The sequence below is a fragment of the Sinohyriopsis cumingii genome, chromosome 17 (assembly GCF_028554795.1).
Source record: "Sinohyriopsis cumingii isolate HCF-2022 chromosome 17, ASM2855479v2, whole genome shotgun sequence".
NCBI lineage: Eukaryota > Metazoa > Mollusca > Bivalvia > Unionida > Unionidae > Sinohyriopsis > Sinohyriopsis cumingii.
Window position 1 is genome coordinate 106,907,100 of NC_142977.1, and position 288,358 is coordinate 107,195,457.

A 288,358-nucleotide genomic window follows, 5' to 3' on the forward strand; every position below is an offset into this window, starting at 1 on the left:
TACATGTTGTGTATGATTCTAGTTTGTAATTGACTTTAGAACAAAATCAAGTTCATAGTGCACCTGACTAGGGACACTGAATTTGTAAACAACGTAATGTATGCCTAAATTGTCTCTGCGAGTATAGATTAAGCATTTGGATCATTATCAATAGAGGTAAACATGTTACTCTGAGTCTAAGGTGTTGGCATTCCCCCATGCATAAAACCTGGTGTGACTGACGTTTGTCATTTACTTTCTTATAATTTTACTAATAGATCTTATCTTGTTGACAACTTAGAATGTTCTAGAAATGAACCTTTGACCTTCATCCTGGCTTTATTACTTTTTCTTAGTTGTATATATAATGTTGCTTCCTTAAACATTTACTTAGTCTTGCCTGAAAATATTAAACAGAATCATTCTTATTGATGTGTTCACTTTATATGGATTTATTTACTGAAATTATTATTCACTATAATTACAAAGTGCTCAAAAATTTTCTTGGACAGAAACATTAGTTTGGATTTATAGTGAATTCTAACATCATTGATTATATTATTGTGATACATAAAAAAAGACTGTCGACACATCTCCACGTTCCAGACCAGAGTCACGTTAGCACATTCGAGACTACAGGCACAGTAAAACATTCTAGACTATAGGCACAGCAAAACATTCAATATTGGAGTTTGTTTGGAATAGCACTGAAATTTAGTGGGAATTTTATTTATTTTGTGACAAACATTTTAGGACTATGTGAGATTTAATTCACAATACTGTAATTTCTTTCAAAATGTTCACTTTGTGTATCATCGAAATACTGTCATGTTGAATTTTACAAAACATATTAGTTTTCGCTCTTTAATGTTAATAAGTTTAAGACCATAGAGTCGTAACCAAACACACACACACACACACACACACACACACACATATATATGTATATATGTATATATATATAGAGAGAGAAATAGATAGATAGATAGATAGATAGATAAAACAAAACATTACAAAATGTCGAGGTAATTGCTTTAGAATCTTCACCTTTAGCCCTGTTTTTTTTTTCTTCTGCTGAATGATATATTATGCAAAGTATGAAAAAAATAAGTACTGACAAATTTGGTTCTTTGTACAGAATATTATCCTAAGCTTGAATATGGCAGACACGGATGGGTAGAGATCAAAATACTTAACACCTCGGATTATGTTTGCTCACACACTTTCACTGACTCAGACGCTACGGTGGTGTGCAGAGAGATAGGCTACAAAGGTGGTTTTGCCTACGAACTACCAGACCCGTACCGTCGTGATTTTAATACTCGAATCTTAAGTCTCGGATGCAACGGAACAGAAGAGATAATACGTGATTGCAGTAATTTTACTTATGCTTCATACTATTGTCGTCCTGCCGCTGCATACTGTTATAATAACTCAGGTATGGAAAATATTTTAGGCAATATTTTTGTATGATATTTTCGACCTCTCAGATCTATTTGCATATCCTTTAAATGTAATCTAAAACCAATAATAATTAAAGACTTTATATAAGAAGAATAAAAGACTTTATGAGTTTGTGTGTCATTTCCAATAACTTATTTGATATCCAGTTTCATAGCTGCTTATAGATCAAGAAGAAATATACTGAAAAATCATAAGTTTATGAAGACATTATGAACTATTTGGTAAAGTGGGGGCATCAATTATCTGCAGGGAAGCACAAAAATGAAGCACATGAAATCAAATCACCCATTCATCCAGTCCACTTATACATTTTGATACCCTCCAAAAATCGATAATATACTGAAATTATGGTCGTTTAATTAAATGTAGTTCATATCAATCTAGCTTCAATCAAACGAGTTTGTTTCTTTTCGTTATTCGTGGAAGAAGTCCTTTGGGTGTTGGTTTTTGTGTTGCTTTCTTTTCTTTTGTCCGGTAAAGTCTGATTGTAAACGGGATTCGTATCTATTGTTTATGATTTATGAAGAGTCCTCGATAAAAGACAAATAGGGTACTAGAGTCTCACGCCAATTTAACATCCTTATGTTGGTCGTGGCAGCCTGAATATGAATTTGTTGGTCATCGTCGTCATCATTACTCATCGTCACAGCTGAATCATAGGGACTTCACTGCAGCTCTCCATCTGTCGCAGTACTGGGCTATCACTTTTGCCTCACTCCAAGACATGCAGACGGTCGTAAGTTAAGTTTTCAGGGTTATTCTCCAAACCATGTCCGGTCATCCTTTTCTGCGTTCGCTTTCACTGTTCCAATCCATGGAATGGCGAACCATTTTTGACTGGTCTGTCAGCTTGGTATGTCTAATCCATCTACATTTGTGTTCCTTAATTGTTTTGTATATAGTTTTCTGATCCGATCTCAATCGTAACTCATGGGGATTCAGTAGAGCCATCTGATGTGCAGACTATACTGGAGAAAACTACTAACGAAGACCCATAGCTTATTTGTCAAGTTCTGTGTGTGTCACCAAGTCTCTGCCCCATATATAGCACTGATTATACGTTAGAGTTGAAAAGTCTAAGCTATGTTTCCAGGTGGATGTTATCATTCATTCGGACAGGACTGAGAGTGGTAAAGGCATGTCATACCTTGGATATGGTGATCATGTCCACCTCATCTGTTCCACCTGATTTGTTCTCAATGCAGTCAAGGTATGTGAGCTTGTCGACACTCTCAAAGAGAATATGAACATCCATGTTTGTATTGAATCCCAGGGATTTTGTTTAATCAGCATTGATTCCCAGGCCGGTAGCTCGGGCTATGGTATCTAGTAGGCTTTCTGTCTTTAATTGCATGTGTCAGTGTGTGTTTTGTGACTCTGTGTGTGTGTGCGTGCGTGCGTATGTGTGTGTGTGACAGAATTCGAGTATCATCTGCAAAGTTCAGATTCTCCAGTTTTTGTACCAAGGTTCACTATACTCCCTGTGGTTGATTTACCTCCATCTTCGTTATCAAGTATTTCACTAGTGAGAGGGTCATTAGTGAAAGTAAGCACCCTTGCATGACGCCGTGATCACCAGAAAAAGAAGGAGACAAGGCTGTGTTGTGTATGACATGACAGGTCGTGTCTTTGTTAAGGCACTGGATAATCCTGAAAATATTCTGTGGGATGCAGTAGCATCTCAGGATTTTCCTGATGGTACTTTTATCGACCATGTTAAACGCTTTCCTGAAGTCAACAAAATATGCGCACAGAGATGATCTCCAATCTGGTGACTGTTCTTTGATAATGAAGATTGTTGCTATTTGGTCTTTACAGTATTTCTCTCAGTCCACAATCCTCATTGTTTTTATCTCGGTCTGGAATTGAAGCCTGGTCCTCTCTAGTATCTTCTTTGTAAGAATCTTGCTTTGTAAGAATAGGAGCTGAATACCTCTTCAGTTCGAGCAGTACATGGGGTCATCTTTCTTAGGAAGCTTGACAAATTCCACTTCTTCTTAATCCCATATTTCCTGAAGAAGGTCAGTCATTCTGTCTTCTGTAAATGTGGCATCTACTTTTAAGTCTTCTGATTGTCTATTATTACGGCCAGTGATTGAAACAATCATGATATTCATGATCGCTTGTTTGACATATTCGTGAATAAAGGATCTTGTGCTAATGTTCAGATCTTTTCATTCTTCAATGATGGGTGGGTTTTCTACACGTGTGCCCGAGAGCATGTCGCTGAAATGCTCGTTCCAGCTGTTGAATTTTTCTTCCGGTTTGCAAAAGATATTCTCATCCTTTCCACGTGCATGCTTTTTTGAGTTTGTTTTCATCCTCAAACTTGTCTTGTGATATTGTATAGCGTCTTCACATCATTTTGTTTTACAGCTATCTTTGCATCTGTGGGAAGTTTTCGCTTATCTTTCCTTGCGCTCCTCTTGAGTCCCTAATTCGGTGATTTGTATTTCTCCTGAAGATGATTTCTGTGCAAAGGTCTTTACTTTGATGAGTGTCGGCTGATTTCTTGTTTGTCTTCAGTCTTCTTGATTGTATCTTATCACAGCTACATCGCGAACGTCCATCTATTGAATTCCAGGATCTCCTCACAGGTCGACGTGAACGTGCTTCGACTCGCAAACATTTGTTTTCCAAGGATCCATTGTCAAGGTCAGCAAGTTCCTGGAATATGTTGGAGAAGGAAATGGTGAACTCAAACATGAGCGTGGAGGTGTCGTAATTGGGTGTTTCTGCAGTCCAGTTTTCATTAAGCTACTGATAATAGTCTTCAGTGTTACCCATGATGAGTACGCGTCCGATCTTATCTATGCCCATTTCTGCATTCATGCCGCCCATCACAAGTGCGACATCCTCCTTTGGTACTCTGTCAAACACACTCTGCAGGGCTCATATAATTCTCTTTGTCTTACTCGTCTGCAGGGTTCGTTGTTGCATAACACAGCGCGATTCTTATCTATTGGAAGTTTGACTGGAAGTGGGTTGTCAAAATCCTCTTGATTTTCTCATATAACACGAGGTGGTTATTGGTGCGGATAATGAGCTCTTTAGTTACATTGAACACATTGGAGCCAACGTAAGGCAGATTTCAACTCATTTTATCTACCTTATTTTATATTTTATTTGTACTTGGAAACCCCTTTCCACATTTGCACTTACTTATTATCACCGGAAAGTATGATGTCCTATTTGAATACTGGATTATATAACAGGGAAAGACCCATGGATAAATGCCTTTTGATTTTATATATTCTTTATTCCATGAGATAGATAGATAGATAGATAGATAGATAGATAGATATATCGACTTAGTGACATAAGGTTCTTAATTTGCGTTACAGGTTTCGATTTTCGTTTGGCCAATATCTCAACTTCCGGTTATGGTCATATCGAGATGGCTTTAGATCGTGAATGGCGACCAGTTTGTGGCTGGGACTCGATTGATAATGATTAGAGAGTACTTGATCTCCTTTGCCAATATATGGGATTTTCAAATGGAACGTCAGCACCTAGAGTCAAGAAAAATCCTGTCAAAAATTACTGGCTTCCATACATTTCTGGCTGTCGAAAGGGCGGTGCGCTGCTTAGTAGTTGCTCGGTTATCTTAAATGATGATGAAGTGCCATACGATCGAGTTGAATTTAGAAACAACAGATATAGCAGGAAATATTCTCAATGTCAGAGCTTACTTCCTTTAATCAAATGTTTTTAAGTTTGATAAATTTAAGTTTTATTTCGAGAGGCTGCGTAATACGTTTTCGGAATTTTGTTACTTGTACGCTACAAACTGTATCTAATAGATCGCTTACATTTCTATTGTCATTAATGTCTGTTTTGCACTTTTAGAGATCAGTGGCTCAAACAACACGTGAGACTGTACAAGTCAGTTCAAAACTATCATCATATCATCCGTTTTAATCGTCTGTATTGATTTTCGGCAATTTTGATTATTTACTCTCTTATAAATACATTAACGTCTTGCAAAAGAGGGATTATCAGAGAAATATAGCACCGCACACTCATTAGCAAGAAAAATCAGAGTTATTATTTCTGCTAAATCATCCATTGAAAGTAGAATAAATTCTTCGTTTAAACTCAAAGTTCATCAAAATTCTGAAGTTATAACTATTTTAATTAGCATGAGTTATATAGTGGCTATCGCAACATGTCGGAACTGCTCTGAGAAGTTGTGTGTGTGTGTGTTTGTGTGTGTTTGATTTGGATATTAAAAGTAGCTTTTTTCATATTTTCAGTCCTATCGCTACGATGTTTGCATTGTGACAGTATAAAGTGATGTCTAGCATTGGGGCATCATACCGCAGACATGTAGCACCATGTCCCACCCAGTCACATTATCCTGACACCAGGCCGATCAGTCCTGACACTAACCTCTTAATGCTGAGCGCCAAGCTGCTAGTACCATTTTTATAATTCTTTGTTATGACTCGGCCGGGGTTTGAACCCGCGACATTCTCCATCCGACGCTCTAACCACTATGCCACCTGAACGGTCTCTGACAAGGTAGGGGAATTAAACAAAATAATCCTTAAAGTTCTGTCACAAGTCTAGAAGAATAGTGTTCGGAATGAATTCCAGCTCTTGAATTTGCTGATGTACCAATAGACTTAAATGTCTTGAAGTGCCAACAGTGTTGATGTCCAAAAGTCTTTGAATGAATTCACAATAATCCTACAATATTGCTTAATCCAAATATTCATATGACTAATTTGTAATTTCAATAATTAATTTGAACAAATGATTCCTCTCAAATTAAACCTAACCATAATATAATATATACTTCTGCAGACTAAAAATAAGACAAGAATATTTATAGGAAATATGAATAGGAAATAATTGTTCACTTCCATCCTTACATAAATCTCCTCGACTCTGTTACACTCTATATCGCAATACATCCCACGTGACATATCTCACATTACATCCCCATCTGACATATGTCGCAACACTTCAGATATCCAATCGTAAACTTACTTCAAACTGTACATATTTCTAGAATTCCAACTCGAGTAAACAGCCTATTCAAAGCTCAATATCTTGAAACAGAACATGCACTCATCGACAAAAGTTAGCTACGTAATATGTTGATTCTAACTGATTATTAGAATCTACATTCATGGATAAAGTTTAATCACAATATATATATATATATATATATATATATATATATATATATATATATATATATATATATATATATATATAACATTATTTTGTGTAATCAAAATATAAAACGTTGAAAGTCTAAGGAACAAACATTTGTAGCTGAGTTTGAGATAAGACAGACAGATGGATGAAAAATAGCAAATGTGCAAATAATCAAACGCTGAATGAATTAAAACATATATGACGTGAAAAGAAAGTAGAAATCAATGCCGTGTAGTAAATAATCAAAGCACTATTAATTGTAAATAAACTTATACTTGAAAGTACATAATCACAATAGGCCTAAATTAATTTCTGATTGAAAATCTGATGCGCTCTAACGTGAACAAACTGAGGACATTAATTCTATTTAAATCAAGGAATGGTCTCCGAAGTACAACATGGTTGAAAGTTTGAGGATTTCAAATTAATATAAATGAGGAATTATAGTTATTTAAAATAAAAATTATTTGACATATATGTAAATAAATACAGTTGAAAATTGAATTAGTTCTAATGTTAATAAATCAATTTTGTTGAGAGGGATCCGTGTCTTGGAGGGACGTTTTCTATTTAGCAGAGTTAAGGAGCAAAGACAAAAAAGATGAGTAGCTTCGAAGAGAAGAAGATAAATTGGAGAAATAAGGAAGGATAAATAAGGAAACTCAAACGAAATCTTGAATGGTTAGATAGAAGCTGTTAACGCAGCGGGTTGAGAAGTAATGAAGGAAAGCTAGGTTGAATGGAATTAGCCAACAATAACAACAAATCAAAGCTAAAAAGACACAATCTTTTTTGTAAACACATACAACTTTAAAGGAGGTGACAATTGGTATTTCTATATTTTTATTCAGGTTCAGCCACACGCAAAAAGGTTGATGATATAAAATATTTAAACGTGGCTCATGCATAGAATTACCAAAATACTAAAAGCTGGCAACAACGTATCAAACAATGAATACAAGTGATTTTCCTATTGTGCAGCTCTACAGTTTCGTATTTTGCATATAATTTTAAAGAAAAAGAATTTCCCCGGGATTCCTTGCTGGTTATACTGGTTATTTAAAAAGGACTTTGTATATCTTAGATATTGTTACAAGCCAGGGGTCTTGATTTGACCGAGCGGTGTCAAACCCTGGCGCGATTCCCACTAGAAGTCATACGTTTACCCCAAATTTTCAAAGACTTCCATACAACTTCAGATGTAAATTAGAAAGCCCGACATGTCCGTTACATAGATACATTTGACTATAATCAATGCAAGGCCACAGCAGCAGGGGGGGCGAACAGACCAAAACAATTTTACCAGTAACCCCTTCCAGGAAATTATTCCTCGATAGAGGGCTTATTTCGACGAAATAAACCATTCTATTCAGACCACAGAACAAAAAAAAATATCTAAAAAAATTCGAGAAACGCTAGCGTGCGAGAAATGCTTCGACGCCAAGGAAAAACATTTTTATGTTAGCGGAATTAAATCATTGACAAATAAATAATGGCAAATATCGGAGAAGCACTTACTACTAGATTAGCTCGAGAACGTCTCGAAGCAATTCAGAAATTTCTTCCTATCCGTGATAGTGTCAGACAAAAATTACAACTAAGACAGCAAGCACGGGAAGTCTTTGCAGAATCCGCGGAGGAATTATTTAAACCCGTGACCAAAGCTACTGAGAAAGTTACAACTGTCATCAAAGAAGATCTTCTTCCGGTATCAAAACAAACTGCGACGCAGGCTGAAAAAATAGCAAGAAGAACTAAACAGACAAAGAAGATTTTACGAGATCTTCCAACTGATATCGCTGCGGCTCAACCTCTACCTGAAGGTACTGACGTCGCCGCCGGGGAAGAAAAACCAAAATCAGTAAAAGAAACCGCAGAATTGATTAAAAGATTTAAGGAAGATTTTATCGAAGAAATTAAAAATACTAAAAGGGAAGAATTACCTAAAAAAGTATTACACGGTTTATATAATAAAACTAAAATTTTAACCCCCACCCATGAAAAAGCATCTGATGCTAATATTATCAAATGGATATATCGAATATATACAAACAAAAAGCAAGCTAGAGATGATGATCCAGATTTTATAAATTTTCATGAAGATTTAACAAACCTTCATAAGATACTAGTAAAACAAGCAAAAGAAGAACAAGCAAAACAAAAACAAATAGAACAAAAACAACCCGCCGGGTATCAACTTCCTCCACCTCTGCAACAACAGCAACCTTCTTCTCGGCAGCAGAAACAAACTCGGCAGCAGAAAAAACAACCTTCATCATCTCAGCCACAACTTCGGCCGCAATCTCCAGAGGAAGAATTTCACGACGCACCAGCCGCTACTGGTAGTGGTCTGGGAAATAATTTTATTTGTCCTGATAATATCATCAATGACGTATCACGGTTGGAAGTTCTCATCGGAGGAAGACGTGCCGGAAACAACTCTCCGGAAATTATAAATGAAGCCGCAGATATCTGTCAGAGACTATTTCAGCGTGGCATTATGGATATCGGCATCTACCGGGGGCTCATTGATGAACTCGCGGATGGTTACTACAGCGACTAGCAAATTTAGTTAGAGAAACAATAATTAAATAAAATGATCGTGCACAATTCTCAACCTAGACACGCTAGCGTGTTACCAGTCCGCGTAGTGAACTCGCGATTACCAGTCTACAGAGCAACCTACGGAGATGGTCTCGGTGATACAATTACTGGTTTGTTTTCAAGAATAGCCCCTAAAGCGATTCCAATTGCAAAACAATTGTCGATGAAAGCTATTGATGTTGTCAAGGATAAAGCCCTTGGATCTGTTGGTGATCTCGCCGGGAAGGCATTCGCGTCAATCAAGGATAGACTGTTACGGTTAACTCGTAGATCAAAAAAACCGCCACCGGTGAAACTGGCCAGTACTGAACTTATGCCCGCGGACGTCAGTAAAGTAATAAATCAGGCTGCCAATCAAAAACTTGCAGAGCTTGTAACCCAAACACCCGAACAAATAAATACAAGCCTGATATCAGGAAGCGGATTTCGTTTTAGAAGACGATAATTTTATATAAAATGTTTAAACCTATATCTGATCCAGCGTTCGACATGGATGCACCAACACTAAAAGATGAGTCCGTGCGCGATTATCAGTATTATTCTTATGAGGCAACAGTACCTAATCAACGCGGACGAATTGAATTACGAGTCCAGGATACAAGTAGATATTTCCTGCCCGCTGAAGCATTTCTTGAAGTCACGGGTGAACTTGTAACAGATGTTGCCGCTAATACAGCATACGGAGCTAATGTTCGAGTTGGTTTTGTTAACAACGGTATCATGGCGCTGTTCAAAAGTGCTTCATACAGCATTGACGGAAGAGAAATTGAAATAATTCAGGATAATGTTGACGTTGCTACAACAATCCTGGGATTAGCGAGATACTCAGATGATTACACTAGATCAGCTGGTCCGACTATGATGTTCGCTAAGGATAATTCTGATCATCCTGAACACAGATCTACTATTCAAGTACAAACAGCACAAGGCACTGCTGTAGACCCGCAACCGGCTGGATTTGCGGCCAGACCAGGTGCTGCATTTTCAATATTAAGGCCTAGTCCAGATTACAATTTAGGTTTTGCTACACGTAAATTAATGTTATCAGGTGAACGTAGGAGATTTTCATGCGCAATTCCACTGTCTCACATCTTTGGATTTTGCAGACATGTCAGAAGGGTTATTTTTGGAGCCAATCATACAGTTGTACTTAACCGAAAAAGTGATGACGTTGACGCCATCTGGCGAGAAAACGGTGTTGCTGGCGGTAAAGTAATATTATTCAAGCTTGCTTTGTGGATGCCAGTGATGTCCCCATCGATCACTGAAGAGCAACGGTTACTCACTTTCATGGACACAGGCGGTAAATCACTGATATCGTGGTTAACAACAACAACAGATTCCATTCAAGGTGCCGGTCTCGGGCAGTTTACGTGGCATATATCATCACAACAGGGAATATCAGCGCCGCGACATATTTTTGTTGCACTCCAGCAAAATGCGAGGTTGACTTCCCAACTACAGAGTCATATGATATTTGACAAACTTGCTGTCTCTGAAGTTTCGCTGCGAATAAACGGACATCAAGAACCATCCGAAGATATAGTGATAGATTTTGAAAACAATCAGGTCGCGCGTGCGTATCATCGTTTGATGACATTTATGGGACGTGATCAAAATATTGATACCGGGTTGCAGATATCACAACTGGATTTTACAACGCTGTATCCGATTTATTACTTTTCGCTGGAACATTTGGATCTAACCAGACAATCTGTCGTTGATATACACTTCAAAGCTCATGTAGGTGAGTTTCCCGCCGGCCCGCCTGCTGGTTTTAGAGCTGTCGCGGTTATACTCTCCGATAAAGCAATGCTGCTTGAAGGTGTTGGCGGACGAATGAGAGTTATTGACGCTCCAGTAGAAAACATATAACAATTAGATTAGTTTCTGAAATATAATGTCATACAGTCACGTTAACGTCACCTTGACTTCCGGTCAGACAAAGAAATTGCAATCGAAGAACGCAAGCACATGCGGGACATCAATAACACTAAAACGAGATCAACTTGTTGGTGGTCCAAACAAATTGTCGTTGACTAATACTCAGCTTAACCATTTTAATAAGGCACTAACAGCAAAAACCGGTGTCCGACTTGATTTCTCTGCTGCAGCTATCAAGGACATGACCAAAACCGGTGGAATATTTCCTTTTCTCGCCGCAATACCGGCGTTGATTGCCGCGGCAGCACCCGCCGTTGCAAAAGCTGCAGCGTTAGGTGCAGTTGGAACCGCAGCTGGAATGGCACTAAAGAAAGCAACCGGGGGACGATATAGCAAACGGGGCGCGACAACGGGTGGTATGTTACCATTTGAGGTCCTTCCGGCACTTTTAGCTTCATCGTCAGCTTCCCCCGCAAAGCAAGCACTCATGTCAGGTCTTGTTGCACCAGCTCTTGCGCTGGCAGCCCGGAAATCCCTTGGATCCGGGTACAAAAAAAAGGGGAGATCCACTCGCGGATCAGGTCTAAGACTACCGGGAACTCCCGCATCATGGTATCCAAAAAATTTCTAACGCTGACCCACAAAGCGTTGAAGCTTCCAGCGTCCAATTTTGATTTACTCGATGCTGTTAAAAAATTGCGTGTAAAACATTTCAGAGGAGTATTTATGCGAGATCAATTACCGACGCGGCCGAATAATCCAGAAACTGGCATTATCAATCTCGACAACAAAGACGGTCCTGGAACTCACTGGGTTGCTTACGCGATCGATCCACGTGGAATTATCTATTTCGATTCGTACGGGCTAGCACCGCCAACTGAGTTTCTCAGGTATGTCCGCGGAGTGCCTCGCACTCTCAACAGCAGATTTTTTAATGTTCCAGTGTGGCAGTCGACGCTACCAACACAAACATTAGTTGATCCGCCCATTTGCGGAAACGAGGTTTTAAATGTTCTTGATGCAATCTCAAGAAATCCAGCAACTCCTCCTCATAAAGTAGTGCATGAATATACCGCATCGAGAAATGCTTAGCATTTTCATGCTCGCATTTGAAAAACAGCAATAAGAATAATCGTGGATATTTACGGAAGACCTTTCACACGAAGAGGTAAACCAAGCACAGATGCTGATCTCTCAAAATATGCGACCCGAGATGAAGTCGAAAATCTTTTGAATCTAGCCGGAGTTGACCCAGATGAAGTTGCTATTTTCCAAGACAAGCAAGGAAAACTAAGAACGAGCAACATTAAGTGGAATGATATAATTCGCAGAGTTATGGGAGCTACCAAGGATAACTTCGTTACATTTAGTGATGGCGGCCGGATCAAGGACTCGAATATATCAATCGCAAGCATCAAAGACAGTATTGATAAAGGTGTTGATAAATGTGTGAAAAAAGCCGGCGACGTAATGACCGGCGAACTCAGCATGAACGGCAACAAAATAACCGTTCTAAAAAATCCGGAAGGTCTCGAAGATGCCGCAAATAAACAATACGTCGACGCGCAGTACCAACACGTTGCTGGCCTAATCATCGACAGAGTAACAAAATCCGGCGACGTAATGACCGGCGAACTCAGCATGAGCGGCAACAAAATAACCGCGTTAGCGAATCCCGAATCCGACCAGGATGCGTCAAACAAACAATATGTGGACATCATCAACGGTAAACTAAATACGCTGCGGTCAGAGTATGATGTTCACGTGAACGGGTTTAAAAGACTCCAAAGAAACTTCGCAAAAACTGATGAGTCCGTGGATAAGTTCTTTGGGTCTCCTCCAGTCGTCGGTGTAAACCTCGCTGATATCAAGACCGACATTAACACGATCAAACAAACACAGCAGGATATCGTATCGGGTATTCCTGATATCGTTAACAAAACCAGTTTGATTAAAGTTCCCACTGGAGTTACTCCCGGGCATATCACCAACATCGTATTCACGGTATCATCGGGATTCGCAACATGGTCACAACAAAATAACACTATCAAATATACAGCAACAGCCACCGGTGTTTACAGGTTGTCTGTGTTTTCAGCCGCTAAATTTGAAATCTTCACAACATATCCTTGGAGACCCTCCACCGATAGGTATTCCCCGGTTTGCACTGTAATACTAAACAGCGGAACCGAAGAAATATTTATGCTTGTAGCCGACGACAAGGAATTAACATCAACATCTTACTGGTGGTGTTTGGAATTCGTCGCTGAAACGCCTCAATTGGTTACGTAATTGAAAATTACCAGTAATTGAAATCGCCAGAGATTTTTAAATAAATGTCAACGTTGAAATTCGAAGGATTTCCAGATGCTCAACAATATCGGTATAATCAAGTCCGTGAGTGGCAATCTGAGTTAAAAACTGTCATCGAAGTAACCAGTCAAAAAGTAAAAAAATACCGCAGACGCATAACAGTGTTAGACATTATGGTTTATTCAGTATCTGCCGTTGTTGCATCCGCGGGAGTAATACTATCAGCGGTCACTCCGGTAATTGCAGTCGCGGCCACGATCTCTGTTTGTACGGCCACTACCGCGGGGGGAGTTTTCAACATCATAGCAAAAAAAATATCCTCGTGCGCTAACACAAAATTACACGATTACACGACAAAATTAAATATAGCCACGACCGCATATCAGAAATTATCATCGCTGATATCATCATCGTTAGACGTGCAAGGTAGCGACGCCGCGTCGATATCAGATTCTGAATTCAAACTAATGTCAGATGCGTACAATGACTATTTGAAAACTAAACAAATAAATGATGTCAATAGAACTGCTTCAACAAATAGTCACAAACACAACACCGGTAAGGACCACAATGATCTCAGTGTCCTCGACGACACCAGAATTTGGTATTAATTTTCGAACTCCAATTCGGGTGAACGAAATCGCGTTGGCAAAGCTCAGTGTGTATCACAGCTGGCCCAATATCAGGTCGGCATCATTTGGTGATCTGCAGCCGAATAATTCGTTAGTGTTCGGGAGACCCAGCGCGGACCCACAACGTGAACTTGAATGGGATACAATTACGCTACCCACTGGGAGTTATCAGATCGAAGAAATCAACAATGAGATACAACGCCAAATAAAACGAATCACCGGCAAGGAAGCCAAAATATCTTTGACCGCGCACGAACCAACGCTGTCTGCGGTCATTGAAATCTCAACACCGGGATACGCCGTGGATATTTATAGCAGCTCTCTTCGAACAGTATTAGGATGGCCACAAAAACGACCCGAACCTGAACCGGGCCCACCACCACCCCAAAAATCAGATTTCGAGACCGTTAAGCAAGACCCACACGACCTCGTCGGGGATTATTTATTATTTGCAGATAAATTAATATCCGGAGAAGCCTGGTTTTCAACATCACCTAGAATTCCCGTAGATATAATAGAGGCAGCTTTCACGGGCGGGGAATACCGTCAATACCAGCCAGAAGATATAGAAGCTCATTTTTTTAATCCGATCAAACAAGCACATAAACAACAGCTAGAACTCCTGCGAGTATATTTTCAAGATTATATTTCTGATTTAACAAGTTCACGCGATAAAATTATCACAGCCATAGAAAAACTAAACAAACTCGCATCCGCGATGGAAATTATAAATCAAAAAATAATTCAGAATCTACTGAATCTCAAGGGCAATTACGGAAACGAAAAAAGATCGAATTTTGCATCCCAATTTGGTATTCCCGTGGAGAAGATTTCAGAATTTACACTTCCTGGATATAACGCGCACACGCTGAGAAAATCGGTCTCTGATCTTGTCGCGAAATCTTTCGAAGATATTCTTGCCGCGTACACGCGAACAAAACCACAACCTGTTATTCTCAAGCACGACAACAGTACATCCGCCGATGGCAGACACATCTCACCCGGGATCGTTTCGATCACAGATGTTATCGCGGTCAATCTTGTATGTGACGTCATCGACGGTAGCTACAGCGCATCAGATAATACTACGGCCCAACAGGGGTTTATCCTGTACACGTTCACACCAAAAGACCCCCCTGGTTTTCTGATTGTGCAAGAACCAATCAATCCTGTCTATCTACGGTGTAATAATCCGTGGTTGTCAACGATAAATTTCAAACTTGCCGACCAACGGGGGAATTTGTTGGACCTGCGTGGCGAGACTGTCTCGGTACACTTACTAGTGAAGTCCTGAAACTCGAAGAGTTTTTGGCGATGCTAGCATCGCTCACGCATTTAAAAAAAAACAGTTGTGTATAATGTGCGAATACATTCACGCACGAGTTCATATTCATGATAAGCAAATTCTTCACCACGCAATAAAAACCGCATTTGGAAACTCTTCGAGTTTCTCGGGACAGACACACGAACAGTATTTCCCCGTTCGAATAATCGTTGACGTGTACGGCGACGAAGACTTCTTGTTGACTCGGTCACAATTGGCGCAGTTACAGCAAAATCATATGATCACAGCTTGGTGTCAACGAGAACAGATTATGAACTATTCTCATTGTTGTATTGATGCTGAAGCGCTCGAGCAAATCCTGAAAATCTGAAATTGGAAACGCTAGCGTTTCTCTGGCGATGCTAGCATCGCTCACGCAAAAAAAAAATAATACACTTTTTTTTACCCGGGAAATGTCAAGTACGCTGTCACTTTCACACTTCTTCGGGGTCACAAATACTAGCAGGCATTTCCGCGTCCTTTATATAACCTCGCAACAGTCTCACCCTGGTGTTAATTAATTTTCGAGTCTCATACTCGCGTGACAATTCAAGACGAATCTTCTCAACTGCGTGGCACAGTGGAATAAATTCAGATACCTGATTGGACGTTATCGTGGCAAGTGATTTGTAAATGCGATCTTGCAAACCCTTAATGAACCTATATCTGGCAGGGAGATTGTTCTTCTTCGTTGATAGCTCATTCAAGGATTCAAAATCTGACATAATTGTTTCAGTGTCTAGTAAAATATTAAAACCACGATGTTGTAATTTTTTAATTTCAACAAGTATGGTATTTATATTTTCGTGATTCATATTATTATATATTTTCATATTTTTAAATGCGTGAAAACGCTAGCGTTTCTCAGGAAATTCTTTGCATGAGAAGTTCCTTGGACTTCCAGAGAGAAACGTTAACGTTTCTGGCGATGTCAACATCGCTCATGCTTTTGTTTTTTTTTTGTAAACTCGAAGAGTTCTATCTGGGTTACAACATCGGCGGAGTTATATAACAGAATGAAATCTTCTGTTTGAGCTTCTTGGAAAATGCTGTTTTGTAGATCCCATCTGCGACATGTTGTGCAACAGGTGGACAAATACCGAAATACCTACCGGCGGCGTTTATTGACTGGAATACAATTTCTTCACCTGTAATTGTGTTCGTGGATTTGATAGCTCTTCTTGTAACTGTTTTACAACACCCTGTGTTACCCAGTAGGCAGTTCTTGCTCTGAGTGACCATGCGAAGATTGTTTATAGAGTTATCAAGTATATTACCGTTAATGTGATCAATGACAAACCCCTTAGGGATCACTCCAAAGAAACATTCATAGACGAAACGATGACATAAATACCTCTTTGAGCGCGTGGCAGTAAATCGTGAATAACCACCATTATCAACTCCACCAACTGGTCGTCTTCGCGTGCAGTGTCGCACCGTGCCATCTCGTGACGCTTCATAATTTGGAATAGTTGGATGTGGAACAAATTCTTGTTCGGGGACGAATTCTTGATTCATTATAATATAAGCAAAATTATTTGTCTAATTCATAATTTGCCTGAAAACTTATTTATGTAATCACGCTCCGAGAGAGTGTTATCACAGTTTGGATATTTTTTATCATAATACCGTTTTAGTTCTCGATAGCGTTTTCCACCACACGCTGAACATAATTACGTTTTTCCTCGTACTCCAATGCCGCATCTGATACACGGCATCGGTCCTAAACTACCACCGCGGACCTGTTGAGCATGTTGTCCACAGTATTCGTGTCTGCATGGTTTGCTACACGGCGCTGATGAATTTAGTTTGATCCACTTGCACTGGTTCATTATATATAATATTTTTGCCTATTTAAATACTTGTCTTAATTATAATATGGAGGAATTTGAAAGACTATCCAGAATAAAACCCGTATCAGGTTCTCGATTCGATCTTGACCGGTTAACCGCTGATCCACGACGAAGAAGGTTAAAGGAACTGCTTGGTGTTATCAAGAATGCCAAGGAAGAGTTTCGTCGTGATGGTGCCGCACACACGTGGTCTTCGTATAAAATTATCCCCGAAACTCAAGGAGTTTTTGGCGATGCTAGCATCGCTCGTGGCCGTATCATTGATGCTACCATGAACGATACAATCGCGCGTAACATAATTGGGTATCTCGACGATAGAAGATATTTCATAAAGATAAAATTTATTGTTAAAGACGACGAAACGTGGATTATCAGAGACAAACTAGACCCTGTTCTTGATGCCAGGCGGGGGAAAACCGTTCTGTTAAGTAAAGACTCAAACCCGGGAGTACTTGTTGGGATTGATATACCATATTATGCCAGAGCGTATCCTGTGACCGCAGTCATTTATGGAATTTATCCGATGAAGAAACCACGCGTTGATAAACTCAAACCGATGAAGGTGTCGCTGACAGAGTCAAGGATGAATTGTGTAGCTGAGCGAGTAATGGAACATTTTAAAAATGCAATGCGAGGAAACGGCCTAACACCGCTAAGACAAACTAAAATAACAGCGTGGGCGACACGAGTAGCGGATAAAGGAGCGTCAATAAATGATGTTGCTGAGCTAGAGCGATTACTAAAATTTCCTATAACGGTTTCATCGTTAACCGGTGAGGTATTGTATGCGTGTAAATATGATTCCCGTGGAGCACCAATAACTATTATCGATCATAACAGTCACGCCTGGACTGACTCGGTTAGGATATTCCCGCGAGACCGTGTTGTGAAGTATTATCCGGAATTGCAAAACGGAACCGCTAACGGTTCTATGTTTGATTTTATTTATCAGATAAGTAAAACCGATCCGGTGTCTGTGTGGTTATTCAGAAGTAGCGAAGATGGAGAATATGATCAGTTTGTGAGACCCGACGGGGAAATATACAGAACAATGGCGTTACAGCACGAAATGAAAAAACTCGCAGAAAAATATCATGCGACGGACATTGATACGTTACTGACACACTGTTTTACTGTCCCCGGTGTTGCCGCACATGTAGCCCGGGAACGAAATTCATGGAGACCAACTCCGAAAAGTTTTCTTGGGGATATCCAACAGAGCTGTGTCGAATACGGACACGGCGGTTTGTGGAATACTCGATATGATTACCGCGGTATGATATCCGTGGACATGACGGCGTGTTATCCAGGAAGTTTCCTTGGGCGTGGAGAATGCAGCGAATATTTTAAACGGTTTGGCCACGTTACAAACTCGATGACAAGAGTTGCTGTAAACGGACCATTACCTGATTTTGACCTGACAGGATTTGCTTGTGTGTCGTCGTTTAAATTCGCTAAGGATTTACATCCTGTGTGTTATGTTTGGTTTGGCAGACATTTCGTTGAGAAGCGATGGGCACCGATAGTGTTATTGCGATACATGCTTGACAGTCGAATACTGTTGTCCCTGACGGTCAGCGAAGCGATTATATGTTATTGTCGTCAAACCGAAGTTTGGTTGCCAACTCCAACGCGGGTTACGTTAGAAGAAGTCATCGAAGATTGGTCACGAGAACATCCAGAAACTTCTATCGACGCTATCATCAAGAAAGCTCCTGAAGTACTTAAAAGCAAACTTGGAAATGATGAAAGCACAGCAAAAGATCTAGGACGAAGAATAATAGGGAAATTCACTCAAGGTGGAGCGTATGATCATAAACAACATCACAGTCGATTAATCATGGACAAGACTGAATTGGATCTTGTTGTCGCTGATGCAGCCGCGAACAACATGTTCTGTAACCGCGAAGATGTGTTTCTGTCAAACGGGGAAAAACTAGGAACTGTTTTTAGTTATATCGACGGAGAATCATCTCAGTACACACATTTGAGATCTTCGATGCTAGCTTATGTATCCATAAATTTGTTGTCGATGATTAATAGATTCCCTGTTATCGCAGTGAGAGTTGCAACGGATTCATTTTATATCGATAAAAAACACTCAGCGCTGTTGGATAATGTTATATCGGATGATCCATCGTGGGGCTCGTGGAGAATAAAGAATGAAATGTTACAAGGATATTGTGAATCAGCTGACGTTGAAATCAAGGATGAGTATCGCAGCGCAGAAATGTCTTCGTCGGGGACAACTTCGTTGTTGCCGCCGGTGCACGATCCTGTTACAAGACACAAAACAGTTTATCTGAACGGGCCTGGTGGTTCTGGTAAGACAACTCGGGCGATTGAATTATTTAGAAACTCTGACATGATTGTGCTAACACCCACACACAGACTTGCCAGGGAGATGAGGCAACGGGATGTTAACGCGTGCACGTATCACAGTTTTTTCAAATACAGCGGCGGCACGTGGACACCTGAACGAATGGGTACGAAATATATTCCCGAGAAAATAATCTGGGATGAGATAGACACTGTGCCGTTAGATATATTAAAACAGTTTCTGGATTGGTTGCTAAAGAAAAATACCGCAGTGGTGATGTGCGGCGATCATGGTCAACCACCGCCATTTACAGGTGAATCTCCACACGAGTGGCTGAAAACTTTTGTAGATTATTATGAGGAAATAACTAACGATGTTAGAGCACTCGATGAAACGCTGAAAGAGTTTAAGGCACTGATCAGGCTACAAACCAATAAAGTCCAGTGTGAGATAATGCGTGAAATAATTCCAGAGACTTCGCTGAGCGACTTTTGGGAAACGTGGAAACCAGGTGATTTAATTGTGGCAAGTAGAAAGATAGTCAGGGACACACTTCAGCAGCGGTTATTTCAGTTACATCAGAAGAAATTTCCCATGTTGCCAGTGCCGTTGTGTTATAGACCAGCTGATACGCGATTGCAGAATATTGATGTTGATATTCCAGGGCGCCTGACTGCGTCGGGGGTGGAGAAACAGAATTTAGTATTAAATGATATTGTCACAGTTGATGTTGATGCTGTTGAACAGGCACTGAAAATGAGCAAATCCCCGTGGACGCTAGGATACGCTATGACCATCCACAGTTCGCAGGGACTAACTATTTCAGATACAACAGTTTGGATTGTTGATGATCGCATCGAGTGGTCAAATTTAGTTTATTTAGCCGTGTCAAGAGTAAGAAGGATAGGTCAGTTACGAAGAATTGTATTAGATGATGTTGTCAACGACAGCATCAACAGATCAATCGTTGATGATACAATAAGAAAGAAATTAGCCGGTTACAAACAGAGCGACAAAAAAAATGGTAGAGAGTTTGATCTCGACGAAACACTCATTATACAATTACAACAACAGCAGAATAATCACTGTGCGAGTTGTAATTGTTTATTGCTGTGGCAGTATTCGAAAAACGACCCAAGACAATTTACCGTAGATAGAATAGATAGCAGTCGTGGTCATACACGTGAAAATGTGATGTTGACCTGTCTTGAGTGTAACCGACGCAGAGGTGTTGCTGCAGTTATTTAAAATGATTGAATCACTTCCGCGAATCACTTTAGTGATCGAGGTGGTAATTGTGTATCCGTGGGAATCACCTGAAGTTGCTCGCGTGTGAATCCACGCTGAGGAGCAGTTGAATCTAATCTGTAGATTGCGTTTCTCCCAGTTGATCTTGTTATGCTGGATATCTTATGTGTAGTAACACTCCATGTGGGATCGGTTGCTCTTTTTTTTCCTCCTTCTAGTTCGCCTGGTTCGTATAAATACCTAACGGTGACATTACCCAGCAGTGGGAACGCTAGCGTCCCTGGCTGCGTTGAAATATGTCCACGTTCGACGCCGGGTATATATTTTTTTGTGATTGCATTTACAGGTCTCATGTTTGTTGTTCTGGTAATTTCATTATTCAGCGCGGCTATCACGTTTGGCAGTCTTGCAACCCATTCACGAGATCTTGTATCGTAAATGAATTCCCTCGCGTACTGGTATCCGAATAATCTCTCAGCGAGTGTTCTATTAAATCGCTCAACAATTGCCTGATCCCGATGAATTTCAGTATGCCCTCGTCGTATAACAACGTTATGCTGCTTTGTCAGTGATGATACCGCGCCCTGAAATTCTTTACCAGGATCAACTTGTAATAATCGGGGCCAGCTTAGAGGTCCTCGCTGATAAATTCGTTTAAACGCAGAGGCGACTTCGGACGCTGTTTTAGTCGCTAACGGTTCTGCTTCTTTGTATCTACTAGCAACATCAACTACTGTTAGCGCATATTTGTATATTTTTCTACGGACAGTATCATGAGGAAGAAATAGTATGTCAGCCTGATGAACTTCTTTGGGCACACTAACATCAAAATGTGCAAAATTGATTTGTCGAGGTGGTGGTAGGTAGATTTGCCATATTGCTTGTTTTGATAGCCAATTTTTGGCAACCTTGCGTGTTACTTTTGCTGCACTGGCGAGTTTATTAATTGCTGAGTTACCTCTCCAGTATCCGATTGGGGAATAATAAATCGCTTCCATTGTTATTAATTATCCAGCGCCTAATGCTAATTTAGATTTCATCGCTGATCTTATTAACCAATTAGCGAGTGACTCCTTAAATGATTTATTTTTTATGGCGCTTAGTGCATGAATTAATTTCACATCCGCGATATGCCTGTCTTGTAGATCTTTACTTCGATAAGCAACATCATGTATGTGACACGCTGCGTCGATAGCGTTTATCGGATACTCTCCCGGTTTTGGGTTAGATTGTTCATCAAGTCTGATATCTAGTCGGGTCCCTGGACCGCAGTAATTGTATCCTGGGAGATGTTTTTCTCCGGGATACTTTGCCCAGGGAGTTCCGGGGAGCTTTCCAAGTTTGGCTGCAATGTCACCTCCGCGGAATTCTCGCTTTTTTTTTGAAATCTAAATTTTTTTGTGCCACATCGAGTACATGTACCAGAAAGTGCTTGTCTGTTATTTTTTGTTGTAATGGTTGTTATGTCGTTTGTAGGGGTTCGTGCCCGACACTTCACACAATATAGATCCATAATTATTATTCCCTATATATAAATGGAAATTACAGATTTTTCTGCGACGCGAAGAAAGGAGCCAATCAAGCATAATTCAGTGCTACCAAACTCTATCAGAATGATCATCATAGGACCATCAGGATCGGGTAAAACGCAACTGCTGCTGAACATGATAATGAAGTGGATGAAGTGGGATAAGCTGTATTTGGTAGCACCATCTGTAGATGATCAGCGATGCTATAATGTTATAAAAGATCTTAATGAGAGTGCAAAAGCGCTGAGTGAAGACGGCGAGGAAGTAGTTGAATTTATCACTGATATCGAAGAAGCTCCCAGCGTTGAGGACCTCGACGGGGAAAAAAATAACCTAGTAGTGTATGATGATGTGATGCTGGACAAGCAAAAAAATCCTGCAAGAATATTTTCCCGGGGTCGTCATAAAAACACCGATGTCATTTATGTTACTCAACGTTACACACAAATACCAAAAGTAATCAGGGATAACTGTAATCTTCTTGCGATATTCAATGGAGTTGATGTTCATACGCTGAGAAATATTCATCAAACCTGGTGTAGCGGCGATATGGATATTAATAAGTTTAAGAATTTCTTTAGTCGCGCTCAAAGAAACCCTCACGGATTTGTGACAATAAATTTACACGACCCGCGGACACGATACCGCGTCGGACTCGACACATTGTACAGTTAACATAAAAATGTTTTTCCTTGGCGTCGAAGCATTTCTCGCACGCTAGCGTTTCTCGAATTTTTTTAGATATTTTTTTTTGTTCTGTGGTCTGAATAGAATGGTTTATTTCGTCGAAATAAGCCCTCTATCGAGGAATAATTTCCTGGAAGGGGTTACTGGTAAAATTGTTTTGGTCTGTTCGCCCCCCCTGCTGCTGCCACAGATCTCACAACCTGCCAAATATCTATCAACTGCACATCTACATGGTTTCTCTTCGCTGGGTTTTCGCCGTATAAACTATTCAACTGTCCCTTAACACAAGGAACTATTTTAACTACGCCACCTTAGACCAGTCAAACTTTGGTTTCCAGGCACTTTTCGCCAGTACAACTGCACCACCTTTGCCACCATGGCGACATAAACGGTATCTGGCGAGTCCCTTCTTATTGATTCCATTGTGTAATTTACCGGTTTCCTACCGTAAATACTGCCACTGCAGTCACACTACCAATGTATACCACTAGATTTTAGTAGGGAGTTTGTTATTTCAGGGACACTCATTCGGTTTGGACCAGATTTCACTACTAGTGAACCATGGCATCATGGAAACTCACTAACACTTTACTCCGTGACATTTACTTCTAGTAATTGGCCAATTATTTTGGGCAAAGGATATTTTTTTTCAACCGAATTCCCATAATCAGACAAGTAATCAAAAAAATGTAAGAATTCCTTAAAACGGGGCGCAATATCCAAATGCGCATACACCACATTTATTACAGTATTATTCAAAGAACCTTTAATTCCCTTTATTTTGGTATATGCTTGATGGGTGTAATATGGGTTATAGAGTATATAACTTAGCCTTAGTCCAGATGTACACCGTTCAAAACAAAAAAAAACAACCTGCTTGCTCAACTTGGTCATTTTCACTTCCTGGATTTCAGAGGTAAATTGTTAAAAAAAGAGCCGATAGCATTTTTTTAAAAATGCATTTTATATATTTGGCAATTCATTCATTGCACTTTCAGAAGGTGGTATCGTCTAGTTAGGCAAAATTCGTTTTCCCTACTAAAATAGGACTAATGATAGTGCACTTTAGACTAATTCAGGCTGATATTTTTAGCACAAGGGAGCAATCATTTTAATTGTCAATGTTCTTAGATCATGTACAATTTCCACAAGTACAATATCAAATGAAATGCCAGCCACATTACATCAAGTAGCATAGAGGTATGCCAACATTCTTTCCACTGTGCATGTTTCAAATGCAAACAACTTCACCTTACATATGTCACACTGTCAAAGTACATAATAATGATGAGCACCCCATATGCAAAAGAGTCAGTTTACACTCACCACAGATGCAGGAAATCAAAATAAGAATTGTCTGTTTCATCAATGTCCGGTGAAAGTCGAGGACCGAGGTAAAATCGAAATAGAATACAATATCTCTGTGAATATGAGTAAAAGAACGGACGAGAAATATAGTAAGCCTTTAAGACGTTTATAAAAGACGAGATAGAATCACAAGTTGATTATTAATTATTCTTAATGAAGCATTTCAATAGGGTACGTGTCGTTATCTAGGTACTCTATGTTACTATTAAGTAATATTAACAAAACGATATGGACAAAACTACATATGGAAAATATCTTTAATATGCTTACAAATGAAGCAAGAACAAGCTATTTAAACTACAGTGTATACAGTTTTAAATATATATATATAGACAACACTTGGAAATGTAATGTTAAATCTGTTATTTATCTAGGTAGCAGAACAATAGAACGTACATAGAGAAGTGCATTGATAATGGTATGGTGTGTGTTTGTGATCTGGATTTTTAACGTAGCTTTAGCAATTTTTCAGTCATTTCTCTACGATGTCTGCAGTGTGGCAGTTTATAGTGATGTCTAGCACTGGGGCATCATGCCGCAGACTTGTAGCATGATGTCGCACCCGGTCACCTTATCCTGATACCAGGTCGACCAGTCCTAACACTAACCTCTTAATGCTGAGCGCCAAGCGAGGCAGCTGTTAGTACCATTTATGTAAGTCTTTTGTATGACTCGGCCGGAAATCGAACCCACGACCTCCCGCGATATTTGTGTAGTGCGAATTCGTACACAGGTTACGAAATATTTAACAGGAGAAAAGTAGAAAACGAAAAGATGATGGATTTTTTAAACTGTTTTACCATGCACTAACAGGAATATGCAATATTCATTTCTGCTAGAAAATACAGATATTCGCATTAAAATAGTTTTAATGTAAGTGCGTATATGACAGTAGATGTAGTAATATGAAGAGTTATGAAATGGACCAGTGGTGCCTATCGTATGTAAAGTTTGTAAAATTACAATTTTTAGCTTAGACACCAGCTTCAGCAAGAACATTATGCACCAATGTGTGTTGTTCTTGAAGTCAGCTAATCGGACACTTTTGAGTCCGCCACATCAACCGCCACTTTTCACAAGACTGTCAATTACAACTACATGGGAGTATAAAAGCACGAAGTATCAGTTTTCGGCTGATGCTGCATCATCTATAATTATAAGAAATTTTTTTCTTACATACGTGTCTTTATTTGATACATGAAGGTACAGAGTCTCCTCCAGCAGTGTGTGAAGATGTAGTTCTAAGGGCAGGTGCAGCTTGGTGATGTGACTGTTTAGGGTAATACTCAACCAATTAATTTCTTTATGGCATCATTAATACCAAATTTGTCTGCACTAGAGGCGTATCGCAATAAACCTCAGTATAAGGCTTTTCTATAACAAAATTGTTGGCCCCAATTATGAGACACAGGCTTACCTCAGTATTAGGGTATATTTTCTATAACAAGATTGTTGTGTTCTCTTATGACACAGGCTAACCTCAGTATAAGGGTCTCTATTATATAACAAGATTTGTTTACACTATTATGACACATGCTTACCTCAGTATAAGGGTCTATTTCCTATAACAAGATTTGTGTGCACTATTATGACAGATTTACCTCATTATATGGGTCTCTTTTATCTTACAAGATTTGTGTGCACTATTATGACACAGGCTTACCTCAATATAAGGGTCTCTTTTCTATAACAAGATTTGTGTGCACTATTATGCCAGAGGCTTACCTCAGTACACGGGTCTCTTTTCAATGACAAGATTTTTGTACCCTATTATTACACATGCTTACCTCAATATAAGGATCTCACCTCAATATAAGGGTTTCTTTTCTGTAACAAGTTTTGTGTGCCCTATTAAGACACAGGATTACTTCACTATAAGGGTCTCTTTTCTATAACAAGATTTTTGTGCACTATTCTGACACAGTCTTACCTCAGTATAAGAGTCTCTAATATGTAACACGGGACTCTTTTTTTTAGCTACCATAGGTAGTGCTATAAAGAGGCAGCAATATCTTTATTACGGTAAATCTGATTGTATTTTTTAAAATATTTTATACTTGAGGTAAATGCTTTGTGTTATTAAAAGACATAAATTCCACAGAGAATTTACAAGTAGTCGACTTAAATTGATCATAATTAATACAGACAAGATATTGGCTCTAACGTTGTAAACAAATCTATTACCAGCCGTCATCGCACCTTTCACACAGACTTGAAAGAAAATATTTTGACATCTGAGTTTATGCATTACGATTTTGTATATCTCACGGTGTGGTTGCCCGTATCTCATCATTAATGTTGCCGTGTCCTTATATGCATATGGCAGGGCAGACGGTTGAAATGAAACCAAGCTTGTAAAAGATATTTGCCAGGTTTTGGAATATAAACGTATTTACAAACTAATCAGCTATTTTGATTCCTTTAGGATGCAGCGACAAACAACAATAACAAGAACAACAGCATCACTAACTAAAAAACAGAATATCGATGATTGGCAGTGAAAAGAAAAGAGTTTGCTTTTCCTCCACCTTTCCTTCTCATCCTCGGCCAATATCAGTTATTCTTCCTCTGCATCAACCTTCTCGTCCTCTTTCTCCTCCTCCTCCCATTATTTCATCTGTTTTTTTATGATACTGCTACTGCTGACGACAATATTGCTATCATTGCTGCTACTACTTCTGTTGTTATTGTTGTTGTTGCTGCTGTTGTTGTTACTACTATTACTACTACTACTACTACTACTACTATTACTACTACTACAACTACTACTACTATTGGTATTCCTGCTATAAAAGTTACTGGTTTGTACAGCTGTTAACTTAGTACGGATCAATTTCATTATTCTAAAAGTAATGTTTTATTCTAATGACGAATACTAAAACGACATGTTTCAATGCACATCCTAAAGCCAATACCTAATCCACAGACGTTAACATACTAACGATGCTTTTCCAGTAGAAGAGTTCTTGATCTTATTGGTTGGATTCTTGCAGGAGCTCCACAGAGGTGGATGATGCTCTTACTTACTTATACGTAGGATAGAAAGGCAATCGAAAATATAAAGGCAGGCCTCGACAGATATATCAGTTTAAATAGCGACCGAGATAGATAGCAAAAGTAAGAATAAATAAAATATGTTCATCCAAGTTTTAACGGGTTCGGAAACAAGCCAGTAGTATTGTCCTACGTCGTTTGGAATTTGTTGTTACGCTCAAGCCGTCTCCTGACGACACATGAGGGATGAACTAATACTAAAGTAGAGAAAATGCGTGTGTGTAATATGTAAGGATAATAAAATAAGCAATAATGAAATGTGTACTCATCTAGACTAAAAGGAGTTTAGTATAATGCAAAAACAGACTTCGGTGATCTAGACAGCCTTTTTTCTTATTTTTGTTTCTCGTGTTAAAATTGCACGCGAGAATATTACAAAGTGAAATTGACTATTCGAACATCACTTCTGGGCATTTTCAGAATCATTAAAAGTTAGACCACTCAGAATGAAGTGCAAGTAAATACAATGTCGTCTGCTACGAGAACATTTCATTCATGCTGTGTAAAAATGACAGGTGAGTTGCTTCGGGTAGCAGCAAATCATAGATATTCACTATATAAATAATTAACTGTAAATTGTGGTCTGAACCATTAGCAATGCTGTAAAACTCCTTAAATTCTAACGTTGTTGCAGACAAAAATACTTTTTCATCGCGAGCTAATGTTTCTTTAAAAATCTGCAAAATATACTGCAAAAGGTCATCAGCAGCTGAACGTCGAGGCAGAGTTTTGGTTGTATAGCGATAATTTTTAATTATCAAGATATTTCGTTTCAGAGCAAGCTAGATATAGGAAGTTGTCGAACTGGCTAAAAAGGCAATATTTAAGTTCATAGGGAATCTAGAAAGTTAATGTGATGATTACCAATGTATATCCCATTGGAAAATATTTTGCTGTTTGGTTGTATATGTCCTATTACATAGTAAAGATAAAACAGTGGTAAAAAAAAACTTGATTGTGTTACTACTCTATGTATTACGCTATGTAACAAGAAAGAGAAAAAGCAACAAGTTTTGTATAATTTAAAATATAAAATGAATTTACTTACATCATGGTGAATTAATCCATAATATCCTCAACGTTCAATCAATTCCTAATTTCTTTAACTCTGACATATAACTTAAAGATTCAGCGACATATGTAATAGCTTATGATTAATTGGAAAAACTCATTTATTCATCAGATCAAAAATGCTGAATTTTTGGCTAATATTATTTGGTGTTAAAAATACGATTTCACACATTTTATATATAGAACATATCTAAATTTTAAAATTAGATATCAGTGATATTTCATGACTGAGGCGGAAACAGTGTGAAAAACGTTATGAAATTCTCATATTCTACCTAAAAAGTTCACCATGGTATATTTCAAGCAGAAATCCCCTTTTTTTTAAAGAAATAGTTATACTAGTCAATGTGTGGGACAATGTTATAAAATCCGGTAGGTCACTTTTATAGACCGAAGGTCATAGGACGGAGATAACTATAGCCAGTTAACGCTTCCAGAAATGACTTTTGCCTCAAAAGAAACTTACAATTTCTTTTACAGAATGTAAAAATCATGGCTTACTCAATTATCAGTAAAGTATTTTTACTGTAGTCAATCATTTGATTCATAGACACCTAAATATTAGTACGATGCAAATAAATTATAAATCTTAGATTACACTGGATAAGCTTGAAGAACACTTCTTAAAGCTTATGTTCGTGAGGATAAAAGTCTTACAAACTTTAAGGTCTTGTATTTACTGTCACGTGTAAACATACAGTATAATATAAAAACCAACATTTCTTTTCAATAATAGTTCAAAATAGCACAGAATAAGGTTTCCAAATTTATATTTTATATATCATACAAACAAGTTGCAAATATATACTATATTGCCTAGTAATCTATTCATTTTTGAGTGGTTCATGTACATTTTGATGGATAGACAATCAGTCTGAAATATGTAAATGACAGCAGTGACACGTGTAACATTTACTACATTCATCTTAATAACTCTACACAGATTCATTAAAAATTTCTGCTGTAGAAACAAAGCCTTTGCTACATGTACTGCTTCTTTCCCAATAAGACGCACATTAAAAATACGACGAAGTCATTTTAGTCGCAAAAATGGATAATGCGGTGTCTGGTGTACCTGATTCTAACCAGTATCAACGATTTAGTTCTAGAAAAACAATGACACTTCCAAAACCTTGAAAATAAATAACAGTGTTTTTGACGTAAGGTCTTGCGGTAGAAATATATTTCTAAAGAGAGTCAAACGCTGTTTATGCAAATAGTGTTTAATCCCCGATGCAATGGTTGTGCAGCAAGAAGTAGATTAAGGGAATGGGTACATTTTATCTTTTATCTATATTACTGCTGATACATCATCAATCTGTTTACTGTGAATCTCCATTGACTACAACTACATCCGGCACAAGAACCACGGCTGATAAAACAGGTACAACAGACACTGGAATTATAAGTATTACAATTATTACTGCTGATACATCATCAATCTGTTTACTGTGAATCTCCATCGACTATAGCTACATCCGATACAAGAACCACGGCTGACAAAGCAGGTACAACGGATAGAGGAATTATAAGTATTACAATTATTGCTTCTAATAAAAGGACCACAGATGCTACAACAGACAGAAGCTCATACATCTATTAAGTGTTACCAATGGAGTGTGGGGAATGCATAACTAGCCGTCATAGATGACACTTCATCAATTACATTGAATCAGGAGCATAGCATGCAGTTCCTTGTCCATTTAATCTTTTAATTTCTGGTCTTACACCATTATTATTTCCTTATTTGTAATATTGGATTATATAATTATATTAATATAATATAGTCATGTGTTATGTATATTTAACTTGTATGGTTTGTTAATTATTTGTTCATTATATGCTTTGGATAATTGTTGTTTGGCCTTTACCTTGTCCAAAATCAAGTTATGTTTCTACCTGACCTGAATCATTGATCATGGTTTTGTAAACAACATATTCATCCCAATTCGAGTCCAGAACATTGGAAAATCCGCATGAAATGCCGGGTCTACCTATTACCACATTCAATATTATAATGTTAGTAACAAACATTTAAATTATAATTAAGATTTTGTCTTGTGAACATTTGGATCCGTCCAAAATGTAAATATCCATCAAGTAATAGTTTTTTTTTCATTATAGAAAATTATATTTGTGACCTGAGGTCAAGTAGAGGAATGTCTAATCTTGTTTATCTAGAAATTAGGCATCCGTGCTTTAAGATCTGAACATAATCAGTTGTATTATTGTTGTGTCCAGTATTTCGTTTGGTCTGGAATATATTTATTCAAATTATTTAATTCAAGTACTTCTTCTCTGGAAATACAACAGCAAAATAAAAATATTGGAAATTGAGACTTGGATTTATGGCAAAATCCGATTATGGAAATGTTCTTGGATTGTAGCATTGTGATTCATAAAAAATGGAAATGTTTTTGGATTGTAGTATTGTGATTCATAAAAAATGGAAATGTTCTTGGATTGTAGTATTGTGATTCATAAAAAGATTGTTGGCTCATCACCACTAAAGTTTATTCAGAATTTTAATCATTTGGACTGGTGTTAGAAATTCGAGGAATAGTTAGTTCATCGTACATTTTTCACTTTGTATTCCAGGGAAATAAATTATTTGTTCAATTTTGCGACGCTTATTGCTTCTAACTTTTTCCTATTACTTATTTTAAGATCATAGAATCGTATTACATGTATAATTTTCGGCAGAAAGATGCGTGTTTCAAACACTTTTATAGAACTAAGAGTTGTAAAGTTATCTTAATGAACATAAGATTAAATTTTCAGTAAGCCTTCGTCCTTGAGCCAGTCTATAAATAACTTTTATTTGGGCTTTTATTATTATTCAACCCGCTATTGGCTATATTGTCTGTGGTCGTGTGACGTCATACTTACGAACAAAGTATAACTCCGGTTTCCTGTTGGTTAAAAATAGCGCAGACAAAGGGCTGTCATAGTAGGTTACAGTTCATTTAGTGAAGTAATATTACAACAACCGTTCGCCCTCGGTTTCGCTACCATTACTTGTTTCACAGGAGAACATGATGGTGTATCTACCTGAGCTATTGTCAAACGAAACAGACACCCTCAATATAGGATCCAAAACAACATGCTTGGCTCGCTTAACCAAACGTCTTATGAGTGGATTTTTATTTATCGACTTTACGGCACGATAAACTATTAATATTAATGTGAAAAAGAATTATTTTAAAAACCGTATGCATTAGCACTCGAACACCGTGCTGATGCTGCTAAGCGCAATGTTGCACCTCTACTTTTAGTAAATTGGAAATACGAACTTTCGGCCATTATAAACTTGTAGCTCTTTTTGTTTTGCTAGATGCAAAATATTTATTTTCCTCTAACTGATGCAGCGCTAGCACCAAATAAATAAATAAAGGAGCATACGTGATCGCATTTAACTAATCGTGGAGGTGTTACAAGCTCAATGTTGCATGTCTTTCTTTCTTAATGTAAAGTCTCGTCAGTTATTATATTGACTATTAATGACTGAACATTCATTAAAAATATTCAGATTGCATGTATTATTGATACATATTGCAAACATCGTATACCTATTTTATTGGTCATATTTTGAAATAATAAGTTCGGCAAAAAGTATGATTCTGCTCAGATAAATGGTCTCACTGAATTAGAACATTACTTTTCATTGATAGTGACGTATAATATACATATAGTGTGTGTGTTGGGCAAATATTACAAATTACAATTAACCACTTCAAAAGTTTCACCTTCAACATTGTTTTGTTGTTGCTAATTTATCCAAAGGATGTTAAAAGTAAAATTTATCGAATTATGTTCATTTTACCGAATATTATCTCAGGCTAACACATGGCAAGTTTGGAAGGGTAGAGATTAAAATGCGGAAGACCTGGGCTTATATTTGTTCAGACAATTTTACGGACGCAGACGCTAGGGTGTTGTGCAGAGAGATATGCTACAATGGTGGCTTCGCCTTCATACTGTCAGACACCGACATACTGTCGGACACATACATACTGTCAGACACCTACATACTGTCAGACACCGACAGAAGAGAACATAATCCTCTTTACTCAAGTCTTGGATACACTAGACATGAAAGACACTACTAGAAAGCAGTGATCGTACTGATGTTTATAACTGTGATCCTGACAAGTCTGATGTAGCATACTGTTACAATAACTAAGGTATGGTAAATGTTTTTATACGAAATCTTCGATTTCTCACATCTATTTGCATATTTATTCTTTTGTTGTTAAAATTTCTGATAATACTTGTTTATTCACAAACAATGGTGATACAAATGCTTAAGAGGATTATGTACATATAAAATTGTATTTTAGGAAGATTTAAATTTTATTTCGGACCGTAAGATGCCTCAAATTTTAGGAAGTCGTTTAAATTTGATCAGAAACTGATACTAATTATAAACTTTATGTAAGAAGAATACAAGACTTAATGACTGAGTGCATCAGGTCCATTAAATTATTTGAAATACAATTTCAAAGCTGCGTACTGATCAGTAAGAAACTTAATGAAACAAATTATGAGATGGGTAAGTCTGAGAGCAGCCATTACCTACAGAGAAGCACAACAATGAATAGCGATCGTCTCAACATCCAAAATGGTTGCAGCAAAAAATAAACACCAAGTTCACATCACCAATCCATCCCGTCCACTTACACATATCCTCCAAAGACAATACTATGCTGAAATGATGATCGTTAAGTACACGTAGTTGATATAAATTTAGCTTCAATCAAAGAAGTTTTGTTTTGCTTTTTTTAGCTTTTGAGGGTTCACTTCTGTTTTGTTTTTGTTGTTACGTCTCCTTTTGTCAAGTAAGGTCTTGTTTGTAAATAGAATGTCTTTGCATTGTTTATGCTTTATGAGGAGTCTAGGTTATTAGAGACTCATATGAATTTAACATCATTGTGTTGGTCGTGGCTACTTGAATAAACAATTGTCGGTCATCATCATCATCATCATCATCATCATCATCATTGGTCTTCATTCCTTCTGGAACATAGCGCATACAGCTCTCCATTTGTCACAGTCTTGAGCTATATCCTTTGCCTTCCTCTAGAACATGGAGATGGTCTTAAGTTATGTGTTTAGGGTTATTCATTAAGTCATGACTGGTCGCCCTCTTCTGCGTTTAGTTTAGAGTTCCGATCCAAGGCAAGGCGAGCGATATTGAGCTGGTTTCCCTGCAAGGTATGTCTAATATATCTCCTCTTGCATTCCTTAATGGTGTCGGACACAGATTCCTGCTTCATTCTCAACTGTATCTCCTTGTTGGTGATTATATTTGTATATCGAATGCGGCGGATCTGTCAGAAAAAAGTATTGATGCAGACAAACAGTTTATATTCCAAGTTTTTGTGTGTTTACAGGTCTCTGCTCCACATAGCAGCACTGAACAGCGTAAGCTGTGAGACTGGTAAAGGTTCGGCATGCCTTGTCAATCTTGACCTTGTCATCCTCATCTGTTGCTCCGGACTTGTTCACAATGCTGTCAAGGCATGTGTACTTGTCAACATTCTCACTGGATCGTCCCTCTAAGATAATATGGGCATCCGTGTTTATAATGACTCGAAGGCTTTTGTTTTCCATGCTGGTAATTCATGCTACGGTATATAGGCTTTCTGTTCTTGATTGCATATTCTGGTGTGTGTGTGTGTGTGTGTGTGTGTGTGTGTGTAACGTCAATCCATTATCATCTCTAAATTCTAGATATTCCCGTTTTGGATTCACTGTATTCCAAGTGGCTGGTTCATTGCCATCTTCGTCACTTAGTATTGGTTGATTGCCGTCTTCATCACTCAGTCCATCACTAATAAGAAGATCATTGGTGAAAGCAAGCATCCTTGCCTGACACCAGTGTCAACAGACGAAAGAGACATGTATGTGTAGTGTATGACATAATAGGTCATGTCAAAATTATGCTGCAGACATGGTTCTCTCCAGAATCATCATTGTGAAAATCTTGCTCAGTAGGGATATGGGTTTAGTGCCTCTCCAGTTCTGGCAGTCGCTAAGGTATCCTTTCTTGTGAGGCTTGACAATGTAGTCCTTTCTGCGCTCTTACGGCACCAATTCTTAGTCATATATTTCCTGCAGAAGGTCAGTCAAGGTGGTCGCAATGACTGTGAGATCAACATTTAGGGCTTCTGGTGTAATCTTATCAAGACCAGGGGTTTTACCATTCTTGATTTTCATGATTGCGTGCATAACTTCTTCAGTGGTAATGGGTACTCTGTTGATGTCCAGATCATCTCACTCTTCTATGAGGGATGGTGTTTCTACAGGTGTGCACCTTCTCATGCCACTGAAATGTTCCTTCCATCTGTCGCGTTGTTCTGCCGGTTTGCTCAGGATTTTCTCTTGTTTGAGTTTGGTTTCGTCCCTGATAGTTGCTGTGTGATATTGTAGAGTGTCCTCATGTCATTAGTTGTGCAGCTCTCTCTGCATCTGTGGCAAGTTTGTCGGCAAGTTCTTGTTTGACTTTCCTCACGATCTTCTTGACTTCCTTATTTTTTTATATGTATTGCCCCTGAAGATGATGTTTCTGGTTTCTGGTCTTTGCTTGTGCAGATATCAGCTTAATGTCTTGTCTTGATGGTATGTCTCGAAAACCATCTCTTGAGCGTCTGTTCTTCTGAATTCCAGGATCTTCTAACAGGTTGACGTAAATGTGCTTCTTACACGTTTCCATAGTCAAGATCTGAAAGCGCCTGGAATCTGTTGGAGAAGAAATGGTGAACGAACTAGTGATGATTCTCAACAGTCGTGAAGCTGTAGGCGTCGTGGTTTCTTTCTGCAGTACTGTCTTCTTTATGCTGCTTATTATGGCAATTACTTTTACCCATGATTAATTCCCGTCTTATTCTGTCGCTGCCCATATTTGTATTCATGTCGCCATCACAAGTATGATAACCCTCTTTGATACTCTGTTTGCAGTTGTTCATAAAAGTCCCACTTAGCTTCCTAGTCTACAAGGTTCGTTGGAGAGTAGCACTGCATAATTCTTATTGTTTTAGAAGTTTGACTAGAAGCGGGCTATCAAAATCATCCTGCTGACAGAGTCCCACTGCATCATGCTTCTTTAAGCTTTCTGCTCAACATTATCCCCACTCTTTCCCTGTATTCGTCGTCCTCGTTGGGAGGGACCTGACGAGAGGAGGAGATGTCAAAGTGATTTGGCCTGATCTTTTTCATCGAACTTCATTCAGTTCCAGGATCTCCAACTTTTACCTGACCATCTTAGTATGCAACTTTTGATGTCCTTGTTTCGTACATTGTTTTCACATTCCATATCCCAATCCTTGTAACACTCTTGGACGAGAGATGATCTACAAATCAGAATTATTTTTTAGGCTAAATATCCATTGGAAGTAGAATGAATTGTCAGTACCTACTGAAAATTTCATCAAAATTGGAAGAGCCATTCTTAAGTTATTGCTAATTTAATTAGTATTCATTAGTAATTGTTAGATTGTCACAAAGCAGTGGACAAGCTCACGTTCTTGCTGCATTATGTAAAACTCACACCTAGCTAATACTAAGTTATTAGTAATAATGGGCTGGTTAGTTGCCATCGATCAAGGTTTGACTAGCTGGTGTTTGTAGTCTGCAATATATCAGTACTACGCGTACTCAGCGCGATGAGGAAACTTTCGTGTTGCCCGGCATAAATTGGCAAGCTAGTTTCGTTCGTTTAGCTAGTCAGCGACGTCATTCGCACAGAAGAAAAAACATCTAATTGCTGGCTTTTGGGGGATCCGAAACCGCTTTTCCCCTTATCCGAAGTCATTGGTTGGTAGTTTCACATTAAACAGTGCATCATGGGGAAAGAAGTACGAATATTGTGTGTGTCACTAAACATGGCGGACGATAGTTTTCTCTATCGCATGAGCATCGGAAGTGTGACACAGTTGTCTGCAAGAATGGGGGAATAATCTTTAGATCACTACTTACGTCGCAGTCGTAATTTATATCACTCCTTTATACATACATGTCTGTTTGTAAATAACCCAATATTCTCTATCAGTTTGCAAATAATCTGGAAATAAATACAATTTTAATAACCATGTTTTTGATTAAATGTTAATCAACAACTGTAACAAGCCTTTATCATCCTTCTGGTCTTTTTAAGTTCTTTTTCGTGTTTTAGTTTCTCATCAACTTTATCTGTATCCTCCGTATTATTTTATTCTGTTTTCATGCAACATGATTAATTCTTTGGAACGTTTATTCAATTTTCTAGCTTACAACTATTTTTTCTGAATTTTCTTTGTATTTTAAATTAATTTGACGTCATACATTTATTCTTCGTTATCTGTTTTGACTAAAGTTTCCTGAACCACACATTAGTTCCTAAATTGATTCCAAGGTCAAACGGTGAAAGAAAAGTCAAGCAAACTGCATGAATTAGGCGTAGTATTGTTGTTTCCCATTCATTTCCTAGGATATTAAGGCAACATACACTGTCACTGAAAACAGATACCGCACATAAATTTTACCCAGTCAAATTTAAGAATATACATTAAGCGAAACTCTTATTGCATAGCCGTATATTTTTTTAACTATAAATTGGTGTGACTTATCAGTACGCAATTCTTAGCCAGAGGTCGGTATAGACGGTTAGATACCACGAAAGAGGCCCCAAATACCTGATACACAAAACTATTCCTTTGTCCTATTAAAAACTTAATACTTTCCTTATACCACAAATATGTGAGGCATTTCCATATCAACAAGTTTATAACGAAAACATTAATTTACTGCCCCCTCCCTTACTATGACCTTAATGCATAGACAGCACTTTCTTCCCACAAAACAAAATATAATTGTTCTACATGTATAATAATTAGCATTTTACTATTTAACGTTCATAATTAGAACAACTTGATGGCATTGAGTGCTTTAAGGCATTAATACTGATTAAAGTTTGGCAATAAGGATTTGTCAACAATTGCTTTCAAAATGTCTTTTTAATCAGTTCAACAATTGTAACATTACCTCTGGTCGCCATGGCAACCAGTGTATATTCTAAAAGTAAACACAATTTCATGTATTATTAGTGTTAGTATAGGTTCCTTATCATTGAACTCTAAATAATAGGACAGAATTATATTTTGTATAAAGGCGATTTGTGTTTAATTGAACACTATGAAAATATTGCATCTTTTAGAAATTATAGCATACTAAAATGTAAGGACATAATGAGTTTTGTTTTACACCTTATTCCTAGAAAAAATGCAATGATTCTATAATTGATATGATGGCAGCAAATCTGTTATCTATATACACATTTTTAATAATTATAAATGATGGAAAAGTATATATTATATTTAAATGTTAAGTACTTTTCAACCGTCTTTACCTATTTGTTTGGTATGGTAATCATCAACACACATCATTCTCACTGACAATTTTAGAGTGGCAGCGTGCATGTATATATACAACACTTTGTACAGTTTCACCACCAATCTGAATATAAATACTAGTTTGTAAGCATTTAACTGGGTCTGGCGTATGAAGTCTTTTGGTCTGCAACATCTCACCATGCATATAAGGGGCAGTTATGATTGTCAGCTTAGGTAACAAGGTCATGCCAAAACAACACAAACTACCAAGTTTGCAATTCGGAAACTTCGGGCAACAATCGAAAGAGTAATGTCGTATATATATATATATATATATATATATATATATATATATATATATATATATATATATATGTGTGTGTGTGTGTGTGTGTGTGTGTGTGTGTGTCTGTGTGTGTGTGCATGATAAAGCAAGAAGAAAAATGAAGAACAGTAAAGAACATAGATAAAAAGGTCAATTAAAACAGCGCCTCATCGTGGTGTGGCCACGACGGTGCATAGGGATAAATAAAAATGCGAGTATTCCATTACTTTTCACCTCATTTGATATACATCCATATGACACAGAATGCTCTCGGTGAGTACAGGGAATCAGATGAACGTATTATAGCTTGTTCGTCACTGTGCGGGACTAGGTATAAAACATTTACTGTACTTTTAATTTTCATTTTTTGGGGCATTTATGTAGAAATTAAATGATTTCAGTTCCAGTGAGAACAACATTTCAACTCTAAAACATAATTTGTTGTCTTTATGCGTTTTCAAGACTCTTGGGCTCGTTAGTCGCACATCTCTTCAACATTTCCGATGTACATATGTTTGTGTGCAGTATAATATTAGTAACTAAAGTGTATACTGATTAAAAGTTCTAATCCAAAAGAAGCGAAACTGCCCTCAGATACTCATATTTGTCACTCATCCATTTTCTGACCCATACCTATGTTGCTTAAGGGGAGATTTGCACGTTGAAACTGACTTAAAATGCAGATTCAGGACATTATTGTTGTTATTATTATTATTATTATTATTATTATTATTCCTCTTTCTCTCCTATCATTTGGTTAAACTAAGCGACACCGGCCTATAAGCTAACTTTAACAATAGGATAATATCAGATTTGTAAAGGATATCTTCATGCAGCTTGGATAAGTTAATGTTATAGAAATACAGAAAGTGTAAGCAGGGAATATCTATCCAAACTTACGGTAACCAAAACAGAATTTTACAACCCAATTTATTTTGCCAATGGCCCATATTTGAAGTATTCGCTACGAGATGCCAAGTTTCCCACTGGCAGACTGAGGCCCTGCTGTAAAGGAAATCAATCAATCAATAAATTAATATATAAAGAAATTCTCACAATTCATACATTCCATATTTATCAATCAATTGGTGAATAAGAAATACCACAAATAAATATCCAAAATGAAAGACATCGATAGCATATTTTGCAACTCTTCGCCAGAGGCTACACCAGGAATATATGAGAAGAAACTTGAAGGAAGTATTTCGACGTCAAAGGAGGCAGCTTGTTGTGGTTTATAAAAGTAGAGGAAAGTATAGAAATTGAACCGAATTTGTTAATCAAAAATTACTGGTCACCTATGATCGCATAAGACAGTACTAAGGATCGAAACCAAGAGCAGAGAAGTGCGAAGCAACGTTTGCGATATTCAGGTCCTATACTTGATTTTTATAGGATCAGAATTATTGAAGAAAGTTAAGGAAAAAGAGATAATGAAAGTCGAGAAATTGCTCTATTTATTGTTTATATTGAAGAAAGTAAATTTAGTAACAATAAAGGAAAGAAAGAAAAATTTCAACTGTTTTTATTTATAAAATAAGAAGAAAAAAACATATAGAGTCTACAGAACCCGGTATTCCCAGGCGGTCACTCATCCAATTACTAACCGGGCCCGACGTTGCTTAACTTCGGTAATCAGACGAGAACCGGTGTTTTCAACGTGGTATGGCCGTAGACACTATAACGCACAAATCTGAGAGTAATATAGGTTGTCTCTTCGACGTTACATACACTATATACATACATATAATAGATAAACACATGGATATATATATATATATATATATATATATATATATATATATATATATATATATATATATATATATATATATATATATATATATATATATATATATATATATATAATAGAGGCAGGTATAGTTTAATTGTAAGCAATGATAAGAGCCCCCTGTGGCTAGTAAGTAGCTACCCTATGGCTTGCCGATACCGCATGGTGTCGGCGATTTCCAACGTTTTGATGAGCAAAACAAATATGTTCATAAATCCTAATACAAATGTCCATATATCAAAAATCGCTATTTTGGGACTATTATGAATTCATTCAAGGACATTCTGAATTACATATATATATATGTGTGTGTGTGTGTGTGTATATATATGTATATATATATATATATATATATATATATATATATATATATATATATATATATATATATATATATATATATGACAAAAATGGTATTTTCAATCTTTCAACTTTGTTCTGATTTTCTGGTTTAATACTAAAAGTAAGTTTAAATATATATAAGGAGTTTGCAAATTTTATAAAAGTCAGCTTGCCAAGCAAGTAGTAGGCCAATATGATACAATGTAGAATTTAAGAAAATGTCATTATATGTATTGATGTTGTTGTTGTTGTTGTAGGGTTTAACGCCATTTTTCAGCACATGATAGGCTATACATGGCGGCCAGTATTAATGGTGGAGGAAGAACCAGGGAAAACCAACGGAAAGAACCAACGACCCACGAGAAGCTACTGGCAAGCTTTCTCACATACCCACATTGGCTGAATCCGAGACTCGAACCCACGCAGACAGAGGTGAGATGGCAGTGATCCGTAACGGAGAGCGCTTTAGACCACTCAGCCACTCGGGGCCCCCTATATGTATTGAAACGTTTGTTTCCTTTGTATATGTTGATACCTAAAAACCATATCCCAATAATTAAAATTATCCAAGACAATATGTAAATAATACATGTATGTATGTATGTATGTATGTATGTATGTATGTATGTATGTATGTATGCATGCATGCATGCATTAATCCTTGGATGGATGGATGGATGTATGTATATCACAAAAGACACACACATATCTTAAAACACCCTCAGCCACCCAAGATATATATGATCCGTTTTTACGAGATAAACTTGGTAAAATTCAGAATGGTATAATTATCGAGTACGATCAGTAGAGCTTTTTTTCCTTGTTTGCAATTGTCATAGGATAACGCGCAAAAAATAAAATTACATAGGAGTACGATTATTGTTCATAGCTGATAAAGTTATGCGAGCTTCGTTGCATACTCTCTCTCTCTCTCTCTCTCGTCTGTGTGTGTGTGTGTGTGTGTGTGTGTATTTATATATGTATCTATACATGTACATATACATATATATAATTGTTTTGCTTGAGCGGCTCGAGAGCCTGCTTCATGTCACTGCATATAACCATGTATATTGGGTTGCACTCAGTCTTCCTGAAAAATAGTATGGATTTAATAAAGCACAGCCACTGATGAAGCTGACTGCATCCAAACAAAAGCAGCAGAGCTGACTGGATTACCAATTATGACCTCGAAGGAACATGTAGGACGAAAAGTGCATTTGAATGTTTTAACTTATGAGAAAATAACTGCAAATAACTTTATTAATACCTAGCTCAGCAGAAACACAGTACATTCAGTGGTATAGTCAATGCCCTGAGACAGTGATTAGCACGTGTGACAATCTTTCTGCTATGTGCTGGACCTTCATGGAGGATGTGAACCTAATTTTGTGACAAAAGGTGAAGAGTGTAACAAGATCGACAATAACTGATAACGTATTTTACCTGAAACCAAATGTCAATTCCCTATCACGCTGCATTTTTCCTTCTCGTGTATTAAATAACGTGTAATTCTCATTCTCAAACACAGATAGTGGTGATCATTAATTGAATATTAAATTAAATAGCGACCCATACGACAAAAACACCTGATATTTGAATGTAAAAAAACCGTTGGGAAAGGAACATTTTTACTGAGAATGAAATAGCAAAATATTCTGATTATATGTGTCATATTCCTTTCATTAAATTGAAAGGCTGATGCTACACCATAGATCACTTTATAATTCAACTGCATTCATTGATAAATGTGGCGATTTTTCCTTTGGTTAGTACATAATCTATATAGCGATCAGACCTAGGTGGGTTTATTTCTGTGTAAACTGTACGGAGAACTACTTTATACCAACTTCTATAAATAGCGTCACGTGCAAAGTAACTAATGTAAACAATGAGATGGCGTGCATACACATTGCATGCCTTTAGAATTAAATAAAAATGTTTGTGCGTCAAAATCGTATCGCTGCTTCCCTGTATCTTATTCAGCGTTTGCAGCTCTCACCGCCAAAATGCATCGATGTTTGGAAGCTTGATTTGTGCTTTAGTATTCCTACTCTTAACTTATCTCTTTGAAATACATCTTTAGTTTCTTCGCCATTTTTATTTGTATCACACGTTTAATAATCTTGTTTTGTAAAGTGTGCATGTACTCTTGAAACTTGATCAAAAGGATTCTAACTTATTATTTGAATCTATTGTCATGGATGAAGTTTAATAACAGTATAGATATACATAACATTATGTTGTGTAATCAAAATATTAAACGTTGAAAGTCTAATGAACAAACATTTGTAGTTGAGTTTGAGATAAGAAAGACAGATGGATGAAAAATAGCAACTGTGAAGTAAGACATATATGACTTCAAAGGAAGGTAGAAATTAATGCCATGGAGGGACGTTTTTTATTTAGTAGAGTTAAGGAGCAAAGACAAAGAAGACGAGTAGCTTCGAAGAGAAGAAGACAAATTGGAGAAATAAGGATGGAGAAATAAGGAAACTCAAATGAAATTTTGAATGGTTAGATAGAAGCTGTTAAAGCAGCGGGTTGAGAAGTAATTAAGGAAAGTGAGGTTGAAACGAATTAGCCAACAATAACAACAAATCAAAATTAAAAAGACAATCCTTTTTGTAAACTGATACAACTTTAAAGGAGGTGACGATCAGTATTTCTATATTTTTATTCAGATTCAGCCACACGCAAAAAAAAAATATCATCACACCGAAACTCGAAACAATTAGGTTCGGTATTCCTTCAACTTAATATCGAGATTAGATTTAGAAAGATGATGTTAAAAGACACAAACCTGGGAGAGAATAGGCTTAAAAGCTTTATTACACACGTTTCAGAGCTTTCATGAATAAACTTGAAATGTTGAATGATCTGTGCAATAACCGTTTTACCCAATTTAATCAAAAGATTATGAACATAAATGATATTTCATAGGAATTAGGCTCAATATACGAAGTTTGATGATATAAAATATTCAAACGTGACTCATGCATAGAATTACCAAACTGAGTAAAATACTAAAAGCTGGCAACAACGTATCAAACAATTTGCAAATAGATGATTCTCCTATTGTGGCGCTCTACAATTTCTTATTTTGCATAGAATTATAAAGAAAAAGAATTTCCCCGGGATTCCTCACTGGTTATACTGGCTATTTATAAAGGACTTTGAATATCTTAGGTTTTGTTTCAAGCCAGGGGTCTTTACTTGACCGAGCGGTGTCAAACCCTGGGCGATAAGTCATAACTTTACCCCAAATTTCCAAAGACTTCCATACAACTTCAGTTGTAAATTAGAAAGCCTGGCGTGTCTTTTATATACTTAAATTTTACTATAATCAATGCAAGACCACAAGTCTCACAACCTGCCAAATATCTATCAACCGCACATCTACATGGTTTCTCTTCGTTTGGTTTCCGTACCGCCAGCAGTTCTCGCCGTAGAAACTATGCAACTGTCCCTTAACACAGGGAACTATTTTAACTACGCCACCTTAGGACAGTAAAACTATGGTCTCCAGGTACTTTTCCGCAGTACAACTGCATCACCTTTGCCACCATGGCGACATAAACGGTATCTGTTGAGTCCCTTCTTATTGATTCCATTGTGTAATTTACCGGTTTCCTACCGTAAATACTGCCACTGCAGTCTCACTACCAATGTACACTACTAGATTTTAGTAGGGAGTTTGTTATTCCAGGGACCCTCATTCAGTTTGGACCTGATTTCACTACTAGGGAACCATGGCATCATGGAAACTCACTAACACTTTACTCCATGACGTTTGCTCCTACTGGCCAATTATTTCGGGCAAAGGAATATTTATATTGCACCGAATTCCATTAATCAGATAAGTAATCACAAAAATCTAATAATTCCTTAAGATCGGGCGCTATAACCAAATGAGCATACGCCAAATTTATTATAGTATTATTCAAAGAACCTTTAATTCCCTTTAATTTAGTATATGCTTGATGGGTGTAATATGGGTTATGGAGTAGTAGTGAAGGGGGGGGGGGAGATATAGAGACCATGGGAAATACATTACCGACCCCCCACCCCTTGGGACTGTATAGCGACAAGATTTAAAGCGACAATGGGAAAATACAATACAGGTAAGGTGAAGTCACAGTACTGAAGATTGGTAACAATGTAGCAAAGGGCTGACCTCAGTCGGGACCATAGAGCGGGATAAAAGCCCTACAACGTTTTGGCGGGACAGATACATAGATAACCCATACTACAGAGAACATACAAACACAAACAACTGTATAACCGACTAAAAGAACGTTTAGGCAAAAAGCAAATCTTTTCGAGGCATATGAGCGTCCCTGAAAAGGGCCTTTGGGTTCTTCTTCTTCTTCTTCTATTTTCTCCAGTTCTTTCACTATCTCCTCACTTTCTCAATGATTTATTTCTTCTTCTTCTTTTTCTCCTTCTCTGTCATCCAGTCAGGATGTCCCATCAATCTATTTTCCTGTATCTTCATCCAGTTTTCATTCAGTTTTTCAAACTCCTCTTTCTCCTTTCTGTTTTCTTTGTGCTTTCTTTCTTTAGCCCAGCTGTCTTTTATCTTCTTCACCTCTTCTCCCAGCTCTTTTCTCATTATTTCTTCTCCTTTCTTTAGTTGGTCCAGCACTCGCTTCACAAATGACCACTCTGTCCAATGAAATGCGTCTTCTAGAAAGCACCTGACTCCCATGACACCACCAAGTACCTCCTTCAAGTTTCCCACTCTCACATATTTTGATGTAATGAAACCTCTTAACTTTTCTACTTCCTCCTCTTTCATACCTTATACCAGATGCCTGGCTACTTTCAGGCTAGTGGCAAAGTCTAGGATAGCTGGATACTTCCATTCCTTCGCAAGCCTTTCCACCATATAGGCTGCATCCATGGTCCAGTACCAACAGCCTTCAGTTTGTTAACAACTCTATTGCCATTTTCGTTTATTCAATGTTAAATGGCGCGAACGACGAACGCTTTGACTTTATATGTATTAAGCACGGACGTGAAGGAAAACATCGCTTACACTCACTTCACATAGGTACTATCCACACACGAGAAGGAGAAAAAACAAACTCATGTTATACTATCAAAAACCCCAGTATCTACTATCCACACAGGGGAACGAGAACAAACAAAACCAAAATATGCTATACACACACGAGAAGTAGAAAAAACAAGCCCTCATTATACTATCAAAAACCACAATATCTACTATCCACACAAACGTACGCGAACGCTTACAAACCCCAAAATTCTACTATTCACACAAACGTATGCGCACTTATTCAAGCACACACTCTACTGTCCACACAAACCTACTTGAGCTCATACAAACACACACACAAAGAAACACACACACACACAATCACATCAGTAAACGAATGAATGTTTATGATCACACTACTCCACATTCACACAAATCGGCAACTTGAATAGTATCTCTTTTCTAGAGATTTGGGTAGCCCTGAGAAGGGCTGTTCTTAGAACTTCAGATGCACCTCTTGCTGCCGGTACCTCCCAGGTCTGGCACCACAGACTCATCTCCGGCTCCAATCCTGCTCCCAATTGATGCGTGTTGTTGGTAGCGCTGAGGGAGGTTGACTGTCTTCACTCTCCCAGTCTTCACTTTCAGGGAGAATGAAGACTTCCCTCTCTCTTCTCTGCCACACGCGTGGATGCTGTGGCCTCCTTATTTCCTCTTCCCAGTTATCAGCCTGGCGAACCACTGGTCTTTGTACTAGTGACAGAGGCTGTGGCTGTGAAGCTGGTACTGTCTGCGAAGGCGTCCTCACCTCAGGCTTGAACTCACACAGAGGTCTTAGCATGAGGTGAGGCAGGATTTCTCTCTTCTTTTCCTCCTCTTCTTTCTTTTTTCTCTCATCCTCCTCCTTCTATATCCCGGCCTCTTTGGCTACGGCCTCCATAGGCAGTTCATCCAGGATGTGCTTGGGATACTCCAGGTGCATTTGGAGTTCCAGCAATTTGCTTCTCCTGCTCATCTTCTTTAGTTGATGCGTCAACGATGGGTAGCCAGACTGACGAAAGTTTCCCTTTATATGTGTCAAGCACGGACGTGAAGGAAAACACCCCATTCACCAAAACATTACAAGGCCCATATCATTGCCACAAAACAATGGAATACGCGGACCTAAAAGGAACACTCACTCACCTTTAGTTACAAACAAAATCAGATACATATTATATTTTGACAAGCTAAGGAAACGAAGTGCTTATAATCACACTTCTAACAAAGTCAAACAAACGAAGTGCTTATAGACACACCTTTATTTTTTAACTTACTAACATACCATTGGCAACTGAATTAGTATCTCTTTTCTAGAGTATTGGGTAGCCCTGAAAAGGGCTGGTTTTGTGAACGAGGAGTTATGGCAATCTTTTATTGTCTAAGATTGCGTCCCCGTATGGTGACAGGCTTTCGCACTGGGTGGGGTCTGCTTCTTCGTAAAAAGAAGAAGAACTCTTTGGTGTCTACACGGCAGTCGATAAACCTCTGTCTGTTGATGAAGAAAATACATATAATATTGTCCACACACCATGGAATCTGTGCCTTGTAATTTCATATTATTGAATCGTGACGACGGGACCTTTTTTCTCATAAAGTCGATGTTCTCGTCTTCCAAAGGTGGCAATCCATACGAATAAAAATATTCCACACAACCTTCTTTAGGAAAGTAGACTGCGACCCAATGGGTTCCTGGGAGATGACTGTCGTCCGTGTTGATGGCATAAGCTTGATGGTCTTGAGGCTTACGATGCGGCAGTTCATCTTTACCACACACGACAGGATTCCAAGAAGCAGTTTACTAACTATGGTTCTGAAGGTAATACAGTTCCAGGTATCCATTTTTGTGTTGTTTTGTTTTTATTTTTTACTTATTGATTTTCTTCACAGGTAATGATAAGTTCTGAATTCAATCCGAACTTTTTGTTTGAAAATCTCTGACAGGTAACCGTTTTTTCGCTTCGTCTCCGCTCTCTGAGCCAAGAGAGCTTCGATGTGATGCATCTCTAGAGTCATCAGTGGAGGAAAGGAATGATCGCACAAGTCTTTATACCACTGATGCAACACGATTTCGTCCGAGATGAGACTCCAAGCTGCATCCAGATACTCGTCCAATTTTCCTTCTTGACTCTGCATCAGACATGTATCGTGTTGCATTTGACTGGGATGATCGTTTTGATATCCACAGCAATCTTTCTTGATCAATTCTGTAATTTGTTTCTGCCAGGTGTTTGACAAAACAGGAGACTAAATGTTGTTCTTGTTCTGGCCATCTAGACTTCATCATTATGTCTTTTTCGTCTTTGTCTTGGGGTCTACTTCCACGGTATCCTTCCATTCCATAGATTCTCCAACATTCAAAGAGGGATTACAGCCTTCCATAGTTTCTATTAGTCTAGAATGACTTCTCACAAGCTGTTGATTTCTATTGTTATGTCGAATTTGGCATACAGGATGACATTCACTGTGTTATCTGGGGGTAGAGGATTTGTAAACTGAAGTTCTACACGAATCTGGCCTGATTTTATAGGGTGAAAATGTCTCTCGTCGCTGCCTTGGTCAGGAGTGAAATCAAAAGCCCACAAAGAATAACCTCCTGCATAATCGTCGTACTTAATGCCGTGACTGGTGTTGGTCCCTAACTGTCTGGTGGCTTCGTACAGGGACAAGTACGATCTCAAGTAATTCGTGCAACCACACGTCCAAATTCAAACGATCCAACAGTTCTAAACTACGTCCATGCAGGATTTTCTTTCGACCATCAATAAACCCCGCATTGTAAGGATCGTCATCTGCTGTCTGGACTGTGTCGTTAAACTTGTTCTCACCCGTTGTGTCATGTTTCCATACCACGCATGTATCCAGATGAGTGTTCTTGGTCTCTTTTCCGTACGTCTAGAGATTTTTCAGGTACGCTAAGTAAGGGTAAGTATCCATGCTACTGCTGACCAGTTTGTTATTAAAGTCCAAATCCACTTCACTGAACAAAGAATGCATGAAATTGTTGACGGGAGCTACTCTAGCATCGGCTCCTGGAGTAGTGTTGTCCGTTTATTTTCACTTGGACTTTCAAGTACAAGTAACTCCTATTCAGATCGATGTAATCTTTGGGCTGTCCTTTGGTATCAAACTCAGTGGGAGCTGAATTCGTCAAAGAGGAGACGGGATGAAATTCCACAGATTGGGATTCTTGCATCGTCATCATAGTGCGTGGCATGGCAGACAGCTTCAGTTCCGACTTAGAAAAGGCATCAGACTCTCGGTACATCATTTTTTGTCTCTATGATTTAATAACCATACACGTCTAAGTCTCGGACGGTTCTTCTTTTCTTAGTATTTCTAGTTTTATGAGTATGAAGGTTTCTGAAGTGATGTTTTATTCGTCGTCTCTTTCTGCCTTGTCGTTGCTAGGGCGTCAGGGAAGCAGGAAAGCCTAACTCGACATTGTCCAGGGCATTTATAGGCGTTTCTCGATGGTCAAAAATGTCTTTGCCCGTTTGCAGCAAGACATTTTTGCCTGCTCTCAAGAAAGCTTCTTTGGGGTTTTGTTTGTCGATTGTGACATTTTGAAGACATTCTTTGCCATGCGTCCAAGCGGCGTCTTCCAAGGCATGCAGTCCTCGTGTCACCATCGGTTTCAACACCGGAGACACCAAACGAAAGGCCGATTTCAGAATATCTCTTAAAACATGTCCTCGCTGTCGAGCGACGCATCGGTACGCTGGATACATAACTTACGAGTCGTTAGAGAATCGTTTTCGAAATTGGAGTTTTACCGTGGCAGTTCCTTTGGTGAATGTAATATTTGTCCCAGATCTCCATTAATTGCAATGTTGGCGGTGACAAAATACGACTTGCTGACGGGTAAATAGTGAGGATGTACAAATTTGCGGTGAACGTGATAGGTGTTTCCACCTTCCTCGTCAGCGTTCGTGGCAGAATCCACTTTGAAAGGAATGACACTCAGTAACGGCAAGGAGATGTGTCCAACCACGTTGTACTCACCCCATCGGAGTACACAAAGATCAAATTCAGTCTTTGGTTCATTTCTACCGGGGCACGAAAAAACCTGGTAAAAGAATCGTTGTCGGAAATGACTGGTAATTCGTTTTTCTTTATCATTGCCATCCTCATCTCCATGTCCCCGCCTAAAATGTCAAAAAATTCAGGACAAAAAAAAAGACAACACTTTACACTCCGGAAATTTCATCAGTCGGCGACGAGCTATTTAATGGTACTCAATCGTGACACTTTTTCTGACACTCGCAAAGGCTTTAAGAAAAATGACATTAAACCTGGAAGCAATTGTGCTCACCAACAGTTGACCACTAAAATAATAGCCAGGGGGAATTATCAAGTTATAGGTCCACTTCTGAGTTTGTAAATTATGTGTTTTCATTTCATAATCTACATAAGTATTCAAGTACTTTTGCATTTGCACGTCATGAACTTCCACCAAAGCCACTTCCCAATGGGCTTCATGATCCAATTGGATGGCCTGTGGTAATTTGGCCGTGTAACAACACCAAGTGTTATTGGGAAACACCTCCATGGAACTGTCACTGGGTAAGGTTAAGTAAAATTGGTTGTTGTTGTTCATAATTCCAGAGTTCTGCTGTCCGAGGGGTCACTGGAAGTGTGAGGAGTGTCTCCGCCCAAAATGTTGTTGTTGGGGTGGTGACTGGAGTTGGGCACAAGACTCACGTTGTTCCAGTTCGAGGAGTATTTCAGGGAAGGGTGTGGAAAAAGGTAACCGATGCAACTGCTCAGTAAAATAGTCCACAATTGCTTGTCTCCATGTTGAAAACTCAAATTGGCAATGACCACACCGATGACACAATACACCACAAATATTTGGCAGAAAAAGACGATTTGCGTTTTAGGCACACGTTCTCCACATCACACCCACAAGTGTTGCTTTGGTCGATCGTGCATGGAAGAACTGAATGAAGGAGTGGTCACTGTGGTAGCTGAAGCTGCGTGGAAGGGCATGAAGGTCACTTATTTTTATAGTTGATGACTTGCAAAGCGTCGATCCAAGAATCAAAACTGGGAGGATATCCTTGACTTCTTTGACACGGCGTTTTCCCACTTTACGGGTTCTTCGTTCGAGAATGCTTTCGATGTCGTATACTTCGTCTTCTCTTTTGGTCACGCGTTGTAACTCGGGCAAGAAAAACGTTCCTTTTAACACTTCCCCGGTCATGTCCTTATAGACGGCAGGATGACGGCACGAACTCTTCCAGTGCCGCGAAACAATACGGTGGTCCAGTTGGGTAAGTAACCTTTGTCGAAAGTGCGTTTGGTTTTGGCAATGAGCACTCAATCTACTGCTGTCAACACTCCACCTTTCTTGGGGACAGTCACCGTCGGGGACATACCAAACAGACGCTGATAAACAGGACTTCATTGTCGGGAGTCACTTCTTGGGAGGCACGTCCGATTCTCCGATGGTAAGATTGGTTAGAAGAGGGATCGCTTCTGGGGTGTGACATCTTTGGGTATTCAGGAGCACAAAAACATTCCCATTCTTTGCCTCATGTCTTTTTTATACTGGATCGCGTCGCCACTGATTGTCTTTACGTCGTATCAACTTGAAGACAGGCATGACACGTCGTGAGATGTTTGCATCGGACTAAATCGGGACAGTTCTTGCTTAAATCCAGTAAACTCTGTGACATGCCCGATCTCTCTTGGACTTTGATTTTGGGGGTAGGTACTTTGTAGCAGCAAAAGAAGAGGATATTTTTTGGAGATTCGGATTTCCATTGTTTCATCAACTGAGGAAGAACAGGTGTCAAATTGGTTTTGGCAGCATCACCATCAACGGAGAAGTGGAAGAACCTGAAGCTACTGGAGACGCGGTCACCTTCGCTGCAGGTAGTGGTTTGCGAATGTAAGGAGGTTGCGTCCTGGCCGAAATGTCTCTCTTGCAGGTAGAAGTTGTTTTCTGAGGGCTTTTCTTTTTCTGGGGACTTTACTTTTTCTCTTTCTGTGGGCTTTTCTTTTTTGGGGGGTTGTGATGTGGTATTGACACCGTAGATTGTTTTATTATTTAGAGCTCGTTTGGCTGTTTGGGGAGTGGCTTATTCTTGGGGATGACTTTTGGGGCATTATGATCCCATTTTAAGAGGGAACAAATGATGACACCTCCTAGAGAATCGTTACCTCCAGGTTTCACAATGGTTTGCTTTTTGGTTTGAGTGTCGATGCGGAGATCAGCCAGTTGTGTCAAGGCTACTTTTTTCTCTCAAAAAAGCGTTTGGTTTGATGAGGAATGTAGATGATGCCTTGCATTAAAGTGACGTGCTCTCACCGTAAACCCTCGCAAGACTTCTTTGAGACTGGCTTCTAATACACGAGCACGTATTTGTGGATTTTTTTCGCTCCTGATGCCGTACAAGGCACGAATCTATTTGACGAGAAGTTGAGACTGAAGGGAGGTCATGCTGTCGTTGTGTGAGACAGACCCAAAGTGTCCGAGGTTTTTATCGAAGTTTTTGTTAAGTCGACGACAGGGACGTGTACACGACAGGCCCTCCGTATTGACACCAGTGGTGAAACAAATGGGTAGGAAATCGCAAATAATCGGGGGTGGTGGGTTTTAAATCCACGAGTAAATAGGCCTGTGGGGTTTGAGTGGTATCGTCGTACGCATGAGTCAGCATAGGCGTTCTTAACTGTTTGCCTAAAACTTGCACTTGTGATATATCTTTAGGGCTTTTAAACAAGACCACGTTATGAGCATTGAGACTGATGGTGCGATGGGCTTTACTTTGTTAAAACAAATTTTAGGTAATTTAACTGACACTGGCATTACGATGATGGCCTTTTCGCGTAAACCACAGTTTAATTTCTTCATCGTCTTCTCCTAACATATCGTCGAAAATAGCCAGATGGGTTTGACTGGGGTCAGACACGATTCCATCGTCTTCGCTAGGAATGCCTTCCACAAACACGATGGAATCGCCGTGACTTTCTCGCAAGAGACTGTACGCCGATTGCCACTCTTTGTAGCACCACACGACCCGTTGAGGTGGACGATCGATCAAATGATGTGTTTGTTCGATCAAACGTTTGACGAATTCGGTTTTGCCTGAGCCGTTAGGTCCTGCAATTCACATGTTAAAGGGATGGCGAAGATACAAGGCCTCCCAACTGGCACGATCTAAGTGTTCGTCTATGACTTTGAAAGTGGAGGAAGAGGGAGCAGAGCCAGTAGAGGTAGCCATAATGCAGGGAATGCCACTTTTGACACGAAGACAAACAATACAAGAGTTTGTATACTTTTTCAGGACTCGTTTATTGCAAGTTAATATGGAACAACACGAAAGACAAAAATACGCAAAGACAAATGGTTAAGTACAATGATAAAAAACACATCAAAACGATAAAAGTTGAATATAAACAAGTCACTGTACAACATGATTTTGGTAACCAATTTGTCCTAGGGACAGTGCGTAATGTTCTTACAGTCTCTACATTGGGTACAGTCACACAGGTGTCCTCCCGGAATGGTCTTTCTAGAATGTCCATGACAATCCTGTCCTGAAGGGAATGGTTGTCCTCTGTGACGGGTTCTTCTAGCACTGTCACTAACACAGGTTTAAATGTTACTTTTTTCCTTGGACGTTTGAATTCAGGACCACATCTCTTGAGAATAATTGGCCACTTCTTTGGTCCAAGCTTCAATTTTTTCAGTAACGTACATCTGTCCAATGAGGGTGTAAATCACAAGCTACAAACACATCGTCATACACATCTTCAGTACCTAAAAGTTGACGAATCTTTTTATCCCGTAGAGGTCGAGAAGTATCGAGATGAAAACGCAAAGCTTTTAACAAAATGAGTCTGTCGTGGACATTTAAAGGAACCACATTCATGTTTTATTTGGTGGCAAGTACTGTTCGTAAGGAGTCCGCAAGGAATCTGCTGGTAAACGAAATCCCAGAAAGGAAATCACTAAGACACACACCACACGTCAACCCCAATTCAATGGACACAGTTCTCGTGAATATTGTCATTGATTTCATTCCACGGAATTTGTTGTATCACGAGTGATAAAGGTTGTGGTATGGTAGCCCGTTTTTATACCCTCTTTTTGTCGGAGGAAATAAGTGTACTTTTTGCACAAAACTGATCGTACTCCAATAGCCAAACCAAATTGTTGAGTCCCTAGTTCACACACTACACATCACACAGTATTTTCCTCTAGAGACAAAATTTGGTAGCGTAAAAGATTTTGGTAATCCGCTAACTCTTCCTCTGGTACTCGTTGTAGTATGGCCAACATGTAACAAGTAGGATGAGTAGACACCAAAGTCTTCTGGTCCTCGTCCAGTTGAACAATGTCTAACCATTGAAACGTTTTCAAGTGAATCAGTTCTCTTATACCATTCAGGTACCAGTGGTTTTAACGTCGGTGGCGTGACGGATGCAATTGTTCTCTCAACTCCACCGGCAAACCACGAATATTCTCTTGTAAAGTATCCATGATCATGTCAGTCAGTATTATTTTATTTCAAATCTTCTCCTAGAGCAAGAGTAATGGACATAGTGAGTAATTTCTGACCACTGACGTTCAGGGTAACGGTCAAGAATGTCAATAAAATCTTCTGATGTAAACGGTTCAAGTGGAATAATCGGCTGAACGCAGACTTGACCCAGAGAAATCTGACGCGTTTGTTAACTCTTTTCCCTTTCCTATTGTGAATTTCTCGACACAAAGGTTCTACAGTCACCAATTGAGATTTTGCTCTGGCATGTCCCTGCCAAACCTCCTTGTAGATCTTCTCTTGAAGTTCGTTTGGTAAACCTTGAATATTATCTTTTAAATGGGGTTTAAATACTTGTCTCGGTGTTGTCCAACATCTGACTTCTAGCCAAGCTGGTTTCTTAAACGACATGGTATGCCACTTCAGTGACTAGGGTCCCACTAAAGGTAGGTAGTGACAATTCGGAGACCATCGGGCATGTTCCAGGTAAGCCGAATGTTTGTGCTCCCATTCGTGAAGTGACACACCGCAACTGAAGCACTTGACTTTATCCCCTTCGCCCAAATAAAAAACTCCAGCTCTGGCTAATTCTTCGGGGGTAGGTCCTCCCAGATATTTAGGCCATTTTCCTTGGAACGTTTGAAAGCGACTTTCAAAGTCGCAGTATTCAGGCAAAGGCACAGGGAACAAATATTCGTCTTTCACATGCTCGTTTCGATGAGGGCAAGCTGAAATTGACAGGAGTTTGCTCAGTTTTGGATGACATCCGTAGGGTGGTAGACGCATGGTCTCGTGTGAAGGCTGACAGTAAAGAGCCCACGATAACGAGTGGCATGGCTTTCGTATCCGTCAGGTTTGACACGCACAACATCACTTTCCATGGTATGTGTAGTGATAGTAGTAGTAGTTATACCAAAGTTCCCATAATGTGGTACAGCATCGCTCTGGTCACAACGTACGGCATCGCTCTCATCGCAAGGCACAGTATCGCACTCCACTTCAGATTTTCCAAACTTGAATGATGTCTGTTTAAAATGATTCATCTTTCTCGCTTGACGTTGGTAGTTACAATGAACTATCGGCCTTGGACATTGTCCCTTTTTATATGCTGACTAATATCGACGTGACCGTACGGTTAAGTGAAGTGGTTGGGTAGACACGCTCGCGTCTGGTAGACAATTTGATAGACTTTTTCCAAAGGCCGACTGACAATTTGGTGTCGGGTAAACGTACAATCTTGGGAGGTTCGTAGGTGGTCACTTTAAAGTTTCCATCCTGTCCAGACTGCAAGGCTTCTTTCAGTACGCCAAAGTTTACAACTCGGCTGGTGCGATAATTGAGTAAATCCTTTCACTTTACACTCGGTGTGCACTTCTCCTTGTGGGTCCCGGTATTCGTAGCCGTAAGTTTTAGGCCCACCACTAGCAAAACATAGAATCTTGTCGTCGGGGTGTTCATCTGTCCAGGCTCCCAAATGGTCTCCTTCGATGTCGGGGTGACGTTGACACGGGCGATCGATGTAAATGCAACTGTCCGTGTCAATGTACAGGACGCTATCACCCAAGAATTCTAAAGCTTCGTACAATTTTAAGCGAGCATGGGCTGTCAAGTAAGCCGCAATGATGACATTTCCAAATTCGTCAGCTTGTACAAAGTCCAGTTCTTCTTCATAACTGACTAAGATCAAGTCCTCACGAACGACGTCCACGTGTTTCATGTATTTGGTTTTGTCGTGAATCATCTGAAAGTGCCGTGAAGGTTCTGTCAAATACTCTGTCTTGGGGAAACACGGTCGTTGTGCCATTTGCCCCACAAGCAATTTAACATCACTTTGGCAAACGATCGCCTGCCTTCGTTTTTTTCGATGTGGTCTAAAGTGATTCCTTCCTGCTCCCCGTATTTCTCTTTGAATTTCATTTGGTCATCGGGAGTTTGACACCAGGAAGGATAGCAGCTGGCTTCTTGTTTCAGTTTCAAAAAGGCATCCACGTAGTCAGCGAAAATGCCTTTCTGAGTCTCGTCGCTCTTGTGGTATTGTTCTGTCTCGGGAAAGTGGTAAATTTCGTACACTGCTAACAGTTGGTATCCCAAGTCCAGAGCTTTGAACAATTCCACGCTGACCCACGTTCCCATCAAGGCGCGTTCTTCCTGGGTGTGCTGACAAGGTTGGTCTTGGTTGCACGTTTCGGCACAAGTACGGCACAAAGGAAACATCAGTTTTCCTTGCAATGGTGAGGTAAAACGGGATGGTACAAGTCGGTGGGAGGCTAGACTTTGCACTTCATCAATCCTTCGTATTGTCGAATGTTGTCCAGATCAATGTGTTCCGTCAGCAATTGCGGGTGGTCTGCATGAAAGCGACACCATTTGCACACGTAAGGATACAGCGAACACACGTCCAAGTATTTGATTTCTTCTTTCTTCTCGTCGGCTTGGTATAACAAACAGGTGGCATTCGTCCGTCTTCCGTACAAACTGTCTCTCGGGTTCAGTGGGTCAACCAACTTGAAACTTGCAACGATGTGTTTAAACTCGAGATCGGTTTTCAAACGGTGATTGTACTCATGTTCCCATATTTCCATCACTTGGTATCCTTGCTGTTCTAACTTCAAGATCCGCTGACAAGTGACCTCGTACAAGTCTTCCATGGTCAGTTGCGAAAACCTATTTTTAGTGTCACGTTCAGAGTAGCAGAGGGGACATCCGTGAAATAAGCAACCGTTTAACTCATACACGATCTTGGGGTTTTCTAAGTACCAACCATCCTCCGAATACGTGACAATGGTCTTTTCGCCTCCTCCATTGCGGGAATGTTGGATCCATTTGTCTTCCTTGTCGCACAAGTAATGTAGCCAGCGTAGGGCTTTGACCGAGTATTGACCTTTGACAATGTTTGTTGTTTGAGGGCTGATTACAGCCAGGGTTTTTCGGGCACGAATCGTTGGCAGTACACTAAGGGACACGCTTTGGCAATGGTGTAGCCTTCTTTCAAAGGATCAATCCCACCGTGTTCCATGAACAGTTTTCCACAACAACGCTGTAAAATGTCCACGTCGGAACGACAATACTTTAATATTTCTTACCGAAAGTCGAAGGTGTCCAAGGCGTGAGCCTGGTACCAAGCGTATAAAGCTTCTCGTTGTGCGGTACGCCTGTTGTCGGGATCGTAGTCGTGAGGCTCAGTCAAATGGGGTAGAACGGTGTCTTGATTGGCTTCAGTATTGAAAAAGTGCGGAAAATAACCTTTGGCCATTTCTGTCATTCTAAACGTTTTAGACATCCGAATCAAAGGCATTGCTAAGTAGCTCATCGAATCTTGAAACTGTACTTGTCCCACTTGCATGGAAATGATTTAGGTTTCGTTCAAAGACACTTTAGGACGTTCGATGCCATGTTCCGTATAGATCTCGAGAAATTGTGAGCTATTACCGTAGCATGGCGATGACAATCTCCGTAACGTTCGATGTCCTCTTGGCTCCACGTCTCGTCGATGGGGTCTAACATCCATTGGGCGAAATCGGCTAGCGAGTTCGGTCCCCGAAAGATTTTTTTACGACCTCCAGGAATCTTGCCGCATTGAGGGAATTGACTAAAGATAGGTTCTTGGATGCACTTCTCGCACGCTCGATGAGCCACGCAGAAGTTAGGAATGTGAATGCCGGTCTCTTGCATGCATTCGAAATAGAAGAATATGAAATTACCTTTCTTCTGGTCATCTTCCTTCTCCTCCTGTTTGGAATGGTATTTTTGAATGTAGCATTCGTGTTCCAAGTCGACGATTTGGTGACAAACGTGACATCGTTTCTTTCCTCGACATACGTGTGCCTTGGAATTATTGATATGCCTTGTCCACAAGTAGGGCACAATCTCAGCAGTTGATAAGCACTTTTCTACTGTGAACCTTGCGTCTTCAGATGTTGTTGGTAACAGGCAGGTCTGACTAAAGTGCGCTGACAAGCAGGGCAATGCACTCGTTCTGGTCCTTCGTCCAGACAGGGTTAAGAGGCCAAACATCCTGAGCTTTTCTATTCACAGTGCTTGTGTTCCCCTCGGTTGTTATAACCATGGTCACATTTCTCACAATAATAACTGTATCCCATGAATGCAGTGATACTGGCGATGGCATCGAAATGTTCATCGTTATGATAGACGTGAATGCATTTTCCGTCGTTGAAATCTTTGCCTCGAAACAACAAAGGTCCGCGCACTTCATGAGGGTGCACTTTCAAGGTGTAGCGTGGAGCCAAGACGTCTTGCAATTTTTGCATTTCAGGAATGTCACAGGATGTGTCTTTGGATAGCCCGGCTTGCTGTAACAGGAGTTCTGCTTCTCTTCGTTGTTTGACACAATTCAATTTTTGAATAGTTTGCCAAGCTCTTTTCCATTCTGTCGTGTTTTTCTTGTCGGCATACGTTCGTCCCACCACGATGTCACGGTCTAAACACATTTGGTCTTCATGGTTGTTAATTTGGACGATGCTACGAAGGTCGTCCACCAATAACACTTTTCTTAGTTGTCCGGTCCCTTTGGGGAGAGACAAGTGGGTCATGAACAGTGTCGATTTTCCATCGGTGATGTGAAACTTGTCGTTGGATTGTTGCACGTGATGAATCTTGTCGATGACTTTGGAAGGTGTCAATTCTGCCGGGATGCTAAACTCAATCCAAACGGGGGACTTCATACTGTCATGATGAATGGAAAGTCTCAAGCGATCGTCTTCTTTGGCTTCACATTGTCGTTTCAGTGTGGTTAACAGAGAATCCCACACCTCGGTGATGCAGTCCTCTGCTTTCTCGCGGTACGTTGGACTTGAAATCTTTAAACTTCACCGTGTACGTGTAAGCCGTCTTTCTAAATTTTCTAGAGGAGCTCTTTTCCGTCTCTTGAATGTGGAAGTATTTTTCAGTGTTTACTAATGGTGGTGACCTTTGGCTGGGTGTAGATCTCTGGGTCTGGATTCTGGCTCACTCATGTCATCTTCAAAATCACTGGCATGAATTTGTGCCAATACTTCAGCTACTGTACGAGGCGATAGATCACGTTTCTGCCTTTTACTTTCTTCTCCTTTCTCCACGATATGATGCGATTGTTTCATCTTGACTGCGAAAAGTCAAATGACTACATTTTAAACGCCATGGGTCCCTTTATATCCATGTCAGTTCAGCGTATATATAAAGGGTGTGTGTCTTCCCTTCCAATATTCATTTCACTCTCAACCAAGGAGAACGATGGAAGAGCCCACACGGATCCATCTTCTGATCAGAGCTTTGCGAGGTGTCATAAAAAAAGTTTTCTTCAGACAAGCCGACGGATTACTACCCCTCCTTTCGAGATAAAAGTCAAGATACTTGCTATATCTGTAAGGAAATAGGACATTAGACGACAGAGTGTCCAGACCGTCAAAAAAGCAAGACAGGTGTCAGAAGATACAAAAGTCAAGATACCTGTTATCATTGTCAAGGGAAAGGACAGTGGTCTTCAGAATGCTCTAAGAAACAATAGGAGCAAGAAGAAGAGAGGTGGTCCGAACAGGAAGAAGAAGAGGTATCCTCCCCAAAGAAAGAATCCAAACACGTGCAGAACGAGAAAAAAGAGAAGAAAAGAAGACGAGGTGAAAGTGAGGAAGAAGAGGAGGAAAAACCTGTAAAAGTGAAGAAATTCAAAAAACAGAGAGAGAGTGAACAAAAACAAGGAAGAAGTCTATGGACTTTTTAAAGTGTTGTGTTGTGATGTGAATTGGATTGTAAAATTTGTACCAGAATAGACAAACAGAAAAAGTAAGTGCCTATTGGTTTTGATTTGTTAGAATATGGACCTACACTCACGCACTCACTTACACACGTTCATTATGGGTAAAAATGGGCTTTTGAGTTGTAATTGATTTTGGCAATCGAAATACTATATCTTTTCGAGAGAAGTTGGTGGCCCTGAAAAGGACCGTTGGGTATTTGTTAAAAAAAATAATACTCAGGAACGTAACGTAATCCGCTTTAACTACCTTAAACCTTTGCCACTGCCAAGGCCTATTTCTGGACTGGCTCCTGTCAATAATTTGGTAGACATCACTAGGGGTGGTATCGCAAGCGTAGTAACAGGGCTGGGTTGTCTTGCTCGGGAAGGTCATTTTCTCTTGGGTCGTAATAAGGAAGTCTGATACATTTGTTTCAAACTCCTTAGCTCTGCTAAAATATCTAAGAGTACCGTTACCGTTTGACTTTCACTGTCATCCTTCTCTCTTATACCTTGTTTATTCTCTGCTGCTTCTTCCTGTCGTTTCCTTCTTGCTTCTTCTTCTTCCCGCTGTTGCTGTTGAAGGAGAAAAGCTTGTTCTGGTTCTTTCTGCTGCTGTAAAAATGTCTCCAATTCTTCTTTCTTTCTCTGTTTAAAATCATCGACGCGTGGTAAAGAAGGAGAAGGTGGCGAAGGTACTGGTACCGGAATAAATTCTTGCGAAGAAGAAAGCAAATCGACTAAATCCCAATTAAAATCAACCTCTTCTGGAAGTAGAACTGTGTTGACTTTGGTAGCCGCTGCTATTCCATCGCTTCCCATCTCCACGGCCGGTGTACACCAATTCAGCGTCTTCTTAGGTTCTGTCATGTTTGAAAACACTGTCGCATGGATACATTGCGCACAGACGCTAGCGCATCTATATACGGAACGTGACGTCTCAGGTCGCTCTTTTCTGATTGGAAGACAGACTCCGTGTTGTGACTGAATTTTGTAACTCGTGTCTGGATTGGTGAAAAAACTCAATCCGTTTCGACCCACTCTTTAATAAATAACCCCGTTCATTTCATTCCCTTCACCTGTTCTCATCACAAAATGTGGACTAATGTTGAATCGTCTACTCTCGTATCGTCGATGCTGTTCCATACAAATTTACCCATGTATGTGAAATCGTCACGGACATTTATCCGGATCACCGATACGAGTGTTTGGAAAAGAAGAATTTATGTGGAGAGAGAAGGCTGTTTGAAGAGAGTCCTCATCTACGGACCAGAAGTCAGAAGAAGTTTGAGGTAGAGAAGAAGACCTATGCGTTGCCCTCTATGTTAACGGAATGATGTTAACATAAAAACCAAAGGCCCTTTTCAGGGCCATTCATATGCCTCGAAAAGATTTGCTTTCTTGCCTAAATTTTTTTTAGTCGGTTGTATAATTGTTTGTGTTTGTATGTTGTATGTGTTATCTATGTCTCTGTCCCGCCAGTCCCGTTCCCGACAAGCGTTCCAGGTTTTTTCCCCGCTGTTTGGTAGATTGCGGTCAGCTCTTTGCTACATTGTTACCCTTCTTCAGTACCGTAACGTCACCTTACCTGTTCCATTGCAATTGTCCGTATATAACAGCAACCATTTTGTCCCTATACAGGCCCAAGACCTTTTTACTGGGATTTTCCTTGTCGGTATCAATCTTGTCCGTATACAGGCTCAGGGGGATTCTGTAATGTATTTTCCCATTGTCAGTATATTACCCCCTATACTACTAACAACGAACATGGTACTTGAAAACATTCTTGTATTACATCACGGCCTTTTTTTTTGTTAATGAGTCTGGTACCCAGAGTGATGTGCAATAGTATTTTGCAAAACAAGGATTTTGCAAAGCAGGGAACCAAACTAACTGTTGATACTCTACCAGTCTAGATGCCTTTTTATCAAAAACACGCAACATTTATTTCGTTATAAAATAGTCTACGTCAAAACTCAAATTTTGTATTGCTCATTTAGTAAAATATTGATGCCATGCTTTCATTGCAAGCAAAAGTGAAACTAATTATCATCCTTGAGTATATCTCATGTTCGATTTCAGGAATTCTCTGAAACTCGTTTTCCCCACAATGGTCTGTATCAAAGCTCTTTATTTTACGAAGTATTCATTTCGCTTGGTTGCCTTGCTATCTTAAATCACAGTTATGATTGAGTATGCTAATTTAGGTTATTCAATTAGATTACATACACAATAACATTTATTACAGTGTTTTGATCAACTGAAATGAGTTACCCGACATACGACGAGGGCCGCTGACTCTTAAGCATATAGGACTTGTAGGCCTTTTATTTTTTTTATTCCACCGCCTTTTTTTGATTCAATTAACGTGATAATAGAATGGGAGGACCGTTTTTTATTTAGTGCAACAATACAATCAATGCTACTGCTCGTCCGATATCAAAACATGGTGGGCATTTAATTAGGTTCTCAGAATTAGTAAAATATTAAAATAAACTAGAGACAAACAGTCATACATATAATTATATTGTTATAAAGGATATACAATATATCAATTTAAATTATACAATTTTATATAGTGCATTAGCATTAGGTCAATTAGGATACAGAGTATCTAATTTATGAATCCAATAAGTTTCTTTTATGAGACCAATAAGTTTCTTTTATGAGTTTCTTTTATGGCGTTTGTGGGTTTATTTTTATCACAATTAGGTTCTCAGAGAAACTCTCGCGGGATATCTGCTAGTAGATTGACACATTTTACATTTAATTACAAGAGAACACATTGCATTTATGATGATAACACTTAAAAGGAACTAATATAAAGAACTAGAACACAAATTTCAATTGATAAAAAAAATGTTGGCATTTATTTATCCCTCCACTAGGGGTAATTGACATTTTCACTGAACGAAATTTCCTTGAATATCGTTAATTGCGGTGTACTAAGAATGTCGTTAGGAAAGAAAATGTAATAGATAATATGACTTCCTATTAAAACTTGATATTTCATAATGTTGATTAAAGTTTCCAGGTCCTTTCTACCATTTTCGATGGATATATGAGCGATATATCAGAGGTTCCATTACCAGTTTTGATCATGATTTTCTTAAAGTTCAATAAGTAGGGATAAATCTTTTGGTATTTTATTGTTTAGAAAATGGGATCCACGCCTGACTCCGCGTTATAAGCGGGTTTGCGAGTTATCGGGGCGCGAGTTATCGAGGGAATGGTGTATATAGCAAATTATGACGGTTAAATAATATTTTCATTGTATTTTTCATTTCCAGTGCAGCCATATGTGCGATGGACCCCAAAGGGTACCTCCATTTTAATTCATAAATTGAAATCGCTCATGCAGGGAGATGGAACAGGAAACTGTGGTTTATTTGCAGGTAGGTTGTAAATAGTTTCGACAGAATGGATAATGAAAAAGTTTTCTCTTGCTATCCCAAAGTAATTTCATGTCCTTTAATGCTAATAAATGGAGAAATCTGAGAGTGAAATGCCATTGCATGTCTTAAAGAGAATCCTTTGTTTGCTATAACGTGTTAGAATACATATCCTTACAGGATTCAAGTTGTTGTATTTTGTTGGTTTCTTCTTACTGTTGAAGCAAAGACTTAGATTTGGATTTTTGCTTTGCAGATGTTGGGATTGTTCATGTTTAAAGACTTTATATTGAAAAAAACTGAATTTTAATACTTTACATGGACAATTCTGATGAAGAAATCAGTTCATAAATGCAGTTGGGCGTACTATTTAGATGTGCAGGTGGGCTGCTCTTGTAGACTCTACAATGCCTAAGAAACTACACTGTTGTAACATAATAGAGTTATCACCCTTGGAGACTGAATGGGATTTAAGAAATAACAAACACGTATGTGCGCGACAGTGAAAGAATGTATTAACCTCTCATACTAATGATTATAAAATAAAGAACCATGACACTGAAATAAATACAAGAGTATATAGTATGGACCAAATGGAAAACAATGAAGAGGAACAAATATATAATTATTTGGAATATTCAGTGACTCTGTGACATTATCTTAGATAGTCAAACACTATGGTGCCTCTTGTCTCTATTGTCAACCACTATACTGACATTTCACTTTATAGTCAAACACTATAATGACATTTCTCTTTATAGTCAAACACTATACTGATATTACTTTTTATAGTCAAGCACTATACTGACGTTTCCCTTTATAGTTTCCATGAACTTTAATCAGCGTTATTAGTAAATGAATCGGAACATGTAATGTTGTGCAATGTACATTACAACCAATTCTTGTCAACTTTGGCTCTTTCCTAGTGATGCCACTTTTGATGTGAAAATCATACATTCTTTGTGAAAAGAATTAACAGTAATATTTTATTACAGAAACCTCTTAATCAAAGATGTGGAAATCTATTATTTAACTGTATTGGGTAGTGGTGGTGTTACGGACTCACATGCATGCTCATTTACATGTTTATCATCATTTTTGTCTAAACATTTACAAGTAGTAAATCTAACTTGAGCCATTTACATGTGTAAACGTTGCAGCCTTATTCAGTTAGTCATTTCAGCTTTAAAGATTATTCTTATGTGATAAGTAGTTAAATATACATATGGCATGAAAACTCTTTTGCTTTGGTACATTCTGCAAAGATTTCAAGTTCTTTGCATATATACGCCAGCTTAGACAAAGCTTTCAAACCAGATAACTACAAGGATCTGTTATTTTTAACACAAATTCTTTTTTCTTGCAGTATGTGAATTTCCATGTTTTGAACGTGACGTCATAACAATACATGACGTGGAAAACTATTAAATTGTCTATGTCATAATTAGGAAATATGCGCCAAGTGCTTTCCCCAAGGACATGATGTCAGGCAACTGACTTGGGCTGGCCTACACAGGTATTTAACATGTGACCTTTGGAGTACATGTCAGATGATCTATTTACTGAATGGGCTATCATTTCTCCCTAAACTTGATCATGTAGGAATACAGCAGTGATTACGGGTTCATATTTCTTGTGATTTAGTGCTTTCTGCATGCAGGGTTCCAACGCTACCGGGAAATTGGGGAAAAAGATGGGGAAAATATATTTTTCCCGTCTGTGAAAAGTCCTTGAATTTTGAAAATATTGATAAAAGTCGAGAAAAAACGCTCAAAACAGTTAGGTAATTTATTCATAAATGAACTGATCTCAAGTTAAATTTATTGAGTTCTGACCGGAATATTCGGAGGTTGCAGTATGGATTGTTTGCCTTACACATATTTGATGAATCAATCCAAAAAATCAGTGCATTAGATTCGTAGAGTATATTTTTTCCACAGACTACTTGATATCCATATTTTTCCTTACTTGGAATGAAAACCAGTCTAGCATCAGAGGAGGCCGACATGGTGGCGGCAAAGCTTAGCCGCTCACCAGATGGCTTTGTTAAATCGAGTCATAGCTGCATGAAATCGACATGAAAATATTTATTTTCTCAGAAATTCTGAGTAATAAAATCCTTAAGTATTTAATCTGCTGAAAGACAAGACAAGACTGCGGCGTTTATAAAATTTGACCTGGTACTCGGATTTGCACTCCTAGCCTCATTAGTACACAAATCTCACATACCACATTTTCAAATGTTGTAGAAAAAATATAACATTAAATAACAGTTGTATAATGGTTGTAATAAGAAAACAAAAAATGAAGAAAACACAAAATTCTCTATATTTATTCCGTGAACAACTACTGGGGTTTTGTTGTATAACGTGACTACGACGTTAACGTGCTCTTTGTTTGATGAATCTGACTGGCCAGATTGCTGCGATAGTGATAGGTTTCTTGTCATTGTTCTTAAAATAAATATATGATCTTTTTGGTTTTGACAAAAATGTATCTGACTTTCATTTAATATAGTTGAATATTTTGTACAACAACATTAAAATGGAGTTTCTTGTTGATATCATGCGACTTTTGGACTTCCCATGTTGTTGTTTGAGATTTGTGAAGTCATTTGACTAGTAATGCAAATGGCGAGTACAGGGTCAAGTTTCGTCTATGCTGTAGTTTTGTCTGGTCTGTCACCTGATAAAAGACATAAAGAATATAATACTTGCCATTTCTGAGAATATAAATCATTGTCCTATCGATTTCATGCAGGCATAAGACATTACAACGTCGTTTAAATTTGCTAGGCACGCTGGTAAGCAACTACCATATGCGGAAATGCCGCTACCGCACGGTGGTGGCAAATTCTAAATTTTTGATATGTAATTGCTCTGACTCCAAACCCCAACCTAAATGTGCAAATGTGAAAAACGGGGTGGAATATTCGGAGGAAACCTGGATGAGAAAGCAGACTGCTATTCGGTTTTAGCCGAATTTATTGTCCAAAATGTAGAATCTCTGAGCTGAACTTTGGTGCAAAACTATTACATAGTGATACGTATCTTGAAACATTGGTTTCAGATCTTGAATAGAAATGGGAAATTGTCATCCCTTGTATTATATATTAAAAAAGGATAGGAGCCACTGTATCAGTACAGGTTTGTGGACTGGTTTATCGAATCACAAGAAGACAAAATGATTTTACAGAAAATTAAGTTCTTGTTTACACAACAATATATAATGTTGGTCTTTTATCAAAATTTAAATCAACCTTTTGTAATTTTTTTTTAAATGATGGATTTTTAATTAAATTGTCTTAAGGATTGTAGGTTGTTTGAAACGTCTTGTCTGGGATTTTATTGGCACGGATACATTTAGGGTTAAACTTTGTTCATTACAAGATAAGATTCTAATACTTTGCTTTTACTGGGGTTTTTATCATACTGTAATAGGAAATGTTTAGTTCATATAACATGCATATATATATATATATATATATATATATATATATATATATATATATATATATATATATATATATATATATATATATTGCAATAGAATTCTTTAGAATTGGAGGTTGAAAGGAAACAAAACTAATTTATGTTCATTATGTTACTTCCACATGTAAAATGTATTCTGTACATTGAAATGGATTTATGTGCCAAATTATATAACTATAGACAAACTTGTTTCGTGTGATACATTTTTGGTGTTGTACATGATCATCTTTTCTGACTTAGATGTTTTGGAGAGTCTTGAAAAAGAAACATCTTTAGATTTAGACAATGCATATTTTATAATCTCAAATGTATTTTAATTCCATTCAATAATGGTAATATGTGAACCTTTGAAAAAATTAATTTCATCCTGGACAAACCCTGGAAATGACCTCGAAATTTATCTTTAGAAAGGCGTGGGAACCATGTGCATGACATTCAAGTGAAATATTTATCTATTCCAACTCTCTTACTGCAAAATTAAAACACTTATCAATTCCAACTCTCTTACTGCAAAATTAACAGGTTTTCTGATTTGCATAATCTAATCATTTGAATTAGCATAGACTCATCATATTCATCATTGCTGATTCTGGATATAGTTAGTAGCATAATAAACAACAGGATGAAAATCTTATGTTTTTCCTTCTATATATTGTGATGACTATATATCCACACTGAGGGGAGAAGATACTGACAAATTCATATCAGTAAGATTGCCTACATTGTTCAGGCGGACTTGTCAATGGAAGCACAAATGACATTTAAAAATACGTTCAGCAACAAATTAGTGGTATTATTATCTTTAGTAAACATTTAGAATCTCGGATAAAAACATCAAGTGGGATTTTCCTTCTTTGTCACAGAATCCTCGAGAAAACACTTTTGATAAACTGGATTTTGAAACTAAAAGTGTGATTAATGTTTAATAGTTGTTTTCAAAAAGGCTCTTGACAGGATGGAAAGGTGTTGCTGAATTTATTGAGAGTGAAAAGTGACAAGATGTTGACAACCTACCAATGAAGGATAGATACAGATAATTCAGACTAAGATTTCAAAGAAAGGAAGAAGTTTCTAGAAATTATGGCTCAGAAATGAAATAATGACAATCGTAAAATCTTGATTACATTTTTTAAAAGTAAAATGTTGACATCGAGGACTTACTTAAAGAATAAAAGTTTTGCTAGGTCTACAGTTTTAAAACTGTGTAGTTAATTTTCATCCAGCTTACTGCCTCTGCTTCGTCAGTTAGATGTATGCAAAATTAAAACAAGACCATATAAATCTCAGTTGAAAGAGAAAATTTGATTACAAAATTAGTGACACTGTCTCTTGATAAATTTGCATATCTTCATGACACTTATGCATCGTTTATAATTGGTGAATCAAAATTTGTTCCTGTATCATAATTTAAAATCACAACAGGCTCAGATAATTTTGGGTGGAGCAATTGCTCGCCATTTTGAGACTTCTTACACCGTTTTACCGCTAGAGTTGTATACGTGGTCCAGAATAAAAGTGGACGTCTTAAAGTCTAGGAGGGTTAATATCACATGAATTAAAGTAGAGTTGTTAAGTGTCATTTACGAAATAATATCAATACAATAGTTGTATCTTTGCATTATGATCAGTGGCTTATGCATGATCTGCATCCCTGTTTTGATGTCATACTATTTAAGGATGAAAACGTCTGATTCTGTTTGGGCAAAGCCCATTTATAACTAGAAAATATTGTTACTGGTTGAAAATGTATTGAGCAACCATCTGTCATCTATGACCACAATAATCATTTTGCATTGATTGATTTTATTATATATATCCATTATTTGGAAAGACCACTGGCAGATCCTGACCAGCAACTATGATATTCGCATGCAATAAGCATTTAGACACTGCTATGAACAACCGCATTGCATAAACAGAGATAACACCACTGGCATTTATGTAATTTTTGTAATCACAATGGTTTATGTACATGCATATCTTTATTCCTATGAAAATTATTTTGAGATGAATGCAATATTTTAGCAAAAACTTTGAATAAAGAATTAGTTGTAACTCTATTCCTTCGTAAACCCAGATGAATTTCCACATTGAAAGCTGGTTGAACACCTATCTTGAAAGTCTGTGTTTCGTTAGCAAAAGGGAATGACTTTAAACTGAGGTTTTACTCTCCCACTAACTGTAGTTATATTTGCTGATGTTCTAATTTTATATAAAACATGTATGTAAATTTGTCTGATTTCGTAATTGTATGTAAATCTACCTTTTAATAAGTTCATTTAAATTATTTACATTGATTTACTAGTACAGAGTGTCTTGTTTTCATACAGGAAATTTCTCATTTTGAAAGTAATATCAGTATGTATCATATAATTTTTTAGAGCTTGCTTATGCTGTTGTGAAATTTGTTATCAGTTATATTTAGAGATTTTCATGAAAACAAGTTGCAATTTATGTTAATTTTGTTGTGATTAAATTCAGGGTAACATTTTTAGACATTACACTGATTGAGATGTTTACTTTTTCTCAGAAAATGTTAGCACTTGGACATAAAGTAAAGAGCATGTTTAAATAATGCCTGTCTTTGCATGATAATTATACTTTCAAAGATTACAGCAAATAAGATAAATGCAACTAGTTGTATTAATTATAAAGAGAGTGTATATCTAACTATTAAGAAACATTGTATTGTAAAGTTATACTGACTAGGTTTCTTTTCTTGCAAGGAATAAAATTTGGTTATGCAACCTTGGTTCACTTTTGTACAGTGGAATAGGAAAAATGAATCTTAAGAAATCTTATTCCAACCAACCAATCCCAATTTGTTTAGCATAAAACTGGTGACATTAGTATTTAATTCAGGCCTAATAGACCATGTGGCAACTGAGTGCTCCAAACTTTACTTTCCACTTCACAGTTTCACTGCATGCATGAATGTTTTTCACAACTTGACATTTGTCAGTTGCCAGGGTGAGCAATATTAGCCCCGTATGGGCCTCTTGTTTGACGAAATGTGATGTCAAACCCATTTACACTTTATCACTATGTTATGTATAGAATTATCTTGGTGTGATTTTACAGATTTATATAGAATGTGTATGAACCCTATTTTTATAAACCATTAGTGAGACAGCTGACTCTTGTGCAAACCAACCACCCTAGAAACAAAACTATTAGGCTGAATGGTCAGTTGGCCAGAATATCCAGTGGATAATCCGACCATAAAGAGGCTAAGGTGAATGAATTATGTTATCCACAGTCGCTAATGATTAAAATTTCTTAGGTTCAAGAGCGTACAGATTCCACTTTGATGTGAATTTAAGCAGAAGATACTATGAAGCAAAAATGGAAGTGTAATAAATTTTTGTCTTCTTCATATCTTGGCCACTTTCATCACAAACACTTTGTAATACATCCAAGATTTCTCATTTCCAGACACTAGATGTAACAAAGGATACTACTTTGAACTTTGGTACATCTAACATCTTGAGCATCTAATATAAAATCAACAGGAAAAGCTGATTAAACATGACAGCTCTCTTATGATACTCCTGTAATAATAATGGGCACAAAGCTAGGCACTTCATTGCTTGTTGCTTTTCAGGTATCTAGTATACCCGTATTGATTCTATCTGGCAACTAGCATCGTTTCTTCCTTAACGAATAACTTATGACACCATACTTGATCCAATATATGAATAAGGTATAAACTGACACTGAAAATCTTAGGAGTATGTAACAGTAGACATTAATTGAAGCTGGTTGTCTAGCATAAAATGCACATGTAAATCTAAAGTTTTTGAAAAACAGTTCAAATACACAAATCCATTTTCACATGAATTTCAGGGAATATATCATGTAAACTAAAATAGTTTACCAATTCATGTTTGTGCTATTTTCCATATTTACGAAATAAACATTCCATACTGATACGATTGTTTATAAATATATAAATGTGGCAAACATTAGCCTGTCAATCAACACAACCTTATGTGTATTGTATATGGGTAGCATACAGACCTTATGAAAATACTGCTTGATGCTGGCAGTGTTGGTAATTTTTCCAGTTACTGACAATGTCTCATAAGATTCTGAGATATAACATTTGGAGACCAAACTGGTTTGCAAAGTCTGGACAATTCTGTCAGAAAGTCTTGATTTGTTCGTTTTTATATTTGTTTTATTGTTGTTTTGTTGTTTTAGGGTTTAACGCCATTTTTCAGCACAAGATAGGCTATACATGGCGGCCAGTATAACTAGTGGAGGAAGAACCCTGGAAAATCCAGGGAAGAACCACCGACCCACGAGAAGCTACTGGCAGGCTTTCCCACGTATACACGCTAGCCGAGCCTTGGACTCGAACCCACGCAGACAGAGGTGAGATGGCAGTGATCCGTAACGGTGAGCGCTTTAGACCACTCGGCCACTCTGGGCCCCCTATATTTGTTTTATGAATGAGATCAACAACTGTAATTTTCCCAGAATGTAAGGCATGGTCTGAATTTAAGAGATAGGCATAAAATTGCTCTAAGTTTGGGACATAACACTTATTATGTGGAAATAAATTCAAAAACTAAAACTGTCAAGCAAAATATTAAGGACATTCACAAGTTTTAATGTGTTTGCAATGAGGCTGTCAACACTAATTATCATCAGAATGTATCCTCTTAGCATAGTAGTAATTTATGGTAAAGTTACTGAGAAAGCATAACACTAGCATAGATTCTCAGAACAAAATTGGTATTTTTCTCCTCTTGGTAAGGGACGTTAGTATAGCTTAAGGTTTTGTTTTTTGAAACACTAACATTTTCAACACCATCCTCACGACATCAGATTTTGTATAATATGTCAAACTGTTGATCTATTTGTATCTTTTACTTTCATGAATTATGCATATGTATGTCTTTATGGCAGCAGTTAAAATTAAACCACTAATAATCTTTTACACATTCTAGATTTAAATAAAATAATTGAGAATTTAGTTTATTACATAAATGGCAGAGGCATTGATCTAAAGACTGTTTATTTTTACATTTATTTCAACTTTTGTTTGTATGTACCTATTATAGCGGCATCTGTGGTTTGGGTGGTCTGTTTATGTGTGTGGTTTGGGGATGGAGGGAGTTTAGTGTTGGTGGGTGTAGGTAGATTGTTTTGGTTTAATTTTCTTCAGCATGTGTAAACAACAAATAATCTCTTATATGATTAAAATTTTATTTGAAACTCTTCGCCAGATACCTAGCCTTCTCCCAAATGCCACTCGTACTCATCGGTGCCGATGCAGTGAGGTCAACAATTCATTTAGGATATGTCGTGGTTAAATTGTTATGTTGAAGAGTCTTCAAGCTCATGTAGGTAGATATTCCCTGAATCTGTGCACTTCATAGTTTTAATATAATGTCATGTGATGCTTGTCATTCTCTTAGTATCGCTTCTGACCATAAACAGCTTTCAGTACTCAGCAGCACTGAAGAAACAGTCTTTATTTTGGATTCCTGGGAATTGTTTTTAGTCACTTTGGATTTTTTTGAGTGACCCTTGTTTTGTTGTAGAATGTTAAAAATTTGAGCTGTAGTTTTAGCATATACTTATGGTTTATTTTCAGACGTAAATTGAAACCTGTTGTTTAAATGGATCGATGTTGCATGGTTAAAATAAAACTGAATGTTCAAAACCAGACACTTGAGTATTAGTTTTTGGTCCCAGAGCATGTGCGTCATTTTATTTTGGTTTATATTCTGTTTGAATATAAAATGACATAGACCAAGAAGTGTTATCTAATGATGATGTCAAGGAATGCACTGAGGTTATTTTCCACTCACTCACTAAGTTGGGAGGAAATGTAACATTTTACCCGTTTGTGTGTTCATCTGTTTGTCCTTCAATCATACATTTGTTCATTTTCTCAATATTTTATTCCCTCTTTAATTATTCAGATAAATCATCCCCCAAACTTGTGTTGTTATGTAGTGTGCATTGTTCTGATCTTATCTATTCATAACTCTTTTCAAACATGATCATGCTTGAGTGTCGTTTTTATTGTCAGCTGTTTGTTTGTTACACACTTGATACTTTGTACCCAATTTCACATGCTTTTATGAAAACTAATGTGTAAACACATCAAATCAAAAGTAACTTGACGATGTCAAACAAGGTCCTGAAACCATTGCATATTGGAAAAATTTTGCATCTTGATTTGTTCATTCATTACATTCTCATTGTCCTGGGTTCACCAACAGTTGCAAAAACTGAGTTCTTGATACATCTGAACAAAAACAACTTGACCATGTCAAAACTATGCGTGTGAGACCTAATTTGCACACTTTTAATTCAGTGATGCCTAATGTCTATAGTCATTTATGAAACCAGCTGGGGTGACCAAGTGATATAAAGTGCTCACCTTTACTGATCACTGCCATCTCACTTCTGTCCGCATTGGTTCGAGTTTTGGGTTCGGCTAGTGTGGATGCGTGAGAATGCTTTTTGTCACTGGCTTCCCGTTGGTTGGTGGTTCATCCTGGGCTTTTCCCAGGTTCTTCCTCAATCCGTTATACTGGCTGCCATGCATATGTGCTCAAAAAGGGTGTTAAACCCTAAACCACAAAATAAAGCAAACCAGCTGAATCCATGATAATGTGAGACGACTGATCTGTTATATACATTTAGTTTACATGGTATAAAAATATTCTCATGTAATAGTAAGTAATATAGCCTTGAGATCGCAACAGCTCTTTCACATATTTGTGATTTGCTATTCATGACTTGGATAAATGTGACACAATTAAAGGTCAAGACAAGATACTTATGTAGTGTAGTATATAGTTGCATAATAGTATTTTAATTTCAAGAAAGAATTTATAATGAAAAGTCAAAGAAACTACTAGAAAGGCAATTATAGTTAATTGAGGACATATTTTATAAACATAAGGGAGACAAATATATATGTAATGCAGACTTAAGAGGAAGGATGTTGCTGTAATGATGATATATCATAAGTAAACAATATTTAGGAGACATTTGAGCTGTACGTTTTGCTCAAAGATATGTCTAATTCATTGGTAGCTTTAGTATTAATTCCATGGTATATAAAAATTTTAAAAGTTTTTAATGTTACTGATTATTCAGATATCGTCTCTCTAATGATCATATTTGTATAATGTCTCCTTAAGGTGCAAACAAGTGTTGTATATCCCTAATTTGTCCAATAAATCAGGCCAAAATCAGTAAAATCTGTTATTTCCATTGTAAAATAAATTGTTCTCATGTAATAGTCATATAATTTTGAGATAGCAACATATTTGTCCATGTATGTGGAATGACATCAGTAATTTAAGCTAAAGGTGATAAAATGAGCTGGACAGTACTTAAGTAAAGTAGTATATAGTCTCATACTGGTACACTAATTGCATGAAGGAATTCATAATGAATGAAGATATATTAAAAGCAACAATTAGACACATTATAATACTGAAGACAAAGTGCATATTTTATGTGCATCAAGTAGACAAATAACATGTACCATACAGTATTACGGAGACATATAAGGAAGTCACTCTGATGACTAATATCTCATTAGTAAACAAAAGGGAGACATCATTTAGGAGACATTATACTTTAATGTATGCTCTCATTAATTTAACACATTCAAATGATTTCTATCGTGGTGTGTTCATGTTATTACCTTTAGTTTACAGCGTGAAACAGTTCTCTGATGCATGGATGTTATTTAGGTATAACTTTCTGAGCCAATCATATTTCACCATTGACGTGCGTGCCCCATAATGTACATGTTTTGTATGCAATTTATGTGTAGTGAAGAAGACAATGGCTAATTCTTCCATAAAACAAGATTCCTAAAGCTGAATCGAGTTAATGATAAGTAAAAACTTACTTTTGCATCTACCACTGTTCTGTAATTAAAGAAAGGATGTATCGTAGAGTCGCAAACATGGTATATGTAGTTCTTTTCACCGGTTGTCTCCCAAGTGCAATGTTGTCCTGGCAAAATTTGTGAAATTTGCATGTTTCAGAGTCCGTAACTTCACTTTGGTGCAACGCAGGAAAGTCAGTATGGCTTGATGAATAGGAAAATATATCTTGAGTAAAACAAGCCATAAAGTATGGTCATGTGCCTTTAAAGACGGAGATAGCAGAAGGAAATCGATGGTCACGGGTGGAACCATGTATTTGGCAGTTACGTACCTTCTCTCTTATATAATATGATAGAGAGGGTCCTATGTCAGTAGGGGTCATGGGGGTAATCTGAGGTATTTTTGTCTCTGTATGGTCTTTTCCTTCAGATTATTTCTTTTTCTCGCCATCAAGCTCGCGCCAAGAACCTCTGTCCAAAGGTAGCAGAACCTGAGACATTTTTTCTTTTCTTTCTTTTTTCCCCTTTAAATATTGGTTTTCCTGTTTAATATGCGAAATCTTTCCTAATTCCGAGATACTCTTTAAATGATATACATGCGTTCCACTTACTAGGCCTATTATAGCAAACGCATCTTTCAATAACAGAAGTTCTAATAGATACATGCCGGTAAGGTCACAAGCAGGCGATATTCTATCCATTTTACTTAGACGAGATGATAAAATGTCTTACTTTTACAAAGCAGGGTGAGTAGTAATTCAAAATAGCGTTTTTATGTGACACCATGCAGGGATGCCACAAATGTCAATTGTGATGGAATCGTTCCTGTTTTTAAGCTCAAATTATGCCATTAAGATCAGACTCCAGTTCTAAAGAAGTGAACCATAATTTGGACACTGGTATAGGTAGATGACTGAAATGATTGCAATGTATGATTGTGATTCTTCATTGAAAACATACTAAGTGTTTAGGGCTAACAATTTGAAGTAATTCTATTTTTAGCTATACCATTCATCTGGCAAAAGATTCTACTGGATGGTCCAATGTTCATCCTTTCTATAATGTCATGTTGGTCTTGTGTTTAAATTGGGCTAATCTGACATCCAATATGGCCACCAAGGCTGCCATCTTGAAAATCTTGTTATCACTATTCAGACTGACATGGAATTTTCATCAGAATAATTATTATGATGAAAGTTGGTCCTCTCAGATGGATGACTCTGGGAACGTATGGTTCTCATCAAAAGACATCTTATGATTCCTAGTTGGTTCTAATTGAAATTTGGTACTGATCATGTATCCAATATGGCTGCCATGGTGAATGTCTTCAAAATCTTGTCACTATTACTCCTAAACGGATGGTCTTATTGACATTGTTTTCACCAAAGGACCTATATTAATCTCTAATTATTTGTCATGAATGAAACAGATGCCAATCTGACATCAGATATGCCCACCACTGAAAATAATTTTGAAAATCTTGTTATCACTGGAAAATATCAGAGATGGCTTTAATGCTCTGCAGTTAAAGGAATTTTTAAAATCTTTTCTTGAATTTCTGAATGTTCTTTTCAGTCATTTGAGTGTAAGTCCCTTCAGTGGGCTGTTATGTTCAGATTCTATTTTTTTTTTAAAGCTGACGTTCCTATTTGTTACATTGGTAATGGATTGGCATGGTATGGACTGCCATCTTTGTGTTACGATTTGAAAGGTATATGTCTTGTGAAAGTTAAAAAATAAATATCATGAAATAATTGGATATAGTATTAATTAAATATTCAATAAAACAATTTAACTGTGTCACTATTAAGTATTATATGCCAAAATTGAAAATTAGAAAGTAAAATCTATGTAAAATGTCGTCTTAATTCAATAAGGAATGTTAAAAGTTAAAGTTACTTTATATACATGTACTTATTGATTACATTCTTTCAGGAATCTTCTTAATGGCATTGGGGACATTTGTTGAGATCGTGTGGATCAGGGTCCCATCGTGTGGATCAGGGTCCCATCATGTGGATCAGGGTTCCATCGTTGCAAAAGAATGCCCAGCTGACTGCATTGAAAATGGCAAAAGCATTGGTGATGTAATGTCAGATGATGGATGTGTTGTCTGGTACGTAGTTTGCTAAAACAATCACTTAATCCAAATAAAGTGACTCTCTACCTGTAGGCATAGCATTTCTCACGCGATATAAATTTTGATTTTAAAAATAAATATGAAAAAGGACTTGTATATTTGATATGAAGTAAAAAACAAACTTTTAAAAAGAAGAATAAATGTCTTTGATGGCATCCATTGCTTGTTTATTAAAATGTACTTGTTAAGTACATAAATTAATGCTGCGGATACACTCCTGTAGTGATTCAGAATATATGTTCTTAGAAATAAAGCAAGACATCACTCCATAAGATGACATCAAAATTGACAACATTATTTTGTTGGAAAATATCAATATTCATTGGATCATTTTTTATTTTATTTCTTCATCCAGTCATTGTACTGGAGATGGAAAAGACTGGAAATAACACCAACGCAATTTGTGAGTATTATCAAAGCAAAAACATAACTGGTTAACCAAATTTTATTTTGTATAATATGTTTGAACCAAATAGTAGACAACAAGCATAAACTGTTGAACTGTGTTAAAATCAAAAAGTTGTATCTGTATCCATTGTAAACCTTTCTTTCCAAGGACGATTAGTTACATCCAAACAATAAAATATAACATTTGTTTATTTTACTTTCACTACAGTAATGAATTTGTGTGTCTACTGTATATATCTTTTTGTGCCATTTTATAACAATTTCTTTATTTCATTTAACTACCCTAATAAATGTATGTGTCTACTGAATATCTATATTTGTTCCATTTTATAATTTCTTTCTTTGACTTAACTACGCTAATGAATTTGTGTCTGCTGTATATCTCTGTAACATTTCATAACAATTTCTTGCCACCACCTAATACTGTACTGTCTATGGGAACCATGTGTAATTTTTTTTGTACTATTTGTTTATTAATTATTTTCATTAATTGCAGTTTCTAAATGTTTTCATTTTATTAGGGACCTAATACTTTGCCACGTTGTAAAATGATAAGTATCATGCTATTTTCAAAGTTGAGGGTACATAAAATTACAACAGTCATGCCATTTGCTATGTAGAGGTTACACAATATTACAACAGTCATGCATTTTCTATGTAGTCGGTATACAACCTTACAAACATTATGACATTTTCTGTGTAGAGGGTACACAAAATTACAACAGTCATGCAATTTTCTATGTAGAGGGTACACAGTCAGTGCCATTTGCTATGTAGAGGGTACACAAAATTACAACAGTCATGACATTACTGCATAGAGGGTACACAGTCAAAAAATTAAAAGCATCATATTATTTTTATATGTAGTGGTACAAAAAATTAAAAGCATCATGCCATTTTCTATGTAGAGGGTACACAAAATTACAAGCATTATGACATTTTCTATGTAGAGGGTACACAAAATTAAAAGCATCATGACATTTTCTGTATAGAGGGTACACAAAAGTAAAAACATCATACTATTTATATGTAGAGGGTGCACAAAATTAAGAGCATTATACCATTACGATGTAGAGGGTACATAAAATTACAAGCATCATACTATTTTCTACGTAGAGGGTACACAAAATTACAAGCAACATGTCATTTTCTATGTAGAGGGTACACCAAATTACAAGCATCAAGCTATTTTGTATGTAGATGGTACACGAACTTAAAAGCATCATGACATTTTCCATGTAGAGGGTACACAAAATTAAAAGCATCATGACATTTTCTATCTAGAGGGTACACAAAATTAAAAGCGTGATACTATTTCCTGTGTAGAGGGTACAAAAAATTAAGAGCATAATGACATTTGCAATGTAGAGGGTACACAAAATTACAAGTATCATATTATTTTCTATACAGAGGGTACACAGAATTAAAAGCATCATGACATTTGCTATGTAGAGGGTACACGAAGTTGAAAGCATCATACTATTTTCTATGTAAGGGTACACAAAATTACAAGCATCATACTATTTTATATGTAGAGGTATACAAATATACAAGCATCAGACTATTTTCTATGTAGAGGGTAAAGACAAATACATGCATCATATTATTTTCTGTCTAGAGGGTACACTAAATTACAAGCATCATCTTGTGTTCTGTGTAGAGGATATACAAAATTAAAAGCATCATGACATGTTCTATGCAGAGGGTACACATAATTATAAGCATCATGACAATTTCTATGTAGAGGGTACACACAATTAAAAGCACTATACTATTTGTTATGTAGAGGGTACACTAAATTACAAGCATCATACTATTTTCTATGTAGAGGGTACACAGAATTATATGCTTCATGACAATTTCTATGGAGAAGGTACACAAAATTAAAAGCATTATACCATTTTCTATGTATACGGTACACAAAATTACAAGCACCAAACTATTTTCCATTTAGAGGGTAGACAAAACTGCAAGTATCATGACATTTTCTGTGCATAGGGTGCACAAAATTACAAGCATCATGCTATTTTCTATGAAGAGGGCACACAAAATTAAAGGCATCATGACATTTTCTATGTAGAGAGTACAGACAATTTAAAGTATTATACTATTTTCTAGTACAAAATTACAAGCATCATGACATTTTCTATTTAGAGGGTACTGAAAATTACAAGCATCATACTTTCTTAACTTGAGTTTGACTTTTTTCATCAGGGCTATTTCTATATTGTTGCAGCTTGACATAATGAATTATTCTGATCTAACGAATGATAACGAGGAAATGAATGAATCAAGCAAACAATCAACTGATTAATAAATAACGTATATATTTTTGGTTAATATAATCTAAAGACAATTTTACAGTTAATGGCAAATGATCACCTTGGTATCCTTGGTCTGGGTGTAGTGCAACTTATGGAATGGGCAAATGACAGAGAACCAGATAATGTAAAGATCTATTACTACAATGTGGTCTCTGACCTTGCAAGGGGATAATAAACAGTTCCATGCTCATTATCAGCGACTTGTGAGTTATTTCCCTTGTCCTTCATACTTTATATTGTCAGCTTCGTTTGCAAATTGGTATACTTGATTCCAAGTTAATGAACAGGATTCAGGAACTGTAACCGTTTACCATCAGACCAATTAGCAAACGACGATAATGAAGAAAGATATTTTCCATTTTCACCATGTGAAGGAGGTGGAAGAATAACAGAATCCATCATATATATCTGTGTGGAATATGAAAATTTCATCAGTGTCCAAATTTTGATGATGAGGTTGGAAGTGTGCTATCCTACAATGAAGGCTTATGAACCTTTCATCCAAGCATTTGTGAAGGATGAGGGCCATTATTGGAGTAAAGCAGGAGGCTGAGCATGTATAATGTAGTAGTTCCAACTGGAAAATCTTACCTTGTCTTGAAGTTTTCAACAAATCCGAAAAAATGAATAGTATTTTATCTGCCATATAAGTCATGTTATGTAAATTCAATGATTTTAGAATTTGTGCTCTTGGGGCTGTAAATAAAGCCTTAAGAGCGACCAGCTACATTGTTAAATACCGGAAAGATATAGTTTCCAAAGGAAAAAAGGTTCACAGGTATTTTAAGACTAGGTTAACATCCCAAGTGTCAGCCTATCTTGGTTCTGGTGGACTTTTGTTAAACAGTCCTTTCAAGTATAGATTAATCAATAAAGGGTTGAGGTACCATGCATTATCAAACATCCTCAAAGTAGTAAGTAAAATTACCTTTGAGTATTGACGACACTATAAGACTTACTTTCAGTTACAAAAGAATCTAAGTATGAAATAAATGTTACCTCAGAGACACAAAAGGGGTTAATTTCCCTGATCGTTCACCAGAAATTCCATTTTTTCCATGCCAAATTATATTGTGTAGTTGTTCCTGGTCTCCATGAATTGTTAATGATGTCCATGGCTGTTATTGAAAGTCCTTGGTTTTGGAGCAATCTCTGATACAGTCACTGTTACTAAAGATAGGGTCTTCCCAAGAGGAGGAGTTTGACCATTGTGTGGAAGAGTCAGTATATGTTTGTGCCTTGGATGTCTACTTGGAAGAGCAATTAAACATGACAAAAGTAAAGGAAAGCATGATTGTGATGTCCAATGTGGAACAATTAAGAATGCTTTACTAACATAATCAGCAATAATTTAATTCAATGTGTTACCAACAAGATTAAAAGGGACTAAAATGTATGGGATTAAATCATGCCACGAGAAAGAAAAGGCATCAGTTTTAAAAGCATCTGGTTCTGGAAACCACGAGGTGAGCTTCTTTAACTGACAGTTTAATCTCGATGCAAAAAGATCTATGTCTGGGACAAACGTCTGTGCACACAATCTTTGAAAAATTTCTTTCTTAAGCATCCATTAAGTGGAGTAAGAAAACGTTCCATGACAGATAATCGGCCTGTATATTAAGTATTAGATCAATATGGGCTACATCTATGAATATCTGCATTTCCAGTCACCATTCCCAAATCTGTCTAGCTAGCTGATCCAATTGAATCGATGCCATTCCACACATATTATTAATATACGAGATAGCACATATGTTGTAAGACTGAATATCAATATGGACATTTCTGTAATTTGAATGAAAAACTTGTAATGCATAAGAAATTCCTAACAAAGGTAATTTATGGAAGAAATGGTCTCACTTTTTTCCCACCTACCAGAGATTGATCTGTTTGAATTAAGTTTATAAGCTCCCCACCCTGAGAGTGATGCATCAGTTTGAATAGTAAAACCAATCTTGTCTTGTCTGATAGATTTCCCATTCCTGCCTGCCACATTTAGATACCACCATTTAAGTTCCTGGACACTTTGTGGAGATAATTATACTGTACTATCAAAATTTCTATTTTTCCTAAGGCTTTTAATTCTATCTTGTTACAAATATCTGTAGTGCACTGGGGCTTCCAGTATTGCATAAAAGGCATTAATAAGCATACCAATAAAAGATGCCGACTCTCGTGCTATCAATGAGCTTCTTGGCAAAAACATGGATTTTTTCCACTTTCTCCTCAGTAAGAAAAATCTTACACTGTACAGAGTCTAAATCGAAACCAAAAACGGTAATTCGTTGAGATGGAATAAGCACAGATTTTTCGAGATTGATAGTGAAACTAAGAGATTTTAATGTCTCAATCATAGTCCATGTGTTTTGCAAGCAAATGTAACTATCACCATCCAAATTCAATGAGGCATCAATATAATAGGAACACCTAATGCACTGCTGCCTAAACCAAGCATAAATTGGTTTTAGGATTTTAGCGAAAACTCTTAGAACAGAGGAGACCCCAAAAGGTAAACATACAAATCGAAAACATTGACCGTTCCAAGTAAACTTTAGAAACTTCTGATAAACTATATGCATTGGAATACTAAAATAAGCATCCTTTAGATCAATAGAAGTAAAGAAATCATTTTTCTGGATGAGATCTAAAACAATTTGAAATGTTTCTTGCTTAAAATGTTCATAATGAACAAATGTATGCAACTATTTCAGGTCAATAACTTTCGAAAATTTTCCATTAGGTTTGGGAGCAATACAAATGTTCAAAAGAAATTGATTACTCTCACATGTGGATGGAACTATTGCTCCTTTGTGTAGAAGTTCAGTGATTTCATTGGATATAATGGTTCTCTGCTCATTTGAAAGGGGAATTTCTTTTGGAATCAAACTATATTTTGTACCCCGAAACTGTTTGCAAAATCCACGGTTCACATATAAAATTATTCCATATAGCAAAACAGTGTTTAAGTTTTCCCACATAACTTACCCCTATAGATTTTAATTTGTGGGCTGGCTTGGAGTACTAGTATAGGCAGGTCCCCTTCGTCTATTGGAATTTAGTATTGATTCATGTACTATTTTGAGCACTATAAGGTAGAGATCGAAATCTTGCCCTCTGATTGAAATCTGGACCTCGTATGGATCCACCACCACTAGCACGGTCTCTTTTGAAACCTCTGTGAATATGGGCAAACGTTTCTTTCGAAAGTGAAAACACAGCGTCACATCTTTTAACTTCCTTGGCCACATCATCCCCAAAAAGCATGTACAGTATTGGAGTATGCATGTCACAAAGATTAGACTATTTCCTTTTCAAATGTGGTCGAATCATATACCACCTTCTTAGGGAGACATGATATTGCACCTGACCCATAAGGGTAATAGCATCTGAAATTAGGGTCTTTGCTTTTTCACTAGTGGCAATCTGAGATTTTAGTAATTCTGCTAATTGGACAATTGGGCATAATACCTGACGCAACAAGATTTTGTCTATCCCTAAAGGCTTTGTAACAAGAATCAGCTCGTTTGTTAAGGTCATTTTAAATTTCTTGATTGACAAGTGGGGACCCCAACTTATCACAGTTTTCTGGGATCTTGTACTTCTGTACAATTTCATCTGTTGTACATAAAGATGTGCATGCAGTGTTACTCAGCTATGCTAAGGATTTATGTATAGACTCTCCTTTTTGGGGAGCTTTCAGTTTGGGTAATTGCCACATTTGATTAGCAATAGAAATAAAGTTGGAAGCAGGCTGCAAAGTATCAAGTAATGCCCCATTTAGTTTTCCACTCAAAGAAATTTGCTTGAGTGGTCTACTTGCTTCACCCTCTGCTGGGGTAACAGCGACATAGCTCTATGGCCTTTTATTTTCAACTTCTGCATTTAATCCAGATAAGCGTTCACCAAAAAGGGCATCAATTTCATTATCATCTGCCATAACAGACTGCATTTCATTTAGACCCAATTTTTTCTTCAAAAACTCAATATCTCTTTCCGACATGTTATTTATGTCTATGAAACTGGACGTCCTCGTCTGTCCAACAGTTTTTGCTTGTTTAGTCGCCATAACAGGCTTGCGTTTTGCCACTTTCTGAACATTAGTCACAACAGACTTCAATTTTTCTCTTTATAGTTTGGTTTTTGTGGCTTCATAACTCCTCTCCCTTTTGAGGAACTTGCTTCAAAACTTCGCAAAAGGCTGCAATATTCTCAGGCCCAAAGCCTGAAAATTCCCTGTCGGCTTTGAGTCCGTAATTGAGAGGAATTCGTCCTCTTTAGTAGCCATTAAAAATACACAACAATAAACTTTGACAAATAACACATATTGTTTGTAATACTGTGTTGACACCTTTTAGGCTCATCCAAACACATTTAGTTGATTAAGACTTAGAAGTGACACCCATGTCTTCTAATGATGTTTTGTGCTTTGTGTATCCCTGTCCACCCATTAGGTGTTATAAGTTTGTTTGTCTCCAGGAAGAATAAAGATAAAAATTTAGTCAGGGTTAGTCTAAGTTTTGTTCATCATATGATAGAGTTTAAATTATCCCATTAAAGTTTGGTCAGTTGTACTCCCTTCCATATGCCTTGGCTGGCATTTGGCCTCGTTTCTATCCTTCCTTACTTGGAACCTAGGGGAGTACTATCCACCCTGGGGACTATTTAAGTCTCAGGGTAGTTTCCCTTCCCTTTCCCCTGTTGTTTTAATGCCAGTCATTTTAGTCCTATGTGTTGTGTGCTTATATGTCTTTTGTTGTACTGTGTCCCCTTTGTCGTGTATGGACGGCTCTATCTAGGTCAGATCCTCTATGTATTGTTTCCTTATCTAATCCTGTCTGTGTATAATTTTGAAAGCGTATCCAAAAGTATATATGAGTTGAAAGTAATAAAGTGTCTATAAGCGTAGTATTTTTGTACCATGAGAGTATGAGTTGCCTTTCGTTATTTAGTTCTTCTATATGCCATGGTATATTGTTGTCCAATTATTTTCGTGTTGTTACACCTTAGTTCCGGAAGCAGTATGCAAGCAAGAAGATAACCGATGCACCTTCCCGCCTGGGGAGAAATAACAACCCTTCTTAGGGCTACAAATTGCCATTTATCTAAAGGGACCAATTTGGCTTGGTTACCTAATTCGATAAAACCACACAAAACTGACTTGATCTTTTCGGTTGCCTGCATCAAAATTTAAACCAATTGCCTAACAGTGACTAAACTTTTATTTATCGCTTAGACAATTAGAAAATCAAAATTGTTAGGGCATTTCATTAAGTACACTATGTACTAGTACTATTTCAATTGTTAGGAGTTAGGAAAATTATCAGACTTATTTGAATTTGACTCAATTGCACAGGTGGCTTACACAATATTGGTTGTTAGGGTCTACTTACAAACAACTGGATAAAATTTGATTAAGTACGGGCGGGTTGTACAGTTGCTCCATGCGGATAGCCTGCTGTCTGAAATTCCCTTCACTTTCCACTTCCGGACATTCGTACAAAGGGCGGAGATGTGGAACGATCTCCACCCGCCTAAAATTGGTGTCCCAGTGTGACGTCATTGTCGCAAACCAATCGCGACTGATGTTACAACTGCATTGGTCGACACCACAGTGATTGGGAAACGGAAAATTTAATTTAGTATCATGAGTGCGTGGGTCCATTCCCACTCATGAAACAGCCCTCCAGTCAGACCGCAATGGATCCAAAAAGGACCCATATCTGAAGGCTATAAGTACCAGTGTACCTTGTACACATAAACGCCTGGGGGATGAGGCTCTTTTTCCTTCCCTCAGGAACAATTATCAGGTCGCTTTGGTACATGCACAACGTGGGCACACCACTATAATCAAATTAATCAATCAATCAATCCTGAGAAAGGATTGATATCTTCCATCATGCGGACGTAATGGAAAACATTGTTTTGTGCTTTAAGTGCCTTAGCACTTGATAGAGGGATTAAAGTTTTCTGTGTTGGTCCTAAATCTCTCTCTAGTAATTTATCTTTAGAGTGCACATTTATGATGGCGTAATTATCAAGAGAGCGTTAAACTTTTGTTAGTTACAATTATGATTTAGTAAACTTGTATAATTGTCTGGTGTATATTTCAAGTCATTTCATTTCTACTTTTGAAATACCTTAGCATTCCAAAACGGATTGAAAATCTCTATCACACGGACGTGATAGAAAACATGTAGGCAGTATGTTTAAGTCTTTAGCTCTGTTGTGGAAGTACCTAAGCACTTCTGTAGGGATTGAAAATCAACATCACGCAAACGTGATTAAAACATCATAATTTATTCCAGTTTGTATCATTGTTTTTTATCATTGAATAATATCATATCCATACATGAGGTTATATAAAGCGGGTTATTAATTCTAGTAAGGAAGTTATTTTTAAATTATTTGGAAGCTGAGCTGCTTTCAATGCTGTTATGCTGTTTTCTGTGTTGGTCCTAAATCTCTCTCAAGTATTTTATCTTTAGAGTGGAAGGAAGTAGGCAATACTTGGATTAGAGTGGAAGGAAGTAGACAATACTTGGATTGTCAGTGACAAACGTGACCCTTTCCTTTATAATGAAGATATCACCGTATTACGTAAAAATTCCAAACCAGGAATGTTCACTGGTATTGACAAACCGTATTATGAAAGAGCATATCCTGTAACCGTGGATATTTATGCAATTTATCCGCTGAATAATACCCCCATCGTTAATGTTCTAAAACCGATGAAATTATCAAGGCTAAATTGTGTAGCCGAGCGAGTAACGGAATATTTTACAATTTCGACTCATGGACATGATTTAACTGATAAAAGAGGTAAAATAATAAATGATTGGGCAGAAATAGTTAAAGATACTGGAGCGTTCATCAAAGACATCGCTGAGCTAGGAAAGAAATTAAAATTTCCAATAACGGTAAAAACGATAACTGGTGAGATTTTGTACGAATCAAATTATAAATCAGAAGGATCTTTGATATTATTGATCATAATGCGTATGCTTGGACTAATGCTGTAACATGAATTCCATAAATATAAATACTAAATCATGCACATATCATACATTTTTGTTTGATCGAAGGGAGATAAATAGACTCATGAATGAATGGGCGAGAAACATATATTCCAAGGATTGTTGTTTGGGATGAAATATGCACCGTTTCATTAGAAACGTTAAAAATATTTCTTGATTGGTTATTGACTACAAATGCTGCTGAGATAATGTGTGGCGATCATGGTCAACCCCAGCCTTGTGTTATATATTGTCTCCACATAAACGGCTGAAAAAACCTGTGTATTATTTTAAAGAAATAACTGATGATCATCGAGTGCTTCATCCAGAATTAAAAGAGTTTAAGAAATTATTCAGACTACAAACAAATAAATTTCAGTGCGAAATAATGTGAGTAATAATTTCAGAAATTCCTATAAACAATTTTAGGAATTTATGGAGACCACATGATTTGATAGTTGCAAGTAGAAAGATAGTTCATGATACACTTCAACAACAATTTTTTATGTTACATAAAGAAAAATGTTCAAATCTATCCGTACCATCGTGTTATCGACCAGCAGATACGCGACGACAAAATATTCACGTTGATATATCAGGATCGTCAGAGAAACAAAATCTTGTATTAAATGATATTGTTTTAGTTCCTGTCAGTCTTGATGAGAGCGCGTTAACTATGGACAAAACTCCATGGATGCTAGGATTCGCAATGACAATTTATTCATCACAAGGATTAACTATCTCTTATTCAAATGTCTGGATTATCAATAATCGTATCGAATGGTCAAACTTAGTTTATCTCGCAGTGTCTCGAGTCAGAAGAATATATCAGTTGCGGAGGGTTATGATAGACTTCACAGAAATCAAATTCAGGAAATTAACTATGATGCATTAAGACAAAAATTAGATAGTTATAAACAGTGTGACAAAAAAATAAAGGCGACTTTGATGTCGATGCTGAATGTATCATGACATTGAAAAGACAGAATAATCAGTGTGCAAGCTGTAACACAGTAATGTTGTGGCAATATTCAAATAATAATCCAAGACAGTTTACCATAGATAGAATTAATAGTAGTCTTGGTCATACACACAAAAATGAGATGCTGACCTGTCTTGAATGCAATCGACATAGGTGTGCCAGTTTACAAATGTGAATTTGGTGGTAATTGTGTGCCTTCAGAAATTACTTGTAATTTGCTCTAGTACAAATCCACGTTGAGGAGCAGTTGTATCTAATCTGTAGATTGCGGGTCTACCTGTGGATCTTACCACGCTGCAAATTGTATGTGCCGTAATATTCCCAATAGGATCAGTTGCTCTTTCTACGTCATATTTGATAGTGTTTTCATTGAAACTTACTTAAACATTATAAAGGCTGTTCCGTTTAAATATATACATTAATCAGGGATTGTAATAGTTTTAGATATATGTCAAGGTATTCTGAATAATCAAAGAGATTTATGGAGAAAAAAATTAAAAGTTATTAATTACATTTTGGGTGACTACTGCACATTGAAGTGACCTACCCTGAGTCCCAAGTATGTTTATGGGCAACAGCCCTAAAAAATTGTTATTTCTGTTCTATATGCATATATGTATGCGACATTTTTTTGGTTACATGTGACTGTATATATCATGAAATGTGCATTCAAAAGTTCAAGCATTTTTTTTTATAAAGCTTTTTAATTTCATTTCAGTTTACACCCCATCATATAATTTATTAGTCCAGAATATCAAACCAAGATATTGTCAGCCTAATTCATTTTTTTTGTATATGAGCATAATATAAGAAACACAAAAATATTAAAGAGATATATTGATGAATTGTCGTTCTTTACTTGTGTGTTTGCAAAAACTACTTACTATTATATGAGAAAAAATTGTTTGCACATTTTTAATGAAAGTGTGCTTGTTGTTCTAGTACTCCTAAAGGTTCTCTTTATTTACATGCTTGCCATTCTTTTCTCTAGTATGGATAAATGAATGAATTTATATCCAGATTAACAAACTTAAATTTGAGGCAAGATGTACACCCAGGGATTGATTGATTACAGTCTGGATCTTGCAATTTTAACCACCTGTTGTTTATGATTTAAATATTAGTGTTTTCATGGTGATTGATTCTGTCCATGGTAGATGTTGGCCTAACCTTGGTCAACAGTCGGCTTAAACCAAATGCAGTTAGTTTGATTTATCCTTCAGAAGTTTTTATATCAGTATTGAAATCTTCAGGGTATTGAAATACCTTGCATAAAACAAACCTATTGAAGCAGATGTTTTTACTTGTAGCAAAAAGCCTAGAAATATATGCACCTTAGAAATTAAATAGTCAAAGCCCAGAAATACTATTCACATATTAGAAACTGAATAGTCAATGCCCAGAAATACTAAGCACATATTAGAAACTGAATAGTCAAAGCCCAGAAATACTATTCACATATTAGAAACTGAATAGTCAAAGCCCAGAAATACTATTCACATATTAGAAACTGAATAGTCAAAGCCCAGAAATACTATTCACATATTAGAAACTGAATAGTCAATGCCCAGAAATACTAAGCACATGTTGCATTTTGAATAGTCATTTTTATGACTGAGAGAAAGCTAATATTTTAGGACCGGGTTCGTCAAACATTTAGTTTAGACCGACCATTCACAGAGAGTAAGCCAAACATATCTCATAGACAGTTCTAGTCACGTGATTATGTGGTCTTTCAGGTGGAAAAACTAGAGAAAATTACTGAACTAGGACATTTGAGAAATACGAATCAATCATGGAAACACAGAGGTGAAAATCGATACATTTGCTCTTTGGTTTTCATGGTCCACGAATCTTAAAACTTTAACTTAAAATATTATTTCTATTTTTTTCAATCAAAATGCTGCTTTTGAATATTTCAAGCAAGATTTCTCAATTAAGAGCAATATTTATTATTCAAGAGTTTGAGTACAGTTTAGCAATGGATGGACCAGACCTTTTATTCTCTTTTTTAAATTAAATTCTGCCTCAGACATTCTCAAGGTTGAAGTCAGAAAACTCAACATTCTGTATCTTTGAATAAATTTAGAGTCAAATGACTTGGTATATTACCTTCACCTTTCTTTTCATTATATCCTGCAAAACTTAATGATAAAGCGTTTCTGAAAGAACTGTTCTTGAATTTTAGTGAATTATGTCAAATTGTTTGTCCTGTGCTCAAAATGTTTTAGTCTTGTGCTCAGAATATTTAAAGATTAAAGATCAGACTATTATTATGTCCAACACTGAACTGACTAATTAACAAGACATAATTGGTTATAGTTCAAAGGTGACATTTTAGAAAGCAAAAATTACAAACAAACATATTCTACCAGTGAATATGCCACAACAGCCATTATAATTCTCCTGCAGCAAGTTTTCCTTATGAAAGTCGTGTATATAATTGTTACCAGATTTCAGCGGTCATTGGTTGTATGTTTTCTAATTAAATAATTTTTACTTCCTTATATTTGTCGTCACTGCTCTATGGATGCAAATTAAATTTTTGATTAGGCATTGTTTAGATAAAGTAACATGATTTGAATTGGTGCGTAAACATTTCTTATCTCACTTCTCAACTTACTCCAGTCACTGTTTCGTTGTAATGCAATGGTGTCAATATATTACATTTTAAAGTGAAGCAGTTTCTCTAATTAGACAACAATCATAAAAAATGATATCCTAGATAGAAACAAAATCTCTGTCAGTTAATTAGCAGGTTTCATATTGATCGCATGTGTTACTTCATTATGGAGAGATGCAAGTTACAACCATTTCATTATGCTCAGGGGTAATTACACAAGTTGCCAGTACAGGCAAAAAAAGTATTATTTGATGTCTGCTAACAATATCCACATTGAGTTTCTTCTCATTCCCATTTAGTCACTGTGTTTCACTTAAGTTGACTGCTTTGATGACAGCAAACAGTCAATTCTCTGTTTCACAATCATTGGTATGTTGTCATGGTGAAATTAATGTCGTGTCATGGTGAAATTATTATCGTGTCATGGTGAAATTAATATCGTGTCATGGTGAAATTAATATCGTGTCATGGTGAACTTAATATCGTGTCATGGTGAAATTATTCTCGAGTCATGGTGAAATTAATATCGTGTCATGGTGAAATTAATATCGTGTAATATCGTGTCATGGTGAACAAAACAAAGAACAATAACTTTATTTGGTCAGCAATGATTTAATTAATAGGATGAAATAAAGAAAGCAAGATAGGGTAATCACGTGTGGAACATAACTTTGGGTGAGAACAACATTTATGTATTTTATGGTTTTGAATAGTGTGCTAAATTAAAACCCTTCGTAATAATAATAACAATAATAATAATAATAATATTTGGTGTATTGTATTTATTCAAAAACCAAACTTGAAAGATTAATCTGTGTACAGAGGTCACCTGTGTACAAAGACCAATTTGGCTCTTTTGCTATTTACAGGCTTGACTGTACAAAATAAATAATAACTTTACAACTTACACAATATCTTAATAATGGAGCAGTAAGAATATGGAGGGTTTATTGGCATATCAGCACAGCCCAGACTATTATGATCCATTGGAAGTTTTGGTATTTTTCTTATTAATGGACTCATCTCAATAATGCTTTTTCTTATTAAGGGACTAATCTCAATAATGCTTTTTCTTATTAAAGGACTAATCTCAATAATGCTTTTTCTTATTAAAGGACTAATTTCATTATTGCTTTTTCTTATTAAAGGACTAATCACATTTATCTTTTTCTTATTAAAGGACTAATCACATTAATGCTTTTTCTTATTAAAGGACTAATCTCAATAATGCTTTATCTTATTAATGGACTAATCACATTAATGCTTTTCTTATTAAAGGACTAATTTCATTAATGCTTTTTCTTATTAAAGGACTAATCTCAATAATGCTTTTTCTTATTAAAGGACTAATCACATTGATGCTTTTTCTTATTAAATGACTAATTTCATTAATGCTTTTTCTTATTAAAGTACTAATCTCAATAATGCTTTTTCTTCTCAAAGGACTAATCTCATTAATGATTGTTCTTATTAAAGTTGAGGTCTCCCTTTTAACAGAGAGCTGACATATGCCAATATGAGTTCATGTTGTTTTTTGACCTTTAGATTTACCAATCAAATTGCCATACAACTTTCACATGAGCATTAAAGAATCTATTGGAATATAACCTTTCTATTGATGACCCTCCATAAGATGAGACATGGGCTTTATCTGATTGGTTACTAGAAATAAATGGGCTGGGAATTCCAAACAATGCAATGCTTCATCTGATTGGTTACTTAAACTAAGTGGACTGGGAATTTCAAACAATGCAATGCTTTATCTAATTGATTGCTAAAAATAGGTGGGCTTGGCAGTCCAAACAGTGCAATGCTTTATCTGATTGGTTGCTAAAGTTAACTGTGCTGGTAATTCCAAACAATAAAAGAACACAAACCTTTATCAGTGCCTGTCAAAACTAGTCATAAGTAGAACTAGATTGTAGTAAAGAACTTAAGTATATGCAGAAATTTATCCCTCCAGTGGAAGAGATCTAATGTGTAACTTTCTTTCAGAATGACAATTTACCCTCAGAAATAGTAATTCACATTTGAAAGAAGTTGAAAAATTTCCTTATTATTGTTATTATCTGCCTCTGTTTTCGTTTTTGCTAATGGGATGGCTTGTTGGCTGTCGGTACAAGTTTGTTATGACTACTCTTCCTGAATTAGTTGGAGGATTGCCTTAAAATTTTAAACATGCATATTCATCCTATGGTCTAGTTGGTTCTAAATGAAAACGGTACCACTTAAGTGGTTCTAAATGAAAACGGTACAACTTAAGTGGTTCTAAATGAAAACGGTACCACTTAAGTGGTTCTAAATGAAAACGGTACAACTTAAGTGGTTCTAAATGAAAACGGTACCACTTAAGTGGTTCTAAATGAAAACGGTACAACTTAAGTGGTTCTAAATGAAAACGGTACCACTTAAGTGGTTCTAAATGAAAACGGTACAACTTAACCATCCTACATGGCCTCCGCAGTGTCCAACTTGAAAATCTGGTTCTCGCTGCTTCTTCTAAATGGCTGTTCATATAAAGATGGGGTTTTCATATAAAAACATCTTATGATGTCTGGTTAGTTCTTATTGCTTAGCGAAGATGATGTCAGGCTGATGTCCATTAAGGCTGTAATAGCAACCATTTTGAACATCTGGTGATTGTTTCTCCTACATAGAAAGTTATATTAATATTGATTTTTCTCTGAAAGACATCTTACGATGTATATTATTCTATTAAATACAAACAATACATCTCTAACAACGGGTCACAATCAGAATGAACGTTTAAAGATGTAAGAAAAAATATTATTTCATCCAGTGCAGCAGCAGTTGACACGAAATAGTCTTTCCGCAACATTTACTCCCATAAACTGCACCCAGTCGAGAATAGATTTGACTCAAATCTCCCTTTGGGAAATCTGATCTCTAATTTGATTTTGATCTGATATTTGATTTTGATCTGTAATTTGATTTTGATCTGATATTTGATTTTGATCTGTAATTTGATTTTAATCTGATATTTGATTTTGATCTGATATTTGATTTTGATTTGTAATTTGATTTTGATCTGATATTTAATTTTGATCTGATATTTAATTTTGATCTGATATTTAATTTTGATCTGATATTTAATTTTGAAAAATATAAGCTCATGTAAGATTCAGAGTTAACTTTCCAATCTTTTTTGTTCTGGAAGTTACTGCCAGACATTCTCACATACCCACATTAGCCAATGCCGGAACACGAATCCATGCAAATAGATGTGAGATGACAACGATCTGTAAAGGCGAGTGTCTTTGACCACTCGGCCACCCAGGGCAAGGCCGAAGTATGGGGGCACAGATCGAACAACACTTTTTAATTATAGCAAAACAAATTGTGTTTGAACAAGAACTCGGAGAGGTCCGGGTGTTTCTTACCCCAGTGCCCAGTGTCGCTTTTTACGGCTCTGACCAAGGGTCACAGTTTCCCAAATAAGTCCAGTTGACCAATGTGTCCACTATTCCCCACTTACTGCTTGCTGTACATAAGTATTTTGTGACAGGCTCAAGCTGGGTGGAGTATTAAATCTCGTAACACCAGGCCTAGTACACGCTAACACACGTGCTAGATTGCTCAGAATAACACGTAAAGTAACAACGTTTGGGGTAAGGCAAATTTATGCATTCAGGCAAGTTGTAGCTCTAAATTTAAATACTGTAGAAGGATTGCAGATTGCAGATAGTCGTCTTTCGTACAATATTCCGATCCAGTTTTAACTGACCCACATAATCATATATATATATATATATATATATATATATATATATATATATATATATATATATATATATATATATATATATATATACATACATACATACATACATACATTTGCTGCACTGGCTCCACTACACATTATAATTACTAAACTTATGGAGAAAACATTCAAAACATAAATATTCTTTTCAAGAATGAGACTATAAATGCAGGTGTGCCAGACTTTTAAAAAATATAAATCATTCACAAAATATTGAGATACCTTGAAAGTGGATATTATTTATGGCGTGCGGAAATTCTCTCTTTCTCTCTCTCTCTCTCTCTCTCTCTCTCTCTCTTAAAACTGAACTGAAGTTTAATTATAGATGTGTGTATACATTTCAACAAAAATATAATTTGTAAAGTAACATAAAATGGTAGTCAACTTTCAAAATTGTTCGTATGTTTTTGTTCCATCCTGTAGATGAATAACGAAAGTAAACACGTGAAACTGAGAAAAGATACAAACGAACGAACATGAGGAAAATCTGTACTACAACGAGAAGTAGCACATATTTTGCGAAATATATTTGTCACTGAAATGATGGACGTTGATAGTTAAGTGTATGTATTATGGCGTTTTGAAACGATTAATGAAGTAAGACATCAAATTACGAAAAGGAAAGATAAAACGAATCAGCTCAATGAAAAGAATATAAAACAATTTTTCTTCACGAATGAATGCAGAAATATAGTATAATCGTCTGTATGTGCATTTTAACATATCTTGGCAGTAGCTTGCATTTATAATTTCCTCAGACTTATTCTAAAACAATGTTCTAGAAAATAAAGCAATATCAGTTTTCCATATTAATTTAGACTTGACTGTTTGAAGATCTGGCACTTTCATGTCAATATCCTATGACATACGAAGCAGTAGCAGTTTTGATTTCAGGTGGCGCTCTGCAGTTTCGTATTTTGCACAGAATTTTAAAGAGAAAGAATTTCCTTGGGTTTCCCTCACTGGTTATACTGACTATTTAAAAAGACCTTGTATATCTTAGATATTGTTCAAAGAACCTTTAATTCCCTTTATTTTGGTGGTTGATTGATTGGTGTAATAAGGGTTTTAGAGTATACAGCTTTGTCCTTACTCCACATGTGCATCTTTCAGAAACTGCTAGCTCCACTTGGCCATTTCCGCTTCCTGGACTTCAAAGGTAAATTGCAAAAAAAGAGCCGATAACATGTTTTTTTTTTTACATTTGATATACGTAGTAATTCATCCATTGCATTTTGAGAAGCTGGTATTGTCTAGTTGGGCAATATTCATTTTCTATATTTTAATAGCTGCTAAAGATAGTGTACTTTAGACTAATTCAGGCTGCTTTTTTAGCGGAAGGGAACAGTCATTTTAGTTACCGGTGTGTTTACATCATGTACAATTTCCATAAGTACAGTATTCAAAGAAATGTCAGCCATATTACATCAAAGCAGCATAGAGGTATGCCAACATTCTCTCTACTGTGCATGTTTCAAATGCAAACAACTTCACCTTACATACATCACTCTGTCAAAAGTAAATAATAACTGGTGAGCGCCCCCTTTATGAGCACATAAGTATTATTATTGTATGATTTTTTTATTGTATGGCTTAAAAGTTTAAGTCACAAGCATAAAAACAGTCCTTTTGAATAATTCTCCTGTATTTCCCTCCACAGAACAATATTTATTAGTGTCAGAGTCTCACACAAGCCCAGTCCCCCCCCCCCATGAAGAAAAGTGAGCTATTTTGGAAATAAAACATATTACATTTTGTCAGCATAGCAACCAATGTTATGCTGAAAGACAGGAACATGGAACATAATTATTCATGAGATGTCACCATCACATTTTACAGTTTAAAAAAGGGATCGTACATGTGCGGTTCATGAAGGTCAAAGGTTAAAGGTTAAAATATCTGCTTATTGTTTAATATGGAAGAATGCGAATTTGCTTGGTCATCATTTATTTTTTAATTTCATTGCAAATAAATGAAAAGAAACATTTTCACTATATATTTCTTTCACTTAATGTAACAGTTTTAAATTTAAGTTGACTTAATACCAATATTCTAAGATTTCGAATTTCCCCATAATTAAGGTCACTACTCACACAATACTGCCTCAAGGCATATTATGCAATGAAGAGCAAAATAAGCATAATTAGCTTATTTTCACGGATAAAATCAATGTTAGTGTACCATTTAGTTCAGAATATCATACACAATGATATGAAAATAAGAAAAATAATTGCATACATTTTCAAATTTGTATTAAGGTGGCACTCTACAGTTTCGTATTTTGCATTGGGTTAGAATTTTAAAGAGAAAGAATTTAAGTGGGTTTCCTCACTGGCTATACTATTTAAAAAAGACTTTGTATATCTTAAGAATTGTTCAAGGAACCTTTAATTCACTTTATTTTGGTGTGTGATTGATGGGTGTAATATGGGTTATAGAGTATACAGCTTGACCTTACTCCAGATGTGCATCTTTCAAAAAACTGCTAGCTCCACTTGGTCATTTTCACTTCCTGGATTTCAGAGGTCAATTGTAAAAAAAAAAACAGCCAGTAACTTTTTTTACATTTTATACATGTAGTAATTCATTCATTGCACTTTCAGAAGCTGGTATTGTCTAGTTGGGCAAAATTCATTTTCCCTATTTTAATAGGTGCTAAAGATAGTGTACTTTTTACTTATTCAGACTGATTCTTTTAGCAAAAGGGAGCAGTCATTTTAGTTACCGGTATGCATAGATCATGTACAATTTCCATAAGTAGAATATCCAAAGAAATGTCAGCCACATTACATCAAAGCAGCATAGAAGCATGTCAACATTCTCTCCACTGTGCATGTTTCAAATACAAATAACTTCACCTTACATACATCACTCTCAAAAGTACATAATAACTGGTGAGCGTCCCCTTCAACAGTATGAAGTTATCAGGAAGCAGTAAATTGCCCAAACATCTGCCTTGAATACGGTGTGTAAATTTTACAACTGAAACTGTCCAGAACTCTTCCTTAAATACGGCACGAACTTGTATTTAAGAGGATCTTTAACATGAAATAATATCGCCACTTCCCTCATAGCCTTCAAGCAGGTTCAAAACGTGTGACAATATGAATCTGAATAATCTTGATCTTATAGCATAACAGCACTCCAGTGTATGTACAAATGAAGTTCTGATGTGAAATTTGAAAGGGACGTTAGTGTGATCATGTGTGCAGTCAAAAACGATGGACTCATCTAAACTTGATAGATGATGCAAACATAAAACAAATAAACGAAACCGGGCGGCTCGTAGGGGAAACATATGTGACGCAGGTGAACAACGACAGGTGATCATAAAAAAAAAATTATCAAGAAAGCAACGTTGATGCAATAAACCACTTGGACAATATTCTTTCTTTCCATATCAGTTATATCTCAGAAATGTGGCAGAAATAACTTAGGAGTTAAGGCGCCATAGATTTCTCTACCCCACCAATTCCCTTTTCATGTCCCACTCGCACATATCGTCTAATACATCTGACTGGTCCAGAAATAAATCTTGCGTTCTAATTTGAAACTGAATCTTGTAATGCAGATTTCACCGTGAGTAAGCCGTTGGAAACGTAAACAGAAGAGCGGGGGCTGGCTGGTGAAAACAGCATTGATTTTTCAAAATATTACAGCAAGTTATTTCAGGCTGATAACTGTTGATACATACAATGAACCACATCATAGTATTGCCATACGTATCAATATTATCTGCAACGACTGAGACTTTTTAACAGATGACACCATTGGACATGCCAGTATCTGCGTCAAACGACCTAAATCCGCATATCAAATATTTGACAAATCTCCATCTCTTGCCGAACAATATATATTCTGTTTGTCTATTACAACAGATAACATACTGAGGTAGGACAAATTTGATTGTGTTTTAAACGTGTTTTGTTATATAAAAAAATATGAAAGAAAACTTTGATGGATATCCTGATCCTTTGTATCTTATAGGCCGAGACTTGTGAAATGTTTTGTGTGATTGTGTACGGAATTTAGAGGAAAACAAATTTGCTGCAGAGGTTCGGGTACGGTGCGCATTCTTTGATTAAGTTGTACAGGCTCTATCTGATGTTATCAAATACCTGTAGGTTCTTTGCACCCTGCATATTCATTAACAAATATTAAGAGAAAAATCAGGCTACAGGCTAAACTCAGTGTATAATCAAAGCTTGTGCATATTGTTGGACCATACTGTGCACAAGACTACAAGCTTCCCACCTGTCCGAAGTCATATGCAGCTGTTGGTTAAAATGCAGGTAGGTTTGATCCATGTAAATATGTTCGAGTGAGACTGACATGCACTCTGTCCCGTGCCCATGATGCTGTACAATATTCAGTCAGGCATTTTCGGGCCATCAACTTTGATTATGAATTGAAATCACTACAGACTGATATCATAACGTGTTCAGGATTGTCACTGGAAGTCTGACTCATATGTTGTGTTCACCAGTTAAAATATCTCTTGTGTCAACTTTGTTCTTTTCCTTTTCTCAAACATCTCAAAATTAAATTTATTATTCTGACCATGAATGGCAAACAAGATAATATTCTGAGATTAAACATGTTTATTATGTTTACGGTAATACACTGAGTTTTATAGTTTTAAAAGGAAAATAGGAAACAGCCATTAATACATTATCACCCTTTTCATTCTCGTGCATTTACGAAGCATGACAATTTGCAACAATCTTTAAGAAAGTTTATAAGTACAAATACTGTAATAAACGTCGCAAAAGCATATTAGAAAAAATTGATGAAAGACATACAAATATTTTTAAATTTACAAATAAACATTTTTATTATACATCTTGCCTTTATTTGTCATCAGCATCACTTTACAAACTAAGCTGAATCAGTAGGAAAAGGTCATCAAGAAAAGATAGAAGACAGCGCACTAACAAGAGGGCTTTTAAGCATAATATAATCTCCTGTGATCTCTCACTCATTCGAACAAGTATACATTTATTTCAATTGTATGTAGTTCACAAGAAAATAATAATAATAGTAAACTAGTAAAGTATAAATTTAATAACATGTTATCAATGGAACCCACTCATCCATTTTATTCATCCAGGTAGCGTATGCCAGTTTTGTTATCTAATTAGTACGTTTTCTGATGGGTAAAGCTTTCTTAACAGAAGACAAGTCGAGAAATCCCTTCATTATACTCACGCCGTCTTGCGACATACACGAGCGAAGTGTGATTCTACAGATATACGAAAGTTTAGTTTTCACACTTTGATTTATCTAATACAAAATAGAACATCGAATTGTACAACCAGTATAGATTAAAAAATCACATTCAATATAAAAAAAGATATACATATAGTCAAAAGAAAGCTCTTATTACAACCCAAGAATTCCATGGTCTTGTCATCACAATACTTCATTGTTCATGTAACAGTTCTACACCCACCCCCACCCAAAGCTACATCTAGTAAATGAAATGAAATGAATGACTGGTACATGTATTCAGAATTGAAGTTCAACATATCCTTTTTAGTAGGTGCAAACAGTTTTGCATGTCGATGAAATTTATGTGTACTATATATGTTGTTTCAACCGTCATCCGCGACTCTCGATTTTTTAAAAACAATACCATTTGGAGGTCGTAGCTGTTACAGATAATTTAATAAAGTTTAAAATATTTGGCATTGCAGGCATGTTATTGTTAATAAAATTATCTCTCTAGCAGCAGCTTTTTTTTTTCAAAAGAAGACGTCTCAAGTTTTCAAGCCTTGTCATGACACCTTTCGATTTATGAAGTATACAAGCGCCACTAGACCATTGAGCCTGGTAAGAAATTGACAATAAGTCTTAGACACTGCACTTGTCTGGACATTCTGCAGATTTCGCATAGAGAAACGTTTTGAAATCATTGGTCGCTCTGTATGCTTTTCAATAGATCCACCTGCAGGAGAAATAAAATTAAACAGAAATACATTTTCAAACTTTGTGTGACTTACGGGATAATATTTGTAAACAACACTTTTATATTGTTTATTGGGATTATTATCTGCAATAGAAATTGAAGATTTCCATTAATTAAATTATATCATATCTGATCTAATTTAAAAAGCTATGCCTCATGTACTTTTAAGGTCCTAAGTTTCAAAAAATAAAATTGTGGAAATGTAGTTTATAATAGATTGGCTACATGTAGATCTGTTGCAGAGGGTAATCATGGCGCATAATTTAATGTGGCTTAGCCATCTCTACTTTCATTAGGAGGCTTACACGACTGATTTACGTTTGTATTTATTTTAAATTGGGATATTTTCAAATATACGAACAAAACTAGTATCGTCATTAAATCGATATCTTATAAGTGACATGTGAAATGTAATACAATATAAGTGAAAATCTTGGAGGAAAGAGATTAAATATTAACTTAAATAAAGAAGCATATGATAAAATTTTAAGATAGGAAAACCAGTATGGCTTTTGATACATGCAGCGAGGATATGTATGATTAGATTTTACCTGATAAAATGGTATGTAAAACACTTTTATAAATGCGAGAAACCTATTGATACATGGGAAAAAGTTAAACTCACCCGGCGAAATTGGTCCCCATGCATACAGTTGGTACCAATCGTTGCTTAAATCCACCATTCCTTCAACTTCATCCGGCCGGCGTACCTTGCAGTAGACATATCCTTCTCTGTATTCTGTCTGCAAAGGAAAGATGTGAAGAATAAACTATAACATTCATCTCGGGTCACTTTAATTATAGTTTGTGTCTAATTTATGTTTCATATTGTTCGATCTCTCAATGTCGTCCATACGTATTTTTCACATGGGAACTTAAATTTCTTAATTGTTACGGCTCTACTGTCTTACACTATGCAACGGAAAGAAGAAAAACCAACAAGTTTAATAAAACTAATAAATAATTTATTTCTTGAGAATACAGAGTTAAAATTAAAAATACACTTACATAATTGTAAATCAAATCCCATATAATCCTAAATATTCGATCACAAGTCCAAAAATATAGGATGTCCTGAATGAATTCCAATAGTTTTCAATGTCTTGATGTATCCGAATGATATAACCCAGAATGTAATTGAATGAGTCCTCAATAATCCCGAAGTACTGTTTTAGTCCAAAAAAGTCATCGATTACTTTGTAATTCTAATACTTCCTCCTAAAATGTTATCTGAACACAGTTATAAATGATTAAAAAAACTGATATAAAAAAATGAATGAATAAATTCGCAACAACTATAATTACAATTGTTTACATAGTCCTTTTTTATGCTTCACCAGTTGACCTAAGTCACAATGGTATCTCCTAAAAAACACAAATGAAAAGTTCCTCTAATTTCTAAGCAAGGTTACATTATAGTAAATATCTTGTTTACCTCTTACAATCAAGGCAAGTCTACGAAACATGACAATAGTTAGGTTGGTAAAAGCTTTACTCCCCATCACGAGCAGTTGTTGTTGTGGGGTTTAGCGCCATATTTCAGCGCACGATAGGTTATGCATGGCGGCCAGTATTAATGGTGGAGGAAGAACCCGGGAAAACCCCGAGAAGAACCACCGTCCCACGAGAAGCTACTGGCAAGTTTTCTCACATACACACGTTAGCTGAATCCGAGACTCGAACCCACGCAGACAGAGGTGAGATGGCAGTGATCCGTAACGGAGAGCGCTTTAGACCACTCGGCCACTCGGGGGCCCTCCATCACGAGTACAGGCTATGCATACAATATACATTAAATATGCATAACATAGGTATATACCATTTTTCAGGCACGAATGTGTATATTTTGTCATTTGAACAGTAAAGTTCCTATTTTAATCATAATAAATTGTTGGTTTCAGAACAACTCACTCACATAAAACATTTTAACTTCGATAAACGTTGTACGACATTTTCCATGTCTTTCAATGACGGGTCACATAAATCTATTTCCTATCAAAGAATGATATTTTGGTTATATACCAAGGATATTTAATACGTTCCGAATATTAATGCACTGTACAACAAAGTTCTTTGTTCTTGGACATCATTGCAAGTATGCTGCCTGTTTTATCGTCTGCGACAATCTCCTTCTACGGCCTCGGGCCACTTTTTCATACTTGGCTGGTAATTATATGGTGATTTCAACCTGAGTCTGATTTTGATCAGCTATCACCAAATGCGGGAACCATCGTGCACAAACGTTTCTGAGCTTCAAATGAATCTTCAGTATATTAAAAACTGCTGACGAATTATTGTGAGTGATAAAATATTCTACTGTGTATTTAGCATCTTCATCAAATGCTCATTCACAGCAGCCACGTCCCGCTAATCAATCACAGACAACCGTCTTCCAGAACGTGGGTCACCTTTCTTAGACATGCGGCCATCTTTAAAACGATGAAACTATGTCAAAATTAAAGAATATGACAGATAATCACATCCGTACATGTTAGCCATGTCGGATTGATATCAGTGGGAGAGTGACAAAGGTAGCTCTTGTTCAGCAACAAAATGTTTTTGTTCTTCTCGGACATTATTAAGTCACTCTCGATTTCCTATGGGATTTTTTTCACATTTCAAATATTTGCAGTTGTCTGTCGTGCAGCTCATGCATTTGCAAATCATTTTATACAACTTTATTTTGTATATCGTTCGGCGTTAAATTCATTTAGCGGTTGAAAGAAATCAAAAACTTGTTGTGAACGTTTTAAATACCCCTTGAATATATATATATATATATATATATATATATATATATATATATATATATATATATATATATATATATATATATATATATATATATGTATGTATGTATATCTGAGCGTAATTGATTTAAAATCAAAATCATTTTGGATGACGCATTCATCATATTATTATACAATTTGCTCTGTTAATTCGCGTTTACAATGGAATATTATGGGAACTATAAATCGTATTCAGTTTATGATTTTTTTTTACCTTGGTTATCTTCAAGAGCGTGTCTCCAGTTTGTTTCACTGGATGATTATGTGCATACGGATTTTTGTAGTACCCGACCTGCACTGAAGCGGGGAACGCAGTGTGACAAGCTATGACGTCATCTCCGCCCTGCAAATAATAGAACGAAAGAAAAAAATGAATAATGATTCAAAAAGCGAGCATACACATTTTATATACTTAAAAAGAAATAAGGAGGGGCTGAATAAACGTAAAGTGCAGGAGAAATGTTTTGACCGAGTGCAATAATTATAGCTCAAAGCTTTAAATCACGTGGCATATAAGATCTTGAGAACGAACCCACATATATTAAATTCAATTGGATATCTCAAAATCAACCGGATCAAAATAAATAAGTTGTGGTAAGACGTCTCTGCTTCACCAAAACCACTAGAAGGTTAACTAAATCGAAATGTATAATACAATTTATTTATTACCTTAAAATGTATCCGAACAATCAAACGCTTATTTGTTGAAACGATTAATAACTTTATACCAGACTATCTCAAACGCAGATTTCAATCTATGAAATGGCTCTTGTGAGAATTAGGATTCACTATTATACACAAAGTTACACTAGATCTAGTCAAATCTATTTAAAAACAACACGAAGAAAGACTTAAAATTAAGAAAGACAGTTTCATCCATGTCCAAAAATAGAAAATCTTACATGAGCGCTCATTTCATGAAATTGGCCGAATACTTTCTATCTTTGGCGAAATTCTACTTATGGCATGACTACAAACGGACAAAACTACATAGGTGGTTTTGTTCCGAGCGAGCAGAAACAGCGCTTTTGATACGGGGAAGGAATATCGAGGCTGTCAGGGCGAGATTGTGTTCCTATGCCGTATGAACGAATTATTTCATCCGACTCGAAACAAAACAATTATGTGGTTTTGCATTTATTACATATCTCCTTTTTATTTTACATTTTCTTGTTCTTTTTAATATATACTTTTACTGAAATGAATTAGGCATTGGACCTTTTATGAAACATATTGTACAACCCATCCCCATCTACGTATCTGGGACTGGGCTTATATTAAACAATATCCACTGTGGAGCTGCGTTTGCATTGCAAATATGGTGATTAGCTTTGAATTTGTACAAATGTATTGGACATATGAATGGATTTAATTTGTAGTCACGGGCTAGTCGATTTTTGTCCTTACTTCTCACACAGAACATATGTTTTGGACCAGTCGAATTTTTTTCTTACTTCTCACACAGAACATATGTTTTGAACCAATCGATTTTTCTTACTACTCACGCAGTACATAGGTTTTGGACCAGTCGATTATTGCCCTTACTTCTCACACATAACATATGTTTTGGACCAGTCGATTATTTTCCTTACTTCTTACACAGAACATAGGTTTTGGAGCAGTCAATTATTTTCCTTACTTCTCACACCGAACATATGTTTTGGACAAGTCTATTATTGTCCTTACTTCTCACACAGAACATATGTTTTGGACCAGTCGATTATTTTCCTTACTTCTCCCACAGAACATAGGTTTTTTGGACCAGTCGATTATTGTCCTTACTTCTCGCACAGAACATACGTTTTAGACCAGTAAGTGACCCTTTTCTTATACTCAACCTACTGAATAAACTCTACTTCCAAGCAAATTTCAGGGGAAAGTTTAACAACTAACAGTTAATAAATATATTTAAGCTTAGATAGAAAACTCATGTATTTACATTCAAACTATCTATTTTTATGTTCTGATTAAAGAAATCGTTGATGCATTGAACTTAAAATTGAACTTAAAGTGATTTGTTAAGCATATACTTTTAAGCATATCTGTTTAAGATATCGAATATTACATATCTTTCTAACGTGTGAACTAAATTTTTGATATTTATTTGGATATAATTAAGTAAATTCTACACAATATTGCAATATTGTTCTGCTTTCTTCACTTTTTATTTCAAACAGTCGCAATAATTTACAATGTATATATTCAGTTTGTTCTATGTGTGAACCAGTAATGATAAAGTCTCAACACACTGCAACAAGATGTAATGCTTCGAAATTTGCTTCACAATCAAAGCAGCTGCTGTTCTCTGTGATACGTCTGCTTTATGTTGCAAAATGATTGTCAGTTTTATCTGAAGATTTACCAAACAAATTTGATTCATTTTGTAATTTTAATAGACAAATTGTAAGTCCCACCACTTAAGCTTATTCCTTAAGAAAATATATTTCCGCAGACAATATTTCTGAAACTGAAGCTGACTTGGATTTTAGCTACGTTTTGTATTTTTAGATGATTTATGTGCAGAATGTCTCGGGGGAATTAAATCTGGGGTAAACTTTCTTCAAGTATGGGTCATTTCTAACCATGTCTTAAATCTTGACATGACTCCCTGAGTAAAATCACTTCGTCATTTGCAAGACCTTCACGTGTCTTTATTGGTGTGATATTGAAGCAAAATTGACGATGATTGGTGTCAATTCTGAGTTACGAGGTACTAGTATACCATGAAAGGTTTGAAGTCGTGAGATTACATTGGCTCTTTGTGCTCAAATGAATGTGAGAATGAATACAGTCCCATATTCCAGAGGTAAGATTACCATGTTGGCGTCTGAAGAAAAGCCTATAGCTACCCATCCCGGTGTTTTGGCGCTCATCTCAAGATCCACGTCTCCATCCACAAACCGGTAGGACATAAAATACTGGCACTGAAAATGCTGGCAGTCCGTCTCGCCATATCTGAAAACAAGTGTAAAAATGCGAAATGCAACCAGACGGACGCACACGAATATCATAGGTTCCTTACATATTTGTGGTGTGAGTATAAAGGAGGCATGTCAAGCAAAAAACGTTTTTAAGGAAACTTCATAAGCAGGGCATAGCCCAAAAAAATTGGCGCCCTAGGCGAACTATGACTCTCGCCACCCAACACCCCCTGAGAAAAAAAATTAACTTCTAATTTTGGCGCCCCTTAAAGCCTGGCGCTCTATGCGAACGCCACGTTGCCTAAATGGCTGGGTCTGTCCTGCTCACAAGGTGTGTGATATCTTCTATTCTTCATATAAGTGCTGGATAACAACAGAAAAAGTATACCAAGAGATACATGTGCCGTCAATACTCGCTTATAAGTAGAGTAAAACTGCATCAACAACACAAAACCTGATCTACCATAGTATAACGGCCTTGCAGACCATGGTATGCGTTGTTTGTTCTACTGATTACTCCAAGCAAACTGCGAAGACCCAGATTTGCCTTCGCAGTATGTGACAGCACATCTGTGTCTGCAGTTATCAGTTGGAATCCACTTATAAGCGATTATATTCGGTACATTATCAACAACATCGTTATAGCAAGAAAAAATCATAGCATATTTTGCGTAATAAAACAGAGGCATAAATGTATATTTTTTTTCCTTTATTCAATGCTTAGGGATTAAACGCAAGTAATATTATCCACTACGGACAAGTAATAAGGTATTGCTGACATAAATACAAGGCATCGTAAAAAGGTATACTTACTGTTGATATAGTTCTTCAAAATTAAATAGCAACATGGTCGAAAGTAAGTAAATAAAATAAGGAAATAATGACGAAAGTACGTACATTAAGTGGCTGTGAGAAACAGTGAAAATAAAGGACATTTGTCATATTAATTTATGAAGATATTTGTTCCATATGGATTATAGATTCGACCAACAAAGAATAACAATGTAATATAAATTAATTTAATATATTTTTTATTGCAGTGAGGAAACATATAATAGACACAATAATCTGACTCGAGTAAATAATCTCCTGAATTTACATACTTAATAAAGAGACACAAATAAATAATGAAATTATTTTAACAAAATATGACAAGCAACAGAAGAAAAACGAAATGTTGGTCCAGTACTTTGGTACCACAGCACAATATGTATATTATGATTAGATTAATTGATTAGATTAATTGATTAGATTAATTTATTTAATTTCTTTTTTTTTTCTCATTTGAAGACAGACTGTGTTCACTCCTACATACAGCTGTTTACCTGCAAAAAATGTGTATAAATAAACATTACAATTATAATAATTTGCTATCAGAGAAATAAATTGCTGTAAAACGGTACTTTGCAAACAGTCTAACGCCGTAAACGAAGTAAATTTGTTAAACATTGATTTCTTTTATTTTATTTTGCTATTATGATTTGACAAACGATCTTTTGAAACTGGTTTTAAAAGATCCATAATCTCGAGTACATTCAAATAATCATTCAAATTCATTTTGATGAAAAATAGAAAACGGAAGCATTTTAAATTACATCCAAACATTTATAAAATTACAACCAAATTGTGTCTATATATGCTTTGAAATGATATTAAGAAAATGTACGTTTGTTTCACATAACAAAACACAACTGATAATGTTCCCGCCATTTTAAGCTATGACATACCTAAAACATCCTCTTGTTTTCCCGCATTCCACGGGGTCTACAACAAAACAAAACAAGTGCTTTATAAGGGTTGGTTGTAAAGCTAACTTGTTTTTGTTTGGAGAAAATATAGATACATGTTTGTAAACAATGTTACAAAATAAAGACAGTCATAAATTAAGACCTTTTTGAAAGAATAAATAGTGACTTGCTTTCACAGCATATACTTGTCAAACTTTCCAACAGTTGTCATGTATTATTTGTAAAATCTACAACCATACTATTGATATGCAATTGACTCTCATGCTGGATCCAAGAAAGAACATTGTGCTTATCATACTGAAAGACTATGTTCATTATCCTATTGGAATGATGTGTCCATCATCATGCTGAAAGGATGTGTCCATCATCATGCTTAAAGGATGTGTCCATTATCGTGCTGAAAGGCTGCTTTTACTATCAAATTGGAAAGATGTGTACATTATCATGCTGAAAGGATGTGTTGTCACTGTCAAACTGGAAGGATATGTTCATTAACTTTATGTAAAACGTGTCGATTATCAGACTGGAAGGATATGTTCATTATCTTTATGTAAAACGTGTCGATTATCAGACTGGAAGGATATGTTCATTATCTTTATGTAAAACGTGTCGATTATCAAACTGGAAGGATATGTTCATTATCTTCATGTAAAACATGTCGATTATCAAACTGGAAGTCTCTGTTCATTATCTTTATGTAAAACGTGTCGATTATCAAACTGGAAGGATATGTTCAATACCATGCTTAAGTTATGTGTTAATCATCTTGCTGAAACGATTTGTTCATTACCATGCTGAAAACATGAGTTCATTATTGTATTAACAGGATGTGGTCATTGCTGTACTGAAAGAGTGTGATCATTATCATACTGAAAGGATGTGTTCATTATTATTCTAAATATGAGTTCGTCATCATGCTGAAAGGGTATATTCACTGGAATACTGAAGGGTGTGTTCATTTACATACTGGAAGGATGTGTTCATTATCGTGCTGAAAGGATATATTCACTGGCATACAGAAAGGATGTGTTCATTAACATACTAGTATGCACAAAGAAGTCAGGCTACATATAATATAGGAATGGTCACACGTGTCATTCAAGGATTTATATAGCATTTCGCAGTAGTTAGGATTTTTATTTGCAAGAAAGGGGCACAGGTAAAGAAATATTAGAAAATATTCCTATTTCAGGCTACGTTATTGAAAGTTTAGAATAATAAGTGAAATCTGTTTTGGAAACCAGTACAAATACAAAGTACATGCGTTTAGTATAACTGAGAAAAGTGTTGAATGGTTATAAATGTTGACCAGTGGTGTCCGTTCCTCCCCAAAAAGGCCAGTATAATTAATTATAATAATTGGTGATCAATTACAATAATGTATTATAGTGTGTTTTCCTTATTGCTGAGACAATGGGACTTGACCTTACTTCGCCTTCTGCAAAGTTGATATACGGGCTTTTTCTACTTTTAATATCAATATTTTGGCGGCCATTTTTTAATCGATTGCCCAAGGTGCATTGGAAAGAAAATCACCTTTGTTGGAATAAGGCCGATTTGCCCTAACAGTACTTGTTGCAAACAAAACTAAGGGTAACAGTCAATGGATAGAGGGCTGGAATGGGTTCTCACAGTGAATCCACCCTAAGACAAGCGTGGTTTAAATGTTGACTAGGCGGAATAAATACACTCACCTCGGTATAGAGAACTTAGACATATGCAGGTCTCCCAAATGAGAGGTAGTAATCCAAACATTGTATATTTACGCGGTACATTTGGTCCGACAAGTTAATGTTTCCTATTACGAGATGCAATTCCGACTTTGTGAATGTCCATGTCTGCTTATCCAAATTAAACAGTGCAAGAATCCGGTCACATGTACATTGCAATAAATCTTGATTTTCTGCACCAATTTGAATGCGTATTATCAAAATTGACACTTTCTGTAGAAACATAGCAAACATTCTCATTGAAATGTTACTGCTCGTCAAACCCTTCTATGTGACATCACACTGAAATTTCCATCAGCGATCAAATGATGAAAAAGTGATACCGTCTGCGTCAAATGTTTTTTTGATTTAGAAGAACAATTGCTCTTTGAATTTTCGTTTGTAAAACAAATCTGCTTTTAAAAGTACTGGTTATAGAATGCGCATTATTAATTCAACTCGCGTCTGGGACTACATACACTTTAAGAAAAGAGACAAAATTATTGCGCTAATATTCTCTCTCTCTCTCTCTCTCTCTCTCTCTCTCTCTCTCTCCATATATATATTGGTTTTTATAAAAGATATTTTATTACATAATAAGAAAACCAAAGGGGTTAGGCATACGTTATTACAGCTTAGAATAGCCTTTCCTAAGACATAACAAAATACATATTTCATGCATCGAGTGAAACTTGCATAGAAAATTGAAATGATATTTGAATGAATGTAAAACCTTTAATGATTTAAAACATTCGTTGTTTGAGGTGCGAGATTATAAATGAATATAGAAAGGCAGTACCCCATTTGATAACAGGTCACACACAAATTTATGCAAAAATATACAAATCTATTGATATCATGAGAAACAGTCGGAAGCTGCATGCATTATTATAAATTATCATCACTGGCCTTGTGTACCTGTAATGTCCATGGACTGACCGGCTGACCGTTTGCTTTTTCGCCAAGGCTCATGATGTCCTGTAGAAGACATCATAGATCTTTTTGAATTCAGTGGAAGCAATATAACTATGTAGAAGAGAACTTTCAGACCGAAGAAAAGTGCCTCATTTTTGTTTATTTATTTATTTATTTATTTGTTAAGTTATTTATTTATATATGCATTTAGAGGATCGGGGGCTTAAAACAAAATCCCGAAAACAAAACACTTAAGTTTATTTGTGCGTTGTGGATTAAAACCCGTGTATATTTCTTGTCTCTTATGCATCGAACTGTAAAGTCTATGTTAATTCACTTTAACAGTTTTACTGACTTTTTAAATATTATTTTATTTAAAAAGCAAAAACAGGCGAAAATCTACGCAAGAATTATATTGCTGATACATGAGGCTCGTGAAATTACATGATGGGCCTAATTTCCTCGAGTACTTTATTAAGTGATTATTTTTGCTCTGTATTTTATATTATCTTAATGGGATAAAATAAGAAGACACTTGTAGTGCAGTTCCAGTGTATATTGCACCATCTTTTAAATGTTTTGTTTTCATTCTCAAAATTCATGGCTGAAAATATATTTTCTAAATTCCCTCCAGATTAATTCCAATTGTATTCTTGCCTTAAATATCGTATTTGTCAGTTTGAATAGAAATCAGTTTCAGTACATACATTTAATTTGCATACTCATAATTAACCAAAGTTTCAAATAAGTAGGCCTACATTGATTGCAAGTATGCTTTGTGTACATTGTTCGGACAACCCTTTTGGATTCTTAAAATCTAATCGTTATAGAGATTTTTGAGGTTCATTCTATAATTATCTTTTCTGCTGTAAGGGCAAATACAAATTGGTTTTCGGCGCTTTGTTTTGGTTTCCTAGAATCATCAACACTATAAGCTCGTCACTAATGCAATTACTACTACTACTACTAATAACAATAATAATAATTATAATAATAATACAATTAATAATACTAGTAAAACTAAAGCTTTAATTTTCTAATTCTTTAATAGTTTAATATTATTTGATACTTTATTTTTCAGTTTTCCTGTTCTATTAATGATACATTGGTTTAATTTATAGCGTAGCCAGGAATCGGCAGTGATGAAATTTAACCCTATATTTTTCTATTAATTTCTTCCTGTTTACAAGGGGATACAGTCCCTTAAATACATCGTAGGGACAAATACCACTGCAAATATAGCAAAGAACGTATATTCTTGCATAATAAGATTGTTTTTGTGACGTCATTGGATATATGCATTTTTCTTGAGTACAGTTGTTTGTTGTGGGCGGGGAGGGGAGAGTATAAGTTAAGCATTTAGTAATTGTTCTTGCTTGAATAACAACCATACAAGGTCAGTTATGCACAAGGAGTTGCCAGAAGCCTCGGTAAGTATTTTGATTCTTTGGACTAAACCTCTTTTCTTCTGTTTCAGCGATCTTTGCACACAGTCCATAAAATATCCAAATAGTCCTTTAGCTGTAGATATGATTTGTATCTTAGAAAATTCGGAGATGGAAAAGCTATAAAGATAAGATTGATGTCCCCATCACAAATATGACTTATCTTCCCTATCACAAATTGGGGTAAAATTGCGGTACAACTGTATCTGTCAAACTTCTTTTGAACTATCCATAATGAGTAGGTAGATAACGTAATGTCTCGCGAGAATATTAAAATGTGAATCTGCAAAACGATTTCGGAGTGAAAGAATGTTTTGTCTAATTTTACCAGTGACATAGTTTTAAGCAGCATTATATTTAACTGAGGAAAATACTTGATCCCCGCGATGTTGATTTTCCTTCACCCAATTTAGTCGTCACAATGAAAATTAAGATGCAGGCTTATGCAGTAGAACTCGTTGAAAATATTAAATGTTAAATATTGAGAGAACACTTCATACCACGGGCATTTTTTTTTTTTTTTTTTTGGTTCTTTTTTTTTAATTTTAATAAACTTTTTACTGAAAATTGAATTACGGCGGTTTGCTAGTAGAGTCACCGAACCTTTACAGGTTTGATCAATGACGTTCTGTTGCCTTTGAGCTATGCTTGTTCATCTACTTCTAAATTAATAACGAGGATTGCATGTCTTGTGAATAACTGCACGAGTTAAATCCTTATGCTTATTAATTTAGCTGAAGTATTAAATTTTGTAACATTATACATTTATATTTGGATATTTGACAAGTTTATTACTCAAAATGGAGCCGAGCAATGTTGAAGGAACCATTGTATGTGTCCTACTAGAAAATAATCGAGTACTATTGTGTAATGTAGATACAAAATAGTCGAAATCGCCCCGTCGCTCGATATTAATTCGCTTTAAGTTCTATTCCTTTGCGAGACAAATGTACCAGCCAATAGAAACCACACTGATATGAAACCTTTTGATGAGCTATGTTGTGAAAAACGTTTAAAGCAAAAGTTGACCTTATATTTATTTTTCACTTCTCATCTTGCTATGGAGAACCTAATAGGACCCAACCAATGACAACGTGATTAGAAACTGATAAATTAACTTCTATAAAGAATATATTTTTGATTTTTTCTTTGTTTTCTACTCTTTATCACTCACAATTGAACCAAACTGAATAGTTACTTAAATGTATGGAAGAGAAATCAAAGACCTCTAACAATGAAACAACACATGAAAGAGATATCTTGAGGTATGTCAGACCCAAAATGTGTTTGTTCGAGTTTTCAATGATCTTTTACTGCTTGAAATAAATAGTTTGGATTCTAATATGGATTTGAAAGTAAAGATTCATAATGGTGGAGTAACACATATAATGATATTATCCGTTCTATACCCAATACACAAGCTTTAACTATCGTCAGTAAAAGTACGTACGTACATACACCGCTCCGGTGGCCTAGTGCTTAGAGCGTCCGCCCCGGATGCGGGAGGTCGTTGTTCGAGCTGAGTCATACCAAAGACTTACAAAAATGGTACTAACAGCTGCCTCGCTTGACGCTCAGCATTAAGAGGTTAGTGTTAGGACTGGTCGGCCTGGTGTCAGGATAATGTGACTGGGTGGGACATCATGCTGCATGTCTGCGGCATGATGCTCAGTGCTAGACATCATTATAAACTACCACATTGCAGACATCGTAGTGATATGACTGACAAATTGTTAAATCTACGTTAAAAATTCAAATCACACACACACACACACACGTACGTACCTAACTACCTACCTACCGACCTACCTACCTAACTACCTACCTACCGACCTACCTACCTACATATCTACCTACCTACCTACCTACCTACCTACATACATATATACATACATAGACAGTTGTCACTCGAGACAGATCTTTAATTCTTTTTCATACCTGAATATTTATGCTGTAGATTAGTTCATAGATTTTCCTACATAAAAGATATATAAAATTGAACTGATGTATTTACCTATCGCTGCATAATTTTTATACTGAAAAACTTTGTGATGGTGATGGCCCTTGAACTTCCTAAAATCGACGAATGTCCTGAAAGTGAAAAATGTAATACATATTTATTATTTGCACACGCATGTTCATAACAATCAATTCATTCAACTGCGTTTCTATATTATTTTGTGTTATAATATACCCACCAAGTGTCCGTTGTGTTACAAGACCATGAATATACTAGGACACGGACAGACAGACAAACAGAAAGAGAAAAAGAAAGGAAGAAATAAATAGTGGAGTGTCTGTATAACTTCTACAAGCTTACTCTGAGCGAAATATTGGGATGATATACAGTTTTCTTTCGTGAAAGATGTTGCACCAAAAAAAATTCACCTCAGTCGTAGTTAATCTATCTAGCATGTCTCAGTATGATACTTGCTTGATAATGAGTATGCAGAATATTTGCAAACCTAATATTTTCACTTGAAACTATTTATTTACTGTATCGACGACATTCGTCAGGCGAAATTGGTTTTCCTTGATTATTTTCAGGGATCCCCAGCTGTGGCAAAAACGGGACATCGGCGCTAGGAAATAACAATATTTCTTTCTGTGGCCATAAAGCAAGATCTTCCCTAATGAGGGTAATGCTATTACCTAACGGCTTTCAGGAAACCTCATTTCCTTCTTGATTTTTATATTTGATTGTTTTGATCTCTGTGTCAAAATGTACATATTTATTGTTCTACACGTGTCATTTGTGTGTGTTTGTCACGGGTATGTATATCATTGTCTCAAGAGGAAGGCCATGTTTTCGGTCGAAATGTAAAGAATTCTTGTTATTCTTCCGGTACCACGTTTCGACTTTTTTGGCATTATATTATATTGGTGCCGATGGTTTGAATTCCAATTATGTTTCTTCTGAAGTCCCCCAAAGAGCGACTCCTCAGTAAATAGAAAGCCTCTTAAAACTGAAATAGTTTTCGGTCGATCTGTTTTCTTTTTTCTTTAATGGCAATACAGTTAACATAGAAAACGAAAGTAATCTACTCTGAAAATCAAAATAATTATCAATATAGATTAATTGGCATAAATTTAAAACTGGCATTGTTTATCTAGATACATCTAAACTCCTTGTCTTATATTTTGGCAGAAAATGGATACACTGGAAAAGCTAAAATTTCTCCAAACCAACGTTTAGATCTGTTTGCTTCTGAATAATAATAATGATAATAATAATAATAAAAATAATAATAATACAAATATAAACCTCAAAATGTTCGTAAATTAAATTTCTTAAAAAAGAAAATCTGCCTTTTTAACTGATAAATACCATTTCTTACCCTTTAGTAACAAACATCTGATTTGTATGAAAATGTTGAAAGGGAATAATCGATATATTTGGCTGTTAACAATGTAGCAGTTGTCATTTATAAAATCGGAGTTGGAATGATGTCAAGAATAATTTATGAGACGTTTTGTATGCGTTTACTTTCATACCGAATCTTCTTGGTATATGCTTTTGTGTTCATCTAAAACGGCACTTAAACAATTTGCACCATTTACAATACAGAAAATATTTTCTCGTCTCTGTCCTAGCTGGAGTAATTAGATTTATGCAGTGAGATCGATTGTGCTTTATCTTATTACCGCTCGGATCCATCCTCATTTCCTGTAAAACTCCAAAATTTGGTGATATTCCCTTAAACATGTCTACAGACTGGGAAACATCAACGTCCACATTGGTTATTCAGTTGTAGTTCATTAAATTCAATTTGGTAGACATGTTACTATGCTTATAAAGAAATTGCTAAGAACGTTTCCCATGATAGGACCATCAGTCTTTGTTAAATTGCCAAACGTGTAACATAGATTTCGTAAACGAGGAAAGTGAACAGCTGTTAGGAATTTAGAGTCTTATGGTGTAATGCATGGTGTACATTAATGTGATAGTAAGAAGATGAAGATCAACAAACGCGTCAGAGAAATATGTTTTAAGAGCACTTCAATGAAACTTACTCAGCATAAAACGTCGAAGTGTAGATGATGATGATGATGATGATGATGATGATGATGATGATGGTGGTGGTAGTGGTGGTGGTGGTGGTAGTGGTGGTGGTGGTGGTGATGATGATGGTGATGGTGATGAATCGTAAGCATTACATATGCATTTGTCGACACAGAGGTATTTGTTCTTTCCTTTTGTACACATTATGGTAGTTTGTAAATGGACGTTTATATTGCATTTGTTTAGAAAATCAACAAAACAGTTTTTTCCCGTAAGTCTCTTCTAAATAGCTCCATATGTTTAGGAACAATAAGCTGGTTTGGAAACTGATGTACAGGAGTTACTTGCACCAATTACAAGACAACAGTTATTTCCTTGTCCAATTGCGCGTGTTCATACAATTCTACCTCTCCGTTTTGAGATCGATATTCCATTCTTCTTAATTTTCTAGATTTTTTTCATTATCTACCTACTACAAGCACTAGGATATTGCGCTAATTGCCTATACACATGAAAGATTGAAGAAACATTAATGTCTGGATCTGTTATTAAACTGCGTTTCATAAAGTTCTGTATCTTGACCTGTTGCATCATTATCAACGATACGCATTTGTATCTCGTAGATAGAAACAGTAGAGTCTGTTTAAGTGCCTACCACCTGACATTACGTTTCGTTAGATGAAGAAAGCAAACAGATCTTCTGCACTTGCTGTCATATGCTGAAATACATACCATTTATGCACGTGACTAACTACACGAGAAGATCAGCAAAATATTTTCAACTGTTCTGATTTAAAACTGAATTTTACACAACATAGATGAAAATCATAAATCTAATAAGAATGACTCCCATTTCTAGTAGAAGAAATGAAATAGTTGGAGGTAGACTTGACTGAGGAGTTTTAAAAAAAATATATTTAAACATTATACTAAGTTTTATACTAAGTTTTAAACCAATACTGACTGTACGTGTTTTCAGCTAAAAACTTCTGCGCCAGGAAACAAAAATACATTTACAAGATAGCATCCCTTTTTCTCGCCTCTTTGTGTGAGCCCGTATAATTAGGTTTCGGCGGAGTGATCGAATTTCCTTTCTTTATTTTATAGCTTGAATCCATATTCATTTGCTGTCACGTTCAAGCTCCATAGATGTATACTGTTGCCCATAGCAGGTATGCATTAATGCAAATATCAACGTCATCATTGGTTATCAAAACTGCAATTCATTTACTCTGAGACTTTTCAAATGTCTGGACAGACAATGGACCCATTTCTCTTATTGATCGTTGCAATTTTTTGTAAATAAGAAAGGTATTTTTGTATCTATGTATGTATATATAAAACCATTCTCTTGCAGAATCCACGATGTCACTTTCCGTTCTGTTTGGTTAATATTAATTTTCTATAATTAATTTTATATACCTTAATTTTTGTCTTAAGAATCCGGAATCACTGTGTACTTAGATGAGAATCAATTACTAGGTCGACATCATTCTTCGATATATATATATATATATATATATATATATATATATATATATATATATATATATGAGTGAATGTAACAATAAACCGAATCATGTATAGAAATAAGTTTCTAAGTTCAACAGGACGTCAATTACACAGAGCTAGTGATTGATAGACGCAAGATTCTCAGAGACTACGAAGAAACTAAAATCGGAATGCAAAATACCATCAGTGAAGCAAAAGGTAGAATTCGAAGAGAGAAATTACACAGTTTCCCTATGTCTTCATCAAAAGCATTGTCTTCCTCTGGGGAAAATAAAAAAGGCATACATAAATAGACAAGAACATCAAATATTTTCAATTAGTCAAAGAAAAGAAGTATCCAGAAAAATGAAAAGTCTAAACTAAAATACAAACTGATATACAAAGAATTGCATTTTGCAAGTAAACCATACCATTTACGCTTGAACATAAAGTAGTACAAAATAAGAGACCGGCGGTAAAATAATAAAGGCACAGAATTGAAGATAAAAGATCAAGAAAATGCACCTTTCGAAATAAAAGCAAAGAATTACTACAAGAATTAAAATTAAACGCAAAGATATATCATCAAAATATTGATAATAATAATAATAATTATAATAATAATAATAATAATAATAATGATAATAAAGAAAAAAATAATGAAAATAATAGCAATCACAAAAATGTTAATAAACAACTTATGTGAGAGTGAGAATGAGCAAATGAAAGGAAAAAATGTTATATGCAGTGGTTCAATCAAAATGCTTTAAAAGGAGTGATATTTGTTTGAACCAAAATAGTCATGTATTTGCATCTGCAGTATCCATTGTGTCTCTTGATGGCCATGTTTATTATTAATCCATATGTAATTTGATACCGTAGGCTGTCTATAAAAATTATGTAGCGTGTGGCTGGCTGTCCTGTAATGATTGGCCTTGTTTCTGGTTAGTGAGTTGTGATTGTTCAATCCTTTTATAAAAGTATCTGTTTCGCCATCATATTGAATGGCACAGATGATATATAAGGTTTTGGTAACCCATATCGGTACAGAAACGCATACCAAATTTGACCGATTGACGAAAACAAATGCTAAAATGCTTAACGTTTGAAAATCGAGTACTGAATCAGAACATTCTCTTGAATATAATATTCATTCTGGATTTATGGGATAGCACCTATGTGTTTTCGGGACCCACGATTTGTTGGTGTATTATGCGCATGTCATTGAAGAGATGTAATGTTCCTGCATCTAGTTTTATAAGTTTTGGAAGTAGCATACATCATTTTTGCTATTTACTTGCAGCAGAATCGAGGAACTAGGTCAGGTTTGTAGTTTCAGTCAGAAAAGTCACAAAATCGCAAGCGATGTTAAGTAGACTAAATCGACTTGAAAAAGAAAGAAAAAAATGAACAAATATTCAAAATTGTATAAATCTGGGTTTATTACAATGAAGACTTCATAAAAGGATGAAACATATTTCATTCATACCAATTAACTGCAAATGGAAGAAGTAAAACCAGCCGTCTGGGCAACATATGACATATGCGTACATTTATTTTTTAAGATGAACCCAACCATCACCGTTATCATACTTTATCTAGGTCAGTATATCAATTCTTCCAGACTTTATAAATCTTTGTAGTGTAAACAAATTGCACACAGACCTCAACCTTAATTTCATCATTATCATCTGTGGCACTGACATACAACGTCATCCATTCTTTTTAATTAATTCTTGGTCCTGGCTCTTGACTGTCAGTTACTTCCTGCAGATACACCTTTTGCTTTCCTGTACTTCCACCATGATTTTCTTTTTTGAATCTTATTTGATTATTTTCTTCTTCCAGGTTCCTAACTTTTCCTCTTAGACTACTCATGTGTTTTCGCTGTGTTCCCTTCATTTGTTGAATTTCTTCTATGAAACTCTGAGCTCGCTGAACTTCTGCATTAATTCCGTTTCCGTAATTGCAGTACGCTACCTGAAATAATATACTTCCTTTGTCTTTCATGACGCTCATTTAACAACGAGTTCGCTTTTGTAATCAATACTAGCGAGAAACAGATTTATACTTCTCACACTGTCTCGCTCATTTCTAGATTTATGTGTTGCTTCCTCTGTTGTCTTCAACAATTGTGAAATACTGAATTGGGATTAAATGACACTATCGCCGTCATGCAAAAGGCAAACGTTATATTGGGAACAGTGACAGCTGACAAGTGCGCATATGTATTAATTTTGGCAGATGAAGTGATCTGGAGCCCATCGTCTGGTTATGATAATTTGTGACATTCGAAGACAAAGCAGTCTTGAAGGAGATACAAATCCCAACATAAAATGGTTGGATCTAGTGACTGCTGTAGGAAAGAAAAGCAAACATACGAATATTATTCTGTTGAGTTTTTTCAATCATAATTTATGGAATTTAGGATGAATGACCAAAACATTAGAGACATGGTCTTGTCCTTTCATGTCATGTCAATTTGTTTTCAAAAACATCCATAAATGTTTTAGATGTTGACCAAACTATTAGTGTTACTGCAAACTTAGTTTGCGAGAAGCATCCAGCGGGAGTGAGTCTTTGACCTTTATATATAATAAATATTGGAATGGTTTCACCAAGAGTGCTGCCTGACAGAATCATTGATGTTGAGGCACTTCGACTAGTAATTACTGCAAAAGGATTGTCACCTCCAGTTGTGACCATTTTATGTTGGGTAGAATAAAGTGTTATCCCCGTCTCATCCTCGTTCCACATTTGCTGAGGTTTAGTTTTTGAACTTATGCTTGTTAAAGTATTTTCTAGTTCCTTAAAATGGTTACTGATGTTCGGTTCATTGGTGCTTCAAACTCTATAAATATCCCTCTTTTGGGGGTTTAGCACTGTCAGGTCGGGAAATCTTTATACAAATCCTTTGTACCAATCCTTATGTGGTTCAACTCTTGTGCCAGTGACATTACCTTGTTTGATGCCATGCACATACATACATTACCCATAACCAAATTTCGATATTTTCATGCAGTGCTCTGCCAAACCTATTTCCTCAGCTGTAGGAAAGATGAGAGGATGGCGTCCTTTCTGCTGCAACAATGCAGGTTTATGTGTCTTCTTCACACACCATACAACGTTGCAGATGTTGTTGAACCACCTGTTTTCAGTAAATGATGCAATGCGTTTCCAGTATCAGGATTACTCATATCTGAAAAATGTATCATGTAGACAGCAGCATGTGCTTAAGCTCACAATTAAAATTTTGTTTTGAAATCATTACGTTGAAGAGGAAGTTAAGAAAAAACGAAATGGATGAAATGCGATTGTTTAAAACGCATAGGCTATGGAAAATAATAATGAAGAACGATTTTGATTTACAGCATGGGTTCGGGAATTTCTCGAAAATTTATATTGAATGCCAAGTTCGTAAGCAAGCGATAAATAGGTGTGTGGCAACGTATACCAATATTAGAAAACATGGTTTATGACACTGCATGGTAAGTACTACTTTTTAAAAATATAATGTTATCTCTTTGTATGATTATAAAAGATAAATGCTTTGATGAGCGTACGTTATAAAATATTGGTCACATGATCAGGAAGATCACAGGATGGGTTTTTTATTTTAACATTTTGAAGACACATTTGCAGATGCATGCAGAATAGAAGTGTAGGATTAGTTTTTGCACTCCATGAATATTAGTTACCTAAAATGAAGACTGAACTTTCTTTCTTGTCACAGAATTGTTCTGCTTCCCAAGCATTTTTATGCCACTGTTACGTCACACCTATATATTTGTAGTTGTATTTCTAGTTATTCGAGGTGCAGCATGAGCTGCAATTGCAGATCATGTTAGATAATTTTATTTTGTTTAACGATCGGCATTAAAATTATTGAAAGATTGGTGTTCTGTCTTTTCTTATCCCTATGCTCTTGTTCTTGTAAATTAGGTTTCCAAAGATAGCTCGATTTTCCTGTCTGTATTAATGGCAGTGTTCATCTTTATTTTCTCTCAAAATTAACGACCTATTGGATTAAGCGAATAAAACCTCCGACGTCCACATAAATCATAAATTTTCCTGCATCTTCAATAGAAACAATATTATATTATATTATATTATATTGTATTATATTATATTATATTATATTATATTATATTATATTATATTATATTATATAGGAACAGTAGTATCTGCGAAACCGCTTAATGTTTTACACAATATGTCAGAAAGCGTGTTAAACGTACATATTTGCAGAGGTGTTTCCTGTACTTCATTACAAGTGTATTGCTAAAATAAATGATGAGACCAACCGCAGTTGCGAAGCATCAGTCTTCCGAAACTGTGTCAGCATTAATTTACTGTATAACTTCCACTTAAGCTATACTTCATCAACATACAATCTGATTAGTTTTAACGTTGTTGCTACCGGTCAGCATCCAGCTGTATTGACCGTAGTTAAGTAAATTCCTTCACCATTTCCTTATATGATAAACACTTACCCGCATTCGATGAACTACGTTTGACAATAGTTAAATAACAATGACTACGAAAGCATTTAATTCTGACCACGTTATAAATATGATGGCCACCGGATTCATAACCCTTTTTACCTAAGACCAGGGCTGATTAAATAGTAGCTGTAGTAGCTGTGGCTCTCGTCCACATAAAAATGTCTTTCAAACAAATCAAATAGGGAAACCGCTGAATTCATCAAACGTTTTGCAATGAGAAAAAAATAATATGATTGATAAAAGTATAAAAATGGGCGCTCGTGATCGCTAGTGGCTACTGAGAGACAGACATGTACACAGAGTTTCATATTGACCTTTGATGCAACGTAACCATCAGCAATTTGTCTTTCATGTAAAAAAGAAAAAAACTGTATCCACTCTGAATAGCTTTGTTAATGATTGTTTTATCCTTTATTCGAGTTTTAATAAAAATAAAGTGATTTCAAAATGACTATATATTAGGTATAAAACAAGACCGATGGACAGCAGTACCCTGGCAACACTCATGAAGTACACCGCAGTTTTCAATTTACCCGCAACATCGACATCACCATTGAAACAATCAAAACGATAGACTAAATATTTCTGGCCTCTCTTTTCATACAAGTATCCTAAATTGTTGTCGATGCTTTCCGTCATTTGTCCAAATACAATATTTAGTTGTGTTTCACAAGCTACGTGATATTCCATCCTAGTTACCACATTCAGTTTCAAGTTGAATGAGAAAAGTGGTAAAGTATTAGGTTTCATTTATGAAACGAACGACTAGTAAAATGTTCAATTAAACGTTGAACTATAGCTTTGTTTTTCACTAGTGTTATTTCAGTGACAACATAACGATTAGTATGTTTGTTTTAAGTATATAATAAAACATTTATTAACTGAGTAATAAAACAAATGGGCTCTTGTTCATGTAGCATGCTATGAACCACGAGACCACGGGTCCAATACCTTTTTAATTCTCAGTTAAAAACATATACATAATGCAGTAGCTGTTCCTTGCTAATTGTAACAGATATGACTAATATCATTTCTACCGCGAGACGAATCGACCATTCGTCCATTTTTATTTTGGATCCATCTTTATTTGCATTGCATAAAGGTTTCACAATTTACAGCAACCTACTCAATGTAAATAGAGGAGAAAAAATATTAATATTGACATCATATAGCAAAATAAATGTTTATAATTCTGTTTCCAAAAGGTGTTGCGAACTATAAAAGCGAAAGTTTTCCATGATATTAATAGTTTTTCCTTAACATAGAAAGTTGCATTGATGAATTGTTTTTCAACGTGAAACTTTGATGGTGTACAGTTTAATGAATTAAGTAAAAGCCTGAAAGCATGTACGGTTATGAAGAACTTCATGTGAATATTTTTGTATAATATCTAAAGCAACAGAACTTTCGAGATGTACCACATCAAAGCAATAGAACTTCGAGATGTACCACATCAAAGTAAAAGAACCTCGAGATGTACCACATCAAACCAATATAACTTCGAGATGTACCACATCAAAGCAATAGAAAATCGAGATGTACCACACCGAATCTTGACGAGTAGATTAGCAGTGAACGTTATTCCATTTTTACATATCTAGCACGTAGACGAATTCAGTGCATAGTGGAAAGCAACAACATGAAAATATCAACAATAGAAACATCCGTAACACCAACATCACCAATGTTAGCAAAAATAAATACAACTTCGAAGAACACAGAATAATAAATAGCTTCCATCACAAACTGCATGCATGGCCCAGAACCTAAGTAATCATCAGATAACATTACTGAAAATCGACGTTGTTTACTTTTCAATGAAAGCTTCGTTTTAATCACCAATACTAGACACACATTTCACATACTATTCCCGAAATCAAGAAACAACGTATTCAATTGGCAACACTATTCTAAGAGAACGTATCTCAATAGTCATGTTTAACGACCACTTATGTATGTCTTCGTCTGACAAAAATTATACAATCTTGAAAACTAAAGATGATATTCAAGCACGAAAAGCAAGATTGGAATTCTATTATATTCAAACCTACCTGAAAACTGTAGACGAAATGCTCGTGGAGTTTTGATCTCGTGACAGTTCCAGGGTCATGTGATATGCCCCTTCTCTGCGAATGTGTTTATGTCCGATATAGATGGTGTCTTTGAACCCAGCACAGGAAAGAAATTCATGACTGTGGGTATGCTGTGTTTCAAGGGTAATATCAGGAGTAAACCGGACAGCGAATCTCCAAACATCTTCCGTCCAGCAAAACAGAAATACTGAAATTATTGAACATCAAAAAATATTAATTATCCTTCAAAATGTTATATGCTCCTTGCTGCTTTATTGTAGCAGACATCAAGTGTACTTGAAAACAACAATTACCTATATTCCCAGTGGATAGGAATTGTCACCAAATCTGTTTGGTAATATAATTTTCTCCATTTAAAATATATTTAAAACTTTTTATTCGTTTTAGGATTTGCCATTTCTATGTATTTTTCAGTCAAATTGTAATAAATAATTTATTAATAAAATAATCTGAAAAATATTATAGGAATATTATGAATCTATTATTTCTGCTTCAAATGCTCTCAATTAAAGATTTCTCGGTTAGTGATATTTTACTCTTTTATTTATACATTTTCGAGACAAATTTACAGTAGTTGGACCTTTTGATCTTGTACAGTATTCAATGGTCGATGCCACTAGTGTTACATATTCAACTGGGTTATATTGTTGATCTATGTTATTTACAAAGTCAGCCACAGGTAATTTTCTGTACCGTCTGTATTTTATTATACTATATTACCTTACATTATATTGCATTGTACTGCATTGCATTACATTACATTACATTACATTACATTACATTACATTATATTATATTATATTATATTATATTATATTATATTATATTATATTATATTATACTATAAAGTTCAAAATTACACACACACACTATTTAAAGAAATTTAAATTGAACACTTTATCTTACTGATTCACAGATGAATTTTAGAAAGGTTTTTGGACGGAGAAAGGACATTTTCTAAACTAGGGTTAGTACATTTGGAGATAAACTTGGGGAATTATGTTCCACACTAGAAGAAGGAGTTATTTTATGTGTACCTAAAGGGATAGATCTAGACAGTGTACTGCTATTTCAAATCGGAGAACCATTTCACTTCTAAATATATACTTTACAATTGCTTGTGTGTGTATTGAAAGTCGGATTAAAAAACATCGGATAGAACATAAAATACTTATATGATTTAAGATTTTACACCAAAAAGCATACTTTTCTATGACTTTTCCATTTAGTTTTTAACTTTGATCCGGGGGCGTGGCCATTGATTATTGATGCTATGAATGTTGAAAAACAAATAGTAAGTTGCACAAATGATTTTAATGGAAACATCAAATCTTGTGTAATTATTTATGTGTGGTTTCGAATTGGCTTAGTATTGAAATAATGTGCGCATGAGGATGCCCTCTCCACATATATATGTATCCTCTGCACAGAGTTTGGCCCATATGATGAGAAAAGAATGACATGGTTAGGAAAATAAACATAAGTAATATAATTTATGTTATTATATGCTCATTTTTCCCCCGTTAACTTTACATTGTCAGAATCGTGCAGTATTACCCGATACTGAACCCGCGCGCCAATACACATATAGCATTCACGTGCATAAAAGGAACTACTTTCTATTGTAAACAAACACTGGACGCAGACGCCAGCACTTTTGATTTGTTTAAATTTGTTTCTGAATGAACTAAAACAGATGTTTCGTGGACTGCCACTAACCAGCTGCTTCGGCACATTCCGAGTTGATACAATGTTTCGGATTTAGGTTAGTTACAGTATACAACAGTCGCAAGAAAATACCCTTTCAAATAACATACACGTGACAAGTCATATACTGTCTTCTTTAGCTGGTGATAAGAATGGCCCAAAAAATATACTTACAGTTTTACATCCTGAATTTCCTCAAAATGTACTTTCTTAATTCTGCAAATCCGAATTACATGAGCCATGTGATAGGTTCTCAATCTTGATTACAGATTTCGAAATTGTACTGTAATTTCGATGACAAGTGCAATTACATCCTCCTTACTACACTCAAAATGAAATAAGCATCAAATTCCATAGCGTCGTTTTGATAATTGCAATTGCAATTGAAAGACTTCATATTTTTCCCACATTATGATTTCAAACATTCATTGACATTAAAAGAAACACATTTGCAGATGTCAACACGCTTCTCCCTAGCTTATTCAATCCCATGTATTTCATGTGGAGTTGTCACATACAAATCCAGTCCATAATCACGAAATTTCGTAGAATCGAAAAGAAATACCAAAAAATACCAAAATCTATTCATTCCAGATCAAATGGAAAAGTTGTTGCAATGCACATTCATCCACAATACGACTCCAAATTTCAATTTTAACTAGACACGCCATTTTCTTTCGAAAGTTATGTCGAGCGCGCGACTAAGTTCAAATTTATCTGGGCGGAGTTATGTGCGCATTAATAATGTTGGTGTTGTGTAATAATGAATATGCGCATGTGTATTTAGTTTGGAATACGGCATACATTCATTTACGTTGTTCCTTGTAGTGTATTTTGTTTATATAATTAAACCTTAGGTAGAATAAGAAAATGAGCATATAATAAAAAGGTTACTGCATTTGTTATTTGAAGATATGAACTCGTTTTGTCGGATGGATATACTGTACTCTCAAGGTTGTGCAGTATTCCATCCAAAAAACTCGTTCATATTTTCCCATACAAATGCAGTAACCTATAAATATTTCCTAGTTTGCAGATCGTGCATCACTTACTCTGGTGGTTCAAAGAAATATATGTTTGCAATACATCGTTAATAACCATATTCCAAATAAAGTTTTAGTTAAAAATACTTTAAAAAAGCAAACTTGGTAGTTTAGATTGTAAGTATAATTATACTAATGGTTTTGTTTGTTTGCTGTCTTATAAGTAAAGGTTTGAGCTAACTTAGACAAACTTGGCAGTTTGGATTGAAAGGATAATATTACTGACGCTTTCTTGGAGTTCGCTGTCTTGGTCTAAAGGTTTCAACTAACCAAGAACAAATACTACTCTTAATTATCAACTTAACTATATTTAATAAAAGAACAGTGATAAAACGTTTAGCTATCTCTAAAATTCATAATACATTTTGTTTTCATTCCTAACTCCATCTAAGAAGGCTCTGGATGTAAGGAAATCACACTTTTTATAAATTTGTATGGTATTGGTTAAAAAGCAAAATTAAAAGAAATATTGCTGTAGAGGCTATCATGAGAAAGTAAATATCATTAATATAATCAACTTTGCCAATGCTTTGAAACTGACATGACTTAAAAGCATGTTTTCTGATGAGTCTACATAAAAAAGACTGTTACAATTTCTAGTAGCAAGCATTGCAAATACATTATATTTGGAATAGTTTGTTGGAGGGCACTCAAGTCACTATAACGTCTCAATCATATTTGGGAACGCGGCTTTTAAAGCGTATTTCGAACTAACTAGATAATTCAAATTGGTCAGAGCTGAAAATATTGAGGAAACATGCTTTTATTCTTATATTACTATAGATGGAATCTGTGTTTTGCAAAAGATAGTTTTCGAAAGGTATTGAATATGATAATTATTTCTTTCATGAAGATGTCTCTTTTGTTATAGTTTTAAAAATGTATTTTTTTTTATCTTGGTTTGATAGATATTTGAGGTATGGCTGGACCTATAAAGTCATAAATGGTAATTCGGTATCAATATTTAACTCTTGTCGATAAAACATTACTAAAATATATTATAGCATATGTCAACAGTCTCTCTGTGATATTATAAAGATAAATCTGCATAATCAATTGTGCTATATTGTTATACATTGTTGATTTGAGATGAATTTCGTTGCACATTTGGTCTATATTAAGGAGATGCCTCTACAAGGCCATGAGTGAGAGTTATATGTGTATGTATGTATGCATGTGTCTGTCTCTGTGTGTGTGTGTGTGTGTGTGTGTGTCTACGATGTTGATGAAAATATAACTTTTCCATTGAAAACTTAAAAATGTGTACACCAAAGAACACGACTGTTTAGGTAAGTGTGCGCTAGTACGTGTTATGTAATTTAGTTGTGGTCTCCATTCTAGAGGAACACGCTGAATATTTCAGCTCTTTTCTTCTTAGTAAGTAATCACGTCCTGATATTTGCTAATGACGGTACATATTCCTCACTTCGTTTGTATGCCTTCCCCTGACAAAAAGGTTTGACCTTAAGTAATGAAAGTCTTAAGCGACGAAAATTGATATATACAAGCAGCATTATGCAATTGCAACGTGTCATGACATTTTCGTGGAACTATGCACGTTGGTTCTACAAGGTAAGAGACCCTAACATTGCAATATTGTTCTGTCTTCACTTTAAATATTACTTATTTATCTCAATTGTTATTTTATTTTATTGTTGTAATGTATTTATTGAAGTCAGAATCCTTCCCGGTCTACACTCATATTTTATCATGTGCTTTATTCTAAGGTCGTGTACTTTTCTATCCGATAAAGAGTTGAATTTTGAGCTGGGAGGATTACAGTTTATTTCAACAGTATTAAAGCTATGATCTGGTTGGTGAATAAAAAGGTCCAAAGAATATGACCTGCTGTCCGTGTTTGTCAGACCTATGCATTAATAAGTAGACATTGATTTTATTCAGGTTGCATATGTTAGTTTATTGCAAAGAAGGTAAACTTGTACAAGTAAAATTACAGTTGTTTTTTTTTTGTGTAACGTCATCTTTGAGTGTTAAGTTAATGAGATATCGTTTTCCTTTAAATGAAGAAATGTTTTATGGTCGTGTATTTGTATCATCAACATCAGACGATGATATTATTCTTTAACGTGACAATAATGTGAGGTAAAGGCATGTGTAAAAACAAATATCTGGACTTAAAATATGATTTCTTTAAAAACTTTAGATAAATAGCCTTTTTGAAGTCTAGTAACTTACTACATTTATAAAGTTTCATATGATTATTGCAATATGCTGCCTGTTTTTTTATTTTTATACGTAACTATTCCAGTATTAATTTGGATACAATTCAGTCGCTCTGATTAGGATCAATGCGCATTGACACATTTGCTCAGGAGCTATGTGAACATATGAATAAGTGCTATCAACACAAAATATATATTCAGTGCCTCTCATATATATATATATATATATATATATATATATATATATATATATATATATATATATATATATATATATATATATATGTTATATTCTTTCTAAAATGTGTCACAATCAAACCAGCTACAGCTCCCTGAGATACGTCTTCCTTTGTGCTAAAAATTTGTTTCACTTTTATCCTCATATTTAGTAAACAAATTCGATTCCTCTGTAAGTTTTGCAGACAAGTAAAAAATTCCTCCAATTAAACTAGCTCGTTAAAAAACATAATTTCTCAGACCATACTTTCAAAACTCTGAAGCTGAAATGAAGTTTAGCTATTTGGCATTTTACATGATTTGTATTGTGGAAAGTATCTTGGGAATTATAAATAGGTCAAAGTTTAAACATGGGGCAAATCTAACCATGCCTTGACTCTTGACATGATTTGATGAGTCTTTCTTAGTTTATATGGGTGTTTAAATATTTTAATGCACAATTTTACGGGCAACTTTATCCTCTCTCTCTCTCTCTCTCTCTTTATATATATATATATATATATATATATATATATATATATATATATATATATATATATATATATATATATATATATATTCTTGCCAAAGCAATTTGTTATTAATGAATACCTCAAAAAGTATGCATTTCTCTGTGCAACAACCATGATAAATCTTCAACTTGAGCATTTTTAGATTGGATTAACTGAAATCGGAAGCAGTAAAGTCATGTTTTCAGTCGACTGGAAATCCCAATGTATCCTAGGCACAGGACTGAGTAACAATTTGCAAACGAAAAATGACATTTCAGTTCGAAATAGGTTTTTATGGCAGCAATTAGGTGTTATTTTTCGTTGGCAATAAAAATCAAACCTGTCAGAAGCACTGAAGCTTTTGACAATTTGAAAGAATATAACACCGATAAATTGAAGTCCAGAGAGCATACGATTCACTAAAATATCTGGAACGTTACCAATGGATTAGCTTGATAAAGTTCTGACCAGAAGCTTTTACGGAAAACGTTACATCATGATGAGAATTACGTCTGTAGGACAATCAAACTACAACATTTTATATTAAATACATGCACAAGTAGACGTCTAATTTAAACTCAGATGATATTTGCTTGTGGTGCTCTCTTGACCTAGCATAGAAATTTCCCAGTGATATAGTAACGTAGGATAAAATATACCACATCATATAGCATTTAAGAAATATATGGAAACCAAATATTTTTATATGGAAACCAAATTAAATAACAAAAGATCTTAATCTTATTCTTCAAATATAACTTTATTTCCGTATCCTTAGAACTGTCTAATGTATTCCCAAGAACTTAATACACAAGCGCCATAAATACAATACATCATTTTTCTAAAATTAACGTTAAATGCGAATCACTTGAATATGGCAGTTGATTACTTTTCTATTGACTGATATAGTATTTACATAGCATATAAATCCACTGGTGTAATTATAAATAATCCACCAACGGAAATGTTTAATAGGCGATTTGTTTCTCTTCCCGAAATTCTGAAGTGTCAGATAACGTGTCCTGTCTATGAACTCCATTTGCAATATTTACAGTAACTGTGTAAATTGTTTCATATGCATTTCAAGGGGATGCGTTTGTACAATAATAGTTATGAATAACTGAGTAAGTGAGCAGAGACGAATCTATCGTTTTAAATAGTTCAGTCTGAACAAGAAACTTCAAAGGAAAAAAAGAGAAATTATTTATTTTACGCTGACATACATTTTCCAAGTTCCGTTTCTGGAAATTTCGCCTACATCGCAATTTAACTTTAGATGTGTATGGTTAGGTTGAGGTTGTGTCAAGAAATATTGAAATACGATGTTGATCCAAATTAGTTCGTTGGATCTGCGTCAACTGAGCTGCAAAACATAAACTTCATCATAATGCATATCCATTTCTGAAATAATTTGTACATTTTATAGACTGAATGAAATAGATACATTTTTGCGATAAAACAGTTAATCTGTTCTCAGATAATAATTTCATCTCTACTACATTAATTTTAACCCATCTTTCATTATTTTCTCCCAAATCTAGCAAGTTATACGGTTAGAAAGCAGGGTTCTTCGTCTTTCTCTTGTTTCAATAATGCCTTGCTATTCGTGTCGATGACATCTTTTGACCTTCCACATACTCGTTATTACCAAATGACGTCACATTTCAAGATAGCTTTGCCACTTGTACTGCAAGTTAACATAACACGATAGGTGTTGCAGAAACTATTATGAGGCTTCATTCGTTTTTTATATGGCCAGTTTTCCTGGGTTTACGCAGTACTGAACGATGATCAAGTGCGACATATTCTTTCGACGTCATATGTTTTCATGGATCAATTTTATAAGCCGCTTTTTTCACATAGTATTATATAGTTTTCTTATAGTATGCGGAGTTTCGTATTTTTGATATTACCACATGTTAAAATATCACTTTAAGTGATTCTGATTGATCCAAATAAGCCCATGAAATTATTGTGCAGTATCCTCTTTAACGATTGGCGGTGATGGTGGGAAAACGTTTTCAACACCGCCTTCTGGAATGTTTTGTTTTGAATGAACATTTTTGGAGGCTATTTTTGAACTCGATTAGCGAAAGAAAATAGAGGAAAAATTATCTCGGCTGTCTGAATATGGATATGTTACCCCTACTGGTATTTGTTATGTCATTATAATAATATCATAATGAGACAAATGGCGTAAAACTACAAGGCAAGAACAACAATAAGAAGTAAAACTAAGGGTATTGCTTTTTTGATGGCGGGGTGGGCTGAGGGAGCGGTAAATCCGTAACAAAGATATAGAACCCACCGTATATACAAGCGTGGTTTAAATGGTAACGTACAGAAGTAAATAAACTCACCTCTGTTCACAGAAGAATTTGGACATAAATGGGTCTCCTAACAGACAGAACTTTATCCAACCATAGCTGATCTTTGCGCAGTGTACATGGGATGCAAATTTGACTCAAAAAGAAATTTGTTTATGTCTTCTGTGCAGTCTATTGTTCCAGTTAAATAATACAAATATCCGGTCACAAATGCATTGCAGTAAATGTGGGAATTTCTGCATCCAATAGTCCTATTTCACATGAAAATCGCAACAATTTAATGTTTTGTTCTGAAAGGGACATTCTAGGGTAAACATGTACTCTAGGCCAACTGTGTACCGTATCTAACAATGTAGCATCACATCGCATTGATCATTTTGTTTTGAAAAATGATTTTGCCGTTATAAAATATTATGTTTATTCAGATGGAAGCTGTTTCTTTGATTTATTGTTTGTAAAAAAGTAAAATCTACTTTTACTTTGTTTGGGACTATATTTTATGCCCAACAAATGAAAGGTGCACCGTTTGTCAGAATGAACCAAATTATTCGTTCTTCTTTCTATCTAAATAATTTCCACTGAAATAAAAACTGTGTGATGAAAAGAATCTCAAATGGGTAATGATACAATGTTAAATTTATGAAACTCGTTAAAAAAGGTCCAGCAAGTTGGACATTATTCAACTCGTTTCATAAATTCAATATTATATCTTTACCCATTTGAGATCCTCTATTTAGCACGGTAGCCGGCAGACCAAATAAAGTTTTGAATCAAAATTTGAGCGTGTCACCCTGAAATATATGGTGACTGCACATCTGTACATCTATCGTTTTCGCATAGGCAATGCTACAATTTTATAAGGATTTTTCTCTTCAAAATCATATTTATAAATAAACCAATATAACAATGGATATGTTTTTTTTAAAGCTCTATTAAGATATTTGTCCGAAATGAATCTTTCGCAATTTAAAAACATACAAAAAACTCCGTTTAGTTTGAGCTAATATTGGTGGCTGTTCAAAATAATAAGATTTAGATACATGGTTATCAGTTATTCGTATAAAACCTAGTTCCACGAGATCATCGGAAGTAAATTAATAATTAATATTCTGCAAGAACAATTTTATTTGAGGTATTTATCAGTACGGAACTTTATCGCAAATAATGTTTCAAAATAACACGTCTTGATATGTATCTTTCGTAAAGCAATATTACCTTAATTGCCTCATACAATGACTCACCAGAAAAAACTCATAATAATAATGCAAGACTTTCAATCAAAATTTTTCAAAAGTAGATTTCATATGCTCTTAAAAGCAAGAGGATACGTTTCCTGTGATGATCAGTTAACAGAGAGAATTTTGTAATTTGTATACAAGAGAGCTTTAAAGCGAAAATGTGACTCCGTATTTAATTTATGGCTTGATCTTTGTTTAACCAGTCTGATTCGTCTTGATTTGTATTGTTGTTGCCTACTTAATGTGCTTGAATTGTCGATGAGTCTGCTGCAATACCAACTCTATTTTGTATGGTCATAAATTATCAATTGCAACGTGTGAATCGTCCATTGCAAGTATACACAGTAGTCATAGAAACAAGAGATTCATGTGGAGGTGTGCGATATCGACCATACTTTCCCATGTCGTCAAGTACATCCTTTGCGATCTTTTTATAACAAAATCGAACATTTGACGCTAAAGGTATGTAAACCTTTGACGCTGATGAATAGCAGGAATGTTTTTGGGGTTATTGTTTTTTCTTATTTTAAAAAAATGAGAGTATGAATTGCAAACAAAAGATCAGGTCCTTCAAGTATGTATCGCAAAGATCGGTAAGTTAAGATTGGTAAGTTAAGATCGGTAAGTTTGGCTATGTTATGAAATGAATGATTCGACGAAAATGCATGGAACATTATGATCTAAGCACTTAGCTTTGGAGAACAAAATGGTATCATACATGGTTTTGGTTTTGGCCAATTGCAGTATAAATAAATTGTATAATACAACACTATGATAGCTCACAACTACAACAGGATATATATATATATATATATATATATATATATATATATATATATATATATATATATATATATATATATATATATATATATATTTGTGTGTGTCTGAGTGTATGTGTGTGCGTGTGTGTGTGTGTGCGTGTGTGAGTGTGTGTGTGTGTGTGTGGTGTGTGTAAACTCACACTCACATATAAGAAATACATCCAATGTTTTCGAGGACTTACATGATCCAAATTAACTTTGCATTTATCTATATCAACTTTATCTTAACGGCTAATAGGTGTTCTAAATTTCTGAAATTCTTAGATACAGTTCCGAATCCATGCAAAGGACTTACAAATCAATGTGTTTGATGCAAGATATAATGCTCTTTTTCAGTGGATCCAGTTTGCTTATAATGATATAACATTCTTTATTTTACTGAGCGACCAGTATTTTAATGTCATGTTGGTAGCACCAATCATTGGAGAACCTAAAATTGTATGATAAGCGTTCATATGAAAAGAGCAATCTTTCTCCATTATATGAATCTGATTTAGTTCTAAATATATTATGAACACAAAAAGTTGTTGTATCTGTATTTAGCAAAAGTATAATCTAACTTTAGAGAAGAAAGAATTTTTTTAACTCCTGCAACAGAAAGGTTTCCTGTTTATCCGTACCAATAATTCACAATCTATGTGTTACTCCCAGAAGCATTCTGCAACATTTTGTTTGAATTTTTTTTTTCTACCTTTTGTCGGTTGAAACCTTCATAATTTGCTGACTGAAAAAGAACATTAGTTTGCATTATAGACCAATATCTTCCTACTAAACAGTATAATTGGACAAGAGCTAACGTTCCCTGGTCCCTGATGGGATTTTGTGTCTTAGTTCTATGACGTCTGCAGCTTATTACAACTCCCTAGGTCATGGCTTATCGATCGTCTAATCCCCTACTTTTTCTTTTTTTCTACGTGCAATTTAAGAGGTTCCTGGAGGCAATATATTTATAAAATTATTCAGCACGCTTTTAAGTGAACGTGTTTCTTTTCCAAAAAATCGCCGATACATCTGGAAGGAAATTAAAATCAACGTGTATACAAGAACAGTACGTAGTTACCTTGTACCTGATGTTCTCAAGGGTTATGACCTAATTCCTATATAAAAAGAACAGTATAGTATTCTTGGTCACTTGAAGAAGAAGGTAATGAAGCAAAAAGTTGATATTGGTGTTCATCGGGACATTTGCAAAATAATATTTGTAATAAGAGGAACTTTATTTGTAAAAACAAAATAATTGAAGAGTAACTTAGGCACACCTGTACCATGTCCATATACGTCTTTATTGGAAGAAAGTTATTATTGTGTACGTCTAAATTGCAAAGTTGTGTGCCAGATGCCTAATCAACATAACGAAATGTAATTTATTGTTTGCATTTTTAAACAGAAAATAGTTAATGTAATGATAAATATGAAACGTAAAATTTAAGGAATGGCCACATTTGCATCAAGATATTATTTTTCTTTTTACCCGATAGCGGAATCCTTGTGCCCTATTTTGATATGTTCATATCGTCTGTTATCGCCAAGTTCATATTTTCAGGATTGGACTACTTAAGTCTTCAACCAGACGAATGTACACACAAAGCTCACCCAAAGACTTATTTGCGCAATGTAACATCTTTGAGGGTTTTTGTTTTACTTTTATTAGGTACAAATGAATAGACAGTCACCGGGCACTAGTGAAAGTATTTAAACCACTACATCACCGTCACTCGAAAATCTGGTTTATCATTTGACGAATTCATTATTTTACGCTATGATCTGCAGCATTAAATCAGCTTATGCGGCTAAACGTAAACATTCATGCTATATTGTTAATGCATGCTGTAGCTACAGTGTTTTCAATCGTTGAAGGTTAAAGCACAAATTGATCTCATTTCATAATGATTCGATCGTCAAAAAAATTGATTTCTGTACGTGTAACGTGCACCTTATCTTCCGTATATTTTTATTTAACAATGTCAATAGGGCCATTTAGATTGATAGATAAATAGACAGATAGATAGATAGATATACATACTTTACGTGTTACTCATTTGTTAATGTCTTTTAATCACCTTTCAAGATCGTCTAAATTAAGCATCACATCGCAGTATAATTACATCTTATTCAACATTTTTATTGTCGCAACTCTTAGGAGACTCATATTACACCGAAAAACGTTAAACTGTCTTAGGTAGTCATGGTTTATGTAAACCATTGGGACAGCGCTAATTCTTTAATATAGCCAGCTTAGGTTTGGCGAATGCAAATCCTGAGAGAGCTTTGAATTTTTGTATTTCTTATAACGTATATATTTCATTTTTGGCATTGATTTTCAAGTGTTTCATGCGCAAAACCTTACCGGCCTGATCCTAAGCGAGTCCTGTCAGCAAAATAATATATCTCGTGATAAATGTTTACTTTTATTTATGAATTATTTATTCATTATTTTCTGAAACTGGTATATACTACTTTACAGGTGGTACAAACACTATTAGATGATTCTAGATAATCGAAGTGTGTAATGTTCTTAGGATTGTTATTTTTACACTTATGGTCCGATATTTGAAAACTTTCTTTATTGCCAGTTTCCCCTTTTCACGCCATATTTCACGTGAAACGGTATGTATGTGAACTGGTAAATTAACGAAATATGTGTATTCATCCTTTGCAACAAACCAGAGCACAAAAAAGCTTCCTGTAGTAAATTAGTTACTGGAGGTAGCTACTAAATATTGAATGAATGTGAGTATTTAGAACGGACTGACAGGAACTATCAAGTTCATAATGTCGTAATTACAAGTTTTTAAAATATTATTCAGATGTAGGAAGACGCTGTGAGTTAATGTGTTCCGATGAGTTTAATAACTGTGAAAGAAAACATTTCGGACAAGCAATCATGAAGAAACACGCGTGGCATAATTGATGCCTAAACTGGCCCAGTTTACATATTTGCTAACAGTGATAGAGTATCATAAAAATAACAATTAGCGTACATCGTGGGGTCATAGCACTTGATCATTAACTACACAAGCAGTTTCAAAATATGTAATACATTAAGTACAGATTTGTACTCATAGCATCTAAATTAGTAATTTAAAAGTAGTATCTGTTATTGCATGCTGAATAAATTAGAACACAAAGTTATTTTTCTTAAGGACTTACGAAGGCAATTCACCGGGGCTGACCTGGGTGTCTATCGAACCTGGGATGTTAGGACAATGAGTAGGATGCTCTTTCGTTTGAGTTAACACTGTTCCTTTCTGTAAGGCACCTTGAGCTGACATGCCTTAAGGTAATATCCCCCTTGCCCCTGAAAGGGATGTTTATTACAGACACTATATAGCTACAGTCAGAGGAAATATACTCTGGGCAGAACATATTAATGTGGAAAATACATTTCATATTCAATTCTCATTGTGTTATTTCACCTTGATTTATACACAGATATACAAATTGAGAATTGTAACACATGAGATTATCGTGTAAATCCGTTTTCAAATTCCATGTTTTATTTTATTCTTATTTCCTTTTTTCAAATGGTCACCAAATTAAGTGCAACAATAAACGCGCACCCTACGTATTTTAGTAAAAGATGTATCAGGTCAGAATTGGCTTCTCAAAGACGTAGATTTAACCCGCATAGAGAAAGGTTAAAAAATGTCATATTAAAATCGATCACATATTAGAAACTTTTGAATTAAATTAAGCAATTTTCCAAAGGTCTGAAATTTACTTGTGCCAACAACAAAAATATACGAATTTGGATGGTTAGTTTCAACATGTGAACTTTTAATTAGCTTGGCAAAAATTGAGTTTCTATTGGAATAAAATAGATTATACATACAGAAAGATACACAACGAGATAGATGGGTAAAATAATAGCTTATTGCAGTAAGAAACTAGAACAATGTATATTATTCTGCCGGTATTTACAATTTGGATGCAACTCAAACAGGTATAAAATAGTACAATGCTCAGTGCCAGCTGAAGCTTACATTTATTGCATTTTTCAGTTTGTTTCAGACCTGTTTACTACTCCTTGCACATTAATATATTTACTCAGTATGACACATATCCATTTATATTTTCAAATAAAAAGTGTCCAAAGCTTTTAGTAATTTGAATGTAGGAACCATAATTAATTTAGGAAATGTACTCCAGTCATAAATGATTGATTGTTTGACGCTGAGAATTGTACGCACATATGAAATTTCAAACAATACAAATATGGCAATTCAAGAATATATTCACTTCCGTTTTGAATAATGTAATGGCAATGCTAACCATTACTCCCAACTGGCAGACAAAATGATTATATGCATTATAATTTCAACAAAATAGTCAGTGTAACATTGTTCATTGTATTTCCATTATGGTAAGTTCATAGTGTAGTCATGCCAATGGGAATAGTTATATACACTGAATGCAATATGCGTTCATCAATAATCTGAAACTTCAAACATTAATTTCATCTGGAGCATCAATGATTAGAGAATCAAATACTATATTCAAACTCGATTTTTTGATTATTATTTTCAGATGTAGCCTGACATATTTATTATCCTTTGATGAAGTAAACGCTCAATTGTTTGAACCAACCAACGTAATTCGATGCAATTCAGAGGTTAATATACTGGTTTACCACTAAAAGACCTGCATAACACTTTCCCTAAATAACTTTTTTTGTAGACAACATGCAGTCAGTCAAACAGAGCAATATGAAACTGTTAGCCATTCTAAATTATTGCTCGACCCACCACCACCTTCATTTGGCTTTTAGTTCAAATTGGCTCTTTAAATATTTTAAATATAAAGAGACATAACATATACGAGCTTATCTTCAAAAAGATGTGTAAAAATTAACGACGATAATAATTTGTCGAAAGCTGGGTCTTATCAATATTTTAGATAAAAAAAGAGATTGAATTCACTATACATGTTTGGTGACTTGTGTAAACTCTTTACTTCTATTTTAAACAATTTTATTATGGCAATGAAAATATTTACCTCATTTTGCCAACATTCTATCCGATTTTTCTCTTGCTAGTGTCATGTAAATATCTATACATTTTGTATTACTTCTCATCTTTTCTTAATGAATATATTTTCATACATCTGTATTTTGTACTTGACCTTGTTCAATTCAAGTTCACTGTGTACCTGACCAGGGACATATATATGATAAACTACATAATACAGAGTTCATATTTCTCTATGAGTGTCGAATATATAAATATATATATATATATATATATATATATATATATATATATATATATATATATATATATATATATATATATATATATATATATATATATATATATATATATATATATATATATATATATATGATTATTAATGTAAACATGTTTACCTCAATTGGAGTTAAAAGATACTGTCTTGATTCTGACCCCAGAATCTTCTAGAATTGAAAATTCCTTTTAAGTGACGGAGTATTTTCAGAAAATAGTAATTGTGGTCTTTGTCAAGTAGAGGGCTATATAATCTTGTTTACCCATTCTTGCATTAAATGTTGCAGCAGAATCAGTCTTATTGTTGTGTTCAGGTTTTCGTTTGTGTGGATTTATTTATTCAGATTATTATTCACTGGAATTACAAAGTACTCAATAATATTCTCGGACAGAAACTTTAATTGGGATGATAGTGAATTCAGTCAAGAATGACTTTGGGTTATATTAAAGTGATATATCAAAAGATTGTTAGCATATCAGCACAATTCAGGCCATTGGCACATTAGCACGTTTGAGACTACAGGCACATCAACGCATTCGATACTGTAATATATTTGGAATATCGTTAGAATTCAATTTTAACTTCTTACATTGGACTTTTGATAGAACGTTTAGGAATATTTGGGATTTAATTCACAATCCAGTAAGTTCGCTTTAAATTTTCACTTTGCATTCTAGAGAAATATATTAGTCATTGAATTTTACAAATCTTGTCGGTTTCGATATTTTCTGATACTTAGTTTAAGACCATACAGTCGAAACAAAGAAAGTCTTTTAAATTTTGTGTTTTTACTTAATGCAACCTATTCTAAACAATGGCAGCTCTGACAAATAATTGAAGGGATGCGTTGGATTCTTCCTGCTTTAAGACGACATATTGGCGGAGAAAGAAATGCATTTGATAAGAGAACCGTTTTCCGCTTCTAATCACATGCAGCCAATTACATATGATTGTTAGTTCTTGTTCAGACATATGGCTTTGTGGGATGATTATTTTAGGTATGGATTTATGTTAAGTTTTCTTGAATCTCATATTTAAGCAATTTATTTCATTTGTTCAGTTGTTGGTTACATCTAGACATGCATTCTAATACGTGAATTTAATTTCATGTATCTAAAAGGCTTCCTAATTTATTGACAATTCCTCGATATCTTCTAGCCGCTGATGTTGCTTTTCTATCTTCACAAGAACGTTGTCGGAATGCACTATGTTCCTATGTTGCCATTGTTTGCACATATAAATATGGCCCAAATGTGTGCAAGATTTATATCAAATGTTTTATCCCCATCTTTTCTGGGCCGATTGAGCTTCAGATGTCTGTAGAAATTAATAAGTCCTTTTTGACATGATTCAAAAGAAATGGCTTAAGAGTCTAATGGTCAGTGTTGACAATGGCTTAAGAGTCTGATGGTCAGTGTTGATAATGGCTTAAGAGTCTAATGGTCAGTGTTGATAATAGCTTGACATGGAAATATCATCATCAAGAAGCACAACTATTTATTTTGCACTGCGACATGCAACACAAAACTAAATATTTATAAAATGTAATAGTTAACACCACAATGTCATAATTTCAATTAATAACAATTCTCAATGCAAGCATTTGTATGTATGGTAACTAAAATATTTGTGTCATCTTTTCTCGCTTCCTAAAACATGCATTAAAGCATTGAATCCCCTGCTATCTAAAAAGGACAATATTTAATTTAGTTTGGGATCTTCTTGCGAATTTTTGAAGTCCCAATTATGGAAAGCATTGTATTCGTGTATTCTATTATGCCTTTGACTAACGACAGAAATAACAGCGCCAAGGTTAAAGTTTTCACCATCTCAATTGCAACCTAAATACAACGATATCCAGATCGAAATTTACAATAAGACGTCTTTGCAGTACATAAAAATAAGTTCTACACATAACTCGATAGCGATTTGCATAATAATGTGAATAAGTTCGATTTGACTACCCGAATCGTTTCACTCCTGATACTCTCCTTCTCTAACAATTCGAGCGTGTGCTCAGCAGTGTGATATTGCTACGTTTATATGGTTTAGGTTGTGGTTTTTAAAACGTAAAAAATAATTTTAAACTGTAAATACACCTAGATATATAATCCTTTTTTTAGGATGTAATTCTGACAGCTTTGTATTTTTGGAATATGATTTGATCTATTTTTGTAATAAAAGTTTTGTAAAATAAAAATAAGTTATGATAGAAATACAAGGCTCTACAGCTATTCATATCACAATCGATGAACGGTTACGGTAAAGGAATATCAACTCCGAGGGTAGGTTCTCCTGGCATATTGTAAGTTATGAGGGTGCAGATCAGTTCTAACGAAATACATGTATAAGACTATACTTGTAAACTTTATCTGATATGTGCCAGTTAGACCATGCATTTAAAAACATAGTTAAAATATTTTTATAAAACAATGCTGCTTTGTCTTTCAAACCTATAACTACCATTGTGATATTTGCCCATCAAGACCATCAATGCATAAATTATCAGAATATATATGATCTATACAAAAATATCTAAATATTCCAAAAAATAATAAATATCAAATTTTCAGAAAGTATTTTTGTTGTATAAAAAAAACTCTTTTTGATAGAACAATGGCTTTCTGGGGCATTATTCAGCATACACCTTTCCTTGAGGTGGTGGTTTTGTTAACGAAAAAAAGTAAATATTGTACACATTATCGAAATATCTGCGCAGAACTAGAAACGTAATATGGTACCGTAATTTATGTGTCTGGGTATGACACACGTGTCATTGGAAATGGAAAAGGAAGCCCGGAAATCAATGCTTGTTGCAAAGTTTACAGCTCAATATGTAGACAAAGATGCCCTTCCAGACCTATCAAAATATAAAACATTGAGTTGCCCGGCATAAAGAATGATTAGTGTTTACCGAAGTTGTCAAGATTTTTGCATTGTACGCATATTGTAATTGAATTCGGAGAACCGAATGACATCTATATCGTAGTAGATCACCTATTTTTCCAATTGCAAGATCCATGTATTTATAGTTTTGTTCTTCCATTAATGGTAACTGGACGCCACAACTTACAAAGAGACTCATAGAATGCTTGAGGAACTTATATTTCTTTTCACGTTTATAGAGAAAACATGACACATTTACTGGATTAGATCCATGTATGTTTCAATAGAGAATGCCACTATATCTTATGGATATAAGTAACTCATGAGCAGATTATTTCAAGTCGATAAGAATATGTTCACCCTTATAGATTATTTATAACAAGACTACTTAAGACATAATATAAATATCTCACAGATTTTCTATGGCCCATAACACTTTTCGTAAGTTTAATAGCGCACATTTATTTGTAAATAATGATCTTAACATTATCTTTGTTGAACGCAAAACAAGATTCAATTTCTCGTTTTAAGGGAATGTCCATCAACTAATTCATTCATATTGGCCTAAATCCTTTTGTAGAAATTGTCAATGTTATCGCTGTATCTTTGAGACAAATTTAATTTAACTCGCAATCCCTTTGATCTAGGCCAAAGGATGAAGGGATTCGACAGAATAGGGAGTCTGTAAATTATTTAAGAAAAGAAGTTTATAACATGCCATAAACTCTAAGGCTTTTGACTTTTCGGTGCAAATGAATAATAAAAACTATCAAAACTTGTTTTGAACGCATAGAGAATGTAGAAAGACATAAAAAAAAATATGCAACGCGACCATGCTAATGAAATGATTTCTGTCTGATTGCTTCATCCATATTAAGCGACAATGTCATTACAGTATGGGGATTCATGGAGTTCTTTTCTGTTTGTGTGTGTGTGATTTAGCGAAATATGTATATTTTGCAGCGAACGGTTTAAAGGAACAACCAGACTGACTTTGTGGTTGTGTTTATTTTACTCTAGGGAGCAACACATCCATATGATACATTATAAAATGGCGAACCACATCATTTGTTTGAATGTGGTTATCAAAGTGCGTATTTGATTCATGCTAAGCAACCGATTCATGAGCCAATCAAAATCAAAGTTCGATTCTTACGGTGATTTAGACTGTTTCAATTCCATTTACTTTACCCAGCATGTGTAGTCCATATGGAAATCGCCTTCCTTGCCTCATCGCCTTCTGAAATGTTTCAAAAGCTTTATAAAGTGAACTCTTATTTCTATATAATAAGAGTCATCTGAGATGAAAAAAGAAAAGGAATTGAATTCTTGTTTCTGGGATTTTGCATAATTCCTCCTTTGGCATACTCAGTAAACACGATATGACTTGAGTTTTGCTGAGTAACCATAGAACATGCTAGTCACAAAATCATAAAATGTGTAACATCAACACTTCTAACTTTACATCGAAGCTGCACACGGAACTCCTTATCCCTCATCCTTGTATATAGGATAAAGTGAACAAAATGTTGTTCATTTTCTTGGCATTAATATCATAACATGGCATTATTATATTAAACTCGAAGTAGCCGTGTCGCATTTAAGGTTAGATGTTATGCAATTACTGTCGGTATATGCGTATTGAGGTTACAAGTAAAGTATATATAGATTAGATTAAATCGATCACGATTGCCCTACATCCATAATCATCGAATATGTCTACATAGCACAACCTTGAACCTTCTCAGTTCATTTGAAAGTCATAGATTTCAACCTTTTCTCGACAAACTTATTTTTATGTGTGGTTTTTAACCTGAAAATAAAACAGAAAAAGGTTTTCTTTAAAAAAAAGATTTTGAATTTAACTCTTATGTAAACCAAGAAAACATTGTACGTCCCAGAAGAATATTCTTCTCCAACAAGAAAGACAAGTAACTTATGGGGGTAGTCGATGAAATTCTGATAATGAAGGAAAATTTATATGTTTGAAAATACAAATAAGAATGTAACAATCAAAACATAAATATACGTGTGCGATCGCTTACATCTTTCCATCACATTTGCATTTGATACATTTTCATTGTGATGTAGAAGGCGGTTCATAAAACATAATTGATGAAACTATGGCCACACTATCAACAGCCTTAAAAAGATTTAGACAGCTTCGATTCAAAGAGAAAATGAACGTTTTCGTTGGATTTGACAAACGTGACCGGCAAAATGTATTTGGGAAATACTGACCAATTTGAAAAATGGGAAACAAACAAGTCAGTTTATAAGGTTATCAAACAATTTTTTTTACTTACACAAGATTGGCTAATTCAATCAGAAATCAAGAATTATTTTGAAATGTGTCCAACAACCAAGACCTGATAAAGATTGTTCTCTAATTATTCATGTTTTACGCTTAGAGAGATGGTTCTTGTTTCGAGGCCAATGAAAATATTACCAGTTAGTCTCATAACCTTTTCTATTTCGTTGCTGATGATATCAAAATAACGATTACTCCTTGTAATCAATTTAAAATTCAGATCATTGCACGAAAAAAATCCTTGATATTACTTTCTATAACATTCCACTCATAATAGCCAAACGTTTAACCACGTATCACACAATTTAGAAGTAACAAAATCCGCATGTGTTGATTTAATATCGCAATGATTATTACAGGCAGCAGCACGTTTACTTTCAGAAATTGAAATCACAAGCTCTCAGAATAACTTTCTCATCATTCCCTTTTGAATTTCTTGCACGAATACAATTATTTGTATAGTTGATTGTTCATTGGCAAATGTTCTTGTTAACATGATTGATAAATAGTTCAAAGCTTTACTTGATCGAGATCTACTGGGTGTTGTCTTGAATTTAGAAACTCTTATAACCCTAACAATTGAAGATTTTCTACATTCACTGACAATGCTACAACAGTGGTTTACATTCACTGACAACATTGGTTTCAGTTATATTTGAAAGGAACACAACAAAAAGTTGTCATAAACAATAAGGAAGAGCAATGTGTGAATTATTGATTACGTCAAAGATTTATCTTATCATTTATTATGTTTATGAATCATCTACCTATGTAAACAAAAAATATCGAGACTGATTTGTATGCCCATGTCATAACATTATATAATATGATGTCTTCTAAAACACCTTTGAAAAATTACACTTTATAATGTATAAGCTTATAAAAGGACAACTACAACAAAACCAGATATTTGGTTTACACTAGTACACTATATATCATTCAATATTACACACTATATAATTAAGTAATATACCATGTGGCATCTAATAGTACATTATATTTAATCCAATAGTATTCTATATATCATCTCATAGTACACTATATATAATCCAATAGTACACTATAAAATGAACATTGGTAATCATTTTTGGGTTGCTTGTTTCCTTATGTTTTTGTTTATTTGTTTGTTTTGGGATTGTTTCTTTGTTATTGTTGCTTTTAAATGCATTGTATATTATGTGCACCCACTATTTTTAATAATGATTGGCGCTGATTCCCACATTCGTCTGAATTAAAAATTTTATCATCTAAGGATTTCGGTTCTTTTTTTATCGACTCATGTGCTACAACGAATATTAGATGAGAACGTGCAGTATTTAACAAAGAAAATGGTACCATGTTGAATTAGAATCAATTCAGGAAACGTCATTTCACAGATTGATAATTTTAAAATATGGGTTCAGTTCTTAAAGCTGGAAAGTATGTCTTACTGGGAATAATTCATAGCCTCTAAAGTTATATACTGTTCCAAAGTCGCGAATATGAAAATAGTATCATTAGTAAATATATTATATACTGCAATAACCATTAACCATATGCCTGAAATTCCTCAGTTGCCTCACTTTGCTATTTTGTCCAAGCTGAGATCGTGCGTAATGGATCATTTTTGATACGATGTCGATCATTACGCTTAAAGAAGTTAACGATCGTGCAATAAATGGTTGCATAAGGTTTCAGAGAAGGCATAAGCAGCATTCAGCTTGTTATGATAGTCTTCCATAGGAACTATAAAGCCTTGCCTTTGAAACCAAGATGGACGAATGATTACGGTTTACTTACGTCAGAGCAAGACTGAAACTAGGAAATGCAGATTTGTTCTGTTAACTTTTCATGTGTATCCGTAGGGAATATGTCCACGTCATATTCTTGGCACAGCTTAAGTACCATAAATAATAATGCAGTGATTAGATTTTATGATCTGCCGATGGCTCTGATAGCCAGATGATTGACATAATAGTAATCATACTTCAATATAAGATCATTCTGTTATTTATACATGTTAAAATAAGAAGCTAAATGAGAACAAATAATATAGGTTTGACGTGATTTTGCCAGCATAATAAGTACACTTGCAGAATTCATATTTCTGTATAATCTAAGCAGTTTTGCTCTATTGCGATTTGACCTGAATACATTTAGGCCCTGGACTCTATAATCTGTGTTCTTATCTTTAGACGATCTAAGCAGACTGAATTATATTGTGGAAAGAAAGTGCAGATATCAACAAAGACGTCGGTTTGTACGTCAAAGTAGCATTTAGGCTTCCAGTATCGTAATCAATTTGTGACTCAGACGAAATCATCAAGTTATCGACAGATATCCTGTAGGTTGCTGTTATTGCTGATCTCATGATGTTTTGGCATTTACAACTTATAAAATAACAAACGCTGGAGCTCTCACATATAACAAACACGCTCCATTAAGACCACTCAAACTTCTCTATAAGAAATGGTTATTTTCAAGTATATGTGTACATATGGATAACAAATTGGCTGAAACGTAGTAGCCTAATTATCTCCCCTTTATTGGCCTTTTTATGTGATGTCCTTATGTGCATTCATTCTACTGTCTTTCTGATGAAAATAACCTAGATGTTACCAAATGCGGTTTCGCAACGGTTTCGCAACGCAGATGAGTATATATTACGTTCATTTGTCTGCTGGTATTGCTATTTTTGGGTATCAATATAATACATAAAATACCCAATACATACTTCCTTGGATACTGCAAGAAATAACTAACAGTAAGGCACATAGGCAAACAATTACAGATCACGCAGCATATGAGTCTTTTCAAAAACATTTGTTCACATAAATCAAGTGTTTGTCTGGACGAAGACAGATATGAATCAAACACTAAATAACAACAGTGCTAAACTGCTTTGAAACAGCCCAAGTGCTTTCGAAATCTACCAATTCTTCTTCCAACAGCACAAATCCATTAAACGATAACACAAACGAAACAAGAACAAACACAAATGCATAAGACTTCACAGATACTCCACAATCATTGCTACATATATTTTAATATACGATACAATGGACTACCATTAGCAAGCGCCTTTCGACAGGGTTGAAAGTTGCCATTGTTTTAGTAAGCATGCTGAATAAATGCTCGTAAAAAAAGATCGCTAGAACAAAAGACTCCAATTGATATGTTAACATGTTAGTACTGACTGATAGCGTAATCTACAATTATCCAATTTCATTGTATAGCTTTGATCTAATTTTTGTTCATTGTCGGTATCTTGAAACTTGTACAAGCATTGTTCCAAAATAGTATTATATAGCTGAATTGGTACCAATAAATGGCTAATAACATTAAAAAATTATAAATTTATACGCGTTTAAATGCGCTTTTTTCCATTTGACACTTATTATTACAGAATGGTAGTTAAGACCCTTGGTATGGAAACGCAAATGAATGTCAAAATGTGAATCTGATCAAACTGACCCTCTTTATTATCTATGCATGGAAAAATGCCCTATTCGATTCTTCTTTATATGAGCTTACGAATCGAATATATTTATTTGGATTTCTGAATTTATGTGCTTCAATTTGCTTGTCAGGATTATATCAGTAGGTAGGATAATTTTGCCACCAGTGGGTTCCCTTCGACTTAATTGGTTTGCTAGTCTAATCTGTCTAGATTCAATATAATATTTAATTTCTTCGTTTCTCCAACATATTGTGTGCTGCATCACATGCATGTGATCAGACAGATAACACTGCTTTGAATATTATTATTTTTAGGTCTGTTAAGGTGGAATGTGAGGATGGAGGATGCTTCTACGTTTCCTTTTTCCCTGCATTTTGTACGTCTAAATTGTTTGGTAGTCTCGCTCTGTGCATTGATTCAGCTATGATATCGTTAATTTGCCCCACATTCGTCAAATATTTGTTTAGCTTCATCAAAAGCTTCTGATTATAAGTGATTGATAGTAGGGGTGGTTTGGGTGTAATGCATTGGCTGGAAACTGAACGGAAGAAGGTACCTGTCATTTCTCAGTTTTTTTTAAAAATAAATGTCTGTATTGAGCATCTTAGCAACAATTTTAGCTTTTGCGTCCAAATGCATCATAAAATCGGTGTTCAACATTTCTTCAGTGAATTTGTTCGAATGATGCAAATTATTGATCTTCATCGCGATTTCGTCTAGCTTTTCTTTCCATCTTTCCATTTCATTTTCACGTTATTAATGAAACGAACATATTGGTATGGGTTATGGCCTAAACAAGCCAGACGTTGGCTTTCTAATTGGGCCATAAAATATTTGCATACTTTAGGGTCATATTAGTCTCGTTGGCGATTCTTGTCTGGAGGTAGTTCTTACCATTAAACTCGAGTTTAATAACTAGTTTCAAAAGATTTACATAAAACTAAGGGGGTGGCATCTCCGCAACACTTGTTCGCAAAGCTGTTTTACATGCAATTATTCTTTCATCGTGTGGAATATTAGTATGGAAGTATGTTGCTTCTAGTGGGACTAGAAATTTGTTGAGCGGTAATGGTTTACTGGCTTTACGTTTGACGAGATAATTCGTGTTGTCTGGAAAACAAGGGGTAATATATGGACAATGGGCTACATAAAGTAGTCATAGTATTCCGAAGCTGTTTATTTCGGGAAGATGATATCCCCTGGTCTTCTGGTCTTTCTTTCTCGTTTGGAACATTCACTGATGACATGCTCAACCATCTTAGAAAGCGTGGTCATGGTTTACTTGCTGGTCGAATCTGACATCAGTTAGCTGTTTGTTTTCTTCCTTTACAAAGCCTTCAATCAAACAACCGCAGACGCATATGAACTGGATTCAGTATCATGACACTTCTGGTCTTAAATGACTGTAATGTTCATTTTGCTCCTTTATTAAATTTGAGCATTATGTAACTTTAAATGGTTTCTTCGATATGTCATTTTCAATCTAAGACACGTGAAGACTCAACGTTAGCACAAAAACTCTTTTAATGGGCCCAATAACTTTTTTCCGAACTTTCTCTACTTCCATGTCGATTTATTCCTCTCTGTCTCTTTTGGCCTTTGCTGCAAGGTAGAATTTAACTAGCATTCTGCGACTAAACCCTTCTGTGTCCTTTTGAAAAGTCATCTTTGTCACAAATCTTGGAATTAAAGATGGAAAAATAGATCCTTGAAAGCAACTTAATTTCCATTTCCGTGGGTGGGATCTAAGTGAGATTTATAGCCGAGTCCAGGTCAGATGTAAATGGTTTGTTTGTTTGCTTTCCCATGTTTCAGTTTTCCTCATTTACTATATGATCTTTATATGAAACGTTATTTGTAGATGGATTGTGGATTAAGTACTAGTAAATTGTGCTTTTGAAATTATCGTTCTCTTTCTTTATTTAGTTTACATAACAGCCATGTTTTGTCGTTATTTATGTGTCCATCCAAGATGTTAATTCTTCTTAACTAGATAGGGACGATAGTTTATTAGAAACATTCACAGCGTTTGCAGATTTGTCAGATTACTGGTGATTTACATTTTCTAAAAGTAATTTAACTGTATTGACGCTTAATGAGATATAGTCTTCCACACCCAGTAAGTGGAGGTTTTAATTTAATTAGAAAACCTTTGGTCACAATATTGTTGGTCACACACCTGAAGCTAGCAAGATCAATACTTTTAAGCTTCATTTAAAGAAATATTTATATGCAAGGGGAACACCCGTATATGCAGATCTCTGTATGGGCTAATAAGAAAGTCAACTTCTGACGTCTTTAGGCCATAACCGATACCATATGTTTGCATCCCAAGGCACTGCAACCAAAACATCCCCTAAAATAACTGAAAATCAATAGAATATGATCTAATGACACAGCTTTCGATTATAGATGCAGTGGCCTAATCAAACTTCTGACAAAGATTTAATAAACTGTGTAAAATCGTAGATCAGAGATAAAAATGGAATTTAACAAGTATAGGTGGCATCTGTATTTGATTGCTGAGTAACATGGAAATGTCGTAAGTTGGAGTCCTTTGTTCTCAACATGTATGTCTTAACAACATTTTATCAGGATACTTCTTAAAACGGCAGCAACATTTAATCCCGTTCATCCTTGTTCATTTTATTTCTTATTTCATGATACAGTTCATGTAACTATATGCATGTTGATTCTGTACATTAATTACGTGTTTTAGTTTTCATCTTGCATCCTTTGTGTAATTGTTCAAAGTTTTTTTATGGTTGTTTTTGTTAGTTTTTTGCGGGGTTTCATTTTGCTGCTTTGTGTCCTGGCAAAATGAATCAGTTGATTCTCAAAGTGCTTGGACCTGTCTGGCACGATTGTTGACGGGTTTGGACATTGGGTTATTTGGACCATGGCTGCTTCCGAACAAATGATAGGCTAATTTGGACTTTATTATGGGCTAATTGGGATCATGTAAATTACGTTAAGAAGAATATTTTAACACAAAACATACTGATTTTTTTTATATAGTATTTATTATAGTTCTGGTAAATATAGCTAGAAAATCTAGACGGTCAATACGTCTTCATTGCATTAGATAATGATCTGAAAATCATAGGTGTATCACCGATATAACTTTCAATATGTACAGAAACGAAAGATAATGCTATTCTTTGAATTAATATTATTAAATAAAGGTTGGCAACCTTTCGTAAATTAGACCGGTATAGCCGCATTTTCTGATTATCAAACAGTAATATAGTTATCTATATTTAAATTATTCAGCGTGCTTCATCTTTGCCCGTGATTGAGGGTAGAGTTGTATCCTACCTGAAATAGTTATGCAATGGGTTCGAGGTTTGTTCACGAGACTAAGTATTTCACATGATGCTTAATAACATTTAAGTTCAAGGGATAAACCTGCTTTAAAGATTATTAATGTTTTCATTTTTTTTTTTTTGAAGATCTATTGCATTATAGGTCAGATGATATTTTGTATACAAAGAGGTTAGGTAAACACGTATTCGTTTCTGTTGTATATCATGTTTTGGGAATCTGTGATCAGAGCTTTCAGTTGCGATCAGCTATAATTTGAAAAGAATCATTTATTTAAATTATTCATTGGAATAGCAATGTGCACATTTACATTTTAGCGATACCAACGTTGGGACTATTGCAAATTAATTCAAGGAAGTCGTTGATTTTATCATTGTGATTAGGCCCATTTTTCTTTTTTAGTTTGTCAATTTTATATGATGCTTTTCGTAAATTATACACTGTACAGTACACGGAAAATTCTATTCAAATCAAACAAAATCAATACTAGACAAGCTAATATAAGCAACAAAATGTAACACAATCATTAGCATATTCATACCAATACATTTGATAGACGAAATAAGTACTACATGGGCACTGTTTTCACATTTTTGCAGTTTTATTAATTGTATTATTTCTCTATGAACTTAACATTTATTTGAATTTTGCAGAAACGTGAATGCCCTTTGAAAACATTTCACTATTAAATTGACATTGTAATAAATAGAACAAAGCCATTATCTCACGTACATATGGACTTTGTTTCCTCAAAATGCACTTTAAACAGCACAAAATACCTTGGAAATTATGTGAAATATCACACTTGAAACAGTTATAAATGTCACATTGAAATCTAAGGCGAAATCAAATAATATTTTACACGGTCCAAATCAGTCTCTAATATGGTCCGAACTAGTGGTGCAATGACATACCAGTAGGCAGGTATATTGCGGTTTGCTGTTCTCACAATGCATACCGCAATACGATCTTTCGTATAACGATTTTATTCACGGTCTTGCTTTCCTCATGTAAATCTGTATATTCTGCACAATTTTCCAATTTATTTCGAAAACCATATTTTTTTTTCTAAATGAAGATTGACACAAAAGCAATTGCGACAATATTTGCAGATGCATCTACATTTATGTATAAAGACAGGAGTGTTCGACTTAAGAATATAACCACTGCCATCGCTAGCTTCATTTTAAGAGATCTACAGGCTTTCAGTGTTTTTTGCAAACGATTGCTTAGACATGATTAAAAGGTTCCTGGAATTGCAGCCTGTAGTTCATTCTGATTGAGGTACCATGGAAGTGAGAAGCTACGCCAACAACAACATCGGTTATTTACCGGAGGAAGATGTTACTTTTGCAGAGGATATCATGAATTACCAATTTCCGCTTAAAGAAATTACGAATTCCAGAACGAATTCCTGTCTGTTACCTTAGCTGCCAGAGAAAATGACTGATATTTAAAGGCAAAGGTAAAAGGACATTTCTCACGATTTGTCGACTACGTGAATATGCAGAGAATAATTATAACTTTGACTTTTTAATCGATCTAAAGATTTTACCAAACGTAATGTTAGGGTCATAAACGGAATAAAAGTATCAAATCGTAATACATTTACAACTTTACATATATTAATTCAAATTAATTGCTGTGTATTTTGTCAAGGAACTTCATCGATAGCATTTATACGTTACATGATGTTAATTGTTTGTTTAAATATTTATACATTCAAGCATATTAAGTTGGCATGGACGGCTTAAACAGTTTACTTTGGCCCCTGTCTGCTAAAATTTCTTTTACATTGATATCGAGTTATATTTTGTTGCGTATAGGAAGAACAAGGAGTATCTGACAGAATGCACTCGATGGAATCCTCGATTGAAGTAAGTGTGCTTGGCTTGACAAGAAAATTTCCAGTAGTTTTGGAAGCATCTAGAGTTAACTACGCTAGCAGCATCAAACATGAGCATTGGACATCTTATCAGCCACAGCGTCTTGTAGATCCATCACTGCCAGAAATCGTTGATACATGTAAATTATTGTATTTTGTTACTTTGTTTCCATATCTGCTGAACCTTTTGAACTATGGAGCCAAGTCACTTCATCTAAAACTGCAGTTCCAATCAGAGCACTGCTAGGGCGTGGTAGGCGTTGCAAGTTCCATTACCTTTCCGGAACAGATTTATTAAAACTGAATTGTTCATTTTTGTTTCTTTTTTTACTTTATGTACTTCCAAAAGGATTCCCTTTTAGCGTAATACGATTCCCTTTTAGCGTAATACTTTTGCGCAAATCTCTCCTCCAGGAACACGTTTCATTGACGAACGAAGCCATTTTCAGTGAAACATTTTATTGATTAAGCTATTACTAGATTTCTAGTTTTATGCAAGAAAATATGGATGAAAGCCTTAAAAGGATTTGGCCTTAAGAAATTCATTTTATATTATGTTTTCAGCATATGACGTGAAATCAGATGAACTAGTTCTACCTAAGAATAAAAGCTCTCCTCTGACTGGTCTTGTGTCGATTTTGGGTGACGTTATATTTGTAAAGGAGTATAAGCCAACCAAATCCAGATTTGACAGAGGGAAGCGTGAGGTTGGCTTCTTCAGGCCTGAATCCCTAATAATTTTGGTTGAGGATCCTTTGAAATGGTGGAAAGCTTAGTAGCGCACGTTTGAACTCCTTGCACAAGTAGTCAGGTAAAGGATATGCATTTGTATAACTTTCACTACCTCAGAGAGAGTTTTTAGTACAGCAGGAGACATTATTACCGTTCAGAGCGGTGCTTTTAGTTCAGCTACTGCAGATATGTTAATTTTCCTCAAGACAAATATGCAGCGACTTATTTAGCGTCTTGCTGAAAGGTTGTAAAAGATAGTTCAAGTGTGTAGAAAATTTGAAATAAAAAGGTATTTTATTGCAATATTATTAGATTTGCAAGAGTAGGAATGAGATGAGTGACTGTGGGAGGGCATGAGAGAGTGGATCTGATCATCTTAAGGAATCTGTCCCTAATGGACGATATACCAGTTCCGTCCCCCACCGGTCCCTGTCTCCCATCTCATATTATATTAACACATTTCAAGGGGCAGCCATATTACATTTGAAACTCTGTGCCTTCTGATTTCTGTGATGAATAGTATATTAATTTGCATATATTGTTTAAATTTTAGGAATTTTAAATTTAAAGTTTTAAATTTGATCATTGTACGAAGGTTATGAGGGTGTAATGAAAGGGTGGGAAGCCGAACCCGGCCCTAAGCACTGGCTGGTGACACCCCTTAATGGGATGACAAACCACAGAGTCGATCCCCCCACCAGCCTTCTCCTCCCACCTTCAATACTTTTTCCCTAAAAGGGTTATTTACTCAAAACATTTCTCACTTTATTGAGTCTATAATATTAATGATAAAGTCCTTTAAATCTTTACACAAATCATCACAAATTTCATTTGTATAAAGAAAGTGGCTGTCTTGCACTCCTCCCTTTTTCTGTAGTGGTGCTTCTTTTATTTTGTCTCTTGCAGACACCATTTTAGGGCAGTGAAGGAATATGTTTTTTAGAATCCACGCGGAGGGATAAGATGAATGATATGTCTATTGAAAGCTTCCTCTCCCGTCATCCAGACATCATGCAAGTATAGAAACATCATTGTTTGTTTGGAGGTTGATTTAATTCCTTCCATTTCTTCCATATTTGTTTCCAATTTAGCATTGTATTTTTAACCTCTACAGGCATTTTAATATTTTTCAGTAAATTTCCATTTAGTTTTAAGCAGGTTTTATAATTTTGATCTGTTTCCCAAGAAATATGTCTTGTCTCTATATTGATATAAAATATCGCTCACACGTCTACATTTCCGTGGAGCTTTTAAACATTTTGAAAATTTATCTTCTTTAAAGATATAATCTTATGAATATCCGTAAAGGTACACATATATGGCCTCCCATGGATATTGAAATGTTTATTTTAGGCTTCTGAATCTATTAATTATGTTTGATATTTGCATATTATTTAAATGTGGTAATCCAAATCCATCTTCATTTTTGGTTGTATATCAATTTGTTTTGGAAGATAGTGTATTTTTGTATTCCATATAAATTGGATAATTCTATCTTCCAAAGTATTTAACATGGTTTCAGTAAAATCAGCTGTTTTGGTTATGTAGTTGATTGGACTGTATATAATGAGTCTTTGTGACTTGTATACCTTCCATTATATTTAATGGGACATACAGACATGTTTCTATGTGTTCATCCACTTTGTTTAAAACGTATTTAAAGTTCAGGTCTATTGAGTTTTTCACACAAAAGACTCCTAGTGCCTTAACATGTTCTTTGATTAGGTGGGTTATCCAGGGTGGTTACCCCTCCAATTCCCAATCAATAAAATCTCAGTTTTATTGTGGTTTAAGGCAGAGCCTGAGGCTCTACCAAAATTAAAATATTCCATTTGCAAATGGTGAAATGAATATTCATTTCGTATAAATTTGGAGCAATTTTTCGCATGGAGAATGGTTTTAAATTCCTTCTCCAGGTTGGGAATTTTGATTCCTTCAATGTTTTCATTCAATACAATATTTTTGTCTAACGGTTCAAGCGCTATCACATATAGGAGCATGGACAGGGGGCACCCCTGTCTCACCGATCTTTCTACAGGGATGTTTCTTATTAATGCCCCGTTATCTACAACTTTTGACGAGATGCCATTGTACATAGCTCGGATCCAGCTGATACAATTTCCGCCGAATCCGCATTTATTTAGGACCTTCATAATAAAACCATGCTCTATCCGATCAAAGGCTTTCTCCTGATTGAATAGCAGCATGGCCCGTCTCTCACCCCTGTGCTCCAGCAAATCAACGATGGAGCCAATGAGGAGAGAGTTGCTTAATTTATTTCGTCCTTGGCCTCCATAGCTTTGATTGGGGTCAGCTAATGATTTTATGCATGTACACAATCTATGTGTGAATATTGTACTAAGAATTTTATATTCAGTGTTTAATAAGGTGATAGGGCGCCAATTTTTGGTGCGCTTCCTTTCACCTTTTCCCATATAGATAAGGGTAATAATTCATTTTTTCATTGATTTCGTCATTTCTCATGTGAAGAGGATATTGTTAAATAGAAGTTCGAGTATTGGACTTAGTTGCTCTTGAAATTTTATGTAAAAGTCAGTTGTAAGGCCATCAGAGCCTGGTGCCTTACCTTTATATAGAGTTTGTATTGCCCTTCGGACTTCCTCAATAGTGATGAACCCGTCGCATAATATTCGGGCCTCATTTGATATTTTATTTAACTTTGTATTATTAATGTATTGATCCATGATGTCGGGATCAATATTTTGAGAAGTGTATACTTTCTTATAACAGTCTTGAATTTCCTTCAGTATTTCTTTTTTATTAGTTATCACCTTGTTGTTTATCTTTAGTTTATCTATCTTTTTATCCTTTCCTCTTTTGACTTATAATCTTCTATCAATTCCACTTCCTTTAGTATATAAATCATTATACTTCCCCGCTCTGATTTGGATGCCCTCTGTAATATTTCTCTGTATTTTATCGTATTCCTCCTCTATATTTGGATCATCATTGGTTTATGGCCCTTCTTTTTTTGCAGTTCTTTATATTTAGTATAGATCCATTCTTGGTATATATAAGTATTTATGCTATGGTATTTAGAGATCTTTTTAATTATTTCTTTTCACCTTTCCCATTCTACGAGAATGTCGGGTTGTTCATTTTGTATACAATCGTTCAGGTAGTGCTGAACAGTGCTCACATAATCCTTATTATTTAGATGAGCACTGTTCAGTTTCCATACACCCTGACCCCACTTATGATCACAGATATGCTCAGAGAAAACTATACATTTATCAATACTTGTCGCACACATATCTGAAATATACAATTTATCAATTCGGCTGCCCTTAGTTTTAGTATACATATGAGTATATTAAATTTTGTCTTTATTTAAAAGCCTATATATATCTATTAAATTGTTTGTATTTTTAAAAGTATTAACACACGAGTTTGGAGCAGAATCAGCATAGGACATAACTCCATATCTGTCCAAATCGGTGTCCACCCAATTGAAGTCTCCTCCTATGAGGCATTTTCCTAACAAAAATTTATGTAGGTGTGTTGGTAAAAATGATATAAAATATGTTTTTGTTATATTCATACTTGTGGGACATAAACATTGATTATATTCCAATTATTTATTTTTACACATAGGTATCGACCTTTTAGTTCAGAAAGTGTGAGCTCTACTTCAATGTTTAATCCCTTAGCATTTCGTCTAAATATCGAGCACACACCAGATCTAATCTCTGATTTGTGCTCGTTTGCCAAGACTAACGAGTTTATCTTTTCTTCTAGTTTTTGTATTGTTGATTTAGACGTGCTGTGAATTTCTTGTACAAGTATGATATCATAAGTTTGGGATAAACATATTAATTTATCTGGTTTTTTTTATTAATACCGTTGATATTAACGGTGGGAATTTTGAGGTTTAATCCCTCCAATTTTGATTTTATTAAAGTGGTAATATTATTTTTAACAGTTATAAATACTCTTGTAATAATATTATATTATTACATGTAAACATGATTTTAGTTGGCCTTCTTGGCCCTGTACTGTTCTAGGCTTATGATTGTTTCTGCTGTTATCCCCTTGTTAGGGAGACAGCCCTTCTTTTAGGCTCCGTTTTTTTCTGGTCCCCCTTTCAGAGACAGTTTTTGTATTGCACGTGCAATATGTTCATCTGGAGTTTTGTTTTCTTTAATAAAGTCTGTAAGTTCCATTCCTGTGGGAATTCTTGGTGTTGAATGTGTCCTTTGCCTCTTTAATTGATTGTTGGGGGTTGAGATCGGGGGTGCCCCCATTTCCTCTTCACCTTTGTTATATCCTTTCTCCCCAGGAGCCGTTCCTGAGATTGAAGTTTCAGTTTGGATGTGACTCTCACCCATCCCTATGGACACATTTCCCAAGTTACATTACAATAGAAAGTAATGGAATAAAACAAATTAAAACTAACAAGAAAACAATTAAACTAAATCAAATATAAATTAAATCAAATATACATAATAGCTTTAATAAAACGATACTGATGTAAAATATGAATTACCCTGTAGAACACGTTGCAATCTATTTTCATATATTATGTTTAACATATATCAGTTTATTTCCTTATTCTGTCTGATTTTTGTTTTTACGTTTCTCAATTTACTTTGGAACTTTCATCTCCAACTGTTTTCAAATTTACTTTCCTTAGTTATAAAAGTAATAGAAAGGATAATGTACAATTGAAATCGCAATTTTATATGTCAAGAACGCTGTATACTTTATTTTACAATTGAAGTGTTTATGTCCAATGCATACACAAATAACCAAACTGTATTTCTTTAAAAGAAAATTAAAACTTATTATAATAAATAAGTTCATTTGTTTTCAGAATCGTCGTATTGCAGTAATAACAAAATAATACTCTTTATAAATGTCAACGCTTAATCATTTCTATTATACAAGTCACTTTTTGGAAAATGAATACAGCTTTCATTAATACTCACCTGTTTCAAATGGAAACATTTTTAGTGTATGTGTGTGTGTGTGTGTCTGTGTGTGTGTGTGTGATTTGGATTTTTAACGTAGCTTTAACAATTTTTAAGTCATATCGCTCCGATGTCTACAGTGTGGCAGTCTGTAGTGATGTCTAGCACTGCGGCATCATGCTGCAGACAAGTAGCACGATGCCCCACCCAGTCACATTATTCTGACACCAGGCGGACCAGTACTAACACTAACCTCTTAATGCTTTGCGTCAAGCAAGGCAGATGTTAGTACCCTTTTGTAACTCATAGATGTGACTCGGCCGGGGTGCGAACCCAGGACCTTCCGCATCCGAGGATGACGCTGTAATCGCTAGGCCACCGGAGCGGTAAATGGAAACTTTGCAAAAATATACTTACCATTTATTTCAAAGATTTTTAATGAAAACTTTGAAAACAAATGGTAAGTATAATTTTGTATTTATAGGTTACTGCATTTGTATTGGAAAATATTAACTCGTTTTTCGAATGGAAATACTGCACGACCTTGGGAGTGCAGTATATCCATCCGACAAAACGAGTTCATATTTTCCCATACAAATGCAGTAACCTTTTTATTATATGCTCATTTTTTATTCTACCTAATGCTTAATTATAATAACAAACTACACTACGAGAAACAAAGTAACTGAAAGTATGCCGTATTCCAAACTAAATGCACCAGTGCAGATTCATCATTACACAACAACCGTATTATTGCTTCGCACGTAACTCCTCCCAGATAAATTTGAACTTAGTCACGCGCTCGACATAACTTTCGAAAGAAAAGTGCGTGTCTAGTTAAAGTTGAAATTTGGAGTCATATTGTGAATGAATGCGCATTGCAACAAATTTTCCGTTTGATCCGGAATGAATAGATTTGTATATACTTTTCGATTCTACGAAATTTCGTGATTATGAGCTGGATTTATATGTGACATTTCCACCTGAAATACATCAGATTGAAGAAGCGAGGGAGAAGAGTGTTGACATCTGCAAATGTGTTTCCGTTTCTGTCACTGACTGTTTGAAATCATACTGTGGGGAAAATATGATGTCTTTCAATTGCATGTATCAAAAAGACGCTATGGAATTCAGTGCTTATTTCATTTTGAGAACGGTAAGGAGGATGTAATTGCACTTATATTCGAAACTACAGTACGATTTCGAAATGTGTAATCAAGACTGAGAACCTATCACATGGCTCATGTAATTCAGATTTGCAGAACTAAAAAAGTACATTTTGAGGAAATTCAGAATGTGAAACTGTAAGTATTTTATATATTTTTTTTTTGGCATTCTTATCACCAGCTAAAGAAGACAGTATATGCCTTGTCACTTGTATGTTATTTGTAAGGACCCTTTCTTGCGTCTGTTGTGTAGCTAGCCTTAATCCGGAACACTGTACCAAAAAAGTTAACACGGACTGTGCCAAAACAGCTGGTATATGGCAGTCCACGAAACATCTGCTTTACTTCGTTCAGAAACCAATTTAAACAACCACAACGTAAAACGCCTACTACGCGAGTGTACATGATTTGTTTATACATCAAAAGTGCTGGCGTTTGCGTCCATTGTTTGTTTACAATAGAAAGTAGTTCCTTTATGCACGTGAATGCAATATGTGTATTTGCGCGCGAGTTCAGTATCTGGTAATACTGCACGATTTTGACAATGTAAAGTTAACGGAGAAAAAAATCAGCATATAATAAAATTCGTTTTTAACATAAGAACTAGGAATCTTATTCCATTTATGAATGTTTTAGCGTCTATTTCGTATGCAAGTTTTCTTATTTTAATCTTCTAATCTATATCTCATTTGTTTTTGATATTTCTAGTTTTTCTCAAGAAGTTTTGTCATTTAATACATTGGTCTACATTGTTTATTGTAATCAAGTTATGTGTATAGTTTATAATAAACTACCAGTGTCATTCAAGGTGCGCTCAAGAATATGAGATACCACACAGCTGTAATGTATTTAGCTTGACCGTCTTTTTCAAGGTGCGTCTTGAGTAGGGGTTAATATTTGGCTTTTCTTTTAAAAACAAATTTTAAAAACAAACAACAAAAGAAACATTTTCAATCCAATTACTCCAATCTTGCAATGGAGAGAAATTCCAAGGTGATAGAGAAGGTAGATCGGTACGAACAGTTTTTTTAAAACAAGAAAATGGAACGCATTCATTCAATATCATTGCTTGTATTTTATTTATTGCCAGTGGACTGGGCCAACAAGTTTTCTAATTCAACGCAGTTAAATAATTTAGAAAATCTATAAATATACATAACAAGATTTTTGTTACGTATGTACTTATCAAGTTCGGGCCCCGAGTGGCCGAGTGGTCTAAAGCGCTCACCGTTACGGATCACTGCCATCTCACCTCTATCTGCGTGGTTTCGAGTCTCGTGTTCGGCCAATGTGGGTATTGAGAAAGCTTGCCAGTAGCTTCTCGTGAGTCGGTGGTTCTTTCCGGGGTTTTCCCCTGTTCTTCCTCCACCATTAATACTGGCCGCCATGTATATCTTGTGCTGACAAATGGCGTTAAACCACACAACAACAACTTTATCAAGTTCAAGTAAAGAGCCGGGTTTCAATGTTAAAAAATAGTCTTCTTTTCTCCGGGCATTTTAAGCGTTGAGAATGGATGCCTAAATTGAACAATGTGACAAAGAACAAATCCATTATGCCTTCAACCGTTAGCTTGTGACACATATTTGAATTCATTGTTTAATCATTTTTAATGATTTAGTACCTTTTTGACATTAAGAGGTGATGGGTAGATACAATGTTGCTTGTCTCATATGCAACACTTTTACATTTTGTACGAACCGCTCTGGTGGCCTAGTGGTTAGAGCGTCCGCCCCGGATGCGGGAAGTCGTGGGTTCGAATCCCGGCCTAGTCATATCAAAGACTTCAAAAAATGGTACTAACAGCTGCCTCACATAAAGAGGTTAGTATTAGGACTGGTCGGCCTAGTGTCAGGATTATTTGACTGGGTGAGACATCATGCTACATATCTGCGGGATGATGCCCCAGTGCTAGACACCACTATAAACTGCCACACTGGAGACATCGTAGCGATATGACTGGAAAATTGTTAAAGCTACGTTAAAAATCTAAATCACACACACATTATGTACGATCTGAAAGCTGAGTTCACTATCAATGCCATTTTTTAAATAATACGACTTAGTATTTACTATTAGCTCATAACAACGATTACAACGATTTGATCCAATCTCAAAGATTGGCCTAGATCATCTGGTTCAGTTTGTTTTTATTTCGGAAATCCCTATTGATGTGGATTAAAAGTGTTTCTGAACACACATACGACATAGAGGTTTTAAAACTGCGATTAGCTTTCTTTGCACTGTAAACATCCATTATGTTTTACATTATCACACCAAGATTGGACCGAGTTTGAAAATTGCTGCGATGAAAATTAAATCAGCTCTTCCACAAATTATATAGTGGAGACCTAATTGAACTTATTAAGACCTAAATTTATCTTGAATGAACATATACGAACATGTACTGTAAATATTTCATCTTTATGTTTATTCCTAATGAGCTCGGCGCTTCGGCGCATGATTATTACAATTGTTTTAGACATAATTATTATTTTAGCCCCCTAGGATTTTATTGCATCAGACTTTATTGATATGCTCACGGTTTATAGTACAGACAGAGCTCTATAACACTTCAATATCCTCGCTTTCTGGTGATTAACACTGAATAGACGTTAATGCTTAAATGCATGAATTCAACAGAGACCACAACTCTCCACAAAAGATAAATAATAAAGAAAAATTGACTGAGTTATTAGTCTCCTAAGTGTTGATTCGAGCATTAGAAGTCTCCTACAAGGCAATTCTTATTATTTGAAAGACTGGGTACAAGGGAAGTATAAAACAGAGTAAGTCTAGTACACTCGTGAAAGCAAGTTATCGATGAATATGCTGTCAGTTTCTGGTTTGATGTATGTTGAACAGGAGCAGGTCAATGCATTCATTTCTTAATGTAAGAGCCTAGGTTTCTTGTCTTAGATGCGAGTATTGACTTCTGTTAAGCATGTTTACATTTGTTTTGAACTCGATCTATAGACCCAGTCATCTCAGCACTTGTTTTGAATAGGAATTACGGAAAAAAGATGCATCTATGTAAAAAAAATTAAAGAAAAACTAAACTGATGGCGTGCCGCATACTGTGCGATTTTGAAATAAGATCTAAGCTCTGTTTTCTGCTCGTAGTACTGAAGCTGGTGTTTTTCTTCAAATGACAGAGTGTCAGAGAAAATATGCTCAAAGTTTTATTTACTTCTGTTAAAGATTGAAACGTGTTGGCTAATCAAGTCTGTTTATGCTAGCTTTAAAGTGGTGATGGAGTAATAATTACAATAGTAATTATCAAAGACCGCTAACCTCCTCTCGTATCCTATCAAATGTTCACATAATAATATCCTTCATCTGGCTAACAAATCCAACACAATCAAATACAGGCGTAAATGTCTTGGTGACGATTAGAAGATAGAACAAGCGGTTATCAATTATAGTTTTGGCATACAGTTCGAACAATACATATCGGAGTTATGTAATTAATCGTCTATATTAATTCGTTCCTGCCCTGTAGAATTAATTCATAAGCAACAACCATCAATATATAAGACTGATGATCTACAGATGGTCGGGAAAGCCTAGTGCATGTTATATATCTGAATCATGCTACGAAACTGAGCTGACTTTATATATATATATATATATATATATATATATATATATATATATATATATATATATATATATATATATATATAGATAGATAGATAGATAGATAGATAGATTTAACGAACGATTGCCGCTGCCGATAGGCATCACGATAAGGATACTTAGAGCAAAATTAATACATTTTAGCGAGCGAGAATCTTTATGTCGTTCCTTCTTGTTATGCCCGACTAGCTCGCAAACGTATTAGGTATTGCTAGAAAGAAATGTGAGTGAAATATGTCTGTTATAAGAGTGCGTATGTATAATATATGTCTATTTGTGCGTGTCTTATGACATATTAACAAGTTAAAGATTATTTCGTGTTGAAACAATTAGAATAAACAGCCTTACGCATGAACACGTCGCGGACGCCGACACGGACTGATCCGATAGCAGATGATCCGATGAACGGAATTGACAAAACTACCCTTCTTGAACCAATAATTGTTTCGTGGATGTGTTTGTTTTTCTGATAACATTTTTTACACGATGATCCATACATTTTTAGGTATTTTAACTGTTTCATGAAAATCAGTGTTAAAGCAGGATTGCGTAATGTTCTACTATGATGCTGGTTTTTATAAACGTACAAACACGATAACGATTCTAGCAAACTGCAGAAATGCAATATTCAAACTGAATGTGATAAGATGGTTACTACTTAAAAGATACATTGAGAGAATGAGGATCAACAATAGACTAGGAACATTTATTAAATACACAGGAGTACGAACGTTCATTAAGTGGAAACCTTTCTTTGCCCCATCTTCCCACACATGCAAGGTCTTTATCGGAACAAGAATAGGTATAATTATTAAAAAGTCTTAGGATTTTCATCTTAGAGCTATTTGTGAGACTGAGATGAAACGTTACTCAACTAAAAAACAAATGCGAGTATCAGGTACCCATGTCAATTATCAAGGTCACATGGAGAGAAATGATCATTGACCTGGGTATTTATGCTTGGACACAAAGTTTTACAATTTAAAAGGTCATACATTTAAAGTGTCATTATAACATTTTAACGTAAATATAAGTAAGAAAAGTTCGATTTTCGAATACAGTGCTGTATAATGGGAAATATATTTACCAACTTCAAACTATTATTAGATTGCTGTTATTTTCTATTCGATTTTGAGCTATGACGAAACGGGATTAAAAAATATTCTTTAAGCTGGATGAAACATTTACCATTGAAATAAACTGTAAAAACAGAACCACTTTAAGCCTGTCTGATTTAAACGATGTACTAACTGAAATCAGGTTAATTAGCGTAGGCGTACGTTGTGTATGCTCATTATCGAAATACGTCCGAAATAGTGTTCGGCATTATCAGCATGTTAAGCTGAATGCTCAAGAATGGTCAAACAAGAACACTCTTATCGATCTTTGTTAGATAAAAAGCCGTTTCACAGCAATCTCCAATACAAGCATATATAGATGGTTCAAAAGGCCAATTTCAACATCATCCTTATCAAAAACATATGACAGTTAAAACGGGGGTTTGGTAACACCACTTTATAGAAGACATTCATGGAAAAGTAAAGCAAAATTGTTATGATTTTTGCATCCACTGACATCTGATGCAACACTCCGTCAGTACAGTCCACAGCTTCAAAACGAGGTCGGAATCAGTTACGCATATAATAAAACTATTCTTAAACACAAACATCGAAAACGGCTAAGAACGTTTCAGGATAAATCATGATGCTGACCTTGCAACTGTGTATAATTCTATAGCAATACTGCTCGGCCGGACATTATGCGACATTGGTGATACAAATCATGACAAAGATGCCGCTTATCATTTAACAACGTTCACATTCGACCTCATGAACCTTTACTTCCAGTTGTGACAAACAATTATAGCCCAACTTTAACATGTTAGGTTTAGATCTATCAACAACAATTTGCATCAGATCGTAAAACATTATCTTCAATGTCAACATTGATCTTCAAAACTCACAAGGTCACCCGGATCGACGCCAACAAGAACACGACTAGTAAACTCAGTCAAATCCACTTTGGTGTCAAACCTGCTCAATCCACATCGAAGCCGCGTCGTCGATCATAGTAACGTCTGGATATGTTAATATGCATTTGTATACTAATATTAAAGATACTGTGATGTGAAATTAATAACTGTTTGCGAAGCTGGTGAACGTAATCGATATAAAATCACCTGGTCCCGCAGCTGGTAAACACCCAAACAGTATATAACCCTGAACAACTACTCCTGTCGTTTCCACCCTGCTTTCATAATTACCATTGACAGCATGACAGGTTAAATTGATCTGCGTCGTTGAGGTAATTTTTACAATTCAGGCACGATATCATATCCCATACGAAAACATCGTGCATCATCTGAAACTCTGTCAGGCCAGCCTAAAACTAATCCTGTTGACGACCGTGTAATGTCATCAACTGCTAATGGTGCTTAATTCGGTCTGTCCAGTCCACTCCCTGTATACCCCAATCGGGCAAGTGTTTTTCAATATAAATATGATTCCTGATCCATGCATGTTTATTTTCCGACATATTTTCAGTTAGCTGTTTTTCATTAAGTTCTGGAGAGGCTAACCATTTATGATCATCAAAGGTTTCATGTCATGTTGGTTCTTTATATTTGTTTATAACTTGGTTCTTTTAACCTTGATTTGTATTAGGGTGGGTTTAGTTGTGGAATATGCATGAACGCCTCTCTAACGTCTTCTTTGGCTCCCTCAATACCCCTGTGAGAAGTATAAAATAGTCTCTGCAGTCGCTTCCGTTGCTTTTGCACAGTTTTTATACAGTCTTGGTGCGTCAAGCTATTTTGGGAACTAGACCCGTTTTGTTTTCTTGACATTTGCATTACTACTTCTTCCGATGTTGTCCGCGTTGCGTTTTTTATATTCTCGGCACGTTAAACAAGTTCCTGTGTTGATTTAATCAGCGGTGCAAATGTTTGTTCATAGCCCACTGTGAGGTCTTCTCGTGCAGTCCGACTTTACTGATACATATCTTTAACACTTTTGAGTCCTGCAATAGCATTACCAATCAATTCATTGAACTCACAAGCGGCTATAAGGCGTCACTTCTCATACTCTTCTATGACATCACTGACAGATATTTTACATAATGGTTATGATTCCAAACTTGATGCGTCGACGTGAGAGACATTTGCGTTAGACGACTGAGTGAGACACCGTTCGTGTCCAGACTCGCAAGATATTTACCGTTACAAGTTTCAGTCAAATCAGTGGTGAGAAGATTATACAGGTCCATAGTGATCTTCGAAATTCGCCACGAATTTCATCCCATGTGTGAACGCGTCACACCAGGTCCAATGAATAGTTCCGTGACCATCAGCGTCAATACCACGAAATATCATCAACATTACAGTTGTCATGAATTACTTTAGGAAAATGTGCGTAAGCTGAGTCAAATAGATGACATATAATAAAACTGCCCGTTGTCGAGATTCGTTACTCTTATCACCGGCCTTGGCAAGAATCACTGTGGTATTGATATGTGAGTGGATCCACGAAACCGTTGCTATGGTGAGATATGTACCTACCTATACTTGAGAACTTCTGTTGACCCTGGGAACGTCATATAAGACTATGGGCAAAGGATCCTGAATCATTTACTCTTTCCGATATTTCTGTTCGCAATATATTTTGAAGACATGAACGTTCGCAAAGAGGCAACTGGTCCCTCTAAAAGTATTTCTTTTTCCAGAAAGGTATATAAGTAAACCAATTTGACGATCTTATGAAGAAAGGAAATATTTTAAATTCCTGAAAAATCAGAAATGTTTGATGAACATGTATTCCAATCTAACAAATATCCCCGAAAAAAAAAGTGTATTGCTGAGCAAAACTTGCAAAATAGTGAACCCGCTAATTCGAAGAAACTGGAAATGGCATGATTTAAGTCTGATTTATTTTCCATCCGAAGTTTCAAAAATGTGTTAAGTGCAGCTCTAAAAGGAAAAGTCTGTTACTTTCATGTCATAACCTGACAGAGGACACGTGATCAATATAGTATCAATCACCCGGATGATGTATCTATATTACCTGTCTACTGGATTCCATCTTCATGCACGCTATTCCCTTTTAAACCGACTTCGCTTTAAGCTGACTTATACTAGACACACAGGTAGTTTCTTTGTACTTTCTTCGTCACTGTTTAATGTGACATCTTTTCGAAATAGCAATCCATTTTTTCCATTAAGGATCTTAGCAGTCACACCGTCCACTTGATTTGATGTCCAGGATAAACATACAGCTGTAATCCAACTTTTTTATAATAAGGTGAAACTTCTTTTGTTCGCTCGCGAGTCTTTGTAACTCTCTTTGCTGATCCAGTTTAATAAAGAAGTTCGTGTGTGTGTGTGTGTGTGTGTGTGTGTGTGTTGGATTTTAAACGTAGCTTTAAAAACAAATGCAGTCATATTGCTACGATGTATGCAGTGCGGCAGTTTATAGTGATATCTAGCGCTGGGCATCATGCCGCAGACACGTAGCTTCATTTCCCGACCAATCCTAACATTAACCTCTTATGCTGAGTGCGAGGCGATGATAATAAAATTCGTTGCATTATATGCATCATATGTGGTTGTTTCTGTTATCAATGTTCGAATGGCCAAGTTTATAACTTTTTCCACGGGCTTGGCGAACGTTGAGACAAGAAAAGAACGTATCATTGTTATTTTTTCATAAAAGCACAAAATATATTTAAATTTTAAGAAGACTCCTTTCCTGGCGCGGCTTTTGATCAGCTAAGTAAACAAGCAAACATCTCGCAAGAGAGCCAAAGTTTGAAATTTATTGTGCAATAACTACCTTGTAAATCATTCAGTATGATAACTTTCATTTTTTAGAACAATGCGTTACTAATATGCGGTTATAAACTAAGTAACAGTAATAATGAAAGCTATCAAGGTTAGTACAATTAACAAAAAAAAAGTATTTTTCTAAGTTGCAAAGTGAACATTTAAGAAGAAGTTAGAGTATTGTGAATTAAATCCCAAATAATCCAAAATGTTCTATCGCAAGTCCAAAAGTAAATGGTGTTCAGAATGAATTACAATAGTGAATGTACTGTGCAGAACTAGTCTTGAATAATGTACCAATAGTCATGATGTATCACAATGATATATTCCAGAAGGTCTTTGAAAGAATTGACAATAACCCCAAAATAGTGTTTAAGTCCAAAAACTCAATGAGCACTTTGTAATTTCAATGAATAATCTGAGTAAATGATAAATCTCGTAAACTATCCAAACAAAACAGCAAATGATTCCAAAGGTACAATTTTAACCAGGAATGGATAATTATTTTACCTCATCCTATTTAGACAGACTGTCACCTGACCTATGATGCAGTATTATGTTCTACAAAGCTTCACTAACTTGTGAACAAGGTGCTGATTCTAGAACAAGATCGTAAATAAGATTAAGCCTTGAACTCGAATCAAAGTAACTATCCTTTTAACAAAATGACAAAAATCGGGTTAAACCAAAAGTCTAAACCTTTGTCGATCAATTTTGAAAATAAGCATAGGCCCCAGCATGTAATTTCCAACAGCTACAACTATCATCCTCTTGTCATCGAAAGCAACTGTGACATAATATTCAAACGTCGTAGTGTAACGTCAATATACAAATGATACCACTTTAATAAAATTTCTTAAAAATAAATTTATTATGGGATTTTTAAGAATATCATTTCACCAAAATATGTTTGCAAATACTCAGCATTCTAAACATTAACATCCCTAGAAATTGTTATATTATGCTATGTCTATCTTTGTTTAATTTAATTTGTTGTTCACAATTGTGATTAGGCATACTCGAGAGAAATTTTAGGAGGACCGCCTTATTTCTAACAAAGTGTTTTATTCTGGACCCCTTTAACACTATATGCAAAAGCCGTACTAGAAAGTGATTCAGGCCAAAAGAAATGATTTGGCAAATTTTGTATAATTATTTTCACATCATCGTTGAAAGTTTCATTAAGGATAATCGCTCTTCTTCACAATTATTCGGTTAAAACTTAATTTCGTATTTACTCTTCTTTACTACCTCTGACACTTTCTGAATGTCGACATATACTTTCTTGAATATCTTTAATTCTAATTCAGTAAGGTGTGCACATTTTTTCACGCTGTTCTGCTTAATAAAACAAGCATTCGCCACGTTTTTGTCGCCACGGCCCATGCGTTTTAGTTCCAACAGCACCGCTGTTAGTTTGATATTCTCAGCTGAGTTAGATTTTTTGCGCTAAGACAACAGTAAAGGCTGGTTTACTGAAATTCTGGAAAATTTGACCCTAAAATAACAACTAGCAGAAGTTTCAGCTCAGCTCAAGTTCAAACATTTGAATATTACTCTCAGATGGCGTTTTATTCTTGTATTCCCATTGACACATGGGAGAAAGTTTCTTTAAGATCGCTTGGTAAGGAAAACAGTGTTACAAGGAGAAAGTTATATAAATGTAACTACAAGAAATCGTCAAGTTTAAACCCAAACTACAAACTAGTCTTCCTATTAATAATTCTGATTTTACAGTGTTTGCTGGTCTCTCGGAATTATTTTTTTAATTAAATTTTACATTTTGCGCGTTACATTTACACCAAGTTATGTTCTTACTGCTTTCGATATCTTTACGCGATGTGTTCATTCAGAGTGAAATACAAAGGTTGAGACATAAAGTTATGAAATGACAAGCTAGTAATCGAAAAGACAAAGATCGTCATTGTGGACTACTATTACATCCCTGCCATATCAAATTTACTTATACGAAACAGCAATGTCCTTTGTGTGTGGTATGTCCGTATCATTTATGATGCAAAGATTATTGCAGCATTTCGTAATAGCAATGTGTCAGTTGTAACTAACAAAAACACCTCCCCCGAAAGAATTACACTAGCTAGTGCTGTAGATTTTAGTCTCGGTACGTAATCTTGACAGCTCCAATGGAGCCAAATTATACGTTCTAATATCTCTGCAATTATCTCGGACATGATTGATTTTTGCCAACGTTGCTAACTATAGGAGTGAAGAATATTAACGCGACTGGTGCTGTTATAAATGCCATATCGCTATAACAATATTACTGTAGGAGTTAAATTTATAGAACTGCATGTTTCATGTTTTGGTGTCAATTTCCAGTGAAGTAAGCGTATTATGAAGTTACAATCAGCAAATGGATGTTATCTGTTAAGGTCAAGAAATATTCATTTGTGCAGCTTCGTTAATAAGAGTGAATGACATACAAATATAACTAAAACAACTGGACATTATATTCTGCTGACAGGAACTTCGGTAGTTCTAAACTTTGTAGAAAATCCCCGTTATTTATCACATCAAATAGTTATTTTTTTGAAACGATCTACTTTTTATTTGACGTAGCTTAAAATTGAAATATAATTTAGCATAAACAAATATACGACGAAATGTTTTATAGAATAATTTTATGCTCCAGATATTTGTTAAATCCCAGATATTTTGAGATAACTTATTAAAGATTTAGGAATCAACCAATGGTTTTACAGCTATAGCTATATTTGTATTTTTCCGCTTATTAACTATAATGTTACAAACCTGGTTCTTTGCTTGACCGAGCGGTGTCAAACACTGTCGCGATTCCATAGAAGACATAAGTTTACCCTAAATTTCCAAAGATTTCCATACCACTTCAGGTGTAAATTAGAAGGCCCGACGTGTCGGTTCTATGCATACATTTTCCTCTAATCAATGCAAGAGCACAGATCTCACAACCTGCCAAATATCTATCAACCTCATATCTGCATGGTTTCTCATCGTTAGGTTTCCATACCGCCAGCAGTTCACGCCGCAGAAACTATACAACTGTCCCCTAATACAGGACACTATTTTAGCTATGCAACGTTAGGTCTGTCAATCCATGGTTTCCAGGCTCATTTCGCCAGTACAACTGCATCACCTTTGCCAACAAGGCGACATAAACGGTATCTGCTAAGTCCCTTCTTGTTGATTCCAGTGTGTAATTTACAGATTTCCTTCCGTAAATACTGCCACTGCAGTCACACCACCAATGTACACCACTAGAGGTTAATAGAGACTATGCTATTCCAGGGTCACTCATTTTTTATTTTATTTTTTGGACCTGAATTCACTACTAGTGAACCATGGCATCATGGAAACTCACTAGCATTTCACTCCGTGACGTTTGCGCCTAGTAACTGACTAATATTTTCGGGCTAAGGAATATTTCCGTTGCACCAAATTCCAATAATCAGACAAGTAATCTGAAATAATTCCTTAAAACGGAGTGATATAACCAAATGCGCATACTCAAAATTTCTTACAATCAGATACAGACATAAGAAAGAAGTCTACAGTATCTGCCACCAAAATGACAAAAGACGTATTTAAGACTTAAGCACCCAATCTTCATATAAATGTACACAAATTACTGCAAAAAGCCAACAAATCTAGTGAAATAATTATTTATTTTCCAAACAATGGTTGTCTTCTTCATGAGGGCTGTTCAGACACTTGCTAATTTAATCTAGCGCCAACAGAAAGTAATCAATTTAAGTTGCAGGACAATCTTTTGAAGCAGTGGTGAAAAGATACCCTAGCTTTACATGAATGATACATGAAGCAGGCAAAATCGATGAATACAAACGTCTTATGTTCAACGTGGATCAGACAATTTCAAATAAGTTACACGTGTTAAGCTTTAAATTTGCCAAATTGTAAAGAACAAATAAATTACATTACCAATTGATTCTGTTTTCAGGCATCGATAAACATAAATCTGAAAAAGTAAAAGTTGAACAAATTCTCTTTCGATTGACCATTAGTTTTTATATCGTGATTCAAACCACGGTCATTACGTCATGATTTTGCATAAAAATAACAAGATCTTTTTTATCCATATTTTTTCATCATCCAGCAGAAAGCAAACTCTTTAAGTATATGCAGTTGGATAAATTTACTAACCCATTAGTTAATTCAGGTTTATAAGCTAGAGAAAATACTATAAACATACAAAGCCAAATCAGGACTTGTCCTTTGCTAGCCGCTAAACACTTTTATACTAGTTACAGCTTCAACATTCTGGCCATGTTAGACCACTGTCCCTTTGAAAATCAAATATAACCCTTGGAAACGGACGAAGGATCTTTTGATTTCGAAACCATTCAGAGCCTGGTTAATGCTTGTTACATGAATTGTATGACCTTAAGCAATGTTCACATTGTTTGTCCCTTCAATATAAATTGATCAAAAACTGTCTGAACTCTTCCATCGATATATTACTACGTGTCCTGTCCCATAATTGTTTTCCAGCACCATCAGGATCTGCTGTTAAACATCGGCAATATATCGCTGGCGGTGAAATACATGGAAATAAATTTGTTCCTAATTTAATAAAAGCTTAAACAATAATATCTTAACCACATGCGTAGTAGAATGCTGCTTAACAGATTATTGTCTTGTTATAACATTGTCAAGGAGTATGACTATCTCTCAGAGCATATCATTACCTATTACGCTATATATTGTGAAAGTGTTCAATACAGTTTGAAGGTTCAAAAGCTATGATTATGTAAAACAAAAGCTAAGTTCACAATGTGGATTTGACCCACTGGCATGCGCAATGTACGTTGGCCCCTCTGGCATGCATATTCAACCAATAAAATGCATGTACGACAATCCCGTACCATCGAAAACTAAACCTCGTTCCTGTGCACGATAGCAACCCACATATTAATTTGGTTTCTGAAGTCGTGTTTTGTATAATCAGATATTGTTACACGTTTCATGATTAGCGTCATTTTAACATCTAACTGATGAAACAAGAAGACTTATCCAAAGACTGTAAGTACGATGTCGATGTGTCTTCAAAAGATTACCTTTCAACTTCAACATATTTGATAGATGACGTTTAAAGAATCGATACCAATTTAAGTCCTTCTAGAGAAATTCATGGTATATTAACTAAGCATGATTGTATTCGCTTCTATCAATCGTGCGAAGATTGAATTTGCCAAGATGCTTAGGAATGGAACATTTTTTTTTGCTCTAAGGAAGGCACGGAAGCGAGCTGCAATAATATGACTCTAGCTAATTTTGGTGGGGACAACGTTTAAATTGCATGCCTTGTTTTCGCCTAAAAAACTTGTCTTCTAGGTTCAATTTTGGATCTGTTATTAAACAATAAAGAATCCGTGACAAAACAGATATTATACAAACTGACCTACAATCATGTTATAATCACAGCTTGACACTAACGACAAAGAGTTATGACCTATATGAACAATAGGTTTGCCTAGCGCATACAAAACTTGTATAGTGTTTTCACGTCATAATGGAATCCCTGAAATTTGCAAATATAATTATTCCAGGAGAAATTATATTTGTTAATGGTATCCTAGTTTAGTTAGTATATGTAAACCATTCAATAGAAACAAAATTTACTTAATATTCAAAGCAATAAAATATACCCATGTATTTACAGTCTTTTGATCTTTGACTTTTCTCTGTGTTCAGCAATAACAACGATTGAATGTCACAGAAGAGGAGAAAGAGACGAATCCGTGAACATTTTTCAGCATTGCAAGATCTAATGACCAATGCGAGGAAGCTGAGATCGTCAGGTTTGAAATTGGGACTTCTAATTAAAGAACCAAAGGACACAATGAGACCTTTCTGCTCTTTCTGAGGTCGTACCACTGATCCTGGCGGATGTGCCGATTTTTGCAAAGTTTCCTTTGCATGATATTTGGTTCCATGGCCTAAGTTTTCTATTGTCTCAAATGTCGGGTGTAACAACAGGTTTAAGTTATATTTTATCCCTAAGTCACTTCAAGGTTGTTCAGTTCAAGATGTTATATTATCTTGATGCATAGAAATGCAGTATAGTAGCAGTCTACGTACGGGAAAACCAATAGTTTGGATTATATTGTCACTGTCTCATATTGAATTGATGTTCATGAGAGCATACGATTAAACGATAAGCGTTTGAAGCATGTGTGTCTTTGTTGTAATTAAGCGTTAACTTTATATTTATTTTACTTTGGAATGTCACGGACCGACTATAAAAAGACGGACAGATTTCGAAGGATTTTGTTCTCATTTGAAAATGATAACATTTTTTATTTTTACATAGTTTAAATTTTCATTAGATGTAAAACGACAAATGAAACGATAACTAGTTCCTATTAGAACATAAATAAATGGAATTATTATAAGCTCATTGTTTTCTCTGGTAACGTAGCTCATTGTTTTCTCTGGTAACGTTGCATTGTTAGAATCGTTCAGTATTTTATGATATTGCACTTGCGCGCACAATTTATATTGTCCTCATAAAGGAACAACTTTCTATTGTAAACAAACAATAGACGCAGATGCCGGCACTTTTGATTTATGTTATTTGTCTGTGTATGAAGTAACCGAAGTGTGTGAGCCATTTGAAAGTAGAGATGCCAAATTTGAAAATGTGCATGAATTAATAGACTCACGAAGAAACTTTCAACGAAGCAGGCGACTGAATGTTATATCAGAAATGTGCAGCGATGGCTGTATGATAATTAATTTGTAAACAACTCATGTACACTCACGTGGTATGCGCTTTACGTTTTGGTTAAATACATTTCTGTCTGAAAGAAATAAAGCCGATTCTCGTGGACTGCCACATACCAGCTGTTTAGCTACATTCCGCGTTAACGATTTTAATACGAGTTTTGGATTTAAGCGGGCGACAGACACCAGATTTCATAAAAATGCTGGGTCCCTATAAATAACACGCAAGTGACAAGAAATAAACTGTCTTCTTTAGCTGGTACTAAGAATAGCAAAATATATACTTATAGTTTTACATCCTGACTTTTCTCAAAATGTACTTTCTTCGTTCTGCAAATCCGAATTACATGAGCCATATCATGAGTTTTCAAGCTTGATTCCAGATTTAGATATTGTATTGTAATTTTGACTATATTCCAAGTGCAATTACATCCTCCTTACTGCATTCAGAATGAAAAAATCATTATATTCCAGAGAGTGTTAATTGAAATTGAAAGACTTCATATTTTTCCCACATTATGATTTCAAACATTTAATGACAAAACAGAAACACACTTGCAGATGTCACCACCCTGTTCCGTCGTCGCTGAAATCCGATGAACTTCATGTAGAATTGGCACAGATAAATCCAGCCCATAATCACAAAAGTTCGTAGAAACGACACAAATACCAAAATCTATTCATTCAGATCAAATGAAGAAGTTGTTGCAATGCGCATTCGTTCACAGTATTACTTCAAATTTCAATTTTAAGGAAATCAAAACTCATTTTTTTTTCGAAAGTTATGTCTAAGTTCTAATTTTTCTGGTCGGAGTTATGTACGCATCAATAATGATGTTGTTGTGTGATGATGAATCTGCGCTTGTATAATTAGTTTCTAATACGGCTTACATTTAGTTCCTTTGTTTCGTGTAGTGTATTTTGTTTACATAATTAAGCCTTAGGTAGAATAAAAATATGAGCATGTAATAAAAAGGTTGCTGCATTTGTATTGGAAAATATGAACTCGTTTTGGCTGATGGATTACCGTACTCCCAAAATCATGCGGTATTTCCATCCAAAAAACTCGTTCATGTTTTCAAATGCAGTAACCTATAAATATTGCAAATCGTTTGAGTCTATTATTATTGTTCAATGGATACAAACACTTAACTATAATTGATTGATTGACTGATTATATATCGACGGCGCATCAGCACAATTAGGCTATTTAGCGCCAAAACAAAAGGTTATATGTAGGGTTATTTAAAAGTGGTAAAAGTTTTCGTTTCGACCAGCGATATAAAACCAAAGAGTTGAATGTAAAACGACAAAATGGAAAAGGTGATAAATAAAGCTTCCCGATCAACGCGGAACGAAAACGGTGTATCTTAATGATGACAGGTGAAAAGGTATTGAATGTAAAGGACCGTATATGCATTACATAAAACTTCTCAACGTGATAGCATAAAAGTTATAGTTTAGAATAAATATTTCTTCTTTTAAGAATTCTAGAATACAACTTATGTTTATTGTATCAAAATGTTCCTTCGTGTAATGCACATTTTAGTACTCATCGCGAGTATGTTGCAAGTCGAAACATTCCGTCATAATGTGCTTAACAGTGCAAGTAACACATTCTGGTGGGTCTTCACCTTTTAGTATGTGGGAGTGGGTTATGTAAGTATGGCCAAATCGAATTCTTGCAATGACTACCTCCTCTCTACGTATGATTCTATAGGAAGGAGTCCATTCTCCTTGGGTTGGATTAATTGCATGAAGTTTGTTATTCATTGCATTATTCGATGAAGCCTGCAACTTCTGACATAAGGATTTTTTATACTAGGTTTAAAATCAGAATACGGTATATTAAAATCAAATGGTTCAAGGGATAGGGCCATTTTAGCAGCGCGATCTGCTTCTTCATTACCTTTAATACCAATATGGCTGAGTAACCAACAGTATATTATATTGTCGGGGAAACTCAGCACGGTATTTGTGACGATTGTCTTTGTCAATAATGGGTTCTCCAGTTTCTATTGTGTAGTGACTGAAATACTGATAGTGAGTCGGAGAAGATTATGCTGTTTAAAATACGTTTGTTTTCGATACATTGTAGTGCAATGTCTATTGCTCTGATTTCGGCTGAAAAAATTGATGTGCCATTTGGTAAGCGACCATGTATTGTGTGATTTCCACTAACGAAGGCTGCATCAGCCTTTTCCTCATCCTTTGATCTGCCGCTATAAATTCTTGTGTAGTTTTTTAATTCGCTGAGGAGTTCATGATACGAGGTGTGAAAGATAGAAGGGTTTGTCTCGGGGGGGGGGGTTCCATTGTGTAGCGTAAAAAGCACTTTTGGTTGTTTATGTAGCCATGGTGGTGTTTCAGGGATGGACGTATTCTGAATTTTAGAAAGATCAATTTTTGTACTGTCAAAGCTGGATGATTGTCTAATGCCAAAGGAAGGTATGACTTTTGGTATATTCTCGTATAAGATTTTGTAATTGTGTTTCAAATTAGCCGAAAAAGCAGGCTTCAGATGGTTTGATTTTAATTTGAGAGCGTACTGTGCGGAAAGGTGGTTCGTTCACTTTAGCGAGGATGCTTTCACACGGGGCTGTCTTAAAATGCTCCCAGAGAGAGTCTTATTCCTTGATGAAGAATTGAGTCAAGCAACTTCAAATATGACTTCCTAGCTCAACCATAAACAACGCAACCATAGTCCAGTTTCGTACAAATAAACGTTATATATAAATTGAGGATGACTTTTCTATCAGAACCCTAGTCTGTCTACGCTATTACTTTGAATAGATCTAGAGCTTTCAAGCATTTAGCTATCAAGTTCTATAGTTGTGGAATAAAAGTCAATTTTCGGTCGAAGATAATACCTAAAAGTTTTGTTTCCTCAACAACTAGAATAGGTGTTCCGTCCAGCGTGAGTTTAGGTTCATCATAATGTCTTCATAACTGACAGAAATGCATGCATACAGTTTTGGATTTCGAAAATTTTAAACCGTTAGTACTGGCCCAATTTTGAATCTCGTTGATATTTTATAGCTGTCTTTCAATTGTGTGCATGTGCTTTGATTAATAACATATTAGAAAATCATCAACGTATAACGGGAAATCCACATCAGGAGCCAAACACCTGATGATGTTATTGATCTTGATGGTGAAAAGCGTCACAGACAGTATGCTGCCATGGGGAACACCATCTCTTGCTTGTGCAAATCAGAGAGGGTAGAGCCCACTCGTACCTTAAATTATCTGAGAGAAAGTTTGATATGTAGGAGGGCAGACTGCCTTTTAGACCCATATCGAGCGGGACATTTGGTATCCTGTACTTCCATGTCGTGTCAAAGGCCTTTTCTAAATCAATGTCAACCGCTACTAAATGTTCCTTCTTGATACATGCTTCGCGAATAAATGGTTCCAGTCTAACCAGATGGTCATTCGTGCTACTGCCATATAGAAAGCCACTTTGGAAAGGAGATATTAAATTGTTAGTTTCCAAGTACATACAAGCCGAGAATTTATCATTCGTTCCATTGTTTTGCACACACAGCTTGTCAGTGCAAAGGTTCGATAGTTCGTACGATCTGTGATATCTTTACCTGGTTTGGGAACTGGTATTACTGTTGCTTCTTTCCAAATCTTAGGCACCTTTCCAGTTATCCATAAATCATTGAAGATTTTCAAAAGAGATGCTGCATATGATCCTGGAAGGTGTTTCAAAAACTGGTAATGTATTTCGTCAGCGGATGTATCATGGGCCTTTCTAAAACCTCCATAAGCTCCAGTATTGAGAACAGTTCGTTATAACGTTCCGATTTGTTGGATGTGAATTTTAAACCTGACATTTATGTTTGATGTTCTAATCTTTGAACGGCTTCTGAATAATTAGATGATGAGGAATTTTAAAGAAACTATCAGCAAGAATATTTGCTATGTCACGTTTTGAACTAATATGGTTATTATTCAGCTTCAGATGTCCGAGAGAATTGCGTTTTTTATTTCCGTTTATTTTGCGGATATTGTCACAAACGTTTTTAATAGAGGAACGAGAGTTTAAAGAAGAAACATATGCATTCCATCATGTTTGTTTACTTTCTTTGATTGTGGCGAGCTTCGACCCGGAGGATACTGTATTTACTTACATTTTTGGGCGTCGGATGATTGTTAAATTTGTTTCAATGCTTCTAGACGTTATGTAATGGCTTCCTTACATTCCTTAGTGACCCAGGGTTTTGGGGTTCTTTTACAGTTCGGTGAGGACTTGGCAATGGATTATTCTGTAATCTCTTTTAAAAAAGAAGTAAAATGATGAATAGGGTTTATAATGTTCAAGATTGTATCCTCATTTAGCTTAGTTTTACAGAGTGTTTCAAACTTTGCAAAGTCGACCTTCTTTACATTCCATTGTGGAATTGCATCATCAATAGAGTTGATTTTTTCAAGGTAGATTAGAAAGTGATCACTGCAGTGAAGGTCATCAGCGAACTTCCATTCATAGTCCAAAAGCAGCGTAGGAGAACAAATTGTCAAATCAATGCACGTGTAAATACTCGTTCCTGGGTGTAAATATGTCGTGTTTTGGTGTTATATAGACACACATCTTGTCTAGAAATGAAGCCTTCTACTTTGTGACCTGTCACTGATATGATTTGATCCCCATAACATGTTATGGGCATTAAAATCCCCGAGAAAAACAAATGATGCGGCAAGTTTTTGAACATGATTGTCTATTTCGTTTGGTACTAGGTTAGTGTTTGGTGGTATGTAAATAGAATAAAAGGTAATCACTCGATGTAGAATGACACTTACAGCAACGGCTTGCAAATTTGTGTTTAAGGGCATGACGCTATGAGTGGCTTTGTTGTTGACAATAACAGAAACTCCTCCTGAGGCCCTGTCAACATTTTGTGAGTAGGTGTTAAACAGGGAATAGTTTTTAACTGTGAAGTTATCCCTATCTTTCAAGAAAGTTTCCTGAAGGCATAGTACTGCAGGATTATGTTTGTTTAAAAGCAGAAAAATATTATGTTAGTTGGCTTTAAGTCCTCAACAGTTCCATTGCATGATGGTGTTTTGCATTATATGTTTAAATTGAAGATTCTGGAGCTAGGTTAGACCTTTTGAAGAGGCAATCTGTGTGGTTATTTCTCTGCAGAAAGCATGGCGGTGAATTTTTGTTGGTAGGTCTGGAACTGCGTTGAGAGCCACCCTGAGTACATGGAGCTGTTTCTTCTGCATCCATATCCTCAAAGTCTCCATATTTAATATTCAAAAGTTTGTAATGCGGAATGTTTGAGCTGGAAGAGGATTCAGGTGGGTTTGTTTGGGTTTGGGCGCCTTTAGTTGCTTTTGGGTTCTTTTAACTACAGTTGAGAAGGCCGTGCCGGGGAGGGAAGTTCTAGCTTGTACAAGCTTCCTGGCCTCTAGATAAGGGATGGTGGAGGTGTACTTAACCCTCTGTATTTACTTCTCCTGTTTCCAGATGTCACAATACTTTGAATTAGCATGGTGCTCATTTCCACAGGTGACGAAATGCGGAGTCGCTCTGCAATTGGATTTCCTATGAGAAGGGTCTCCGCATCGGCCACATACTTGGCTTCTAGAGCATCGGTCTTCATGATGGCCGTATTTTTGACTTTGGTAGCATCGATGGGGATTTGGTATATAAATCTCAACCTTTACCTGTAACAATCCAGCCTTGACTACTTTAGGTACTGTATGTTTGTTGAAGGTGAGTATAATGGTGTTGGTGTCCTGCAGATTGTTGTTTCGTTTGATACGAATTCTACGGACTGCAGTGACACCTTCATTTTTCATCCCTTCCAAAGATTTCATTTTCGCTGACTCCAGCCAAGTCACGGAAACGAATGACGCCTTTTGAAGTATTAAGTGATGTGTGTGCAAAACAAGTTACTGGAATGTCATGAAAGGTCTTAATTTGTTTTGGGATGTTCTCAGTATGTGCCTTACGTTCGCACTCCACATGCAGACCACCTGATTTAAGTTTTCTAACGCTTTTGGGTTTGCCGACTAATCTAAGTATAGTCTGGTATAGTCTTTCAATTACAAATGGCGATATTGCGGGAAGTAGTTTAGCTTCATCTTTGGACTGGATGACGATGAAGCGAGGAAATGATTCCACGCCACATGGTTCATCGTCAGAGACTGAAACAGTTTTTGTTCTCTTGTGTTGACTTTGTTTGATTTTTCATTGTTTGTTATTTTGTTATTTCGTTACCCATGCTCGCCCACCCGCCACGTAGTCCAACAAGGGGACACTTTCCAAGGGCCAGGGATACATAGGTGGTCTACTCAGTAGGTAAGATTACCTCCCAATTTACCCGTTGAGCCACCGCCTTCTAGGAAGTCTTCTGCGAGTAGAAGAAAGGACAAATACAAGGGTAGAGAGTAGGGGCAACGGTGATACAAACAAGGGTGATATCAAGAGAGATACATGGAGAAAAATAGAGAAAGTGATCGAGTAAATTAAGACCTCTATGGCTTGGCGTGACCAGCCGATTTGTCGAGATCGGGCCCTCCCGACCACCCGTCTGGAGAAAGAGGTCAAAGTAGTGTGTTGGATCGGAAAGCCTCTGCTCAACTACCAGGATTCCCCCCCCCCCCCAACACGGGACGCAAACCACGGCAAACAGGTTGCCTCTACTTAGTCGCCTCTTAGGACACATAGTGAGGATACGTCGAGCCAATTCAACAACACCGTATCCGCAGGGGGACTTAACTATAAATGCTTTCTGATGATTCTCGTGGATTAATTGAGGAAACAGTCAATGCAAAATCATGATTCAATGTTATTCTATTATTTAAATAATGGGAGATCTTTTTCGTGCTTCCCTTTGTATCGTTATTAATCCCGTATCAACAATATTGGAAGATCAGTAATCATGAGGATGTAAAATCCAACAATGTCTGGAAATACAAAAAAATCCTTTGCGTTGATTGGTTTCTAAAAGAGATTTCCGTGCAATGATAGAAGAAACTCATAGCCGGTGTCTGCGCTTTTTCTATCCCTTGATTTAATCTCAATCAGTTCACAAATTACTAATACAAAACTGAAACATGTAGTGTCCAATGCATATTTCATTATCTTGTGAATAGAAACATATTCACTGATAATGCCTCCGAAACGGTCTTTTGACTTGTGTTTCATTATTTACAAGAGTTTCAGTGGAACTTCAAAGAAATTGTGTTTTGAATACTATCGCTTCTTATATTTAAAGATTAATCATATAAATATGTACCTGTGTAAATTAACAATTGATAAGTAATTTCAAAGCACGCCTTTACATATTTTTTTCTTACACAGGAAAAGCTGAATGCTAGTTAGCTGAACGTTCTAAAATTAACCAACATAAAATCTACATAAGGTATCCTCATAAGAATTATTCTAATGTAATCCTACAGATCATAATTAATTAGCGTTAAAGTTCATTTAAATTCTATCTTATGTTATTACATATGTAATCACCATCAACATTATAATACTTAACTTTGGTATAAACATCTATCTCCATTAGAAATAAGTGCTTTGAAGAGGTAGTCATCATCAGTCGGATCCTAGAACCAAGAATATGCTTGTTATTCATTTATTAAAATTATGTTTACATCATAAGTAGAAACGAAACGATGTTGAAATCTACCAAGTTACTACTATACAGTGCATTTGTTTCAGTGTCAACTTTAAGCTGATATCATACAATAATGCGTTGAATAGTCACATTACTAAGGTAATATAACCACGGATGTAAATAAACAAAGAAAGCGAGGGAAATTACTAAAACTTGATTTAGATAGCATCACACTGACGAATTAGAGTACTAAAAAGGTTAAGTTTAATCAAAGTGTACAAGCTCCTATTTTACTCTAGTAAAGAGATTCCACAGAGTTTAATCTGCATAACGATGTTTATTTTAAGCGCTGTTGAGGAAATCGAAAAGAGGGGGGAAAAAGATTAATTAAAGAGTGCAAACTCCAAGGAACATTTCACCGCTAACCTAATTTCAACATTTGTATAATTCATCCCGATACAACTCACTTCACCGATTGCATTAAAGTTTTATGGTGATTGATAGAGATTGATGTTCGTTTCACTGCAATATTATATCAGTCTATTGTTAACTTGCAGTTCAGTTGTTGAATTTATAGATGGAATTGATGTGTCTATATATTCTGCAAGAATTGGTGCGTTTTTCGGAATTGCTTTGAGGATGACAATTTGTGAAAATTTTTAATATTCGCCTGGAAATAATCGATATTAGTTTATAACAAAGGTCTAAGAGTTCCAAAATAACTTACATTCAGGTGCATTTTCTAGATATATGCATATGGAAAAGCATCCCAACACCAACTATTCACAACATAATACCTGAAGAAGAATTTAATAATTCGTTCAACTTGTACAAACTGAATTTACACATACGGAGAGTTTCAAGGTTTGATAAGGTCAAGCTCAACATGTGTATTTAAATTCGTACTAGAATTTTAAGCTCTCTTCAAGAGAGTTCTATTGAAAAACTAGCAGTGTAATATTAATGTTGTTTCTCTGTAGGTGTACTTCTTACTCAACGTTCATTCTACAGAGGAGTAGAATATGTTAATGTAAATACTTACTGTGTCGCTTTCTTCTGATCACATTGCTTTGTGTCTTTATTCATATAAAACAATTAAATAGCAGTGATATATATATATATATATATATATATATATATATATATATATATATATATATATATATATATATATATATATATATATATATATATATATATATATGATTCCGTGAGTAAAAACCTAACGTGTTACATTATGAAAAGATATGATGAAAAAGGAAACACGTAAAAAGTGGCGAATGCTGGCAACATAAATTCAAGTGATCTGTTTTATGCATAATTGATAAAACGTCAAACATATTCTCGAAATAGTCCGAGTTCTTTTACAAAATTTCCAGACATTTATCCAATCGAGGACTTCTGTCATGTTGCGATTCTGGTGTTTCTTTCTTTTCGCCAAACTTGCACAATACATTTACAGTCCAATGTCTGCTCTCTCGACACAATGATACAGCTTAATCTCTCAGAAGGTGTCAGTTTGTTTGCGTTTTTTATGACCAGCCCGTATTTAACATTCACCCAGCAGATAGAAAATAAACCCTACGTCCCACCATATACATCGCTAAGGTATCAATAGCTATTTAGGTTTTACCAAAGCGATATCTCATTACGTACTGCATTTTAATAGGCTTTTGTTTCAGTTTAAAGAGACAACTTTCGTCTGGAAGCAATCTAAAGATCTATAAAGATTAGTCAAGAGGCAATACGGAATTGTATGATTTATTTCATTTAACAATACCACCTTGTCCGTGTGATTATTTAGTTGAGTGAAAAATCTAAAGAGCCGGCTTGGCTTGATCGATAAAAAGTGAATAGAAGGAAAAAAGAAGATTCATTACATTTAAACTCAATCTGTGTCAGTCACCATTATTGATGTTTTCATTATTCATTCACACCATTTTTGTAATAATCCGTCTTCCCTGTTTCAGATTAATAAACGTAATGTATATAATATTATCTTAAACAAATGTATAATCCACCAGCCCAACATTGACAGTTTTTTTCTCAAACAAATTATATGGTGTAGCTTTTATCTCATATTATTATGTTAAAGCACATATAACGCTGTTTACATACTATAAATAATATGTCCATCACATTTTCATCTACCAGACGTACTGATATTAACTAATATACATTAAAGCGTCTGGTTTCTATGACCTGGTAATTTTGAAACGAAAAAGATAAGTACGTTCTTAAAATTGTTTATATATTCATGACAATCATACTTTCAAATTGTTTACAATATACATGATATTTTCTTATCACTACCACGTAGATTGTGCAAACAAACTAAATATATAATTTAGTGTTAGTAGCAGATCATGGCCATCTGCACAAAGTACAAATAAGGACTCGCTACTTAATATTTACTTTACAGATGTGCGTTCGATGATAGTGTGTTTCCCAACCATCATGTTAGCCTTTGATTAGATGGCAAGATATAATGCGTAATGCCCTCATCTAACTATAACCACTGTTTGACTTGTATGTAAGTGTAGACCTGCAAACTTCAAGACAAGTCTTATCTTTTGAACAGAATGTAATTAGTCCCATATCAACAAAGTTCTAATGTGGGTCCTGTCTGATAAGTACTATTTTGACTCTGCATGTTGATACATATAGGTAACAAAATGGTATTATTATTGGGGTTTTCAATGCTTGACAAGACGTTTTCTATTGAAATAATACATATTTTCTTGTACACAAAAGAAAAGACAAAGAAAAACAGGATTGTACTGCTGACCTCGTGACCTTATGACCATGATTGTAAATTCAGTTATATATTTGTTTGTATCAAATATTATTTTACTTACATATCAGATATAGGGCATACGAACTGTTGCACAAATATATTGATAAGAGAAATCATATGCAGGCTACATATTTCAATGTAGTACTTAAGGTAATTATTTCTGTTCGGACTATAATTTGGCACAAAGATCCAAGTTGGTGTTTGGTTAGATTTAATACCTGTGGAGATTTATTGTTCATACCAACTGCATGTACGTCAGATAGATTGCACCATCAATATTTCCATCTAACATGATAGTAAAAATCTTCAACCTCCACATGCGTATTTGACCACCATGGACTTGAACACAAATCGAGTTATGCTAAACTTTCCAACGTAATTTTATTTTATGTAATCCTTAAGATGATATGTTTTAATTAACATGGGAATTTTAAATACAAACTTAATCTTCAACTATTTAATTTCATTTTTAGAGAGAGCTCTAGATGGGCCGAATTGTTCTGCAAAATTGGTTTGTTTTCAAACGACTCATACTTTTAGACCTAAATGTATATTGTCACTGAAAACCTGTATACAAGAATTTTAATCCACAAACATCGAATGATCAATAACAATTATGATACTAAAAATCTTACATCTTGTTCCCAATTTGATGGTGGAGATCATCCGGTCCTGAACGAAAATGGCATGGGCTTAGTCAAAAGATGTTTGTAGTTTTAAGAGCGTGAAACCTTTATTGCAATGTTTAATTTTGGAACATTTGAAAGTTAAAAGAACTTTAATTTCAAGTTTTGACGTGAAGATCATTTTCTGAGTAGCTATTAAGAATGTTTGATATTTGTGGAAGGGTAGTGAGCACTTTCTCTTATTTTATCAATTGTTTAATACAAAAATTTCCCAATAGCTTCCTATACCATGTGCTGTTCAGATGGAATAGAGGAGCGCGAATTTGTCTAGAGATATAACATGTACATCTTTGACTTCCCCTTCCTTCTGTATCATGGTACTACGAGCTTCAACGTTGGCATTGGAGCTTCTAATAACTCTTTAGTGCTCCCTGATGAGTTCCTTGCAGGAATCATGACTGGTTCACGGGTGTTAGCATTTGCCCAGGTTTTTTATATTGTTTTTCCATAAACATCATGGAGTATCTTAGGAAATATGAGTTTTGGGTTTTCAACGTTTTCCAAACGATCAAGTTTCATAATCTGCTTTAATAAAGTTTCTTCCTTGACCTAACCTTTGAGGCTTAGGCGTATTGACACTCAAGAATATTGGAACGTGGTCAATACTAAAGAGGTCGTCGCCAACTTACAAACGAGAAAAGGTTAAAGAGGTGGCTCAGAGATGATCAGATCCATGGACGTGTATGGACTTGGTGCAGGGCGAACGTACATAGCGAACGTATTAGAAATGCAAAGATTGTGATTTTAAACAAAATCATACATTGTCTTTCTTTTCCGTTTCTATTCTTGCAGCTCCAGTGTGTATGGTGATTAATAGGGTCGTTCAGTAGGGCACAGTGTATTGGTAACTATTTAATAACGTGGTAAAGATTCAGAGGAGTGCTTTAGGAGATTGAGCAAAGTGTTAGTGCCTGTAATGTGGTACTTTGGTAATCGCAGTAATGTCTGTTTGTATGCATATTACTATAGATTGTGAAATGGTATAGGTTTATCGTTTATTTTCAAAAGGTCTTTTGCAGGCATACATCCATTGGATTATTATACCGTAGTAGAACATGTATTTCGTCGCTATTTAACTTTAACCGTAAGCACTCATATTGTAGTATGGTAATAGACATCACATGTATGGCATTGGCGAGAGTATGGACCTTTTGACAGATTCCTTTGCACCAGTTTGCCTATTTTCGTGTCCTCAAAAGATATTGAAGTAGTTTGATAGGATCGTTAGATCCATTTGGATATCGAGTAAATTCTTAAAATTCTCTCCTTCTTCGCTCCGAACATGTATCGCCGGATTTAGGATTCTTTGTTGACAAAAATGTTATATAGTGAAGAGTTCTGATATGTGAGATCATAACGTTGTCCAGGGTTTGTTTCAGATGATGATGACTGACGTTTTGGTTTAGCGCTAATGACCCATCTCTATTGAGGTGGGTTACAGGGCCAGATAATGCTAGGTGGAGAAGCTGTATAAGTTAGTGATTGTTTAAACAACAACCTTGCCATGTAGGCATCCCCTTTGTCAACACTTGGGGTACTTGTCTCAACAATTTTTCTTGCCGGACGGCACGAAGTTTTGTGGATTTCAAATGATGACGGAAATTGTTTAGTTTCAATCTAATGCATTCCTTTGAGTACGCACGAGTTCCACAATATTTAGCAGCGGTGTAAGTGGTATCACCATCTCTTTCCTCGCAAATGTCTCTTCTAAGCGTCCTTCTGGTGCCTGAAACGTTGCCATTTGGAGCATCTGTGTGGTCTTGGTAAATAAGAGTCTACTTCAAAATGAATGAAACAAAACGTTCTTGTTGGTAGGGTTGTAGAATTGAAGCTTTGTGAATGTATTTGTAATTGGTGACGATCAATCGATTCCTCCCGATAAAGATGTTCGTTACGGTTCCCTCAATCCACTTACTCCTTGGCCATTAAGTTTACTATAACATTCTCTTCAACCTGGCTAGAAATTTTTTAATTAAGATTCTCAAGCATATCTACTTCAATACTAGGTCACTGCAGTATATAATAATTTTGACAAGTTCAGTGTCTTCTGTTCGCGTATATTTATAATAATATCCACAAGAACCTAGCCGTTTGTGGATTTCCGAATAAGATCTTTCGTCACATTCAGAAAGCAGATTCTAGTTGGATTTATTTTAGACGGTGACATTATAGTTGTATATGCTTTTATCATTATTGCCTCCTTCCCTTGTGGTCCGCAATGAGAGTATATATATATATATATATATATATATATATATATATATAGAGAGAGAGAGAGAGAGAGAGAGAGAGAGAGAGAGAGAGAGAGAGATATTGTGCAATCTTACATGTAACTGAGAGGTATCCAGTATATGATCAGCAATTACTTTAAAATTAATATTATAATGATGTGAGGAAATAAACCTTTTAGAATATAAATTTATTGAATACTAACTATGTAGGTATTGAGTATTTTTATTTCACACGTCGTGATTATCTCCCATGGATGTTGAGAAAAGAGATTCAAAAGTGGGGGTGCAGAAGGGTAGTCAATGAACTTTGTCTTTTGAAAGAAATCTATGTCAATAATTACGACAAAAAGTGAATGTGCCAATAATGCGCTTTCTAGACTCATATACCTTTAATAATTGCTAAGAATACCTTTGTGCTAGTCTTCGACTTTGGTCATCTTGCTTTGAACGCTCCACGATAGGGTTAAGGTCCGTGACGTTTAAGTTTTCTATGATTTAAACGTATATTTCAGGAAAGAAAGCATCCATGAATAGGCTGTATAACCAATCCTTTTGCAGCAATCGAAAAATTCATATTTAGCTACAATTTCAAACTATTCACATTTTGTATTGTCACCGTCTCTGTTCTCCAAAAGGGCGCCCCCAATACATTGCACTCAGTCAAGCTACACCCGTAAACATCGGCTATGTTTTATGCATTCTTATTTTACATAATAACAAAAGCAACTAAAGCTTGTTTCAATTTTAAGAAATCAAGCAATGGTAACATATATTGTTCACGGAGATCAATGCTCTTATTAACATGTCATCTGTTACGTGCATTCAGAGACAAAGCCTTTTGCATGCGATCAACGTCCACATGAGCAGGTAAGCGAGAGATCTGATATTGTATTTTATATAACAGCTACATTACGACTAACACGGATCAACTGATTTGTCCTGAAAAAAAATATTGGTTTTGCACGTTCTGCTACTAACAGGAGAAACCCTATAGAAACACAAATCTTCCAGTATAGCAGTGTTATGCAAGGTAATCAGTTGTACAGATTTCTCTGAATCGTAGTTCGCCATTTTCACGATTTTAGTAAATGTCCGCAATGAGATCACATCCTACAGATTGAAACAATTTATAATTAAACATACTTAGATATGCAATGTCAATGAGAACATATAATTCCTCTATTGCTGTTAAATCCAGTGTAAATATACTCAAATGAGTTCAAAATCAAAACCATCAAACTGTCAGAACAATATTATTGATGGTAAATATTCATGTGCCAAAGGGAAAAAAATATCTGTAAACTCAATGAAATTTTAAAGAAGCAACATTTTGTGCATCTGATTCAAAGTTCATTAGCTTTTATGACGCATCAATTGAAATGAATACTCTCAAGCGGTCTTCATTAGAAATGTAATAACGAACCGCAACCTTATTTAAGCATAACGAATCTCCCATGTTGTGGATGAAAGATCGTGAATGCTAAATTTAGGCTTGTCTGACTTGCAAGTGGTTAATTATGATGTGTGGGTGATCAGAGTAAAAAAAGAGTATTTCGCTATGTTTTTAATTTTTTGTATCGCCCCCTCAAAGTTATGGTTTATTGTCGCTATACATTCAAGTTGTTGAGTCACTCTTCATTCAAGAGTAAAATGTGAGCAATCTTTATGTGAGTGTTTAATCTTTCTGGTAGCCCCATGAGATTGATACTCAGGATAGGTAATCTTTCTGGTAACCCCATGAGATTGATACTCAGGATAGGTAATCTTTCTGGTAGCCCCATGAGATTGATACTCATGATAGGTAATCTTTCTGGTACCCCCATGCAATTAGTACACACAAAAGGTACATGTTACACCATCGTGCTATGGTTTTAAAGGGGGAACATGTCATTTCATGATCTTTATCCAATGCTTCTTGAAGAATATTTTGAACACAAAAAAAATGTATGTTGACCTGAGCAACGGGGCCTAACCTAATGCATACATCCAAGGAAATAATGATGTCATGCTATAGCACATTATCAGTATATATCTGATTTTAAACGTTTTCATGTTACAGATCCAAAACCAGTATAGTAATGTCCACCTTAAGCCATCAAATGAGAACCAGGAAGCTGGTAATTTTGACACCCATGTTTAATGTCTTGTGCAGCGTTACCGATATTAATTCCTCTCCTACTATCACTTTCAGAGTTATACTTAAAGTAAATCTAACCATAATATGTGACCTTAACCTTTAAAATAGAAAAGGGACACTAGTTCTGATACAATGCACAAAACATCATCCAGGCAATAGTCTAGTAAACCTTCAAAGCAGAAGATTTTGTGCAAACTTACTCAAGTTTCATAAACATTTATTGTACATTATTGTCAAGAATTATGTGGGCAGAGTCACTTGTACATTTTTCACACTGCATGATTGCGTCGGTAACCACCAAATTTAATGTAAACCAGAGAAGCAGGATATTATGTAGAATTAGGTAAATGTGATATAATTGCACATGACCACAATTCTAATCAATATGGCTAGGATTATAACCCGATTAGAAGCAAATATTTTGATGTTGTAAATGTGTAGCACACTTTTCATGTCCAGTTAGTGAATGTATCGTGATATGTCCAGAAGCATGACTGTCTCCAGGTTATGAGCCATGCTCGAATCTTCTACTCCAGGATAATTGTTGCATGTACAATGTTTATATTCCCTAGTTCACATTAAGTATATATATATATGTGTGTGTGTGTGTGTGTGTGTGTGTGTGTGTGTGTGTGTAAAATTTGGGCTCAGGATCTTAACAGTTTCTAGGTAATGAGCCATGGTCAAGTTTATAATCACAGGTGCACAACCTAGGGTCTGTGCTGGACGCATGTCTCATTTTATCTTCTCGCGCCATTCAAATTTATAGATAGTTATCGGTTGGGGATACCAACAGTTTCCAAGTGATGACCCCTGAGCAAGTCTTTCTTCGCGGTTTGTTCTGTAAATTTGTTATAAGTATTCTCATGTCAATCAACCAATACACAGACAAAAGGTTGGCATCTCAACTACATATATGCTGTAACCAAGAGGCGAGTTCACAGCCTAATGGACATGACCCATTGTCTGTATTGGATATTCTAGTACGTCTTTTTCGTCTCATGTCCTTCAAACTATGTTTGCTTCTTGGTTGGGGACCTCAACAGTTTCCAAGTTGTGACCTAGGGAAAGCTTTCCCACAGGGATAATTCCTAGAACAAAACCGGAAAGTGCAATTCAAACGCCCGATGCTCATATTTTAGCACTGGCCCTAAAGATGACACTAACCAACTTTCACATCTCAACTTACAAGATTCCAAATCTTTAAAACTGCTGAAGACAAAATAACTCTCCCCAACAACTGGTACAATAACAAGAGCCATACCTAACATTTTTTTAAAACGCTATGTTCATATGAAGACTACCTCCAATCATATCCCAATGTGTGTGACTTGGATTTTTAACATAGCTTTAACAATTTTTCAGTCATATCATATCAATCATATCCCAAAGTTTCAGTTGTATTCATAATGATGTAGGAGATACATTTAATTAGTTTCATAACTAATCAAGAGACAAACCGTCAGATATGTAAACATAGTTCCCACCGTTTTAAACGATGTATGGGGGCATACAAGTATTGCTAATTTTTCTTATACTTGTTTAAGCATTATGACATGGACCATCCATTACAATTATGAAAACATTTTGACTGTTATCAATAATTAGAAAAACATCATTCTTTAAGAAAATGCACCTTCTATGAAAGCGTTAACATAAGAAATATAATCCAGCATTTGTAGTTAACTGTGTTTCGACCTCCCTGTCCCACATATCAATTTACTTGAGGTCATTTTTAGTTGGTTGCAAGAGTCTAGTTCCGTCGTATATGTTGTGCTGTCTGATATGTTTTCTTGCTCCGTTTCCAACAAGACAAATTTATCCTTCTGTAATATCGGTCTTCGTTACTCTCACTTTAACACTATCATCCGCTTCTACGTTAACAGTCGCGGTTGTTCGTATATGTTCACATTATTCCTGTGCGCTATTTATAGAAACAAAGACGTCGTCCACGATTATCAAATGAGAAAGTTTGACTTTGAATTTCTGTGTAAACACAAATGTTTTACAGAACTTTATGATCAGGTAATTGCATTTGAACAAGGACTACAATTTAGTAGTGTTTTCTCGATTATATATTTTTTCACATCATTCAGTAGTGCGTAATTAATAGGGAGATTACTCTCCAGTGTTTCAATTCTTAATAAGAACGGTATTCTCCAGTATTACAGCGCTGCGAACGACTAACAACAATCTATTTTGAAAATTCAGACATTATGTTCGTTGTGAAGCTTCGCATCATTAGCACGAGAAAGTGCCACTTCAACGAGAAAACTTCGTTATTCTTTTATATATATTATTTTGTTTTTCTTTTTGTCCTTAGAAAGGAGACATGAACAACAGAGTTATTTTGGTGTGATCCTTCTTCTGTAAAATCATTTACCGGTCAGTCAGTAACATTGCCGATAGGCGAAAGAATATAACATAGAATGATGCGTTAGTTATTGCACAGTAAAGTTCTTTTCTGTCTGACAATTACAATGTGATTATCTTTGTGAGTAGGCTTGAAAGCTAGAGAAAAAATATAGAGATTTCTGATCTAATTTTGCACAGATCCGTAAATTATCGCAAACACAATCTAATGAGGCACTGAACATAGAATAATGTGCTTTGGAGAACTGAAGAGCCAAAGAGGATACCGAAGTGCGTATTTAACTGGCACAAGCAAAGTTACATAATCCGTGTTAAGTAAATTGCTGCATAATGGAATAAAATAAATCAAGAAAAAACTAATTCTGTGCGAGAACAGGCTTCCTACAGTCCTCTTTCTTTTGAAAAATAGTAATGTGTTATACAGTGTATATACTTGCTGACAGATCGACGTTTAAGGTTTTGATTTCAGTATGTTTAGTTTGTATTCCAGGTAGCAGTACCACACGACTAGAGTGACGTCTGTACCTTACTAAAGTGAAAAATGTATTTCGTGTAAATATTTTACTAATGAATTATGTTAAGGGAAAGTACAGCAAGAATTACAGAATTAAAATCGCTAATCTGTTTAAGTTTCATTATGTCACACTATAACGAAATGCTTATATATAGAAGCCCTTTGTTATATACAAGAAACATATATTCATTCTGTATTGTACTGCCATATTATGTACTAGAAAAATATTCGACCAGAAGCAATAGTTCATGATGACTAAGACACTAAAATATCGAACTCAATAATTTGCATTTCAGAAAGAAAAACCATGTGATTTAAATAAAATCGTTGCACGTGTTCAAGAATAAAATATTGTGCAAAAGTATCTCAATAGTCCCACCAGCATCACCAAATAAAATCGGAACTGCTTGCGTCTTGGCCATGATCTGGTAAATGAGAACGTGAAACATTTTCCCAAACATGCCTTTATTAGATACATTTGTTACACGTGGGATCGTAGCCTTAAATGCTTGTCCTTTGGGAAGAACAAGTTCATGCAGATCGATAACGTTGGCATTGTTTATAAAAACTTAAACATTATATGGACTTTTATGAGATAGTTTCCTCGAGACATGTGAATTCTCTCTATCTAATAAATTTCTGCATGGATTTTATTTTGTAATTCTGCGACATTCAAACGCATTTGTCTCACTTTAACTTCATCATCTAATCATCACCGAAATTCCGATTTCTGCACGCAAGAAAACATTTAACGTTATAAAGGAGATTAATCATTTAATTTCAACATATAGACGTTTCCAGTCACCTCGCAAATCAGAACATATAATGTAAACGTCATATTTAACATTCCATGGTATCAGCGGCGCTAAATGCTGCAGTTTCAATATTGTTTTTGATATTTTGCAAAGCGAAATAAAATTGGAACTGAATTTTAAGCAGTATTCTTCAAAAACTGTAACACATGTTGTTGCCTAAATGTACACTTACAAGATTTACACGATTCTGATTTTGATCATGATCATTGTACAGTTCTTAGGTTGGACTCAGTCCTACCAAACATACAAGACATTCTTCCTCAGAATGAGAATTGATTAAAATATTTTTCTGACTACTTGGATGGTAATAATGATTTTGTTGCTTACAAAACACTCAGTACTCATTAGTGATTACAATGCAGACCTAATTTCTTGCGATTTCCATAGAGGATACTTTTTTTTCAAGAATAAAAATGTTTCTTTAACATTTGAAAGTAAAACGTAATTTCGCCCTCTTTCCACTATCTCTACTACTGAAAGAAGTGGTTATATTATCTTAGGTATAAGAAGTAAAATAATTAAAACTCTCAAATTGAGGAGACATATTGAAAAACCGGGACCTGGATTAAACGCCATTCTTATCTATCATTTGGCCAATGTGAGACAGGAAATTCTGAACGGCATTGAAAGCGATTAAAAAAAATTCAAAACAAGATCAATTGCTTTGTATTGAATAAACACAATTCTGCACCCACTCATGTGATTTTTACCTTTATCTTTTTAATCCAGTCTTATTTTATAGCATTGCCGAATAAGTATTCAAATGTGTAATCCAAGAGCCTCTGTGCGCATACTTTCATGATTATTCTACTGCAAAGTTAAATTAAGAGAGATTTGAGCCTTTAAATAGTTCATTTCTGCAACGTAAAATACTTATTGGCGAGAGAATGATACTAGTATACAGTTTTGAAGACCAAACGCCGGCTCTCTAGGCAGAGTATCTGACAAAATTGATTAGTAGAGTTACTTGGCTTGTACTTGATCAGCTGGAATATAATTATTAACTTGAAAATCTAACAGGTAATAAACATATAATGCAAGTTCTCTAATCTCTTGGAAGTTGGACTGGTAGGTGGAGACAAATAAAATTGCATATTATATCCGTATGAATGGGATTCAGTAGCATGCTTCGCACATTCTAGACAAGTTTATTAAGGCTATTCGATTTTCTACATGGTATTTTATAAACTCTATGGATATGCATTTATAATCGTGGGCCTACAGAAGCTAAGACTTCAAAAATATTTTCATGCACTTCGCGTTTAAAGTACCACACCCATTCTTGCTTCTTTGAAACATTTGATCTTGTGTATTTAGCTCGCGAACAATGTATATGATATTACCTCGACTTCTTGTTTATTATATTTACGACTAGACGAACATGGCTTGATTTTGATTACTTTCTCCCAAAAAATAGCCAATTTAGCAGTTTTGACATGACGTGTGCTGAGTACCTTATAAGTATGCGCTAACTGGATAAACTTATAACATTAAAACATTTACTTACATAGTAGCATAATTAGCAGTAATATAACTTGTTGTAAGCAGCGAATTTCCGAATTTAAAGAGCACAGTTCCAATATGCAGATTGTAAATATCATTTGTATTGTTTCTCCTTTAAACCCTGCAAGTACTCTTTATTGAAAAGATAAATGACTCGTGTGGTAGACAGCGAACAAAGCAGGAAATAGACACAAGTCTACAACCTTAACAATTATACTAGGAATTATATCATCATCTTTGCGAGAATTTAAAGACTTTTAAAGTCACTTTTTTCAAAAAGAGCAGAAGGTGCGATCTAATAGATCAGTGATAAATGGATGGATAGACAAAAATTGCATATTTTACACAGTGACATGTGTAAGGGGAAGTTGTTAGCCTTTGCAACATGTACAATGGAGATAATGTTGGCATACCTCCATACTAGTTTCATATACTGTGGCTGAAATTTCTTTACATGACCTAAGAACACATTTGATCAGCTTTAGCAGGTATTAAAATATGGATAGCGAATTCTCCAGTGTAGGAGGAAATACAAGTGTCTGAAACTGCAATGAATGAATTACCAAATAAACCAAACGTAAAAGGATTATTTGTTTGTTTTCTTTTACAATTTACGTTTGAGCTTCCAGCTTTTCTATAGATGCACATCTGAAGTATGGCCAACATGTATACTGCACAGACTCATCATACAGCCAAACAAGGAGATTTTGAAATTCTTTTAACAATACCTATGATATACACGCTATTTTCAAAAAGCCAGGAAAACCAGTGAGGAAACCATGAGAAATTATTTTTTCTTCAATATCAAACACAATACAAACTACAAAAAGTCACCATGCCAATATTTGTCTTTATTACACATGGCGTGCCAGCATACTCATTTACTTCTTTGCCTTTCTAAACTTTCTTTATGAGAATCGACAATTCATATGGAATTTCTAGAAACAGTTAATCACAGATTTAGTTATTTAAGTCGTCAGCTTTTCTTAAATTTGGAACCTTGTGATAACTGAATGTGTTTAACTACGTATTATATATATATATATATATATATATATATATATATATATATATATATATATATATATATATATATGTAAACAAAAAAATTTTTCGTTTTTTATCATGCGAAATTTATTAAAGAAAAAAAAATATTTGCGAACTCAATATATGCAGCAAATGCTGGCTGGCGTATGCATCCTAACTGTGGATTGTATCGTTTATGTCAGATAATAAAAATCGCAAATGAGACGGGAATATCACGCATGATACCAGCCATTCACGCATGATACGTTATAAGGTGCAACATTACCAAGATTGTATTATAGCAAGGTTAACTATACGACCGTATCTCGCAAATAATATGTATTTGAAAATACATTCATCGTGATTACAAATGGTAATCGTTTCGTTAGCATTGGTTACAAAAGTACTATTGAAGCAAGTTATTTCCGTGTATATTATTTACCCTATAAATATCAGTGAACGTTTGCATCAATTATAATTACATATGGCAAACAAATATAAGCCCGGTTTATGAATAAACACAACTGGCAGCGAGCAATAAACTCATTGCTTAAACGTACCGACAGGATATCAAACACAAATGTCATTTCAATACAAAGCAAGCCAACCCCGGAAACTGACTTTCGATTATTTTAAGAGTGCCGACTTGTTTTAATGAAGTCGGCTGACATAAGGAAGCCAACAATGGTTCCTTTAGATTCTTTCAATTGTGTCGATTTCTATTTTGTACGACGTCTGTCGACATACGGAAGCATTGATTCCTTTTTACCTTAATTCTTTTTGTGCGAGTATAACTACTTTTAACCATGTAATGCAAATATGATGTAAAAAGAAAAATGTTAGCGAATAGCCGGTGATTTTTTAGAACAAACTTCTAATAAGTTCTCGATAAAACAATTCTTTTCATTCAACAGAAACCCTAAATACAATGTTCTTGTGTGAGTAATAAAATGCATGCCATCGATTTAAACATATGTGAGTATTGTAGTCAGCTTGTTTAGCAGATGCTTCCGTTTTCTGTCCGGGCATCTTAAGGATTTTATCAAATGTCTGGGCTGACAGTCAACTAATTGCAACATTTGGTCAAGGTTGATAGCAATTCGGATGCAAGAATCATCTTTTCCCACCAAATAAATTACACCGACTATATCATACACGTGTAGTCTTTAATCAGTAAAGCGAGTCTGAAAATATAATTATGCATTCTCCAGCATTCGAAAATAAAAATGGAAGTTTGTTCGTTTCTGTACCTAGAGAAATTCAATAATTAAAATATTAAGACTCGGTTTTTATGCTTCATAATTCAGTGATAACTTCATCTGAACAGTCTCACAGCGATATAGATAATTATAGAAATAAAGAACTAAAGCAGCGATAACCGCAAATGAGGAAATATATGTTAACGCTTATATTTCAGATTTCAGCTGTTTGATCCGATCAAAGCATCATTTGATGATTATAAAGTTGTTGTGAACGAATCTTTTCCTATGATTTCTCAGCAAGGTTGTAGCTCATTAACTGGATAAAAAGTCACGTATTGAATCTTAAAGTTACAATCTCAAATACAAATTGAATAATTTTGTTTTCCTCGAGATTTTTTAATCACGAATCTTAATAGTGTGTAATGTCACTTTGAACTTCTGATTTCGGTTTACAATTTTAAGATTGGGTCAGACAAATACGTTTTCCGAATACGCGTGAATAGTTTGTTTTCGTGCACTCGACCTTCTCAGTATTGTGTCTAAGGCAGCAGCGTAAAAATTAGCAGAACCAGTGATGTGGTTTGAGATCATGAAATCTGAGTGTATTGAATTAGATAAATGCAGAAGCAAAACTCGTTGTTTTGTGCGACAGCTTGCTCAAAATTTTGATTCACAGAAACATATATAAGCATACCTGCTATGTGTTCATTTTTACGGCAATATAATCATTGGTACTGTTCTAAAGAAGCAACTGGTGAAGTCAATGGTATTCAACAAAACGTATTTGTATTTTCAAATACTGCACTGTCACTAATATTGTTACTTACACATGATTAAACAAGATAATAAGACTGAATGCTGAAAATACTCGTACAACACGTATTTAACATTTTATGTTTCCCTCGCACGTTTTTAACAGTTTGAACTTATTACTTAACAAAACTTAATATTGACTTCCAATAGCTATATTATACATTTGTTATTTGTCCGGTGGACTTGTCCCCTCACTCAAAACATTTGTATGTATCCGTCGCGATTCTTCATGCATATATCTTTGGACTCATCCAAAAGCTTCAAAAAGGTTATGTGTTTGACGCGTACCTTCGTTCATATAACTATGTTATCTACGTTGAGGTCTTCGAATTATCCTTCTGTTGGCAAAATTTGCACATGAGTAAGAAAATATGTTTACTAAGGCAGAGAACCCACCAGAAATGAAGGAAACTGATACGTATTTTAATGATATTTTGGCGGTGTATTTTGTGTATGAGTATACACGCATGCTCATATGTTTGTTTTGTTTTGTTGATGTGTAATCTGACATCCGCCGGAAACTATTTTTACGTGTTTAGGCTCGAATAAACAGCAACACAAGAAAGAGTGAAAACAAAAAAATTTGAAAAATATAACAAATAATTTATTTTCCTGGCAAAATACTGTAAAAATGAAAACAAACAAAAATTACGGTTTTAAGAATCAAATCCAAAAATAATCCAATAATCCACGAATAAAATTTTAGAAGTCCTAATAATAAAATGTTCTAATGATTTCAAGTTCGAGTCCCGACGAAGAATTCAAGTTGGAAAGCGATGACGTATGCTGTATCCTGTTCAAAGTTTTTTTCCTTGAGGCATTATCAAGATAACATGAAACAGACATAATTTGACGTCCGCCTTCAATTACAACGTAGCATAAACATATAGCAGACATATCATTGAAATATTATTCCAAAATAAGCTAAACAATCGATATTAGTATATCCGATGGAACAAACATAATCTGACATCCTTCTTCTAATACGCCCTAACTTAAAGTTTTAAACATAGCAGACACTGTTGTTCAGACATCCAATTATAATCAATCCAAACTTTGACAAATTACAGAAAAGGGCCACAAGAATAAGTATGAAATTTATTACTAGGACTCTTTCAAATTTTTTGTTTTCACGTCTACAATGGCAACAAATGTCCAAAACGTTTTCATTTTTTGAATGGAATAATGAAATATATCCTTCCCCTAGATTATGCCTCTAACCTAGCTGAACTAAAAAAAAATTCAAATACAGAGCGTAACAACTAAAAACGAACTACAGAGCCCGAGGTCGAGAACCAATAACAGTACCTAACCTTTATAATCCCTTACCCCCGTCTCTCCGAGGACACGTAATTCAAGTTAACTATCTTCTTTAAGTGAACGTGAACAAATATACTGTTCAATTGTTTTACCTAACTTTTATCTTTAATAAAGACAAAATAATAAAAACCCATTTACAAAATATTTAAATAGACTATTTAAACCTTTGCTAACATAAGTACATGCAAACTAGTAATCAATATCTGAAATTTTGCATATCTCCAATCGGAAGGCAGTGGTCATTCGCCTGACACAAAAATATTTACTATTGGTCATTAAATCGTTTTATGAGCAGCCTCCACTGGGCTAAATAGTCTAGTACCAAAGTCAAATATATGATGGATACAAACGTATATTGTTAAATTGCAACACAATTTGATTTCTTTTAAATTAGATTTTCCCTTATTTCAACATGTCGATATTTGGGAGTAGCCCCTACTTGTCCAAATCGGTGTGCATCATTAGCTATTTAATAAGCTGGTTTTATCATTAGCTTTTGCATTACAATCTATAGCATACTTGAAAGGACAAATATATATACTTAACAGTATATTTGTTTCACAGAGAGAAAGAAAGAGAAACAGAGAGAGTCGCCATTGTTTATGGACCTCAGGCATGCATGACGCGATCAAAATATGAATTAATAGCAACATTTTATAAAGCGTATGCAGTAGACTGATAATAATGATAATCAATAATCAACTAAGCAGTTATTGTTGATGTCGCTTTATAAAATATCTGTAAATGCTATATGATGCGGTTGGATTCAATTTAGATCTAAGAATATTTCATTGATATCATCCCATCGAAATGTGCATTTGTGTATATGTAACCAAATGAATGTGTGTGTTTGTGTGAGAGAGAGAGAGAGAGAGAGAGATGCCTTACTTCCCTGTTGTATCATAGCCTATATATAATCTGAATTTCTTCGAAACAAATGCTTACCGATTCAATAAATCTCATCACTAGCTTCTATATCAGCTGATTGCAACTATCCCTCACACACCAAAAGATCTTTTTGACGACCATTAAAACAGCTTTCACGGAATTAAAGAGTGAGAAGGCTAATTTCCTTAGTAATAATTAAAAACTAAAAAGACATTATTTTTTGTTTCAATTGAAATTGAAAATTCCAACAGATGAGAGTAATAAATATTAACTTTATTCAGGTTTTAGTTAAGACCACAATTTCTCTGCAAACACGACAATACGACTATGTGTCTAGATCCAAAGCCTGTCTAATCGTGAGGCGAAATCAACTATAGTACATGTAAGAATGTTTTTTTGGATCATTATGAATTTCAGGGCTAGCGACTCTCTCTCTCTCTCTCTCTCTCAGAAACTGCTCTTGCATATATGTATCTCGTGTACCAAAATTCCATCTTGTGACGCGACACATTATCAGAGCATTCATCACGGCAACTTATCGATCGAGTACGTACTTCTAGATCTAAATGCTTTAAGTGTTACTTTTTCTAGGCCGATGTACTTCGTAGTTTCTCCGTTCAAATTTAACTTATTAAGAACAATTGTGATAAATTCTGCCGAGTATTCCCATAACGGTATCATATTTCGTTTTGCCCTAATGTTTAATCGTTGTGACTAAGCTTCCGCCTTTTTCTGGAGATTTTTCCTTGTTTACTCTGTATGACTCCAAATATTTCCTCCATGAAATATGGTATGAAAAACCCAGAAGGTGTTCCGATTGTCCGTACGGTTTCATGTCAAGAATTCATGTGACTCATTTTGATCCAAGAAAATGCACGAAACAAGTCAGAATTTGTTACAAATATACTTTGAGATATATAAAATTCATGTCAAAGTTGTAACAATGGTAAATAGTATTCGTGTGGTCATGGTGTGTATTACGCCATTTTTAATGATATCACTGGACAACAAATTTTTACAAAAGTCATGTTACTGAAATAAAATTAGTCAATTCTTATCAATTTTTATGTGCTGAACACGAATATGACAGTCAAATTGCAAAATTGGCTCTAGTTTTTTTGTAATCTGCAAGAAATTAATGTTTACATAACGAAATGCATTCCAATAGTAAAAGGTCAACTGTAATAGCCTACCTATAAAAAATCAAGTCATTGACTACATCTTAGATTTCTTCGCCTGTCTCTTGTACAGCTGTTCGGGAGCATCTCTGAGGAGTGTCCAGCAGTAGTCAGCCAGCATTGTAGTGGACCATTTTCCCTGGTATCTTTGTTCCATTGTTGCGATATCTTGATGAAAACGTTCGCCGTGTTCATCACTAACAATACCTCAGTTGCTAGGAAAGAAATCCAAATGGGAATGAAGGAAGTGAATCTTTAGAGACATATTGCAGCCAAGTTTCTTATACTTCATCAACATGTCTTCTACTAGTTCCTTATAGTTTTCTGCCCTAACATTTCCGAGGAAGTTTGTAGAAACTAGGCGAAAAGCATTCCATGCTTGTTTCGCGTCACCTTCCAGCAAGTTGTTGAACCGGTCATCTTTGAAAAGCTCTCGAATCTGAGGACCCACAAAAACTCCCTCTTTAATCTTTGCTTCGCTGAGTCGAGGGAATTTTTCATGCAGGTATCGGAATGCTGGCAAAGTCCGGTCAATGGCTTTCACGAAGTTCTTCATCAAACCTAGTTTGATGTGAAGGGGTGGTAGCAAGATTTTCTGAGCCTCAACCAGAGCTGGGTGTTGGATATTCTTCTCTCCAATGGCTACATTCTGCCTGTGAGTCCATTCCTTCCTCATGTAGTGCATTTCCCTTGCTCGGCTATCCCACTCGCATAAGAAACATGTATTTTGTATATCCTTGCTGCAGTCCCATTAAAAGGGCAACTGCCTTCAAATCACCACAGAGGTGCCAGCTGTACTTGTTATACTCAATGGAATTCAGTAGCTGCCTTAAGTTATCGTATGTCTCTTTCATGTGGACAGCATACGCTACTGGAATAGATGGAAGAATGTTTCCATTGTGCAAAAGCACAGCCTTGAGACTCAGTTTCGAAGAGTCCACAAATAGTCTCCATTCTTGTGGGTCATGAGTGATTTTTAAAGCATTCATGAGGCCCTCAATATCGGAACAGAGTATCAGATTACTTTCCTTTCTGAAGAAAGGCTCCAATTGCTGGTGGCGCTTTCGATATGCAGTAATTGTGACATCTTCTTCTAGAAGATTCCATTGTTGGAGTCTTGATCCTAGCAATTCTGCCTTGTTCTTTGATAAGTCCAAATCACGAATCAGGTCATTTAGTTCTTCCTGTGTTATTCTGTGTGGGGTTGATGATGCACCACAGTGAAAATCTGGATCACTGCATGCTGATGGACCAGGAGAAGAACAGGTCGACTCACCTTTGTCTTCGTCAGATGAATCAAGAGAATATTCTGCTGGAGGTTCTGGAATAGGAAGTCCCTCACCATGTGGAACTGGTCTCAATGCAGACGGAATGTTTGGGTAGACTATTCTCGACTTCTTTCGCTTCGTTATTCCGCCGGAAAGAGGAGGAACCAAGCAGAAGTAACAGTCATTTAGGTGGTTGCTTGGCTCTCTCCACACCATTGGGACTGCAAACGGCATTGATGACCTTTTGCAATTCAACCACTGTGAAAGCTGTGTTGTACATGTAGCACAGCATATATGCGGAGCCCAAGGCTTGTCTTGGTCACCAACCTTGCATCCGAAGTAAAGATGATATGCCTTCTTCACTTGAGAATTGATACTTTTCTTCTGGTTGGCAAATGTCACTTCCCCACAAATATAGCAAAAATTGTCCGCGGTATTAACACACTTTCGAGGCATTACTGTTCTTTATTGTACGTAAATGGATAAAACAATAAGTTTTATGTAACAGTAGCTTGAACTGTCTCGCACAACGTCTAAAATATTTTAAATGCTGAACCTATCTGATTGGGCTTTATATAGTACACTGCTTACGTCAGCTTCAGCAGCCGCCTGGCATTAGTATAATAGGCCTACACATGTATAGTACACTGCTGACGTCAACTTACTTCAGCAGCCGCATGGCATTAGTATTGCATTGCATCAGAAAATGATGCAATCAACTGTGGATGATGTGAGCATGATGGTATTATGCAATGTTACATCATTATTCCGGATGTTGCTGCAGTCCTACTGGAGAAATTTACACAGTGAAACATAGAAAATGAGGTATATGAATATCTTCAAAACGAGAGCCAATACAAATTTTTCACGGTTATATTCGTGTTCGGCACACCAAAATACTACAGATTAGGGCCTTTTCAAGTCAGTAATGATTTCACTGTTGACCAGTGTATTTAATACATGTTCTCGGTCTTAGCCGCAATTAGACTTGTTATACTCTTTACTTAGACAGCCATGTAAGTACTTTTATGGCGCAGAGGGAATATTTCCAGTTAATGATTTTATATCAGTCCTAGTCTACGAATTACAACCCTGCAGATAAAATGTATTATTTTCACAGATTTGTATTATACTGACTACTTAGTACAGAAAACTTCTGAAAGATTGCATCGTGTTTTAAATTAATTTATCATCTTTAACACTTGTATTTCTGATAGCGTAACAAGAGTCTGTTTCATTTTCTGTGAATTTTACCGAACATGTGGTCCAGTGATAGAATGCAATTAGCAAGAGGAAGCGTTTTCATCGTTCTCAATCACTTACAACAAACTTCAGTTGACTGAGGGGGTCTTGCTATCAATGAACCGATAATTGCATGTAAGGTTTATGTGTTGGCATTAGTAATGGTATATGGTGATGTTTTGTAGAAGCTAATAATTTCCTGTCAAAAGTGCGTTAAGACGAAATAATTAATTTCATGCTTTTTGGTGGCGTGATTTATTGTCATTTGTTGATAGCTTGCTGACACTTATTCAATGTTATGTACGTATCCCGAAAACATTTGCATTTACATTGTCAACGTTTGGCAATAATCAATACAAGTAGCTAAATTACAAGATGAAGCACCATTTAGTCGTACTAGTATAACTCATCTATATCGACTAAGGTTCATTCCACGAAAACAATTTTAATCTTTAATAACCAGGTTGTATACCACTTGTTTATGGAAAGTTGTAATAAAGATGACGCTGTTTGCGACAGGCAGTGCCTATATTAATAGTAAATTTTGCAATATCAAGTAACAACACATCAAACCAATCAAAGGTTAACAAAAGGATTGATTTCTTAAATATTATGATTATGGGGTATTTCTGTTATTAGCTATTCTTGTCTAATGGAAATATGCGCTAAACATCTGGGTTTTTTTTAACTCTGTGAGTAAAATGCGCTGTAATTTACATTGGAATAAATCATGATAACATTTATTACCCATTTAAGAAACATATTGCAATTATTTCTTCTGTCGTATGACTTTTTGTGTTAGACTTTATCCTTTGTGCACTCCAATCTTTAAATTGAATTATGAGTAGTCGAGTCTAGTGTATCCGCAAATACGTATGTACCTTGTAATACTTGTATCCATAATTGTACTCATAACCAGTTATACATGTATATTTTAATGTCACTCAAAACCAGTTACACGTGTATATTTTAATGTCACTCAAAACCAGTTACACGTGTATATTTTAATGTCACTCAAAACCAGTTACACGTGTATATTTTAATGTCACTCAAAACCAGTTACACGTGTATATTTTAATGACATAAAGAGCATCTATAAGACAGTTTGCACGTTGTTTTGTGAAAACTTCTTTTTCAAGCACGCACACAAATATGAGAACAAACTTGTTCGCCTCAGTACTATTTGAAACCCCTAAACTGAGATAAATGGGTTTTACCTATACTCTCATGCACATGTTACCCTCAATATGCTATTTATTATTAAGTGGAAATGATAGTCAAACAATTTCATTGTTCTTCTGAGCCCATAAGATTACAAAGAAGATGTAACAATTTAGAAGGCAAAGTTCGGAATAAACTTATAAATACAGGTTTACCGACAAGATGATGCAATTTGTTTCCATATAAAAGTGTGATGAGAACTACGTAGACTTCATGTTAGTTCTTTTTGTCTCCCGTGAAACAAAATTAATCAACTTATGTGTTTCTGGTAACGGGGGTGAAAATACATAATGTTTTAAGCTTGATGCTCGAAATAACATTAATAGAATCGCCCAACACTTTCATGTCAAGCAATTCTACAGGAAATCGTTCGGTCTTAAAATAGGACTTTTTAAATTACTCGCATCGTTTGATACGTTAGGTCACCAAAATTGTCAATATAAGCACGTATCAAGCAGTGTTCTGGTTCATAGTCATAGTAAGATCCCCTACATGGTGACGCTGAAATATGACCAAACACATATTTCAACAACTTCAACGCATCCTTCACGGAGCGATATACAAAAATCAAACAATTATAGTTTTTGTATTTGCTTTAAGAAGAAAAGTGCTCTTGGTTTTGTTACGCAGGATTTAGCTTTTACGTTCAGTCTTTACTTTGCCACGTCTTTCCCACATTGATCAGCCTGTCCCACATTGATCCGCCTTTCCCACATTGATCCGCCTTTCCCACATTGATCCGCCTTTCCCGCATTGATACAAACGTTTGATTATATGTTGTACTACATGATACAAATCATCTTATTCAAGGAGTCGGTTAGGTTTGTAAAGATTCTACAGTTACTTACGTCAGCAAGAAATGAAATGAGTTATGAAAAGAAGATGAAAGTTAATGATACGTGAAAGCTTGTTGATTATTATAATGTATTAGAGTCAAGACATGCTTCGTCTAACTTATATTCATTTATCGATAATATAACAAATGTACCTAAAAGTGATATAGCAATAAAGTGACAAATTACCCTTATTTGTCATGATGGCATCATGCCATCTCGATACGGCGACTCAGCACGAGATATACATCTATTATCTTCTAAAAATATGGTGTATGCGGTAAAGTATACATAATAAATACAGGAAATATGAAATACTGACACCAGCTTCTGTTACATTTATAAATCAATTCGATGTCTCTCACATATTATCAAATCCGTAGTCCATTTGTCAGTGCATTTTGGCATCAATAAAATGATGTGCGTTGCTAAGTGACAGTACAGTAATGGATATTTGGTCCATTTTCCAATGGTCTTTCCAAACCGTGGAGGTTTTCTCTGGAACGAAGGTAATGGGTCGAAATTTATAAGAAATATACATACATCTATGTCACGAAGGACAAGAAATAGACTGAGAACCAGTCACTGAGAACAGGTTACAAAAATATCAGTATATTAGAAGAATAAAGAAATGTCCTTAAACAAATGGTTGCTCCAGAAATTACAGCTCATTAGGTATACAAGACATATTCAGACCTTTTAAGACACAATACATTAATTAATGGCATATTAAAATACTTCGCATTTTCCAAATGTATAAATAGCCTTTCTCACTGTTCAAGTCACAATATAATTCGGGAATCAATGAGGAATATACTAGTGGTGTAACATTTTCCCCATTTCTCAGAAGACAGTATCTGCTTAGGAAACAACATGAAACGACAGAAGAAGAACGCATAATGGCATTATCTTCTTGTATTGTATTTTTTTTATTTTTGTTGTCGTGTTCCTTTTAGCAAAATATTAATCCTTTCCAAAATCAGGACTGTTGACATTTGAAACAGACACTGCATCTATTACACGTAACGTACCAGCAGCATATTATAATAATATTGTAAATATATAATAGATAAAGCATAACGTAGTTATTGTTAGTTAAACATTGATAACAATTTAGTTCAAGTTGTTAAAGGAAAGTTCCATTATCTGAATTTATATTATATCTCAAAGTTAATTATACTTAATTTATGATATTGTTAATTATATTTTATTTAAAGAATTAACACAGCAAAGACTGTGCTGTGTTCAGAATTAATACATATTATTTTATGCCGGAAGTATGAGAATAATTCTCTAGTTAATTTCACAAAGAACAGGTTTCAAGAGGCTCATTGGAAGAATAACAAGAAACAAACAAAATGATGCTGAGAAAAATGTCCAACAAACTCGCGGATAATATAATTAGCATTTCAAGAAATAGCTATGCAAAAATAGAACGCGTTTCTTAAAAATAAAAATAACATTCGAACTCAAAGAACTTGTCATGAACGTATAATGTTTTTGACCCCTTCCTGTGAACATGAAAGACAAAAAATGACTTGACGTGTTTTCTCCGTATAGAAAATATTATTCAGCCACTCAGTTATGTCTATAAATAATTTTGTTCAAACATCTAAGTGACAATTCTATCTAATCAAGATACCTGACTACTTTGAGCGATTTTCTCTGCCTATGTTTGTTTTAATGTACATTATGACGTTCGTCGAATTTGCTTGGGCACCAGCCAGATCGACGTTGTAAAAATAAATGTCACTTTCTTACTTAAATGAAATTTATTTCGAGATCATATTTCCTGTAATTTTAAGAACATAGTCGTAACTTTCAATATTATTTGTGTTTGATTGTTGAAGGGAATACCCATAGTTAATATGAGAATCATAAATACAATCGGTGGAATGGTCCTACTACTTCTAGAAGGGATTATTCACATAAATTCACCAATCAAGTACAATTCCAGTAAAATTGGTTACCCATGACACATGACTCTGACTCTTATATTAGTGAATATCCCCGCTTACAGAAATTTCCAACTGTAACTTTAAAAAAAGAAGCAGTCTCATCGAGAAAAACGTAATTCTTTAGTCATATTTGAACTAAAACATAATGGCAGAATTAAATATGCAAGCTGATATTTTACTTGAGACAACTGGACAAATCGTCCTAATTTAAGAGAAATCATAAATATTAAATTTATCAATAGCTGAATAAAACAAGATGGCTTGAAGATGATGACACATTAGACATACTAATAGCAACGACAGAAACGAGAACGAGAACGAGAACGAGATATTAACTGTAGATTAAAGTAATAATGAGTCTTCTTAGATGAGGAAAAGATTGCCATATTGTAAACCTACAGGCACATGTTTGAATTTTCACACAGGAACGTGTCCTCGAAATATTCAAAGCTTGACTTTTTATAATTTAGTTGCTTACCAATCTCTTAAAAGACATTGTGATACACATAAATTTGCTTTCTTAAGAACAGCGATTTGGGGTAAATGGAAGAGTCGTTCATTGTAACCAAGCCCCTATCTCACGACCGACAACTCTACAGTAATATTAAATCAAGAAGAGAGATGTTTTCGTAAAATCATATCACTAGTAACGTTGACACTAATATATGTACTTGGAGTCTAAAAATCTTGCTCTTCTTAAACCGTTTCTTTAGTACTGAAAAGTGAAGTATTTTGTCAGTATTCGTTTGCATTTTGTCAGGTTCAATCTAGCAATTTGTCAGTATTCTTTTGCATTTTTTCAGGTTCAATCTATGCATTTTGTCAGAATTGTATGCCTGTTGTCAGAACTGTACGCATGTTTACAGAATTCCTATGCCTTTGGTCAGTATTTCTCTGTATATTTTCAATATTCCTATGCATTTTGTCAATACTCCTCGAATAAGATCAGTATAATTGACAGGGAAGCGCCACGCCCTATTGTACTTCAGAGGTATTCGAACTAACTGTCATTGTAGAACGATATAATTTGTTATTTTCGTACGATGAAAGTGGGAAAAAAATCAGTAAAGATACTAAAAGATATTTTTGTATGACCCAGGTCTCCCAACAAGATAAGGAATTCTGCATGCGACGATATCGTCAGTTAAGCTTGTCATGTTTAATTTGGGAGTTTGCATTTCTTGTCTAGGTGAACAGTTTGATTACTAAGTTGATTGCCCGTCCTAATATGGGAATAAGAAAGTTACAAAAAATAAAGAAATTGGAATGAGCTAGGTTTAAAGAAAGTTTGAACATAAAAATACAAAAATGTATTTGAAAAGTTGTATGCCGCATCGAGTTTCGAACTCGCGACCGCTTGTTTGGCAAGCGTTACACATAGAAAGACCAATGTTGGTGTTTATATATAAGATTCTATCGACTGTGAATTAGAACCCTAAAATATTATATAAATACTAGTAAGACTGTGTGCAGAAAAGTGTATTTTGGGGGAAATTGTATGTAACTAATTCAAATATAAAGTGATACAAACACCTGGATGACTTTCACGCCAATCTAAAAGATCTAGAAACTTGACCTAACTCCAGTATAAATTAATTAATTTATTGAGACCGACAAGGTTTTTTCGGAACGTGGTGTCTTGTCCTTTTCAATGTTGTTGAGACTTGCACAAAAGTTATAACATTGGCATGCACAAAAGCTTAAACATACATTTGACGTAGACGATGATATGGATGAAATTGTTCTCACAATTTCAGGCATTTTGTTCGCAAAAAAAACAAAACAAAAATGGGAAACAGACATACAGAATCAATAACAAATGAAAATTCTGACAGGTATGGAAAATGCGATTGATTCTATGTCAATGATCCCACACAAAGTTTAGCAAATGAAATACTATGTTTGATAAAAAAAAGAACGAAAACACTAACATCAAACATGTTTAATTTTAATATTTCTACATGATTTTAGGACTTTTACTATATCTGATTATTTAGAAAATCATCCAGCTTATAACCATTAAATCCATACTTAAAACAACCGGAGGTGCCGATACTCGGTAGCTTCGATCTTATTAAAACTTGCCTGTATTTGATATCTTTAGGAAGTTGTTGTTGCAAGTCGCAACAAATTCCTTGCAGAATTCGACGAGGGATGGCATTGGCACTCATTTATCTCGAAAGAAAAGGCGCTAAAATGGGAGACACCCCAACAAAGAACGCAGGAAGAATGAAACTCTAGTCCTGTTTTTGCTCAATAATGCAAAGAATTTTATAAGGTCTACTTTTAATGTTAAACCTATATATGTTAGCTTAGAACATAATATTTATTTCTCTACCATGCAATGCTTTTCAGAGTTGACATTGCTTTGAAACATATCAGAATCTGATCCATGCCATCGCAGTTAATCATCGATAAATTCTTCTATTTTATGGACACGGCATATGCCAGAAACGATGAAGATAATTCAAACATTAGCACCTGCAGAGCGCATGAGAGTTACAATCAACGATTAAAACCACCTCATGAACAGCGTTTATAAATTTCGGAGAGCTTTAATTCAAAACAAATTAAAATGCTCATGATTTTTTTACCACGTTAGTCTACTACAAAAGTATAGAATTTTGTAATATTTGCATCCTAAATGTATTCATAAGATTAGTAATTAATAATCTGACTGATATGTCTATTTAATTTATATTGTGTGTTTAGATTTTGTAGATGGTTGTAAGTTGTAAGCAAGAGTTCACGGTCAGTCTTGTTTACAGTTAGACTAGGTTTTTCCGTTGGAAATCTTCACATTCTATTACGATATAGGTCAAGTGAAAATGTAAATGAATAAGGATTTAATAAAGAAATAACTCATTTCAGTTTTAGGTCAGTCTATCGGAATCCATTTTTGGCCATAGTTTACAGTTGTGTTCCGATATAATCTGAGATGAAGTATTTATTGAAAATATTATTTAAAATTACTAAAGTGCTCATTTACCTTTTCAGTTTATACCCATCATTTTGGATTATTGTGAACTCATTTAAAGACATTCTGCTTTGAATCTTTTCCTTAGATCAGGAAATTCAGAACTGTTGGAATTCATTCGTAACATTCTTTATTTTTGGATTTGTGATAGGACATTCAGGATTATTTGGTATTTAATTGAAAATACTTGAATATCAACATTGTAGTGAAAGAAATTGCTTGTTGTACTTAAAGTGTTGGTTTCACTTCTTTCTGTTATATATCTTAAGACATATAGTCGTAACATGATCAGCTAACCTATTAGTCTATATCCCTTATAAAGTCTAGTCGTGCTGCAAAATGGACAGATCCTGATCTGCCATCACATCGTGCGCCGGCCGATCATGATCTTTGTTATTTGCAGTCTTCTATGCTAGCAAGAACGGATTTTGTCTGTCTCCTCTTAGATGCATAACAACGAACTATGCATTGCCAGACAAAATATTGTAATAAATTTGACATCGAGTTAGGATTTGCAGACTAAACAACCCCTGATGGGAAGCTGACAGGCTAGAGATCTTTTTATTATCGATCAAAATATTAATAAATAATTCAATTTCATGGGCATGATTGCTCTTCAATGTGTTTCATTTGGTTTTGTGGGTTTAACGTAATGTTTCAGCACATGATGGACCTTGAGTAGCGGCCAATATATATTTGGTGAAAGGAATAACTCGGGAAGAATCACAGACCCACTGAAATATATTGGCAAGCTTTCTCGCATATCCATCTTGTTTGAGATGAGACTCGAACCCACGTGGAAGAAGGTGAGATGTCTTTGATTTGCAAACGCGAGCGCATTAGACATCTCGTTCACCCGGGAAATTAGACCAGCTGAGGCCCCAATTAATATGTAAGGAATAACATCGGTACTTTAGTTTGTATGAATACAACTGAGGGAAATTGAGGTGTTCTTCCTCTTAGGTCTTTAAATTCACTATTTTATCAACCATGAAACTTGCAATTTTTGGTGCGCCACAAATAAAATCCAATTCAGAGTAAATTTGTTCTATAAGAGAATAAATTTCAAATCACTTTGTAAACACCAGATGAAACTCGGTACCATGTAATCTCTAGATTTTACTCTTTAATACCCGTGTTTTCAAACAATTGATTTAAAAAATACCTCTTGATTTTTTCTGTGTATTTGTTATATGTAGAGAAACCAAAAAAGTTCCAAACTTAAAGCATTGATACCTTTGTCATCTCAAAACATTTTGCATATGTGCACTCACGATTTCTAATAGCCGTTGTAGCAGATTTCTTAATTAGTCTGAATTAGTGTATATTTTAAAATCTATAGATTTTAAGTCACTTTGAGTTCAAATAATCAACGTATTATTTGCAAAAACATTACTTTACGAGAAAGCTTTATCTGAAATTTTACGATTTTTGGAAGGAACATTTAAAATAATGGTCCCATATATAGATGGAAGTGATGCAGGATTCATCATGTACATGGTGCCTTTTTGTTTTTGTATTGCTTCGAATCTTACAACTGAAAAATACTTGTGGAAACAAATATTTCATAGCATTTTAATCCAATAGCTTTTCTGATGCCAATCGGGTGATGAACGTATCGTCAGCTAAAGATGCGCAAGTGAAATATCCATTTAACCAAAGGTCAAAGATTCCCAATTAACCTAAGTTAACCACAGGTCTAAGATTCCCCATTGGTCTCGGGAGGATGCTTGAACTTTCCTTATCAATGCTGAGATCGTGCTTAATGGATCATTTTGACTCTAGTGGTGGGTCATTAAATTCAGAGAAGAGAACGATTGTGCAGTAAATGGTTTTGTTAGGTTGACGATAAGACCTGCTCAACCTCAAAATCACTCCAATATATTATCCAGAAATAATATATGAAAACTACAAACTATAACGTTGAACCTAGGACGGAATGATGTTTATGACTGACAAAAATTAAGACCAATCAGGTTTGAGATTCATAAAAATATGTATCCGATGAAGCATACCTCTCCATCGTAAGCCTTGACACTGCTGATGGATCAAGTACGTTCCTTCATAATTCGAATTTATTATCTGTGAGTGATTTCGATAACCCACTATTTTCCATATAAATTAATCACTTGTTCCTTTGAACGGTTGTTCAGAAACATGTACAGCGTAAGTAAGTATCCCTGTACCGTTTCAGATTCACAATATAATTTTAAAACAAAATTTATATAAAAAAACTGTGGGCGAAAATATTTGTATTTGTCTAGACAGAGTATATACCATGTGAGTATTCTTTAAAGCGACTAGACACTCGAGTATGTAACCTTTGTGATTTATTGTTCGGACAGCGTAGTGGTCTGGGGAGTACTAAAGCAAATTAAAGATACAGTTAATCGTTTTGTGGGTCTTTTCAACTATTTTTTCAATTATTATTTTAGCTGCTAGGAGGGCACTGCCGCTCCGGTGGACTACGTGGTTAGATCGTCCGCCTCGGATGCGAGAGGTCGAGGGTTTGAACTGATCCCTATCCGAGTCATACCAAAAACGTCTAAAAATGGTACTAACAGTTGCTTCGCTTGGCCCTGAGCGTTATGAGGTTAGTGTTAGGACTGGTAGGCCTGGTGTAAGGATAATGTGACTGGGTGGGATATCATGATACATGTCTGCGGCATTATCCCGCAGCTTTATGACTGAAAAAAAAAATTGATAAAGCTACGTAAACATTCCAAAATCACACGCACAAACACACTCACACACACATATACACACATGCACAGGAGCGCACTAACGCACTATACGTCGGATTTGTAAATATTGTAACCGTAGACAAGCAAATATCTTGATTGTGCCTTGTAACCAAGGTAATACGATCCGCATACTTTGCCTTGTAACCAAGATAAAACAATCTGCTTTTTTTGTCATGTGATTTTATGCCGAATCAAAGTTTTATATATTTTATTTATTAAGAGTAAGGCAATCTACAATTTAGGCAAACCTCAGTGTTCAAATAGGAAGGACAATCCATTCACAGAGAATAGATAGGAAGAAAGAAAGATAAGATTACATTCTAATATACTGAGAATGTATCGCACATATACCAGATGGTGATAAATTTTGCTATTATTTGGTCCCATATGTTTCCATAGCAATAAACCTTTTCAATTATGATAAAATAAAAAGATATATATATATATATATATATATATATATATATATATATATATATATATATATATATATATATATATATGAATCAAGGAATAGGCAATAAATACAAGAACTGATATTCAAAACTGGAATGAGTTGAACGAAGTTAATATGTATTAATATGTATTTGCTACATGTAAATATAATATAGAAAAATTTCCCAAAAATAAATCTGTTTATTAATAAATATTTTTGAATGGTTATCGGGAAGGATACTGACGATTAAGATTTCGTCTGTCCTCAAGAACCTCCGATTTTCTGAATACGGCCGTCACAGGTCCATAACTAGCCCATTGTGTTGGTCTTTGTATATTTACGTTTGCTGTGACAAAAGGACTTTTGTGGGATGCTTTGGCATCATATGGATGCATATCACATGTTTGCCTCCAGTCTAAATGTCCCTAGACTTTGCCAACATATTCAGTGTAACAAGACAGATGATAATTCTAAGGCCGTATTTAAAATTGTATGGATTTTTTTTTCTTGCAAAGGATGTGCACATTTCAATAAAGGCATCTGCTTTGTACTTTAGAGTAGCCCTAAGGTTCGCAGCATCGTACGTAATGGATCTCTAGATGAGACACATTCAGCATATTAGAGATAGATAACCTGGGGGCTGCTTTCACTACTGATTCCATGAGATTTTATCATTTTCAGTTCTTATCAAAGGAAATGATATTGGTTCTATAAAAAGTGTTCATTAAAATCACAACAGAATTTTTAAAATATTTTATTCTATGTAGATACAAGCAAAGAATAGCCCGACACATATGGACATGTGTTTCGATTATCTCCTCTTTTCTCAATTGTTTACTCTTTGAGCTTTTTTATGTGAGGATTTTGGGAGTGTATTCCCAAGTTTCTTAATAAGAACTTGGTCATATCTTAGCAACTGCTCTCTCCCCATACGCACATATGTACACACACAGAGTATAACCCTATTTATGCTTGCGTAAATATATCTATGAGGAATTTGGATTTTCGGAGACGGTTCGGTTGTAACAGAAAAGGCGGCTTCAAACTATTACGAGCGGCCACCTTTTTGGCTCGAAACTATAAAAAAAATAGTAAAATTATTACTGGTTGCGTATTGCCGAGATAAGCTGTATATTCAATAAGTGGTCAGCGATTACTAACGCAGGACGACCAGACATAATGAAACATCAAGTAAACGTTCAGTAGAATCACCAGAACACATAACTTTACAAAAGTACATGTAAAAACCCAGCAAATCAAAGCAATACTTTAGACATAAAGTTGCTAAATGTAAACCAACTATAATTTTTAGATCATAATTGGCATTATGTCCTTCTCTCTTCAGAAAGGAGAGAAAGTAGAAATACATTTTGGCCAGATTTCATCTTTATATTAGGAGGCACTATTTTTCTACATAAACCTCTATGTCATGCTTGCAAAATGTTGTGCAAATACTTCGAATAACGAACTCATTTCTTATGGATTAGGATTTCAATATTTTACCATTTTCCCCACGTTTAAAACGTTGTCCTGTTTTCCTGCTTTCACGAACATCTAAGACTACAATATAATTATTGACACATCGAATTAGTCCTTCGTCACAAGCTGTCTATTACCCCCAACGAGCAGGATAATCATCCTGACGATTATGACTAAATCTGCGTTCACCAAATGCAAATAATCGATTTAAATTTCAGAAGAGGATAAAAAAAGTCTATAAAAAATCGAGTTTCAAACCTATAAAGTGCTTCACAATAGATAGACCACTCCTAGCTTTACGAACTTGGTAAAAGGTTGAGACATCTACTTCATTAACAGCGTTAAAAAAAATTACATGACTGACAATACTTCCGGTTTGAAACCAAGTACTGAAAATGGTCTTAAGGCTGATCCCTGTTACTCTCCTAATGTCTTCCAGATGTAAATGTCAACTGGCCGTATGCCTGGATAAAAGAGTCATTACTCAAATGAAGACGAAACCGAACATATATATTATCTCTGAACAGGCTATCCAAGTGCTTTTATCTCAAGACATGAGTCTGAACATTCACATGACATTTAAACACGAGAGAAGAAATTCGTTTTTGATAATGATAAGGACAAAAACATGACATGTATTAAACCCATTGGAAAGAAAAGATGTTATATCTTTTTCTTCTGCTTTGTATCATGCCAAATATTTTTTCACACATGTAGCAGGTATTTAGAAGAAAAAATGGTCCAAGTCAAATCTGTCTGAAAGGTTTTGAGTTTGCGAATCTATGCGAATTACGGCGCATCATAACACGAAGGTTTGATTGCTTTGATGCAGGTAAAGCCAAATGGTTTGTTCAGAGACACACCGCAGTACCACATGCTGATCTTCAAGACAATAAGCGAGAAATGTGGCCATCTAACCCATTAAGATGCTTTGTAGTCTGTGGTATAGGTTTATTTCAACACTAATTTGTTCCGAAGGACAATAAAATGTCAAATCCAGTTTAGATAAATTTGTTTTACTGTGAATCATCTTGCCAGCAAAGGAAAATAATACGTTATTTACAAAAGCAGCCTATAAAGAACCGAAATTGACATAAATGCCAAGAAAAGTTAGCAAACTTGCAGAAATTAAATAGTCAACAAGACAATGATCATGTGTCTCCCTCAAAATTTTAAATAAATGCTTTAAAAGTTAGAAAACTTACAGAAATTAACTATTCAACAAGATAATGATCATGTGTCACCCATAAAATTGAAATAAATAGAATAAAGATAATCGAATGGGCTCAACATTTATAACTAAACCGGTGTAAGAAAGCGATAGTGCAAATTCCCGCACAGGCAAATGCATGATTCCAGTAGGAGTCCATCATTAGAAAAAAGAGAATAAAGGGAATTAATACTAGAGTATCTGATTATTTACATCTTACGGATGTTTCCCATGAGAGCCATCACAATATTCTACAAATGTTTATCGCAGATATGTTACTCTTTAAATACACATATAATAGATTTACCCGTGCAATCACTATTAATTAATGTCTTGAAGATCATCCAAGTGATGGCATCTTGCAGAATTCAAAATATATATTTGTCTCGATTCAATGGAATGTAATCAGTTGTTCTTCTGTTTCTGTGTCTAACTATCACGCTTGGCATTCGTTGTCAAGGTAATCGAACAATAATGTTTTGTACCAATACGCGTTCTATCAAGATTAAATACTTTTTTCTTACAACGGAAGTTTAAATATCAAACTAGACATTAGTTTAGTACTTCGGTGTTGCTCTAAGGCATCCAATATCGCAAATGATGGATTTCTGAATAAGACAAGATCATCAAAGTAATGGCAAACATCCTGAGGAAGCTTTTAAAGCTGATCTCATGATACTTTGGCATTTCCGTCTCATCCCAATGTGCACATTTAGAACCATTATTGTAAGTACAAATCAGACCCGCCAGTGACCTCAAGGAATAAATATTTAGTACTGTCCAATATAAAACGTCACATAAAGAAAACATACACATAAAAATCCTAGCATAAGTAGTGATACAAATAGAGAGACAAATAGAACAAACTATAAGTATTGTCTATCCGTTTGTCCATGAAACGAATCTTTTTCCGTTTCATAACATGGTAAACAATTTAGACATTCTTTTTTAATAAAAAAAAACTTTGGGCACTTTATTCCTCTCTGTCAAGATTTATATCAAGATGTGATCATGTGTCGTGTACGATAATCAAGTCCCTGGCAAAAATGAATATGCTATTTTATATACGAGCTGTAACTATGGAACATACTAATCGTGTTTTGCGGAAAGATTACTCTGAAATGCACCATAGCTAGATGCGTGTAGCATGCACTGGTGTTTATTAAAACGTTAAGGTCATATAAATGGATTTAACTTGTCCTTGGTTTATGTGTTACATATTTTTAAGCACGCCGATATTCTAATGTACCTTTGCCTTCATAGACGTCAAGTACATACGATGAGTAACGTATTAGGTCATGCCCGAATCTAGAAGACAAGCACAAGAAAAGCCCTACATCTTGCGCTTTATACGATATGCTTCTCGGACGTTTTACTCTCTAACCAAACCAGATGCATTTGTTTTACACGGAAAACTATTATTTTATGCCCGGCCAGGGCTTCTAATGGTCACAAATACGAAGCTCATTTGCATAATCAAGTCCGAAGACTATAATTCAAATCAATATTAATGTCCTTGACCTTCCAGGGGTATTTCATGAGATCGTCGTTTTCATACAATTTACTCTTAAATTCATCTCTTAAAAATTTCAGTCTAACAGTATTCAAGGTATGTAAATTGTCATGACAACAATGAGGATCAATATTATGACCGAATAATAAACTTATATTCTGAGAATCTAAACATATTCAGGCGTAGACCGTAATGCATTCTGTATCCCTGAATACACAACTTTATATCAATCACCATTATGGTCTATTCAGCAAGGAAAAAAATTGTGTACTTAAAGTCATGAAGTTAAATTAGATGAATAGATCTATGTTTTTTTAAATATACTATCGCTCGCGAACTAAGGAGTTATGTTACTTTCGCTGGAGACTTTACTTTGGTACTGCGGTAATTTGTCTTTTCTGTCTAACTTTCACTAAATCTCTATCGTTTACGATGTTTGTGAAGACCTCAAGTTTTACCGATAATGTAATTTAATGCAATATACTTTTTTTCTTTACGCATAGTTCCTCGTACAAGATCAGATCAACTAGTTGTAGTAGCTGTCAGAAAACATTGAGATTGTTAGCTAAATACTAAGATCTCAATATAATTAATGTTACACTCAGATTCCTTGTGCAAATATTATTTCTATAAAATTACCTGAACTGAACTTTCCTGAATAGTGGCTGTAAACGGCAGCATGGCAATACAGATTCCTATATAATATGCATATTACTAATCATAGTGCCCAATATAAAATATCTCAGCAATAAAATATATGTCTAACAACTGCCAGAAACATATTGAATCGGATGTGTCTCTTAGAAAGTTTGAACACAGCTAAACGAGGGGGCAGTGTTTTTAAAATTCAAAGACTATCTCAACATAAAAATGTTCACATTTGAATCTGCAATAAGATGTTCTCATAAACCGTTTGGTGAATAAGCATGTGTTATACTCAGAACAATACTTGATGGAAAGTAGAAACAATGATTAAAATCAATAATGCCACACTAGTTTCTATTACATACTTGTGTAAGAAACGTAGCCAAATATTATCATGCCAACATCTTCAACATAAAATCATAGTGCATTATTGCTATTTTCAGACTAAATGGACACTTTTGATTGATGTTTCCTTTTCCAAGAATTCAAGGCTGAGATGCTTTTAAGACAAAACACTTTAAATAATTTTAAAAATAGGTGCAAGCTTTCCTATTGTGTTATCCGTCATCTTCTCTCGATGTGACTGAAACGGGCTGTCTCAATTATCGTCATGTGTATTAATACACTTCGAGTTTTCAGTTTTGTTAAAACTGAAACACACACACACACACACACACGCACGCACAGACACCAGCTACATTTTCTTTAGACTTGTATTATTTTGTTGTAGTGTTTGGTTTCTTACGAAACTTCAATGTTATGGATTCCTCCTCATCAAAAACTGTGTTTCATCTCAGTGCAAGTCATATAAAGTACCAGATTCGTTTCCTTTTGGAGATTATATATCAGAAAGTGACTGTAAGTGTTGTCATTTCCACGGCCATACAAAACAATTCAGAAAACATCAACATATTTATAGACGTAAATATTGTGTGAGTATTTAAGCAAAAACTACAGAACGAATAACAAATGAATTTAGGGACAATTTGTTTGCATCCAGGAAGTGTCCAGTGGGACAAGCGAACGTTTTATTCCTATTACATTATTATATTTGCGATTCCAATTGGGAAAGTTTCAGAGTTTTAAGTCAATATATCAGGATAAACAGACCCATTCAATGCACAAAAATCTTACTGGTGCAATAAACCTTCCCTATACACTCGGCAAATGGTATGATAAACAGCAGAGGATAACACAGCCTTAAGGTCTATTCATTGTGACTATGTAAACAGTACAATTAGTTCTTGAATTGTTATTAACTCTTTGAGTTATTTTCCTTTTAGGAAAAGCATAGCATTAAATTACTCCACATCGTGCATGTCTGTGTGAAGTTTAAGTAATTGTGTTAGGAGCATACAGAAACTTTTAGAATGCTTTCACAATGTGCAAAAACTGTCCAAATAACCGTAGAAGATACTTAATGCCCTTTCTTAAAGCTGAAGATATCAGAACGCATTTATGATTATCTGGCGACTTAAAAAAAAAAAAAAAAAAAAAAAAAAACATAATTCTAAAGAGACGCCGATTCTCTTACTACAGTTCTGATCACAGGATAACAGGATACAGAATTGAAAATTTATACTTTATTTCAAACGTGCAACTTGCTAGCTCCATTGATTTCAGGCTAACCAACCATTTTGATTGGTAGCAAACAAATGTTAATATATCATCTCAGCATCTTAACATCCAAGGGTATCAAATTCCTAACAAGAAAATGAATATTAAAGAGTAATTACAATTATACATACCCCCTGTTCAATTCCATAAAGATAATGTTTTAAAATATAGATCTTAAACACAAGAAAGAACAAACGAGCAAGCTGAATAGCTTGCTATATCCCTAATCGAGAAGTGATGCCCGTATTAAATTATACGTGCTAACCGTTAATTTAAAATTCTCGCCATCTTCGTAATCAACTGGGGCGTCTTCCTTACAATTCAATCCAACTAAAGATATTCACATTGACTGTTTCGTAATAATTGGTTTAAAAATCGATTATGCCTTCATCCCATTTTTTCGTATTTCCATGATAATACAATATACATCTGTAATGAGGAAAGATCGTTTTCATCACGTTTTTCACATAATACGGCACACATACTAAACTCATTTCTTATTAGGCATTGATTTTTATATCAACAACCTATGCATTTACGTTGTCCAAATGGCATCTGTAAAACGGCAAAGAATTATTAAAGACTGGAGAGAAAAAATTGTGTGTCACGAGAAGCTCGTAATCGTTTTAGTCATAAATTACAAAGATCACGTGGCATAATGGATTTAGAGACATGTTTGTTCGCATCCTTGGAATACCTGCGGGGCAACCAGGCGATATAGATTCCTGGTGTATTATATTATGCACGTTTCTGGTCAGGAAATAGAAGATTTATTTTTCTTGTAACAGTCAGCATGATTAAATAACAAATCGACATGGAGAGTTTGGTTACTATCAGGAGAAACTGATACACAAGCACATATGTTCTCAGAGCGCTAAAACATAAACACATATGCCATCAGCACACTAATACACATATACAAACACATATGTCAGGGCACTAATACACAAACACATATGTCATCAGGGTACTGCATCATCATGCCTTAAAGTCCGCAAATTTAGCAATTATAATTAGTTTTATTTCAACCATGCAAGTTGTCGCTTGTGCCTTGTGCTAATATTTAAATCCCATTAATATATAAAAGTTCGTCCGTAAATACACTTATATATCACTTGTAAATCAGAAACACTAAACAAATCTGTCTAAATATCCTGTCACAGGAAAGGTTAACGGAACAATATTTAAATGAGTTACAACACACGAAAACAAAAATATTCTAAAGCCTAGTATTTACTGTACACGCTCAGAGAACAATATTTTTTGTGGTTCCAAATAGTGTTTTCTACAAGTGACAGTTGGTTGTGAAGCTGATTTTAACGCTCATTATCTTCTTTTATAACCAAAAGGAAAACTTAAGCAATTTAATATTACATGATAGTTTAATTTTAAACGCTGAGCATGTAATGTTCGTGTTTTGTTCCAATCGGACGGAAAGAATAAGGGGCCCCGGGTGGCCGAGTGGTCTAAAGCGCTCTCCGTTACGGATCACTGCCATCTCACCTCTGTCTGCGTGGGTTCGAGTCTCGGATTCAGCCAATGTGGGTATGTGAGAAAGCTTGCCAGTAGCTTCTCGTGGGTCAGTGGTTCTTTCTGTGGTTTTCCCGGGTTCTTCCTCCACCATTGATACTGACCGCCATGTATAGCCTATCGTGTGCTGAAAAATGGCGTTAAACCCTACAACAACAACAACAACAACGGGAAGAATGCGTCTCGATCTGACGGACTCTATGTATACCTACGCTTTATCAGATTCGTACTTTCCGCTGAAGAACAAAACACGCGTGCGTGTATAAATCAGCTACAAACTTAATACTCATATTTAAATACATATCTTGTTATTTGAAGAGCATGCATACGTTTTCTCGGTGTTAAGAATAATAACTGTTTTGCTCATAAAAGAGGAATACTTTAGTATAAAATCTTAAAAACAAGAAGCCACAGAGGAATTCGATACTCAGATTCTCTCACTAATCAAAGATGATTTCCCGTTAAATTAAAATATTAACTGTGAACCAGTTAAATTGTGAACTATATCTCTTCCAATAACAGAAGTTTCAGCGTCAAAAGACACACCATAATTTCCAGACGTACTTCGATAATAAATGTTCTGCTTTTATGCACAATATTTTCCTTGTTCGTGTGGCATATAAGAAATATAAAAAATGTGATATGTATGGAAATGTTTAAAGGTTGTGACAGTAATAGTATACCCATTAAATAAAACCCACCAAATTGATACGAGATGGTATCATACATTTCATGCTTATATCTAGTGGATATCGAGAGGGACGAAGAGATAATACATTCTTGACATAGTATTCTATTTACGAAAGCAATTCAACTACAACAGCCTAACTATATTCTAATGTGCTCAGTGGCGTAAGTTGAGCTGCACTAACTACTATTCTCACTCGCATACGCAAACATCTGAAACCAAATTGGTTTGCGAAGTTAGTTTCTCCAAATGTTTACTGAATACCCTACAGCACTAGTACAAGCTTGATTGAAGAAATGTTTGTATATTGCGAAGCAACTGAAGGACAGAAGTTTACATATGTAAAGATGAGATTCGGAATAGCTACTTAATATTCTGAAACAATCGCGAATCGTTTTATGTTTTACAATTAAAATTGGTATAATGTATAATAGAACAATAAGACAATGCCTCCGGTAATCTTGGCTCTTTTGCTGATATCATATTGAATCACAAACATATTATGTTGGTAAAAGCTATCTTAGAAACAATAATAAGATAGGACTTAAAGAAAGTTCCTATATCAAAGTTCCTCCTATATCAGAGCACCGTAAGGAACGTTCCTTTATCAAAGTCCCTGTATTAGAGCACCGAAAGGAACGTTCTTATATTAAAGTTCCTACTTTATTAGAGCACTTTTAGAAAACATCCTATATAAAAGCCCCTACTGTATCAGAGCACCGTAAGGAACGGTCCTATATCAAAGTCCCTACTGTATTAGAGCACCGTAAGGAACGTTCCTATATCAAAATCCCTACTGTATGAGAGCACCGTAAGGAACGTTGATATCTAAGTTCCTACTATATTAGAGCACTTTTTGGAAAGTTCCTATATCAAAATCCCTATTGTATTAGAGCACCTTAAGGAAGGTTACTACATCAAAGTCCCTAGTCTACTAGAGTACTTCAAGAAAAGTTGATGTATCAAAGTCCTTACTCTGTTAGAGCACTTTAGTGATATTTTGAGGACTATACATTCTTTGTATCTAATGGGAGAGGCTTTTTATGTTGCAAATCAAATATATCTATCGTAGTTTTGAAAGATTCCAAATAGTATCAACTACACTCACGTAAAAGACGAGTCGAACTGCAAAATGAACAGACCCAGATTTGCCGTCGCATAAGGAGCTGGTAGATCTAGGTATGTGCAGTTTGTTAGGATTAATCAGTAGAACAAACAATCTAGATCCTGATCTTCAATTGCATTATAGGGATCATTCATTATTCTGAAAACCCTGACGAACCTGTCCCAATAAATAACAGTTTTTTTTACGCTCTATGGTTGGCTTGTGTTGACTTGGTAGATAACCTCATGATTTATAATTTTCGCTTCCTGTGGAAATCAGTCTCTAAGAGGAAATATATTTTGCATTGACCAAAATATTAATATGTCATGAAGAATTATGGTATGCATTTTAAATATAATGTACATAACACTCATTTAAGTCTTCTATATAACAGTCTCAGCTGATATCTTACAAAGTATCTTAGTATTTGTCACTGATTATTTGTCTGAGAGCAGAAAAATCTGATGTTCAGAAATCTACTTAGGTGAGTGGAGATAAATACATATGAAGGAAACCCCTTTTGGATTTTTGAAGATGTGACGATACATCCTAATCGTCTGCTCTCTCAGATGTGACGATACATCCTAATCGTCTGCTCTCCCAGATGTGACGATACATCCTAATCGTCTGCTCTCTCAGATGTGACGATACATCCTAATCGTCTGCTCTCTCAGATGTGACGATACATCCTAATCGTCTGCTCTCTCAGATTTGACGATACATCCTAATCGTCTGCTCTCTCAGATGTGACGATGCATCCTAATCGTCTGCTCTCTCAGATGTGACGATACATCCTAATCGTCTGCTCTCCCAGATGTGACGATACATCCTAATCGTCTGCTCTCTTAGATGTGACGATACATCCTAATCGTCTGCTCTCTCAGATGTGACGATACATCCTAATCGTCTGCTCTCTCAGATGTGACGATACATCCTAATCGTCTGCTCTTCCAGATGTGACGATACATCCTAATCGTCTGCTCTCTCAGATATCGTTCTTGTGTAAAGACAACAATTGATCGGTCTGAAAAGCTTCGCAAATGCAAGATAGGGGACACAAACAAATGGAGAAATCACAGAACTTGTTTTTCCAACAAGCATGCGTTCATTGTAATATTGAAAAAAAAAATATGTATTTTAGTAGCACCTTCATATTCATTCATAACAAAAGACACAGCATATATGTCACGGTTTTTTGCATTAGTATATTTTGGTCACTGACTGATGGTTTGGGGTGAGTGAGGGAATTGGGTGTAGGGTCTGGTGATGGAATATGTGAAAAGTTTGAATATTTGATATAGTCAGCCATCGCAGTTGATGGAATATGTAAAAAGTGTGAATATTTGATATAGTCAGCCTTCGCAATTGCTACATTTATTATTATTATTATTATTATTATTATTAGCAGTAGTAGTAGTAGTAGTAGTAGTTGTTCTACTTGACATTACATTACCGGTAGAAACAGTACACAGTGATAGTGACCGCTCTATCTTATCAACTACAACACTTCCTTTAATGAATTAATCCGAGACAAAAATACCGCACGACTAAGTGAAAATTATAAAATTGAATCCAATGCGCTGTTTGAGGCTCTGAAAGTCCATTACGGTATATTGCTGTTTGAGGCTCTGAAAGTCCGTTACGGTATATTGTTATGACTTCGAGACTTAGTGTTGGGACTTCGAGACTTAGTGCTTATGCACATATAGTCCTCTTAGTGGCCGAGTCGATATTTTATATATAGGACACACTGGATCATCTCTGTCACGATACAGATAGCTGCTGTATTAGACATCTTTCTAAACCGAGTGTAATATTCGATCATTAATTTGCGCGAAGATCTTGAGAATTAGTCTTATTCGCAAGTTCGCATCTCAAAATGTATTTGAAGACTACTATGTTCAAATGTCTGTTCTAAACATTGGATGGACTAAGATTAGATTACCAAAACATGTTAGAAAAAACAAGTTACTAACATGTTCTGAATTGTCTATCAGAACATAATTTGCATTTGGATTCCCCCTTTTGATAACGATTCTCGTTACATTTACACCAGCCGACATTTTTAACTATAAGGTACTTTTACATACCTATCAGCTCTCCTCCTACCAATAATCAGCGAACATTTCTGCTATAACCATATGCTATAGAAAATACACGCTCACATACTTCCATTATTTAATCATGCAAAACAATTAATCACTACGACAAACCTGCTACAAATATTAGCATACCGTTATACAATAGTCATAGTGGAATAATGTTTTATAAACGTGTCGGCAACGTTGACACGTTTGAACCATAATATAAAAAATAAACATAAAAGCACAACACTTTTTCGAACTTTTATCAGTACCTTTACTTATATTTGAATTTGATCATTTTAATAATCATGATTATTGTTTTGTATTGCCTATCATGCTTCAATCATTGATTTATCTGGGTGGCCATCGAGTCGTCAATGAAAGAATTCATTTTACACAACAAGAAGCAATTAATGGTATCTAATACATGAATTATCCCATGTAAAACTTTTCTAGGTTTTCTGTGGGTTCGCAAATTATGTCAACGTTTTGATCAGTGATCGTCAATGCAACTAAAAATGATGACGTAAGAAGTGGGTATGTCATTCCTTTGCACAACACCATTTTACTGGAACTGGTTTTCTCAAAAACTATTGAAAACCTGTGTAGCATTTTGCTATTTCGGTGCAAATTTAACTATTTTACATTTTTCATTTACTATATATATATATATATATATATATATATATATATATATATATATATATATATATATATATATATATATATATATATATATATATATTGGTAGGCCTAAATATAATGGTGCAATAATTTGGTTCTAAAACCATTGCACACAGTCTTGTTGGTTTTTAAATACAGCCCTAGAGGCTTTATATGTCAATATTCACCAGAAATGCATCATTAATGTTCATAATTTTATATACTATTTAAAAAATAATTTCCAGGTACAAACTCAGACAATATATTATATAATGTCGTACGACAAGGGATCAGACGTTAGTACACCATTAGTAAACCAAGGGAAATATTATGTCTGCAAAGAGCAATGAAATTTAATCTCTTCTGCCTAGCTTGATGAGACAAGATTTGCTGGTGCTTCTGAAAAAATCAAACATTGTTGCAATTTTTATTTTATATCCTGATATATATGTAACACAATGTAATAACGAGAAATGTGCAATTACTTAGTTCTTGCATATATGTACCTCGCATATTTTCATAAATATTCCATGACCCAAATATCTTCAATTGAATATTGCTCATGAAGTTGTAAGCAAATTGTTTCTATACAATCGTATACATTTTCAATACTTTTGAAACAAAAAGTATGTTATGACCTACGATGATATCCATTCTCTAAACTGCACGGCCATGAAAAACGTAGGAATTGTTTATCTGCTTTAACATTCCACGTTTCACTAACTCAGAGTTTCGTCACCCATTTCTTCCCTTTCTCCTTTAACATTTACAAGGATATATTTAAACTGATATGAATCATGTTTATTTATTTTATTTTTTATTTATTTTGCAATTTGCTAGATATGCGTTCATACAGTTCTGTTCCTCGTAGAAACTTGTATTATTTATACGCAAAAAATGGTAACATCTAACATGAAATGGCTTACTGTAGGGATATATACATTAAAACTGGCAACCTTGAACAAGGAATGAAAATGTTACATCAATATTAGATGAAATTATTGTATAAAAGATCTACTCACCTTCTTTCTCATATCCGGTATTATTCTTTTCCTTAGAAATTTTGTACACAGCGAATGGCTGGGTTGAGAGAGGACATTCTTCAGAAGCTGATTCGAACACAACTTCATTGTAAATAGTGTCATTGGCGCTTAACTCTAGATGTCTGCAGACACTTTTCATTAAAAGGCAACAAGACTCGGGTAATAGAACTAAACTTAAGAGTAAACAAAGCAAAGGATAGGCAACAGGACGTGTTCCCTCCATCTGAAGAAAGAATTTTATCAGCATTTGTCAAACAAATGTTAGAGGCTCAATTATAGTGATGTTTGTGAAACTGCGTGTCCTTGATGTTAAGAATAAAGCGTTATCAGAATATATGTAAGACAAAAAAGGATCAAATACTTGCAGTCAATTTCGATTTGATATTCTGGAAACAGTTCACGGAACATTCACCCTTCGGTTCTATTTCACAGATACGTTACGAAACAATGCCGCTGAAAATCAAGTAATCCTCGAAACGAAATAACGAAAGATATAAATACCTTAGCTCTTCAGCATTTCGCCTTTACAAAGTACGTGTATTCTGTTGGTCTAGAGTCATACATGCTTTGAGACGTCCCCTGATATAACCTACAGTTATGCCGTTGATCTTACAAGAATGTTGTCCAAAAACGTAGATGTATAAGAATAACTGATAAGTAAAACTGTAGATAAACTATTCATCCAAGTAAATTTAAAGAATCGTCCAAGTAAATAATATTTATTTGACGAGTTGATCTTTTCAAACAGAAACCCAGTCAGCGTACTAGATTTCGGATATGTTGTCGTAGTGGCATTTGGTGTACATTGATGCGTGCGAGCAAATAATCGCTACTGTATATGTTTATCCCCTATTTCTCTCCACGCTGGAACTACATACGAATAAGTAGCTTGATTCAGCCCTGGATGGATGGAGTGTTGTTCGAAGTATAACGAGTGTTCATTAACAATCAAACTGTCTTCACAACTTCCGTTATTAATAAAAGAATATATAGGTAAATGTCACAAGACTGAACACGTGGTTACATGAAATTACCACTCAAAACAGACTGCGGTTAAACACATGCTGGAATTATCCTTTATTTTCGAGTATTATCAATCCCACGGATAACTTATACGCCTTTGCCAGAAGTCCGAAGCGTCAAAATTGTTCCCTGTCTTTTTTTAATTATTTTTAATTTCCATTTTCCAGATCTAAATCTTGTAACTTGAAAGGAGTATTGTTCAAAATATTGTCCACTTGCCTGGATTATTAATTCACCATATCTACACGCTGCCTCTCTTTGCTCGTGCTAAACTTGGCAAAACTTTACGTAAAGCTCTTTCTTGCCACGTTTGAAGATATACTGCGATCTAAATCAATAGAGCAGTTCATTCCAGCTTAGAAATGTAGCTGTGTCTTGACAAACCCAAACAAATTGTTCCACTGTGAGTGATATCTGCTATTGCCATCGATTGCAGCCGCCGCAAGTATTCTAGTCAGCTTGATTACACTCGAGGTTTCCGTCCTCTGTCACCTGCAACTATCTCAAGCCATTTGCCTTCTTTCGGGGCTGACAGCTTTCGTCAGTTCAACCAATAGCAAGGACTGGTAGAAATTTGCCTACAGGATTTGCACATAAGCGAGAACAATACGAGCAGCTCTATGTTTCAAACCTTTCTGAGGTAAGGATTTCTATTCGCACATAGAGCAAATGGGTCGTGGTAAGAAGAGGATGAATTTTAATAAAAACAATCCACGGAGTCAAATGTTGAATACTGAATACCTCATAGTCTCCTTTGGCAACAAAAAGAATACCAAAAATTCAAAAATGTCAAATTTAGTCACACTTCATATATATGTGTGCGTGTGCGCGCGTGTGTGTGTGTGTGTGTGCAAATGTTTAAGCCGTAGAACAAATTAAAACATATTAAACATAAGATGACGATCACTCGTGCTTGGTATTCAATAGTTATCATTTAAATCGCAACCAACAAACTCTTTTTTTTTCTCCATAATAATCAATTTATTAGCTCCAAAGTTAACTGTATTAGCGGAAAGGTATGACAAGCCTTCCGACTAAAATGCATGCATGGGATGAAAGAAAATATTTGTAAGTTTATCAAATTGTTTTATATGCTTCATTTTCTGCGACTTTTTAATGTTTTTACATTTGCAGGCATTTCAGACTCTGTGACCTGAATAACTGAATAAATCCGTATTATCATTTACTTAAGTGTGAAAAAAAATAATTAAACGTGAAATAATTTTCGTATTTTTTCATTCCTATATTATCACATTTTAATAATATATATACCTTACATTTTCACGTGTGAAAATACATGTCCCATCATGCAAAGCGACACTTGATCATTTTGCTTACAGAAAATATACTTGCAACAGAGGAAAATAGGATACCGGATAAAATCCATCTTGTATGACATTAAATCTATTTATTTTTATTTTTATTTTTTAAATATCCCTTTTTTACCACACAATGAAATATCTCCCATATTTATGCTGGTAACGAAAATATTAATAGTATTTCAGGCTTGTTCTTTATTCAAATTACGTGTAATGCAAATATGAAGCTCTGAACCTGATTAAGACATGATTAAGTCAAAAGGATTAAGTATTTAAAGCAAATATTGATAAAAAAGGTTTGCACGCATTCGCATCCTTGATATTTAATCGATCAGTGCCTTCGCTTGTTGAGCTAGTACAGTGCCCGAAATGTCGTCTATCATTATGAAAGCGAAGTGTATTAAATTAGGTTGTCATCCAAGTCAAATCTGTTCTCAGAGATCTTGTGCAGACGTTTGATATATGGACACGTAATATAATCTTATGCATGCTGTAATGCTGATCTCCTCTGACATCTTGGAAATCAAGTCAATAAACAAAGACAACCCATACTACTTAGCAAAACTTATTAGTATCCTCCAGTTCTTAGATTTGAATTAGCACATGATGGAACAAGTTGATCCAAGAGTTTGCTGCTATAAATAACCAATGTATTCATTTGTCAGAAACTTCTCTCCGCTGACCTATAACTAGCATCCCATCTTACAACTGTTTTTAAATGCTAGCGAAACACATGCTGCGTATATCCAACCAAATCAAGGACGTCACTTTAAGATTCATCCATGCAATTCTGCTGTATCCTGAGCTGATAAATACTTTTTGTTATTGTTTTGTTTTCGTTGTTATATATATATATATATATATATATATATATATATATATATATATATATATATATATATATATATATATATATATATATACATACATACATACATACATACATGCATGCATGCATATATATATATATATATATATATATATATATATATATATATATATATATATATATATATATATATATATATATATATATATATATATATGTTGTGAGACCTTTGTACCGCCGATATTTAAGTTAGCCTGATGACTCAATATCTGCATGGGCATGAATATTTCCTGCATATAGCAAGTTGTATTGTGTGGTGAGCAGGTCTGATGTACTATATCGATTTACATAATGATTCTCAGTTTCAAGAAACAGTCTGGACGAAATATGTGATACGAAGTCACAAATGTGTGCATTCCCTAGAGCGAATCGTCTCTACCAAATTATTATTTGATTTGGTAAGTGCATGTAAATGAATAATTGATATTCATAATTCACAAAAGCCTCGACAAGGAGGCTTGACAGAATATAATGACCATTTTTGTATTTGCCGTTAGAACAGACATATATAAGTTAATAGAAGCTAATATATGCAGTAAAACTCAACTGATACGGGTCTATTGTTTAGGTGCTTTCGAGTTTTCTAAGATTTCTCATAAAATAATGCTGGGGTGTGGGGGAGAAAAAAGGATGATTGTTTTATTACCTTATGCATGTTTATAAATGTGAGCTTAATCATTAACATTTAGAATAATACTGAGGCATATGTCTTATAATTGCTAAGATCCGAAAGCTAAAAATGCACAATTATGTAAATACGTAACTCATTAAAATGGATGCTGTATTTTAAGATGGTTAGATGGGGCATAAAGGTGATGGGAGTAAATCTCTCTCTCTCTCTCTGATTAGCGTGCAAGTGGGGGAGGGCGACGAGATAGGGCGGTAACAAGGGCGCCTTTTACCCTTATTCGCTCTCTCTCTCTCTCTCTCTCTCTCTCTCTCTCTGAATGTCATTCGAGTGATCGTGGTTAAGGTTGAAGCATCCCCTGTCTGCATGCTTTACTTCCCAAGAACTATTCTCCCAGTGAATAATTGTGTAATATCAATCAAGTCCTGATGTAACTGTTCAAATCTCACCGGAATATTATGTTTGACATTATCCATTATATCGCTATGAATGCAGTCCTGGAAAGAATCACCAACAACAGCTATTCGAGCCATCATAGCGAAATATTTTGAATGATAAGTGAAGTCCGAATGTCTTGCCCCATGAATCCAGATGACTACTTAAGGACATGCGGCAGGATATACCGAAAGTTTCAGCGGGTTATGGTGAAAAATTGCTGGTAAGTTATAGATTACAAAAGGTTAGGAAGATTGTCATGTCAGTACTTTCTAAATTTGATATACGTGATATTGCAACACTACTATTTCATATCTTTACATTTCATGTGCATATTTTCAATATTACAAATGTCAACCTTTTACATTGTATTTTTCTATTTCTAAGTCTACTAGTTGCCTTCTGGCAGTTTATTTGATTATATATTAACACCATAATGGTATCAAATACATAACATTGCACAAGGTACAATGAAGCACAGTGAAAGATCTTAGCAGTATGCAAGTTGAAATATTGTATTCAACGCCATCTGTTGTCATAAAGGGGCATTACTGCAATGACGGATGGATCTGTTAAATTCATTACGGAAAAGGCCGAACTCTCCTATGTCCAGTGTATTACAAATTCTAAGCATGAGAGGTATAGCCATGGAGCCATATTACACATTCATTTTGCGATCGCGAGAGAGAGAGAGAGAGAGAGAGAACTGTTATTTAGTGTTTATCGTTCTAGCAATCTCAGTACAACTCTATTAGCACAACGGCAGACAGTTTCTTTAAAACTTGTTTGTTTGTTTGTTTATTTATTTCTTACCATCAATCTTTGTTTAACTTGCCGTATCTCGATTACGAGAGAGAGAGAGAGAGAGAGAGAGAGAGAACTCGGAGGATTGTGGAGAGCGTTGAACTTTAAAAAAAAACGGAGATTTATGCTGGAACTACTGATGCACGATGAAGAAAGTTTTTCTTCTTCACATTGTATAAAATTAAATTCAAAAAGGAAATAAAAAGAAAATCACTCTGAAAGAAGTAAGCAATTATATTGTCTTATTATTCAACAAATAATTCCTTCCTGTGGAGACACTGCAGGTCAGATCTGTGATTTAGTCATTATTGACAAGAATGAGCATTATATCTGATCCACGTCACTATTTTCATTCGGTTACCACCGCGCCGTCTGTTGTCATAATGTAACACTAATTACTATTGCATCTTTTTTGCTGTTAACTGCCAACTTGCATTGCATTACGTTGTAATGTTTAGTGTGTGAACGTTTTACCTCTATAATACATAACAGTGTGTTATAACTTAAAATCTATGTGTCGATTGCAAAGAGAAAATTTTGAGCTGCAAAGGCACAATTAAGAATGGAAACGTGTGTATTATTACAAATTCACATAGATTCACTCACATGGAATCTGAAGAATTTGCACTATTGTAATATCGTACCTTACAAATTCAGTAACAAATATTGGCAAGTGTAAAGACGCCATCCAGAATGTACATCCCACACACATAGAAAATGCATAATTGAATAATAAAAATTAGAATCTTCCAGCATATAACTAATAAGAAAATAAAAATAGAATAATGCGGGACAGAATATACTGCATATAATAATAGAAACTACATACACAGAAATAAACTACATGCATATAATTATGGCGGTTATCTCCCTCCATAGACTGTAAGGTTTCTTTATATTACTTTAACAACATGCATATGCATTCAATACCGCTGCCTAATATTGCACTCGTTTCATTAATATACATACGCATTGATATACGTGACAAAAAATCCCCTCCAAAACACATTGTTTTACATATTAAATTCCGTACAGATCCATCCGTATAGTATTTCAGTACCTTATGTATTTTATACACGCGATTAACGAATTTATCTACCCTCTCAGATAAATAGGTACTACTTAAAACAATCATGTTTTAACAACGTGCTCATATTTACGAGGACACGATGTAACTCATCAAAATTATTTTTAAAAATAAGAAAATATCAGAAGGGATTGATAACAGTGGAAAATCGTAATGAAGATAGAAAACTTTAATTATTATCAACTTACACCAAATGGCTTACCCTTCAAAGTCTTTGGAGCTTTATTCTTATCTCCTCATCTTTGTATCTCAGGAACTTGGAGATTAGTGATCAAGTTTTGACCTTTATGCGGACCATTTGGTAAGCTTTTTCAGTCTCCAGGATGTGTTCAACATGCGTTCTGTCCACAAGCATCTGCCTATGGCTCTTCCCGAATGTTCCTGAATTATTTTACTCTCTTCTGAGACTCGTGGCTTTTCCATTATACCCCCTATGAGACTCGTGGCTATTCCATTTTATTCTCTCTGACACTCGTGGCGTTTCCATTATAGCCCTCTCGTTGTTGTTGGCATATGGTTTAACGCCATTTTTCCAGCACAATACAGGCTATGGATGGGAGACAGTATAAATGGTGGAGGAAGAACCCGGGAAAACCCCCAGAAAGAACCACCAACCCATGAGAAGCTACTGGCAAGTTTTCACACATACCCATTGGCCGAGCCCGAGACTTGAACCCACGCAAACAGAGGTTAAATGGCAGTGACCCGTAACGGTAAGCGCTTTAGACCACTCGGCCACTCGGGGCCCTCTATAGCCCTCTGAGACTTGTGGTTTTTCCTTCATACCCATCTGAGATTAGTGGTTTTTCCATTATACACCCTCTGACACTCGTGGCTTTCCCATTTTTCCTCCTCTGACACTCGTGGCTTTTACCTTTACCCTCCTCTGACACTCGTGGCTTTTCCATTATAGCCCTCTGACACTCGTGGCTTTTCCATTATAGCCCTCTGACACTCGTGACTTTTCCATTTTACCCCTCTGACAATCGTAGCTTTTCTATTATTCCCCCTCTGCAACTTGTGGCTTTTCCATTCTACCCCATCTGAGACTCGTGGCTTTTCCATTTCACCCACTCTGAGACTCGTGGCTGTTACATTATAAAACCCTAGGACCCAATGTTTGTGCATATATGATCTTGCCGTAGTAACCAACACATTTCGTTGTAGAAATGGAATATCATTTTCACAGAAAAACTCTTTTCTGTTAAAGATTCATTATTTTGATCAAAGTAGTGGTTCTTCTTTTGCTTCATGGGATTGTACGAAGAACTAATAAACTCACTAAGTTTTTCAAAATCACCCATGGTTGTTTTATTATTATTATTAATATTTTTATTGTCATGTCCACTGACAATAGTGACAACCAAATTCTTCTCAGACTCAGTATTGTACAACTAACTCAATCGGAAATCTATGGCGTTGAAACGGTCGTCAAGTTTATGGTCAGTGTTCGTCTATAATACGCTCAAAAGCCGTCTAGTTTGTGCTCAGTCTTCGTAGTATTATCAGTAATCATTCCAACATTTGACTGCGTTTTTGATCTAGAAGCAATGGTCAGGGCGGAAAAAGTATGTGTTGGTATTATTTGGTTTGTTTATGGTGAGCTGGCATTTACAACAAGATAGTGCACATGGGAAGGGATTGGTGGAAACAAAACATCAGAGCTATGTTGTTGCTCCCAAGATTAAACTATGGATAATAAATACCAAAGGAGAAGAATTGGTTAGTTTCTCCAAGCGGGTCATTGATGGCTCGTCACTAACTGCTGCTGCTGGTGAATTGTTTATGACCAAGACCACTTCGAACCTGTAAATGACTGAGTTTACTGTCTCATTAGAACTGAGTTGACTGTCTCATTAGAACTGAGTTGACTATCTCATTAGAACCGAGTTGACTGTCTCATTAGAACCGAGTTGACTGTCTCATTAGAACTGTTTATCAGCTTTCTGATGATGTTCTTACCATTTAACTGTATCCATACTGATATGAGGATTCATGAGGTCATTATGATTGAAATTATAATACACACTGCATGAATGGTGAATCGATTATCAAGCCTTATGACTTCATGAATCCTGAAAAATATCATGAATCCTAAAAAATGTCACGAATTCTGAAATATACCATGAATCCTTAAAAAATAACAAATTCTATTCTTGGAATCGCAAATCGCTACATATATAATAATATATATAATAGTTAAAGAACAACAAAACAACAGAACTTTATTTTAACCATTGCTTACAAAATATTGACAAAACACAGAAGAAGATGCAAGAATACTTTAATAAACCTAGGGTTTGTGCCATTCGTATTTACGCCTCCGTTTAGAGCTGTGTTAGATTTTAGCGATTAGTGGTTTTATTCTGTGCAGTCAGCGTTAGGGAGATATTTCTCTGCCGGAGTAATCTGCCAATTTCTAGGAATAGACGTTATGATCTACAGTATTCACGACACATTATGATAGCATGGATTAGTTTCGTAAAACGGTATTCGTGGTTAGTAGCTTGCGATTGGGTCAGAGTGGGACGACATGCTTCCGGTTGGCATGTAGTCAAATAGTTCCTATTTTAATTTAGAGGTATTTTTTGGTCGTGCCTTTCAGTGTGAAATATTCATGACAGGGACCGACTTTTTTAACCCTTGGAATAATTGTGAAAGGGTCGTTCTTTTTCTGGAGCTGTCTTTTGTTGTGGATGGAAACCATTGTGGATGAGGGGCACATAGGGTGAATGTGTAATGGTTCAAAACAGTGTTTCGATTGACTCGGAGATGGAATCGAAAGTATTCATGCTCGACTGCGATAGGTTTAGTGATGAATGATAAAATGCGAAGCCATGAAAATATGAAATATGGAGAAGCCATGAGAATGTAAAACAAGGGGAGGCCATGCAAATGTTAAGTAATAGTTGTGTTATTTGTGGTCATTGGTTTATTAGGGAAAAAAATTGTATTCTCTGTACGTTATGGAATCTTCTATTTGACAACGAATGTTCTCTTGACGTCTTTTGAAATTTGATAAAACAAGTGAGTTCCAGCCAAACTCATGCTGATGTTTGTCCTTTCTTGTATTATGAACTAATAACTTCTAATTTACTGCGCCACGTGATGTAATTTTAACCAGTTTGAATGATTGTTACCAAGGCTTGCTGAGAACGTGTAACTGTTTCCAAATAAAGGATACAGTTTCAAAAGTTTTATATTTTTCTTTATAATACACGACATCTTGGTGCAAATGGCTTGCTGCAGCTTCTGGGTATTGACATGTAGTCCTTACGAAATAGTTCTGACAAACATATTTTCATTAAATCTGATGTGTATAATTCAGAAACGGAAGTTTGGGATTGTTTACGACAAGATGCCTGGGAAGTTCATCATGTCACGATAAAGTTGCACATTGTGCTATGTTCTTAATCTCGAAGCCAAATCGTGTAGCAATATAAATCTACACTGTTACAACTCACAAGACAGTAACATAAACATGTAGTAACATGAATCCACACAAGTATACTGCAGCAAATTAATGGCACGATTCAGTAAGAACAGTTTTGCGATGAAATTCCGACATCAGCTGCATTGAAAGAAAATCTCAACCGTCATGCAGCTCTTGTTACTTTCTAGGTGACCTTCATTCATTGACCGTTGGTAAATGTGCATTATCTAACATAAACGTTTCTATCCATCAACTATATCATTTTCTGTATTAAATTGGTAAGTATATTTTCCACCAATGCGCATGTCTGGCGACAATAGGATCGGCGAGTAATCGAACCAATAACGTTTTATGGAAATTACTCTCGTAAATAGTGATGACAGAGACTTTTATGTACAATATATTCATATATTCATTTTCTGTAGACTGGTTTACTGCTTGCACAGCACTAAGTTTTAAAGGTTCTGACAGTAACAGTGAATCATCCATAGTAATGAATCGTTTCACGTAACTCCTGAACTCGACTTTGGCTCAACGGCAACATGCTTGAACTGATTTGGTTTTGGCACTCATAAATACTGAATGACAATAATACTCCAGAGCTTATATTTCTGAAATTTGCCTTTTAAAAACGACCTTCATTCATCATTTCAGAAAACGATTATTTCTTCCATTAAGAATTAATATGCTCATGTCAGTAAATTGAGGCTTACCATCCTTCAGTTCTCAGAAAGAATCTCTTTCAATAATTGAAGTTCAAATTCAATGAAATTTTATCAATCTTGTTTACATTGAATCAGTAAACATTCAAAATTGATGTTCTGGGCTGGTTAATGCCCTCTAAACCTTACTTAATGCGTGCGTCTGATGTTATGAGTATTCGTATTGATATTAATGCATGTATCCTCTATAGTCCCATCTTGTGCTCACATGTAATTATGATAATACATGCATCCTAGAGGTTAAATCTTATGCTTACATGTATTTCTATAAATGCACGCATCCTCTAGATATCCCATCTTGTGCTCACATGTAATTATGATAATACATGCATCCTAGAGGTTCCATCTTAGGCTTACATGTATTTATATAAATGCACGCATCCTCTAGATATCCCATTTTGTGCTTACATGTAATTATGATAATACATTCCTGCTCTAAAGGTCCCATCTTGTGCTTACATGCATCCTCTAGAGGAGTTTCTTGTAGTAACATGTCTTTATATTACCATGTGCGTATTGTAGAGAACAGATCTTGTGTTATATATATTTACATTAATACATGCATCCTATGGATGACCAATCGTATATTTGCCTGTATCTATATTAATATATATATATATATATATATATATATATATATATATATATATATATATATATATATATATATATATAAGCTGCTGATAGTAGTTGAGATATGCTTTCCCTGTTGAGACGAGGCCTTGATGTTTTCTCAGAACCGTAACTATGGCTGGTTTTTGTTTAACGTAAAACAGTACTTTCAAGGGAAATTCCATGTACCGCATTTTTTATATGATACCACTCTCTGTCGATGTTTACGTTACTGAAATCAGTACATAAGTACATTTCCTAGCCCAGCTCAAAACACAGAAACTTTGGAGGAATACTAAACCGTCATGACTTACGTTATATATTTATTCGTTCTCGATACTAATGTTACTTTCATTTATATTAATTGAATTATTGCCATTTATCTGAGACCTGATCTTTAAGATAGACCAGTAAATGTACTAATTGATAAAATCAATGAATGTTGTTTAGCTGATCACGCCTTAGGTCTATTACGTCCTTCAAAAGTCTGCGAGCTAATGTTCTAAGCAAAGACAGCATTGTTTATCTTTGAGTTTGAAGTGAGAACCACGAAAGGGGCAACTCTGACATACGTCCTTGTTGTAAAATACTACAAAAACATGTTTATTTTATCTAAAATATTTTATTTAAGTATTGCCTTGTGTACCTCTCAAATAAAACAGATTTTGTTTATTCGTGTTAAAGAAAGTGCATCAGTGCTACTGAAACATTGTTACTCATGTACTAAATACTTTGTGGCATTTGTAAATGATTGTAAATAATTGGAAAGCCTTTGAATGTATTATGTTTGGTACACCTGATATAGTCAATGAGATTGTTTATATAGCTGAGTTGTAAGACTTTTCACTCATTATAAGTTTTACAGTCCAATTTGCGCAAACTAACTGAATCTGATATTTTGCCCAGATATGAAATATTTCTTCATAGCCGAGTTCTAGACTGATGTCTTATAGTACATGACGGGTGTATTAAACACACTCTGATATTAATATATGAAACATGTTATTATTCATTTATGACTAATTGTTTCTATAATACCAGCGACATGGGTGATTATTAATTTTCCCTGATTCAACTACCTTTGGAGGATTCACAACAAGTCCACTAGTATCGATACCTGTTGAAATGCTTTTGCATGAATCCTCCGCCTATACGGTGGCCAAAAATCTTCCAGGTTTGAGTTCAAAAGTTTGATGCTTGTTTCACGTTAATTCACTTCATTCCTAAACAAGATAAAATAATACTTTTTTTTCATTAAGTACCTACGTCTATGGATTACCGCTTTGTAGATATGACGTCCGTCAAAATGACACTTATTATTCATAATGTCTTGACCTAGATCACATCTATTTGCGTCCAAAGTAACATAAACATCAGTAATTGTCCTATTGCTTGAATATTCAACTTATCAGATCAAAATAGTTTGTTCATTGACCAGGTTATTGATTTGATACACTTGTTCTTGCAGGCATATAATTGAATTCGTATTGATAGGTGTTGCATTTTCTATCACAGCAATCAGCTTACGGCTCGGTTCCTCTACCGACCCCTTCGGTGGCCTTAGAGGCTAGAACGTCCGAATCGGATTCAGGAGATCACGGGTTCGAACCCCGTCTGAATCATATCAAAGACTTACAAAAATCGTTCTAGCAGATGCCTTATTTGGCTCTCAGTATTAAGAGGCTAGTGTTAGGACTGGTCGGCCTGTTGTCAGGATATCGTGACTGGGTGGGCCATGATGCTACATGGCTGCGGCATTATGCCCCAGTGCTAGACATCACTATAAACTGCCACACTGCAGACATAGTAACCATATGACTGGAAAATTGTTAAACCTACATTAGAAATCCAAATCACATCACACACACACACACACACACACACACACACACACACACACATAATTCCTGTATCTTTAGAATCTCGGTCATGGATATTTTGATACTACCGATGGTATTTATTTACTAATTGTAATTCAGGAAGCATAGTTTCCTTTTATACGAGCTTATTATGAAGATAAAAAGATTTCCGAAGAAATAATTTGTTTTCCGTTTGTAATGATCTCACTTGAAACCCTGTGTGATCAAACCAGGAAATCATTTCAACAACCTTAAAACAGATCAACGACCAAAATACCGGACTGGTCATGGATAAATGTTGAAAGAACGTCCTTGGAACAAATCCCTGTGGTTTTAAAAGTTTACGGATATATCCACTGAAAACATACTGGCGGAGTGTAGCTGAAATCGTCATTGAAGATAAACATATCAACAGGCGATTTTAACTTTGTATTCGAACCATATATATATATATATATATATATATATATATATATATATATATATATATACATGATGGAAAACATATAAATAAGTGTTGCATATTACATTTTAATACTACTTTGGCCAGCCAGAATCTAAGCTTCGTTATGAGTAGTCATGATGCGGACAAATCCACTTGATCTGGAAACAATTACGATATATAATTATGATATTTTGCCGTTTTCAAACATGTTTTCTTTTTATTAAGTTTTTTAACTTCATCTCATTCAGTTCCAAGATTGCTGATCACAACCGATATTGGATAGTTGACAGGTTGGTAGACAAGAAAAGTCCGTATAAACGACATGAAAGAAACTATTTAATTTCTTACAAAAAAGGGTACTTTCAGACATAAAATGCTTAAATCCATAGTCAAAAGAGACACCCGGTTTGCCTGTCTTGTAACACCGAGCGTACCATGCATTTAACCTCCTGGCTTAATATTTTATTGGCATCTAAACGTCTATGGTACAGGGCTTCATTGCCATTAAGGGAAGAGGCATGGAACAAATTATATGGTTCCCCGCCATCACTTCGTCCAGAATATTGCAACGTCCAGTAAAAGAATATTTCGGGACTATTATTATAGATTTTTGTCAATGTTCATTACGTCCGTTTGCTAAGAACGAAGCGGAGGGAGGAATCCATCAAGGCCATTATTAGACATGTGTGCACAACTAATTTTCTAAAGACACGCTCTGTTGAATCGAAACATTCTACTCAAGAGAACACGGGAGTTGCGCTTTCCATACTTCATATTGCACAAATATGGATGGTTACATTATTAAAATATAGACTGCAACGTAAATATGATCTGTATGTAAAGTTGCATCCATTAGTTTTACAATTATTGGGGACAGTCTTGCCATAACGCATTAAGCATTAAAACGTCCCTTATTGACCCCTTTATAATTTGACTTCTATCTGGACACACATTAGAGTCCCAATTAAGTCGTTGTAATGCTGATTGAGTCTCCGTATAAGGACCATCTCGATTGATTGGACAAAATGTTTAGCCACTTCGGTTTCCGGTTTAATAAAACTTCGGTGTACTTATTTTTTCAGTTCATTTGTAACGACGCATTTCGCAACATCAGAATAATGTTAAAGTGTTTTACCATTTTGAAACATATTTTATATCTTCCTTCTTTTTTCTTACACAAGAAATTCTTTCATTGTTGACTAAATTTGTTTTGTGCATCAAAACGACCAGTGAATGAAAAACACTTCGCTGCAACACCAACTATGACAACATAAAGGACAACAAAAACTTCAAATTAACTCCTACTCGCATTTAAACTTGGTGTTCAGCAACAAATAATGTCTTTATCATGAAATTAAATGGTTTATTTTTTACTTCGGAAAGATAATTAACACAATTTATGTTTTGGCTTCAGACGCATCGACTTTTGTCTCCGCAGCTAGTTGTCTATTGTACACTTCATGTTGTCTATTGTACGCTTCATTGCTTCTCTGTAACAAATCAAAAGGCCCCATTCATAACTTTTATTAGAAGGGACCATTAAAATAGAGGCATTTAACTTATACAAGGACTAAGTGATATAAAGAAAATAATATAAGAAAAATATTACGCATAGCACATACCCCTTTTCCAGAGATACATTCGAGTACGTAACACGTGAGGTACGCGCTCTGTGTTGATATAATATACAGACGGTTCTAGTTTTCTTAACTGGGCGACAGATATGATAATTGCATGCTGCAATTTACCAGTCCTAAAATTAGCGCTTGATACGAGTGAATAGTTTGAAACTCTCCTTCCCATAATCTCATTATTTATAGACAAGTATACGTCGTCATACCTTTAAAACGATTATTTTCTAACACTTGTCGCAGCCAGATATGCCGTGCGTCCATCGCTGTTGGGTCATTATAGTTATTGACAATGCCTGTTATGTAAATAGCAGGTATGGTTAGTATGATTTTGTGGAAATTATGGCGATGTTTATGCAAACTCCGTAGCCAGCTGCCCATGGTTCTACCATATATATATATATATATATATATATATATATATATATATATATATATATATATATATATATATAGGGGCCCCCCGAGTGGCCGAGTGGTCTAAAGCGCTCTCCGTTACGGATCACTGCCATCTCACCTCTGTCTGCGTAGGTTCGAGTCTCGGATTCGGCCAGTGTGGGTATGTGAGAAAGCTTACCAGTAGCTTCTCGAGGGTCGGTGGTTCTTTCCGGGGATTTCTTGGGTTCTTCCTCCACCATTATATATATATATATATATATATATATATATATATATATATATATATATATATATATATATATATATATCCATGGTCCTCTGGAGTCGACCATAATATTATCATTTACATATAAACTTGACTGGCATGATACCAAGACCTAGATAAATGATAAATTCATCTGACCAACACATCAGCAATCATTTAACCGTATCTCTCAAGTCTAGCCGTTCACTTATCACCGTTCGATTTAACCGTTGTTGTGGTTAATTGTTTTGGAGCGAGTTCTTTCTCAACCTGTAAAATTATTAAACTTTGGTACAAGTGGTATGGTATTTACGAAGACTTCCTGAAACAGTGAATGGCATTATGCATATTATATGTATCGCCATTATTCATCAAGATCTGTATGATTTCTGAGACAAGGAAGTTTGTGCATAGATCAGTTTCATGATTTTTACAAAATGATGTTGGACAGTAGGGGAACGCAGCCTGCGGAAGCCACAGGAACTATCTTGTAGTATTGGTAATAGCGAATACAAAACCTCCACGATCAATCTTGCCGAGAATGTTCCTAAATATAGTAGCATCAATTCATCTCTGCTTGGAGGTGATCAAAGCAAATCTAACAAATTGAATAAAAAATCTTCTGGATTAGCGATCCATTTACAACAAAAGAAATAAGTAGAGTCTCTTCCTTTGTGTATCCGAATGACATAACAATCACGTGTCTTTTTGGAAGAAATACTTTATAAGAGAATGTTTATTTCTCGGTCAAATATACATTTAATTCAGAGTGGGACAGTTTTCTTGTCCTAAAAATCAGAGACGGGGCAATTCTAACTTTCACTGCAATTCGCTTAAAAAATTCAAAAACATAACATAAATGTAAAAAAAATAAAATAAAGACAAGCTTTACCGTCGTATTGGAAAGACCTGCGACAAACAATTAATGAATGTCAAAATTGATCTAACTGATGCAAATTCGAACCATGCTTTGTCAACACAGAAGAAAACAAATACATAGTGATTTCAATGTAGAACATCCGAAGCGTCAAATATAGTGACGTCACCTATTAGACCACATATCAAAACACATATACAGTGGGACCGTTCCTAAAGAATCACACGTAGGAAAACGAAAAAGTGGTCTTAAAAGGAAAGTGGTATTCCAGTACAAGATATACGGGCATCAAATAGAGTAACATTTTATGATCCCCTAATACAGGTGGACTCGTTTGAGACATGGCCTTTAGCATAGGTTTCGTTGTGGTCTTCTATGGTGCGCTATGGTGAGAATTTCATGATTAGAAATTTGTATCTACTAGTAATCGTAAATTTAAAGTATGACGTTTCAGACATTGACATCGTACTATTTCAGTAAATGTTTTATATATTGTTTGATCGGGGTTGGCTTCATATTTGAAACCAAAACATTGTCAGTCACAAAGTACTCCAAAATATCAATAGCTGCCTGTACCGAAACCCTGAAAGGACAGATTTTGCATCTTTTTGCTTGTAATCTAAGATCTCCCTTTACTAATCAGAAGACCGCTCATGTGGCCTAGCGGTTAGAGCGTCCGCCTCGGAAGCGGGAGGTCGTGGGTTCGAACCCCGGCCGAGTCATACCAAAGACTCACAAAAGTTGTTCTAGCAGCTGCCTCGCTTGGCGCTCAGCATTAAGAGGTTAGTGTTAGGACTGGTCGGCCTGGTGTCAGGATAATGTGACTGGGTGGGACATATTGCTACGTGTCTGCGGCATGATGCCCCAGTGCTAGACATCACTATAAACTGCCACACCGCAGACATCGTAGCGATATGACTGAAAAATTGTTAAAAGCTACGTTAAAAATCTTAATCACACACACACACACACACACACACTAATCAGAAAATCCAATTTACAAATTCAACTTAGGCCCTTGATCCGAGAGCTTGAGGTATAAATCCACGATCTCAAATAAACCGAGATCTAGGATTAGTAAATCAAGTTTTTGGATACTTAAACCGGGATCGTTGATTATGAAAAGACAACTGTGCCTTTTGAGAACTTCCTTAGATAACTTTGGATTCATCGTACATGACTTTGATAACTTTAAAATATAGTCGGAATACCTTTCTCCGCTCAGGAATCTGTCTCGATATATTTATATTGACTGAGTTGGATGTTGTGTATCACTAGAAACGAAACTGTTGTTTGTTTAACCATGATCTATTTGATCTCCCACTAGAACAATGACCAAACTCGCTTCTATCAACAGTTTTCCAGTAGCACATATATTTTAATATCATTAATGTATTGATTGAGTCTAACAAAGGTTATTTAACCATATTATATTCAGGTACTGATGTCAGTGATGACAAAACATCAACAGTTTCATATCCTTTTACAAACGATAAAATTATGAAATAGATATTCAAACATAAGGATTACGTTTGATAGCATTCTCATCTGAGCTAATGTATTCTTCCCAGCATTAATGGTCTCAAAAAAGAAAATCCAACTTTTAGCTCTCAAGAATACAATGGTATGACAGGTTTATATTCTGTAAGCACAACATAAATTTACCAGCACGAGAATTCTTCTTGACCTGCCAATCTATGTGTGCTTTTTCCAACAGTATAACCTATCGAGAGTAGAAGGGAGTAATTTTCTATATGATGGTATCCGTGGAGATGCTGCCTTCTGAGGTCCGTTTCTCGAGCATCGCGGAACATTTTGGTGTTGGTTTTTATTTCTCAGTGCATGATAGAGTCATCATCTCGGAATCTCAATTCATGGATATACATTGACAAATTCCAGTAAATTGCCTAAAATTCGTTACCTGGCACTAATTATACTCTGAGGGAAAAATCAGATAATTGTACATCAATTAGTTGCGTTATGTTTACATAAGATCAACAATATATGGTCAGTTTGTCGAATGTAACCTTCACATTTATAAAAAAACAAAGTGACGAAGTATGACATGAAAAAGTCTATGAATTTAGAATTACTCTGATGCATGACTGGATACCTTTTTGGGCATCCCTTTGGGTCATCTCTATCTAAACATAATTTGATGCATGACTGGATACCGAATGAGGACTCCCATGGTCCGTCTCTTTCTAAACATACTGTACTGCATCATTGGCTACTTTTACGGGGCCCACCGTGGCACGAAATCTCTATTATACTGTGAAGTACATTTTTCCAGAAGCACCTATCACATATTATATTCTTTATATTGTTTACCAAACCAAGCGCTTCTGGCCATCTTATTAGAACAATATATTGGAAATAATCAATTTAAGAAGTCTAATGTGGCATGGTGTACTAGTCTCATAATCTTTCAGCAAATAAGACAGTAATAATTCTTAATTTATATCTAATAATTGTACTAATTGACCATGGGAGTTTGCGGGTGGGAGTGGCAGTGTGAAGCCGGCACGAGCACTATTCACCACCCAACCATAACCTACAAATGAGTAAACAACAACTGAAATGTTGTCTAGAGTAAGTTTTCTTTAGAGTTAGATTGATAAATCGAAAATGCAGGAGTTCATGCGGCTTTTCCTCCTGAATCCGCGCTGGGTTTCCCTCCCACAGATCTTTCGCATACTTGAAACGCGACACACACACACACACACACACACGATATTTCTTATGTGCTCCTGTTGTAATATATTCGACCCAAGTCACAAGAATAAAGAACTGCAGCCAATGATGTCATCTCATTACATGTCAAATATTCGGACATGTCGACTGTGATTTTCGTGATAAATGTCTGCAAACTTGAAAATACTTTATGGAGTTAGTAAGCGAATTGTTTTTTATTAAGACAAATAAATACAAGAAAATGTAACCTCATTTCAGATATCAATGTGAAGATCTGATCGAAATGTTTGTTTTGGTATTTTTGTTTCTTATTATTATCATATTTCATGCAACAAAAATAACAAAAGAATAACGGCAATAACATCAAGTTAGTTTTGGAAGTGGGCACGGAAAGGAAATTATAATAATCAATTAATAAGCATCAGTACGAGTGAAAAAGGTTCCAGGCACTTCAGATACGGGCCGTTCAAGCCGTTCTTTTCTTCACATATGTAAAACGCTTTGTTATTTCACCTATGTAAAAAAGAATATTAGTCATGTGGAAAAAAGAATATTAGTCACGTGGAAAAAAGAATATTAGTCATGTGGAGAAAAAAAACTTCACTGTATACCATATATGTCGAAAAGTAATTTACATACTTAGAAACCATTTTCTTTTATACAAAAGCGTTTTTTCCGTACGAAAAGAGTGTTACAGATGTAAAGAAAGAATTTTAACATATGAAAATTTAGTCTCTCTTTCACATATATGTAAAAACAAATTATATATTATTATATATAAATTAATTAGGTGTTGTGTTGCGTTGTCTTATTTTATCAGCAGTCATGTTTGCCTGATAACGAATACATGCATAATGATGATATTATTTCTAAACCCATTGGCGTAGCGGTTATATTCTAGATTTGCGTGTTAATTATATTCTTGGACGAAAAATGTGTACCACTTAATTTCAAAGAAAGACTGATATTTATGAAGGGCACAAACTGATGATAAACATAAAATAGCTAATTTGCCAGCAACGTTCCGACAGAAAATGAAGTTGTTCATTTCTAAATCAGAGTTATGTGTTCCTCAGTTGGAGATGATACGAGACTGATGTAGACATGAAAGATGTGTCTATTATATGTGCACGATGACAGAACTTTTAATTGCAAGAGAACCAGACCACAATTTTCTCTTTTAATTAATTGATGCATTTTACTTTAGACCTATACTTACTTTGTCATACAGTGGAATTCTGAAAGCAAAATTCTGCATTATCCTGCATTTTTTCCTTGGTATATTCATTTAAATTTCGTAAATATATCTTTAAACGGCTCTGAGACGATTTAACTTTAGCAGCAGAGAGGGTGAACAGACCATAGAATTCCGACAAAACAAATAAAACAAACAAATAAAATCATCTCGTAGAAAGGTTAAGATTTTACAAATGAACTTTTCCTTGAGATGTTTTATTTCTGCAATGACCGATTGTACTAATAAAACCTCAGTTCGAAATAGTATCTGAAAAAATAAAGTACTCTACGTGTTTATTTATTTCTTGTTTATTTTTTTGACGACCAACGTTGGTAGGCACCCTCTCTGCTGCTGCTCTTCTGCTGATATTAATTAAATTATTATGTTATAATAAAATGATACATCCAGAATCTCATACTGCAAGAACAACTCGAGAACGATTAGAAGCAATTAAAAAATTTCTTCCTGTCAAAGACTCATTTAGAAAAAATCTGCAAGCGCAGCAAGAAGCAAAAGTTGAGTATGAAGAAGACACTAAAAAAATGTTTAAACCCGTCACTGCAGCTACTGAACAAGTTACAACTGTCATCAAAGAAGATCTTCTTCCGGTATCAAAACAAACTGCGGCGCAGACTGAAAAAATAGCAAGAAGAACTAAACAGGCAAAGAAGATTTTACGAGATCTTCCACCTGGCATAGCCAGGGAAATAGCTGCGGCTCAACCTCCACCTGTTGGTGAGGAAATACTTGAAGGTATTGGAGAACTTCGTACTGAAGTCGCCAATGTGAGAAAAAAACTTGCATCTAAATCCAAATCAGGAGGAGAGAGCTTAAAATTAACTGCAAGATTTAACGAAGGAGTTGTTGAGGAAATTAGAAATATTGAAAGAGAGAAATTACCTGAGATGATATCAAAAAATATATCTAATAAATCTAATTTTTTAAAACCCTCTCATGAAAATACAAGTGATGATAATTTCATTAAATGGATATATCGCGTATATTACAATAAAAAACAAGCTAGAGGTCAAGAATTTAAAAGATTTAATGAAGAAGTAAATAGACTTAGAGGGAGACGGGAACAACTAGGACAAGGAGAGTTCTCCCAGTATCAGCTTCCTCCACCACAGCAAGAATCTTCACCTCTGCAGCGATTGTACACCCGACGAAGTACTATATTGAGGAAACCAATTGAGGAGTTTAGAGAAGAAAGAGAACAGATGTTGGCAGAAAGGGATGATGATGATCCTCCGAGCGCTGTTGGAAGTGGTTTTCTGACTACATCGGAAGAAAACAATTTTGTTTGTCCTGATAATATCATCAATGACGTATCACGGTTAGAAGTTCTCATAGGAGGAAAACGTGCCGGAAATAATTCACCAGAAATAACCAATGAAGCAGCTGATATTTGTCGGCGACTATTTCAAGGTGGTATCATGGATATCGGCGTTTACCGAGAACTTATTGATGAGCTCGTTGATGACTAGTTGTTAGATAAATGGTAAATAAAATAAGATGATTGTGCATGATAATCATCGTAAACCCACACAGGTCAGAGCGGTAAACTCACGATTACCAATCTATAGTGTTATTTACGGAAATGGACTTGGTGATGTCATTCGGGGATTATTCACGAGGATAGCTCCAAAAGTAGCACCTGTTGCAAAACAATTATCGATGAAGGCTATTGATATTGTTCGTGATAAAGCTCCTGGTGCAATTGTCAATGTTGCTGGTAAGGCGTTCTCGGCGATCAAGGAAAGACTAGCACGATTATTGCGACGAAAACAACAACCACCGGTGAAACTGGCAAGTACTGAGGTGATGCCCGCAGATGTTAGTAAAATAATAAATCAGGCTGCAAATCAAAAACTAGCGGCGATATCTGAAGAAGCAGAAAAAAATATAACAGCAAATTTAATAGCAGGAAGTGGTCTTCGTCGACGATGATCATCATTTGGAAAAATGGTAACTATAATAAAAATGTTCAGGCGCGAATCAGACCCAGCATTTGATATGGAGGCACCTGTCCTTAAGTACGAGTCGGTACGTGATTATCAATTTTATTCTTATGACGCAAGACTACCAAATCAGCGAGGGAGAATCGAATTACAGGTTCATGATACAAGTAGATATTTCTTGCCCGCTGAGGCGTTTATTGAAGTAGAAGGTGAACTTGTAAAGGGGGATGATACGGCATATGGTGCCAATTTGCGTGTTGGTTTTGTCAACAACGGAATTATGGCACTGTTTGATAGCGCCACATACATGATTGATGGAAAAAATATTGAATCAATTCAGAAGGATGTTGATGTTGCTACAACAATAATTGGTCTGGCGAGATATTCTGACGACTTTACAAGATCAGCTGGTCCAACAATGATGTTTGCCAAGGATATCACCGACAACGCCAACCATAATCAGTATATCAAGTTACTTTCACCACAAAATATTTCTGTTGCTAATCAGGCAGAAGCTGCCAACCCCGATCGTGAAACTAGACCAGCAGGTGATTTTGAAATCATAAAAGATATTACCCCGACTTTCAACTTAGGATTTGCAACACGCCAAGCAGCGCTGTCGGGAAATGATAGAAATTTTTCGTGTGCAATTCCATTATCTCACATCTTTGGATTCTGCAGAAATGTTAGAAAAGTCATCTTTGGAGCTAAACACACAATTGTGCTCGTAAGAAAAGGTGATGATAATGATGCAATCTGGCGAGGTGCTGGTGTTGCTGATGCTGGTAAAGTAAATATATCAAAACTTTCATTGTGGATGCCAGTAATGACTCCATCTATTACTGAGGAACAAAAATTACTATCTTTTATGGATCAAGGAGGTAAATCATTGCTATCATGGTTAACAGTAACCACAGATGCTGCTCAAAGCAATATTAATGGTTTATTTACATGGCATATAGCATCACAACAGGGTGTTTCTGCACCACGACATATTTTTATTGCATTGCAAAATATTAACCGGATAAATGATCAAGAACAATCACATATGATATTTGATAACCTTGGAGTTAATGAAGTTTCCTTACGGATAAATGGACATCAAGAACCATCCGAGGATATATTGTTAAATTATGCACAAAATCATGTAGCGCGCGCATATCATCGTTTAATGTCATTCATGGGACGTGATCAAAATATAGATACCGGTTTGCAAATATCACAACTAGATTTTAAAAAATTGTACCCGATTTATTATTTTTCACTAGAACATCTTGATTTATCCAAACAATCTGTTGTTGATATACACTTTCGAGCTCATGTTACTAACCCACCAGCTGGTGGTGCCTTTTACAGAGCGATCGCGGTCATACTTAGCGACAAAGCCATGTTACTTGAAGGTGGCAGTGGTCGAATGAGGGTCGTTGATGCACCGGTGGAAAATATTTAATCGTGTTATTTAGAAAAATATTATTTATATGAAAATGTCGTATAGTCATGTTAATGTTACTCTGACCCCGGGTCAGGTAAAAAAGCTTCAATCAAAAACCGCCAACAAATGCGGAACTAAAATATCACTAAAACGAGATCATATTAGTGGTGGTCCAAACAAATTATCGTTGACAAATAATCAGATTAAACATTTCAATAAAGCCCTAGAATCAAAAACTAGAGTTCAATTCCATCTCTCCCCGAGCACCATCAAAGACATGGTTAAAACGGGTGGTATATTTCCACTTCTTGCGGCCATTCCGGCATTAATAGCTGCAGCTGCTCCAGCCGTAGCAAAAGCAGCCGCGTTAGGTGCTGTTGGAACAGCTGCTGGAATGGCACTAAAGAAGGCAACAGGGCAAGGATACAAAAAAAAGGGACGCGGTCTAAGATTGCCAGGATCTCGTTGGGGGAGAGGCCTAAGGCTTCCAGGATCATTTCGTTAGACGTTACAGCATCAAATTTTGATTTACTTAATGCCGCTAAAAAATTAAAAATATCTGCCTTTAGAGGTGTTTTTATGCGAGATCAATTACCGAAACAACCAAACAAACTAGAAACAGGTATTATTAATCTTGACAAACGTTCCGGACCCGGTACTCATTGGGTATCATACACGGTTGACCCGCGTGGAATTGTTTATTTTGATTCATACGGGTTAGCTCCACCTGTTGAATTTATCAAGTATGTCGCACCACTCCACGCAACAACCAGAGGTTCCAAAGTTTGGTATTCAACGCTACCCACACAAACAATGACAGATCCGCCAATATGCGGCCATGAAGTAATTAATGTACTCGACGCTATATCAAAATCATCCAGGCCGCCACATAAAGTCGTGCACGATTATACAAGCAACCGATATGTTGCGCGTAAGGCGTTTTAAACAACGGATCTTATTATAATGGTTGATATTTACGGAAGATCTTCTTCACGCGTTAAGAAAAAGCTCGGCGACGTTGATCTGTCGAAGTATGTGACTAAGGATGACCTCGCTGATATCATGAACCTGGCTGGAGTTGACCCAGATGAAGTTGTTATTTTTCAAGATCGATATGGTAAACTAAAAACCAGCAATATCAAATGGAATGATATAGTCCGGCGAGTACTTGGTGCAGTTACGGATAATATTCCCGTGTTTACTGACGGTGGTAGAATCAGAGATTCAAGTATGTCACTTAAAACCATCAGAGATGAAATTGCAAAAAGTGTTGCTAATCGCGTGAGAAACGCCGGTGACACAATGATGGGTGAACTTAGCATGAACGGGAACAAAATAGTAGTTTTAAGAGATCCAACATCTGACGAAGACGCAGCAACAAAAAAATACGTCGATGTCAACTATGGCACCGTAGATGGTAAATTATCCACGTTACGGGCTGAGTATGACGTTCACGCAGGAGCTTTTGGAAGATTTCGAAGAAATTTTCAAAAAATCGATGATGCCATAGATAAATTCTTCGGTACTCCACGCGCCATTGACATGAAACTCGTTGATATCAAAACTGACCTAGACACGATCAAACAAAAACAGCAAGACATCGTAGCGGGAATTCCTGAGATTGTCAGCAAAACCAATTTGATTAAAATTCCAACTGGAATAACTCCCGGGCATATCACAAACATCGTATGCACGGTATCATCGGGATTTGCAACATGGTCGCAGCAAAATAATACTATCAAATATACCGCAACAGTCACTGGCGTGTACAGGTTGTCTGTGTTTAGTGCTGCAAAATTTGAAATATTTACAACGTTTCCATGGCGTCATTCCACCGACAGGTTTTCCGGGGTTGTATCTGTTGTATTAAATAGCGGAACCGAAGAAATGTTTATTCTGGAAGCAGATGATAAGAAATTAACCGCAACATCCTTCTGGTGGTGTTTGGAATTTGTAGCTGAAACACCTCAATTGGTTACTGCATAAAAATATATATGGACGGTGCACAATACAGGTACAATCAAGCACGTGAATGGCAGGCGGCGCTAAAAGATCAAGTCGATCAATATACAGTAAAAGTAAAAAAATATCGACGACGATTGGTTATCGTTGATGTGATTGTTTATTCAGTATCCGCTGTTGTTGCTGGAACCGGTGTCATATTATCAGCGTTGACAACGATGGCACCAGTAGCTGTAACTATTTGTATTTCAGCAGCAACAACTATTGCAGGTGTGCTTAATATCATCACAAAAAAAATATGTACTTGTACGAACGAAAAATTATCCGATTACAAAATAAAATTACATACAGCGACGGTAGCATACTCGAAATTATCCTCGTTGTTATCAGCGAGTCTCAGTGATGGAATTATATCTGATTTCGAATTTTCAATGATAACCAAAATATACGACGAAGGTATTAAAGATACAAGTATCAATAATGACAGAATTACTCCAGCAGATCGTGACCAACACAACTCCGCCAAAGATAACGATGATCTCGGTAAGTTCAATTAATCCTGAATTTAGTGTTAATTTTCCCACTGCAATTCCAGTAAAAGAAATAGCACTAGCACAATTACGAGTATATTACAGCTGGCCAAATATCAGATCAAAATCATTTAATGGTACACCAGCAAATAATTCGCTCGTGTTTGCTAACAACAAACCCGATGAAACACCTGACTGGGTTGTTGTTGGAATACCAACCGGCAGTTACGAGATTGAAGAGATCAGTGAGAATTTGCGTGTAGAATAAAATCAATAACGGGAAAAGAATCAAAAATATCAATTAATGTTCATGAACCCACCCTGTCCTCGACGATTGAAATAAACTCGCCTGATTATGCCGTTGATATTTATCAATCCACGATAAGATCCGTGCTAGGATGGCCTGAAATATCACCACCGATAACACCGATACCACCAGAACCGAAAAAGTCTGATTATGTCACGGATAGACAATCATATCATGAAATTAATCCATCATACGGGGAAGAACTACGTATTTTAAAAGGTAAATCGATGCTCAGCAGGTTTTTCGTTTTCAGTTATGATGAGTTATGGGCTTTTAACAATTCCGGGGGAAAAGCAAATAGTTTTAGTCTTCATCGGAGTGAGATTATTAAATATTTTCAGGAAATCAATCAAGAATGTAAAAAACAACTAGATCAACTAAATCAATATTTTAACGAACATATTTTTGACATATCAGCGTCATCGCGTGAAAAAATCATCACGCGTGTGGAAATATTAAATCAGCTTATATCAGATATGGAATATTTTAATAACCGAATAGTTCAAGCGATGGTTAGTTTAGAATCATTTGAAGGATATGATGCAAAAAGATGGTTAGAAAAATATAAATTAACAGAAGCCGATGTACCAAATTATAAATTTCCCGGGTATAGTGTAACCGAGTTAAGAAAATCTATCAATGATGTCATTGATGAGTTTTTTCCTAAAATACTCCATGCATGGAGAAAATTAATTCCACCAGCAGCTGTTCTCAGACATGATAATGATCCACACGGCGGTGGAAGACACGTATCTCCGGGGATCGTTAATATAACACCGACTGTCGCGGTCAATCTGGTTTGTGACGTAATCGATGGCAGCTATCAAATAGATCTCGGAAGATCAAATCAGGCTCAACAAGGATACATCCTGTACACGTTCACACCACAAGTTCCCCCTGGAAGTTTAATCGTGCAAGAACCAACTAATCCTGTGTATTTACGGTGTCACAATAATATGTTAACACGAATCAATTTTAAACTCACAGACCACCTTAATCGCTTAATTGACATACGTGAAGAAGAGCTTGTAATAAATCTGTATGTAAAGTCGTAAGACTTTTGTCGTAAGACTTTTGTCGTAGATCTTTATGTAATAGAGGGTTTACCAACTCACCTATCAGAGTTATAAATAAATAATAATTCAGAAATAAATAATTTGTAAAATTAAGAAATTTGTACAATTTTATGTTTTTGATGGGGTAAATGGTAGTCAAAATTAAGAAATTTGTACAATTTTGTAAATTTGATGGGGTAAATGGTAGTCAAAATTAAGAAATTTGTACAATTTTATGTTTTTGATGGGGTAAATGGTAGTCAAAATTAAGAAATTTGTACAATTTTGTTAAATTTCAGTAAAAAAAAAACAAATTAATTCAGTAAATATATAAAATTAATTTATAATAAATAAAATTTATAATAAATAAAATTTATTAGGAACAATTTGACAAAGTTAGAACTTTCTTGATTTTGACTACCAATACACGTGGTCAGCGTTGACATGGACCCCAGTTACCAAAACTTTCATTTTCATTATCACCAGTAACGAAGTTACCCTGGATCGTTTCACCAGTAACGAAGTTACTCTGGACCGTTTCACCAGTAACGAAGTTACTTTGGATCGTTTCACGATCTAACATTATTTTTCTTAATAGTCTTATACGGGTACTAATCGTTTTCTTTGCCTCGTACTCGTGGGATAATAACGATTTAATTCTTTCTACGGCGGCAGAGAGGGGAACGAACTCCTTCACATGATCATCTTCTACGGTAGCTAGCGACTGAAACATTGCCGCCTGAATCCGTTTCATGAGCCTGTATTCAGATGATAGTGTGTGTGTCCCCTGGGTTTTACGTTCTTGTAAAATCTCAAAATCAGAAACTATTTTTTCAGGATTAAGTTCATCAGATATATTAATTCCATCTTTTTTCAATTTTTTAATAGCAACAATTACATCATTGATATTTTCATGGTTCATTTTATAATATATGAATCTTTAAAATAAAAAAAAAATATCCCTAGAACACCTATCGAGTGTTTAGCGAGTTCGTCGGGATGTTTCAAGGACAGCACAAACATATAACTTAACTAAGGATACGCTCAGCAAAAACCCACCCATAACAATTAATCCAGTGGGTGATACGAAAAATATGTATCAACCACAAGTCAATATTGTGGGTGAATTTTGCTGAGCGGGGGGGGTTTTGCGGTTCCCCCCCACTATTATAAAAATCGCAATTATGCGTACACCACCGACAAATTGTCAGCCATGGGGGTTTGATCCTGGACCGCGAGCGTCACAGTCCAATACCATACTGATTGAGCTATCAAACCTTGTTACGAACATATGTTTTGGAAGTTAATATATAGTTAGCTATATAGCTAAGGAACCAATATTTACACTAAACAGCGGTTTCTGAATAATAACAGTTTCTGTATTTATAACAGTTTCTGAATAATAACAGTTTCTGAATAATAACAGTTTCTGTATTTATAACAGTTTCTGAATAATAACAGTTTCTGAATAATAACAGTTTCTGTATTTATAACAGTTTCTGAATAATAACAGTTTCTGAATAATAACAGTTTCTGAATAATAACAGTTTCTGAATAATAACAGTTTCTGTATTTATAACAGCGTTTTTCCTAAGCAGACTGAGAATCAGTAACAACAGTTTCTGAATAATAACAGTTTCTGAATAATAACAGTTTCTGTATTTATAACAGCGTTTTTCCTAAGCAGACTGAGAATCAATAACAACAGTTTCTGTATTTATAACAGCGGTTTTCCTAAGCAGACTGAGAATCAATAATAACAGTGGCATGAACACACACACCTGCAGATCGATTACCATGACAACGGTTTCTGTTCTACACACAGCTTCCCACGGATCAATAACATTGTCATGATCTCTCGTAATGTTGTATGATGGGGAAATATTTAAAAAACATAAATAATACTTCTACGAGTAATTAATTACGATGTAATTAATTACGATGTAATTAGTTAAACTGACTAATTACGATCATAAAAAACCAAAAATCTACGAAGAAAACTATATATTACAAAGTAATCTCCCTTTTATATAATCAAAAATTCAGTAGTGTATGGAGGACCTACTGTGACATAAATTAAAAAAATTAATTCATTGTGGTGATGATAGTTAATAATGTGGTGATGATAGTTATTGATACTGAAAGGTAATTTTCTGCTTATATTTTTTCGAGAAAGTAGATCTGGTTATATTTTCTGCGACGTATTTTACCACACGCGAGTTAATATCAAAATATGTCGCAGCCGCGTTCATAGACTGAAACATAATTTCTTTGCCGGTTTCTATGTTTGTGGAAATTACCGCCCTTCTAGAAACTGTCTTACATCTTCCCGTATTACCACATGCAGAGTTCACGCTTCGTGTGACAACACGAAGGTTGGATAAATTATTGTTTTGAGGATTTCCATCAATATGATCAATAACAAGACCGTCATTGATCATCCCATTATGACATTCATACGTAAATCTATGACACAGATAATGTTTCTTCCCAACAGTAAACATTAGATAGCCAGTATTAGAAACAACGCCAACTGGTCTCTTCAACTTGCAGTGTCTGATGATACCATTAATATTTGATTCATAGTTTGTTATGACAGGATGTGGGACAAATATATTTTGCTCCTTTATAATAATATTATACGTTTAAATCATTGTTTGTCTGAAATCTTGATATATAATCCCTCACGGATTTTATAGCGTTTTCACCGCTATTATTTTTTTGTCATAATATCTTTTAAGTTCTCTGAACCGTTTCCCGCCGCACTTTCCACATAATTCTGTTTTTCCTCGCACTCCAATACCACACCGTAGACATGGTATTGGTCCTAGACTTCCTCGTCGTATGTTTTGTGAGTGCATCCAACAAAATTCCTTTCTACAGGATTTGTTGCATCGATTTACTGAGCCGATCATCAACCATCTGCATTGGGACATTGTATATATATATATATAATTTTCTTTATTTAAATATTTGTTTTAATTATATGAACGAGTTTGAGAGATTATCCCAAACTAGGCCTGTTAAATATAAATTCAACCTTGACAGATTATCTTCTGACTTGCCAGTACGAGATCTGGTTGATCCGAAAAATAAAAGTTTGATCTCGAAAATTCACGACGCCAAGAAAGAATTTTACACGGATGGTGCATCTCATACATGGTCAACGTTCAAGATCATACGCACTGACGGAGTCAAGGAAGCTGTCAAGGACGCTACAATGAATGACAAGCGAGCGGCAACTATCATTAAATACATCGCTGAATACGAGGGCAATCAAAAATATTTCTTCAGAGTAAAATTTATTGTATTAACAGAAACAGGTAGTTGGATTATCCGTGACAAATATGATCCTGTCCTTGGCAATAATAAAACTATCATATTAAGTAAAAATTCCAGACCGGGTCTACTGACGGGTATTGACAGACCGTATTATGAACGAGCGTATCCTGTAACGGCGGTTATTTATGGAATTTATGAGATAAATAAAAAACCCAACGTTGATAAACTAGCGCCGATGAAATTTTCAAGGTTAAATTGTGTGGCTGAACGAGTAATAGAACACTTTACAAACGCGATGCGTGGAAATGGATTAACTGATTTAAGGCGTGAAAAAATAAACTCGTGGGCTGATTCGGTTAAGGATACCGGTGCTACAATAAAAGATGTTGCTGAACTAGGAAAACTATTAAAATTTCCAATAACCGTAGCGACAATAACGGGAGAAATTCTGTACGAATCTAAATATAAATCGAAAGGAGCTCCAATAAATATTATCGATCATAACGCGCACGCATGGACTAACGCAGTAACAATATTTCCACGTGATCGAACTGTTAGATTTTACTCCCCAGATAATTCTGGGGCAGATAATTCTGGGGCAGATATGTTTGATTTTATCAACGAAATAAGTAAAACCGATCCTGTATCGGTATGGTTATTTAAAAGTAATGAGGAGGGTGAATTTGATCAGTTTGTCAAACCGAACGGTGAAATATATCGCACAGAATCCCTCCATGACGAGATGAAAAATCTTGCGACGTTTTTACAGTGCAAGCACGCGGAAAATACTGACAAATTACTAACTAATTGTTTTACCGTTCCATCTGTTGCTGCTCATTTCGCCAGAGAGAGAAATTCATGGAAACCAAAACGATTTGATTTACTCGAGGACGTACGCGCAAGTTGCGTCGAATATGGACATGGCGGATTATGGAATACCAAATACAATTACAATGATGTTATTTCGGTTGATATGGTTGCATGTTATCCAGGAAGTTTTCTGGAATACGGAGATTGTTCTACGTACTTTGAAAGATTTGGTCACCCTACAAACGAGATGACGCGAGTGGCAATTAATGGACCATTACCTGATTTTGATCTGACTGGATTCGCCTGTATTGAGTCGTTCGAGTTTAACGAAAATCTTCACAAGATTTGTTATGTTTGGTTTGGCAGACATTTTTGTGAAAAACGTTGGGCACCTATAGTTTTGTTGCGATATATGCTAGATTGTATGATACTGACATCGTTGGTGGTCAGTGAGGCAATTATATCATATCATGCACAGACCAAAGTTTGGTTGCCCATGTCAGATTCTGAAGTTATCAGCGAGTTTAAGGATGATATTCCTAATAAACTCAAAACCGCAAAAGATCTCGGTAGAAAAATTATAGGTAAATTTACTCAAGGTGGTGCATATGATTATAAAAGACATCACGCACGATTAATTTTAGATGATGCCGAGTACGATTTTATAATCGCTGATACAAAAGCGAGAAATATATTTGTAAATCGAGAGAGTGTTTATTTATCCGACGGAACAAAATTGGGTACGATCGTTAGTTACATAAATGACGTCTCCCCACAGTATACTCATCTAAGATCTTCCATGTTGGCTTATGTTTCTATAAATTTATTATCGATGATTAATAGATTTCCTGAGACCGCAGTCAGAGTCGCAACAGACTCATTTTATATTTCAAGTAAATATTTAGAACCTGTTATGAAATTTACAAGTAATGATGAACGATGGGGTTCGTGGAGAATAAAAAAGGAACTATTACACAATTATGTAGAATCAGCAGATGTTCCAGTGAGAGATTTTTATCGTGAGGGTAATAAAATATCAGAAATGTCGAAGGCACCATCGTTGAGTGATCCAATAACCAGATATAAGACAGTATATCTCAATGGACCTGGTGGATGCGGCAAAACAACTCGAACGATTAATGTTTTTAGAAATTCAGATATAATCGTGCTGACACCCACACATAGACTCGCACGTGAGATGAAACAGCGGCAAGTACAATCGTGTACGTATCATAGTTTCTTTCGGTGGCGCGGAGATACATGGACTCCTGAACGGATGGGAGAAAAATATATACCTAAAATAATTATTTGGGATGAGATATGTACGGTCTCATTGGATACATTAAAAATGTTTCTTGATTGGTTGTTGACAAAAAATACCGCCATAATAATGTGTGGCGATCATGGTCAACCGCCGCCTTTTGTTGGACCATCTCCACATGATTGGTTAAAAAATTTCGTTGATTATTACGAAGAAATAGATGATGATCATAGAGCTCTTGATGCAAATTTGAGGGAGTTTAAAAAATTAATCAGATTACAATCAAACAAAATTCAGTGTGAAATAATACGTGGAGTGATCTCAGAGACATCAATGAGTGATTTTTTGAAATTATGGAGACCCACCGATTTGATCGTAGCAAGTAGAAAAATAATCAGAGACGCTTTACAACAACAGTTATTTCAACTACATAAAGAAAAATATTCAGAACTACCCGTACCGTTGTGTTATAGACCATCAGATACACGAAAACAGAATATTAATGTTGATATTCCAGGACAGACTGAGAATCAAAATCTCGTATTAAATGATATTGTCGCTGTTGATATCAGTGTGGTTGAAGATGCAATACACGCTGACAAATCTCCATGGGTGTTGGGATACGCTATGACAATCCACTCGTCTCAGGGATTAACTATTTCTGATACACGAGTTTGGATTGTAGACGATCGCATCGAGTGGTCAAATTTAGTTTATTTGGCGGTATCGAGGGTCAGAAATATATCTCAATTACGTAGAATTATAATTCCTGAAATCGTTGATAAATTTAACATCATCGATGATGATACAATAAGAAAAAAATTAATCGGATACAAACAATCTGATAAAAAAAATAAACGCGACTTTGATCTTGATGTTGAATTTATTATTGAGTTAAAACAGCAGCAGAACAATCATTGCACCAGTTGTAATTGTATAATGTTATGGCGGTATTCGAGTAATGATTCAAGACAATTCACCGTAGATAGAAAAGATAATAGTCGCGGTCATACACGAGAAAATACCATGTTAACCTGTCTCGAGTGTAATCGACGTAGAGGCGCTAGCGCCTTGAGTGCAGGCACCCTTGGCGCTGGCGCCCTTAGCGCTAGTGCTAGTTAAGTGATCGAAATCACCGGAGTGATTTTGGTGGTAGTTGTGTATCCGCGGGAATTATTTGTAGTTGTTCACGTGTAAATCCACGTTGAGGAGCGGCCGAATCTAATCTGTAGATTGCAGGTCTGGAAACGCCTACATTTCTTCCAGTGGATCTTGTCACGGTAGATATTTTGTGTGTGGTAACACTCCAAATAGGATCAGTCGCTCTCGCTTTACCACCTTCAAGTTCACCAGGCTCATATAAATATCTGACTGTGACATCACCTAATATTTTTTGTTTTCCAGCATCTTTTCGTTGTGTTGGTATATTTTTTTTTGTGACCGCGCTAATGGGTTTCATGTTGGCTGTTCGTGTGATCTCATTATTTAATGCAGCTATCACACCTGGCAATCTTGCCACCCATTCGCGAGATCTTTTATCCTGAATAAATTCCCTCGCGTATTGATATCCAAATAACCGCTCAGCAAGTGTTCGATTAAATCGCTCAACAATTGCTTGATCACGGTGAATTGCAGTATGTCCTCGTCGTATTTTGGTATTATGTTGTTTCATCAACGATGATACTGGACCAAGAAATTCCTTACCAGGATCAACCTGTAGTAGCTGTGGCCATCGCAGACCACCTTGTGGTCCGAGTCCTCGTTGATAAATTCGTTCAAACGCATCGGCTACTTCAGATGATGTTTTCGCTGATAGCGGGTCTGCTTCTTTATATCTACTTGCAACATCAACTACGGTTAACGCGTACTTGTACGTTTTTCCACGCACAGTATCATGCGGTAAAAACAGAATATCAGCTTGATGAACTTCATTAGGAACACTGACATCGAAATACGCGTACTGAATTTGTTTAGGACGTGGTAGATAAATTTGCCATATTGCCTGCCTGGACAACCACGTTTTAGCAGTAGAATGTTTAACCGCCGCTGCATCAGCAAGTTTACCAATTGCTGCTTTGCCTCTCCAGTATCCTCTCGGTGAATAGAAATTGATTCCATTATTAATTACCAGCCCCAATCGCTAATTTACCTTTCATCGAGGATCTTACTAACCAATTAGCTAATGATTCTCTAATATTTTTATTTTTTATAGAATTTAATGAATGAATTAATTTTACATCTGCAATATGCCTATCTTGTAGATTTTTACTTTTATAAGCTACATCATGAGCATGACAAGCTCGATCAATAGCGTTTATTGGTTCCTCGCCTGGTTTTGGTTGATCTTGATCATCGAGCCTGATATCAAGTCTGGTACCAGGACCGCAATAATTATATCCTGGTAGATGTTTTTCTCCACTGTATTTAGCCCATGGAGCACCTGGAAACTTTGACATCAAATTAGCAATATCACCACCGTGCTTATTAGGTAAAAACGAAAATTTCTTTCTACCGCATATAGAACATTTTCCACCGTACGCTATTTTTTTATTTTTTGTTATAACTGTAGCTAAATCAGTAGTTGGAGTTTTAACTCTACAGCGTAAACAATATAAATTCATGTTATAATATATATGGATATAATTGATTTCTCAGCAACTCGGCAACGAGAGCCAGTTAAGCATCATCCTGCGCTACCGAACTCCATCAGAATGATTATCATAGGACCATCTGGATCGGGTAAGACGCAATTATTACTTAATCTGATAATGAGATGGTTGAAATGGGATAAATTATATTTAGTAGCACCATCCGTTGATGATCAACGATGTTATGATGTACTTAAAGATTTCAATGAAAACGCACGATTACTGGATGAAGATAATGATGTTATAGAGTTTATAACCGATATTGATGAAGCACCATCCGTAGATTCCATAGACGGATTTATTAATAATTTAGTTGTATACGACGATGTGATGCTAGATAAACAATCAAATCCAGCCAGAATATTTTCCCGAGGTAGACATAAAAATACAGACGTGATCTATGTTACTCAACGATATACACAAATTCCGAAGGTGATCAGAGACAACTGCAACATTTTAGTTGTGTTTAATGGCGTAGACACACACACGTTGCGAAATATTCATCAAACTTGGTGTGGTGGTGACATGGATATAATTAAATTCAAAAATTTCTTCTCACGAGCGCAAGCTACCCCGCATGGATTTATAACAATAAATTTACATGATCCAAGAACAAGATATCGTGTGGGTATTGATAAAATATTTGGGTAACAGGGGTGATGATAAAATTAAATTTAATTAAACAGATATCATTAATATAATGAACAAGTGTGCGTGGCTGCGTCAAGGAACCACTAACAATTGTAATAAAAAATGCCGTGGAGAATATTGCAAGAAACATAATTATCTTATAAAGAAAAACCTTCATGCTGGTCCACGAAGTTGTGTTGGTTGTAACAACGGTGTTAGAGGATTATATCAGATTTGCAAAAATTGCGGTGGAGATCGATATCGAAGTTTGATGATATATTATAAACACAGAAAGAACATAAATCCCAAAATAGAAAAACCACCATCAGAACTTGAATATTACTTGAAACATAGAACAAATTCCGAAGATTCAGATGAAGATGAAATAGATGAGGAAAAACGACAGCGAGAACGCGTTGAAAAATATTCATCAAACTTGGTATGGTGGTAAATTAATAGCAGCAGAGAGGGTGCCTACCAACGTTGGTCGTCAAAAAAATAAACAAGAAATAAATAAACACGTAGAGTACTTTATTTTTTCAGATACTATTTCGAACTGAGGTTTTATTAGTACAATCGGTCATTGCAGAAATAAAACATCTCAAGGAAAAGTTCATTTGTAAAATCTTGACCTTTCTACGAGATGATTTTATTTGTTTGTTTTATTTGTTTTGTCGGAATTCTATGGTCTGTTCACCCTCTCTGCTGCTACTTTGCTACATCAGCATATAATGCACATTATCAGAATCTCAGTACGGCATAACTACTTTCGTTTTATGACTGTTACAATACAAACATCCCAGATTAAGAGGAAGTGACGTACGACTCAAGCCCCACAAGCTGGATTGTCTGTTTTTTTTTTAAAGCTGTGAAGTTACATCATCCATCCTCCTATTCTAAAGTCTCAATTACTTTTCATTTATTTCTTTCACGCCCTCTCTCGGTACAATTACTTATGGGCTCAGGTTTTGTATGCACCCTATATATAGACCAAGACTTGATATGCTGCGTCTTTTACTGTTTATTAATTACTTTCCAGCTAATTAGCAACATTGCGTTCAATACTCAGGTGTTCGATACATGCCAGTTGAGAGTTTCGTTTTCCATAAATTCTTCAAAGTGGTACATGTACCTCTGTCTTTACATAGAAACAGTTATGGAACAAGTGGTCCATTGGACATCAACGACACGCACACCATGGCAAAGAAAATCAGCGACAATGAGAAGTACAAAATTTGACAATAAAATTTAAAGTGCGCAATAAGTTGATGTCTGTGCCGTGTATAATGATAGCAGCCTTATTTGATGCCATATTGACCCCGTTTGTCATGCTTAAATGGCCGTCATGCCAGTGTGGGTCAAACTTAGCTCAGGCTTTCTAGAGAAGATGTGTCAAAAAAAATCTACATATTTCTTTGGTAGGTAATAGGTACACAAATTATGGTATAGAATGTCTTTTGGAACTTTCCGGCAAATTTGATTTTAATAAATTGGCACAGTACAAAAAGTGTTTAGCCGTTTACTATCAAAAGACACGCTTGCAATGGCGTCGACAAAGTAAGTAACGATTTTCTTAAAAGAAAATAAACTCAACGAAATCATCCATAACCAGTTTGAACATTTTCAGACACTCTTGAGAAGAGGTGGAAAATATTTGTTTCACATAGTTGCTGTTGAAGCCACACCGTTGCTAGGAAATTCCCAAAGGCATAATTGTTTTAGAATGTTTTTAAAGAACATCCTTGCAACATTTTATCAAACTGGGCTACTTCGTAAGTCAGAAAAAGTATAAAATGTTTTTTATCAAGTTGCCGTGAAAACTACGTTGCTGTTAGTGAGTGTGTGCGAATTGGATATTTAACGTCTATATAAATAAAGTTTTCCGTCATATCGCTACGACGTCTGCCGTTGGACATAGTACTGTAGACATGTAGCATGATGACCCACCCAATCACATTATCCTGACACCAGGCCGACCAGTCCTAACACTAACCGCTTAATGCTGAGCGCCAAGCAAGGGAGCTGTTAGTAAAATTATATGTCTTTGGTATTGTTATGTATATTTGATTTAATTATATCTGATTTAATATATATTTATTTCCATTTAATTGTTTGTCAGTTTTTTAATTTTTATTTTTTCACGACATGATATTGTAATATAAATTTATTTGCTAGAGATGGTACCTTTTTCAGAAAATAGTTTGACCTTGACTGTTAGTTTATAAACACCAGGTATTGATCTAAATTCTGACCTTGTTTCAGAATTTGTAGCAACCTTTGTAAACAAGTTCTATTTTATTTGAAAATGATTGGTTGTTTTCAAGGTAATGATGGGACTTTGTCTTTAAGATGTAAACAATTGCTTTTTTTATTTAAAATGATTGGTTTTCGTCAGGGTCACACTGTGTAAACGTGATCTGTAACAAGCACTTGCTTCTATAACCTTCCAGACGATGATCACATGACCCCTTGTTTACGTTTTAGAAAGACCATGTAACCCATGTTTTGGAGAATTAATCTCAGTAGAAGCTGGGCTGTTAAACTGTTTGGAGTTATTTCAAATTACTTGGATTCAAAAGGATTAATTCTCTTATTTTTCTGGAAAAGACGTGTGCTCATGTAATATTGTGGAACAAGAACATTTTTTTATAAAAATTTATTCAGCTATCAGAAACTGGAGTGATAACTCTTGTTACTACAAGGAACTGTAGACTTCAACACTACAGATTGCAGCATACGTCATCGTCTTCCATCTTGGATTCTTCGTCGGGATTCGAACGTGAAATCAGTAGAACATTTTGTTATTAGGACTACTAAAGTTTTATTCTCTTATCATTTTTGGATTATTTTTTGGATTTGATTCTATAAAACCGTATGTTCATGTTTGTTTCATTTTTACAGAATTTTTTTCCGGGGAAATAAATTATTGTATTTTTCAAAGCTTGTTGTTTTTACTCTTTCTTGTGTTACTGTTTATTCGAGCCTAAACAAGTGACATAGGAGTATGACTCAGCCGGGGTTCGAACTCTCCACCTCCCGCATCCGAGGTGGACGCTCTAACCACTACGCCACCGGAAAGGTCTCGTTGTTAGGGATGCCTAATCATAGAATGGTTGGTGAAACATGTCTTAAAGAACATCTCTACTACGTTTGATGAATATTGCATGAGCATGTTTTGGAAAGAGGTGAAATATAGTTGGTTCGGATCTGCAACATAGAATATAATATACGATTTATAACAGAGCAGCCTTAATTACAACTATCAGAAGAGATAACTATGCAGCGGCTAATAGTTTTCAATAAAGTACACGAAGCAACTTTAAACAGCATGACTCTTACTTCCAACAGAGGAGGAGGACGTTTATAGTCCTTGATCCGCCAAAGACATGATTAGCCGTGGAGTATTGTGACATAACAGCTTGATGTGTACTGTCACATTTTTAGTCCGCACGGTGGGATGGGACATAAAAAGATGTAATCATTCTAGATAGTAAATGGTACAGGGTTGTTTCTGTATAAAGTCGACGAATATTAGAAGTGGTCATACTATCACTATGTTGTTATAGCCTTTGTCCATGGTCACAACGTTTACTTCTGAGCAAAAGTCAATACTGTTGTTATTTCAGAAATTAGTGAAATATGAGAAAATACGAAACACGTGTTTGCTTGCTATCTGCATTCCTTTAAGTTAAATTCTGAACTTGATTCGTACACAGTAAACATTATAACTGAATAAGCTCGGACCTTTGCAAGACAGTAATTTGGTTTGTTATTTTCACCTTTTTATATATAAATAGTGCTTAAATAATGCTTTTTGTATGGGTTTTCTTTTTCATTTTTTTATAGTTTTTTTTAGTATGGCTCTAACAGTGTGCTTGGTAAAATCGCGAGTTAAATTGTGAGGGAAAAATAGTTAATTTCTTGACATCACAATTTATAATATAATCCAGTCTAAGCTATTCTAAATTTGGTTGTAAAATTTACACAAAGTATAGGTTTCTTATTTTTAAAACAAAGCAAGACATTCGTTAAAAAATATGTCATTGCACGAGCTAAGTAAATGTCGTTTGCGTAAAATTTACATTTTTGGAAAGAGATGGCTGAAGACGATGTTCATTGTGCAAAATGCATAAGGAAAATGAGAGTACAAGAAAACGTGATTTTAATAACAAACAAATTTCATCAAAGGTTAATTTCAAACGATTTTATTATCATTTATTGTAAAACCAATGCACTATTTTTCATTCAAAGGTTACAACGTGCAATATTCGCAATGTTCTGAAAAACAATACGTAAAAGCAAACAACAATCATGTTCGTTTTGAAACACTCTGCATGTCAGGAAGTATTGCGATGAAACAACTTCAGGACCGAAAAATTAGACCCATTGAGATACGATAATAATAATAATAATAATAATAATAATAGAAACGATGTTCACGGCATGTGCCAACACCTCACTTGGTTCTCATCTAGACTTCCCTGACGGTGATGCAGGGATCATCTTGCAAAATCCATCACTTCTATTATACGTCTTTCTGCTTTCATTGTAATAGATTTTGCTACATTCTGATCTTCGTACGCGGACCCCAGGGGCAGAGGTCAATAATGGCTCCCTGTCGCCGAAAGTTAAGAGATGGGTAAAACAATTACAGTTTGTTTTATTAAAGTCCAAACCAGCCGTTTAGGAGGAGATATGATAACGGACAGATTGACGGTCAGACAATGGCATCACAATAAAAACTCAGAATTAACGATGGTTCATTGGGAAATGAACGTAGAATTCAAACCAGCAACAGAAGCTACAGTATAGTCAAAGAGAGATCGTTTCATCAAGATACAAAAAAAATAATCAAAATTAAAACGTGTTATGTAATTTTTCTAATGATTTACGTACAGTATGAACAGACACGATGACACACGGTCTTTATTCATGCATGAACATTATAACTCAGAGACGATGACACACGGTGTTTATTCATGCATGAACATTATAATTCAGAGACGATGACACACGGTGTTTATTTATGCATGAACATTGTAATTCAGAGACGATGACACACGGTGTTTATTTATGCATGAACATTGTAATTCAGAGACGATGACACACGGTGTTTATTCATGCATGAACATTGTAATTCAGAGAGATCGAGAAGATTTGTTTGTATTTCATTTCAATATTTAAACAGTGTTGGGATCGCACAACAAGTGAATAAATTCTCTCCCTGACACTTGACGCAAAGCAATTAGATTCTGAAAATATTTGGCTTGTGTATGCCTTGTCTATCGGTTTCCACCGTTCTTAAATTAAAGTATACTCCACTATACAGATCAAATGAATAAATTTATTTCTCAAACCCTTTTAGATCCATGTCCCATCGTAAAACATATTAACGCAGTGATTTCCATATAATTTAAGACCATTTGCCGATATTATAATCACATCAAGCAAAGTGATTTATATGTAATAGTGTCGAAGGCCTCCGGCTCATATTATAATCATGTAAAGTACTGTGCTTTACACGTACCATAGTATCTAAGGCCTCCGTCTCATATTAATATCATATATAACACTGTGTATTACACGTACTATAGTATCTAAGGCATCCGTCTCATATTACAATCATATATAACGTTGTGCTTTACACGTACCGTAGTATCTAAGGCCTTAGTCTCTTATTACAGTTATGTAAAACAGTGTGCTTTACACGTACCATAGTATCTAAGGCCTCCTTCTCATATTACAATCATATATAAAGCTGTGCATTACACGTACCATAGTATCTAAGGCCTCCGTCTCATATTACACTGTTACATAACGCTGTGCTTTACACGTACCATAGTATCTAAGGCATCCGTCTCATATTAAAATCATATATAACACTGTGCATTACACGTACTATAGTATATAAGGCCTCCGTCTCATATTACAACCATGCAAAACACTGTGCTTTATACGTACCATAGTATCTAAGGCTTCTGTCTCATATTACAATCATATATAATGCTCTGTTTTACACGTACCATATTATATAAGGCCTCCGTCTCATATTACAATCATATATAACGCTGTGCTTTAAACGTGCCATATTCGCCAAGGTGTGTGTAATTACTAGCATAATACGTGTGCGTGTATGTGTCTGATTTTTCAAAATGTTTTGTCTCATTGTTATCAACCTTGGATAGACATTAAGTTGCTTTATGAGTTAATTTATTTGTGTTACATATCAGTTGTCGTTGTTGTTGATATTGTTGTTTGATTTCACAGCAACTCTGTCAGGCATAGCAGAAGACTGCAGGGGTTTCTTCATTTTGAAAGTAGGTTCCATTTGCCTCTTTTCTTAAAATCTACATAAGCAATTTCGCGTGCATTCCAGATATATCATTGCTACGTCGACAATCACAGTCGATGCGTTAATGAGTCAAATATCGCATCTAATGAGTTAATTAATCTATGTCTACAGACACATCTATTTTGTTAATGAGCCTAACTCTACCATAACATCTAATGAGTTAATGAGTCTAAGACTCTCAGCATATCTAATGAGTTAATTAGTATAATTCTACCTAACATGAAATGAGTTCAATCAATCAAAGTATATAGTAACAACAGGTGATTTAATGGGTATATGTCTTTCTTCGCATCTAATAAATTAACAGGTCGACCTCATGCAGCAGATCTAATAAATTAATGAGTCAAAGTCTATCATCACATCTGATGAGTTAACAAGTCTACGTCTTTCAGCAGTTCTAATAAATTAATGAGTCAAAGTCTATCATCACATCTGATGAGTTAACAAGTCTACGTCTTTCAGCAGTTCTAATAAATTAATGAGTGAAAGTCTATCATCACATCTAATGAGTTAACAAGTCTACGTCTTTCAGCAGTTCTAATAAATTAATGAGTGAAAGTCTATCATCACATCTAATGAGTTACGAAGTCTACGTCTTTCATCAGATCTAATAAATTAATGAGTCAAAGTCTATCATCACATCTAATGAGTTAACAAGTCTACGTCTTTCAGCAGTTCTAATAAATTAATGAGTGAAAGTCTATCATCACATCTAATGAGTTAAGTGTTCTAAGTACATATTCTGCTACCACAGAAAGTGTTTTCGAAGTACAATGCATTCTTATTTCAGTATAAAATGGAAACAACAATAACAAATTTGGCACAATATATCCTTCGTTATGATAAACTTTCACCTCCCCTGCACAGTCTCTCAAAAAAGATTGGACAATCTCAACTTTCTAGAATTTATTATATGTTGTTGACTGTTACTGCATATATGTTCTATTTTAACAAGATTTAACTTCACAATATAATAAAATTTTAAGTATCAGCTGACAGAACAACACTTTTGAGCGCCACACGCCTCTGTCATGGTCAGTCCACTCACAGTGTTATAGCTAATGCCAAAGTTCTTCAGGGTGTCTGGCCTACTTTGTTACGTTTTTCTTGTTCAAGCACGCCAGAAAAGGGTTGTTTTGGAAGCCGGTGGTCTGGCATGTGAGCTACATGGCCTGCCCATCGCAACTGTGACTGCATCAAGATGGTGCAGATACTGGGCAGGCTTTCTTATGCAAGGACCTCAGCATCCAAGATCCTGTCTTGTCACTTGATGTTGATGAGTTTTCTGAGGCAACATTTGTATAAGTGGTTCCATTTTTTGACTTTGATGCTTGGCTCAGCAAACATTTTTCCTGGTGATGGCTGATACATTACTTCATTACTTGCATATGAGCTTCAAAGCCAGCGTGGAGGGTGCAGTCATCAGCAAACAGGAAGTCTCTGAAGATCTGTGTCGTGACCTTAGTTTTTTACTTGAAGCCTCCTGAGGCTGAACAGTTTGCCAGTTCCGTATCTGATGATGATTCTCACTTCACCATCTCTGAAGGCATCAGTGAGAACCCCTAAGAACGTGAGACTCAAAAGTGTTAGCGCAAGTACGTAGATAGCCTTGCTTCACTCTGTTAGAGACAGGATATGGCTCAGACGTCTCACCATTGTCTTGGACTGTAGCTTCCACGCATCGTAGAATGTTTGCAGTATAGTGATAAGTTTCCTTTGCATCTGTACTTGGCCATGATCTTCCACAAGCCCTCTATACTAACAGTGTCGAAGGCCTTGGTCAGGTCAACATAGGCAAAGAAAAGGTCAGCATTAGGCTCCTGGCTCTTCTCTTACAACTGCCAAGTGGCGAAGACCATATCGATGGTTCCACGCTCGTTCGGAATCCACACTGGATTTCTGGTAGGAGTAATTGGTCAAGGTGTGATGTTAGACGGTTGAGGAGAATCCTGGCGAGAATCTTGCTATGATGGAGAGCAAAGATGTACCTAGGTGGTTGTCACAGGTTTGATGATTTCTTTTGCGCTTATACGGGCGTATACTAGCAGCGTCCTTAAATTCATGTGGGATCGTTTCTTTTTGCCACATGAGCTGAAACAACTGATGGAGCTATTGAGTCAGAACTGCACCGCCATCTTTGTATATCTTTGTATATCCCTGCTGCGATTAAGACTGAGCCAGGAACGTTGCCGCAAGAGTGAGCAGACGTATCGATTTTTGGGTGTCTAACAGGGTTCTTGGGTGATTTATTGACAGGCACTTGGGGAAGAAGATCAATACTTCATCACTGATGGATGTTGGGCAGTTCATGACACTGTTGAAGTGCTCAGACCATCTTTCGATGATCTTCTCTTTCTGATCAGCGAATTCCCATCTGCACTGAGAAGAGGGCATGATCTTGATGAAAAGGGGCCATAGACTTCATACAGCGCGTCATATCATGTTTGTCATCGTAGTTTTGGATGTCATCAGCTTTGTTACGCAGCCAAGAGTCCTGCAGTTGCCGAAGTTTCCGTCGAACAGTCTTACGGATGTTATTGAAGGCATCTTTCTTTGAAGTGGGTTTTGGATGATTTAGATATGCTTTGACGTGGCGCTTTTTTTCGGCCAGAAACTGTTTGATGTCATTGGTATTCTCATCAAATCAGTCCTTGTGCATTCTGAATGACGGCAGTAAGCTCTCGAAGGGTTGCCCAGGCTAGGTCCACCACCTGGATATCCAGAATGGTGGACTGAAGACGGTTTTCTAGAGTACTTACTAAGGTCGTTTAGGAGATGGAGTTCTTCCGCTTGGCGATGTTCAGCAGTTTTGGAATTGTCTTGCCTTGTAGGCGTCTGTTAGGTTGGATGTGGATGTTTAGCATGGAGACTACAAGGCGGTGGTCAATCCAACATTTTGCATCACGCATGGACTTGGTCAGCCGTAGATTCTCCCTGTCCATCTTCCTCACTATCACGTAATCGATGAGATAATAGTGTTTAGATCGTGGATGCCTCCATATTGACCTGTTGTGGGTAACGAGGCGGAACACAGTGTTGGTGGTGAGCATTTCATGCTCTGCCCAGGTCTGAAGCAATAGAATACCATTGCTGTTTCTTCAGCCGACGCCATGCTTTCCAATGACGCCTTTCCAAGAGATTGTGTCACAGACAGCTCTTTCATTGAGGTCACCAAAAATGATGAACTTGTCAGATTTGGGAACAAAGGTTATGATGGAATCAAGTTTTTCACTAAATTTGTCCTTTACTTCTTCCGGATTGGCTATTTTGGGTGTGTAGGCACTGACTGTCGTGACTTGATTCATTGGATTCGACTGGTGGAGCTTCGTGGTAATATGCCTGTCGGTCACACCCTTTGGAAGTCTAGCTAGCTTGCTAACAAACACTGACTTAACTGCAAAACCGACTCTGGCTTCACGTCGCTCCTAACGTCCTCTTCCGCTCTGAAAAAAGGTGTAGCCAGCGTCCCTTTCACAACGTTCACCCCTCCTGTAATGCGGGTTTCACTCAAGGCTGCAATGTTGATATCGTATCTGGCTAGCTCTCTGCCAATCAGGGCAGTTCTCCTCTGGGGTCTGACTGCATCATTTCTGTTTTGGGTCCCCGCCATCCAAAGTTATGCATGTATCATTATAATCATATACCCTCTGTATAGATTCTTTTGCAGAGATAGTCCTTTTTAGATTTGTTTTCAACTGCACTTTTGGTTGCTAACAATGTTTTCCAAAAGGACTTAATAATATGTCATGCTAAATGATTGATTTACATATATCATCAAGTTAATTACGTAATTTTTACATCTGGAAATCCAAGATCCTTTGGAGAAAAAAATGACACAAATTGATATTTACTTGCATAGTCAGTTTTGGAAGAGCTGAAACTTATTTATTTCATATATGGCTTAAGTCCTTGCGCACGTGCTATTCTCTCTCCATGTGTGTGTATGTGTGTTTGTGTGTGTGCGTGTGTGTGTGTGTGTGTTGTACGCGTTTGTGTGGTTGCCTGAGTCTTTGTAACAACTTCGCTCATCGGCTATAATTGTATATGAGTGAAGCCAAATGATTTCGAAACCGAACAAACTGTTACAATGCATGGGTCGAATATCAAGAGACCATACTCGTTTGACCTGTTTGATACAAAATAAGAAGTCAGATTGCGAAGATAATTATCAATGATCGATCATGTGCGGAAATTATGTGCCGTTGTCTCTTCAGAATCCCCAACGGATATGAACTATAATAAGAAAAGATTGTTTTGTTCCTAAACGGAGAGTAATATTGCCCTTTGTTGGAACGTTATACGCACTGTCTAGACTTAATGACGTGCCTTTTGCATTTATAGTGTAAGAGGAAATGATAGGCTGACTTTATGAGGTAGCACGCTGAATCAGAATAATGTATATTTACCTGAACTAGTTCAGTCTAAAAGACTCACTTTCTCTGAAATGTGCAGGTCATCTTCGATACAGTTGTATCAAAAATATGTGTAAAAAAAGGCTCAGTATTCAGTACAGCAGTGAAGCTACGAAAGAAAGAGAAAAAAACATGGCGATTTGTGTTTGAATCGTTCTTTCATAAGCCTTATCCGGCCTGAAGATCCTCGGCCGATTTCACGATCAGTTGTTGTTATACGAAAAAAACGCCACGACTGGCTAAAATTATTTTAAACATTCATAGAGCTATGATTATGAATACATAATGTGAAACAATAATGCAAAATTGATCAATACACTTAGACCTAATAATGTTTCCTACCTTAAATATTTTCAGCATGTTTTTCATGTTTTCTAATTTCATGGTGTTTGTTTTTGTAATCATATCATTATATATGTTTTTTATGTTATATGTGTTGTCTAATGTTGTAAAGCGCTTAGAGCTTCTAAAGATTAGGCGCTATACAAAGTCCTCATTATTATTATTATTAGTAGTAGTAGTAGTATTATCTGAAGGTATTCATATTATGGTATCTACCCATTTTAGTCCTAACATTCACATAACTGCCTCGAGGTTTACAAAATAAGTTAAGGTACATTTATTTTCTTATAATATATTCATGTCATTATCTACTAAAATCTTGCCTAATTAGTTTCTAAACTCTTAATCTATCCAATTCGTTAATTTAGTACTGAACGTTTGTATGTATTGAACGGTTTGTACGTCAGATCAAAACATCTTTGTTTCCACAATTATAGGAGCATTAGTTCGTCTGACGTGATTTATTTGTACCAGGCTTCTCCAAAACTATTTTTAAAAAAACTAGTACACGTTTGATTTTGCTAATCTGTAATTAATTGTATGAATACGACTATCGTAATTACATATTATACAACAGGAAGATTTCTTTAGAAAACAGTTTTGCTGAAAATGCTCTTCGAGGTAATCTTGAGATCGAAAACTTGGAAAATATTCCCATACTCTAACTTCAATTTATTTGGCATCTTGCCATGACTCATCAAAACATTTTAATCTTTTAGTTTTTTTTTTTTTTACAGTGTAGTAATATCTAACAGTTCCTTGTAATGCCAAATAGTAAACAAAAATCCTATGAAAAACATGATTATCGTGATGTGAATATATTTTACAGTGTTGTAATATCTAACAGTTGCTTGTAATACTAACAGTAAACTAAAATCTGCTGAACAACATGATCCTGACATGTATTATTGATACGAGACAAATTATTTTACCAGTTGAAGTTTACATTATACGGCTCCTGCCATGATTGTTATGACGTGAGTAAGATAACTGTAATGTCGATTTCTGCTTAAAAATATTAAATTGTCACCGTTTTCCTCTCTTTACGACGTGCTTGATAGTGTTGATGACCATGTTTACTAAGTTCCTCGATTCAATCAAGGAAGAAAGGAACTGACACGTGATGTGAAAACATTTACAATTAAAAGACATTAAGTACACATAAATGCGGATTATTTTTGTAAGAATCGTGCACTCAATTTTTTTAAATTACATTATCATTTTTTTTTAAAATGTGTTTATAGACCAATTCATTGTTCAAATCCAGCCTGTCCAAATGAATTTGGAATTCTGCATATATATATAATGACTTTCCTACTCGTATAATCACATTAGCTAGCGTAATATAAATAAACGGAACAATCTGATGCTGCAAGCAATCTTCAGTTAAACCAGATTAACAGATTTTCTTCATTTTGATTAAACACCATACATTTATATAAATACATTACCTTTTTAAGGAACGGTAATAAAACTCGGCTGATTTTCTACAACCTACTGTATTCCATAGACTATGTATTGCTTCTAGTGGGACTTATTGCCGAAAATCGGAAAAAAGCAACTGAATTCTGGACATGTGGAGCTTGTTACTAAGATCGGTATTTTATTTAGTTATTTCAGTGAAATCAAACTATGTAGTTATGGAATTTCAAAGAGAAATACCGTGGTATGCATTTATGCTACACTGAATCACATTCGTAAAAGGATTAACTGCAAACAGCATGTACACTATCTGAAAAAAGTCTAAGATACTATCACGAGAAGAACACCGCCTAGTATGTTCCGAAACAAATTATGTCGATAGGATTTCATAATTTATCTTTGAGTGAATGGGATACCAACAGTAATGATCTTCTGGCGACAAAACACACTATTTTATAATTTGGAGAGCAACATATACTTGGCAAGCTGCGTTTTAATTTTGTGCCATCGACGATAAACATTATTCCATCTTCAAACATTTTGTCCATTAAAGAGGAATAAACCCGCAAGTTTCAATTTAATGGAAAGAAGATTTCGTTTGCATTATTCAATTTCTTTCTATAGACAATGCACTATAGTCTCTAGCAGAATCACTTAATATGAGATTTTATGAAGTAAAAAGGTAAAGGTATTTTTACTCCAAATTATATATGATTTCCCGCCCAATGTGTCTCGTCTACGCAGCATATAAAACTTCGAGAGCTTAAATTTTACACCCCAATATGACGTTTCTAGTTAGTTTCTTGAAATCTCGAACGGGTTTTGAGAAATAGCAGAAGTAATGAAGAGGAAAGAAAAGAGAAATAATCCTTGAGTGGACATGCCATCTGGATGGATACACATAGACAAAATTTGTTTTTGTTTTCTTTGTTTTTCTTTTCATTTTTTTTTTTTTTTTTTTTTTTGTCATGAAAAGTGGTTTAAATATTCTTTAGCAGTGCGGATGCGAGTGGTCACGGGTTCGAACCCCGGCAGAATCATAGCAAAGATTTATACAAATGGTACTAACAGCTGCCTCGCTGGGCGCTCAGCATTAAGAGGTGTGTGTTAGGACTGGTCGGCCTGGTGTCAGAATAATGTGACTGGATGGACATGATGCTACATGGCTGCGGCATAATGCCCCAGTACTACATATCACTATAAACTGTCACACTGCAGAAATCGTAGCGATATGACTGAAAAATTGTTAAAGCTAAGTTAAAAATCCAAATTACACACACACACACACACACACACACACACACACAGAAACACACTTTCGCAGTGATTCATATGGGAAACAAAATTGTGGATTATTTCCTTAATAATTTGCATATTTGAAACTGTTGAGCCTATGTTCCTTTTCATATTGCATTTTGTTACAATTTACTTAGATTTACCTATTTTCAGCTAAATAGGTTTGCACCAATAAGCCTATCTAACCTCCTTAAATATATTTTCTAGCATTTATGGACGATCTTTAAACCCCTTTTCTATATGCCTAAAATCTGTAAAGCTCAGCTAACAATTCATCCAGATTGTTCCACTCTTACTCACAATCTCAGCAATAGCATTAACATTCAAGATAACTTTACAAAATTTAGATTTATAAAAATACTTAGTTTTCCAACAATAAGAAGATTTTTAAAAATTCCTCAGTTGGTAATGGTTCAATTTCAGTCATTTTAGAGCTTCATTGAATATTTTTCCATCATCGATCATACAATCAGTACAAAACCAATCCATTTTTCTAGTATTTTCTGTAATTATCACTATATCGTCGAAGTTCATTATTATTTAGGGACAAATTTAGAGCAGTGCAATATTTTCGAATAGGTCTTAATTTGAAATTGTTCACATAATAGAATAATAGTTACTGCTTTCAAACTTTTACCAGTTTTATCTCTAAGTTCTCTCAAGGACAAGTGTATGGTTTGAAAACATACTACAGTATTCGGTTTTGATGGAAATAAACAAGTCCAATGGATGTAAACTAATATTTCAGCAATATCTCTGGGGACATGTCGGTAGAAGGAAGAAAGAAAACTCGGATGCGATATTTATCGAATTTTTCGCAGTATAGAAGTAAAGCGATCGATACGTATGTCTCTTATCTGTTTTAAACGTCAAGGGTCTTAGAGTTGAGCCTTTTGTTACTAATAAGGTAATGAAGTACCAATACAAATTGTTTGTTATGTATATTGTAAACGTCAATGGTCTTAGAGCTGAGCCTTTTGTTACTAATAAGGTAATGAAGTACCAATACAAATTGTTCCTTTTATATAAATATATATGTGTGTGTGTGTGTGTGTGTGTGTGTGTGTGTGTACGATCTAATGCAACATATTTTTACTGACGATCTTGATATATAACCTTCGACTTTTAAGATGTATTTTCAAGTACATTTATACTCCAAAATCTTATTTCGTCCAAGTCATTTTCATATGCTGACACCTACGATCCATTTCGATTTTCACAGAAAATATGTTAAATGTCGGTGTGGAAGTTTGAATAATATCTTTCAGTTCTACTGGCCGCCATCTATAGCGTACCATGCGTTGAAAAATGACGTTAAGGCGAATGCATCAACATTCGTTATCTATCAACCTTTGCAATTAATTTTCCATTATTTCCATAATACCTTCGACAGACTGCAATTGTTTGATCGAAATAAAAGCATATTTATTCCACCATAATATCATATTGCTTTATTGTTGAAATGGCACACCGAGTCTAGACAGAATAACGTGTACGTAGAGTGTAGAAAAAGAAAGTAGAAGCGCCACGTATTGCGAGTATGTAACATATACAAAATATCATATCACACACTGCTAATGAGTCCGTAGAATGTACAGACAAAATGAAGACCTATTAGTACTGAGTCTATAAAATGGTCACAAGTAAAACAAACCTACCAAAAACTGCTAAAGGTTACTTAAAATGGTTTAAAGTAGACCTACCATGTGCTGCTAATGAGTCTGTAAAGTGGTCAAAAGGAAACTAGACCTACCATGTACTCCTAATGAGTCTGTAAAACGGTCAGAAGGAAAGTAGACCTACTATGTACTGCTAATGAGTCTGTAAAATGGTCAAAAGGAAAGTAGACCTACAATGTACTACTAATGAGCCTGTAAAATACACAAAAGGAAAGCAGACCTACCATGTATTGCTAATGAGTTTGTGAAATGGTCAAAAGGAAATTAGACCTACCATGTACTACTAATGAGTATGTAAAATATAGGTAGTCAAAAGGAAAGTAGACTTATCACGTACTGTCAATGAGTGTACGATAGTCAAAACGAATGTATTCCTGACACGTGACGCTCATAACTCTGTAAAATGGTTAAAAGGCAATTAGACACTCCACATACTGCACATGAGTCTGCAAAATGGACAAAAGGAAAGAAGACCCACCATGTACTGTTAATGAGTCTGTAAAATGGTAGAAAGGAAAGCAGATCTATCACGTATTGTACATGAGTCTGTAAAATGTGCAAAAGGAAAGTTGACCTACCATGTACTGCTAATGAGTCTGTAAAATGTGACATTGCAAAGCAGACCACGCATTGCTTTAGCCTTATATCTATTTTATGTATATTTATTATTTATAATTGTTTTATGTTCGTGCTGTAACATAGTTTATGTGACTTATTTATATTTGTTATATGTACTAGTAGTTTTGTTACATGCTGATTCTAGATTTATTATTATTATTATTATTATTATTATTATTATTATAACACAGAATAAGTTGTCTAACAGCTTATCTCCTATTTAGTTGTATCCAACGGCACTTCCCAGTTACAACGCTGGTGAAGTTTCCAACCCGCTGCCAGAGGAAGGAATGGGATCAATGTACTATGGTTTCCGGTTTCCAATAGCCCAGGTAAAATTTCACGTAAGACTATCATGGAAGCTGTAACATGTATTTATAGTAGAAATGTCGCTTCAGTCGTTGGTACATCACACAAAATATCGCTGTTCTTTCCACCAGCACCCTCTCAAACACACACAAATAAATATATACGCACACACAAGCAAGAAATCGTACGTGGAAACGCATTCAAACCCCATTAAACATTAACCTGCAAAGCCTGCAAACTCAGCATGGTACCTTGACCAATATATATTTTAGATAAAACAGAATCACATGCAGTGCCTGTTGTAACTCTTTAGTGCCCTAATGCACTGTAATTTGCCACACATTTCACATTCCAGAAACTTGTTCTCTTTCAAACAACAGACGTTATATTTCTCCAGTCTGCGGATAAAAGGCTTATCTTTCCCACCTTCGCAGCTATAAAAGAATTCATTATCCATTATTGTTTAAAATATATTTTCAACATTATTTATTTCATACTGTTAGTCATACATAGATAACATGTGGTGCCATGTTTATCCCCTTCTCCTATAAATTTACTTGCCTGAATTTAAATATTTCCTCAGTTACGGTAAAAAGTAAATAAAGCTAAAGATATTTTATTTTAAACTTCAGACTATTTCACCTATTTTAAATGAAGGTGCTACAAATCTGTTCACTTATCCGGCCCGCGCCCTGAAGGTAGTTGCCTATGTCTGATCTAAAAACATTTACATCGATTGATATATGTTCCATAAACTTGCATGTCACAAACGTCTGGCAGACAATGATTAGTCACGTGATTTCATAAACTTTAGGCAGGCAGTAGTTTTTATTCATGTTTAGTTTGTTCTGTTTCAGCTTAGTTCAGTTTATTTATTTTCTATACCGTTTAGCTTGTTTTCAGTCAATTGATATTTGTATAAGCAACTGGAACTTCAAACTCGTATGAAAAATATAATTTTTTTAAAGCGAACTGAAAACATATTGAGATTACTTTATGTTTAGCAAAGTTTCTTTTGATATTATGAACAAGCGAACAGGACGACCATCTATGACAATAATTCTTTCAAACGTACGAATGATTTCAGATTTTATATCAAATTTTCTCTTGTTGTTGTTGATTTTGAAACAACATCTTTATATACTGATTTAAAAACTCTTGCTCTTGATCGAACTTTGTCCTCAAATATTTTGTTTTCTTTTTCATTGATTTTGTGTGGATCAACTTTGCAAAATTCCCAAGAATTTACCAAATTTGCTCTACAATGTACCCGAATACCAATTTTAGTATTAACGTTCATCTAATACATAATTGTTTCGTCCCTCATACTTATATGTTATTTATATTGATGTTATTGGTAAGGCAAGTAACCTGTAAATATGCATATATTTTCAAGTCATCGTGATGTATCTTTTTATGTTTTACATCGATATATCTAGAGTCTCTTCGTGTTATTATGTAAGAAAACTAAAAGTGACAATAATTTTATCAAGTTCAAATTGGTAAACAAATTGGGTATTTTTCTTATAACTGAGTCTCATGTCAAACGCATGGAACATCTCTATCAAATTTGAGTCCGCTCCAGTTATTTTTGTAATAATTTTTTATCTTATTGTTGTTGCTAAGTTCCAGTGGCGTCACTCGGGTTGGTGTCACCCATTGCGGTAGCTCATGGTGTCACCCCATGGTCCTCCTTCCGTAACAGACCATACAGAATCCTTAGTAATGTCATTTTGGTGTAACCCCCTCTGATGGTGTCACCCGGTGCAGTCCGCACCCCACGCATCCCCCTAGCGACGCCACTGCTATGCCTGCTAGTCATGTATTTAACTATGATCGGTTATCCGCTTATGAAATCCGACTAGAGCGAGCAGTGTGTGCTCTGTAAAATTTGCAATTTTTCATTTTGGTGTCACCCCTCTGAGATGGTGTCACCCGGTGCGGTCCGCACCCCCCCCCCCCCCCGCACGCCCCCCCCCCCCCCCAGCGACGCCACTGCTAAGTTCCTATATGCGCAAATTTTAATATTCCTTACTACCTCTTAAGTTGTCTCATGCCACTTTCCAAGGTAAATTGCACAGACGATGGGCAGTAATAGCAATGCACTGTTTTTAGTATTTCTTGTGTGCTAGGCTTAGAACAATTACGTAGAAAACAGAAACGTATGAAGCGGTAAGAAAGCCACTGATACCATTGAAATGCTGATTTGTTTGTAGAAACTCGAATCAAAGCTTTGTGCTTTAACTTGCAAAGAGGCAATTTTATTATCAGGGCAAACTGATGCATCTTTAGGGCAACATAGTACATTGTAATGAGGGCAGGGTGTATTCCCCGGACAATACTTACAATAGAGAACACTTGAAGAACAAGGTATTATTATATATAATATGTGGTTGGTTAATGACATGTTGATTTCCATAAAATAGTAATGTACCTTTTAAACACACGTGTGTCACTGAACATTCACATTCTGTGCAAACGAAATAAATGTACTTAGCATAGTGAACATTCGTTCTCTGACTTCCTAGCGAGTTATTGATAATTCTTTCATTCATGTTTTCGTGATCAGATGATACTGTAAATCATATTATATTTATGTGATAACAAAGAATGAAAAATGTATACACCGATGCAAACATTTGACTGTCAATTTTGTTTTAAAACAAATGTATTACTTTCCTGTCATTGCACATCTGAAACTCACTTATATGACAACCGATCTCTGTCATGCATAGTTGTATACCTTATCGGTCAATAAGTGAATGGAACTTGAAAGCAAAAGCTTTTTAGTTTTCCAGTGACAACAAATACATAGACTATATATATATATATATATATATATATATATATATATATATATATATATATATATATATATATATATATATATATATATATATATATATATATATATTATCAAGCCCAAAACTCATTTCTGTTTTTTGTTTCACAAGAAGAAAGACCATTAGAGTGATTGCATATACTACTCGATAAGCAAAACTATCTTCGTTATGACATACTTTGAAATTTTGGAATTAAGGTGCTATACAAACATTCCATACATGCTCTAATTTATTACTCTGGCTGATGAGTCATTTAGCAAATATGTTGCCGAGATCTATAAAGATAGCTCAATAGTAATTCTGTACATTCTCTCCCAGATTCTATTTCGCTCTGCCCAATTCTCTGCCATAGGCTCACAGACCTCGTGTTATGCAGGCTGCCAATTAACAAGAAGACGCTTACGGCGTTTCATTTATTACCACATGTGCTAGCGTCTCTTGCTTTTAAATGTAACCTTTATCTCTATACAGTCTTTAGAATAACGTAGACTTTAATTCGGAGGAACATTTTATCTTCTTCAAGTTTGGTACAATTCATTCTTGTTCTGTGGTGCCATTCAATGCTGATACATACATGCATGTAATCCACACTAAGTGGCTAGTGTCTTTGAATGAGTCAAATACGGAAATTGAGAAAATGAAGAAAAACCATCGCCTATACTCAAAATAATGTGGACATCATGATAGTATATTTCTGACAAAAGAATTTAAAGATAATCTTAAAATAAGAATCATACTAATCCGACGTCTCTGTCCTTATCCAAAAATAACTGGTAATTAACTTTTGTTTCTTCTTCCCCTTCTTTTTATTCAAAATGGAAGCAAATGTAAAACAAGGAGATCATACATTAATATCTCAGCACGAAAGTAATTTAATCTTGGCAACATTCTGCAAAACAAATATGGCATCAGTATGATCAGTACAATCGCCCTAGGTCAACAAATATAAAAAAAAATCCCTCTTCTGTTACATTGTAACCATCATAAAACCACCGAAGACCAACAAATAGTAACATAAACTCCACTTCTTCTGCAGCGTACCCATTATCATGCACATCATGTCAGAGAAGACAACACAACTGATACACGCTCAAAACTGCTTAAGCAGCTGTTCAAAGCCAAAGTTACTCAAAAGATTGATTACGTTCTTAGAGCTGCTGATAGTGAACAAACTGTGCCATTCAGAACTTCTTTTAAGAATCTGAAGTTGGTAGGGAAACTTAGTTTCGAGAAACCATCTTGAACATCTCTGTCACTAATTCGTTTAAATACAGATATTGAGGTTTTTTTTTCAAATCTGTTTAGAAACATCATATGTTTAGATTTTCTATGTCTCTTATTTCGAGATAATTACATACTTAAAGATTTCTCTAGGATAAAGTACATGGTCTGTGTCATTTGTGTATATGACCACGGCTTCCTTTGAACCAATAACTGTGAGTTTAATGATTGAGAACAAACTGACACGTGTTTCTTGCAAAGAACACACTATTTCGAGTTATACGGTCAGAGTTATCTTGATCAATGTATTTTCGTGTGAAAAGTTTTACAATTTCACACGAGTTGATTGATTTTGCTTTGTAAATGGCTGTGTTCTATGTTTAACTAGAACTCTGTATAAGGAGCAGACTGTAACTGTCAACCGTCAAAGGAGAGGTTGTTATTGATTCATTGTTTATTTATTATGAATATATTTCTTATTCCATGACCTAACATTTAAATTATGTCGCCTTAAATTAATGTTACTTCGTTTTCTTGCTCATTTTATGTTTCCTTTACTTTTTCATCGACAGTTTTATCACATTATTGACCACATCTTGCCGAAGAAATGGCAGCAAAGTGCCTTTCCCAAGGACACGCTTGGCAGTCGACCTGGACTAGCCTTGCCCGGGTGTGAATTATGAGCGTAAATATCGAATAGCCATTTTCTGGTTCAGGTAATATGTCTTTTTTCATTATGTTTACAAATGGGTAATATCTGCATAATTTTATGGAGAATGGTCCGAAATATTTTATTTGCAAAGTACTGTTAGCCTTCAAAATAGGTGTATGTCAGCAGAATAATGCCTATTTTGGACAAATTAAAAACATCCAGAGCTTTCATTAAAAGTCGTTCAATTGAGAATCAATCTGTTCATTGTCTGTACGTTCAAAATACTGAGAGATATATTTGTTTCTAAATTGAAGCATGCCCCCACCCACCACCCAAAATACACACATGGTACTTTCTTTCTTTCTCCAAGAAAAATGGGGCTTTCTAAAATTGTTCATCACATGACTGTTTTGATGTCTAGACCAATGAAAATATATGTTTCGTCGATTTTGAATCATGTGATACAACCTCATGAGCTCACGATAAATTTCAATGTTGTGTCACTAAATTACACTTTTGTTGTCTTGAACAAAATTATTGCATTTTATAATTTTTAAATTAAAGTCGTATAACTGAGTTCATTTGAGGTAATATTTAGTAAGCTGGATGCGTGATTTCAAGCCATTGTTTGCCAGGACTCTCAAAAGTTAGACATTATTGAACGTCATTATCATTTCATGTGACAGAGGCACTCTATGAACACCTTATATATGTGATATAATGCTTCTGTGCTATGAAATGAGTGTCTTGATTAGCAGCCTTAAATTTTGTTTTTTCCATGACCCATCATGCTTCTGTTGTCTGGTCTGGTTCTATTTGCTTGAGACAATTCAAACGCCAGAATATATTAGCATATATATCAGAAAAATACGATTGATTGAGGGATGTTTAGGAGTTAGTCATAGTCAGAAAAGTCTTTTTATTAACATTATTACAGCTGAATTTGTATAATGTTCCCATTAAAATATTGATATTTAATGGGATTACCGATTTGAAGAATATTTTGAAGTGGCGTTGTTGTCGCTTTGGGATTAAGGCCATTTTTCAGCGCACTGTATGCTATACATGACGACAAGTATAACTGGTGGAGGGAAAAAATGGAAAAATCCCGATAAGCTAATGGCAAGCTTTCTCACATACCTTAATTGGCCGAGGTCGAGTGAATAAACCGCGCATACCAAGGTACTATCGGGTAAAAATGGGAAGATCTCATCAGGCTATATTTTAATAATTTGCAGCTACAATGGAATTTTCTCACTTGTAAGCCGCACAGAAGAATTATGTTTGTCATTTAAAATGTTTATTCTTATATCAAGCATTGGATGTAGGCCGCACGATGAAAGAAATTGTAGATTTATAATTCTGTCTACTCTAATAGAATTACTTGTTTGTGCCCATATGTCTCCTCTGATAAGAAAATGCTTATATTTAATGAAGAAATAAATATTTATCCATGCTTAAAGGAAAATTGAAGGATCCCATCCAAACCACCACAAGATTAATTAAATAATTAGTGCCTCAGAACTTTCAAATATTAAATTGTTCGAGTATGTATATTGTTATGAAACTTACACAAATTCTTAATAAATGTGTTATTTATTTAGCACGTAATTAGAGCAATACTTAAAGAACAGTACTTGTATATTTGTGAAGTTTTGGGGGTCCACCCAACCCCCATCATTACTTCATCTCCTAGCTGCGTGAATTCTTGAAGTTTTCAGTAATGGCAGTGAATAAAATGTCAATACTTATCCACAAAAATGCTAGTAATAATAATAATGAATGAATGAATCATGGACGAAAGGAAGGACGGACGGACGGACGGGCGGAAGGAAGGAAGGAAGGAAGGAGGGAAGGACCATATTTGGGCACAATACGCCACTTCCAAGTAGAATAAACACTAATTGAAGGTATGTGAACCAACAGTTAAAGTTTATATGTCAATTATGCCTAAGCTGAAAATGTAATGTAAAAATAATGGCAATTCGAGAACAAAGCCATCTTAATTGACAGAATATCTTAAACACGCACTCAGAAATTGTAGACAGTAACAATGTATTGATTTGGATATGCCACGTCACTCTCGCATACGATTGAATATTTGATAGCAACATTTCGAAAACGGGTTTCCACTCGTCCGTTATGTACTTTTTAGTATGATTAATTCATTTATCTTGCACATCATTTTATCTGAAATATATAAATTATGTTTCCATTGACTGGAATGATTATAAACGCAATGTCGTAACATTTTTACATTTTTTAGTATGATGCCAAACATAATTCAGAAATGTTGGAATGTTTTCAAAGGTAAAGTTGTTAACATTCTATGTCACGACTGCGCGATATTCAGGTAATATATCTACAGAATAAAAAGGTATTCTCATGAAAACGAGATATGCTGTATTTCGTTTTGCGTCAATCATCATTCAGCTTCGTCTTAAACAGATCTAATCTGTACTGACACATTATCATTGTACCTGAAGCACAACCTCTTTTTACCAGCCACCCATGTGTAAGAAGGCTGAAATATGGCTGTAAACTGGGCGTGGACATTAACGGCCATAGCAAACGCCAGGCCATATTTGGATCATTTTGACCCAACCCTTCCCGGATTTACGCGCGGGGCCCCCTTTGAGCACTGCATTTGGAAATAAATTTTTAAACAAGTTTTATATGATACTGAACTTAAAATTTTCTTCCATCACATTAAAATTACTTTCTCTCTCAAGATATATTTTTAAGAATTACTAACACGCAGGGCCACTGTGAGCCCGGGGCCTGAATGGGTCAAATCGGCCGGCCATGGACGTGGCTGTTTCAAGGAGGTAAAATGTAAAGATATAATATAGGTAATGAAAGATTAGTAAGAAAAGCTAACCAAAGTGAGTTGCACTATGTCTGTAGCTTGCTGTAATGATTTTGCAAAAGAATCTTCATCGCTGTTTTATGGTGTAACAACTAAACGTTTCCATACGAACCATCCCAGTTTTTATTTCAGATTTCACAGAGTAAGATGACGTTATTTGATATTGGATTCATATAATTAAATTTACAAGAGTAGAATTTTGAATATATACTTGCTACATCAAGTAGAGAAGCAGACTTTTAACGCCAAAATTACATTTACATAATAAATAATAAACATGAATTTATGTATTTTATTTTCAATCATCAAAATTGATTGCTCAATAAATCTGGATGGTACTTTTTTCGTTTTCATTGTCAATCTTTTGATAACTTCAAACTTTTCTTTAATGTCAGCTCTCTCAGTATTGAATCTTGGATGAAGTAACCTATAAAACATAC

The 288,358-nt window shown here is 35.4% G+C and overlaps 1 protein-coding gene and 3 pseudogenes across 1 annotated transcript; 1 reads left to right on the plus strand and 3 right to left on the minus strand.

Moving 5' to 3' along the window:
- Positions 1 to 5,474, plus strand: part of LOC149779625 (scavenger receptor cysteine-rich type 1 protein M130-like) — a 10,075-nt pseudogene extending 4,601 nt beyond the window's left edge.
- A 34,276-nt stretch (positions 5,475 to 39,750) lies between these two features.
- Positions 39,751 to 39,869, minus strand: LOC149779626 (5S ribosomal RNA; annotated as a pseudogene).
- Positions 39,870 to 82,281: 42,412 nt separating this feature from the next.
- Positions 82,282 to 84,775, minus strand: LOC149779627 (uncharacterized; annotated as a pseudogene).
- Positions 84,776 to 98,197: 13,422 nt separating this feature from the next.
- On the minus strand, positions 98,198 to 229,202 carry LOC149779628 (uncharacterized). Its single transcript, XM_089938660.1, has 9 exons — positions 227,667 to 229,202; positions 123,160 to 123,388; positions 113,124 to 113,200; positions 109,668 to 109,727; positions 107,020 to 107,056; positions 105,188 to 105,326; positions 102,586 to 102,714; positions 100,208 to 100,325; positions 98,198 to 99,561 (listed from the first exon to the last, which is right to left on the minus strand). Exons 1-9 carry the CDS (start codon positions 227,932 to 227,934, stop codon positions 99,392 to 99,394), a joined length of 1,227 nt encoding a protein of 408 aa, XP_089794786.1. The 5' UTR covers positions 227,935 to 229,202; the 3' UTR covers positions 98,198 to 99,391.
- Between the last annotated feature and the right edge of the window lie 59,156 nt (positions 229,203 to 288,358).

Excerpts from the sequence above, each read along its gene's own strand:
- LOC149779628 (XM_089938660.1), bottom strand. The coding sequence starts at position 227,934 with ATGCTGATAAAATTCTTTCTTCAGATGGAGGGAACACGTCCTGTTGCC. Across the intron at positions 109,728-113,123 it reads TAAAAATTATGCAGCGATAG|GACATCATGAGCCTTGGCGA; the intron begins GTAAATACATCA and ends TGTCTTCTACAG. Across the intron at positions 105,327-107,019 it reads AAAACAAGAGGATGTTTTAG|ATATGGCGAGACGGACTGCC; the intron begins GTATGTCATAGC and ends ACTTGTTTTCAG.